The sequence below is a fragment of the Eurosta solidaginis genome, chromosome 3 (genome assembly GCF_040869045.1).
Source record: "Eurosta solidaginis isolate ZX-2024a chromosome 3, ASM4086904v1, whole genome shotgun sequence".
NCBI lineage: Eukaryota > Metazoa > Arthropoda > Insecta > Diptera > Tephritidae > Eurosta > Eurosta solidaginis.
Genome location: NC_090321.1, coordinates 59,296,724 through 59,585,081, shown reverse-complemented (window position 1 = coordinate 59,585,081; position 288,358 = coordinate 59,296,724). Strand labels below are relative to the sequence as shown.

Sequence of the window (288,358 nt, the reverse complement as noted above, 5' to 3'; positions counted from 1 at the left end):
TGACGTACGGCATTCCTCAAAAAATTCTGACCAATGACCAAACCAATATAACTCTTTATCAATTCACGAAATATTTAGTAGAAAATTAGTCATTTCCCCCAAAACCTGTTGACATTAACAAATTTATTATAACTACTAATATAATAATAAAGGTACTTTTCTACTAAAATTTTCGCTGAATGGGATTGAATTACTCCCCGTTTTCCTTACTTTGTAAAAGCAACCAGTCCAGATTTTTATATTTGGGAGTGTCAAGGCTCTGTCATCATTGGAGAACAAGCCTCTAGTAATTGAATCATGCTTATTTCCTAGATGAAATGTCACTGCTCTCATACATTTTTAGTGAAGAAGAAAGAAAAGTACCAAAATCGCGGCAACTGCCTAAAAAAGACCAAAATTTAAGAAAATGGACCAGCGGACCAAATGGGGGACCATTTTTGGTCCAAATGGTTTAAGTGGCAACCGTGGTGGTCGTCGTGGCGACAGTCTCGCATATATATGTATGTATGCCAGCGCTGTTGCTGCCTGTGGCGAAACTGTTGCAATTTTCACTTCGATTTTTTTCTTTTTATCGTTTCTTCAAAACTCTGCTGACACCTTTTGCCTCTTTTGGCACATTACAACCGTATTTGGTACACCAATTTCTTTATACGTATTTGCATGTAAAATTACACTTTTAGTTAATAAACTAGATACATGCGCACAGTTTCTCAACCAGCACTTTATTAATATTCACTTCAATTTTATTTCATCCATTTTTTTTGGTTATCCCACATGTATTTACCAAAGAGCTATTTACTTATAGATTTTCGTTGCTTTGTGTCGACGTTTTTTTGGTTCCGATTTCGACGACGGCGCACCTCTCGCGACGTTCCAACACACCTGCCGCATAACCCGACGACATGAAATTTTACACGTATGCGCGCACCGTAACCGAATTTTTCCACACAAACTTTCCAAATAATGAAAGTTTTTTACTTTTCACGCACTTATTTGAATTTAAAATTTTTTAAAGCACTTTTTTCAATAGCATTGGTCAAATTAAAAATTTTCTTTTCCATTGATTTCAACGACGTCGCGCTGTCGTCGTTGTCTCGTCTACGTCTCATGCACTTTTATCAATTTCAATGCTACATGGCCGTTTTTTCATTGTTTCTTTTTTTCTACATATTCTCTTATTTATGGCTGTCTAAATCTCATTCCCTCGTTCGTGGACATGGTTGTATTTGGCATGACAGCCAAATGTTTAATCCGTGGTACCCACAAGCATACAATTCTTGTTGGCATGTAGATATTTATTCCAGGCATGATTGAGCTGAATTGGCTATAATGCTATGTCTACACGGTACACGATTATGCTTCTTCTTCCGCATAATTTCAAATGACATTTGTTTTCGCCCACGGCCGAATTAAAACGTGCAAGATAAACATATGTTTTTAAAATTTGACAGCTAGTGCGGGCAGACCATCGATTATTTTGTGTAAATTGTAATCGACCATAGAGTCTCTCAGTAAATTGCACATAATTTGGGCCCAATTTCGATGAAATTAAGAATAATTTCTAATTTCGGTTGACAGTTTTCACATACCGAAATTAGCTAATTTCGAGCTTATTTCGGCTGAAATTAAGAATTTTCCAAAAACAACTTGATTTTGGTGCAGTGAAGACAGAGTATAAGACCCTTTTTGGAGAGTGTTGTAGATGGTGCTGTATTTGAACACGTTTAAGGGCCCGCCACATAAGATTTTTCCTGCAGCATCGTGCGTTGATTGCATGGGGAGCGACAAAAAGGGCATCACGACCGCCATCTGACGTGCAAAAGTATAAGAATTTGGCATTTGGTGTGGCAATGTGTGCTTTCAAAATTCGCAAGTGAAATTATTTTCCCCACTCCCCTACAAGAAACGCTGATAGTTTTACTAATACACTCATACTTGTAATTGACAATGCTGATCCTGCGATGACGTAAACATTGATACTCAAATTTATGTATGTTCCTTTGTTCGCTCACGCATGTCCGAAGGTTACCAACGACAGCCTATAATCATGAAAAAGGACTCAAACTGGGAAAGCTTCGGACACCTGGTACAGAACAAAAGAACATGCAGCAGATACCATTATGCATGTGAGACAGATACATAATTCTCAACGGAATTTTATGTATGCGAGAACAGTTTATCCGATTTAATCATGTTGTCACTACTGACTGTCATATGACAATCAAATGATTATCACGGTTGTTTTGTTATTTTTTAAATTCCGCCATTTTCAACTGACGAAAACCATATAAAAATAAGTTTAAAAAATGAAAAAGAGAGCATTTCAAAGCTCCATGCTAAAAGAAAAAAAATCGAAAATAATATTCAAAAATACCAAAAGCTGTCGGAATGTATGGGGCGCACCCAAAAAATTGATACACGAAAAATAATAGTGGTTAGTGGTGATTCATTTTTAAATGTGTTTCCGCATGAGGAAAGCGCTCTTCTGTTGTTTTGTTATTTTCTGAATTTAAATTGAACATTCTGAACTCGAATTCTTATAAAACTATTTATTTTAAACAAATAAAAAACACGTATGCTTTTATCACGTACAAAATTAAAAACGTAATGAAATAAAGTAAATAAAAAGCATTGTTTCATTTTTGGCGGAATATAACAATGGTCATTTATGATAGTATAACAGTCAAACCTGATATCTACAGTAAACTATCATTTATGACACTTTTTGATAGTTAGAGTGTCAGCACTGATCCAGGAAAAGGAATGAGAGTGAGCAGTACGGCTATATACTTAATCAGTAGGCTATGTTGTTGTATAAGAAGGAGACAAAAACTCACACGTACACGGTTGTTTACATCACATTTGCGCAAGTCCCCTTAAGTTCGTGATAGAAAGTTTGTATGAGGCGCTGATCGTTAGGTTGACATTGCTGACAATCAGATGATAGTCAGTATTCTTGTAGCGTCGTTGGTACCTTTCTACCAATACGAAACTGCATTTGAACAAATGAATAGGAGACAGAATATGTTAGCAAGTATTTTTCTAGTTTAGTGGGATTTCTTATAACCAGGTGGTAAGATCATCTCCACAGCAAGAACATACCTTAGTTCAGATTGTCAAAATCTGCGTGTTGGTGTTAGGCGAGTGGAATAACAAGAAAACGTTAAAATTTGCAACTCGTGTGTGTCATTGGAAAATAATGCGCCATATTAGATGGATTTGCTAGTAAAATAATTGTAATACAATACGGCAATAAATATTGTCAATGTGTTGGTTAAATCGTGGTTAGATATTGCTAATTTTAATAACATTAAATGATGAATGGTGGGCCTGTTTTATATTTATATGTTTCAATTTCCAGGCATGACACAGTCTTCTTTAGACGTAACAAGTCTTAATCATCCGATTTCTATCCGATGGTTCTCGTGGTGTACATTAAGAAAAGGGGTATAATTACAATTTCCCTTACTAGTGTGGTGCCTGAAAGATGTTCCTCAACTGTGGGTTATATATTGACCTACCCTATTGAAAGGTTGCAACTGAAATGTTTTGTTAACAAGGCATATCCCAGCGAGACCTTAAATCAAATCATATAAATAAAAGCCAGTCAATAAGGTTGTAACTAAAAAAACAATTTTTTGACAGAAAAGATACGAACTTAATCTAGTTTGATTCTTTTCCAAAACTCGTAAAGGACTCCAAATGGTTAAATGTAATGCAGCAGACATTTGAATCTATATTATAGCATAAATTGGTAAGTTCTTTGCGGATTGAGAAAATAAATTTTTGACAGAAATTTTTTTGTTTCATGTAAAGCTTTTTTAAATGCCAAAAACAAAATTCAGAGGTAACTAAATGATACCGAAAAATTGCAGGATTGTCATTTTCATATCCCGAAACCCCGGGAGAAGGTTATTATTGTACGATAACATAAAATTTGGTGCTCATCTCAGCTTAAGCGACCAAAATGACTGGGTTAAACTTTTGTCAACTTTAGCTGTAGTTTAAACTCGCATTGAAAACCCGGGACAAAGTCTGACGTTTTCTTATATTTAGGAACTGTTTTCCATCAAAACTCATGAATATGAGAAATGTCATGGTATCGCCCATAACCATCTCCCGTTAACACCGAAGTGCAGTATATTTGATTGGTAACCGAACAATTTCTGTCAATTGAAGTTACCGGTAAGCGGTAAAAGCGAAGCAACGCGACCAAAACGTTTATTTAAATTCGAGGTTTACTTTTCATTAGAGAACTACTTACGTTTTCATGTAAAATATAAATTTTTCATTCATTGAATATTACTTTGAGTAGTGGAAAGGAGTCTTAACATTAAATGTAGATGGCGTAGCCGGTATTGAATCGGCACCGGGCGATTTTTCTAAAGAGCGGCCGAAGGTAGCCTAAACAAAAAGGAGTTTTACGTAGAAAATTGATTTTTTTGTACAGCTACTGTTAGGCGTAAAAAACCTATAGGCTCCGGAAGGTGTTGTTGGTACTTACGGAATCTGTACACTTCTCTTAACTAACCAAATTTCTAAAACTTTCGAAGTTCTGGTTCCTTACAGAAAAGTTTGCCCTAAATCCACATGACAGATAAAACTATAGCAAGCGATTATCCTTCCTGTTATTCCACATTGCTTGCCGACAAAAGCGGTATAGATAGATATCTCTAATCTTATAGCTATAAACACACCTTTCGAAGGTTTTGGGGAGTTTTATCGATATGGATGAACCTTTTTCGATTATCGATCGGGCACTAACAGCGAAAAAACTCAACTTAGAAATCAACCTGAAAATAACTATTCCTACTAAGTGCTACAAGGGTAATCAAATATTAAAACTCTCTCTCGTCGAACAAAAATCACATTTTACAAGTCGCTCACCATACCTGTCTTGATGTGCGGCTCGGAATAGTGGAGACATCTACGCCGACGATATAAGGCAAATGAGTTTCACTGAGAAGCTTGTCATGGCTGAAATACAAACGGAGTGTTTGCCAAATCACTGCCGAGTGGCGACCCCACTTAGATTTTTTTCTAATTGGGAAGACTTGTTCTCAATTTATTGACGCTTTTTTGTCCCGGACTTGAATCCGGCATCATCGATGTGGTAGGCGGAGCATGCTACCACCACAGCATGGCGGCCGCCGAGTCAAACAATGGAAACAGATTATTTGACACCAAATCACCATCGTATAATTTTGAGGCACTTTTGAATGTCAGCCTTTATGACCTAATAGAAAACTAAGCTTCACAGTCCACGGTTATATAGATTTTAATATCTAAGATGAGCAGTAAAATTTTATTTTAAACTCAGTTCTACTTTAATTAAAGTTTAAACCTTAAGTTCCGCAGTTTGGATGGCAGTGGAATCGAAAAGTAACAATTTAATAGTCGCTGTAAGTTGACAAAATATTCGGTTTGTGCTTTGGATAAGTAGGAGGTAATGCAGGTCATTGCTGGTAAGGAAGCATAAAACTGCCTTAACGGTATTTTTATCCTCAGAGTGTTTTGCACACAAAGTATAGAAAGAAAAAATTTTTAAATTAAATAGAAGAAAGAATTTTTTTTTTTCAATTAAGAAAAAATGTATCATAACAATAATAATGATAAAATAATTATTGTTAGGCTTTGAGCTCGATTCAAACTCGCGATCTTACAAATCAGTAGGCAGATATAACTACAAAAATTGAAAAATAGTTTTGTATCAATGATATTTTGCTTACCAAGTTTTATTCTACGAGGAAATTGGGAGCCATTTTTTTTTTAATGAGCAGTGCCACGCCCCTATTTCGATCAAGCATTACACAACATTTCTAGAGCCTCCAAAAAGAAAAAAAAACTCCCTCGAACAAAATTCGATACACATGTTAAGGCTTATAACAAGAAATATTTCTAGAAATTTTGTAAAAGTTCGCAGATCAGTGTAATATGCAAAATCTATTCGAAACATTGTTTTATATCAGTGATATTTTACTTTCAAAGTGTCGTTATAACAAGAAAAAGGAAAATTAAAAAAAATTAATGTGCATGGCTCCCCCCTTTTTTCAAGCCATATCTCGCATTTTTGGGGCCGTAACTCGAAAAAGAAATTTTTCTAAGCGGGGTCGCCCCTCGGCAGTGTTTGGCAAGCGCTCCGAGTGTATTTCTGCCATGAAAAGCTCTCAGTGAAAACTCATCTGCCTTGCAGATGCTGTTCGGAGTCGGCATAAAACATGTAGGTCCTGTCCGGCCAATTTGTAGGGAAAATCAAGAGGAGCACGACGCAAATTGGAAGGGAAGCTCCCCTTTTCGGAGGTTATCGCGCCTTACATTTTTTTTATTTTTATTTTAACTCGAAGAAGAGTTCGACATATACATAAGTTGGTGCACATATCATGGTAAAAATATTAGTTAATAGCCGCACCCTCTTTTGACAATACTTTTTGTCAAAAATATGCCTCAGTAGGATTAGAAAAGTAATTTATTTAAAATTAACCGTACAATTGAAACTCACGCTGAGTATATACATAAAGCAAGTGCAAATGTATATGCGCGTAAAAAAACTCAGTTAATTTTTCCTATTTAATTAAAATAAAAAATAATTAGGAAGACCTTTTCCCTAAAATTTAGCGATTATTATTTCATTTGGCAGTTGGTCCAAGTTGCCGTTCAGAGAACATATTTTCTATCACTCAACGGACGAAACATGCAACGTATTGTGACGAATATTAGCATCACTAAGCTGCTACTAAATAAATGCACAACAACAATAAAGCAGCCACTCTTATGTACAAGGCGACGAAGAGATATCTCAGACACACAAATATGTAGTCATCAGCCGAAGTAGTTACTCACACATGCACACGCATATGGCTATGGGAGAGGCGTGGACTACAGATATACATGTATGTATATAGCTGGTAACTAACCAAGCATGAGCTACAACTGTTCGCGAAATTACTATACTTTAGGAGAAATGGATGAACGAGGAAACCGAGAGTATAAAAGCAGCGCAAGCTGAGTAATAGGATTCAATTTTGATTTAAGCGCGCTATTGGTTGCGAAGTATAAGTGCTATTGTGAAGTACTTTCAAAGTAATCTAAATAAAGACCAGTTTGCAACACTGAATATTGGAGTGATTTATTGAACAGTTTAGCCATTCGAACATTAACAGAAGGTTTCAAATAAGCGGAAATTCCCAAAATTCGTTACAATTATTCCCAAAATTCGTTACAGTATCAACGAAAATAGTATTCGCTGAAAGCGCCCAATGTTAAATATTTATTTTGTTTTCTGGAGTAAAAATTATGCGAAGTGGGTATCCATCCGGGATAATATTTTTTGTGCGCATCTTTTTATACCTACTTAATTTTTTTAATGAATAGGTATAGTCCATGTTAACATTTTAATCTACATACCTACATAATTATAATAACATAAGAAATAAAAACAAGTAAGGAAGCCTAAGTTCGTTTGTAACCGAACATTACATACTCATCTGAGAGCTTTGGAGACAAAATAAGGGAAAATTACCAAGTAGGAAAATGAACCTAGGGTAACCCTGGAATATGTTTGTATGACATGGGTATCAAATGGAAGGAATTAAAGAGTATTTTAAAAGTGAGTGGGCCATAGTTCTATAGGTGGACGCCATTTCGGGATATCGCCATAAAGGTGGACCAGGGGTGACTCTAGAATGTGTTTGTACGATATGGGTATCAAACTAAAGGTATTAATGAGGGTTTGGAGTGGCCCTTAGTTGTGTATGTGAAGGCGTTTTCGAGATATCGACCAAAATGTAGACCACGGTGACCCAGAACATCATCTGTCGGGTACCGCTAATTTATTTATATATGTAATATCACGAACAGTATTCCTGCCAAGATTCCAAGTGCTTTTGATTTAGCCCTGCAGAACTTTTTCATTTTCTTCTACTTAATATGGTAGGTGTCACACCCATTTTACAAAGTTTTTGTCTAAAGTTATATTTTGCGTAAATAAACCAATCCAATTACCATGTTTCATCCCTTTTTTCGTATTTGGTATAGAATTATGGCATTTTTTCATTTTTCGTAATTTTCGATATCGAAAAAGTGGGCGTGGTCATAGTCGGATTTCGGCCATTTTTATACCAATACAAAGTGAGTTCAGATAAGTACGTGAACTGATTTTAGTAAAGATATATCGATTTTTGCTCAAGTTATCGTGTTAGCGGCCGAGCGGAAGGACAGACGGTCGACTGTGTATAAAAATTGGGCGTGGCTTCAACCGATTTCGCCCATTTTCACAGAAAACAGTTATCGTCATAGAATCTATGCCCCTACCTCATTACTGGAGTTGAATGTTGAAATAATTTACTTATATACCGTAGAGATATTCAATTTTTTGTTAAAATTTGACTTTTAAAAATTTTTTTCTTTTGAAAGTGGGCGTGTTCGTCATCCAATTTGCTCATTTTTATTCAGCATACATATAGTAATAGTAGTAATGTTCCTGCCAAATTTCATCATGATATCTTCAACGACTGCCAAATTACAGCTTGCAAATCTTTTAAATTACCTTCTTTTAAAAGTGGGCGGTGCTACGCCCACGTCCATCCACCTACCTATCAAGTTTCATCGCTTTATCCGTCTTTGGTAATGAATTACCGCACATTTTCTGTTTTTCGAAATTTTCGATATCGAAAAAGTTGGCGTGGTTATAGTCCGATTTCGTTTATTTTAAATAGCGATCTGGGATGACTGCCCAGAAACCTACATACCAAATTTCATCAAGATATCTCAAAATTTACTCAAGTTATCGTGTTAACGGACAGACGGACGGACGGACATGGCTAAATGAGTTTCTATTTTCGTCCAAATCATTTTGATAAATAGAAGTCTATATGTATCTCGATTAGTTTATGCCGTTACGGATTACCGTTATGCGAACAAAATTAATATACTCTGTGAGCTCTGCTCAGCTGAGTATAAAAATTTTAGGAACAAAGTTTGTACCTACTTCTGTAATCTCTCAATGCCCCATAACCGCAATTGAGCACCTTACATTTATAGATAAAAATCAAACTTAGCCCACACTTGAATGCATCTTTTTCCGCTACAAAAGTTGTCAATAAAAAATTACTCAAAACGAAAAAAATCTAATTATTTTCGAAAAAGGTATCGATTACATTGGCCTTGTTTATCAGTCGAAGCGCATCAGCGAATCTTAAAAGAAATCAATGAGATTTGGGATTTTGAGTTTTTTTTTTTAAGTGAAAGAGATGCGAGAAATGGATTTCATGCAATAAAAGAAAGTGCAGAGGTAAAAAAAATGTATACAGGAAGCACGAAGTGGTGCAAAAAGGTGGTAACTAATTTCAGAAAAACCTTTGATTTTATCAAGTGCAAAAAAGAAACTACTACAAAAACTTCACGTAGACAATTAACGAATGTAAAGAACGCCTACTCGGTATCTGTCGGCCATTCGAACAAAATTAACACTCACAACTACATTCGTAGTTCTTATGCACATTCAGTGGTGTTGTCAGGGTTTTCGAACACTAGGAGAAGGAGAGGGAGAGGAGTTTATACATAGAGACGATAGACGCTTCAGTAGAGAGCTTTACCTCGGCATACAGTACCTTCTTTTGAGAGGTTCTTGAACTCACGACAACCTTAAAGCTTCCAGTTGGCGGCTCTAATCTCTTAAGAAGAAGTAAATTATCGTTGAAAGGATTTGTCAATATGAAATGAGTGTGGTCAAGAGGAACTTAAAAAATTCTGCCAAGCAGTCCCACTCCTTTGAGCAACCTGATACAGGTTACCTTCATTCCAAAAGCCATCAGAAGCTCTTACGTATCCTATGATTGATCTGTGCATACGTAAGCCGTATTCCTCGGCAGCATATCTTGTAAGGGCAAAGCAAATAGAGATTCGCTAGAGCCCAAAGAATCCGCTCCTGGTGCCTTTCTAAACTTCGAAGTGGCGTTTAACAATGAACTGTCTGTGGTTATCGAATAAGTCCTGGAGTCGAGAGGCTATGATTAAATTTATTATCAGACTTTTGCGTAGCAAAACTGTTGCAGCATAGTGGGTTGGAGTCACAATCGAGAGAAGGGGGTGCAGAGTCACTTTGAAGGGGCGTTATGTCGCCTCTATCCTAGATTGTAGCAGTTGAACTTCTGTACTTGTTGCCCCAGTAGCTACCCAGTGGATGCCTATGCCTCGTAATTCTGGTCAAGGGTAAATTTTCACACTCCCTACGCGATAGTGAATACGTGCGCCGGGTCATGTGAATTGGCCGTCAAGCCTAACAATAAAACGAAATCGTCCTTTTTATGAGGAGGTCTGCTTTCGGCCTTCCCTCGGTTGGGGAGTTCCGTTGGTACTCTCTGGGAATATATATCTAGGAATTATAATGAAAGGGAAACTGTATTGAGTACTCAATATCGAGGATACGGCTAGGGAAGACCTCATTTGCCTGATATAGCTATGAAGGGAGAAGAGGGGAGGGGTATCGGCAAGAGCTAAAGCCTCTTGCGGGCTTCAAAACCTTGATTACACCCCTCAAGAAAGGAATGGAATGAGGGACCAAGAGGCGTAGTGGATCAGTTAACTGGCTCAAAGATGGATCGAAGTTGGAAGGGAAGATTGGCAGCGAGGTTTTCTTTCAGTAGCTCGATATGCTGCCCGATCTTGGCATGGATGGGATGATATCCATTATATGTGGGTGGAGAATAACATAAACCCGGATAGCCAAACGGCAATCACGCTGTGAGCTCGACTGAAGTGCGATCGAAATGGCCTGGGAGTACCCGGCCTCACTTGCAATTGGCTCACATTATTTTAAGATTGGGTTCATATGGGTGCCAAGTCACAGCAATACCCCAGCAGCTGTCACGCTCGATTGGATACAATTGAATTAAATTGTAGTGTGATGAATTACTTGTGGGCTGAAGGGTATGGCAGTCGGTCCGCCAAAACCATTGGGTACAAATACACTCATTTATCCTCAGGGATTGGGGTTTTAACTTTAAATATAGAAATATTGTGAAGGCAGATGTTAAGCACCGAGCTTCCCAGAGTTGACATTAAGTAGCTCATTTGCAAAATGGTTTACAATAGAGTTAGAAAACAAAGGCACGTTGGACACTTCCGTGGTCGCGGCGCACCACCAGGACCACATACTCATATGGTACATAGACGACTCCAACACAGATGTACAAAGCATGTGGTACAGTTTCCGGATATTTTCTAGGCAGCAGTTACGCCACACTCAAAGCAAAATCTTTAGTTGAGATTAGTTCCTCAATAGTACACGATAGCTTGACTTCTTAGGGGATAGTAACACTATTCGTTTAGTATCTGCTAAGGGATGTGGAAGGTTGGATGGTAACGACCAATCGCACCATAGAAAAGTTCGATCCTATCAGAGAAATTTGGTCTGACACAATAATGGAACAGCTCAGAAGAGATTAGGTTTATCTCAGAGAACAACACTCGTTTGTTGGCACTGGATAGAGATAGAGAGTCAAAGTCATTGCTGGAGGGCGACCGAGTTAGTCTTAACTGTTGGGGATCATCAAATTACCTCAAAGGATTCTTTAAACTACTGAGGAGTGCACGTTGACTCTAAGTTAACTTTCAAAGAGCACTTCAGAGCGGTGGGAGAGAAAATTATCAAAGTTAATGGAGCACTTATGCGAAAAATGCCTAACATTGGTTGTCCGAGCGAAGCTACCCGTCAGCTATTGTCCACAGTAACCAGCTCGATAATACTATACGCAGCACCAGTATGGTACGGATCTATATGGATCCATCGAAAATATATAGTAGCAGCATACCGAATTGCAGCTTTAAGAATAGCAAGTGCTTACGGACGGTGTCCGACGACGTGAACCTGGAAAATCCCAGTGGACTTACTGGCAAACGAAATGGCCGATCTGCATAACACTAATATCGAGCGATCATCTGAAGACGCCAAGAAAAGAGCAAGGACACAACACTAGCAAAGTGGCGAGAACGGTGGAAGGCCTCGAGTAAAGGGCGTTGGACTTCCACGTTAGTTTGGGACGTAGCTCAATGGAATAAGCGGAAGCACGGCGATTTGAACTAACATCTCACGCAGATACTGAGTGAAGATGGTGGATTCAAAAAGTATTTATGGAAGCGTAGGATAGAAGAAGATTCTCTTTGCACAAGGTGTACCACGGAGGTAGAAAACGCAGAACACGTCATGTTCCACTGCCCCCTTTTTCACGAGGAAAGACTCACCTTGCATAGAGTTTTTGGGGAGGAACCTACCTCGAGAAATTTAGTATCACAAATTTGCAACAGGAAGGAATGCTGGACTGCAGTGAGCAAAATGGCATTTATAGTCATGACATGCCTGATGGTCGCTGAGAGGGAGCGCAGAGAAATGTGCAGGCGAAGCAGTGGCAATTAAATCGACAATTAGAGCAAATAGCAGGAACCTGGATGCGGGAACAACTGTAGGCTCATAAAAGTGAGAAATATTGAACGCCACCCTTATGTAATGCGAAAGTGATACCGGGGAGGGCGAAGGTTCCAAAAGTGGGGCTGTTTTTTAGTATACGGAGCAGCAATTATGGTGCATTAGACACAAAAAAAGGGAGTATGCGAGTTTTAACACGCAGACTCAAACGAACAAGCTGCACATGTGGTATAGTAGGTCGGTTAGTTCGGTGACAACAAAGATTAGAACATGTCGCTATAAGTAAAAGACAGGCATATCCTCTTCCTAAAGCCGAACTAGACTTCTTGAGGGCGCTTGACTTCGATGAAGTTCTGTGAAGAAAATGAGAGTACCATAGACCTCACAATGATATATATATCTTCACGGCAGGGTATCTACCTCCTTTCACACCCTTTTCTATACGCCCATGCATACGTACCAACACATTTTGCATAGCAGCACAAAAAAGAGCTTAGCAGACTGATTGACTGGTCTAAGGAAATGTAGTAAAGACATTGTGGCTGAGTGACAGGTTACTCGCATACAAAACAAAGGTCGTCATTGATCCGATTTTGCAGATCAGATCATAAACATTTTGTTTTTGTTTAATGCAATGCTGATGGCGATATTGGCGGCGCCTCTATTTCATTATTTATCTAACGCATCCGATCTCCATCGGCTACTGTGCATAGATTAAGTGTATGAGAAAGGAATTCGTCTGCTTACAAATATTTGCTCTATTTTCTAGATGGATTCAATTCGTGCATCCTGGTCAATGCTGTAGTTTAATGTTGCACATATATACCTGTTAATATTTGTTTTTGTTTATACTTTAAAATTTTCCCTCGAGAGCCGATTACGGCGGACGAGTACCCGGTCTGCTATTGTTTTTGTTTGCAAATCAAGGGATGTTTGTTTGTTTAAAGATGGATTTAGGAGAGGCGTTTAAGTTTAAGTTGAGTTTTCAAGAGGCAGTTTGCTGTGATTTTCATTGAGAATTAGAGCATCAATTTGTATATAGGTGCGATTTTCGATCATGCCTTGGTTTGGAGACAAGCCGGAAGCCCAGAGATTTTGAAATCGAGAGGCGAAGGACATCATTTCCGTAGGTCCGTTATCAAGTTGCATGTCGACCTTCAAGTTGGAGCAAAAAGCTCTGTCTGCTCAAGAGTGTTGAGTAAGAATGCAAACGCTCGTACATAACTAAAGATCTTTGGTTGGTTGGGGTACCCAAAATAATATTGCGGGCTTATGGGGAAATACGAGGATCTGAACTCTCTCTATATTCTTAAAAAGGAGAGGTGTGAACTTGTAAGTAGTGTATCTAAGCTCCGTTCTCCTTTCATATTTGTATATTACGGATTTACGTGGAAGTTTGATACTACTTCAAAGTGTACGCACTGTTTCTCAATACGATTATATCACAAAGTAAATTACGCACTTTCGAAAGGCAGAGAACTCGGTTAACTTAATATGAGTGGTTTCAAAGAGCTGGCCTGCATGGACGCTAATATCTGTGGGCTGACGTGATTAGGTGGGATCTCTGAGAAAAGTGAGTGGATGGGAGGAGTCGATCACATAAAGAACTAGTGCTCTTCAACACTATTTCTTTTCTTAATGGTCAATAGGGCTAAATACAGAGCATAGAATCAAACGGATCTTTGTTTATCTAGACAAAGAGTGGAGTCTGAAGCCGGAACTCACGGCATGTATGTGCAAGACGGCTTTACAAGGAACAAGTAAGGAAGGCTAAGTTCGGGTGTAACCGAACATAACATACTCAGTTGAGAGCTATGGAGACAAAATAAGGAAAATCAATCTGGGGTAACCCTGGAATGTGGTTGTATAACATGTGTATCAAATGAAAGGTATTAAAGAGTATTTTAAGAGAGAGTAGGCCGTAGTTCTATGGATGAACGCCATTTAGGGATATCGCCATAAAGGTGGACCAGGGCTGACTCTAGAATTTGTTTGTACGATATGGGTATCAAATGAAAGGTGTTACTGAGCATTTTAAGAGGGAGTGGGCCTTAGGTCTATCGGTGGACGCCTTTTCGAGATGTCCCCATTAAGGTGGACCAGGGGTGATTCTATAATGTGTTTGTACGATATGGGTTCCAAATGAAAGGTGGTAATGAGTATTTTAAAAGGGAATGGGCTTTAGTTCTATAGGTGAACGCCTTTTCGAGAAATCGCCTTAAAGGTGGAACAGGGGTGACTCTAGAATATGTTTGTACGATATGGGTATCAAATGAAAGCTGTTAATGAGTATTTTGAAAAGGAGTGATCCTTAGTTCCATAGGTGGACGCCGTTTCGAGATATCGCCATAAAGGTAGACCAGGGGTGTCTCTAGAATGTGTTTGTAAGATATGGGAATCAAATGAAAGGTGTTACTGAGCATTTTAAGAGGGAGTGGGCATTAGGTCTATAGGTGGACGCCTTTTCGAGATATCGCCATTAGGGTGGGCCAGGGGTGACTCTAGAATGTTTGTACGGTATGGGTATCAAACGAAAGGTGTTACTGAGCATTTTAAGAGGGAGTGGGCATGATGTCTATAGGTGGACGCCTTTTCGAGATATCGTCATTAGGGTGGGCCAGGGGTGACTGTAGAATGTGTTTGTACGATATGTGCATCAAACGAAAGGTGTTACTGAGCATTTTAAGAGGGAGTGGGCATTAGGTCTATAGGTGGACGCCCTTTCGAGATATCGCCATTAGGGTGGGCCAGGGGTGACTCTAGAATGTTTGTACGATATGGGTATCAAACGAAAGGTGTTACTGAGCATTTTAAGAGGGAGTGGGCATTAGGTCTATAGGTGGACGCCTTTTCGAGATATCGCCATAAAGGTGGACCAAGGGTGACTCTAGAATGTTTGTACGATATGGGTATCAAACGAAAGGTGTTACTGAGCATTTTAAGAGGGAGTGGGCATTAGGTCTATAGGTGGACGCCTTTTCGAGATATCGCCATTAGGGTGGGACAGGGGTGACTCTAGAATGTTTGTACGATATGGGTATCAAACGAAAGGTGTTACTGAGCATTTTAAGAGGGAGTGGGCATTAGGTCTATAGGTGGACGCCTTTTCGAGATATCGCCATTAGGGTGGGACAGGGGTGACTCTAGAATGTTTGTACGATATGGGTATCAAACGAAAGGTGTTACTGAGCATTTTAAGAGGGAGTGGACATTAGGTCTATAGGCGGACGCCTTTTCGAGATATCGCCATTAGGGTGGGCCAGGGTGACTCTAGAATGTGTTTGTACGATATGGGTATCAAATGAAAGGTGGTAATGAGTATTTTAAAAGGGAGTAATCCTTAGTTCTATAGGTGGACGCCTTTTCGAGATATCGCCATTAGGGTGGGCCAGGGTGACTCTAGAATGTGTTTGTACGATATGGGTATCAAATGAAAGGTGGTAATGAGTATTTTAAAAGGGAGTAATCCTTAGTTCTATAGGTGGACGCCTTTTCGAGATATCGCCATAAAGGTGGACCAAGGGTGACTGTAGAATGTTTGTACGGTATGGGTATCAAACGAAAGGTGTTACTGAGCATTTTAAGAGGGAGTGGGCATTAGGTCTATAGGTGGACGCCTTTTCGAGATATCGCCATTAGGGTGGGCCAGGGTGACTCTAGAATGTGTTTGTACGATATGGGTATCAAATGAAAGGTGGTAATGAGTATTTTAAAAGGGAGTAATCCTTAGTTCTATAGGTGGACGCCTTTTCGAGATATCGCCATTAGGGTGGGCCAGGTGTGACTCTAGAATGTTTGTACGATATGGGTATCAAACGAAAGGTGTTACTGAGCATTTTAAGAGGGAGTGGGCATTAGGTCTATAGGTGGACGCCTTTTCGAGATATCGCCATTAGGGTGGGACAGGGGTGACTCTAGAATGTTTGTACGATATGGGTATCAAACGAAAGGTGTTACTGAGCATTTTAAGAGGGAGTGGACATTAGGTCTATAGGCGGACGCCTTTTCGAGATATCGCCATTAGGGTGGGCCAGGGGTGACTCTAGAATGTTTGTACGATATGGGTATCAAACGAAAGGTGTTACTGAGCATTTTAAGAGGGAGTGGATATTAGGTCTATAGGTGGACGCCTTTTCGAGATATCGCTATTAGGGTGGGCCAGGGTGACTCCAGAATGTGTTTGTACGATATTGGTATCAAATGAAAGGTGGTAATGAGTATTTTAAAAGGGAGTAATCCTTAGTTCTATAGGTGGACGCCTTTTCGAAATATCGCCATTAGGGTGGGCCAGGTGTGACTCTAGAATGTTTGTACGATATGGGTATCAAACGAAAGGTGTTACTGAGCATTTTAAGAGGGAGTGGGCATTAGGTCTATAGGTGGACGCCTTTTCGAGATATCGCCATTAGGGTGGGCCAGGGGTGACTCTAGAATGTTTGTACGATATGGGTATCAAACGAAAGGTGTTACTGAGCATTTTAAGAGGGAGTGGATATTAGGTTTATAGGTGGACGCCTTTTCGAGATATCACCATAAGGGTGGGCCAGGGGTGACTCTAGAATGTTTGTACGATATGTGTATCAAACGAAAGGTGTTACTGAGCATTTTAAGAGGGAGTGGACATTAGGTCTATAGGTGGACGCCTTTTCGAGATATCGCCATTAGGGTGGGCCAGGGGTGACTCTAGAATGTTTGTACGATATGGGTATCAAACGAAAGGTGTTACTGAGCATTTTAAGAGGGAGTGGGCATTAGGTCTATAGGTGGACGCCTTTTCGAGATATCGCCATTAGGGTGGGACAGGGGTGACTCTGGTATGTTTTTGTACGATATGGATATCAAATTAAAGGTATTAGTGAGGGTTTTAAAAGCGAGTGGCCCTTAGATGTATATGTGAAGGCGTTCTCGCGATATCGACCAAAATGTGGACCAGGTGATCCAGAAAATCATCTGTCGGGTACTGCTAATTTATTTATATATGCAATACCACTAACAGTATTCCTGCCAAGATCTGTTGATTTCGCCTTGTAGAACTTTTTCATTTTCTTCTACTTAATATGGTAGGTGTCACACCCATTTTACAAAGTTTTTTCCAAAATTATATTTTGCGTCAATAAACCAATCCAGTTACCATGTTTCATCCCTTTTTTCGTATTTGGTATAGAATTATGGCATTTTCTTCATTTTTCGTAATTTTCAATATCGATAAAGTGGGCGTGGTTATGGTCAGATTTCGCCCATTTTTTATACCAAGAAAAAGTGAGTTGAGGTAAGTACGTGGGCTAAGTTTAGTAAAGATATATCGGATTTTGCTCAAGTTATTGTGTTAACGGCCGAGCGGAAGGACAGACGGTGGACTGTGTATAAAAACTGGGCGTGGCTTCCGCCGATTTCGCCCATTTTCACAGAGAACATTTACCGTCATAGAATCTATGCTCCTACCAAATTTGAGAAGGATTGGTAAATTTTTGTTCGACTTATGGCAATAAAAGTATTCTAGACAAACTAAATGAAAATGGGCGGAGCCACGCCCATTTTGAAATTTTCTTTTATTTTTGTATTTTGTTGCATCATATTATTACTGGAGTTGAATTTTGACTTAATTTACTTATATACAGTAAAGATATTAAATTTTTTGTTAAAATTTGAATTTTAAAAAAATTTTTTTTAAAAAGTGGGCGTATTCTTCATCCAATTTTGCTAATTTTTATTTAGCACATATAGAGTAATAGTAGTAAAGTTCCTGCCGAATTTCATCATGATAACTTCAACGACTGCCAAATTACAGCTTGCAAAACTTTTAAATTACCTTCTTGTAAAAGTGGGCGGTGCCACGCCCATTGTCCAAAATCTTACTAATTTTCTATTCTGCGTCATAACGTCAACCCATCTACCAAGTTTCGTCGCTTTATCTGTCTTTTGTAATGAATTATCGCACTTTTTCGGTTTTTCGAAATTTTCGATATCGAAAAAGTGGGCGTGGTTATAGTCCGATATCGTTCATTTTAAATAGCGATCTGAGATGAGTGCTCAGGAACCTACATACCAAATTTCATCAAGATACCTCAAAATTTACTCAAGTTATCGTGTTAACGGACGGACGGACGGACGGACGGACGGACATGGCTCAATCAAATTTTTTTTCGATCCTGATTATTTTGATATATGGAAGTCTATATCTATCTCGATTCCTTTATATATGTACAACCAACCGTTATCCAATCAAACTTAATATACTCTGTGAGCTCTGCTCAACTGAGTATAAAAATTGTAAACATAAGGAGCTAACATAGAAAATCGAAATCATGGATACAAAATAGCTCCTGAAGTCGACGGGAATATGCTTGCGACTCCCAAAATCAGGGAGCATGTTTTAATCCGAGCAATCTGATAGGATAACAATAGGTCTGATTATTCATGCGCAGAAATTGCCATGAAATTGGCGAGACGACATGGTATTTTTATACTTTCGGTGTCAGAGCATCGGAACATCAAGGAAAAGAGATGTCGATCAGCGCAAAGTGGATCGACTCTTTATGTCTTTGCAGCGATGGGACTCATCAAGGGAGGCTAAAAATAGGTCGAAGCGTTTGTAGTACTGTAGAACTTCTAGGAGTATGTGGTCGTCGTACAATGATATTCTCTCGGTAGGCATGCAAGTCGTAAGCGACGAATAAAGTCCCCAGACATAATGGTTCGAGAAGTCAAAAAAATCCTGCCCAAGACAGCCGGGCTAGAACCAGAAGATGCTGGCACCAGCGCATATCGAATTCAAATTGGGCAAAGGACTACTCATATCGGCAGCACTTCCATAAACCTTTAGGTAGTGTTTTGGCCGTGTTAACAACAACAACATCATTCCGGTGGCGGAAGAAATGGTAGAGCATTCATTGCATTCATTTCATGGAAAACCTTTTTAGAGCGCTTGGATGGATATAGGGAGGCGAGATTCCCCCGATCTCGAAACATTATCAGAACGGCTCATATTCGTTTGAAGCATCCAATGGATGCGATTACTCACAAATTGTCATCGATATCCTCTAACAGGAGTACTAGGAAACCTGGAGTTTTAATGGGGAGATATGAGTGTCGGAGGCTTTGATTCCACATTGCAAATGAAAAGATGGTTGGTGTCACATCACGGGACACATTACATGCAATCATACATCGCGTATGTCGGGGTTGATTCTGCATAAATAAGAGTTTAACCACAGTAGCCCGATCAAAGTTGTGCTAGAGTGACGCGCATCTCCCTGGGAGAGTCTGCTTTCTGAACTACAATTTCTGGGCATTGGACTCTGAGAAAGGGGTTCGCAGAGCTTCAAAGGGTTGATAAGTACAATTCATAGCTTCGGCAACACAATTGTCAACGTCACCTATGCGAATCGTGTTAAAAATATGCACGGACAATACACATATTTAGCAAGTGAGGCTCTGGCGATCCCAAGTTCCTCATGGCAGTAGTGGGTGAGGGGACAGGATAGCTTAGAAGGTTTAATATGGTCATATTAAATTGTTCCCGAAATGGTCGGGCTAGTACCTCAATGCTGCTTGTTAGCGGAACGTACCGGATCTATATCCGGCAAAGGACCATCAACATCAACAACACTCCGTAAATTCTTACGGGAGTGTCCTTATCGCTAAAACAACAACAATAACCGAGCTTGCAGTGTATTTATCGGCAAAAGACTTTGCCTTGTCTTCGTGGATGAGATAAATTTCTGTTAGGATGCTCAGGTTTCTTTAAACTACTTTATGAAAAGTATTTCCGCCTCACTGCATAGATGATGTTCTTGCAACATAAGAAGACATCCCGAGGTAGTTCTGATCGCGGTTTTTTGACAGGCCGTCAGCATCCTTGAGTATGTTTCTTTCAAGATACGCGTAGCACACAAGCGGCTGCCCAATTGCTTTACAAGTAGCTTTTGGCGTTAATTTGACTTTGCCCCAAGTGCGGCCAGCTAAGGGGGCGGGGAGGGGGGGGGGGGTTACTACTCAAGTATTTCAACTCCTTGGGATGCATGATGAATCCGTAAGCGTAACATACTCAGCCTGGTTAGGTATTCTTCAATCATTTTTGTCTTTTCCAAACCAAAATCGCCATAAATCCTACAAAGATCAAAGTCTCACACAAAAATCAGATAATTATCAATAAGCGTCATCCGATAATTTATTGGTGCCAAAAATGGAAATAAATGGCAAAAATTAACATCACGAAATCTCCACCTCCGCCATTTGTCAAACGATTACCTTTACGAGAATATTCAAACAAAATGGCGTGAGCCGTTGAAGCAGTCTCGATGTAGTCATACATAAAAGGTGAAAAGTGAAAAGGAGTGTAAATCAAAATTTTGCAACAAAAAAACAACGCAGCTCGATAATTATAGTTAATTTAGCCACGACTTGCTGAATTATGCTAAAACATTACGGACGTCACAAACACACCTCTTATACTCGTATTTGCAAGGAACCGTTAGAGCGTGAGGTCGCTGCGGTGCAGGGGTGCATGAATGAGTGTAGGGGGATGTGGCCGCAATATTTTGCGCATGAATGCAGTGTTGCAGTAACCGTTTAGCAAGTTGATTCGATCAATAATTTGCTTCCATAGCACACACACACACACACATTAATATTTGGCAGGGAACGACAATAGGCTTTATTGTTTTTATATGATTTAGAACGGAATTTCAGAATGTGAGTGTAAATGTAAGTGTAATGTAGTAACAATAAACATGGTTGAGTTGCGACTATGGAAAGGAAGGGAAAGGAAAGGAAAGGAAAATTTACGGAAAGAAAAGGTAAAGAAGGGAAAGGAGGAAAGGAATGGAAAGGAAAGGCAAAGCAAGAAAAGAAAAAGGAGGAAAGAGAAAGGAATGGCAAGGAAAGGAAAGGAAAGGAAAGAAAAGGAAAGAAAAAGAAGGAAACGGCAAGCAAAGGAAAGGGAAGGAAAGGTAAGGAAAGGAAAGGAAAAGCAAAGATATAAAAAGAAAGGAAAGTTCCATTCCCTTTCCTAGCAATGTAGTAACAATAAGCAAGGTTGAGTTGATATGCGACTATGGAAAGGACGGGAAAGGAAAATTTAAGGAAAGAAAAGGAAACAAACCAAAATAAAGGTAAGGAAAGGAAAGTAAAAGTAAGGAAGTGAAAGAAAAGGTAAGGAAAGTATGGGTATGGAAAGGAAAGGAATGGGATGAAAAGGAAAGAAAAAGGAGGAAAGAGAAAGGAATTTAAAAGAAGGGAAGGGAAGGAAAGGCAAGGAAAGAAAAAGAAGGAAAGGGAATGAAAGGGAAGAAAGGGAAAGGAAATGAAAGGAAAGGAAAGGAAAGGAAAGGAAAGGAAAGGAAAGGAAAGAAAAGGAAGGAAACAAGGAAAGGAAAAGAAGAAGGGGAAAGGTAAGGCAAGGAATCAAAAAGAAGGAAACGGAAAGGAAAGGAACGAAAAGAAAAGAAAACAAAAAAAAAGAAAGGAAAGAAAAGAAAAAAAGGAAAGGAAAAGAAAAGAAAAGGAAAGAAAAGAAAAGAAAAGAAAAGAAAAGAAAAGAAAAGAAAAGAAAAAAAAAGAAAAAAAGAATAGAAAAGGAAAGGAATGGGAAGGAAAGGAAAGGAAAGGAAAGGAAAGGGGAAGAAAGGAAAGAAAAGAGAAGAAAAGGAAAGGCAAGGAAAGGAAGGAAAAGAAAAGCAAAGGAAGGGAATGGAAACCAAAGAAAGGGAAGGAGAGAAAAGAAAAGGTAAGGGAGGGAAGGAAAAGGTAAGGAAAGGATAGGAAAATCAAGGAAAGAAAAAGAAGGAGAGGGAAAGAAAGCAACGGAAAGGAAAGGCCAGGAAAGAAAGAGACGGAAAGGGAAAGGAAACGAAAACAAAGGATAGGAGATGAAAGGAAAGGAAAGGAAAGTACAAAGCCATAGGAGAGAAAAGGAAATAAAAAAGAAAGAAAGAAAAGAAAATGAAATCAGGAGCTCAAACCGAAACCGCATCCAAAACAGAAACGGAAACCAGATCGAATTCGGATCCAAAACAAGAACTGAAGCAAGAACATGATCGGTTATGGAATACACACATTGAGTGAAACCGCACCAAAAACCGAAACTAGATCAATGGTGGAACTAAAGACCGAAAGCGGCATGAACGGAAACTGGAGCCAAAACGGTAAGCGAGTCTGGAACCAGAATGGAAAACTAATAGGGTCCAAATCGAAACAGGAGCCAAAAACAGCGCGGAACTGAACTAAAACCTACCGAAAGCGGAACTTAAACAGCAACTGTAATCGGGACCGTCAACAAAAACGAAAACGGAACCGAAACCCAAACAAGACAGAAACATACCGTAGCGGCCGCAAAGCGATGACGAAACCGAAAGCATACCGAATTAGAGCCTGAACATATAGCATACCAAACTCAAAACCGAAATCGGGCATCGAAATTACAAAATGTAGACCGAAATCCAAGCCTTAACCTATAGCAGACTAAATTGCAACCAAACGCAGCATTAAAACTCAAAAATGCAGACCGAAATCGAAGCTTTCACCTAAAGCAAATCAAAAACAAGAACCGAAATCAGCATCAAAACTTCAAAATTCTTTTCGTGTATTACAGCTGATTCCCACGGAGCTACATAACAGCACCAACATTACTGTGCAAAGGATCGGGGTACTTAGAACATGAGATTTATTCGGAAAATACCCAGCTTCTCCTCTGCACAGGAAAGTATACTAATATTACCAAAGCTTTAAGATCTTCATATGTAGCGCACTTTTTTCTAGTGCGATAGAAGGACTCAGCACTATCCTGTATCTTTAACTACTTACCTCAGGGGCAGTCGCTATTGCAGGGTAGGGCTACGCCATCAGACGAGCTGGTTGCTCGATCAATGGGGCCTAAGCATGAAACTATTTGTTACATTAGAGGAATGCTGTAATGACTTTCGCTAGTTTATTTTAAAAAAATTAGTGAGGATGGAGAGAATCTCATACGAAAAATGTGTCCCTCTTTTATAAAGGAAGATCATGGACCCGGTTATAAATACGCATTTTCCCATTTCTGGTGCCAGTATAAGAAGTTATCAATGGTACGAATTGGTCCACAAGCTAGCAACCCTTGAGAACGAGTTAATCAGAGCTACCCGCGTAGCGTTAGAATGGGGCTTGTGCTCTGTGGAAACTTTGAAACTAAATATGTCACCAATTATTATCTTTTGTAAAGGCGTGGCCTAGGCTGTGGTAAGCATGTACACATCTGAAATTGTTGTCATGTTAAAAGGGACTACATCCGTTCCAAGAACATTGTTAATACAAACTATGCATATGTTTATCTTTCTTACATAGAAGGAATGGGAAGAAGTAAAACTTGCTGAGAAATATGACAGTAAGAGCGGGAATATTTGGAACATTCCGAGCAACGATGCCTCAATGTAAAGTAGTTTGAAGAAGAGCCGAGCTCTCGGCTCAATATCGTCAACTTGGAATGAGGTTACATTTTGGCCACTTGAAGCTGCAGAAAAAAGGAGGCTTTTGCGCCAACGGCAGTTTTCAAGGGCTCTACCGCTCAGGGTGATTCATGCTTACACTAGACTTAGCGTTCCTGATTTAATCTTACACTGATTTGAACGAAGTGAGCAGCTATTAATTGTAACTTTCTTTATCAAAAACTCAATCTCACGACCCCTGACAATCATTGCATGTAAAACAGGAGTGTTGGCTAGTTTTGACTGACTATGACAGGTTGAAATTGATTTATAGCTAGATGATTGAGGATATTTGTCAGTGAAAATTAATTTTTATTAGCAGCTATAAATCATTGAGCTATTTAAATGGTTTATTAATGAAGTGTATGTGTGATGACGAAGAAGAAGAAGAAGACAAAACAAAAAAAAATAAACTTGGAAAAATAATAACCCATGTGCCATGTTGCAGTTGCTGTCGTAAGTCGGAAAATTCGCAAATTGTCTGACATATCGAGTCGGACATGCATGGACAATAAGCGCGACGAGCGTGTATGGGCTGAAGGGCTGAATGAAGTTTGTTATTTAGTAAATGAGGAGGCGATGAGTGCGTCAAGTGTGGCTCGCGATAATTTAATAGCCGCCGCATAACAGCTGTATAAATTATTAAATACATTTATTCTTGTCACAGTGGTTAGATACATACATACAAAAAACTATTTCTTTAGCAAGTCAACGGAAGACATTATTAGTTTTAGTTATTCGTACGTACCAAGTTCTCGAAAGTGAGACAACGACATACAGTATTGTGTAAAACAACAACAATACTTTGTAAACGAACCTTTCTTTCTTAGTAGGCTAGTAGGAACTAAAATACAATTCTCAATGGGGTCAAAATACTTAGGGGTCCCACTGGATAGAATTTTCACGTGGAATGCTCATTTGGATGTTATCCTAAACAAAGCAACAAGAGATATTTCCAAAAATGGTATGCTGGATACTTAGACTGGGTCGATTTATTAACCGATATCGCGCCATCGATTTTTCGATAGGATTTGGGCTCGAAAATTATTTTTTTGGGTATGCGTAGTGGAACTTTTTTTCCTTAGCCCAAATCCTATCGAAAAATCGATGGCGCGATATCGGTTAACTTTCGTCCATACAAATCGACCCAGGTTAATACTGAACATTTAATACTGTTGTAAGGCTAATAGTCACCTATGCTTCCTTAGTTTGGTGGCAGAAGGCCACGCAAAGAACGGCAACAGCAAACTGCATCGACTAGTTTGCATTGGCATAACGAGTGCGATGAGAATGTCCCCAAGTAAGGACGGATCGAAATTCGATGAAGGTAGAACGGGAGCTGGCATCTAGGGGCCGAACTTCAAGAAATCGATACAAATGGGATGCTACCCTACCATATTTCAGGCAAAAATCCATGCGATAGAAGTCTGCGGTAGAGAATGTCTGCGGAGAGGTTCATCCTCGAAGAGCATCTACATTATGTCGGACAGCCAGGCGGTCCTGCGTGCCTTGCAATCCTACACAGTTACATCTAAGCTAGTGGATGAATGCACTGAAATCCTTAATGACTTGGGAGCCAAAAACAAGGTTTTGTTAGGATGGGTTCCCGGACATCAGGGATATGAAGGTAATGAACATGCAGATTACCTAGCAAAGCAGCGTGCTATAGCAGCATTCTATGGTCAAGAGCCCTTTTGTGGACTCACAAAAGCACACACCAGGGAAACTAAATGGGAAACAAAACAATTCAGACAGAGGGGTCAAACTGTTTATACTTCCAGCAACGAAAGTATCAGCCAAACTCATTAATCTAAGCAGGGAGGGCCTATACGGGACACTGTGGCCTCCGATAGTTATGTGTATGTGCTGTGTGTTCGTTCAGAACCGAGGGTGGTTTACTAATCGATTTGTGTGGCTGACTGGGGTAAGTAGAAATCTGTGATTTTAGTCGTTTGACCTTCTTTGTCGGTTTTTTGTTTTGGTGTGTTAATTGTTTTGTGTTTATTTGTTGTTGTGCGTTTGTCTGTTGTACCTGTGTGATTAAGTTGTTTCTTGTAAACAAGTTTTAAAGGCTCGAATATTGTGTCAGAAATGGTGTTTATCTGTTCGTTTATTATTCTACCGTCGAATGTTTTCTGTTTGTAGATTTCCATGTTTTCGAGTACGTTAAGACGTCGGCCCTTTTCTTGTATGTGAAGAACCCTAACTGTTTTATTGATGTTTGCTGGGGAACATTCATTCTCGACCATGTGATTCGCGAAGTTAGACTCGGGTATAATGTTTGGATTCCGTATTTTTTTGTTGTAATCTCTAATATGTTCTCTGAACCTCGTTCTTATTTGCCGTCCTGTTTGTCCTATGTAACTATGCTGGCATCCGCAGGTAAGCTTGTATACGCCGTGGCTGCTAAACGGATCCTCTGAGTTAATGTTAGTTCTTAGTTTTCGCCCTAGATTGTTCGATGTTTTGAATGCTGTGTTAATGTTGTATTTTTTAAAGAAATTTTTCAATTTATATGTTGCTTTTCCAGTATATGTCATAGTCGTCCAGCTATTATTTTCTTTTTCATTATTTCTTTTTGGTTCTCCATTTGTCCTTCTGAGCTTATCTACTAGTGCTTTTTTATATCCGTTGTTTGCAGCGATATTATATATGACCTCAAGTTCTCTCTTATATGATTCTTGTGTAAGAGGTGTTCTTTCAAGTCTATGTACCAAGTGCCTAATGCTGCATTTTTATGATGTTGAGGGTGATTTGAGGTATTGTGTATTATTGTGTCGGTGGCCGTTGACTTTCTATATATGTCATAGTTAAATCTTTTGGCTTCTTTATCAAACGACTAAAATCACAGATTTCTACCTACCCCAGTCAGCCACACAAATCGATTAGTAAACCACCCTCGGTTCTGAACGAACACACAGCACATACACATAACTAAATATACACAAGCATCAATTTGACAATACCTGCTCATATACCTACGAACTATAAATACAGGACAAATGACAACAACAGATCAGAACGAAAATCGACACTGATGATGGCACAACGCCGAAACCGGTTTGTCTCAAAACCAAATTTGACAAGGGATGACGGAAAATCGTTCCAATATACATCAATAATAATAATAATAATAACAATAATAAAAATAGTAGGGTAGTAAAGATCCAACCACGGTTGCCACTTTGGTCCATTTGTACCACAAATGGTCCCTTCCGACACCATTTTGGTTTTCTCAGTTTTGGTCCTTTTTCGGCATGGTTTTGGTACTTTTAATTACTTTTATTTTATAAAAAAAAACTAAAATTTGGTCCTTTTTTGAGATCTGGTCCTTTTTTTCGTTGAATTTTGGTCCCAAATGAAAAAATGAAATGTGGCAACCGTGGATCCAACCAAAAGTTGAGATTGGTTCGTTTCCAAAATATTGGTTTGTTGCATTATTTTTGCACAGCTGCATCCGTGCTAGGAAAAATACACATTTTTGTTGTTGTGCTCACTGGTATCTGCTTTAAGTTAGTTAATGTTTTATAAATAAGCGACCTGTCAATGGCTACTACATATTTTGAAAAAAACCATTGCATTAAATTTACTAGCGTGAAAAATACAGTCCATTATATATTTGCATTGAATTTGTTGCTTTTGTTTTGCACAAGACTGTATATGCTTAATTCATATTAAGCTATATAGCTTCAAGGTAATCGTTACTCACGGAGGTCTGGAAATGTATGTATCTAACTAGATAAAAATAATAATTGAGAAAACTGTGGATCCAACGTGCGTCTTAGATTATTCCCGTGGAAAAACATTCCTGTAATAAGAGGCGACTAAAATTTTCAAACCCGATGGTTGGAAGTCAAAAAACACCCTCGCTGAGTCAGTTCGGATTGTACCAGAAGGTGCGACAATCGGAGCACACTGGATTCATATCCGAAAAAGGACTGCCCATTTCCATAACACTCGCTAAGCCTTCGGTGAGATTTTTTGCGTTTAAAATAAGAATGACAACATGGGGAAAATGGAAAACTAACGGTGCCGAACTTTAGGAAATTGATTTCAATGACCAGCTAGCTATCTTACTATATTTTAACCAGATAACTATTATATAAGATGTTTTGGCAGTAATTTTCCACTCTGGACAGGTTACGCTGGGTTAGGTTGAACTGGCCGGTCCAAGAGGACGGCACAAAACGTGCTCGATAGTTTCCTCTTCCAACCCGCACTTCCTACATCTGCTATCACTGACCAAGCCTCATTTAAAGGCATGCGACGCCAGAAGGCAGTGCCCAGTCAGAATACCCGTCATGAGTCTGCAGTCCTCTCTTTTTAATGATAGAAGCAACTTTGTTAGTCTAAGGTTGTAAGACCTCCACATAATCTTCGATACTTTACAGTCTTTCCCGCTTGGTCGATCAAGTGCACTTCTCACCTTCTCTTAATCTCTCCCAATCTAATTGGGACATCTACGGAGCAAGCTTCAAGGGATGCGCCCTTTTTAGGTAGTTCATCCGTTTTTTCATTTCCATCTATTCACATATGCCCTGGGACCCAATATAGATGTATGATTCTCTCTGTCCCGATTCTTTCCAAGGCTTGCTTACACTCTAACACACGTTTAGATACTGTGCTGTGCGACATTATTGCCTTAATTGCTGCTTGGCTGTCAATATAAAAGTTGTCACGGCTGCGGTTTAAGATATTTTCCTCCAGTGTTGTTTTGGTTACGGCTAATATTTCCGCCTGAAAGACGCTACAGTGATCTGGCTGCTTGTGGGATCTGTTTATTTCCGGATCAGCACAGTATACACAGACTACTATGAAGCAATGCGCAGTACAGCCCTCCCTCTATCTGTGCCAAAACCAAACTAAACGTAAGAGAGCCGATATTGTTTGCTACCAAGATTAAACTGCTAGAAACTCGGTTGCTCGGACTTGGAATAGGTGCGTTGAGATGCTGAAAAATGCTTTCGAGAAATCATGCTCCTTGCGTTAAGATCAATCACATGTTTCAGATTTGTTTAAAGGAAAAAGGACAAGCTAATTCGTCTAGTTTTGGAAGAAACGTGAGAGTTTGGGATGAAAGTAACTTTGAAAATATTTCAAGACTTGCGGACACAGCTCAACCTCAGACAAATGGTGTAAATGGGATCCTCATAAATCTCCGAATTTTCTCTGCGCAGAAATAATCCCATTTATCCCAGAGAATATTAGGGCTTAAAAGTGTTAATGGTGGTAGTGAAGCGCGTGAAGTGTATATTTCAAACCCAAGGATTCATCACTGCTCATCTTTCATGCACATTTTCCCGCTCTCCCATTGGATCACAGGACCCCTTCAGAGGATGCTGTTGAGTCTTGCAGATTCATTACATCTTTCAACGTTTTCGCAGAAGATTACACAAGATTCAACCCTAGGTTAGTTTTGAGTTCACTTACACTTCACCTACAGTTCACATACACTTACGTCTACCACCTCAATAAGTTTTCAGTGGGCAGACATTATGAAAATCACTTATAAGTATAAGCCAGAGTGAACTTATCCGCTACAGCATCCACAGCAGTTTTGGATAACATCACTCCAAAGTTAAGAGTCAAATTTGATTTCAGCTCAGCTACGAGTTCCGTAAAGCGGTTTTGAAACATTTGCCTATTTCAGCATCTACAGCAGATATCAACCAACCGTTTAACAAAGATCCTTCGGCAGATACATTCAACAACGCAAGCTCATGTTTAACTCGTATCGCAAGCGACAATTAGCGACATGAATTCTTTGCTGCGAGCACTAAAAATTTGATAGTTGTTAATCGTGTTTCGCGCTTGTTAAGATGCAATCGAAAAAAAAATCGTCAAATACGAGCTGGCAAATCGATTTGTTGTGATTTCATTGCTGCGCCTGCGTATTAATTTGCTTGGTGATATCACAACAACAACAACATCAAACCAAAGACAATAACACAGAAAACATCTGAGGACAATTATACAAAAAAACAAGTAAGGAAGGTTAAGTTCGGGTGTAACCGAACATTACATACTCAGTTGAGAGCTATGGTGACAACATAAGGGAAAATAACCATGTAGGAAAATGAACCGCGGGAAACCCTGGAATGTGTTTGTATGACATGTGTATCAAATGAAAAGCATTAAAGAGTATTTTATGAGGGAGTGGGCCATAGTTCTATAGGTGGACGCCATTTAGGGATATCGCCATAAAGGTGGACCAGGGGTGACCCTAGAATTTGTTTGTACGATATGGGTATCAAATGAAAAGTGTTAATGAGTAGTTTAAAAGGTAGTAATCCTTAGTTCCATTGGTGGACGCCGTTTCGAGATATCGCCATAAAGGTGGGCCAGGGGTGACTCTAGAATTCGTTTGTGCAATATGGGTATCAAATGAAAAGTGTTAATGAGTATTTTTAAAAGGGAGTGGGCCTTAGTTCTATAGGTGGTCGCCTTTTCGAGATATCGCCATAAAGGTGGACCAGGGGTGACTCTAGAATGTGTTTGTACAATATGGGTATCAAACGAAAGCTGTTAATGAGTATTTTAAAAGGGAGTTCTATAGGTGGACGCCGTTTCGAAATATCGCCATAAAGGTGGACCAGGGGTGACTCTAGAATTCGTTTGTACGATATGGATATCAAATTAAAGGTATTAATGAGGGTTTTAAAAGGGAGTGGTGGTAGTTGTATATGTGAAGGGATTTTTCAGATATCGACCAAATTGTGGACCAGGGTGACCCAGAACATCATCTGCTGGATACCGCTAATTTATTTATATATGTAATACCTGCCAAGATTTCAAGGGTTTTTAATTTTTTTCTACTTAATATGGTAGGTTTCACAACCATTTTACAAAGATTTTTCTAAAGTTATATTTCGCGTCAATAAAGCAATCCAATTACCATGTTTCATCCCTTTTTTCGTATTTGGTATAGAATTATGGCATTTTTTTCATTTCAATCTATGCCCCTACCAAATTTCAAAAGGATTGGTAAATTTTACTAATTTTACTAATTTACTAATTTGATTTTACTAATTTTTATTAAGCGTACATATAGTAATACGAGTAACGTTCCTGCCAAATTGCATCATGATATCTTCAACGACTGCCAAATTACAGCTTGCAAAAGTTTTAAATTACCTTCTTTTAAAACTGAGCGGTGCCTCGCCCGTTGTCCAAAATTTTACTAATTTTCTATTCTGCGTCATAAGTTCAACTCACCTACCAAGTTTCATCGTTTTATCTGTCTTTGGTAATGAATTATTGCAATTTTTCGGTTTTTCAAAATTTTCGATATCGAAAAAGTGGGCGTGGTTATAGTCCGATATCGTTCATTTTAAATAGCGATCTGAGATGAGTACTCAGGAACCTACATACCAAATTTCATCAAGATACCTCAAAATTTACTCAAGTTATCGTGTTAACGGACAGACGGACGGACGGACATGGCTCAATCGAATTTTTTTTTCGATACTGATGATTTTGATATATGGAAGTCTATATCTATTTCGATTCCTTTATACCTGTACAACCAACCGTTATCCAATCAAACTTAATATACTCTGTGAGCTCTGCTCAACTGAGTATAAAAAAAAACAAGTAACACACGTGAAGTACAATAAAAAAGTAATAAAAAAATGGGAAAAAGGTCTTCCATATACTTGGAGCTCTTCGTGTGTGCGCGCTGACCACATGGCGAGCTAAAGTGATAAATTTAACAAATTTTCAGATAAAAATCTTTGATTCGCAACAACAACAACAACAAATATGTCCAACCATAACACACATCCCACTTATAAAGGGTATAAAGTTCCCTTAGTCAATGTGAGCTGTCGATAGGAATTGAACGACGAAGTGAATGAGCTCTGAAACTCCAGTTGATATTTGGTGAAACTGAATGTTTGGATATGCTCTGTCCTTATTATTGTTCTTTTGGTGACTCTATGGTATGATAATGTTGTTGGCATGCAATCGTCATTTGCACAAACTAAAATTTAGTTACTAAATTGCTGTACTGTCTCCTCCAAACATGGTTTAACGGTGGCATCCACGCCATGGTGGCTTAGTTTGGAGTGCCTTTGGATATTGGTTGGTATCTCGCCAATAATTGTGGCTAATGATAAACACGTTGGTATGCCAACGGTGAAATTCGTGTGTGCGGTTATGTAGTGACAAATTTGCAATAATAATTTGGCTCATGAAAAATGTATTGGTTGGTCAGAGGTGACTCCAATCGAGGTTTTGAAAAATGCTACAAGAAGTTGAAGTGAAGAATAGGTGGGGTAGAGAGCGATGTGGAACTTGAGATAAGTATAATATATCATATGCATATTAAAGTGAGATAGGTTGAGTAAGGTGGGTTTGAGGTCGCCGCACATGCCAAAGTAGATATAGACACTTATGAAAGCCGGCACGGCCCAGCGTGGTATATTTAGCTTCAACCGTTCCAATTAGCTTTTTGAAAGCCGTTTTAATGCCATAAATCTCGTCTAAGTTTACTGAATGTTTGAGGAATGATGAAGCAGCTAGAGTTTTTAATAAAATAAAGAACATTTGGAACAACTTCAAAAAACGGCATTCGAAGGATGATAGGCGCATTCTAGCTGAGCCGGAAGTATTTACGAAAAAAGCGCGAGTACCAAGTACTCGTTCAGTCCCCTTTATAAATATAACTATGTACTTGCCCATAGGTTGACGTAAAGCACGACAGAGCTAACTTTACCTGACACAAATTCAAATACTAATTTAAGTTCAATTTCGTACATAGAACATTTTGTTAATTAATGCAATAATGCTTTTAGGTGTTGATCTAGGCTCTAAGAGTCGTAATAAATAAATAAATAAATAAATAATTCCATGGTATTTATCAATAGCAAAATTATCATTGAATAGTTAGAAGTTAAAACCGAAGTCGGAACTGAAACCGGACGGCATGTGATTTCCCTGTTATAGATGTTTTAAGGGTTTGTTATCGATGAGTTATCGGTTTGTTATCATCGAGTCATCGGCTTCTTACTGGTTTGCTATCGACTTGTTATCGACGAATTTTATATTGCAATCTAATTGGTATTCGCCCTATGGGAAAAATGTCTTTTTCAAAAGAAGTGTATTGAGTTCGGAACCATTACTAGTTCACCCTCATCTTTAATATTAGTTATCGATAAATAATTTATAATATCTCGATAACAAATCTATAAATCGTTTATACTTCGTCGATAACACACCGATAGCTTGTCGATAAGAAATGGATAACACACTCATGACCCATCGATAACAAACCGATAACTTAGCGATAACACTTCTATAAAAGGATAATCACATGCCGTCCGGTTTCGGTTACGAGTGCAGTTCTAATTTCTAGTCTTTCCTGAGCTTTTCTCCCCCCTCTTTACTCGTTTTCTCTTATTCTTTTCTGTACGTTTCTTTCTTTTCCTTTCACTACACTGTAGCGAAATGTAGAAACAATGCAAGTGGGAGAGTTGATATAAGCAAAACCAGACAGAAAATCAGTTAATGGAAATTAACAAAGGCTGAAAAACAAGTCGATGATATATAAAGAAATAAATCGTACCCGAGATGGTTGGGCTAGTACCTTAATGGTGCTTTCTTATCGGAACGTCCCGGTCTATACCCGGCAAAGGACCATCAACATCTATAACAGTGCCCAAAACCTTCGGGGAGTGTTTTTGTCGTTAATACAACAACAAAAAGATATATAAAGGAGCAAGTGAAATGACAAATAAAAAGAAGAAGAAAAGTAGGAAGGAAAAGAGCAGTATAATAACAATGTCGATAATCATGTGGATTTTCATAACAATACTTGTCGTTATGGTTATGGGTGCCGAAGACCATTACGCTACAGAGTAGTGACTACACTTTCACCTTCACTTAAGCTTACATTCAGGATTCCCCTTACCGTGAGCTAAGAAGTTTACATAACAGTACCTCTGGTAGTTACGTCTTTACAGCTTCTGCAGTGTCATTATCTTTTCCGTGTGTGTGTCTATAGTCCAGTGACCGATGCAGATTGCTACAAGTTTATGTGTGTCAGCTTTAGATTTACTCAGAAGGCTCTTTGATCCTTTCTCAGTTTTGGACAACTCGTATCACTTTTCTACTTTGCTTTGCTCACATATAAAAAAAATTTGTTTTCTCCTTGGCGATGTCTGGTTATTCCCTGATTTCCTTCTGATGAATTCTTCTCAGTTTCCATCATTTCCCTATGACCCGAAACCTAGATAATTTATGTTAGCAATACAAGCATTCGTACAAAATAGCTGCAGCAAACATTAGGTGGGACCAGCCGTGCCTTGAAATCTAATGTCAGTAGTCAAGAGGTTAAAATTCGCTGCCTAAGAATATGAATGTGTTTGGATATTGTTCAATTGAAGCACGTCCCAGTTTAAAGGGTACAGAGACTGATTTCCACATATAAATCCGAGAGAAGTTCCAAATCATCATCGATTGGGATGAAGATACTATTCACCCACGACGTTCCTGGTTACCTGCAGCTCCAAGGCAGTCGTGCGTCGACGTTGTGGCAAATAATGTCCAGCATGTATTCCTTACGTTACTTTTCGCATTTCCGGTCCTTGTCGTTTTTGAAAGATATATTTTAAAGACCATGACGCAATAAAACCAGACAGGTGATCTCAGTAGTACAATAACAAAAATTTAACAGCCCCCATAATTCAGACATAAATTTTAAAGTAGTAGGACGGGGAAATTTTTGGTACTATTTTGCTACTTTTTTATTACTTTAGCAATGTAATGTGCGGAAAAGAGTGAAACTCGATATATCTACACAATGAAAACGGGAACATGAAAGAGAAGAGAAAACGGAAAAAGTAGAGGAAGTTGGAGGGAAGTTGGAAAAATAAAAAGAACAAGGGAAAGATGGAGAGTGAGTGTAAAAGTAATGTTAAGGGTAATGGTGAGAGATAGACTTGGATAGGAGCAAGAGCGGAATGAGTAAAAGGAAAATCGGGAAGATTTACAGAAGAATGAAATGGGATAGGGATATTTAATGAGCCGAATAAGGTAAACAAGAAAATGCAAAGGGGAGGAAAAAAGGGAGGAAGGGGGTTAGACATAGAGATAGAGAAATTCAGAACAATGTCTGCCTAGTTTGATCATACGGCTGGGAGTATTTCATGTTTGTTTAAATGTTTCAAGGGATAGCCGATTTTTATTTTTCTTTTTAGCCATCAGGTAAAAATCTGTTTTTTTTTTGACACATCGTTGCTGCAAAACCTCTACCTCCACCTGTTTTTGTTGTTGTTGTTGTTGTTGTAGCAGTGTACACTGAAATGACAGTCCTTGGTCGGAAAAAATTCCGAATCTCTCCGGTACATAGAACCGACTGCCTTGGGAAGCGTTGTGCCCAATGAACCTACTTCAGCGCTTGGTTTACATAGATAAATGTTGGGTCTTGGGACCGTATACTGTCAGTCAATCCCGAGTTTTCGTATTACAAACCTCACAGATACTCATCCGCAACTTCGTGATATTGTTCCAGATCGTCAATCATTTCATTGACGTCAGCAGTAGCTTTCCATATTCCTCAGTTGTAGACAATGTGATACGCTGCAGATTCAGGAAATGGAAATTAACCCTCCCACAAAAGGAAACAAAGGCCTCAGGCTTTATTTTTCTGCAAGTTACTTCATTATTTCAGAAAGCCATTAACTTAGTATAATTTTATGATGCTGAAAAAATCAGTGCTGCAGATAAGTCCAGAAGCAACACTTTAATATTTGAGGACGAGTTTTGTCAAATGTGAATCCATTTTTATACCTTTCATGAACATGACATGGTATATTAACTTTGGTCCGATGTTTGTAACGTTGAGAAATATAGAAGATAGACTCACCATTAAGTATACCGAATTGATCAGGGCGACGAACTGAGTTGATATAGCCATGTCCGTCTGTCCGTCCGTCTGTCTGTTTGAACGCAAACTAGTCCCTCAAATGTTGAGATATCTCAATGAAATTTGGCACAAGGATGTACTTTTGTATTATATTACACATTTGTTGGACCCGGTAGGATCGGACCTCTATAACATATATCTCCCATACAACCGATCGTTCAGATAAGACGATTTTGGTCATTCCTGCCGTAATTTAGAAAGTATAAACGTGAAACTCTGTGGTATATATTCTAATATATCATAGAAGATTTCCTGAAAAAATCACTTTGATCGGAGCTATATGTATATAGTATATACCTATCCCATACAACCGATCGTTCAGATAGAAAGATTTTTTGCCATTTCTCCCTTAGTTTCGAATATAAACACGTGAAACTTGATGATATATTCTAAGATATCATAGAAGATTTCCTGTAAAAATCATTTCGATCGGAGCTATATATAATATATATCCCATACCGATCGTTCAAATAAGGGGGTTTTTTGCCATTTTTTATTTTATATTTATCTTAAAAATCGTTTAGGTATGTACATCTTTTCACTATATATTTCTTATCTTATACATCCGATTATTTGGAGATTACGAACGGGATAAGATTATTGTTCAGCCCCATGCATGAAAGGTATGAAGTCTTCGGCACAGCCGAAGACAGTCCCGTCCTTACTTGTTTAACATTGACTTCACCTGTCTGCTTTTATTGCGTCATGCTGTTGGACTATAGTTTCATAAATGCGGTTGAGTGCAATGCTTTTGCGTGGAGGATAAGAAAAACTAACGTCGAACTTCGAGTGTCGCGCTGAGCCATACTCCTTCAGGTCTTCGACTAGGATATATAGAATAGAGACACATTAAGTAGAACCGTTTGCTTTAAAGAAGGAAGAATAGGACGAAGCTTAATATCTCATGTCCTGTTAAGTACTTTGCTGCATCATATTTGACTGATAACCAAACGTCAAGCAAACTTCCGGTAAGCGGCCCTAAAATATAAATGTCGCTACAAAGTCGATCTTTGCAGAGGTATTTTGTTGTAATTACTAAAAATATTTGTTTATTTATCAGACAGACTTAATTAAACCTCTATTCACCTTAATACTTAGATAAGTCATATTGTAGACAAAAAAAAAGTTTGTGGTACGTGCCTTCGACAGCTTTCCATTATCTCGCGCTGCGATCACACACGATCGACGATCACTAATCACCATGTAAATGTTGGTTGTGATTGCACACAAATTACTTTCTAATCCGCTTTCAATGACGTTCAACACTTCACAATCTGCCATGAGACTTCTTTAACGATATCTTTGTTTACAAACATTAAGATTATTCAATAAAAAATATTTGCTAAACTCTGCCATATGTGCTATGCTTAATATATTCCCTTATTTCCTTCATTTATCTGTATGATTTCTCTATATTGATTATTTATCATTCACACAGCAGTTGGCCAAATGGTCAGTTAGTTTTGGTTAGACTGTCAGTCAGTGAGTTCAGTGGTGTGTGCGTTATAATCTAAGCAATCATGGGCGTAGCTAGGCTTTGGTGAAGGGCCCGGAAGGAGTTTACAATATATAATTACATAAGCGAATGTTTGTAATTCTACTTGTTATCCCAATGTAGAGCATCTTAGGAAATTGCACGAAAACGCTCCGATCTAAAAGGTATATGAATTAATCATCGCCTCTTGTATTAGACGACTGGAGGGGCTCGTAATGAGTTGGGAGAGATAGGGGAAAAACTTAATACCATTTGGTACTCAGATTGTCGTAAAAAGCGAGTTCATGGATGTTTAAGCGCATCGCAATGATCTATATTGAACAGTGCCGGCCTTAATTATCAACCTAATTGTTGTTATTTGGGTCGAGGCTTACCTAAGATATAAGCTTACTTTTTAGCCAGTGTTATTCCCCTTTTTCTAGGAACGTTACCTAGGTATTTTGCACTTTCCCCGTAAACCATAAACAAATTATTCCTGTTTTATGATACCAATTTGATACAAATTTACTCTCAGGTCTTCAACTCTCCTTTCCCTTTACTTTGCTTATCTGCCTTGTTAAGCATAGCGAAATGCTTGGAATTATTTTTAATACCAAATTATTTAACGGTTTGGTTTCTAGTCCATTTATCTTGGGCGAATTGAACTTTAAGGTCCCCTCCTAACCGTCCTATAAGTTTTTATATGTGTTTTACTTATGTAATGAGTTTTTCTCTAAAGCTGCGCAGTTTTAGATCATGACGCTTAAAAAACCACTGCCTTTGAACGGTTCGGGAAAAGAAAATAACAAATCCGTGCGTCATCCTCTTTTTTCTTATTTGACCCTTTTATAATCTGATGCCATAACTTTTCTTTTCTTATTCCTCTTCCTTCAACTCATCTTATTCTTCCTATATATCTCTCCTTATATTTTCATTCATACTCTTTTTATTCCCTTTGCCCTTCTTTAACTCTTCCCACGTCTGTTCCCATTCCCTTTCTCCTACTATTGCTTTCCCCTCTTTTTTTCCTACTCCCTTCCTTCCTACTCTTATTCGTCATGCCGCATACCGCTGGGAAAGAGGAATATCCCCTTCTTTAAATCTTTCCAATTCTACTGTCATTTCCTTTCAACTGTGACTTCTTCATATTCTTCATCTTCAACTTCATTTTCTTTTCTTATCTTTTTCATGTTCATTTACATTTTAATCTTCAACTTCGTCCCCATCTCCATCTTCACCTTCTGCATCTTCGGTTTATTTTTCTTCTACATACTCATTTTCATCATTTCCTCATATTGTGGCGATTAGTAGCAATTCTATACATCATAATGAATAAATGCACAACAACAATAAAACAAGCAGCCACACTTATGTACATGAAAACATCAAAGCAAGCAGCCACACATACACACAACCAGCATCTTGAAGCAGAGAAATTATTTCACGTACACATATGTAGTCAGCAGATAAGAGCGAAGAAGAAAGAGAAACAATCACACATCACGTTATCATAAGCTAAGAGCATATAGCTAGAAGAAAAACATAAACTACAGATGTACATGTATATAGCTAAATAACCAAATATGAGATACAACTGTTCAAGAAGGCATATTCGTGAGGAGAATTTGGTGAACGAGGCTAATGGAGGGTATAAAAGCAGCGCGGTGGAAGCGATAAGGAATCAGTATGATTTTAACACGGCTTTAGTGAAGTAAGCGATAATTGTACTACTCCCAAAGTAGGCTAAATAAAGAAGGTTTTGTTATACTGAATATTTGAGTTATTTATTCGACAGATCAGAGGATTCGAACGATAGCAGAAGGTGCAAAATAATCGGAATTTCCCAAAACTCGTTACAATATTCATCTTCATTTTCGTCTTCATCCCCATATCCATCTTCATCCTCATCTTCATCTTTCGTGTTCACTTTTCCATCTTCTTCCCTTTCTCGTTCTTCTTCCCCATCTCATTCTCCTTCTGCCTCTTCCTTTTCTTCAGTTTCTTCTCCTTCTCCCTCCAAACATCGATTTCCTAAACCGAGTAAACGAGACTAGAGCTCCGCATTTGTTGCAATAAGAAAGCGCTCTTAACCATGCAACAAATTACTAAGCTGATGTCATCCCACAGTTTGGGACAATAGGCCCACTAGCTGCCCCCCTCCTGTTACATGCATGTAAACCTTACTACATATGTACTATACTCAATGAGTATGCTTGTAAATAACTTTTTATTCACTAAACTTGCGTGTGATCTTGTAATCAGTATGTATTTAAGCCCATTTTTTACACCATTTCTCGACGTGATATCAATTTAATGGTTTTACAAATGAGCGATTGATGAGCATATCATATGACTAGAGCTAACCATCATGGGGAATATACTCATACGCACGTAGTACGTACAAATACTCAAAAACAAATAAAAGTGTAAATATGGACTTGTTCGTATCGTCTTTGCTTACGTCCGATCTTCGTGCATACTACAACTTTTTTCGTTCTTATGGAATTTCGATGTTGCACCTAAACGTTTTGTTGCTGCTGTAAAGTGTTTACACTTCTTTGTTGTTGTTTTGTGTAGCTACATATTTTACTAATATTTTACTTTATGTATATGCATTAGACTGGGCCGATTTATTAACCGATATCGCGATTTTTCGATAGGATTTGGGCTCAGGAAAAAAGTTCCACTACGCATACCCAAAAAAAAATAATTGTCGAGCCTGCGAAATTTCATTTTTTGACTTTTTTTCGACTTTGATTTTTAAGGTTTTTAAGGTTTTTTTTCATGACCTACTAAAAAAATTTTCATTTGATTGTAAAATTTTCATGTATACCCTGTCCGACCCAAAAATGTCCGCTAAAAACAATAGCGATAATAGTTTTTTGAAAAAAAAATAAATATTTTTTTTAATTTTTTTTATACATATGAATTTTTTTTAGTAGGTCATGAAAAAAACCTTAAAAATCAAAGTCGAAAAAAAGTCAAAAAAATGAAATTTCGCAAGCTCGACAATTATTTTGTTGGGTATGCGTAGTGGAACTTTTTGTTCCTGAGCCCAAATCCTATCAGGATATCGGTTAACTTTCGTTCATACAAATCGACCCACCCTAATGTATATGCATTATTCTTCTGAGTATGGATGTTGCATTGACCAAGTCACACATGTCATGTTCCATAACGCGTTTATGTTGTAACGAGCATTCAGCGCCTGCCGATCGTTAGCGACTGCGATCTCTTGCTGTCACACGCTGCATGGCACATGAATGTATTTCGTACCTGTCTATGGTTGTAGTGTGCCACCTTCACCGTGTCTTATTGTTGTTATCTTTCTTAATCATGTTGGGTTTTGTTTTGACTCTGTACACTACATGTGGCCTGTGGAATGCCTACATACTTGTGTAATTTTTTATTGTGGGTTATCACTTATTTGCTCCTTTCGTCTATACCATTGTGTCATTTTATTTTGTTTACTTATTTTCATTTCACGAAGATTGTATGCTTAATAATCGTAAAATCGGCGAAAAGTGAGGCTATACTAATCAAAACGATTCTAAACAAGGTAGTAGAAAAGCGAATTAACACAGTTCGACGTACACCAGAATGTCAAATCCAAGGCGAATTCAGTACCAGATGTTGTTATCCCAACAGCTGATTGCTTCTTCTTGATTATTTTCCATACAGCGCATTGTACCTTAATATGTCAGTTAATCGAAATCAATAAAAATTTTCTTTTGACTTGACATTCTTCTGCACAGCGAATTGGTTGAATTTGCTTTGCCACCACCTGGTATGAATTCGCCTTGAAGTCAAATCAAATAAAAATTAGTGCTGATTCCGTTTACTGACATTCTGCTGTACCAAATTTTGACAGGAAAATCGCAACAACAAGCAATCAGCTGATGGGGTAACACCAGCTTGTACTGAATTTTCCTCGATGTTGTTGTTGTTGTTTAGCGATGAGAACACTCCCCGAAGGCCTAGCCCAACCATCTCGGGAACGATTTGGTATGACCACGTGAAACCTTCTAGGCCAATTTTCGTCGATGCTAATGTGGCTTCGTAAGTTATATTTACGAAGCTCTGGTTATCTACGTATGCGCATCTATATCATCTCATCATCCTAACTGTTTGTGTATATGGATGTACATATGGATCACATATATTTGCTTTAACTTCCACCAATCAGAAGTCGGACGGAAGATTTACCGATTCCGATACGAATACCTGCTTTTAGATACACTCTCTACGGTACAGTTACATACCATCGCTATGAACAAAGGTTAAGGTAGAACAGACTCTCACTCGAAACCGCAATTTTAAGCTCATAAACCTATTTTCTTTTCTTTAAAAAAACTTCAGGAAGAATATATCAAAAGATAAATCGACTCATCAGGCCAGATAAATAGAAACTGCGTTGCATTCCTTGGTATCTGCCATCCATATGTGATTCGATCATATATCAAAGACTATACATCGATGGCATTCTTGTATAGAGGAGATGCCTTTGATAATGTTCTTCCGGAAGCAAGTAATTGGGCCTGAACTAGCCCGTAAATCGACGATTGCCTTGTGGAGTTTATCTGTAAACTGCTTATCCACAGAAGAATTGATATGGGTTCGAGAAACAGGAAAATGTTCTTTTAATATCAAGATATTAAAAGTGGTATTCGTGTCATGATCCTCTACGACTGAACTCCGTCTAAACGAATTTCTTGCATGCTATTAAATCACAAACCGTAACCATAAATAACAAGTAAGGAAGGCTAAGTTCGGGTGTAACCGAGCATTATATATTCAGCGTGAGCTTCAATTGTACTTTTAATTTCAGATAAATTACTTTTCTACATAACACGTGGCACAGCCCGTTTAAAAAAAATATCTCCCCATTTCCTCATACAATAAAACTTGTTAAGTGTAATATCATTGATCGAATGATATCATCGATTTGTCGCAAGGGGCACGCCCCAGGGTGGTGTCCTTTCCCCTCTACTATGGAACCTAACGGTAAACTCGTTATTAAGAGATACTAGTTGGGGGAGCGGGAAGGTTGTGGCATATGCTGATGACCTAGCGATTGTCTACAGAGGAAAGTTCCTCAAAATTTATACGACTTGATGCAGGTAGCATTGCGACCATCGTTAAACCTACCAGAACTAAATGGGGTGCGCCTAAGCCTGACAGATAAAGCCAAATTTCTAGGCGTAGTTTTAGACAAAAAGCTGAACTTGAAGGACAACGTTTTTCAGCGACAAAAGAAAGCGTACATTGCATTATATACGTGTTAAAGAGCCATTGGCAAAAAATGGGGACTCACCCCCAACATATGCAGATGGATTTATACCGCGATTATCAGACCCATACTGCTGTATGGGGTAGTCGTATGGTGGCCAGCCTTGAGCAAGGCGTCAAACCTAAACTTGTTGGGTAAAGTCCACAGATCCAGCATGATAAGCCTAAGCGGGGCTCTAAGAACAACGCCTAGCGAAGCTCTTCAGGCCATTCTTGACATCCTTCCATTGGATCTAGCTTGTCATCGAGCAGCGGCAACGTCAGCCCTGCGTCTAAGGGAGTTGTCGTGTTGGAACAACAATACCACAGGACACTAAAGTATACTAAACAAATGCAGTTTTCTTCCTCCTAGCACGGATCGCTGTGCAACCACAACAGTTGCGGAAACCAACTTTAATATAAACATACCCAGCAGGGATGACTGGACGGAGTCGGATAAGTGCCTTGCTATGAGCAACAGCATTTCCATATACACGGACGGCTCCAAGCTAAACGGTAGAGTTGGAGGTGGAGTATACTCAAGGGACCTTGACCACCAGCTCTCATTCAGACTACCCGACCACTGCAGTGTATTCCAGGCAGAAGTTGCAGCCATAATGGAAGCCTCAGCTAGGATAGGGACATACGATGTCGGCAAAGAAATGTTTATCTTCAGCGACAGCCAAGCTGCCATAAAATCTCTGGGCTCCCACTCATTCAATTCTGAACTAGCACTAAACTGTCGCCGATCTCTTCAAGAGATGACTCAACAGAACCGTGTACACCTCACATGGGTTCCTGGACATAGGGATATCGAGGGAAACTGCATTGCAGATGAACTCGCTAGGCAGGGTACAACCAGGCAGGTTCTTCCTGGACAAGAACGCTTAGGTATGCCCCTGTCCACATGCAAGCTAATGCTAAAAGAGCACATCTATCGTCAAGCCGACGAAAGATGGCTACAAACACCGGGGTGTCGAACATCGAAAGAAACCTGGCCTAAATGGGATCCTAAAAGATCCCGTCACGTGTACAACCTAAGAAGGGATACAATTTCCACACTTGTGCGGGCACTAACGGGTCATTGCCTCATAGGTAGGCAAGCAGAAAGGTTAGGAGCGCCTTATCGTCGTTGCTGTAGGAGTTGTAAAGAGGATGAGGAGGAGGAAACGGTAGTTCACCTCATTTGCAACTGCCCAGCACTAAGCGGAGCACGGCAGCACTTTCTGGGAGCTCCATTTCTTATTAATCTGAGCCAGGTTGTGGAGCATGACGTCAAGGACCTGGTAGCTTTCATCAGGTCCTCAAAATGGTTCGAAGAGGAAAGGTAACGGTGTTTTTCGTGGTATCACAACGGGCCTAATACTACTGGCCTAAGTGTGCCCTCGGGCAGCCACCCTAACCTAACCTAATATCATTGATTCAAAACTATTTTTTGCTAAGTTATAGCTTATTATTTTCGTCTACGACCCTTTTAAAAATCTTTTATATAAAAGTGGGCGTGGTCCTTAAACGATTTCATTAATTTTTCTTAAAAGCATTCCTTGTAGTAAAGGCAACCTCTCTGCCGAATTTTGTTGCGATAGGGTTAACGATTTTTGATTTATGATTAATAATATTTGTAAAATTGATTTTATCATAAGTGGGCGGTGCCACGCCCATTTTAAACATTTCAACACGTCAAATTTCAACATTCTAGGTGTATTATTTACTAAATAATCAGGTTTTTTGTGTTTTCCAAAATTTTATATATATAAAAAGTGGGAGTGGTTATCATCCGATTTCGTTCATTTTCAATACCAATCTATTCTGAGTCCAGATAGGCTCGTGTACCAAATTTGGTGAAGATATCTCAATATTTACTCAAGTTATCGTGTTAACGGGTGGACGGACGGACGGACATGGCTCAATCAAATTTTTGTTCGATACTGATGATTTTGATATATGGAAGTATATATCTATCTCGATTTCTTTATACCTGTACAACCAACCGCTATCCAATCAAAATTAATATACTCTGTGTGCAAAGCACGCTGAGTATAAAAATTTAACTCATATTGCTTATAACGATTGTTGTGACAGTCAATTCTGAACGTAATAAAATTGGGCGCCAAAAAAAGAAATTACAAAAATATTCAATTTTTATTTTTTATAGGTGTTAAAAAATACAATGCTATTAAATTTACATAATAGTGGATCAGATTACCTTGAACAAAACAAAAAAAAATTATATTAAAATGAATGGGATGAAATAATACAAAACGAATTAAGATAATACAGATAATAAATACTATGAGGAAAACTAACAACTAAACATTGTGAAGGTAAGTTTGTTTTATAATATTTCCCAATAACTACAACAATTAAAAATAAAAATATCCACAAGAAACTATTTTGTTTAAACATAAATCAAAAACCGAATTCGCGGAAAAGCCTACATATCAACATTGAGGCCATAAACATATTGGTGGTGCTGATTAAAATCACACAAAATGTGGTAAATATAGAAAGAATTGTAATCATCAACACAGCATTAGGTGCAGAGAGAAGGCTATCAAAAGGAAAGGAAACAAGTAAGGACGTGACTGTCTTCGACTGTGCCGCAGAATTCATACCTTTCATGAATGGGGCTAAGCAATAATCTTATCACATTCGTAATATCCAAATAATCGGCTGTATAAGATATGAAATATATAGTGAACATATGTACATACCTAAGCGACTTTTAAGATAAATATAAAATAATAAAAAATAGGTAGGTACTTTGTGTTAGGATGCGAAGTTACACGTTTTTTGTGGTCTGTCTGAAATAGCTGTGACCATGAATCATATATCTCAACAATTTATGACGTAAACGTAACACTTGGTGAAATTGTAAGCTTATAGCTGTAAAAATGGTGTAAAAATTGCGAAAAGTTTCTTATCTGAACAATCGGTTGTGGGGAACATATGCTATATATGCGACTGATCTCTTTGAACTTTTCAGACAACAATGTATGCTATATACGTAAGCATTTGGTGAAATTTGAAGTTTCTAGCCGTTAAAATGTGCCAGATATTACGAAAAGTTTCTTATCTGAATAATCAGTTGTATAGGATATATACTATATATACCGCCAATCTATACAAAATTCACTGAAAGAAATGGTGCTAGTAAAATCAACAAATCGGTTCTGTTGTTCTTGACTTAACGGAGATTCCGTGAAATTGATCGAATTATGGTTAATTCGACCGAGTTCTTTGTCAAGCGAACAAATTAGTTTAATCATTTCAACAGAAGAGAAATTGTCACTCTCAAGTTAACAAAATTCTGTAAAATTGACAGATTCCTAATCAACCTAACGGATTTTTTGTTAACACAACTGATTTCACTGGTCATTTCAACAGCGATCAACAGTCAATACATGAGCAATTTTCAAAGAGAATTTTACGCTCACTGCGCTCTCTACTTTGTACTTATGTACGCTGTGTACTATATGTATTCACATATTTACGTATGTATATGGCGGCCGCCGTGGTGTGATGGTAGCGTGCTCGGCCTACCACACCGAAGACTCTGGGTTCACACCCCGGACAAAACAACATACACATTTTAGAAATAAGGTTTTTCAATTAGAAGAAAATTTTCCTAAGCGAGCTCGCCCGTCGGCACTGTTCGGCAAGCACTCCGGGTGTATTTCTGTCATGAAAAGATCTCAGTGAAAACTCATCTGCCTTGCAAATGCCGCAGCACAGGTACTTTCGTACAAAGCTGTCACAACAACTTTTTTGTTCATTTGACTACTAAAACGGTTAATTGCGAATCAACGATTTGTGCGCAGTTGATTCGTTGATTCAACGTCTTGTTGCGATGGATACAAATTGACAGAAATTTCGGTTGAATTGACCCGTATTTTCATGAAAGGTATAACAAGGAAATAAAATATACCTCCCAGTTGTGTTTTGAATAGCAGAGTTAATAAAAAAGCGGTCAGGTGGAATTGTTGACGACCACAAATGACAACAGTTGGAGGATCAGTATGAGATGAGATAACGATCAACACTGTCGATCATATACGATTAGACAACACTGAGAGCAGATTAGATTCATGTGCGGAGGATGACGAAAGTTCGAAGGGAGGATATTTATAGTTTTTGTTAGAAGCAGTGTTTTAATAAAAATTCCGAAAAGATTGTAAGGAACATAAGCAAGAATATAAAAACAATCAAGATATGTAGCGATATTCGTCTTTAGTTGCTAAACTATGACACCTCGCTAGTACTCTCTGAAGAAATGGTGGGAATGTATCCATCAATGTGACAACTACCTAGCGCTTTGCCATAGCAACGTACTGCACTGCGTGGGCTATTGAGTGGGGTTCACATCGAACTGATTTAGCTCTGAACGATAGGTCTGTCTGGATGGATGCAGCGCTTCTTAAAACGGGTTTTGCATATGAACCCAGCGGGTTAAGAGCATGGAATATTTCCACGGTATGCATGTCTGTCGTAAGATCGACCAAAGACCACAGGCCCAAAGTTTCTTGTGGTAATAATATCGTTCCCCATGAAGTCGGGAGTTTCGAGCCGTTTGACGGATCCGTCGTGTACTAGAAAAGTGCTAGTACTAGAGCGTGGAAAGGAGAATGCTTTCTTGACCTTTGTGATGATGCCCATATGTCTACAAATTTTTAGTAAAAATTTTGAAGTCCAAAGGACAAGCCATGCCTTTCTACATTTAGACTGTGTTCGATACTCTATTTCCCATACGAAAAAACGGATTATCCTATATCAAACGTCGCCCTATATTCATTTATGGATGAAGAACATTCAGACCATGTCTGTTTAGCTGGGAGAACATTCTCAGTAATCTGCAAGCTGTAGTCTCTAGTGCTACTGCCAAAGTCTGGAAAAAACTCACAGAGTGATCCAGTTCTTTTGCATATGTCTGCTTGACTTAGTCGGCAAAGCTCTCGAGTGCTTCTTTTATGATCGTACCGAAAGAAAAATCGACGTGGTGGGAGGCGTATATGCCTGCTTGACTCTCCTGGCGAAGTTCTCGAGCGTGTAGTTAATAAACGCTCCGAAAAAAAAATCGAAGGTGCCAGAGGTATGTCTGGAAACCATTTTAGGTTTAATACTGTTTTCACACAGACGGCTTATTGAATAATAAAGGCAGTTTTCTACATTAAGACGCTTATTGAGCTCAATCTTCCCTACAAAATTCGAATCTATTATTATTTCATTAGTAGCTAATCGAATGCCTAATGAAGTCAAAAGCACAATGCAACTCTGTTGGCAGCTTTCCGCTTCCGTTTCCGCTTCTTAGTTTTCAAAGCAAATGTCATTGTCTGCATGGCGGAATGATACAAGGTGGCCACATCGAACAGCTGATTATAACCTTTTTTATTTGATTTGATACATCAACTACCGGCGCAGTACGATTTTGACATTTGTCCATCGAATTTACAAGTACATGGAATTTTTTTTGTTTGTAGGTATGTCACCATGCTCCCACCTTGTATCGTTCCGCCAAGATTGTCTGTCTCATCTTTCATACTAATCGAGCAGTTACTTCTGTGTGAAAGCAAAAAATTTAGGATTTCATTAGCAGGTGAAATGAGAGCATTAAGTTCCTGTGTGAAAACAGTATAAGAGTCTACAAAACACGGCATAACAAGCCATAAGTGGCTTTCGACGTAAAGAACGTGTTCAACACCATCCCTTGTCTAATTTTGCAAAAACTCTAAGCAAACTAGATCGTAATTTAGAATACGAAGCGGCATCTAGGATGAAAATGCTACATATTACAGAAGGATATCTGCAAGGTTCCGTGCTCGGTTAACTGCTCTGTAGCGTTATGTTCCATAGAGTAATGCGCCTCAGCATTGATGGTAACCTCTAACCATAAACGAAATAGGCGATAAATCTAACGCAAACAGAGCCAGTATGAAATCCTGGATCCAGATTGCGGAGAGAAAGCTGGAGCAGTACTCATATCAGGAAGAAAGAAAACAGAGCAGGTAACAACGAAAATCGGAAGCCATGACATCGACACAATGCAGCAGGAAAGTATTTGAGGACTACAAAAGTCAGGGAGAGTTGAAGGATAATACTAAATGCACAGAGGCCCAAAACAAATACGGCAATTCATTGTAAACAGCCAAATACTTTACTGGAAACCTACCTAGAACCCCACCTTAAAGAACAATTCGTACTACCGCATGCTAAGTACAACTAACGTAGCTGTAACTCCTTTAAAACTGTTTCGGCAATGCTTCACAAGTCATCACATTAATATGCTCTATAGATATGTTATTAACAAAAGAAGCTAAGAACAAAAATTTACACTCCGGAGCATAGCCTGCAAAACTGATAGAACTGGCAGACAAGTTGCAGTAGTTTAACACTACATTCACAGCAATACCGTATATTGAAAGATGCCTCCGATGAACGCATAAGATGTTAGATTACTACCCTACTCAATTATAACCCAGTCAGGTATTTTTTTGAGGAGTAATTGAAGGCGAAGAATTGCTAGACCTATATCATGTCGTTTTCGAGTGCGTTTGATCCAAAAAGGCATTCATAAGATGCTTCTAACTGGTTGTCTAAAACTATAGGTAACTGATGTACTTAGATCGCCTTGAGGATGTATTCTTGTTGTTTTTGTGGTAACAATGTTTCGCCCCATCGGATTGGCGGGAAGTTGTCATCAAAGTCTTCTAAGGAAAGTCCAGTGAGTCTTTGAGAGTCCTACAGGGCATAGAGACATTGGGATTAGAAGCGTGGCCTAGAAGATTCAATGAAGTCGTATTAAATCGTTCCGGAAAAGCACCATCAACATCGAAAACACTCCACAAAAGTGTCTTGGGGTGGGACGCAACAGATTTAATGGGATTACAGTGATTTTTTTTACAGTCCTTGTTCAGGAAAAATCCCGAGTCGCTCCAGTACATAGAACCGGCTTCCTTGGGAAGCGCCAAAAATGGCTTAATCCTAAAACTTGTTTTTATCTCAACAATTACAACAACAACCGCTTACAGATGTCAAAGTCTTTATGTTCAAAAATACAATACGGAGAGTGAGATGTACAAAATTGCCGAATACAAAAAAAAAATGTATATGCCAAAAAGTTAAAAAAGCGGTTAAACTATCCTTGTTTTAAGTTATCCAAAACTCTTGTTGATAAATCTTTGTTCGTAATAAATAGCGACGGAAGATAATATTTTTTTTTTTCGGAGTCGAAAAAGTCCTGGTCAAAATTTCCTGGGTAAAAATGTTTGAGTTCCCAGGTATCCCTATAGCAATATCATGTCGAATCATGCATCCTTTTTATTTTTCGAACTTTTCCCATAAAAGTCCACATATAAAAGTAAAATCTATATTTTAACTTTTTTAGTCCGATAGAACTAGTTAAACTCGGACTTTTAAAAATAAAAGTCCGGTATTAAAAGTTAAATCCGGACTTTTATTTTTTAAGGCCAAAATAAAAGTCCGGCTTGATAACAAAGAAACGGCTTATCCGAAATAAATAAAAAAATTTAATTCGGATAAGCTGTTTCTGTGTTATCAAGCCGGACTTTTATTTTGGTCTTAAAAAATAAAAGTCCGGATTTACCTTTTATTTCCGGACTTTTATTTTTAAAAGTCCGAGTTTAACTTGTTCTATCGGACTCAGGTAATAAAAATCCGAAAATAATTTTTATCTTGATCCAAGTATATTAAAAGTCCAAAATTAATAGTTTTGCAAGGAGTTATATTATAAATGGAATAACAGTTTCGGCCGCTGGTAATAAATATAGTGTAGCGAATGTTGGCATCACTATGCTGTTAGTAAATAACACAACAAAAAACAGCAAGTGGCTACACTTATGTATAAGGCAACGAAGAATACTCCACACACATAACCAGCAGCTCCAAGTGAAGAGATATCTCACGTACACACATGTAGTCATCAGCTAAGAGCAGAAGTTGTTACTCACACATATACACGCATATAGCTAAATAACCAAGTATGCGACACAACTGTTCCATGTTCGTGAAAAGTCTAGACCTCAGGAGAAATATGTGAAGGAGGCAAACTGAGAGTATAAAAGCAGCGCAAGCTGAGGAATAACTAATCAGTTTGATTTAAACACGCTATTAGTGAAGTATAATTGTGAAGTACTACTCCCAAAGTAGTCAAAATAAAGGCCATTTTGCAATACTGAATATTGGAATTATTTATTCGATATTTCAGCGATTCAACGTTAGCAGAAGGTGCATAATTATTAGGAACTCCCCAAAATTCGTTACAATAGTCTAAAAAACTCGCAAATATGTTGCCGTTTTAGCATCTACAATCCATTTAGATATTTGATGTTGATAGCACCGTAGCACAGAGGTTCGTGTCTCCGCTATTAAACACAACTACTTTTGTAGCGAGTTACTTAACACTGCCGCGAGTCTTCAGTAATTGTTGCTAAATGGGTCTAACTCTCCTTTACACGCCTAGCATAGAGAGTTACAAACAAGCATACATACATACAAGTGAAGCTAATATAAGGGTGTTAGAAACAATGCGGATCACTTCAGTATCAAGAGTCGACTGGTTTTCAGTTTACCGAATCTCTGTGAGTCTCTCCATGCATAAACTCACTGGCTAAAGTTAACGAAAAGCTGAACTATTCTTAATGAATATTTAATTGTACATGCCCCTCGGAACATGCAGAAAACAACAGGCGACAACGAACACGTTAGAAGAGGTGCATTATGGAGACAAGGTGTGATCAGATGAAGGTACATTGAATAAATAGAAGTAAAGTGAGCAAAAAAACAAAATAAGTCTAGATATAGATACATAAGTTTGTGTGTAGCTTAGACCACGCGCTTTAGGAAAATCACATGCTGTGCACAACGCGGGGTCAACAGCCATTGCTAGTAACTATGAATGTAAAATTGTACAAAGCCTGCTGCTTAAGATCTATTTAGTTAATAAAGCTAGTCTTAAATATGAAGCTGGCGCATAAAAATATGCGCCGAGGCCAAGTAGTTAAAGTAATGATGGTGTCTAGTAAGCTCCTATATTTGGTTTGGCTGAAGATCGAACGCCAACCATTCCACACACAGTCTGACGAAAACAATGGTTCATAGTAGAATTTTGAATGGTTTTTAACACCCGGCGAGCGCCACGAGATACAAAGAAGTTACGAATTTTTTAGTTTTGATTTATTTCATATTTTTTTTCCTAAGATGCAACAATAATAATAAATCTTATGGAATATGAAGTGTTATTGAAATAAATAAAAAAAAAACAAAAACGTATGTAAATGTGTGATTGGCGTGGAGAGCGCGACATGACATTAGAGGGAGTTTGATGAACAAAATATGAGCGCGATATTTGTGTCGATATTAATCATGAATTGATTTTTTAACCAATTTTTTTTTTTTTACTTTATGAAATTTATGACCTGTCATAAATTACGTATCTTTTGGAAAATTTAAATTGATGAGCAGAAAATTTGAAGATTATTAATTAGCTAAGTATTTCTTAATTAACCAAAAAAAATTTGTTTTTTTGGAATTGCTGAATTTATAACATCACAAGGAAGACAAACTTTTCATTACTATTTTTTAATTTAAAAATCGATTTCTTCTTCTTCTTTTAGCGACGAAGACACTGTCTAAGGTTTTGGGGATTATTATCGATGATGATGATTCTTTGCAGGCTATTGATCCGGTACGTTCCGGAATTTAACACCCTTAAGGTACTAGCGGCACGGTAAAGATGGATTTGATGGTGAATGAGGACAAAACGAAGTGCCTGCTGTCATCGAGCAAAGAGTTAGCGCATATGCACCTTGGCAAACATTAACACTAACAACAACATCAGCTCTGAAATCCAGCGAAGAAACACTTTTACCAATAAATGCTACTTTGGACTAGGTAGGCAATTGAAAAGTTAAGTCCTCTCTCGGCGAACGAAAATCATGCTCTACAAGTCACTTATCGTACCCGTCCTGCTATATAATGCAGAAGCATGGATCATGACAACATCAGATGAAGAGGCTCTGGGACTGTTCGAGAGAAAAGTGCTTCGAAATATTTATGGACCTCTACGGGTTGGCGATGGCAACTACCGCAGAAGATCTAATGATGAGCTGTACGAGCTTTACGCAGCCATCAGCATAGTCCAGCGAATTAAAACGCAGCGGCTACACTGGCTAGGCCATGTTAAAAAAATAAATAAATGAAAGGCGCGATAACCTCCGAAGAGATTTAAGGCCGAGCTTCTCTTCCAGTTTGCGTCGTGCTCCTTTTAATTTTTCCTACAAATTGGCGGGACGAGAGCTACTTTTTATGCCGACTCCGAAAGGCATCTGCAAGGCAGATGAGTTTTCACTGAGAGCTTTTCATGGCAGAAATACACTCGGAGTGCTTGCCAAACACTGCCGAGGGGCGACCCCGCTTCGAAAAATTTTCATCTAATTGAAAAAGCTTGTTTCTAAAATATTGATGTTGCTTTGCCCAGGGCGTGAACCCAGGGTCTTCGGTGTGGTAGGCCGAGCACGCTACCATCACACCACGGCAGCCGCCGGCTAGGCCATGTTATGCGAATGAAAGATGACGCTCCGGCTAAGGAAGTGTTTCTATCGGAACCCGCCTATGGACGCAGAGGAAGAGAGCGGGCCCCACTCCGCTGGAAGGACCAGGTCGAAAACGCCGGTTGCGCCGGTTGGCAGAGCGAAGAAGCGACTGACGCGCCTTAAAGGGTTAAGCGCCAATTAAGTAACTAAGGTACTAGACCGACCATCTCTGTAGCAATTTGATATAACCACGTCGAGTCTTCTAAGTCTGTGAATTTTAGTTGAATCTTACTAGCTCACCTCTTCTATCAGGTGATCGTACGAAGAAGGGATTGTTCGTTTTGGCTGGGTTTGGGTTGACGATTTTTCGCTTAACTAAAGCGTTGGTGGTTTTCTCGTTTTATTCTAGCTGAATAAAATATAAGGCAAGTGGAAGGAAACTTGCAATATCAGATCAACTACGCACAACTCTGCAAAATTCTTTGCTAGTAGACTTCATCATCTAGCAAAGTCACAGGGGATCTACGTCAGTTTTAACGAGGCAGGCAGAGATGTCCTACGTTCTCCTCCCAATTCCATCTAATGTACAACATGTGAAATGGGAGTTCCGCAAGTGCATCAATACTGCATCGAATCGCTGTTTACCAGCAAGTAGAGTACCATAAATTCGTCCAAAGTTTCCAACAAGCTGCGGTATGAGGAAAAGAACATAAGCAAGTGCGGCATTTCAAATCAGAAGATCTCCAAATTAGAAATCTTAAAGAGAAAGCCTCGACACTCGTCGATCACAAAATAAGAGACGCACTTAGAACCATCGACTTCTCGGTTGCTGTTGGAAATGTGGGCGATGCGGGGATCCAAAAGGCAGTTGCGCAAACAGGAGTGTAATGGCGCGTCCCTCATCACCATCGTCATCACCACCACAGATGATGGAAAAGCCAACAAAAAGACTTAATCATTAAAATGCTTGCACCATAGAATAGTCATACTTATGCTAAATCATGTTGACTGAGAGGAAGTGGAGAAACCGGCCAAGATTAAGGTAACCATTCCCTGAGACCCATTACCCTTCTTTCGGTAAGACGCCTAATTCTAGATATTTGTCCCACTTTTTTCATTTATAAAACTTCGTCTTTCTTCGCTTCACGCCATCACTCTCTACCGCCTTTCGTCGTTCGTAAAGTGGGCCTTTAGGCTTTCACTACGAAGCAGCGGGATATTGTCCAGTTAACCAATTATGGAGTTCTATAAAAATATGTTCCGACAGATCTGTTCAATCGTTTGATCGAAGATTCATTTCAGAGAGCAGGTGGAAGAGGTCGGAGGAGAATGTTTCAACCTGACATGATATAGCTTTAGCACATCCACCTTAGATCACAACCAAGTTTAGTTTTACTTTGATCAGTCTCCTAACAGTGAAAGATGCAACATCGTGAAGGCTGAGTTTTCAGTCGTCCCTTTTACTGTCGTAACGCGTTGCCCTCGTTTGTTGTATGGAGTGATTGCTCCCTTTCGTGCGGATTACTTAGACGCACTGTTCACAGCATTTATTGGCACTACTTGACGAAGTAGTTCCTCCGCACCACATCACAAAGACTACGCAAGGGCCGATCAATTTCAGCCATTTTGTTGTTTCAGAAACAGTGATTCATCCATCTTAGTCTAAGGTAACTATTTGTTTGCTTAAACAGTAATCGACCAGGGGAGGTTGCTGATAGGGGCGCTAGTTCCTCATTACAGTGGAAAAGATGATTTATTCCATGTGAAGACTTTTCGTGTGTTGTGGTCTATTCAAGATAAGCAAATCAAATATGCAGATTGAAGTTGAGAAGCAGTGGCTTAGCGGCTCTTTCGGAAGTCGGATTTCTTTTTCTACAAAAAATGGGTATTTGTATTGTAACGTATTTTGTGGAATTCCGCTTATTTGAAACCTTCTGCTAAGGTTCGAATCGCTAAACTGTTGAATAAATAACTGCAATATTCAATAATGCAAAATGGTCTTTATTAGACTACTTTGAAAGTACTTCACAATAAAACTTATACTTCACAACCAATAGCGTGCTTAAATCAAAACTGATTACTGATTACTCAGCTTTCGCTGCTTTTATAATCTCTGTTGCCTCGTCCACCCATTTCTCCTAAGGTCTAGTAACTTCGCGAACTTCATGCTTGGTTACCAGCCATATATGTACATGTATATTTGTAGTTTATAGTCTCTCGCATAGCCATATGCGTGTGTATATGTGAGTACTACTTCGGCTGATGGTGAGTATCTCTCTGCTGCCTTGTATGTACATGTGTAAATGATGATTGATTTGTTTACGTACATACAAGTGGCTGCTTAATATCGTATTAGTGATGCTAGTATCACTTAGTGATATGAATATCTGTCAAAGTATCTAACTAATAAAGCGGTTTTCCGGGCGAAGTGGATGTCCGAGTTGCTAGCCACTGTCCTTTCTTGAATTACTATTTCCTTAAGAAGCTTTGCGTAACCAGGTCCACAGTTCGCAAGCGAGTTCGCAAGTCTGGATTCCGGATCTGCCCGTTAACTCAGCCATTATTGTGGCTTTAGGGTCCTTTCGGAACCAAAATTGCGGCGGAGCATACTGCTGTGCTCAAGACAATAGCCACTAGATCGTGATACACTAGCAATTTATTTTGTTTTAATTTGAAATATTTACTTAAACTTGTTTTTTCCCCTTTATTTATCAACATAGTTTCTAATACTTTGTCATTCAACTCTTCGCCACCTACAGTTTCCCAGCTCCCTGTGTCTGCATTGCCTTGCGCACAGGAAATTTGAGCTGCTTCAGCTGCGATGGCAATTTTTAATTTTTGCAGACTGCTATTGTAAGTTCTGTTGGTCATTTTTTTGTTGTTTATTTGATTGCTTTTGTTATTTGTGCTGGCTAAATGCAGTCTATTGCAGTTTAAATCTAATCTATTTCGTCTTCTTCTGGGCGGTCCTGCGTGGGCGCTACTCGGAATATGTGCTGAGTTAATTTTTTTATTCAATGTTTATATTTTTTAATAAACTCAACAAAATTGTGGATGAACGGAAAAAAGCAAATGTGTAATGTATCTGGGGACGGACGATGGCGAGGAGGAATTCGCTGCTAGCTGCCAAATAATTAGCAGCCATAACTTAAGAGATAAGTACGAGTACTTTAAGGTTGAATGTTTAAACTTTAAAACAAAAAGCTGAGCTTGAACATTTCAAAAGCTTCATTGCCATCTTCAGAGTGTCTGTGAAGGTTTTATGGCCATGAAACCGCTAGCTCTCGAGACCAATCACAGAATTTAGTTGTTAGTGTTGCTAGTGTGAAAGAGCTCTGCAGCCGTACAACACTGACGCTTGCAATGTCACTTCGTTATCATGGTCTCTTTGATGCTAAGGCAATGGATACTCGCGGATAGAATTTACAAAATTTCGAAATAGTTGGTCTTTTCCCCACCATTTTTGGTACTAACGGCGTAGTATAGCTGGAATCCTATAACTCACTATGTAGTGCTTTAAACTCACACCCTATAGGCAAGTTCGTGCACGCTAGTACCCTTCGGATGAAAATGGTAGTACTTTTAAAAACTCGACCTCTCGGATTACTTTTTGCTTTAGCTTTTTGGTGGACTTCGACGAGAAGAACTACCCAATCTCGATGCAGTGCATATTTATTCTTCATTGTATAAGTCCGCTCCTTTTAAGGACGGAAAATATTGTGGCGAAAATTAGCATCACTATGCTGTTAGGAAATAATCGCAACAACAAAAACAGCAAGAAGCCACACTTATGTACATGTACACATTAAAGCAAGCAGCCGCACTTATGCACAAGGCAACGAAGAATATTCCATAAACATAACCAGCAGCTTGAAGCAGAGAGATTATTTAGAAGGCAGCTAAGAGCAGAAGTTGTTACTCACGCATACACATGTATATATATAGCTAGATAAACAAGCATGAGATACAATTGTTATAGAAGCCACGTGCGTGAAACGTCTAGACCTAAGGAGAAATATGCGAACGAGGTAACCGAGAGTATAAAAGCAGCGCAAACTGAGGAATCAGTATTCACTTTGAATTGAACAAGGTATTAGTTGTGAAGTGAAGTATAATTGTGAAGTACTACCACCAAAGTAGTAAAATAAAGACCATTTTGCAATACTGAATATTGGAGTTATTTATTCGGCAGTTCCGCGATTCGAACGATAGCAGAAAGTGTATAATTATTAGGGACTCCTCAAATTTCTGTCGACTCTTCACCATTTATCATTAATCATTTACCATTCTAAATCCTCTGGTAAGTTTGGTACCGATCAACCACTACCCGTTTCACGACTAACCCGACCGAGCATCCACCATTAAGAGGTAATCATCGGCATCCACCGATTTTTCAAGGGGTTGCTTAGCGCAATTATTACCTACGCTTAAAGAATATGACTGTATCATACAAATATTAGGCAGGCGTGGAGGTGAGATGGTCTAGAAGGTTCGACGTATTAAATCGTTCTTAAGCTAGTACTTAGTGATGGCGATATTTTCCGAAACGTGCTGGAGCAATATCCCGCAAAAGACATCCCGGTTATAACCTCTACGTCTCTTATTCAAGTTATTTGGATAGGTCAATATACCCTGCAGCGAATCGCACTAGTTCTGAGCTACTGCTGAGCTATCACATTAAGAGACGGTACTAGTTCTAATTCTGTCTTCTCGGATTGTAATATTCTACGAATTGGCAAACGTTTTCCTCCGCAGACCTTTTGAACGCGTTCCTAACTGGTTCATCAGTAGCTGGTTCTGAAATAGTCGCAACTTTGGTTAGCTAATTTATATACATATAGCTCATACTTCAGCGCTGTCGGTACAAGGGTGACTATCAAGTGTCCACTTCTGCGTACCATTAGCACCATTCTAAGGTAGTCATTAAACTTGTATTGCATAACTGTCGCTTTGTGTGATGGTCTCCTATTTTTTCTAAAGTGCGTCACTGGTATGCTCTACGGAGCATTTTGAAATTGCAGTACAGAACTGCTGGGCTAGGCAAACACCGAGCAAGTGGAAACCGTCTTGAAGGGAATTCTCATTCTTTCAGCATGTAGGCCTTGCGGCTAGTGTCACATTTGGATGGTGATCTTGAAGATGTCTGAGAATCCCAATTCGACCGGTGGTTTTCTTGAATCTTTTATGAAAGCCCCTTTTTATCGATGTAAGATGCATTGTCACTGCTTCAGCGATGTATAACGAAGCACAGCGACTTACCAGTTCATCCCCCTACTGTGATCAGATACTAAAAGGAGTGTGATGGTCGCAAAGCATGATGATCCATGTAGCACCTTCGATTGTTTTAGAGGGCCTCATCACAGGGTTGTCTAACAAAAAGTTACAGACTCTCTATATTCCTAGATACTAGTAGAGTTTGAGAGACGGACAGAAGTTACGACACTGTTCGAGAAAGTCCCCTGCACCAACACCACATTTCATTTGGGACACGTATGTCTTGAATGAGAAGACGGCTTCCTTACATACTGTGGCGAATGTTGACATCACTAGGCTGTTAGTAAATAATCACGCAACAACAAAAACATGAAACAGCCACTCTATTATACGTACATGTCCACGTTAAAGCTAGCAACACGTATGTAGAAGGCGACGAAGAGATATCTCACACTAACATATATGTAGTCATCAGCCGAAGTAGTTACTCACACATACACACTCATATGGCTATAAACTACAAATATGCACATATATAGCTGGTAAGCAAGCATGAGCTACCAGAGTTCTAGAAGGTGAAACGTCTAGACCTTTGGAGAAATATGCGAAAGAGGCAACACAGAGTATAAAAGCAGCGCAAACTGAGTAATAACTAATCATTTTGGATTTAAACACGCTATTGGTTGTGAAGTATAGTTGTGAAGTACTACACCCAAATTAATCTAAATAAAGACCAGTTTGCAATACTGAATATTGTAGTGACTTATTCAACAGTTTATCGATTCGAACGTTAGCAGAAGATTTCAAATAAGCGGAATTCCCCAAAATTCGTTACATTACTATATGGGCTATCCAGTTCAATATTGGGGGAAACCTCACCTTTAAGTTCTTATTAATGTTGAATATGAGACAATGGTAGTCTGGGATCCCTACTCAACTCTGTACTGGCTGAGTGCTACCTCATCCTTCGACGGAGGGGCCAAAAAATCGGGACCGGGATGCCTTCTTGGCAACGACGCCTCTTTAATAAGTTTGGTATACTACGTAGGCAAATTAATTTATTTCTTATCCAACTTATCATATTTTTGGTCGACCTTATGAGCCTCCACCATCTGTTCACTGGCACGACGAGCCATTCCAAGTGTTGGAAGACAATTGTTTAGCAACGACTTCGAGAGGTTTGTATGAAACTAAATCATAAATTGGAAAAAACCAACAACAAAAATATCAAAAATTGGGAAATCGACGTAACAGCTTGTTGGTGGCTAATTTATTAAGCGTCGGCTTGACCGGTCACAAGCTCCTGCGGCTAACGCGTTCCTGCCATATGTCTTAAACATTTTAGGCAAAGATTTAATTGAATATTAGCACCTTTAACGTAAGTACGTACGTCCGATCGGTTGTGATAGTCGCATTGCCACGCGAATCAATTGGTTATTGGATTAGCCCATTTGTAATTTCACATCGATCATCTTTGGCATTTATGCCGCCGGCGTTCATGCCAATTGTACAAATTGAAGGAGTTGAGTTTGTCCATTCCTTCCTGGGGTTTTGTTTTTGGTTTTAGCCTACGTTTATTTACGATAATGATTTATGTCAACGCTTTATTGAATTTTTCACACTCCAAACATAGAAATGTGTGAGGCTCACTCGTACTCTCGAGCATATGTATGGTAAGAATGTAGACAAGACTGGCCACTGTACGGAAGCGGCCGTAGACGGACGACAGCCTCGCAAGAGGAGCCAAGAAAAATATGTACATACTAACAAATGGTTTTGATGCAAAAATTACGAAATTTATGTATTTGCATTTGAATGTGGCAAGAGACCCGTTGGTGCCTTCATCGACTTTAGTGCTTGGGGTGTTGTTCCCTTTCATTTCATTTGATGTTTTTATACCCAGCTGCGCAAAGGATTTTATAATATTGGTCAATAGTCAAAATATTTTAGAAAAAATTTGTCCTAAGCAGGGTCGTCCCTCGGCAGTTGTTTGACAATGGCTCGAGTGAATATCTACCGCCCACTCACCTTTGTACCTCTCTTTCCATCTGATTACACGTCACGTATTTCTATCCACCATTTCTTGTTGTTGTTGTTGTTGTGTTAACGACAAAGACACTTCCCGAGGGTTTTGGAGATTGTTAACGATGTTGGTGGTCCATCTGGATCCGGTACGTTCCGGTAACAAAGCTCCATTACTACTACTACTAGTACTAGCCCAACCATTTCGGGAACAATTTCTATGACCACATTAAACCTTCTAGGCCATCTCGCCCCACCCCTTAGTTCCGTTAAGATCATGGGGTCGCCAGAGCCTCGTCTACTAAATACATGTGTGTATGATACATTCATATTTGTAACAATATTCCCCTCCCGTAGGTGAGGTTGGCAGTTGGGCTGCGGAAGCTTTGAAGCTATAAAGCTTTGTATTGCGCTTATCAGCCCCTTGAATCCCATCCACCATTTCTTCGATCCATTACACTAGTCAACAAGAGAAATTACTTTGAAGTCTAACTATTTAATTTCGATGTATGGCCCCCTAAGTACAAAAACACCCAAAACTTAAAATTCTATGGATACGATTTTTTTTTTTTTTCTAAAATCACAAATTTTCACAGAGGTCTTTCCATTTATTTTATCATATCTTGAAAATTACTTATCTAAATTCGTTGAGAGAAACACCATTGGATTCACCGCAAAATTTTCTTCAAGTCTTGATAAGAAAATTTTTTATATGATCGACGGTTGTGGAGTTATTCACATAAAAATGTAAAAAAAATTTTTTTTTTGCAAATTATTTTTCAAAATTTCATAAAAAATCGAAGGTTTTAAAAACTTACCATTTTTACTAAATTTTATATGAGAATACCATTTTTACCTTATTTCGTGAAAAAACATGAATAAATGTTGGTTTTATTGACAATAAAGTGAAAATACCCAATTTAGCGAAAATTTTGCATATCAAGCCTATTATTGTTTTTGACAAACCAATTATTTAGGTATGACATTTTGCGCAACTTTGTCTTTGCAAAGCTTGGCCAAACATATGACGCAAGTGAATGGAGATTATTTATAGATAGTAACAAAGAAAGCCTTAAAGCAGTTTTATTACACAATGGCAATCAGAAGCCATCAATACCCATCGCACACGCCGTAAATATGAAGGAGACTTATGAAACCATGTCCAAACTTTTAAAATATATTCATTATGAAAAACACGATTGGAAAATATGTTGCGACTTGAAAGTGGTAGCTTTACTAACTGGACTACAAGGGGGTTACACAAAACATTGTTGTTTTCTTTGCCTTTGGGATAGCCGAGATCGAAGCGCACCCAAGAAACGCAAGAACCAATCACGAAGTACGCACACACAATATAAAATATGCTGCTCTAATAAAAAAGGAGAATGTGATTTTTTCCGCCATTACATATCAAGCTTGGATTAGTCAAGAATTTTGTTAAGGCGCTAAACAAAAATGAAAAATCATTCGATCATATTCAAACAATATTTCCAAAATTATCCGCTTCAAAAATTTCTGAAGGTGTTTTTGATGGTCCACAAATCCGAAAACTACTACATAGCTCAACATTCGAGACGTTACTATCCCCCTATGAAAAGGCTGCTTGGAACTCATTTAGGCTGATTGTTTCAAACTTTTTGGGAAATAATCGGGGTCCAAATTATAAGGAAATCATTTCTGATTTATTAACCAACTATTCGAAAATCGGTAAGTAGGAATATGATATGATTTTTGTATATTCATCATAATTGTAACTTCTAAATTACATATACATATAATTTCAGGTGCAAACATGTCTCTAAAAATGCATTTCTTACACTCCCATTTGGATTTTTTCACTTCAAAATTTCGTGATGTCAGTGACGGGCATGGAGAACGATTTCACCAACAACTTAAGTCAATGGAGGAGCGTTATCAAGGATTCTGGAACGAAAATATGATGGGGGATTATATTTGGTTTCTTATACGAGAATCAAATTCAGAAAATTACGGTAGACAAGCAAAAAGTTGAAAATATTTTCAAATATTTCAAGCACTTAATTTTGTAGAATTTCTTTAATAAAGGTATCTTAAATAGCTAAATAAACAAAAATATTAAAAATACGTATTTTCCCTTCATTCATTTAATTGTTAATAATATTAGTGTTTATGCATGGATTTTCGTGAAATAAAGCTTGCCTTATTTGGAATGTTGACAGTTTTACGATCATCTAATAAAAGTTGTAAGTTTTTGTCTCTTTCGATTTTTTACGAATTAAAGAAAAATAAAATGGAAATTTTTAATACAAAAAATCGATTTTTTTAAAATGCGATGCAAATAACTCTGAAACCAATAAGCATTTAAAAAAATGGTATTTAAACAATTTTAAGGTAATTTCATTTGCTATTATATGCTGTTTTCTCCAACAAAATCGGACAACCCGTTCCAGAGACATGATAAAATCAATGGATCTCCCTTTTCAAAAAAGGCAAATTTTAGAAAACAAAAAAAAAAAAAACAAAAACGTATCCATAGAATTTTAAATTTCGACCATTTTTATAATTAGGGGACTATAGCAAATAAAAAAAAAATTGTGGTGATCCAGTGTAATGCAAAAAGTTTCATTTTGTAGAGCAGTGTTATTTAAAGCTTCTTTTTTCTTAGAAAAATTGATTAAAATAATCTGCCCGGATTAGAACCAGCTGTGCAGCTACAGGAAAGTCCCTTATTTTGATTAAAGCATACGACTGATATGATGGGCCAGTTACATTTAACTCAATTAGAAGCCGCTGGTATTCGCTCCCAGCATCCTACCTATTGAAGGTAGGCAGAAGGCTATAGAGCATGGGTTTCCAAAAATTGAAAGTGACTGCCTTTGGCATACGCAATGACAGCAAAAACGTGGTATGGAATGAAGATTTCTGCTCTAGAGCTCTTACTATTGCTAGGCATGTTGGAATTTGAAAATGACGATAAAACTTTCCATGTAACTAAAGCTGCTAACCTCCGTTGTCAGGCGAGTAAAAGGAGGCATTCCGGGCCATGCTCCGCCAGAGGTGACGCCCCTCCACGATCGCCTACAAGTATATTGCTTTCCTTCGCGCTAGATGCGGCTGCTTATCTCATACAGCTATTGGAAGCAAGATAAATATGGGGAGTCTATCAGAACTTTACTTTGATTACCTTGAATCATATCTGACGATTCAGATCTACTATACAAACTTCCAAACGTAACGGATTGTTTTACAGTTGGGTATATATTATTTTATTTCATGCGGACCTATTTTTACATATTCCTTTAGTTATTGCTACCTTTATGCTAAGTCGCTTTCTTGTCTCTATCCCCATTTTGGTGCAAACTGTAGAAGTGGAAGCTTGAAATAGATTTTTGAGTCACTTTGTAATGAGCCAAAGGCTTGAGTAGCTTCAAAAATAGTTAAAAGTCCGTTGGCAATCAAATCAAAATGGATTGAGATAATAAAATATGCCAATCGAAGTTTGGAAATATTACGGTGTGGTAGAGTCCAAGGGGGTCCTGGGCGTCCAAAGTACTTTTATCTCAGCCAGACGGCATGTTTGACGCACTACATCTTTTCCAGTGTAAGTTCAGAAAATTCCAATTAAATTTCAGAATTTCCAATTCCATTCATAAAATTAAAATTCAAGTTCAGAAAATACTGAAATATTTGCTAGATATCTTTAGGGACTGCCTGAGAGATCGGTACTTAACGTATAAAACGTCCCACAGTCTACACCTTTTCCAGTTTAGATTCAGAAAATTCCAATTAAATTTCAGAATTTCCAAATCAAGTTCAGAAAATTACAATTCAAGTTCAGAAATTCCGATTGAAATTCAGAAAATTAAAACGGCCAAATCGCTTAGGCGTTTAAGCGCCATTCATGACGAATGATGATGATGGCGGATAAGTTGAGATATTTTTGACATATGGTGCGAAGATCTCTGCAGACAGTACCTAAGTATACGTTACTTGCGCGAGTGTGGACCCTCCGTTGACATATCGTAACAATTTCGTAATGTTATCAAAGGTTTCACCGAGATTCGAACCGCGGTTCGAATAACATTACAAAATTGCCTGATGATGATTACGTGGCGGTTTTCGAACTGGTACCATCGCAATATGTCAGTAAATGTTTCTTTCTTTCCTTTCAGTTTCTCTTAGAATATTCAATTATTATAAGCCGGTGTTAAGCTCATGAATTCTTAAATAATAAGTATTGATTTAAATGAGTTAAGAAGTCGAATGCTTCCTTAACAGATAGATACCATCTTACATACATTTATTTCCATTGGATGAAATCAAAAATAACTGATACATTTTCTGAACCTGACATGTAATTTTCTGAACTTGAGTTATAAATTTCTGAATTTAAATTGGAATTTTTGAACTTGAATTGTAAATTTCTGAACTTGAATTGTAAATTTGAAGAATTTGAACGGTAAATATTTGATTTTAAATTTGAAATTCTGAATATGAATTGTAGTTTTCTGAACTTAAATTTGAAAAGGTGTAATAAGGTGAAGAGAACATGTGGAGGACCTATGGAGTGGTACTTACGACAGTCTTATTCGCTGGGACATATCAGAAAGAAGCTTTGATGTCACTAAAGCGAAACATTGGAGGAGGCTACTGAAGGGATACCCACACTAGAACTATGTAGGGGATTAATAGCAAACAAAGGCAGCCCAGCCATGCACAATGAACTGCTCGCACTAGATGAAGGTTCTCTATGGTTATACAGTGGTGAAATCTGGGAGGATGCAACGAAATGCCGGATGTGCAGAGCCGAATCACTCGATCCAACACGGAGACGGACTGCAAAACGCTCGAGCTAACACAGAGTTTTAGTTGGAAGCCATTTAAAAAGAGAAATGTAGTCCCAAACTTAGAGCCTCGTTAGAACGCCTAAAAATCGCTGTCAGGGGCATATAGAGAGAGGCATATCCCTATTCCGGGAAGTGGACCAGTGGACCTAAATATACGCGCTCACCAAATTTTATCAAGATATCTCAAACATTGAGGGACTAGTTTGCATACAGACAGACTGACAGACGGACATAGCTAAATCAGCTCAGTTCTTCATTCTGATCATTTCGGTATACTTATTGGTGTGTCTATCTCTTTTCCCTTAAGGACTTACAATTTTGTGATTCGTGACAAACTTAATATACCATATCATTTTCATGAAAGGTATAATCAAGATGAATCAAAACTTTTAAAGAAAAAAGGTTCTGCTGCTCTTCGTTTTTGTTTATATAAAGGTGGTATAATACAACTTTTTTATCATAATTTTTTCAATTCTTACATTCAGAAAACTTTTTTATATTGTACAACAGTGTTGCTCCTATTTCAACATTGCTCTTTTTATGCCTGTTTTTTTTGCTGTTTTTTATAGCTCTCAAATACAAAAGTTATATTCATTTTTAGTTAAATTTTTGTTGTTGTTATATACTTTGTTCTACTTAGCAGTTCTATCGTGCAATAAAGTCTGTCATAACTTCGATTGTATGAATTGGCTACCGTTCACCACAAAAATTCACGGTTTCCTTCCGTTTTCTAATAAATTGCGATACTTTGCTTTGTTATACAAAGACAATAAAAAAAAGTTACATTTTGTATTTGTGCTTTGCCAATTGGTAAGCAATTACCATTAGCCATTTGCTGTTTTGTTTAGCAATAATTTGAAAAGTTTGTCCTTTCTTATCAATTGATGAGATCTAAAATTGGCTTTGAAGCAAATTTCCGCTAAATGTGCCATCAAATCCAAAAAATATGAAATGTAATAACAGTAAATGTACATAATTTGCAAGTTTGACAGGCTTAACATGACACGGTATCCATCAACTAATTTGCAATAAAAACGTAACATACCTAATAGTATATACAATGATGTTCTCTGAAATAGAGCGACGTACTATCAAAATTTTATAGATAATAAATAATAGTTTGAAAAAACTACGCTTTTATAGCTAACCGAAATAAAAATTAGAGAATAATTTTTAATCACAAAGATTGTATGTTACATTAGTAGATGGTGGATTAATCCACCATAAACAATTTAATCAAAATAAAATTACCTATTGTGGCGAATATTAGCATCACTATGATGTTAGTAAATAATCACAACAACGAAAAAAGCAAGCAGCCACACTTATGTACATGTACACATTAAACTAAGCCCCCAAATTTATCTACAAGGCAACGAAAAATATTCCACACACATAACCAGCAGCTTGAAGCAAAGAGATTGTTTCACAAACACATATGTAGTCATCAGCATAGAGCAGAAGTTGTCAATCACACATACACCCACATATAGCTAAGTAACCCAGTATGAGATAGAACTATTCCAGAAGTCATGTTCGTGAAAAGTCTAGACCTTAGGAGAAATATGCGAACGAGGGAACAGAGAGAATAAAAGCAGCGCAAGCTGAGGAATAACTAATCAAAGTAGTCTAAATAAAGACCATTTTTCCATACTGAATATTGCAGTTATTTATTCGACAGTTCAGCGATTCAAACGTTAATAGAAGGTGCGTAATAATCGGGATCCCCCAAAATTCGTTACACTATAATAAAGTTAAAGTTATTAACAGAATAATAAAATTCAGAATAAAAAGCGTGGGGCTCATTTTACTATATATGTATATTTGAAATAGTTGCCAATAGAATAATTGTAATATTTAATAAATCAAGCACCCCACGCAGTCATAAAGTTAACTGACCCTATGTCCGTTGACTTTATGTCACCACACCATAAAATTATTGCATTATGATCAGTCACTTATACGTGTGCAAAGGTTCAATTCAACTTATAGCCATTTGAAGTGGTCATAAGGTCAATTGACTGTATGTTCTTTGAGCTTATGTCACCACATGAAATTAATGCATTGTCAACGGTGCTTAATACGTGTACAAAGTTCCAATAGAATATATCAATTTAAATTCATCAATATAATTTCAAATGGCTATTTGAAGTGGTCATAAGATCAAATGACTTTATGTCCCTAGAGCTTATGTCACCACCCCATTAAATTATTGCATTTTAATCAGTCCCTTTACGTGTGCAAAGTTTCAATTCAACTTATGGCCATTTGAAGTACTCATAAAGTTAACTGACCCTATGTCCGTTGACTTTATGTCACCCCACCATAAAATTATTGCATTTTAATCAGTCCCTCATACGTGTGCAAAGTTTCAATTCAACTCATAGCCATTTGAAGTGGTCATAAGATCAATTGACTTTGTGTCCTTTGAGCTTATGTCACCAGACCATTAAATTATTGCATTTTCAACGGTCCTTAATATGTGCGCAAAATTCCAATAGAAGATATCAATTTAAATTCATCAATATAAATTCAAATGTTATGTTATGTCAAAAATTAACTGACCCTAAATCCGTTGACCTAATGTCACCCGACCGTGAAATTATTGCATTGTAATCAGTTCCTTATACGTGTGCAAAGTTTCAATTCAACTTATGACCATTTGAAGTGTCCATAAGGCCATTGACTTTATGTCCTTTGAGCTTATGCCACTCCACCATCAAATTATTGCATCATCATCGGTCGTTGGTACTTGTGCAAAGTTTCAATTCACCTTATAAGTCGTCGGTTTTTCCTGGAATGAAAACCAGGCTCCCGAACCATAACCATTTTATAGGCATCATGAAAAAATGTGTCACCATCGGTTTACAATATGGCCGCTATAACCCAAATGCAGTCCGATTCAAAAGAGAGGTGAATAGTTCGTAGCATTCTATCCTGGTCTACGAAGTTTGTGACGTCGTTTCCATAGACAAGCGCGATTTTCTGGTATAGTGACGTTTGTCGCATCTGCGCATTAACTGATCTCTGGAAATTGTGTAAAATAACGAACTCTCTGAACCGGCGGTCACCTAGCCTATATAAATATACGTCTAAAGGCCTGCCAGTGCTTGAACTAGCATAGCATTTTGTACTCTGGGCTGAAGAACTACAGTTTTCTTTAATTTGACGACGGTCAATGAAATTTTTAGAAATATTTTCATAGAGTAATGAAGTCCGGAAAGTCTTTGTAAAATAATCTTCCACTTAATAAAATATCTCTAATTATCAATTCATGCCGCAATCATAACAAAGTTGCTCTGAGAAGGATTTTTGCAACAGTGTGCGAATAATTTTGAAAACGAAAACAAAAACGACGGCTATCCCAAATTGATGGCGACGATGACAAACGTCATTTGTTGACATTTAACGAGCTGATCAAATGTGGCAGTTTCAATAAAGGCAAACAAAAAGGTAAATTTATAAGTAGTTTCGGCTTGTAGAGCGAATGATAGCGGCGATCAGCAATACACGGCCAAGATACGGATAAGACATAAGGGGAGGGCTGCCTATGTATAAATGGCTCATTAGCAGGGCGATTGTTATAGGAATGGTATATCGAAACATAAAGAAGCACAAAAAAATCGCTAAGAAACAAAAACTACACTGAAGTGGAAGTAATAGAAATTAGAGCAGAAATCAACTAAGCGTACTGCCTGCATGCCAAGACCAGTTGTGGGGTGCCCGAATTGCAAAGACAAAAGGACAAAATAGCCAGCGGCGGCATTTGTTGTAGACGAAGAATGAAGATGTTAAATATTGATTAAGTTGCAAACAAAAAAAGAATAGATAATTGTACAGCAACGCTAATTAGAAAGGTCAGGAGGGAACAAGCATGAGAGGCATGGGAACCAGGCAGGTATACCAAAAAAGCATGAAGATCACTAACTCAGTGATTTATTAAAGCATATGTTAGGTTAAGTTTGGGTTCTCTGTCCATTGTGAATGAGTGCAATAGGTCAGTTGATGCGATCTCAAGATCTTTTTCTAGCCTTTTTTTATATTTAACAAAGCGCAGCATACTTAGTTTTTGACGCAGTCGAGATCGGCCCGGAAATCGAGGGATTTAGTCTAGGAAACATTTTCCTTCTTGCATATTCAGATCGGTATCATACGCTTCGTTCGGAACATTCTATTCGCCTCCATTCTTTTGATTTCTGCAAAACAACCATTTAAGGTATGCTGTGCAAGGGGGGGGGGGGGGGTCGCCTAGAAGGTGCAATGTGCTGATATTAAATCGTTCCCGAGATTATCGTGGTTGTACTTTAATGGTACTTGTTACCGGAAAGTACCCGCTCTATATCCGGCACAGGACCATCAACATCTCACCAAATACTCATCAAAACCGTCGGAGAGTGTCTTTATCGCTACAACAACAACAACATAAATACTAGTTTTACCTACTAGTATCCAGATCGAATTTGTGTTCGAGTGGCACCCGTCTCCCTGGGAAGTCAACATTTCAGGTATTGGCACTGAGAGCGGGGGGGGGGGGGGGGGGGGCATCGGAATAAGACTTTCTCTTCAAAGCCTTATATCCCGGGAGTGGAATTTGAATCCGCACTCCTGCGATGATCGGACTATTTACAAACTGTTTTGGACATTAGACAGACTCACACTTATTAGCTGTACGAAAGATGTCGAGGCGGAATATTCTAGTCACTTTGTGGACAGCTGTACTGCTTTTCCAAGGTCTAGGCGTAAATATCTTCGTCAGCGCGTATTCGACTCTCCGCGGGAAATATCGAAAATCGGTGTCTTATTTGTAATTTAATCGAGGCTTAATAACTGTAAGTCATTCACCTACAGAGAATGTAGTAATACGACAGACCACAAAAGAGTTCAAAAAACTGTACTTTAACTGTGCAACTGTCACTCAATCTAATCTGTTCTAACTTAACTGCTAGCTAGAATGAAAAGCTTCATCTGAAGTACGATGAAGTATTAGTGTGTGGGATCATATTTGTCTCGTAGAAAATCTTAGCAGACGTCCTATAACATTCAAACACCACCAGTGGATTCTCTGAAATCACAACGAGTAATAATATTTGAACATAGAGGTTGGATGTACTACATAGAATCGAACTCAGCCGGCTGGTCAGTAAAGACCTCGCACAAACTGAATGGGTTCTTAGTGTTGAAGCCGAACTGAGAACTAGCACAAATTATTGCTTATTACAGCTTCTGACATCTATACTATAGGCTGCGAGGAAAGCATGTAATGTAGTTCTTAGGACTACTGGGTCAAAGTGGGGTTTCAAACTAAAGAGAATTTTTGCATAGTCTAATCGAATTGTGTCGCCCTAGGTATGCATTATAAAAAAGGCAGCTAGACTACTAGACGCCTTCGGTCTTTATTTCCTTTTGTGGGAGGGTTTATTTTCTTTTCCTGAGTTGGAAATAAAAAAGTTTTAGTCAACGCCGCTGAATAGCTGGATCTTCAGAGTATCGCATTGTCCACAACTAAGGAATATAGAAAAAATACTTTTGACGTCAATGAGATGATTGACGACCTGGAACAATGTCATGAAATCGCGAAAGACTACAAAAAATTGTTCCCTCCTACTACTTTAAAATTCATGACAGGATTATGAGGGCCGTGAAATTTTTGTTCTTTTGCTACTGAGATCACCTGATTGGTTTTATTGCGTCATGGTTCTGCCTAACGTCACTTCTTCTCATTTTTTTTGCCACGCTTACTTAACATAGCGATAAAAGTTGCTACATAGAACCTACTCAAGCTCAATATTTGAAGTGCAAACCTTGGAAACCCCACTTAGCCGGCGCCCTGTATAAAGTTTTCTACAATCGATGACCGAAAGAGGTAGTATAAGAAAAGAAGTGGAGAACTCAACTGTCCTGGGGTCCCTTGAAACCCCACTTAGCCGGCGCCCTGTATAAAGTTTTCTACAATCGATGACCGAAAGAGGTAGTACAAGAAAAGAAGTGGAGAACTCAACTGTGGGACCTACAGAGTAGTAACTGCTACTATTTCATTAGTCCTCATTAATTCATTTACCCATCAAAGGTCTACTAATCGTGAGTTCACATATTCTATCCTGTAAAATTGCTTAACACAATGCTGCCACCTCGATTTTTTACAATAATTACAGTACAATAAACCATTCGAAGGTGTCGGAAATTATTTTACAATTGCATGTAATTGAATGTAATTATGGGAGAAAGCAGAGGCGCGGATAAAACGCGATTTAATAAAACGTCTAATGTACATACAACGAAAACATTTTCGACATGTGTGACGAACAATTAGGAATGCAAAGGACTTATCGATTTTGAACTGTATGATCGAAAAAGTAGAGCTTAGGTAGGTTGGACTTATAGGAGGTGGTAAACGACAGAGCTCGAAGTGAGTAGTCAGACCAAATGAGCTGCTCTATAGCCTAAGCTAAAAATGAGCTTATTCCATGATGATATCTAATGCATCGGTGTTTGTTCTATAATGGGAGGAAGACTACGTCACGCTACTTATTTACCATGTCGTTCAAGGGTATTCAATTGATAGGGAGAGAGATGCGCTCAACAATACGGAAACGATCGGAATGAAAAGCAATAAGGTATTGACAATCTCCTAATCTAAAACACGGTACCATATTCTAGACAGTTTAGAAAGAAATGACGAGGCTATTTCAATGTAGTTCCTTGTAAGAAGTTCATTGGTGGTTGCAAACGATTTCCCTTATACAAAGGCGAAATCAACAGAAGGTTTAAATGGCCGGTCAATAAAAACCGCACGTAGAATAAGTAGTTAACTGTAAGAGGAACAAAATACTCAAGCTTTTCATGTTAAACGGTCGTCTAAGATTCTTCTAAGTTCCGCTAAAACCTTCTAAGCAGAAATGTAAGGAGCTCGATGCGCTCAGGCGTTGTTATCCAACTTCAGACTTTAAGGGCATCAACAACTGTTTGAAGCAGGCACTTTCACAATTATCTCGGCTTATGGCTACAAAACGGATGAAGTTTAAAATGCTGGCGATATGCAGCTAGCCTTATGCAAAGTCATTTATGTCATCCAAGAGTTAAGACGCTTACCGTTCTCCATCGTTTATAGCCTTCTAAGTGGTAATAAAAAGGTTCGGCCCATTGGCAGTGGAAATGCCCTGTAGAATACTTTCATTAGTCAATGGCCTCGAGATATGTTTTGCATAGAGTAATTCTACCTATTACCTATTCCCATTCGGGACATGTGCATGATCAGTTTCAAATTTTCTGTGACTTTTTAAGCTCAATAAGTAGAACCTAATTTGAAAGCCGGCTTTGCTTTCTATACGGTACCGTCTCCGCGGTAGACTTTGGCATTTGTCCGAGTTTTGGTTTCGGTAACGTCTTCTGTTCCGAATAATATTTCAGTTCGTTGTTTGGTATTGGTTTGAGCTCCGACACCGGCTTTTGTTACAGTTTCTGTAAAATTTTTGGCTCCGGGTTTTAGCTTCGGAAGCGGGTTCGACTATTGTTTCTAATTCCGCTTCCTGTTATAGTTAGATTATCTGCTCGGGATTTAAGCAGGTGGTATGTGATTGGTTTCGGCGTCGGTAACAGCTCGATTTCTTGTTTAGGTAGGATTTCGCCTTCGCATATGGTTATGGATTCGTTGACGGCGCTATCTTCGATACAGAATTCTACTTTGGGTTTGGTTAATGTGTCGGATCTGGTTCCTTGTGCGGTATCCCCTTGCGTTGGCGTCGAGTACCAAAGAAGTTTTAATGATGGGCTGTTTAAGCTTCTTATCGACATCGGCTACGCTAGCTGGTGCATATTATACGAATGAAAGAGGATGCTACGCTCTATAAGATATCCTTATCGAAATCCGTCTATGGAAGGAGAGGAAAAGGGGAGCCCCACTTCGTCGAAAGGACCAGGTGGAAAATGCTTTCATTACCTTTGGGCTTCGTCTTCATCTTTTAGCGATAAAAACACTACCCGACAGTTTTTGGTTGTGTCATTAATATTGATGGTCCTTTGCCGGATATTGATTCGGTACCTTGCGGAAACTACCCAAGCCATCTCGGTAAAGATTTGATATGAACAGGTTACACCTTCTGGATCATCTCACTCCCTCCTTCTGTGAGGATCTAGGGGTAGTTTGGTTTGGGTTTAGGTCACAGTTACGGTTTCTGTTGGCTTTTGGCTCTGCTTTGGTTTTTATTGTGGTTTCGGTTCCGGATTCGGCTTGTGTTTCGGCTCGGATTCAGCTTACATAACAGTTCTTCGGTTAGGTTTCGTTTTCACTTAATTTTTCGGAAAAACAGCAGTTTTGATTAGGTTTTGCCTCCGGGCATGGTTTAAGTTTCTTTTTTGATTTCGGCCCAGCTTACGTTTGCGGTTTCGGCTAGTTTTCAGTCTCTGGGTTCTAATATCGGTTTCGGGATCTGCTATGGGTGGGTTTTCGAATCAGGTAACCAAGCCGGTTTAGGTATTCTGATCTAAATATGGTACCGCTTGCGGTTCTGATGATCTTTCACATTACGGCCCTGGGTGACATCGTTAACTGTATAGCAAAGTGTAAGCGAAGCCTCTCTGATCGAAAAATCTTGCGTCTCATTGTAAGAAGTTTAAGGTTTATATAGTTATCCTGCTCGATTTTTTCAAAAGCATGTCCTTATTCGTCTGGAGATTGCAACCAAAGATTTGAGAACTGCCATATCGATTGTTAAATTTGAAGAACAAGAATACTTCTGAACTTCCATCTCTACCTACCAACAACTGCAAGCAGCAAGCAAAATTACGAGACTCCTATACATACATACATTTGTACATATGTACATACAATTCACATACATAAATATTTAGTAAATCGAACACCGTTGGTGTTTCAATAAATAATCGTCGACTCATAAATATTCGGCACATCTGACAACTGAAAATTATCTGCTTCGCTCACGAGCCATTTAAATCAATTTAACACGTTTGGCGTTCCAATACATCCGTGACAAGCAAGTAGCGCGATTCTCCTGCCCTCCATCTCCAGCTCCAGAGAGCCATTTAGTTTAAACTCCTTCATTACGTGCATTTGGCAACACTTTCGGAGTAGTTTTTTTTTTTGCATTGAAAATTGAAATTTATTGAAAAAATGATGGCAAGAGAACGAAAATAATATATGGACTCACATTTGTAAGCACACGAAACCTAATCGAGCAAATTTTATGTCTCCAGGCATATAATATGACAACGTTTAGATCGATATGTAGGGAGTTTAGGGTTGCCATTGTGCAAATTCATCTAGACGCTTGGGCTATATAACTGGTTCAGCTTTCGTCTACATAATAAATTATCGAATGAATAGATGGATGTGCTTTAAAAAGCCATTGAATCAAATTGAGAACCTAACTACTTGGAACTCCATGAGCATTAAGAGAAAGAATGTACCTTTCGGAGGGGCAACGATCCTTTTATAACCCCCAGCGGGTTGAGAAGCTAAGAATATTCCCACGGTAGGTATGCCTGTCCTAACGGTCTACTAATGTCTAGGGACTCATAGGTGCGGAGGGTCGAAAAAAAATTATTCCAAGGTATTCAGACATAAAGGCAAAGGCCAACAAGCTCCTTTCCCGCCTCACTAGTACATATAAGATGTCTATAATTTCTGCGCTAACCGAGGTCAAGGATTTGACTTTGACTTTCATCCGCGGACTATAACTGTTTGACTGACATTTTCTCAACTGAACATTCTCGTAAGTCACAGGTTTGATCAATTGAATTCAGGAAATGCCTGGACAGATCAAACTACCCGCAAGGTAAATAGTTTAATAGTAAATTGTTGTTTGCTTTTGAATAGGTGTTACGGGACATAACTTAGGAAGAACACCTCACCGTATCCACTAAGATGCACCAAACCAAATTTTTTATTGATATTATAGAAAAATTACAAACTTTACAAGCGGCGATGGTTACTAGGACATGTTTCTGAATTTCACTTCTTCATCCTCTTGCTTCTCGGGAGCTGAGTATTGAACTCGAAATTTCCAACATTCATACCTTTATACTAGGTGCCTTTATAAACTCAGCCATATGAATGCCCCGCTGCTCCTGCTGCTTTGCAATTGGTCTCTAAGTATTACCTTTTTGTTGTTATTCCTTTATACACCAGGTACATACTAATTCTATATGTTTTTAATCCAAATTGTGTGGAATACTTATAGGCGCACTCTCAAGAGCCTAGTAATATTGGATTTTTAGCAGTGCTTCATATGGCTGTGTGGATAAAGGCATCTCCCTTTACACTAGTATAAGATTTGAATGTTGGCGATTTCGAGTTCAATACCTATTCCCGAGAAGCTAGCTGATGAAGAAGTGAAATTCAGAAACATGTCCTAGTAACCATCGCCGCTTGTAAACTTTGCAATTTTTCTATAATATCAATAACAAAAACAATTGTATACAGCAATATGAGCATGTCTCGCTAATTAAATACAAATAACAAACTTTTCTATGCTAAAAGGAGTTCTTACGAAGCGCTACTCCTTCTATTGGCCGCACTTTTCCCAAATATATTCCTATGGCATCTGTTTTGAGAGATTCTGTCCACAACATAGGAAAATAAGCTTCTCTTGGCTTTCATTCTTCGTTTCTGCTATGGATTGTCTCTTATTTATTTAACAGGCAATGTGTTGTTAATATTGATGGTGTATCCTTCAGGCCTTTTGTTGCCACTTCTGGTGTATCCCAGGGTAGTATATTGGGACCGTTATTTTTTATTCTTTTTATCAACGACATTAGTAGTTGCTTCTCGTTCGCCAAGTGTTTGTTTTACGCTGATAACCTGAAGCTATTCTCAGCAATTAAGGGGCCAGATGATGCCTCAAGATTACAAACAAACTCTATCGCTGGTGCGAGGAATCTCATCTTTCCTTGAACCCCGCCAAATGTTTCCACATAACTTATGCGAAAACAACTAGTACACTACGTACGATTTACAGAATTTCGAATTGAGAGCTTCAGTGTGTTAATGAGATTAAAGATCTTGGTATTATCTTTGATAGTAAGTTCTCGTTTAACAATCACGTAAACTATATAACTGCTAAATCATATTCTATGCTTGGTTTCGTTCGGCGTAATACTATAAAATTCTCAGATCCGTATACGATCAAGTTATTACTCAGAAGATCTTTCTTAAATATGCTCTTCGACCTTTAAACTTCTCTAAACCTATGCCACCTTATTCTTCTCGTCTCTTGCTATTAAACCTTAAGACCTTGTTGGATCGTAGATCTATTATCTGCTTAAGTTTCGCTTATAACATTATTAATGGGTTTATTGACTACCCGTACTTGCTGGAGCGGTTCCGATTTAATGTTCCTCAACGTTCTCTCCGAAATATCTATCCCTTTTATGGTGATAATCATAGAACTAATTATGCCTGTAATGCTCATATTGCCCGTGCTATACGTGAGTTTAACTCACTGAGCATTACGGTTTCCTTGGATTTTTCACTACCAAGGTTTACATTTTTAATTATTTTAAACTCTGCATTTTAAGTTCTCCGGTCCATATATGTATATAAGTTTCATACTTTTACATATATGTAATACTCCTATATTGCTAATACAATATACTCGCAATGAGTTTTGAATTCGAAATCAAAACAAGACAGCCTACAAAATTTTTGTGATTGTAGAAGCATAAGTGTGACAAGAAAAAATTAAAATTTAGGTACATTCGTTTATTGAATATAAAACCAAAAACATTTAAACAGCAATATATCGGCACTCTGAATGCACCTAGCCTTTTGTAGCAATATAAGAGTATTACATATATGTATGTACTTTTAGCTCTACATTTAATTTTAGAACTATTTAATATATTTAGTCTGTAAGGATTTATGCCATTGACTGCAAATACATGAAATGAAATGAAATGAAATGAAACATCCCAATATTACTTCTGGGTTGATAAGTGCGATGAGATTACAGCGCCTTAACTATTGTTATCCAGGACCGCATTAACCCTCAACGGGCCCTAGGCAACCATCAATTTGGGGCGCTTTTTTCACGTCCGTTCCCTTCTTTTTTCGATTAAAAAATACAAACTTATATCTTTCATAAAAGTTTTATTGTCACAATGTAATAATATCAATAAAGTTACTATCTACATTTTAAACATGTCGTTTTCTACATTTGTTTTCGACAAATTCATCAATTATATCATCAATATCGATTTTGTTCAATAAATCTGACTCAATGCAAAGTATTCCTAACACCTCGAGTCGCTCTTGTCGCGTTGTAGCTCTTTCAGCAGCTATGATTTTTTTAATTGCGAGAAGGATCGTTCGGCAGAACAATTTCTGATCATTAATGTTAAAAAATCCGAAGAGTTATTTCTGTGCTAGGAAATACATCGGGTAATTAACCTTCCATTAGAATCTTATACAAATGACTATGAGTTTTATGTCCATCAGTGTATCTGGAGTTGACGTAACTTTTGAATTATTTCATTTCAATGAAAAATTCTTCTCACCCTCTAGAATAAAAAATAAATAAGTTATTTATAGCTTCGTGGAGGTCTCCATCACTTAGAGAAAAGTTGATGAGAAGATTGTTGATGATTTCGAGGAAACCTTTTGTCCTAAAATCATCGCCAGGCGAAAATTCTACTTCTGGAGCATTTCCGTCATTAGGTTGGCTTTTTCTACGACGAGTACGTCTTACGACTTCTGTATAACCTTCACCAGGTAATAATTGTTTTGTTTTTTCCTCGAAATCATCGAACTTTTCACCGAATGAAACTAAACTCTCTTCTAACGATCCGAACAAAAAAGCACACGTTTTCAAATCTACTTTTTCACTTTGCAATGTCTTACTCACTGAGCGCATAGCAGTCAAAATAGAGTTGAAGGCTTCACACCCTCTGTTCCAAAAATAACCGAAATGTTCCAAAATAAAAACAACCAGTGTACATTTTGAGAAAATTCTTTTTTATTATTCATTATTATACTCTCCGTTCTCTAGAATTTTATTTTTGTAAGAAAATTTTAGAAGTATTTTTCATTTTTCGGGGGCCCCTAAAATCGGAGCAACTGACTATTCTTAATCCGGCCCTGTTGTTGCCTATGGCTGGTCTCAAGGCCAACAAGTTCCCCTGCCTGAAGCGAAAGGAATAACATTGGACCAAATTCTAATTAACACTAGCCAACACTGGCTTTCGTTAACTCTGCAACCTCCTATTTTGAAATCGCCTTGTCGACCAAGAGTTTACAGGGCTAGAGGTTGATCTTTTGACTGTTCAAATATCATTGAAGCTTTCATAATATTTTAATCTCTAATGATTTACCTGTTCAGAAAGACGAGGTTAAGCTAGCTTGAGATAGTGTGCATGTGCAGAAGAATAGTTCCAATGGCAACCATAAGGATCTTTGTTGACAATCAGGCAGCCTTAAAGGCATTACTTCATTCTCAAACTAAATAAATATACCGCGACAGTACTTAAGGCCGCAATCACAGCAAAAGCTCTCAGGATGAAGAATAAAAGAAGTCAATTTATAAACAGACATCAGACGCAACTATACAGATTTTTGTTTGATAGTCTGGTTCAGGTAAGGAAGATGAATTTTTCTCTCCTACTTAAATTCACATGGTCTCATTAAGTGTGGTTTCTATAAAGTCTGAACTTTCTTCGACATTCTAACGGCGTACTAGTCTCAAGTGGCTCAAAAAAGCTAGGATAATCCTGTTCATGTGTCCATATCCAGAACGAATCCTTCTCTATGCTACGCTTGTATAAATACTCCTTTAAAACGCCACACCCACTCAATGTCTGCGCTATATTCTGAACTAACGTTAAGGTCCAGCATCCTTTCTCGATTTTTCTCACCGTTGTTTCCACTTCTATTATACTTGACCTTGCAGGAATGTGCGTCTTTTGATAAGCGTTCAATCGGCCATTTTCCTTGCCAACAGATCACATAAGATTTTATAGGATAAAATAAAGATCGCGTCGTCGTAGACCGTCCGAAAACACTCGCTATTCGTATGGCAGTAACTCGGTGGGCAACTTAGATCCGTCATATTAGATCCATCCGACATTCGTGCTGTGTATAATATTATCGAGCTGATTGTGGTGGACAAAAGTTGACGGATAGCTTCGCCTGGATGTCTGTTGTTACACTGAAAGAAAAAGACTGGTAAAATCAACCGAAATATGGGTCAATTCAACCAAAATTTCTGTCAATTTTCATCCATCGCAACAAGATGTTAAATCAACTGCGCACAAATCGTTGATTCGTAATTGACCGTTTTAGTAGTCAAATGAACAAAAAAAGTTGTTGCGACGGCTTTGTACGAAAGTACCTACATATGTTGCGGCATTTGCAAGATGAGTATTCACTGAGATCTTTCCATGGCAGAAATACACTCGGCGTGCTTGCCGAATAGTGCCGAGGGGCGACCCGGCTTAGAAAATTTTCTTCTAATTGAAAAACCTTATTTCTAAAATTTGTATGTTGCTTTGCCCTGGGTGTAAACCCAGGGTCTTCGGCGTGGTAGGCGGAGCACGCTACCATCACACCACGGCGGCCGCCATATACATACGTAAATATGTGCATACATATAGTACACAGCATACATAAGTACAAAGTAGAGAGCGCAGTGAGCGTAAAATTCTCTTTGAAATTTGCTCATGTATTGACTGTTGATCGCTGTTGAAATGACCAGTGAGATCAGTTGTGTTAACAAAAAAATCAGTTAGATTGATTAGGAATCTGTCAGTTTTACAGAATTTTTTATAATAGCGACAATTTCTTTTCTGTTGAAATGACTAAACTAACTTGTTCGCTTGACAAAGAACTCGGTCGGATTAACCATAATTCGATCAATTTCACGGAATCTCCGTTAAGTCAACAACAACAGAACCGATTTATTGATTTTACTAGCACCATTTCTTTCAGTGTATGCATTATTCGCATAAGGGCTTCGCTGCCTTAAGAGATTTTCTCTCTCGCCGTTCAAAAGTTCTCCTCGAAGATAAGTTTTGAGTCAATATTTATTCTAAAATATTTCCAGTAGACTTTGAAGGGATTTGATAAACGCCGTTGGTTAGGCCTTACCCATCCACTGCTGGCTTTAAGTTCACAAACACCACCTCCGACCTATTTCCAATCAATTCCAGCCATCCAGACATTCCTTTAGATAATGATTGGAGCAGATCTAGTTTCTTGGTCACTGCTGAGATTACAGTTAAATCTGCAAAGCCGACAATTTTTGTGCCTCCTGGATATTAGATCTTTAGCACATCGTCATACATCTCATTCAATAGAGTTCGCTCTAGCGCAATTATCTGAGAGACGCTACCGGTGATAGTGTGCTTTTTTGCTCCCTCAAAAAGGACTACTCTGTCCTCTAAATAGCTACCAACTATGCCAAGAAAGTAAGCAGGTGTGCCAAGGTTTAGTAAACTGTCGTTATTTGCATCACGTTCACAGTGTTGAAAGCATACTTTAGGTCCAAATCGATCAATTCATTGAGCTTCCTGTTACCCGGGTACTCGCTTCTCGAGCTATATTGACAACTTTTTGGATTGCAACTACATAAGTTCAAATGGGAAGTGGTTGGTACAAAAGAAATTAAGCTCAGTTAGGAATCGGGTGTTATAGAAGGGTTTAATTAGGGAATATCTGGTGACGCGACTCCGGCGCTCAAGGGAGACATTCGCAATGGAGAAATATATCTAAGTTTTGCAAGCTCTTTAAACCTAGCGTAGTCTATGGCATTATTCTCTAAAACGCTGAAAGAAATTGGATCATGCTGGCCTCTCACCAGATTTTGGCGCACTTTCACTAAAATTCCTTCAAAATAGTACTAGCTAAAATGACGCCCAACGTGGGACGCATTTAGGTTGAATGGTATTTCGAAATATGGCTCGAAGTTTATGAGCTGAGAATATTTTAAAAACCAGCACGTCCTAATGGCAGTGGAGAAGAATGACTAACTCTAGAGATGTAGCGGTTTTAGATGGATTATCAGGCCGGGTTGATCTAGGAAATCAACCTTTAGAAACTTCAACTGGTATGTGGAAATTTTAATTGCGCTCCAATAGCTTCACCAGTGGGTTGGGCAGTAAAATTCGCTAGAAAAATGAGATGGCAACTCTAGGGCCACAAATGTATCGAACAATTATCGGCCAGGTGAGGTTACCGCCGCGACTTTGGCAGCAATTGAAGCACGGAACTGCGCACGCGTGCATATTTTTTATGCATAAACAAAATAAAAGCTACAGCACTCAAGCTGTTTCAAAGTCTCCATACGCAACTGAGGCGCTGTATTTAGAAATGTACGTCTGAGCTTTGTGTGAACGCTGTCGCACTTTGCGTGAAACGTTTAAACCAACAATTACGCGCACATAAATCAAACAGTCGAATGGTTCGAACTGGCTGGCTTTGGCTAAATTGTACGGTTGACGGTGGTGCAAATACCAACACTTCATATAAAACACATGGAGCACTTTTTTCGAAGAGCAGGGCGACACTGCATGCTCGAGGAAAACGAACTACAAATGAGGCAGCCACCAACTAAGTTCCACTTTGCTGCCATCAGCACACACACACACACACTTGGTTGCTACAGCTCGGAGTCTCACTGCAGTTCAGTTCGGTTTCAAGTATCAATAAATAATAGCGCCGGAATTTTGCTGATCGTGATGGAAGTTTAGATTATATGTCTCAGATACAAATCTGTGAATGCCACCAGCGATGACCGCTGCACCGATAGCAAATATCCAAAGATACAACAACAACACCAACATAACCATTACAATAACAAAGCGCACAACATTCACGATCATTCTCATCAATGTCTTTTCTTAGTGCGCGTTCGGCGACACTCTTTTGTACTAAGGCAGCCGTCATATAAGCGACTTTTGTGATACGGGCGTACCGCAGCAATGGTGTTCTATTGCACCGCTGCAGCACACTCACTGATAAGCGTTAAATGGGTGGAGCGAGCGTTGGTCGATTGCCGCTTGGTGATAAATTTCGGAAAATTGCTGGCGTTATTTAAATTAATTATGCTGTGGCGCGTAATTGTATTGCAGCTCAAGGGGTTAAGGTAATATCATAAACTTGGTACGCTGGTTGCAAAGTTACTAATGAGGTAAGCGCTATGCATGCAGCGTTGTGTGGCCTCAATTAGTTTGTTGGTTTGGGTTGTACTGACCCATTGACAGTTCTTTTTCTGGTTGTAAATCCGGTACGCTTCGGAACTAGCACTTTGTGACGCTAGCCCACCATCGCGGAAACGCTCCAATAGTATTTCAATAGTGCTGAAAAGAGTGTTAGAGCTACCAGAAACCATACGCGGAAAAGATGTTAAAGATATTTAAAAAATCTCTCCAAGAGCTCCTACTGGAAAAAAGGGCGCCCAATTCGTCATCAGCATACCAGCCGTTAGGTATGTTCGACACAGCAGGAAAAGTTTTTGAAACTCACCTAAAACTACTTATCGCAGACGCGATAGAACAAGTTGGAGGACACTCACCTGGGCAACATGCATTCAGGTATGGGTAACGCAATTTGGAAGCAATCGAAGATCTCCTTACTAGCATAGAATTAGCACGCACAGCATTGTCACATTCAAGCTAGTTTCCTTTATTGCGACATTCGATTCCAAAGCCCATGCTCTCTACATCGCGTCTTCACAAGCTATCTCAGTGATCGCGTCCTTATAAAAAAAAGGCGCCCGCGGCTCATGAAGACCACATACGAAGCAGCACAGGAATGAATTCTCGGTACGGATCAATGAAACGTCAGTTATAATGAAACTTTTAATTTTGATTTATTCTTAGTCAAGTACTCAGACGACATTGTGGCAGTCATTGTAGTTGGGGGCAGAGGAAAAGCATACATAGAGTTCAGTTAGGTCATGATTGAGTGGCTAGAATAGCGATAACTACAGCAAAAAAGAATAAACCGCTAGGTTGTATTTGAAATATTCTGTGGAAATATCACATCCAAGGAGGTAGGCAACTATTTAGGGCTACATTTCCGTGGACATACCGTGGGCAAATAAACCACAGAAGAAAAACGACTGTAAATTTCTAACCTCTGTGCAGCGCATGGCAGCTCTTAGAGTAGGCTCCGCTTATCGCACTGTATAAGGAACAACCGTAAAAATGGTCACTGGAAAAATCCTTATCGAACTATGAGCTGTGAATATAAAGTGGTTATGGAAAGCAGGGAAGAAACGTTAAGACTGAGGCAAGGAAATTAACAATAAGGTCGATGACAGGTAGGTAGATGGGAAGCGAAACTAATTGCAGTTGCTAAAGCCGGGAGCACCATCACTACGTTACCAAAATGCTCTCCGGACATGGGTACCTCATGTTTATGCTGAATACCCGGAAACCTGGGCATCCCAACAGACAACTGATTGAATAAGCCCCACCTCCTTAGGAAGTCATCCCCGTAAGCACAATTGCGGAATCCGGCACTTAAGAACTCAGTTATATGAAAAAAAAGAAGCATGATAAGGCCAAGACATTTATAAAAAAGGCGTCGGACTACTATGCCAAGGATTGCCCGGTGAACAAGGAAAGCAACCTCCCCTGGTAGACGCGCGTTAGTGCAGCTCAACTTCGATCTGAGTACTATAGTAGGTTGAACACACCTTCGGGTAGTGTACCTATAGCTACAACAATAACAACATCGCAGTTAAGGTGATAGCTGCGGCTATGTTTACAATTACTTTTAAAACTTTGATTATGGTAACAGATACGGTTACAATTATGGTTATATATTGTGGCAAATATTAGCATCACTATGCGGTTTCTAAATAATCACAACAACAAAAACAGCAAGCAGCCACACTTATGTACATTTACACTAGGGCGGGTCAAATTGTATTGGGAAAAATGGGGGAAAAAAACTTCAGGTGCATATCTAGTTTCTGAATCTATGGGTCATATTGAGGAATATTGTCCGTGAGACCATAGGTCTGAAATGAATTTCGAGCTTCCCTAATTTTATTAGAAAATTTTATATCCCAATCCGAATCCGAATTTGACATTCATTTTCATGTATTTTATTTGTGAGAGCCGCTACTCGGATTGGGATATAAAATTTTCTAACAAAATTAGCGAGGCTCGAAACTCATTTCAGAGTTATGGTCCCATGGACAATATTACTCAGTATGACCCATAGATTCAGAAACTGGATGTGCCTTTTCAACAATAAATTTGACCCACCCTAATGTACACATTAGAGCACGCAGCCACACTTATTTACAAGGCAACGAAGAATATTCCATACACATAACCAGCAGCTTGAGGCAGAGAGATTATTTCACATACATATGTGTATATAGCCGGCAGCTAAGAGCAGAAGTTGCTACTCACACATACATACGCATATGGCTAGAAGAAAAGCATAAACTAAAGATATACATGTATACAGCTAAATAACCCAGCATAAGATACAACTGTTCTAGAAGGCATTTTCGTGAAACGCCTAGACCTAAGGGGAAATGTGCGAACGAGGTAACCGAGAGTATAAAAGCAGCGCAAACTGAGGAATCACTAATCAGTTTTGATTTAAACACGCTTTAGTGAAGCGGTAATTGTAAATGTTAAGTACTACACCCAGAGTGGACTAAATAAAGACAATTTTGCAATACTGAATATTGGAGTTATTTATTCGACAGTTCAGCGGTAACAATATGTATATGAATATGGCTAAGGTTACGGTTATGGCTACGATTACCTTTATGGTCATGGTTCCGCTTCCTTTTCCGGTTACGATATAGTTGATTTTCAATTATAGTCAAAGCTCTGGTCACAACTACGGTTAACCTGTCAAAACATCAAGCTTCACGAAGGCTTGGCACTCACGGTTTTTTATTCCTTTTTTTCATAACCTCTATTCCTTCACATTTCTCATCCTTCTGTAAAAAGTCAGCGGGGATCCCATGCAAACACTACATACCTACAAGGGTATTCTCACTTATTCGCCATCTCCCTGACAGCATCTGTTTTTGCATCTCGATCATTGTACAAATGTACCTACATACATCCAGAACTGCGTACTACATTTGTACACTCATTTTTAGCTGCCAGCATAATTAACACTTTGAGGCACGCAATTGGCATGCAACTACTCGAATTTCGCAAGAACTTCTACTCCGTTTTTGCTTCTTTTTTGTGGCGCATCTCATTTTTTTATGCATAAACATTCTTTGAATGCCTCGCTTGCTGACAGACATACGTTTGACATGTTTTGCTGGCTACTGGTGGACATAACGCAGCAGGATGGATAGGATGATTGTCTAAGCTGAGACTTTTTTCGTTTCTTTCTTATGATTGGCGCTTAAATGTCTGCAGTGCCAGCCTTTACTTATTCTTAGCAAGTGATTTCAATAAGATGCTGTAAAAAACACAAAAATCTTAGAGCTCGAAACACTCTTTTCTCCGATTAACGTAACAGCTGTACTAAGGTAAAGTGACTAGGGATTCAATACCAAACTGGAGCAGAAAAGTAATAAGCAATCGTGTTAGGTCGCCTTAGTTTACATTAAGATGCATTGGAATTCCACATTAAATAATGTGCCGTTAGCTGGAATAATTGAGATAATCACAGTATTGCAACCTATAGTTTCGAAAAATAATTGATCGCAATCCGTCTAAGCAGAGACCGAAGTACGTTTGCCTACATTTGGCAAAAGCTTGACAGTTAGGCTTGACAGGTAGGCCTGACGTAAGTCGATAATTCCAGTCTGTGAAGACTTCTGTATGGATTTATATTGGCAAATGCGCCGTCATAACTGCAATCATAAGAGATAAATGAGGTTTCGTGAACAAAATGTGTCCGATAAATTCTCTGCCATCCGGTCATTTAGTTTAAAAGTTGGCAAGGGAACTCTGAATTTTTCCAGCCAACTACGTCTGGCTTAAAAATACTGCTCCCAAACCAAATAAAGCATTTTGGTCGGGATGTTACAATACACCGAGACACGTATGGTACTAATCTTAAAAAAGTGAACTGTTGAATAAATAACTCCAATATTCAGTATTGCAAAATGGCCTTTATTTAGGCTACTTTAGGTGTAGTACTTCACAATCACAATTATACTTCACTAATAGCGTGTTTAAATTAAACTGATTACTGATTCCTCAGCTTGCGCTGCTTTTATAATTTCGGTTACCTCTTTCGCCCATTTCTCCTTAGGTCTAGATGTTTCACGAAAATGCCTTCTAGAACAGTTGTATCTCATGCTTGGTTATTTAGCTATATACATGTATATCTGTATCTTATGTTTTTCCTTTAGCCTTATGCGTGAGCTGCCGGCTACATATATGTATGCGAAATAATCTCTCTGCTTCAAGCTGCTGGTTATGTATATGGAATATTCTTCGTTGCCTTGTACATAAGTGTGGCTGCTTGCTTTTTTGTTGTTGGGATTATTTACTAACAGCATAGTGATGCTAATATTCTCCACAATATATTAAATTCCTTAACCATAGAAACATTGAATCGCACCCAATATATTGCGACCTTAGCTTGGAAAACCTCTTCAGTTATCGAAAAGCTTGAAATTAGGGCTTCGATCGCACTGTGGACTCAAACCACTCGCTATTCTTGTCCTCTAACCCCAATCCAGCCGATAATCCTTTTGACATTTCAGTTCGTCAAATGAGCTCTCCACCATATTCCGCTTTCGCGACGCAGTCCCAGTAGCGCGATCATGCTCGATTCCGACTGTTACGTCCATGTTCGCGCAGCATGCGAAACGGCGTTAGTCAACTCGCTTTCGGTACGACGTTCTTGTTTACTCGGTTTTAAGGTTAGCCGAAGTTTGGAGCATCTCTTCCGCATACGCAGCGGTCGTCTCTTTTGCATCAATCGGGTAGCAGGCTGGACGTGGGACTCGCCTCGTAAAATCACTTTCCAATAAAAAAGTAATAAACTCCGGATGAGATGTAATTTTGAGCCAAAGCCGTTCGGCTGATTAGCCGCCATCTAATAATGATGATTGTAGTTCGGTAGTTATGTTGAGTTTTAACAACTTGACCTCCGACAACGTAAGGCTGTATTCAGCATCGGCATCAGATCGCATACGTTTTGGACCATATTGAAAATATTTCTGAGCCTTTTTGGATTCTCCCCCAAGGTGACATACTGGATTTATACAGCCATTGTGCGCCCGATTCTTCTTTATGGTGCCTTGGTCTGGTGGCCTGCACTAGCTAAAACTACCTATCTTAAGACGCTTCAAAAGGTGCAGCGGAGTTCGGAACTCTGCATCACCGGGGCTCTCGGCTCCACTCCATCTGAAGCACTTAACACAATGCTATACCTTCCACCTCTTGACCTGGTGGCGAAGGAAATAGCGGTCATCGCCGCTCTACGCATAAGGGAAACAGGTCTCTGGTCAAACGGATCTAGTGGACACGCGACAATCCTGGGCACGAGCGCCCCAGTCCCAATACCGGCGCGCACTGACTACTGCACGCCAAATAACGTCTTCGTTAAAAATTACAGTATATATATACCATCGCGACAGGACTGGAATACCAGACAACATACGGTACCGGGTGCCATCAACATATTCACGGATGGTTCTAAGCTTGACGGGAAGGTGGGAGCAGGCCTTTTTTCGCCGGATCTGGGTCTAGAGGTCTCTTTTCGCCTACCGGATCACTGTAGTGTTTACCAAGCGGAAATGCTGGCAATACACAGGGCTGTGAACTATCTCGGGTCTATGCCTAAGGATGGTAAACGGGTGTTTATTTTCTCAGACAGCCAGGCCGCATTAAAGGCCCTGGACTCATTCGTCGACAATGCAAAGTCGGTCACTGAATGCCGCAGATCTCTTAACGAGATGGCTCAGCACTTCAGTATCAGCCTTTGCAGAGCAGACGAGCTGGCCAGAAGGGGCACCACCGACCATATCCTTCCGGGAAATGTTTCGGTAGGCACACCCATGGCCACTTTCAGGCTTCGTGTGAGCACAAGCACTTTAAGAATCGCAAATGGACTATGGTCAGTCATATCTTCGTGTGAGACATCCAGGCAAACCTGGCCCTCATATGACAAGGGGCGCACAGAAGCGCTTCTGACTCTAAACAAATCAGCTCTATCGTCCCTGATAGTGGTTCTAACAGGGCATTGTTTAATAGGCACGCACGGTGCTAGAATGGGGGTAGCGACCTTCGACTTTTGTCGCAGCTGCAGATGTACAGAGGAGGAAGAGAGCGTCCAGCACCTTCTCTGTCACTGTCCAGCGCTTAGTAGGCGTAGGATGGCTATCCTCGGTAAACCTTTTCTACATGACCTAGCTGAGGTCTCTTGCTATGAAGTAAAGGCTCTGGCAAAATTTATAATTTCCAAGAGGTGGTTTGACCCGCTTTAGGCAGGGTAGGGGTCTTCTTTTGAGACCGTACAGGGTATTACAATGGGCCCTTTGGTGGCCTAAGTAGTGAGCTGTTACCATAGTGTTCAGCTCAGCCATTGCAACCTAACCTAACCTTTTGGATTTCTGTGAAGTGTGTTTTCGAAATCAATAAAGTTCAGTTACGAACCATTTTGGGACAACTTTGGTACCACTTAGATCACCTCGGCACAATTTTAAAATCATTTTCGGTCTATACAAGGATTGTTTTTAGGATGAATATAAGATTGTTTCGAAATCACTTTGGGTTTTTTTTGGTATCACCTAAAGACTTTTTTCAAAAACAAAGCGGAGCTAGTTAGGGATCTTCTTGTGCCCGTCCGGCATCGAACGAACGAAATTTCAGGACTGTTTTCGGAATCATATTATTTTTCAACTGTTTATTACTTTGTGATCATTTCGAGATTGTTTACGGCATCAGTCCACAATGCTTTCAGGAATACTTCGAAAACCTGAACTATTTTGGGCGTACGTAGTAAATAATCCCAAAATGGTTCCGGAGTACCACGGGAACAATCTCGTAATAACCCCACACTTGACCCGGATTGAAAACAGTCTTTATATATACGTAAAATGGCACTAGAAATATTTTGGACATGTTCCTTAAAGCATTGCGTCTGGATTGGAATTGTTATCTAAAACTGTCCTAAAGGAAGCCAGCAGTAGTCGAAGATTTCCGTGGAAATACATTTTGCCCCCAAATACGGTTAATGGGTTTCTATATAGAGAGGAGCTTTGATCACTGTGGGCGCACGGAAGCGAAAATACCTGAACATACTATACAGGTGTCTACCGATGGGTTCAAATCAACAGAAGGAGTTGGTGACTGCTGTTTACTGTATGGATCCAGAAATAAGTCCATCCTACGGACGGCCAGATCACTGCAGTGTCTCTAAGGCAGAAATTATAGCCGTGAAGAAAGCAGCAGAAATTCTGGAGGAAGCGTGCTTAAGCTGTATGTATATATTGATTGTCAGGTGATGATTAAAGCAATAATATCGCACAATACTTCATCAAGAAGTGTCCTGCCATTGGAGAGACTTCGCTTAGGCCGGACCGTACATCTATACGAGGTTCGCGCTCATAAAGGGATATAAGGTAACGAAAAGACGGATGAGTTAGCATAGGAGGAGTTTGAGATAAATTAAAAGGAGAAAGCAGTTGCATAAGTTAGCCCATGTCAGTAACAGCAGTTGAAGCAACTGCAAGCCGCCGAAAGAAGCGATTGAGCACGTTCTGTGTTCTGAGCTCGCGAGCTCAAGGCTCCATCTACTAGGTGGCGGTAGAGTTGTCAGCTCCTGAGGCAGCTATTAAGCTAGGTTGTAGAAAACTTCTAGTATTTTCCAAAAGGACGCAGTTATTTTGTAACATAAGTCCTGGTACCTAATTGGCGGTATTCATTTTGGTCGGCAAACAAATTCTGGTAACAATATGAACACGATCAGTTTATGTGAGATCTTTATTGTTGACGGGCCAGTTCGATCTAACCTAACCTTGAGCAACTGTGTTACACGTCGTAACCGTCTTCAATCGAGACCAAAATTATGTTTTAGCCAGGAACCAATTCTAATAGTAATTTTTGTGTATAGTCGAAAAAGTCCGGAACAATAAAATTTGTCCTAGGTGCAAGTTTATGGGACTCTGGGGATACCTATTTTCATTACGAATCAAACATCTTTTCTATTTTTCGGACTTCTTTCCAAAAAAAAAAAAACCGCAAATAAAAATAGAATAAAAGTCAAGACCCTTAACTAAGGAAGGGCTCCTCCAATTGATACCAATAGATTCTCGTAAACAGCTGGATTTGAAACCTGTAGGGACACTTTAAAGTTGCACCTGTTTTTTCGCCATAAAGTTTGCTCCAATATAGATATTGCCTGGAAGTTTTATACACCGCTTTCTGTTGAAACAAGAAGATTCTATATAACAAAAAAATTGTTTCATTTGGATGAGTCATTCCATAGTTACTGGGTCGGACTTTTATTCTGTCCTTATGAAGTGTAAGTCCGTATTTAACTCTGGCTTAAGCTTTAGCCATGATATTTGAAGGGGTTAGACCCGAAAAAATCCTTATTTGATATTTAAAGTCTATCCTAAGATACCTACTAAGGCGAGGCGCACTTGTCGCTTGCAAAGAACTCTACAGAAACTTGCTTATCAATTTTTCATTTCAATTGAAATGCATTTTTTTACCACATAAAATAGATAATACATAATTATCCTATTAAAATATAAAATAGAAGCCAAACGGATCAAATTATCAAGTATAGGGTTCCGAATTCAGGTAAGGCTAGCAGGCCAAAAACACAAAATAAATTTAAAGAACTCAAGAAAAGTAGAAATCAGGAAAGACAAACAGAAAAGTAGTCAAATATTAAAGAGCCAGACAGAAACAACAAAAAAAAAAAAACAAGACGTAATTACAAAGAACATTAAATAAGGCCTTTACAGAAATATGTTCCTTAAAAAAATATTCTTATAACTATGTACATATGGATGTATGTAATATATACATATGTGGCCAACTAAATAGAGCCAACGTACACTTTTTTCGTCTCTCCGTTTCAATCTTTTCTCTTAGATAAAGGAAATTTGTTCCCCTTTTGTGGAGTTTGTGGGTTGTTGATTGAGATACCGTTTGATTGAAAATATTTCGATGGTTTTACTTGAACTTAAATGAAAAAAAACGTTGGTTAGTGCATTATTGACAGCTAAATATACCCCCTTCGATAATTATAAGATTCTAAGTACACAAAAACAGTAAAAATTCTTCATTGAAGTAAGTAGAGAAGAGCAATACGAAATAAAATATTGTGACGATTATGAGTGACACTAAGTGATACTCACATCCCTAGTCTGATGCTAAGTAAATGAAGTCACAACAACAATAAAGCAGACAGCCACTTGTATCTACACAAACGAATAAAACATTACGTCTACACATATGTAGGTACACGCAGCTGAGAAGCAAGGCACAACCACTTGCATATATCTGAGATACTCCTGAAAGTATGCAATGAGAGAAGCTATAAAATCGTGCAATTGTAGTTACAGCTGAGAAATTTGAGAGCTGATGGCCAACTAGTAGATTCTGGAAATGGAAGCGCCTAGAAATGCGAACGTTGAAATCAGAGAGTATAAAAGGCAGCAAATGTAGAGGCGCTGGAATTCAGTTTGATTTGAGCTATCAAGCAGTTTTCAGTTAAGCACGCTATCTGCAAATTATAAGTGTTATTGTGAAGTACTTTAATAAAGGCCATTTTTCCATTATTCAATATTGGAGTTATTTATTCAACAGTTAAGTGATTCGAACTTAGCAGAAGGGCAAATAAGAGGATTTGCAAGTAAATTCATTACAATATTATAGTTGTTGAATTTCATAGTCTCACGTTTTGGTACGATGGGCAGGTCCAAACATTGCACTTGAAGGTAGCGAGCAGTAATTATTGAGCTTAGGAAAAGATGGAAGCTCTCGAAGGCGAATTGTTAAAAATATTTCAAGAATAAAATAATTTAAAAAAAAATGTTTAAGTTAAACGGTTTTATTGAAAACAATACTTACATGAAGTAATAATAATACTAAAAGCTAGAAAATAATTAGGTAGGCCCTAGGTACCAGTCATTACTCTCCTCAAACGTTGATCCGACATTTAATTATTTGTTTAAGTTAAAAATTTTGTTTAATTTAATTATTTTATTTTCAAGTTTTTAGTCTTTATTTAATTGCCTATTATTTCTCATTCAATTTAGTTCATTTAGTGACTCATTATTACACGGACTCTTTCCTGACAATTTGTTACAATCTAAGTCATAATCCTTCCAAAGACTTTACTCGACTCTGCGCCACGTATGCTTGTCCCTCCTCGAACTCTAAAATATTTTGATGTCACTTCTGCCGGACTGTATGTAATATTTGTTCCAAATATGTGCCAAATCGGACCACAAAAACGATTTTTTTGAATATCTCGATCTTTGCGCCACCTAGCGGCGATTTTTTATGGGTCGCTTTGTATTAATGTATGTATTACGAGTTCCAAATATGAGCCAATTCGAACCACAAATACGATTTTTTTGAATACTTCGATCCTTGCGCCACCTAGCGGCGATTTTTTTCATAGGTCCCTTTCTACTCATGTAATTATTATGTGTCCCAAATATGAAAAAACGGGACCACGAATACGATTTTTTGAAATATTTCGATCCATGCGCCACCTATTGGAGTTTTTTTTTATTATTGTATTGTCATCGGGTTCTGAACTATATTCCAAGTTTCACGCTTGTAGCTTATCGGGAAGCTACTTAAATTTCAATTACAAAATTCGTGCCAGCCAACCAGCCAGCCTGTCAAGTCAAGCTAAATAAAACTCGTTAAAAATAACCTGACTTGCTCTGATATTAACCCAGAAATATCTAAAGAACTCGCAGTTCCAGTATCTAGTCGAACGATTCGGCGTCGTTTGAATGAAGCAGGTCTTTCGGGAAGATAGGGACGTTAGCGCCCTTTAACTACTCCAGGTCAAAGAAGAAGACGAGTAGAGTTCGCGCGCCCCTATGCCAACTGAACAGCGAATAAATGGAAGTATGTACTATGGAGCAACGAATCTAAAATAGATAGGATATCTTCCTATGCAAAGCGATTTGTTCGGCGGCCCCCATGCTCCCAATTTAACCCCAAGTACACATCAACCGTTATAAAGCACGGTGGAGGAAACATAAAAATTTGGGAATGTCTTTCTTGGAATGACGTAGAGCCGATCCACAGAATCCGCGAAATTTTGACTGCTCCTCTTTACGTGGAAATACTAACAGATTTTATGCTACCTTGGGCCGAAGAGAATATGAAAGTAATATGGAAATTCCAACAAGATTTAGATCCGAAGCACACGGCCAGGATAACCAAGCAGTTTTTTGAGGACAATAGCATTAACGTGCTTGTGTGGGCATCAAGTAGTGCCGCTTTAAACCCTATTGAGCATTTGTGGGCAGACTTGCAAAGAGCGGTAAGCCAAGAGAAATTCAAGAATTTAGACGAACTTTTCGAAAAGAAAAGGTGGAGGAGCATTATTGGTACTATTGGACTTCTAACGAAATATTAAAAACAAATTTTTTAAATTCTAATTTGGAAAAATGTATTTATACTGGCTTTATTTAAGTGGGTATTTTAGTTGAAATTCTTATTATGTAAGGTATTATAGTTTTTGTTAGTATACCGTAACAAAAAAAAAAAAAAAACAAAAAAATGAAAATGATATGAAATAGGTATTTAGTGCTGGTTTATTATTAGTAGGCTTACTGGCGCTATTTTGTTGGCCATATCTGTATATATGTAATATAAGCATACATACTATGTACAACATTCCGTATCCTAATTTGTCATAACAAAATTATTACATACATATTTAAGCAATCCACTCTTAAAGCATCTTTAAAATTAACTATGAAAATCAATTTTAACAAGTAAGGAAGGCTAAGTTCGGGTGTAACCGAACATTACATACTCAGTTGAGAACTATGGAGACAAAATAAGGAAAATCACCATGTAGGAAAATGAACCTAGGGTAACCCTGGAATGTGGTTGTATGACATGTGTATAAAATGAAAGGTGTTACTGAGCATTTTAAGAGGGTTGAATTTTGACTTAATTTACTTATATACAGTAAAGATATTAAATTTTTTGTTAAAATTTGAATTAAAAAAAAATTTTTTTTAAAAAGTGGGCGTGTTCTTTATCCAATTTTGCTAATTTTTATTTAGCACATATATAGTAATAGAAGTAACGTTCCTGCCAAATTTCATCATGATATCTTCAACGACTGCCAAATTACAGCTTGCAAAACTTTTAAATTACCTTCTTGTAAAAGTGGGCGGTGCCACGCCCATTGTCCAAAATCTTACTAATTTTCTATTCTGCGTCATAACGTCAACCCATCTACCAAGTTTCATCGCTTTAACCGCCTTTGGCAATGAATTATCGCATTTTTCGGTTTTTCGAAATTTTCGATATCGAAAAAGTGGCCGTGGTTAGAACCTACATACATACCAAATTTCATCAAGATACCTCAAAATTTACTCAAGTTATCGTGTTAACGGACAGACGGACGGACGGACGGACATGGCTCAATCAAATTTGTTTTCGATGCTGATGATTTTGATATATGGAAGTCTATATCTATCTCGATTTCTTTATACCTGTACAACCAACCGTTATCCAATCAAAGTTAATATACTCTGTGAGCTCTGCTCAACTGAGTATAAATCGAATGCCTTTAGCATCCATCACATTTGCCTTTTCATTCACTGGCAATTTTTTGCAGCTTCATTTAAAAATGGCGTCCATTGCGCAAGTTCATTTGCACTAAATCATCGTCACAAGCATAGCGGAAACCTTAAAGCGCTGACCAATCACATGCTTGCGTTTGTTGTTGTTCGTGCATGGACAATCACTAAAGGGGAACCTGTTAGCCACGCCTCTTCATAAACAGGTTGGCTGCTTCGCTCTTATGCTTTGTAGTTGTGTCAACAAGCTATTGTTATTGTTTGTTATAATTATTCCTACAACTGTAATAAAAAAAAGAACGATACTCTTTTGTGTAACTGGTTTACTGGTAAAACCGGTATTTCGCGATACAGTTGCTTTCAAACTGTTTATAAATGGTAGGACATGAAATTTGATGCAACAATCTCTTTGTGATTTACGCTCGTGATTAAAATGAAATAAGTAGAACTAAAATGAGTAGAATGCACCGTTGCCACACCATGTTTTCATTTGGGACCAAAATTCATCGAAAAAAAGGACCAAATTTTGTGTTTTATTTTATTGAGACACAATCAGTTAGGCAATTCACAAGAGTGACGCATTCGTTGTAAAATATAAAATTTTAGGATGATTCCATGGTTTCCTATACAAAATTTTACTAAAAATAGCGAATCGAAGACTTTGATTTAATTCATACTGCACAAATAAAAATAAAGTGTACTTTTATATATTACATTTTAAAATTTCTAGGATAAGTCTATGTCTTTTACCAACCAAAGATTTTGAATCTAATGTTGTTGACAAAGCTCTTATTTCTAGCATTATGTTGGTCTTTCCAATGAAACAAAATGTAGCGCAGTTAGGGTAGTAGTAGGTTTTAGTAAGAAACGGTTCAAAAATCTGCGTTCTGGTTTTGCCGAACTATGTGGCAACCTCAGTAAATCATAAATGAAACCAATCAATTCTTCGACGCAGTTTTGTTAATGCTATTATTATAGATGCTTAATTTCCCCCCTTAACGTTAAAACTTCATGGCAGAGCATAGATTCAGTAAGTGCAGTTTTTGAAAAACTCACATTTACTAAATCTAGCCCCGGCCTCCAATTTTAAATTTAACGTCTTAAAAGTTTCAACTGTACAATAACGGAACCTGATTACATTTAATTAGGTACAGTATACGCTCACAAATTAGAACCACTTTGTTTTTAGGGTGATTCTAATTTCTGAAAAAATCTAATTCCTGGACGTTTTTTTATTTGTATAAAACCTTAAAAATTAAGTCAATTTGCATTTAAAAAAAAAAAAAACTACAATGAAATTGTTATTATTCAATTTTGTTCATAAAAACGAGAAAACATAAGGTAACAATACAGGACAATACATATCACAAGTTTTTTTATTAAATATACATATAGGTATGTATATATACACTAAATTAAAAAAGATAAAAAAAAAACAAAAACTCCAATTATAATTACAATAAATATATTTTTTCATTAAAAATACATAAAAGATCGATAGAAATACATTAAAAGAGCCAAAAATTAATCAAAAACTTCATAACTAATATTTAGCGATGTTTTGTTAGCCTCATGATAGGTATAAGAAACAGCGTTTAAAATTGATGATTTATTCGACTTGATATAGATGATTGCAGATGGCGCCACATTAAATTCTAGGGCTAAGCGCTTCCCTTGAACACCTTTGTCAAGCTTTTCCAAGACCTGAACTTTGGTTTCCAAGGACAAAGTATTTTTCTTACGTTTATTTGCCATTTTTGGGAGTGTTCGAGAGAAAAGTTCTTCGAAAGATTTATGGACCTCTACGTGTTGGCGATGGCGAGTACCGGAGAAGATTTAATGATGAGCTGTACGAGCTAAACGCAGCGGCTGCGCTGGCTAGGCCATGTTATGCGAATGAATGATGATGCTCCGGCCAAGAAAGTGTTTCTATCGGAACCCGTCTATGGAAGCAGAGGTAGAGGGCGGCCCCCACTCCGTTGGAAGGACCAGGTGGAAAACGATTTAAACTCACTTGGTGTGACCAATTGGCGCCGGTTGGCGGAGCGAAGGAGCGACTGGCGCGCCTTGTTGGACGGCCATAACCGTTTAGACGGTTAAGCGCCAATTAAGTAAGTAAGTAAGTTGCTATTTCAGCGAATTACTTTTACTTTTAAACAAACAATTCCAAAACACGTGCAAGCGTATCGAATTTCACACAAAAACTGAACAGAACCGCAACGAAAATCCAACAACTACCGAGGGTAACATGAATAAATTGTTGTTATTGAAGTTTATTATACCTACGGGAATAAGTTATCACAAAACAATTCTTCTGAAATCAAATCTCTTTGACATTTGCTTCAAAATCTGAATATAAAAATAAATTTGTTTTAATCGCAATTACTAGTACATTTCCAGTTAACATATTTCCTATGTCAAGCTACTTAATTTTCAATAGTCCTGGAATTCTTTGATCTCATTAAGCTACTTGGAGCTGTGTGAGAATACTTAAATATCGACGTGCAATTTTTACATAGAATTTTTTTGTACAAAATTTTGAAGGTGTTAGGTTAGGTTAGGTTAAAGTGGCTGCCTCAGCTGTCCGAGCGGAGACTCACGTAGGCCGTTGTGGCCCGTTATGCTACCACGCGGGGGGCCCCTATTTTCTGTTACCCTACTTTCGAAGAAGAAGAAAGTTTAGACTCCAGATGTCGGCCCTACAGCTGCGGCAGAAGTCATTTGTCTGCAGCCCCATATAGGAACCGTGAGTGCACATGAGACAGTGACCTTTAAGAAGGCCCACTAGTGGGCTTATAGAGATACGGTTTAACAACATCATCGATCGCGATCTCTTCTCATCCAGCTTAGGCCAGATTTGCTTGGATATAATACATGTAGGTTCCTTGGCCCATCTGGCGTTTGCCTAATCCGTGAAAAGAGATCGCAGGTAGTATTTGCAAGTGTTTAGAAGGTGAAGGTGTTAACTTTTTTTGGCAAGTACACCAAACCTAAAACAAATTAGTTTAATTCTTCTCTTAGTTTTCAATTTATTGAACTCGACGGCCATTTTAATAGCTCCATCAGTGGCAAACCCTGCCAAGTTTCTTAGTGGCACATTTGCATTTGAAAAAAACAAAAATAGTTTAGCTCGACTAGTGAAAAAAAATCTTTGAAGCCACATAAACAAAACTCTGATATGTCCGTGTAATGTGTTTGCCCTAAGATCAAGTACTTTTCATTTTAATGCCTGGACTAAATTATCCCCGAGGTGTTCTGTTGTATTTTATTGGCTTTGCAATTTTTGTGGTAAGAATTCCATGGAAGTAAATTGAAAATTATATGTGGGTTAATGAAAGTGTGCAAATGTTGCAGTGTTGTTTACCTCAGTAAAAAATAAAAGAGTACCAAAATTTATGGCTCATTTCATTTAAGTTTATTTTATCGCAATCGTTTTTCGGTATGCACTGTAAAATACATAAGACTTGGAAGTCTGCTTCAAAACATGCAATCTGTTCTTTTGTTAAATTTGTATGAAATTTTAGTTGCAACGGCTTTTTAGTTAGTCAAAATATTAATAGTGCATAAAAAAGTGTATAAAAAACTAATAATATATCAATATTACTTTTTTTATTACTACTTAAATAGTAAATTCGAGTAAGGTAAATCGCACACCTGAGCACCGCGCCCTGATTTAAAAAAATTTAATGCGGTTGGAAAGCTTATGTGGAAGTGCACAATATCATTGGTTGCTCACCCAAAAGTATGAAAGAAAGCCAGTCATATCGGTAAGAGAAGTTAAGTTCGCCATCAGATACTAAAAGTTTCCATTTGTCACTGCTACTGAAATCAAAGATGCGTTAAAAGTGTCTTCAAGCATTGAAATTGTTCGTCGGTGCTTGCGTGAGCAAGACCTGGGTGCGCATAGTCCAAGAAAAGAAGCGTTGTTGATTAAAACGTATGTACAAATTAGACTTCAATTTGCCAAAGAACATTTAAATTGGCCTTTGGCCAAATGGCACAACATTTTATGGTCGGACGAGTCGAAAGTTATTATGTACTGTGTGAAGGGATCACGCCAATACGTAACACGGTCTCCAATACCGAATACCATTCGTGGTATACAACAAAAACCGTAAAGAATGGAGGAACCGTAAGGAATGGAGGTGAGCATTATAGTTTAGGCATGCTTTTATTGGCTATGCGCATGACCCATTCATTGTATTAAGGAAATTAAGACTGGCGCTTCATATGTTGATATAATCAAGGTAATACTCAAAGTTGGAAAGCTGTAAAAAGCGCATGGAAGTCGACTTCCGTTAAAAGATGGCAAAAACTTGTTGACGACTCAACGCCACGTCGCTGTGCTGTAATTCTTAAGAATAAGGGTCATGCAGCTAAATATTAGTTTAAATATTAGCCAACACCCAATGTAAAAAAAAAACACCTTAAAAGTTCTGTCAAAATTTTATTTATTTTATTTGCTATACCAAGTTTTTGACCGCGTAAACTTTGCTGCAGTTTTTATTTAAATAGTTGTTATCTTGTTAAAATAAGATAAAGGTTGAAATTATTTTATGATTTGATTTGTTAAATATTTTGGCTATTAGAGTAAAAGTAAAATTTATTTTATAAAAGCAACTACAGGACTTTTTAAACTATTCTTTTTTAAGTATGTTCACTACTAATATTTTGACCGCACCTGTACACTCTGGACATTGAAAAATGATCGTGGAAAATTATGCTGAAAAATATTGGTCGCTCATTGGCAGTGGTTCTGCTAGCCCAGAAATTGTCATGAAAATATTCCCTCCAAAAATTCATTTACCAGATATCGTTTGGAGTTGGTGTAAAACACATACGAAAAACTTGAAAAAGAGGCTCTCAGACAGTGTGGAATGTAGAGTTTACATTTTTCATGGGTTCTTTAAAAGGACAAAAAGTAGATTTCTTTATTTAAAATAGTTTTATCGGTGTTCTTATTTTGCAAAAAAATAAAACCGTTTAAAAACCATTTACCTCAAACATATTACGAAAACTCATAGACTATAGTGGAGTTTTATTTATCATATTTTCCTTTTAAATTAAAACACAGGTAGCATATGCTAACTATTTTTTTTTATTTTTTTGGGAATGGGAGTAAAAATTAATTAAAATTTTTTATACTGTTATGTCTTTTATGAAAAAAAATCAATAAAACGCTTAGAAAGTTTCCTTAGCTTTTCTTTCTTATACCTATATGACACTACTTTATTTTTGCTTGGATTCTAAGCTTAAAATTCTGACGAAACTTTATCGGAAACTCAAAATGCAATAAAATAATTTAAACAACATTTTAAAGTTTAACAGTTTTATTGAAAACAATACTTACATGAAGTAATAATAATACTAAAAGCTACAAAATAATTAGGTAGGTCCTAGGTACTAGTCATCACACTCCTCATCAATCTATGGCGTTAATCAGACAATTAATAGAATTTTGACGCGTCCAACGCTTTTATTTAATTGTCTGATCTGTGCCACGTATGCTTGTCTCTCCTCCAACTCCAAAATATTTTGATGTCACTTCTACCGGACTGTATGTGATATTTGTTCCAAATATGAGCCAAATCGGACATCATAGGTCGCTTTCTTTACATGTATGTATGTATTATGTGTTCCAAATATGGACCAAATCGGACCACAAGTACGATTTTTTTTAACAACTCGATCTTTGCGCCACCTAGCGGCGCTTTTTTTCATAGGTCGCTTTCTATTCTTGTATGTATTATGTGTTTCAAATATGAGCCAAATTGGCCACAAATACGATTTTTGTGAATATCTCGATCCTTGCGCCACCTAGCGGCGATTTTTTTCTATGGGTCGCTTTCTATTCTATTTCTAGTTGTATTTTTCTTTTATTTGGTTAGTTTTTTTGAAATATAGTTTACACACTTATACCAGTACTGAAATCGTATTAGGAGGGTGGGCGACAAAAAATATAAGAAAAAATACAGATAAAATAAAGTAGTCTTAAAAATTTGTATTTAGCCTTGTTTAGCTTTTTATTTTTGTCAATCTAGACTTTTTTCTGAAATGTTTTGGCAACGCTGCTCACTGTATATCATCTTATATATAAAATGCTAAATATATTCGCCATCACTGTAAATAATCTCTTAATCCATTAAATTGCAAAGAGCGCTAATTGCTACTCATCACAGTCAAACACTTTGAAAGCCACTGCATGATAGAAAACACAAAAAGTGGGAGTGCTTCTCCTACTTCCTTCTCTAACACAAGCAATTATGGATGCCAGCGTAACGGTTGATCAAAAAAAAGATGGTGGCTAAAAAGAGACAGAATCATACAATTTGTGTACGAAGCTGTCTGTTGAACTGAGAGCATTCACGGATGCATGTGTGTGTTTGTGTTGATATTATAATTGCGATCGTATCGAATTCCGATTCAGTTACAAAGAGCAGCAGCCAAGGCGTATTGCCACTGCCAAAATGCACCACCATAAAAAGTAAAACAACAAAAACAACAATCAAACAATATTGTTACCGTCACCACACCACACGGCCATCATCTTCTGCAAAACATACATACATACAACAACACCAACTGTGTTGCAAGGCAACCAGGCGCAGCAGGCAAAACAAAATAACAACAAAAACATGCATTTCAGCTCTGAGCACACGCTAGCAACGGAGCAAACGGCACACAATCACACATTCATACACACATTTTTTTAGAGTTGCTAGCAGATGAGTCTCGTTGTTGTGCACCACTTGTGGGATACGGAATGGCTAAAAGACAAATTCAAATTGAATTCAGTTTTTCGTGCTCCGTCTTAGCGTGTGGTTGGTTTATGCGCAGGTACTGTGGGCACGTTTTGTCGATTTTCGTGTAATTGCGTTTCACGTTGGAACGCCTTTCGGTTCGAGGATAACTAAAAACGTGCGTTCAACAGCTTCATACACCGACGGGTTGTACAAAGAAAAAGATAAACAAATTATCGAAATGTTTTTTTAGTGATTAGGAAATAAAAAATATAAAAAACAAAAAAGGATTGAAAATAAATCGAAAAGGATACGAAATCCACTGAGTGCTCGATCTGTAAATAAGTCAAGAAAAAAGTTTCAAACGAATACGTGTTAATATTATTTTCTTATCTGCGATTTACGAAATATTTATTTGCTGCACTTTGTTTTGTTTTTGTTTTATGCCACAAGAATTTTATTTAATTACTGCTACGCGATCTGCAACATTGTACGAGTGATGCGATCATATCTCACACGTCTTCATCTTGGCCACGGTTGCTGTTCTTTCTTTTCATCGCCAACAATTTTTGACATCTGCCGTTGTGTTGTTGGTGTTTTAAGTTTGATATCTTTAAATCGAGGCTCCCCTTTGCCGCGAATGAATTGAATGTTTGTTTCTTAAAATAAATTAAAACAAGAAAATGTGTGCGGCGTGTTTGCAATAAAATTTTGGCTATAAATAAAGAAATACGAACGCGTCTGTTCTCTGATTGCTCAATTTTTATTGTAAAATACCAACGATGGTTTTTTTTTTGTTTATAAACACGTGCTGTGTCGTTTAAGTGAAGAAGAAATAAAACTAAATTCTGAACGCTGCCACGGTAAACACAAACTACCAAGCATCAATCAGGTTTGCATGCAGCCTGCAAGGTTTTTGAAATCTGCCGTTGGAAATTAAGGAGCGCATTTTAGTATTGAGAGGCTAAGATTTTCAAAGGATGCTTGCTGTGTACTATCTTTAGCAACTGGATTAAATTGATAAGAAAGAAAAGGTTCGTATATACTGCTTACTGAATACAGTTATGAGTTGTACCTAATTAGGTATTACTTTGAGAATCGAGTTGTTGTTGTTGTTGTAGCAGTGCTTCGCCCCAGCCAATAGGTGCGACCGATCACAAATTGTCATTAATGTCCTCTAACGGGAGTCCAAGTAAACTTGCTGTTTCAAGAGTGGTGGACCATAGTGAGAGGGGTGTTAGAGACGTTGGTTCCACATTACAATTGAAGAGATGGCTGGTATGATGTGGGGACGCATTGCAAGCAGTACATACATTTTGTATGTCGGGGTTGATACTGGATAGGTAAGAGTTTAACCTGCTACAATACCCAGATCAAAGTTAAGCTAGAGAGTGACGCGCGTTTCCCTAAGGAGAGTGCGTTCCTCTTCTGGGAGTTCTGGGTATTTTTCTTTAAGTACTAGATTTGCCGGACAGTTTCTGACATAGAGTTCCGACGCCTGTTTGTGGATATCACTGAGGACCTGCTTGTGCTTTTTTGCTTCATACGGCTGTGTTCTTCGGTGCGGTACTCCTTATGACTCCTTAAGCCCCTGGGCGGTGTTGGCTCATCAATCTGATGTCTGTTGGGACGCCCAAGTTTCTGGGTATTCAACAGAAACTGTTCGTTTAACACTTCATTTTTCTCCCTAATGGGAAGTACTCACGCCTCATTGTCTAGGTGGTGTTCTGGGGACATAAGCAGATAGCCCGTAGCGGTTATGCGGACAGTATTTTGGCAGGCTTGTATTTTCTTCCAGTGAGCAACCTTTAGGCTTGACGATCATATCGGGGACGCATAGCATGCAATCGGCCGGCCAATTGCTTTGTAAGTAGTAATGAGCGTTTCCCCAAGCGCTGCCGGCAAGAGATTTGATTACGGCTCTGGATTTTAGGAACAATTGCGGTTGCATGCTCTCCAAAATGTAGATCCTGATCGAACATCACACGCAATATTTTTGGGTGTAAGATAGTCGGTAGCGTGATGTCATCGATGTAGATGTTCAATATGGTCGACATTTGGCGCGTCCATGTTATAAATAAGGTCGCCGATGATTTGGTCGGTGACAATGTCAGGTTTAGCGAGGCGAACACACTGGAGAGATCTGGGAGATAGCTGTTTTGTGGATATGGGCCTATGGCCATTATTGTGCAGTCATCGGCGTAGGAAATAATAGTGATTCCTTCTGGTGGTGAAGGTAGCTTCCATATATAGAAATTAAACAGAAGGGGATAGGACACCACCCTGTGCACCCCTGGTTTAATTCTTCTTGTTTGGATGTTATGTTCCTGAATTGCACCGATGCTTGCCGACCAGATTCAGTGTAACCCCAATTTGGGAACCGAGTCCCTTGCAATTACACCAAACTAGAGGTTTATGCCGATCACTTTATCGGCGGCGGCGCGTCAGCGTACTTACTATAAATAATTTGTTTTTCTTATTTAAAAAAGTAATATTTCGGGGAGGTTTTGTTATATGTATTTAGGAAAATCGACGTTTTCACCACTTCGAACCTCTCACGGCAGTCGCTCCTATACACTGGAGTGATCCGGGAGTTTTGCCAGAACCAATGGCCGATGTTGTTGTATTAACGACAAAGACACTTTCAGAAGGTTTTTAGGAAGTGTTATCGCTGTTTATGGCCCCTTGTCGCATATAGATCCGATATCCGATAACAAGAACCATTACCACACGAGATGGTCGGACTAGTAGATCTCGGGAACGATTTATATGATCACACTAAACCTTCTAGGCCATACCCCCCACCCCATAGTTCCATAAGGAACTTGGGATCGCTAGAGCCTCGCCTGCCAAATATGTGTATGATACATTCATATTTGTAACAGGATTCTACTCGCATAGGTGAGGCTCACAATTTAGTTGCGGAAAATTTGAATCTATAAAGCTTTGTATTGCGCTTAAAAAAAACCCTTAAATCTTACCAATGGCTGATATTTCAATGTAACGCGGCTCAATTTATCGAAAATTTGTTCAAAAAATTTCATTCAAGGAATAGCTGCTTGCGGTAGGACTATCCTTCATTCACTTACTCCAGGAAGGCTTCGAACCTAACCCCGTTCCTGGGGACTGGTACTGCTGTATCTGCCGAAAAAATTACAAATACTTAAAATATTCACACTTTAGTCTGTATGTCTTTCGAAGGAGATGTTCTGGGCTAACTCCTAATACTCCTCCTCGACGCAATTTCTTTTAATCATTCGTGGCTTCTTGCTGTTCACGTTTAAAGGCATTTTACGGCCGCTATTAATGGTCTATTAATAGTCATGATTCTCGTGGCACAGTTTTAACGAGCAGCATCAATGCTGGCCTAATCTTGATTGCGCCAAGGGCATTTTTTTTCGCCTTTATTAAGAGCTAAAATTTCAGAAGTGTGAACAATAGCAATCCCGACTACTACGAAGACTTTCTGACAGATTTTTTTGTCGCCCTATGCTGCGAAACGTTAGGAAGTAACTATTCAACCAAGGAGGCCGACCTCGAAATCGTGAATATCATTGGGTAATTCATGGGTGAAAATCGTATAATCCTCGGTGCATCTACATAATTCCAACTTTACAAGGACCTTGGATACAATTTTTTGAATGTCGGCCAAAATTTACAGACGTTTATGTTCGAAACATTGATTTCAATAGCCTTCGTTAAACTAAAACGTGATTTTAGGATGAAAGTCGGCCGATTTTAAGTTGAAAGATGTTAAGGTTATATGCTCAGTTCATTCTGTTGTTTTCCGGCCTTATGATATAAGAGTTCATTATGGTTGACCGCGTAACTTCAGTTTTTCGAATAGTTCGACTGTCCACTACATTAGGGTAGTACCCGGTCATTTGTTTGACTGGCTTAGGAAAGCTTTGGCATTAACACTTTGAGTCTTCTTGGGAAGGTCAGAGCCGCGCCTTGTAATAAGAGCCGTAACGTGTAGGTGATATTTAAATTTGGTTTGGATAGGCTATAATCATGATGATTCACTCCAACGGAACTTTACGAAATGCCAAACCAGGAAACCTGGGGTTTTGATCAAGTGTGAAAATAAATTAACATTTTAGACGCTATTTTATAGTTTCGCAAAAAAACAACAGAGGTTTGAATATAAGTCCAAGTGATTTTTCCATCCCCTCTCATACGCATATCTTCAACTTAAGTATGAGATGAAAATCGTTTCAAAACTGCATTTAATTCCCATTGAGTCTCCGAGCGAGCACCTGAGGGTTGGCGGCCCTGGTTAGGAGTAAATGTGGAACAATTGTGTTCGAAAAGAGATTAACAGGGCCCTTTTTAAGAAAGAGTTATACAGTTAAAATGAAAAATACTTCCAAATGCGTATTTCGTATTTTATCTTTCCATATCAACTAAATCTACTAAAGAATTTTGCATCACCGATTTCATTTATTCTTTAAGACAATCGGCTGTTTTTTTAAATAACGTTTGAACGGTTAGAAAAAGCTAAATTTCGCAATTGCATTCTTAGAACTGGCAAGGATGCGCATCCGTTGATACCTTTTTCGACCATATCGGACCAATTTTCGACAATATTTATGACAACCGGCTGAGGCGTATTTCTCTACACCAAACACCTAAAAACCAAATGGTTTACCCCCTTAATAATGTACTGTGCAGAAAAAAAACAAACTCGATATACTATATTGGAAACGGGAACATGAAAGAAAAGAGAAGAGAAAACGGAGAAAATGGGAAGGAAATGTAGAGAAAGTTGGGGGGAGGTGGAAAAAGTAAGGAGAACTAGAGGAAGAGTGAGAGTAAGAGGTAGAATAAGTGTAATATTTTCAGTGAAAGTAGTAAAAAGAGGTTAACAGGGAGAGTAAGAATAACATAAGGATAAGATTAAGAGTAAAAGTGATAGTGATAGTTAGACTTGAATAAGAGCAAGAGCAGCAAGAGTAAGAGAAAAAACACTAAGATTTACGAAAGAATGAAAGGGATGGGGAAGTTGAATGGGCCAATTAAGGTAAATAAGAAAATGCAGAGTGCAGAGAAAACAAGAGAGGATAAAAAGGGTTAGCTAGAGGAGGGATAGGTAGGTGGATAGATAGCGAAAGTCGGAACCATGTCTGTCTAACTTTACCCGGCGTACGTTGTAACGCCCGAGATCGAATGAATATTGCGTTTTTTTTTCTGTTTTGTTTGTTGATAATTTAGTTGTTATGTTTTGTAATTCTATGCACAATATTTTTGGTTTTTTCGTTCGGTGCAAAGATAAACAAATTTCTTGGCGTTCCAACTCTAGAGCAAGCAACATACAGCTGGCCATGGGAAAGGCACGGACTCTCTAAATTTAAGCCTGCAACAGTAAGCGTTTGTCCGTGTGCTTTGTTGTTTGTAATTGCAAAAGCAAGGCGTACAGGAAACTGTAGGCGCTTAAAATTGAATGGCAAATCTGTAGGAATCATTGGGATCCGTGGTATGAGCACATCTTCACCTTTGCTTTTACCGCTGATGATTGTTGCTTCGATTACATTCGGCATTGATTTCTAAACGCAAAGTCTGGTTACATTGCACAATTTTGGTGGGTCTAAATTCCGAAGAAGCATGATTGGTGAGCCAATTTTCAAAGTTAATATATGCGCAGGCAGTGGCGGATCTAGGGGGGGGGTGGCGACGGGGGATAACCCCTCCCCCCCTCGAACTAAGTCATTGCGTGCAAGGTTGAGGTATCATACTGAGGACACACGGTATGGTTTTAAATATTTTTTGCCAAAAATTGTCTACTGTGAATATTTTTACCGAATGCATCTCGCATTTTTTACAGAAATTGAATTAAACTCACTTTCTTATGGTTAGGAAGCTCTGAAAGTTGAAATAAGTGGCATAGACGGCTCTACTCGTTAAAAACTTAACAGCATATTGTCAGCCCCGTCTTTACTTGTTATAATTCTATTTATATTTTTTAATAATAAAAATACGTTAAGTAAGCCGTAATTACTTTGTTCCGCCAAATATAAGAAACAACTTAACGCCGGCACATATGGCTCGTCTTGTCATCGAAACGACATTTCATCACTTTCACCGCTTTCTTCATTTTCGAAGTTTTCTGCTGTTGCTGGCACTTGCTTTTTTATTAAATATCGGATAAAAAAATTCTTTAGTGGCGTTTTATGCAAAATATTTCCTTACCTTTTCATTTCTACGTTGTGTAAGTGATGACACTTGATAATCGATTAATGTTTTATTATCAGCTGATTACCAAGCTGCCACATCATCATAACGAAAAAAATAAAATAAAATTTCGATGTCATTTGATACACACATTACAAATGTCACAATCCGAGTTGCCGAAATAGATTTGGAGCCAAAAAAGGGCAAACATTTTAAAGAGGGCAAAAAAAAGGCTAGGGGCTAAATTTGAAAATGAAAGAATTTCAAGCCCCCCCCAATACCAACTCCTAGATCCGCCACTGTGCGCAGGCATTTCAGGTGGTTCTAAAGAGTTTAGAAATTCAATTGGATAATTCACAATTTGATCTTCATCTGTAACTGTGTCGATCGATTTTTATTTCGTTACTTCACCAGGAATTTGGGTTTGAATGCGATCATTGATTTTGTTAACATTATCAATTTTGGGAGCTAAGATTGCTCGTTCGCATCGCCAAAAAATTTTTATTAAAAATTCTTAATTCTGAAATATGAGAAACCTTCGTCTTGATCTAAGGAATCTACAGCCAAAATTTGGTGATGATTGAAGTTTGGGAAATACGTTTCCATAGCGAACACACACACAGAATTTGATTATTATAGAAGATGTAGATAGACTGAAGCTAACAAATTTTTTTAACGGCGGCAGATTACTGAACGTCCAAAAGGAATAACAGCCAAACTCAAAAATGCAGTCAAACTTTAGGTGTTAAAATAACTCAAGTTTGTACGGCAGCCATAGTTCTGAAAAATCCCATTTGTAGGCACGGTGCAACGCCCCTTTTTTCCTAATTCCACATTTTACTGGAGGACTTAGGACTTAACTTTTCGGTGGTGTTAGGGATTGACCTCATATAACTCCTTACTGAATTTCAATGTTCTGGCATGTATACCTTCAGAGTTATGCAGTACCAAAGATTTCATGTGTATGGGAGGTACCACGCCCCTTTTATATATCGTAATTTTTTTTAGCCTAAAACCTTTGTGCTGATCGAAGGAACCTATAGGCAGTTAAATAAACCTTACGTGGTTAATCATATACAATTTTATAAAAATTACGAAAGTATTCCCTTGAGTATTGAATTATTACAGAATAATATTTCATTTTGAAATAATATTTTCTACAGCAGTACTAGTCGCGGTCAGGCGGCCACCGTGGTATGATGGTAACATGCTTCTCCTACCATACCGAAGATTCCCCCGTTTACGCGCCGGGCAAAGCCACATTAAAATTTTAGAAACAAGTTTTTTCAATTACCTAGAAGAAAATGTTTCTAAGCGAGGTCGCGCCTCTGCGGTGTTTGGCAAGCACTATGAGTATATTTCTGGCATGAAAAGCTCTCAGTGAAAGCTCATATGCTTGCAGAGGCCGTTGGGAGTCGGCATAAAATCTTCCGTCGGTAAAAGTGAGTATTATTCAATAGTGTGTTAAGTACCTATCTCGCCGACGTAACGATCTTTGTTCACAGCCAAGCCGCATTAAGAGCAGTAGAGCCCAACATGGTAAAATCGGATATCGTGCGGAGGTGTCGAGCCTCGCTGGCTTCTATAAGTCATCTCAATGTCTCCCTTTCTGGATTCCTGGGCACAGCTGTATTGAAGCGAATGAACTCGCAGATGAGACGGCTAGGAAAGGTTGCGATTTGGACAAAAGCTGGGTTATCTTCTGAGGAGAATCGAGGAATATGAGAAACGGGCAACGGACTTGCTATGAACCAACAAGGATGACTGCGAAATCTCAAAGCCCTTATGGCCATGCTTGGATAGGAAAGGTACCAGCTTCATTCTCAAACTGAATAAATCCGCGGCGAGGGTACTTACGGGTGTCATCATAGGTCACTGTGCTATCGCACAACTGCTCCGACGAACCGGCGAATACCAAGAAGCTGTCAGGATGAGGAGCCAAAGGAGTCGACCGATGTCCGTGGCTTCAAAGAAGAAGGCTCCGATATCTGGGCGCACGGTTCTTCTACAGCCTGGCAGAGGTTGGGAAGGCGGACGTCTCGCTCCTACTCGGGTTCATCAAGGAAAGCAAGTGGTTCGTTGAGGACCACTTGGAGGTAATGGGGTTAAACGAATGTGGCGCCACCCTGCACTTACTGAGGGCACTCAAAATGGACAAAAATGTACCCAAGTGGAAGTGTGGGTAATAGCCACGCACGCCCTCTTAACCTAACCTATCCCAAGTACCTTTCTGGTTTAAATTTCTTGTTCTTATTCCAATCATTTTCCGCCCTAGTAGAATTTCTCTTGTATTGCTTTTTAATTAAATTTCCTTTTTTGAATGCGCACCAGCTCCTCATCTTCAACTCATCACATTTCATCCAACTGCATATAAATTTCTTTTCGAAAACATTTTGAAATTTCATGCCAGTTGTATCTAATTTTGAATTGCAGAGCAAGCATTTTGATCGCCCCTAGCAATATGTTGTGGTTAATCAATAACTACATATATCAGTATTAGGGATGTTGCAAATACTCGAATTCTCATTAGGAGATGCGAAACTTTCGGATATCTTTCAATATAAGAAAACCTTGAATTAAAACAATAAAAGAGAAAAGAAAAGCATGGTTTAAGATTTCTTAGTTTTTTTTTTTTTTTTGGTGATTCTCATATTTATATCTGTCGTTGGATATGGAAATCAAAGAAATCCGATGGCATCGTTATATCTCCGAAAAGATTTAGGCTTAGGTTCTCCTTAAATTTTTCCTACAAATTGGCGGGAGTGTGCCTGCATGTTTTATGCCGACTCCGAGCGGCATCTGCAAGGCAAATGAACTTTCACTGAGAACCTTCATGACAGAAATACACTGGGAGTGTTTGTCAAATCACTGCGATGGACGACCCTGCTTAGAAAAACGCTTTTCTAATTGATAAAAAAAAATACTAATTTTCGATGCCACTTTGCCCCGGGTGTTGAATCCAGGACCCTCGGTGTGGTAAGCGGAGCACACTATTACCACACCCCGCGGCAGAAAGCTTAGGATAGGACATATAAGATATCTAGCGGAAAATACTTGTAAAACACACCAGACTACTTATTTTACTCGCCGACCAAATATGAAGAAACAATATACCAAGAAAATGCTTGTACTAGTATTTTCGTTATTTTTAATATCCCATCTATCCATAGTCCTTCCTAAGTTAAAACATAAAAGTCAAAGTCTGTTGTTGTTGTTGTTGTAGCGATAAAAACACTGCCCCAGCCTAACCATTTCGGAAACGAAACCTTCTAGGCCATCCCTCCTCCCACCCCCCAGATCCATGAAGAAATTTGGGTCACCAGAGCATCGGCTGCTAAGGAAATAGGATTCGCCACGGGTAGGTGAGGTTGACAATTCGGTTGGAGAAGCAATAAATTTCGCTGAGTCCTTATAATATGAAGTATCCCATTGGGTTATGAGATATCCCCTCGCGTATTCAGGACAGTTTTTTGTTCTAAGTTCAGTTTAATTAAGGTAATAAGTCAGATTGTGCTATTTGCAATTCAAATGAAAATTATTTTAATAAAAAATATTTCTGATAGAGGTTTCTGCAGAGCAAAGAAAATATTAGTTTTCAAGGCAGATATTATCAGAAACGTTAAAGTCGAACTGACAAACAGACCGACCTGGCCTCACTGAAATCTTTTTCGAAACTGATAACATTGTCGGAGTTTAAATCTATATCGACCATTTTACACCATTACTTCCAAACGTTATCCGATTAAAGCTTTCATACCTAGGCCTCAGTAAAGCTATTTTTAATCTACATCATACCTGTAAAGTAAGGAGTACATACTTGTACTCTGACCAAATAAGTACAAGTACTCAAGTACTTCAAATCTAAGTACAAAGTATAAGTACTAAAGTACTTGTATTTCGAATCCGAAAATACAAGTGAAGATACCTACGAAATACTTGCAAGTAAACGAAAGTACTTTTTCTGATGTTGTTGTTGTTGTTGTAGCGATTAGGTTACTCCCCGAAGGCTTTGGGGAGTGTTATCGATGTGATGGTCCTTTGTCGGATACAGATCCGATACGCTCCGGTAACAAAGCACCATTAAGGTGCTGGCCCGACCATCTCGGGAACGATTTATATGGCCACATTAAACCTTCAGGCCATCCCTCCCTCCCCACCCCCAAGTTCCATGAGGAGCTTGGGGTCGCCAGAGCCTCGTCTGTTAGTGAAACAGGATTCGCCGCGGATAGGTGAGGTTGACAATTTGGTTTGGAGAAGCTATATATTGCGCTACACAACCCCTTGAATCCCTACTTTTTCTGATAAAATATGTCAGTTTGATTCATAAATGGAAAATAAAAATATGAGTAAAATTCATATTAGAAAGCAACAATAATTAAAACGACATATTAAGTAAGTATAAATTGTACAACAGCTAGCAATATTAAAGTTGTTTTGTGTTTGCCTTCATTAGTACTAGCTTTTCAAACGAAAAGTCCGTCAATGATTGCTATCTAGGACTATAAACAAAGCCTGCTAAGGAAAATAAACGCTCTATTGGGTCGGAGGAAGCTAAGGGCGTATTCATTTTGAGTTATAGGTCCTTCATAAGAGGATAACTCTGAAGCATATTGAAAATAAACGCTCTACTGGGTCGGAGGAAGCTAAGGGTGTATTCATTTTGAGTGATAGGTCCTTCATAAGAGGATAACTCTGAAGCATATTGAAATCTGTTGATGTATCATTAAAATGCCTGTAAAACTGTTCTTCAACAATTTTGCCGAAGTTAGGTGATCGTAAGGGTGCTGGTTGATCCGCTTCAAAACCGTTCAATACTTATCAAAGTACTTCGAGAGTACTTTACTTGTACTTCAACAATTCAAGTACAAGTACTTCGATACTTGTACTCATTTTTCGAAGTACTGAGGTACTGATACTTGTACTTGTACTGGTACTTTTTCTTTACAGGTCTGATCTACATAAATGACGTTGATTGGGTTAATAACGATATGAACATGAAATTGCTGATAGAGTGTATTGAATATACGCCGACGATTTCTTTCTTTTTAAATAGGAAAAGCAAATAATTTATGCTAAAAGCGATCCGCCGCCGCCGGTATACTTTGGAAGTTATGACGATGCCGCTAAGAAAGTAATCGGCGGGAATCTCTAGTACACAGAAGTAACGTTCCATTGAGTCATAGAGCTCTGGATCACGAGCAAATCTCATTGGAACGATCAGCATCAGTACTATGAGAGTTGGCAACACTCAACGAATGTGTACACATAATAGGATGCCTGTTAATTTCAACTTTTTTTTCACGAATCGCTCCATAAAATTTTACTTAAAAAGTTATAATAAATTATCAAACTAATATATAGTATTATTAGTTCTTCAAACCATGCCACAAATGCTATATATTATCCATATAAAATTGTATGGGATTTTGCACTAAAAAAAATGCTACAGTACTAATTATTAACAAAGGGGTCGGCAGATAAAACAAGTCCAAAAATTTCGGGGGAGGTACCAAAACAAATGCTTTGAACTAAATAACTTTCGTCCCAAGGCTGATGTTAAAAATGTTACTTCTGTCAGGAGTTTTTGCGCAAAAAGCATTTGCACATTATGTTGTGGTTCTTGTATTTTTCATATAATGTAGCCTTGACTTGGCGAGCGCAGGACAGAGAACATGTTCAACCGTTTCTTTCTGCAGATTGCGATCGAGCAGGCTCCTTCCGTTAGGAGAGGTTTCATTTTTTGATCACCCTGGCTTTGAAGTCACCAAGCACGTCTTTGAAGTTTTTCTATGATGATTTAAAATGAATGCATTGTAATTATTTGATGGTCTCAATAATTAGTTTTCAGACTTAAAGTTTAAATGTATGGGGTTTCGACTGGAAAAAATCAGACCAATTCTAAATATTCTCGCGGAATTTTGTTCTCGCGGAATTTCGTTCTCGCGGATTTTTTTATTCCCGCGGAAAAATTCCTCCAATTCTTTTCTCCTAGGGAGAAGAATAATTGGTGAATAGGAATTTCGAATTTTCGAAGTCAGCTGTTTTGTCAATTGAAATTTCGTTGCGCATGTCTTATTTTGTTTAAAAAATTTAAAAGTTTAATTATTGTTGCGAATTTGTTTGAAATTAAGAAATAAGGTATAAACAATGCACATTATTGCATTTCATGTGGTATTCACTGAAATGAGTAATGAATTGGTGCCATAGCAACAACAGAGGAGCATAAGAAGAAGACCGGCGGGATAACACAAATCCGCCGGAGTTGCCTGCATTCATTCTGCAAAGCAAATTCATATACCAAAATCTATTTAAGCCTTCTTAAAAAATCCTTGCGCAATTTCTGGATGGCTGCATCAAATATACCAAGAGCTCTTCCGTTGCTTATGATACTCTTTTCGACTTAAAATAAAGAATATTGTGGTTGTTGTTGTTGTTGTATTAACAGTGAGAATATTGTGGTAGAATGTAAATACATATTTTAGCACAAATTTGTACAAATAAGTGTTCTTTCTTAAAATAACGAATTTCCTTTAACTATTTTGATGCATTCCCTTTAATTTAACTAGTGAAAAAACTCCTAAGAAATGGCAGAGAAATCTCCCTCTCCCTCACATTCATAATACCTACTTTTCTCCCATAACCGGTTTCCGCTTTTTCGAACATTGTTCAGAATATGAGGAAAGGGAGAAGTGAAAAAACTTACAAGGAATTTTTATTTAGAATACGAGGAATGGGAGAAGTGAAAAAACTCGCACGGAATTTTCGTTTAGAATTGGGCTGAATATGTTAAATATCGGATGCCCTAGTGCATATGACTGTAAGTGCTGCCAAGTACAGAGGGTATGCTGTCAAAAATGTTCAACAAAAAACCAAATCAACAGAGCCACCCAGTTGTTCCGAAACTGATCCAGATAGTTATCAGGATCACAGCGTTGTTGTTGCATTTACATAAACTCCTAAGCACAATAGTCATAAATTTGATATTTTTATGGCATTTGTTGGATCAGAAAGTTACAAATTGCTGTTTTACATAGCAATGCGTATTTTGTTGTTTTTACTTTCCGATCTCTTCTTTTCTCGTTCCATTTTTTTATGAGTAATTCGCATGTTTGATTGGCTTAAACGCCAAGGTTATTTAAAAAAATTCTTTATTGATTTTTATCATTCGACTTCTTTTGGATTGGCGGTGAACCCGGAAAAACCGGAACTAGTTCTTTTTACAAGGAGATGTAAGATGCCCGCTTTCAGGACTCACAGGATTTGGGGAGACCCTATGTGGAAAATAGGGCCAGGAATAGCCGCGGTTGCCTTGTAGGGAGGAGGCGGGGGCCTATCGGCAAGAGATAAGGGCTCTTGCCAAGAGTAGTACATTGGATTTATGAGATGGTAGTTAAAGCGATTCTGATCTGGGATGTAGGTCTGGTGGGAACGGACTATCAAAAATTAGTGCCAGTACAGCGCAGGTTGGCATTAGCGGCGCTCTTGTGCACTTATCTTGGCATTGAATGGTCTGCTCCTGTGTAGATGAAAGAAGGTCTGCCAAAATCGATGGGTTCACTAAGGCTCATTTATAAATGGTTATTGGGGGTTTGACAGTACACTGTCCAAGGGGAATCTATGCAGTACGTCTCAATATACTGGAAACTCTATTCTGCTGCAGCTGCATGAAGGATGATGAGGTGGATTCATGGAGTCACTTTATGCTTGACTGCTCAGATTTTCCCAGAACTACGCGAAAGTATTTCGGTCAGGATTCACCTGTATCTCCGCAGGATCTATCTAAGGTTGAGAACGGCCTTATTCGAAACTATATCGTTGTTACGCAACGACTCGCTAAGCAGTTATAGGCACCAGCAGTTACGTCACTGTTATTTTATATGGTATCACAACGGAGGGCAGTTCCAGGGTAATGTCAAGCTAATTGCCTGTGACGACGCCAGGTCGGTAAACCTCTATAGGGCCACCGACACGCTGATATGGGTGGTATATCCTGGCGTGCGCCCCAATGTAGTGGAGGCGCGTGATATCCCCTTACGACCAAGGGCTAGAGCCTGGGTTCCAGTGACGACAACGGACCCAGCTGACATCCTGGAGCTGCTCCAGGAGTACAACCAGCCCCAGGTTTGGAAGTCAACCCGGATAAAACCGAGCTTGTCCTCTTCACGAGGATGTACAAAGTACCAAATCTTACACCGCCAAGAATTGGGGGTACGTTCTTAGCGTTTAGCGATCAAGTCAAGTATTTGGGAGTCATTCTGGATAGGAAGCTATTATGGAGTGACCATATAGTGGAACGATCCAAAAAGGCAGCAGCAGAGCTGTTCACCTGCAAGAGGGCAATTGGGATTCCCCCCTTTGGTGACCTACTGGATTTACACAGCTATTGTGCGCCCGATTCTTCTTTATGGTGCCTTGGTCTGGTGGCCTGCAAAAGGTGCAATGGAGTTCGGAGCTCTGCATTACCGGGGCTCTCGGCTACACTCCAGATTCCGTTACATACATACATGGATACATAGATAGATACAGGCCAAGCTAATAAAAGCGTGTTAAAAAGGGCTCCAGTTTGCTCTTTCGTAGATGTGCCATGCATCCACTTCTATCGTTAATAAAGGAATTCGTTTTTCGCATTATGTGCAAGGTTTCAAATCTATGGTCATTTGGGGTGGTCATAAGTTCAATTGACCTTATGTCCGTTAACCTTATATCACCCCATCATCACATTATTGCATTGTCATCGAGCCTTGATACGTGTGCAAAGTTTCAATCAAACTTATGACCATTCAAAGTGGTAATAAGGCAAATTGAACTTACGGCGGTTGACTTTATGTCACTGTGGAGTTATCTACTTTATTTAAATATATTTTATTTTTGTAAATTATTTTTTGAATTACTTTATTTTTGAATATTATTTCAAAACGAAAATTTTAGTGTCAGTGTATTTATAAATTTTCAATGTTAATATTAATATTTTAAAATAAAATAAATAAAATTTTAAAAAATATATAGTTGTATTATCAACTATAGTCACCACACCATCACATTATTGCATTGTCATCGAGCCTTGATACGTGTGCAAAGTTTCAATCAAACTTGTGGCTACTCAGTGGTAATAAGGCCAATTGACCTTATGGCCGTTGACCTTATGTCACCGCACCATCACATTAATGCATTGTCATCGAGCCTTGATACGTGTGCAAAGTTTCAATCAAACTGATGGCCATTCAAAGTGGTAATAACGTCAACTGAACTTATAGCCGTTGACCTTATGTCACCACACCATCACACTTATGCATTGTCATCGAGTCTTGATAAGTGTGCAAAGTTTCAATCAAACCTATGGCCATTCAAAGCGGTAATAAGGCCAATTGACCTTATGGCCGTTGACCTTATGTCACCGCACCATCACATTAATGCATTGTCATCGAGCCTTGATACGTGTGCAAAGTTTCAATCAAACTTATGGCCATTCAAAGTGGCAATAAGGCCAATTTACCTTATGGCCGTTGACCTTATGTCACCGCACCATCACATTAATGCATTTTCATCGAGCCTTGATACGTGCGCAAAGTTTCAATCAAACTTATGGCCATTCAAAGTGGTAATAACGCCAATTGACTTTATGGCCGTTGACCTTATGTCACCACACCATCACGCTCATGCATTGTCATCGAGCCTTGTTACGTGTGCAAAGTTTCAATCAAACTTATGGCCACTCAAAGTAGTAATAAGGCCAATTGACCTTATGGCCGTTGACCTTATGTCACCGCACCATCACATTAATGCATTGTCATCGAGCCTTGATACGTGTGCAAATTTTCAATCAAACTTATGGCCATTCAAAGTGGTAATAAGGCCAATTGACCTTATGGCCGTTGACCTTATGTCACCGCACCATCACATTAATGCATTGTCATCGATCCTTGATACGTGTGCAAAGTTTCAATCAAACTTATGGCCATTCAAAGTGGTAATAAGGCCAATTGACCTTATGTCACCACACCACCACATTAACGCATTGTCATAGGTCCTTGATACGTATGCAAAGTTTCAAATTAATCAGACTTCTAGAAACCGGTGAAAATTAAGCTCAAAGATTCCGTTACAAACAAGCCAAGCTAATAAAAACGTGTTAATTATTATAAGAGCAGATCTAATCCGCGACAATGTATTATAGGAACATACAACTGCTGGCGTATACTGGTGGTGGTGATATCAATTATACCAAAAAAGTGGCTTTTGTGCTAAATGAGAACAAGATGAAGTACTTGCTGTCATACAAGAAAGACTGTGATGGACTTCGTCTATCTGGGAACCAACATTAACAGAGAAAACAATGTCAGTTCAGAAATCAAACTCATGCCAACAAGTGCTACTTTGGACTGGCGAAGCAATTGAAGAGTAAAGCTCTCTCTTGACGAACAAAAATTACGCTCTAGAAGCTTCTAATTATGGCTCGGAAATATGAACGGCATCGAAAGAAGATGATATGGCGTTTGTAGTATTCGAAGTAAAAGTTTTCCTGAAGATGTATGATTATAACAGTGATGCCGATGGCAGTTGCGAAGAAGCTGTTTAAGGATTACGCAGATATGAAGATCATGCAATAGATAAAAGTCCAGAGGATTCGCTGGATATGTCATATGATGCGAATGACCAAAGACGTTCCGGCCAATAAAGTATTCCTATCTAGACTCGTGATCGGAAGCAGAGAAAGGGAGGAGGGACTGAATTTATTTTGTTTCGTTAATTTTACTACAGGTTGTAGAATTGATGCATAATGGAATCATTTTCCGTCTTCTCTTGCCAAATTTGGTCTGGAGGCAAACCGGTGTCGGCGTTGTGCCATCTTCAGTGTCAAAGAGATGGAAAATAGTTCCAATATACATCGAAGGAGGAGACCTCTACTGAGTTTTGAGAGAGGAAGGTGGGACCAGCTAACGCGAACAGGGATAGCTGTCGTGGCTTGTTCCGAAACTGCCAAAATCTCTTGAGCGTTTATACGCCAATTAGTGATGATGATAAGGGGCTAATCTATCCTAAAACCCGTATTTATGCTGCCATAACAACGCCCCACGGCGTGCCCCTATTGACTGATTTCGTGGCCTAACCAATTTATTATTACCACCACTGCTGTCGACGTTGGTAATGAACAAACTGCTTCGGCGGTTCCATATGAGACTAGTCAAACGCTAGGCTAGCAAATATTTTGATCTCTAATGGATTAGCTCCTTAGTGATGTACATTCTTAGGAATCTGACGCCAGATTGATAACCAACGCAGAAAAGCTGGATCTGAATTTTATCGTGCACCTATGAATATACTGTAAAGAATTTAGTGAAACTCCACTTATTTTACACCTTCTACTAACGTTCGTATCGCTAAATTGTTGAATAACTAACTCCAATATTCAATAATGCAGATTGTCTTTATTAGAATACTTCACAATAACACTTATACTTCGCAACTGATAGCGTGCTTAAATCAAACTGAATACGTGATTGCTCAGCTTGCGCCCTTTATACTCTTCGGTTTCCTCGTTCGCATACTTCTAGGCGTTTCTTCTTCTAGAATTTACTACTTAGTTACCAGATACAAACTACAGATGCAGGTTTATAGCTTCTCGCATAGCAATATGCGCGTATTTATGTGAGTAATACTTCTACCGATGATTGCATACTTTTGTGAGTATCTCAGATATATGCATGTGTTTGTGCATATCTCTCCGCTTCTTGTATGTAGATATGTGTAGACATAATGATTGATTTGTTTATGTAGATTCAAGTGACAGCTTATTATCGGCTTAGAGATGATAGTATCCCTTAGTGTTGCTAATATTCGTTACAATACGTTCTACCACGAATCCTTGATACAAAGTTAGTTCGTTAGATGTAATAATGCATATCACCTGCTTCTTCAAGGAATTGCCAGCGCAGTTCATAGCTTCTCCAACCCAATTCTCAACCTCTACTACTGTATTGAGTCCGATTTATTTAGCACGCAAGGCTCTGGCAACCCCAGCTTCCTCACTGATGGAGAGGTTGAAGGGCCTAGAGGGTGGGTCATATCATAAGTAGTTCCCAATATGGTCGGGCTAGTACCTTAGTGGTGCTATTTTCCGAAACGTGCCGGATCTACATATATCCGGCAAAGGATCATCAACATTGATTAAATTCCTCAAATCCGCCGGGGAGTGACAGTTACCTCTTTAAACTTCTTCTAAAATCATAGTCATGTAGCCCGCTTCGTTTGCTTCCAGCATACAAATACGGGTGGATTAAGATGAGTAAATTTTTTTGATTCTGAATTCTGTAGTCACACCAAAAGAAAATCTAAATATATTCAGTTCACATTTCAAAACAAAAAGGACAAAATTTGTTTTAAAAATTATCAAATACTTCCTATAAGCATTTTATATATAATTAGAAACAGCTGTGACGTCAAATGCTATAATTTACCTCAATTGAACAGGAATACATATGTATATAAATATTAAAAAAAAAGTCGTTTCAAAATATTGTCTACGCCAACGTGCAGAAATTCTATTTTTGAACAGCAAACAACCGAATATAAATATTTCTACGTAGTGGGGTGTACGTTTATGTGAACGTTCAAGTGTGTGAGTGCGGGTGCCTTACCCATATTAACAGCAACAGCAATAACAACAACAATAACAAAATTTTACCTACCAACAGGAAGCCCACCGGTGATGCGCAGCCCTACAGTAGTTGGCACCGCTTGCCTGCTCGATGATTTTAGTTCTACGTTTCTATCATAAATTTCAATTAATTGCCATGAAAAAATTCATACTCTCCGTGTCAGTCTAGAGTGGGATATAATATGCTCATTTTCATACGTTTAAACTTACTAATGTTGATGCGCTCTTGTTTGCTTGCTTCTCAGGCAGCTGCTTTAACGTTCTTTCTACTACATATGAAACTTTTCACGGCGACAGAGCAGCGCACTGTGGTGCGAAATCAAAGAAATCCGGAAAAAATATGCGAAAATTTCGGTCAAGCTAAGAAGTCGGAGAGAAATACCTCATGAATTTAAAGAAGTTGATACCAATATAGGCTGAAATTTCGAAAAAATTAAATTTTTGAACGGTTTCATGTATTTTTGAAATAAGTAACATTTTGATAATTTTTACATAGACTAATTAAATAAATATTATTATCTGTATTTAATTAACGAGACATGCTCATATTGCTTTATACAATTGTTTTTGTTGTTGATATTAGAGAAAAACTACAAAGTTTAAAAACGGCGATGGTTACTAGAACGTGTTTCTGAAATTCACTTCATCAGCTAGCTTCTCGGGAGCTGAGTATTGAACTCAAAATCTCCAACATTCATACTTTATACTAGAGTAAAGGCAGATGCCTTTCATTCATCCATATGAATGTCCCGCTGTTCGCTTTGCAATTGGTCTCTTGCTTTTGCCTTTTTGTTGCTATTCCTTTATTCATCATTTAGGTACATACTTATTCTATATGCTTTTAAATCCTAATTGTATGGAATAATTATAGGCGCGCTCTCAAAAGCCTCGTAATATTGGATTCTTAGCAGAGCTTCATGTGTCTGCGTGGATAAAGGCGTCTGTCTTTACACTAGTATAAAGTATGAATGGTGAAGATTTCGAGTTCAATACTCAGCTCCCGAGAAAAGTGAAATTCAGAAACATGTCCTAGTAACCATCGCCGTTTGTAAGTAGATTTGTAATTTTTCTCTAATACCAATAAGTAAATAAATATAGTTGAAAGGACTTAAAAAACACGCTTTTAAATAATATCGAACCAAAAAGTTAAAAAAATTTTTCAGAATAAATTTAATACAATAATGAACGAAAAATACAAGTATTATTGTGAAAAAGCATCGGGCGCTGGATATACGAAATATATGGAACAAAGCGCCCAGGCTTTTTTCACAATAATACAAGTATCTTTGGTTAATTATTGTTTTGAACTTATTTTGGAAATTATTTTTAATTTGTTAGTTCGATATTTTTTTACGCGCATTACATCAACACTTCCGTTTTGTATGGAGTGCTAAGTGTTATACTTTATCTACACCACTGAAATTGTTGCGCAGTAAATTAAAAAATTAAAAATAAATGTAAGGCACGATAACCTCCGTGGTCGTCATGATCCTTTTTAAATGTTTCCTACAAATTGGCGGGACGGGACCTACTTGTTTTATATCGACGCCGCGCGGCATCTGCAAGGCAGATGAGTTTTCACTGAGAGCTTTTCAATGTAGAAATACACTCGGAGTGCTTGCCAAATCACGGCCGTGGCGCGACGCCGTTTAGAAAAGCTTTCTTCTAATTGAACAAACTTGTTTCTAAAATTTTGGTGTTGCTCTACTGGGGCGTGAACCCAGGATGCTCACGCTGCCACCTTACCACGTCGGCCGCCAATAATTATCAACATATATGTATGTATAATGACGCGATTGTAGCTTAAACACACTTCCTTCAGAGTTTCTGATGCTTTCTGCAGCATGTAGGACTACTTATATATGGATCGCCACAGTAAATAGTAGATCCGACCGCTTCCGTTAACTTGGAATCATTGCTATACACGAATGCCTAAAGTCTGTCGACGGAATGTGCAGATCGGCGTACAGTGCTGCTGTCAGCGTAGTTTCCCGTTAAGCTTATAGCTCAATTGAGCCAGACTTGCTTCACACATATTCTCTCTATCATCAGTCGTTAGCGAGGCAGCAATGAATAAACACTGTCACCTGTTGCAAAAATGTTAAGGTTCCCTGTGAGAAATATTACAATATGATATGTAGCTCATCTTCCAAACATATTTAGGTTTGGGTTTTTACCTCTTTGGGTATGTTATATTAAATAACTTTTCACTACAAGATGAGTTTTTTAAATTATTTTAACAAAAGTGGTAACAATTTCATTCTGGACTCCTTCTTTTCTGAGCAAAAAAATTAAATTTCAGCACCGCAAACAACTACTACAGAAAGTTAAAAAAAAACTTTGCGAAATAGTAAAAAAATTTACTCAATGTATTTTTATATTTTAATTTTTTTAGTCAGCTCCATATATTTTAAACATTTTGTATTTCCCCGATTGCGGCAAATGTATTAGTTTTGGAAATATGATTTTTTAAGGACTTGAGAATATTTCAAACTATTTCTGAATCAAAAATGAAATTTTCCAAAATGTTTGCTATAAATACATCCCCTGCATGTTGTAATTTTAATTTTAATTTCCTACTGGGATGCTCATTGTCTCGCTCTCACTAATACACTTACATTTCAATTTTTGCCGACCACTGCTTTGGAGAAAGCATGTAGGGCTGAAGAGAGCAATGTTTCATTCATAGCTGACTTAATATATCATCTTTGGATGTATCCTAGTTGTGAAATTGTTTTCGTATGTATGTATATGTTTATTAGTGATGGACGATTTGGCGATTTTGAGCTATCAGTGAATATAGATGTGGCTATTTCTTACAGCTATGGCGATCGCTTTAATTTATCTTTAATAAGCGAATCTGCAATTATTTGTATACTTGGATATAAAAAATGAATGTTTAAGTTTGTTTACCGGAGTAGATTGAATGTTATACATTAATATAATTTAGTATACAGAATATATGAACCAAAATTGGAATAAAAAAAAAAAAATATATACCTTTTATTGTAAACTGATGTAATGTGAAATTCTAATTTGCTGAGATGTTATGATATATATTATTAACTGGCTGACAATATGTTCAGACTCGTATTACATTCAATGAAATGAAACTAGCTGAAATAGATGGCTATGCATCTTTGTTTTAAAAATTTTGCTAATTGAAAATGCTTTGATTTTTAAATGTAAGATGAATAAACTCGAAATAAATCTGTATATGTAACACCATAAAAACATGATTTATTTACTATATTATACTACACTGATGTATTCAGAAATACTCCGTATGAATTTATTCTGAAAGTTGTATTTGGCTGCATAATATTTGTATAGTAAAGTGAATCAATTTTTAATGAAAAATACAGAGGAAAAATATAGCAAATTCTTCAAACTATTATAAAAATATTCTTTAGCAGAAAATTAGCCACTCACTTCAGTGCACTAGAAATTAGCCGGAGAATTCACCAATATACAAACCATATACAAACCATATGAATTGCATTCTCCCAAAAAACTTAAATTTTGAGTTAATCTGTTTACAATAAGACGAGTGATATATGCTTCTATAATTCTTTTATTTTTCCATCAAAAACACAAATTTTATAAAACTGTTAACGGCTACAGCCTAGAAGTATTCACTTATGAATAACACATGCATTAATTTCCGTAACGTTTTACAAGACGGAGCACCACCTAATTTTTACGAAATTTATCAAAGGTCGTATCAAAAGATGCGTCTCGACCTCCGTTTTAAGAATCCGAAAGCGAAAATTTAATTTTTATTTCTGTCAAAAGATATAAGCAAAAAATCGGTTCAAATTTCCATTCTTGCCACATTTGGTGTACACACACACACTTTGTGTGTCTATGCAAAAAAATTGTCTATCGGGTCCTACATTTCGGACCCTCCCAGGATCGTTTTACGCTTTTTTGTAAATAACTTTTAACTGAAAAAATTTTTGATTTTCGCTTTCGGATTCTTAAAACGGAGGTCTAGACGCGTCTTTTGATACTACCTTTGAGAAATTTCGATAAAATTTAGGTGGTGCACCGTCTTGTAAAACGTTACCTTAGTTTCATGTCCGAATCAGTTTTAGCAAGCGTACAATATGCTATTGTTTTTTTGTTTAAGCCAACGTCCCATCTTATTTCTATACCCTCCTGTGTTTGCGATTGTTTTAAATTTTTATCGTATTCTGTTTCTAGGCGCACAAGTGGACCAAAAACTTTCTCGCATTGATAACCATCTTCATAACGCAATATCACTTATGATGGTTCAGTATCTATACCTGGCTTCTCTAAATCCTGAAATGTTGCATCAATATTTTCCTTCCATAATTCCTCCAATTCCTCTTTGTCTTGCACGCAACTGCTCTTGCTCGGTAGCCACCTTAACCAACCACGACAAAAACGAACGATCAGTTATAAGTGACGTCTATTGTTCTTGATCCCAATTCATATCTTTTCAAAGAGTTTTGCGCTACACATGGTTGACTAAAATTTAAATTTATTCGTTTAAATAGATGCAGTTGTTAATATTTACACCATTTTCAGCTTACCGGCATAACAACACTACAACAGAATCAGCCTGTGCTGGAATGAATCCTAATACAAATAAATTACATACGCCACACGAGTAACATTTTAGGAATGTTCCTCCAGGTGGACCTTCAGAATGTAGAGTGACTTCCCTATGTTTAGCCTTCACCGAATGATTAACAATTTAGGATCCAGATGTGCTTCCACGCTCATTGCAAAACCATTTTTTGCAATTATTGCACATCACTTCGTCGCCGAAATTGTTGTTGCACAAGTTTGCTTTGTTCCATTCGCCGTTTCCACAATTTCTCTGCACAAAAAGCAACCCTTATTTACCACCCTCTGTTGACGACTGTTGACCAATAGCGAAATATCGTGCCATCACTAATGTTTATATTATTGACGAAGTTGCTATGCTTTTAACTTTTCCTATTTTATCCACTCAAGGCCCACTGTGCAGCATTCCAGCAGCGCAGCGTGCTCGTAAAACAACTTGCTGCCCATTATACAAATTTATGAATTGCCTCTCTATTTCACACCATCAGTGCTATCGCTTACCATAAAAAATAAAAGTAAAGGCCACCAGCGGCTACAGATCACAATCATAAGCGATCGTCAACTGCATTTGCAGCAACGGCAGCAGCAGCACAACAGCAATCATTTGCCGCCCACCAACATCATCATCCATTGCTGTGCAGTCATAACCATAAATGTTATTGCTATAATTTATGTGAAATTTTGTTAAATTTTTATTTTTATTTTTTTAATTTTGTTCTTACTGTTTATTTAGAGATATCCTACTGTTGCTTTTTACATTTTGTCCACATTTCATTAATGAATTAACAGTTATGTCATTCATTATTCTCACGCATGCACTTTCAGCGAAAGATCAACCACACACAAACATACATACATACAAACAAAAATAAATAAATTATGCATAAAACCATTTGATGTCAAATTTATCAGAGGAAAGAAGTAAAAACAAAAAAATTGAATGCAAATTTTCGCATCGTCGAATGCAAAAATTATGAGTAACTTATGTATGTATGTATGTGTGTAAGTACAGAAATGGACAACAGATCATTGACGATTAGACTAAACGCTGGCAAGTTGTTGTTGCGGGAAAGCGCAGTGTGTCAAAGCGAAACAAATTTGAAAGTCCGTGATAGCTGTACGCCTGTAAAGCTTTCACACTTTAGTTACCAACAACTTATATAAGGCTTATTCATGTGTAAAGTGTAAGCGTAAGCGTAAGCATAGCTTTGGTAAGTGGTACTTTATGCAGACGTGGTTGTTGTTGATTTTGTTATAGCGATAAGGACACTCACCGAAGTTCTTGGGGAGAAACAGATACCGATAAGATAATGAAAGGAAAGGAAAGTGTGATAACAACATGGTATTGACGAATTATAGACTCGTTATGGAAGTGTTATAAATTTGCTATCGATAACAAAGCTTATCAATGAGTTATCTATAATTAGTTGTAGCATTGTTATCGAAATATTATTGATTAACTTTCGAAAAGTTATCGATAGTTTATCCAAAAATTATCGATTTGCCATGACAGTTTTATCAATTCGATATCGGCGTGCGATCGATTTATAAGCGAAAAGTTATGGGGTTATTGTAAATAAGTTATCGATTTACTATCGAAATTTAGACGATCCGTTATCGATTTTTTTATCAAAAAGTGAGCATTAGTGAGTATTATTTACTGAATAGTTATCGATTTGTAATTAAAAAGTTACCATACTGCTGTTGAAAAGTTATCGATTTGCCAACGGAGTGTTAATTTATTATCGCCGTATTATCGATATGTTATTCAGAACTTATTGAATTGTTATAGAAATGCCATCGATTTTCTATCGAAAGGTTATCGATAAAATACATATGTTATCGAAAAATTATCGATTGGTTATCGGATTTTTCCAATTTTATCGAACAGTTATCGATTTCTTTTAATCGGTATGCTTTCGAATGGTGTGTTTCGTATAGGAGTGTTATTAATTTGTTATTGACGTATTATCGATAACTTAACGATGACTCATCTATTTGTTGTGAAACAGATTCCGATAAAACTTCAATATAACAAGTAAGAGTGTCTAAGTTTGGGTGTAACCGAAAACTTATATACCATGCTATCGATTTGTTATTGAGAACTTATTGACGTGTTATGGAAAAGTTATCGATTTGCTATCCAAAAATATCTATTTTTTAACGAAAATTATCAGTTGGTTATCGGATTTTTCAAATTTGTTGTCGAAGTGTTGCCGATTTGTTGTCTTACAGTTATAAATTATTTGAATCAGTATGCTTTTGAAAGGAGTGCTTCGTATAGTAGTGTTATCAACTTTTTATTGGCGTGTTATCGATTTCTTAACGATGACTCATCGGTTTGTTCTGAAAAAGATACCGATAAGATAAGGAAAGGAAAGAAAACGAAACGAAAGGAAGGTGTGATAACAACGGGGTATAGACGAATTATAGACTCATTATGGATGTGTTATAAATTTGCTTATGGATAACAAAGCTTATCAATGAGTTATCTATGACGAATTATAGCATTGTTATCGAAAACATATTGATTTGCTTTCGAAAAGTTATCGATAGTTTATCTAAAAGTTGTCGATTACCAATTTGCTATCTACGTGTTATCGATTTATAATCGAGAAAGTTGAAAGTAGAGTTGTTGTCGATAAGATATCGGTTTACTATCAAAATTTAATAGCTCCGTTATCGACTTTTTTTATCAAAAAGTGTGCGATTGGTTATTGAAAAGCTATTTATTATTTACTGAAAATTTATCGATTTTTTATTAAAAAGTTACCGTACTGCTGTTGAAAAGTTATCGATTTGCCAACGGGGTGTTAACAATTTACTATCGCCGTGCTATCGATTTGTTTATGGTATGGAAAAGTTATCGACTGGCATCGAAAATTATTGAAAAAATACCGATTTGTTATCGAAAAGTTATTGATTGGTTATCAGATTTTTCCAATTTGTTATCGGAGTGCTGTCGATTTGTTTTAATCGGTATGCTTTCGAAAGGAGTGTATCGTATAGGAGTGTTATCAATTTGTTATTGGCGTATAATCGACAACTCACCGGTTTGTTATGAAACAGATACCGATAAAACTTCAATATAACAAGCCAGAGTGGCTAAGTTCGTGTGTAACCGAACATTATATACACAGCGTGAGTTTCAATTGTACAGTTCATTTTCAGATAAATTTCTTTTTCGATTTTTTACGAAGTATTTTTTGTTTGAGGTTCTTTATAGAAATGTTGTATAATGCTTGATCGGAATAGGGGCGTCGGACTGCCCACTCAAAAAAAATGCTTCCCAATTTCCTCTTACAATAAAACTTAGTAAGTGAAATATTAAGAACGAAATTGTTTGTTTTGGGTATGGTTACCTCTGTTAAGGTTCAACTTTAACCCCTGGGCGATTTTCTAGACGTACATCTTTACATGTTTACACATCGAACTTCACGAGTACTTGCTACTCACGCCTTTTTGTTCGTTTTATCAAAAGACCGTCAGCATGAGGCCAGAATGACTGACCTCTCACAAAAAACTTCATAAAAGCATTTTTTTTTCAATATAATCTTCTTATTAATGTTTCACATTATTCAGGTCAACTCATTCATAGGCAAAGCAAATTTTTACAACAAACAATTTTATGAAATTAGTAACAAATTACCAGCAAAGGGCCATGAGCAAAACCTTTCTAAAAATTGTGTTGGAAACTTCTCTATGAAAAATGCATAGACCGAACGAAAAAAACACACACACACAATATTGGTGGATGCAATGTGAACATAATTTGCTTGATGAAATTTGAAAAATGTTTGCTGACAACACAACACCGAAGCGACGCACCAAAATATTTAGTCATAGCCATTGCAATGGGCTGACTGATTGATCAACGCGAGCAATGTGTTGTTGCATTTAAGTGAATGGATAAAGAAAACAAAAAAAAAACAAAAACTGTTAGCTGCAATTAGAAGTGCACTTGCATGTGTTTGTATATTAGGGTGATTCAAAAACATGCACTTTTTGAAAATTCTCAAACGTTACCCTCAATATTGTTCCTTGTGAAACAAAGAGAAACGTATTCTTTTATTTTGTATTTTCTATAAATGTCAATGTACAGGTAAACAAATTTGTTTTGCGTGTTAAAACTCGTGTTTCATTGGGAAATACTCATTTCAGTTCACAACTGCCTTGGATGGTTAGAATGAGCGTAGCGCCTAAAAATATGTTGCATAAGTGTAACGGATGAAACTGAAACGGTATTTCTGACTGCATCGCGTATTGTTTTGGACTCAAATTTACCGTTAGGGGTGTTATATGGCAGATGATAACTTGCATGACAGATGATAACTTGCATGACAGTTCTTCAAAATTCAAAATGGTGGACCCAATATTGCAGCCAATTTTTTTCAAAGTGTTTTGATTCTCTTGAAACTCTGTATTCGGAGGTCTGTGGGGTTGTTGATTTCGAATCCAATGTCAGCTTCTTTAAATTCAAAATGGCGTATCCTATATGGTCAATTAAAAAAAGCCGAATCAAGTTTTCGGGAAGTCAGTATTTTGAGCTTCTATGTATATTGATTTCTTTTTCACAAAAATTCTTTTGCCGGGCAGATTAACCTTAAAGTTTACTTGAGAAAAGGGCTCTAACATTTCGTCTTTTGGTAGACTTTAGTAGATGAAATCAATTACACGTTGAATATGAAAGTTTTTTTATTATTCATATATGTTCGAGCAAAAATAATTTAAGTATAGGTTTTTCATACCTAAATCTGTTAAATGATTTCATCATTTTACATTCGTATGCCATTATTTGTAACCCTTATTATATTGTAACGAATTTTGGGAAATTCCTCTATTTGCAACGTTCTACTAACATTCGAATCACCAAACTGTTGAATAAATAACACCAATATTCGATAATGCAAAATAACACTTCTACTTCTCAACAGATAGCATGCTTATATCAAACTGATTCTATGATTGCTCAGATTGCGCTCTTTTATACTCTTCGATTTCCTCGTTCCATACTTCTAGGCGTTTCTAGAATCTACTTAGTTACCAGCTATAAAATTATAACTACAGATGCACGTGTACAGCTTCTCATATGCGCGTGTATATGTGAGTGATACATGCACAAATAATTGCCTACTTTTGGGAGTATCTCAGATTAATGCATGTGTTTGTGCGTTGCTCTCCGCTGCTTGTATGGGCATATGTGTAGACATAATGATTAATTTGGTTATGTGTACAAGTCACTGCTCAGTATCGGCTTATGATAGATAGTATCCCTTAGTGTTGCTAGTATTCGTCACAATATTATGGGATTTCTAGTTACACTATCGGATTTTTTTCCAAACTGTAAAACACCGGATTCAAAATCATCTACCTCATAGAACCCCGCGTACAAAGTTTCAAGAGAATCAAATAAATTTGGAAAAATTGTCCGCCATTTTAATTTTTAAAAGCTGGCATCGAATTCGTGATCAGCGATATTATTTACACAGTAATAACAGTAACAATATGCGATGTAGTCAGATTCACCGATTTCAATTTCGCAACATATTTTTAGGCGCTACGCTCATTTTACCCATCCAAGGCAGTTGTGAACTTAAATGAGCATTTACGAATGAAACGGAAATTTTAACATGCAAAAATGTTTGTTTGCCTGTACATTGAAATTTAAAGAAAATATGAAAACTGAGAGCATCTTGAATCTTTTATAAAAAACGATGAGCGCGACTTCTTAAACAACTTTTACAACAAAAAAAAAGAGATACGTGTAGTTTTTTTTTTACAAGAAAAAATATTGGGCGGTAACGTTTAAGAATGAACCACTCTAATGTAAGCATATATGGTTCTTGTTGTTGCGCTTATTTGATTGTTAGCTACGGATCGCTTAATATAATCATTCACTTTGACAGGCTGAGTTGTTGTTGGCTTTTGTAAATTAATGACTTCATTTTTATAAAATTCGCAATTACAGCAAAATTCATTCAGCATTCAAATTAAAATATTGCTTCTACAAAATATAAATTGTTTCCTGACTGAATGCTACTCTTATTGCATTTAGTGGATATGGGGTATTCCATGCAAAGTCATCGAACCGACGGACTCTATACCGCAGATTTCGCTGATATTTGGACATATTTTTGTACTCGACTTTGCTCAATTTTTGTAGTTTATTTTTTTTTCCACACTAAAATATTTAAAAAAAAAGTTATTGAAAATACTCCAAAATTTTCAAAAACTTATAGTAAGCGGGCAGAAAAAATTAAAAAAAAAAAACTTGGGAATGCACATATCTCGAAGTGCATAAAAAGATTCAACCAAAATATAAACTTTCCTTTTCTGATATCCGTGACGCAAAATTCATCGTTTGGATGATTTGACAGGGAAAGCCTCGTAGGTTTACTCGTTATGTAGTTGCTATTGAAATGCTCTATAGTGGTCTAGCTGACAAAAGTGCATTAAATGTATTCTATTTTTGTAGTTAGTTCTTCTAATTTTATTACTGTTGTAAATTCAGTTTTCAAATGCAGAAGAGTTTTTTTGAAGAGCGTTTTGCGATATTTTGCAAAAAAAAATTTTGTTGAAGAATTTTACCTGTTAGCTCGGACATTAAAATCGCTAGAGGGTTGAAATGTGTAAGATAATTAGTTCAGGTATTATTATTATTATTATAAGGACTCATCACGACGTTTATTTAGATCGTTTTTGCTTGTTTGATTTGAAGCTTCTAGGCGTTAAAATCAGACAGAAATTATGAAAAAGTTTCTTATCTGAACAATCGGTTGTATGGGATATATACTATATATATATATATAGTATATATACGGCCGATCTCATCCATTTTTTAAGATAAAAATATGTGCAATATGCGAAAGCATATGGTGAAATTTGAAGCTTCAAACTAATAAATTGAGGAAGATATGACAAAAATCCTCTTTTCTGAAAAATCGGTTGTATGGGGGATATATATATGCTATTGTGGTCCAATCCGGCCGCTTCCGACAAATGTCTAATCGGACACCTAAATATTTGCGCTCACCAAATTTTATCTAGATATCTCAAAAATTGAGGGACAAGTTTGCATGCAAACAGACAGACGTCATGGCTAAATCAACTCAGCTCTTCATCCTGATCATTTCGGTATACTTATTGATGGGTCTACCTCTTCCCCTTTATCGACAAACTTAATAATCCGTTTCATTTTCATGAAAGGTATAAAAAAAAATTCAGGGTATATACAATTTTGTACATACATTGTGATTTGCACTTCAATATAAACATGATACAAAAAAGGTAGTTCCACTCAAAATTTTTTGGCGTATTTGGGGAGTTTTGAAGTTTCATAATGTTTGTTGTTTTGCCAGAAGCGTTGCCATACCGTTACTGTTTAAGGCGAAATTGTGTTTTTTCGAGATGGAAATTTCCTTTAGGATGGAAACGCAATGGTCATCTGAGACAATAATAATATGCTTTAGCACGATTTATGTGCATATATATGAATTGAGAATATAGCAAAACATGCAATTTTATTGAAAAATAGTGGATAATGACTCATACATTAGTTATTGACTCATATCTTTATGGCAGCTTGACGCCCAGAGAGAAAAAAATACACGAAAAATCCTGTTGTTCTAGCATGGCCCTATTATCATGCCCCTACAGTGGATGTTTCTCAAGGCATGTTGAGAAAAAGTGTACCACCAAAGTCTGTACATCTATGTCAATGCTAAAAGGGCACAGAATGTGTATAGGCGGGGCTCCCAAGGTGATCTCTGGTACAATGGGCAGTAACACTCTCATAACTAGTGGCTAACCTGCAGAGCTACAGGGTAATGTTCTCTAAAAAAAAAATATTTGTAACAATTCCCTCCTAAGGGGCAACGCTTGAATTATACAATAAATAAAAAAATAAAAAATGTGAACTTGTAGCCAATTTATCAAGAAATCGCGGTGTCGGTTTATAAGGACCACCTTTGAGCAAGCAATTGACAAACGTATATTTTTTGTCAAAATGTTCTGAGCAAGCGTACGGACACTTAAGAAGGCTATATTCCCCTGCTTTGCATACTTCGATCCATGTCTCTTCCACCAAAACAATTTTCGGAAGCTCGAAAAGCTTATTAAAAACATTCTTTTCTATACTAATATTTCGTATTAAAATATTTCCATTATGGCGGCCACCGTGATGTGATGGTAGCGTGCTCCGCCTATCACACCGTATGTCCTGGGTTCAACTCCCGGGCAAAGCAACATCAAAATTTTAGAAATAAGATTTTTCAATTAGAAGAAAATTTTTCTAAGCGGGGTCGCCCCTCGGCAGTGTCTGGCAAGCGCTCCGATTGTATTTCTGCCATGAAAAGCTCACAGTGAAAACTCATCTGCCTTGCAGATGCCGTTCGGAGTCGGCATAAAACATGTAGGTCCCGTCCGGCCAATTTGTAGGGAAAAATCAAGAGGAGCACGACGCAAATTGGAAGAGAAGCTCGGCCTTAGATCTCTTCGGAGGTTATCGCGCCTTACATTTATTTTTTTTTTTTTTATGAAATAAATTTAGTCGTATTCGTTAATATGAAATCCATCAAATTTAGAAAAATTCGTAACATTTACCCCAAAACAATGCAACAAAAGTAGAAACGAATTCCGTTAGGTAGCGCACTAGCGAAAGTTAGTTAAAAATTTGGAATTTTAAGATCGGTTTTTAAGTAACTTCTCGGTGAGCTAGAGACTTGAAATTTCAAACTTAATTTAGAGGCCGATGACAGTATAAAACATATTACAAAAAGTTTGGCCAGAGTGCGCACGGATTGAAATATTTAGAAAAATCGTACGGAACGGAAGGAACCTTACGATCGATTATTAAACTGTGTTGGGCTTTCACAGTGCATAAAGTGCAATGGTGTACGGTGGATAACGCAGTGGTAAATCTAGGACCTGCACTTTTCGCCAAAGGCCAGGCCTACGTAGCATTGAGCCGAGTAAAATCTTTGAATGGTCTTCGTATAGAAGAGCTCGATTGTGCCAAACTAATAGGAAAAATATCATGCAACGAGAAGGCTATGCACGAAATGGAGAGATTGCGGCAATTAGAGTATCCATGATAACATGTTCTGAAAGCTATTATAAAGAGATAGTGTAGCCCCTTTCATTTACATAACATACATGCTTCATCTGATATATAAATATGCTTCGCATTTCTTTAAAAAAGTAAACTAAAGTTCCAGCTTTAAAGCAAACAAAGAAGGTAGCGGCTTGGAGCGAACAAGTTGGACCGAATCAAGGTGTTGCTGCTACCACAACAACATCAGCGTATGATAGCCTAGCCGATCTATATGAAATTTACGTTTTGAATCGGGGTGATAAAATACAAGCTTAATTATGATTCACAGTTCGTTAAACAAACAAATCTATGTCCCCGATTTGAAGCAAACCAAAAAGGTTGTGGCGACGAAACGAAGAAGTTTAAATGAACCAAGATATTGCTGCAACCATACAACAACAACGAATAACAACTTGCCATAATTATAACTTACTGCTATGAAAATTTTCAAGTTTCAAAATGCATTCGTAATGATGTATGTGTAGAATTTCAAACATGAGCTTTTACGTATGTTTAAACTAATGCAAGTATAAGTATGAGTATGAGTCGAAAGCAATAATTTTACGAGTAAGCAAGCCACATACTCACTTGTAGCGATCCTAGCTTGGCATATATGAAAATTAAGTTGACCGGCCGGTCCATGAGGACCTCACATAGACTGATTGAGTCCGTAGTGTTACCAGAAGTTTGTTTTAACGACCAAACTGAAAAACCCTATCGAAAACCCGGACCTATGTTATAAAATAACTCCGTCCGCTTGGCAAAGCGGAAGCTAGAAGCTTCCTAGGACTTAAGCCACTTGCTGCTGCTAGATCTGACAGCTGTATCACTCCTAATAGCTGGAGTCTTAGCCTGGCAAGTGCAGGTCACGAGCACAGAACGTGCTCGATAGTTTCCTCCTCCAACCCGCACTTCCTACATCTGCTATCACTGACCAAGCCTAATTTAAAGGCATGTGACGCCAGAAGGCAGTGTCCAGTAAGAACACCCGTCATGAGTCTACAGTCCTCTCTTTTTAATAATAGAAGCAACTTTGTTAGTCTAAGGTTGTAAGACCTGCACATATTGTTCGACACTTTACAGCCCCGCGCTTGAACCCACGCCTTTCCCGCTTGGTCTATCATATGCACCTCTCGCCTTCGCTTAATCTCGCCCAGTCTAATTGGGACGTCTACGGAGCAAGCTTCAAGGGATGCGCCCTTTTTAGCTAGTTCGTCCGCTTTTTTATTCCCATCTATTCCCATATGCTCCGGGATCCAATATAGATGAATGCTTTTCCCTGTCCCGATTCTCTCCAGAGACTGCTTACACTCTTAAAAAGTGCCTTGACGTAGTATGTATTTCTGTGATATGTGACGGGTGTTTCTGTTGACCAAAATCTAAGTTCGTCTACGCATATTTCTAGTTTGAAGTCGTGCATGCGGTCTACTGTTCGTTATTTTTATAGCCTATGAAAGATTAGCTCAAACGCTACGCTTAAAAGTATTTACTATGCCTTGGTGCACTCTAAGCTCCAATATGGCATCAGCTGCTGGGGAGGTGCATCTTTCACTAAATTACAGCAACTTCTAACTATACAAAAATGCGTCATAAGAAAAATATGTAATCGTAATCGCTTTCACAGCTCCATGTAGTTATTCAGAGACCTGAAAATACTTCCTGTTAAGCATTTTTACTATTTCAAAAGTCTAAAAATATTTTTTGTTCGCTCTGGTTATTGACATAGCCTACATTCGGATAATTATAACCTGAGGACGAACTCACACGGACTTGTTGTTGTTCCCACTTATCGTACTACATATTTCAATAATTTCTTTACTATTGTCTCATATAAGGTTTTCAATGCGTTGCCCGTGTCTATACGTGTCATTAGGAACTTACGTGAATTTTTGTGGAATGTTAAATCGTTTTTCTTACAACTATCACACAACGATATCAAAAATTTGCTGAACCATTGCACCCAGTAATTTAAACGCAGTTGTTATTCTTAATCGTCATAATTTCTTTTTATACTCAGTTGAGCAGAGCTCACAGAGTATATTAACTTTGATTGGATAACGGTTGGTTGTACAGTTATAAAGGAATCGAGATAGATATAGACTTCCATATATCAAAATCATCCGTATCGAAACAAAATTTGATTGAGCCATGTCCGTCCGTCCGTCCGTCTGTCCGTTAACACGATAACTTGAGTAAATTTTGAGGTATCTTGATGAAATTTGGTACGTAGGTTCCTGGGCACTTATCTCAGATCGCTATTTAAAATGAACGAAATCGGACTATAACCACGCCCACTTTTTCGATATCGAAAATTTCGAAAAACCGAAAAAGTGCAATAATTCATTACCAAAGACGGATAAAGCGATGAAACTTGGTAGGTGGGTTCACCTTATGACGCAAAATAGGAAATTAGTGAAATTTTGGACAATGGGCGTCGTTGAAGATATCATAATGAAATTTGGTAGGAACGTTACTCCTATTACTATATGTGAGGCAAATAAAAATTTGCAAAATCGGATGACGAACACTCCCACTTTTTAAAAAAATTTTTTTTAAAAGTCAAATTTTAACAAAAAATTTAATATCTTTACAGTATATAAGTAAATTATGTCAACATTCAACTCCAGTACGGTGCAACCAAATACAAAAATAAAAGAAAATTTCAAAATGGGCGTGGCTCCGCCCTTTTTCATTTAATTTGTCTAGAATACTTTTAATGCCATAAGTCGAACACAAATTTACCAATCCTTGTGAAATTTTGTAGGGGCATAGATTCTATGACGATAACTGTTTTCTGTGAAAATACGCGAAATCAGTCGAAGCCACACCCAGTTTTTATACACAGTCGAGCGTCTGTCCTTCCGTTCGGCCGTTAACACGATAACTTGTGCAAAAATCGATATATATTTACTAAACTCAGTTCACGTACTTATCTGAACTCACTTTATCTTGGTACAAAAAATGGCCGAAATCCGACTATGACCACGTCTACTTTTTCGTTATAGAAAATTACGAAAAACGAAAAAATGCCATAATTCTATACCAAATATAAAAAAAGAGATGAAACATGGTAATTGGATTGGTTTATTAACGCAAAATATAACTTTAGAAAAAAACTGCAAAATGGGTACGATACCTATCATCTTAAGTAGAAGAAAACGAAATCAAAAGCCCTTGGGATCTTGGCAGGTATAATGTTCGTGGTATTAGGTACATATATAAATAAATCAGTGGTACCCGACAGATGATGTTTTGGGTCACCCTGGTCCACATTTTGGTCGATATATCGAAAACGCTTTCAAATATACAACTAAGGGCTACTCCCTTTTAAAACCCTCATTAATACCTTTAATTTGATATCCATATCGTACAAACACATTCTAGAGTCACCCCTGGCCCACCTTAATGGCGATATCTCGAAAAGGCGTCCACTATAGACCTAATGCCCACTCCCTCTTAAAATGCTCAGTAACACCTTTCGTTTGATACCCATATCGTACAAACACATTACCCTAGGTTAATTTTCCTACATGGTGATTTTCCCTTATTTTGTCTCCAAAGCTCTCAGCTGAGTATGTAATGTTCGGTTACACCCGAACTTAGCCTACCTTACTTGTTTATTATTCACCCCACACACTTTTGTAATGCATTATTTTAATTTTGAGGTGGCATTCAATACTAAAATACTGTTTTTAAAGAATGCCTTACTTTTTCTTGCATTATAATGTTATCTGTTAGCTTAATATACTTATTTGTTACGTACATACTTTTTGATTTTGTAAGGAAAATGAATAAATAAATCTAAATCTATATTGTATACATACAAGTATTGAATGCATTAATTGATGTGAATTAATAAATGTAAGTTTTTCCACTTGTAATAAATAAGGCACTACTCTTTTCCACTAGAACTAAAAAGTAGAAAATAAAAAAATTGTATGCATTTCCTTTATTGGAAGAAATTGTAAAAATATTTATGGGAAGTAAAATATAAACGTGGAGCGCAATTAATTGACTATATATTAATAAGTTAACTCCTTTTCTGACAACTTTCCAATCCAAGTAATGTGCGCTCCACTTTTATATATTTCTATGTCAAAATATTAAAATCAAAGTTCAGCAAGAACGACACTATTTGGCTGATTTTTGTCCATTTATATAAAGGAAATGCTTAAAATTTTTTTCTTTTCTTTTTATTTTCAATAATTTTTTGCCCACATTTTTTCACTTGATAAATTTTTCTTACTACTTACTCTAATTAAGCTCGTCATTAAACATGAAAGAAATTTCAACAATTTGCTTAGAAATTAAAATAAATATTAGCACAAACTTTCATACATCTTCTGCGTGCTTACACACATACATATGTACATATATACTTCTAACATATTTACGTATGGTATTCTAATAATAAGCGTCATAACTTAACTTAAGATCTTCATTGTAGACTTAAGTGCAATTCGGCATGTCCCCAGCACAAATTTAATCAAATTCTTAGATACAAAGTAAGCAACAGCAGCAGCTAAGGTGGCATACACGGCGTATGAGTGATCTGTCACCGTTCATATCAGTGATGATAATCATGGTACATTTGAACTTTTTTGGTACATTTCGCTTCCCGAAAGTACGTTGGTACTACATTGACATATTTGGAACATTTTTCTAAAATACAGCACTACACTTCAAGTCATTTGCAAAGCAGCTCTGAATGTACAAAAAAATGTTTAATTAAGAAAATATATAGTTAAATTGTTTTGTTGCCGAGCACAATTTGCCATTTGCAATTATGGATCATTTAAATATGCTTATGAAAAATAGCATAACTGATTCTAAAATTGTGAACAAATTTTGCATCGATAGAATTAAAGCAGAGAAAATAATAACTCAAATAACAGGGCCAGAAAATTATAAATCCATAATTGCATTTTGTCAGAAGACTTTTTCTTCTCTAATAATAGATGAAACGACTGATATATGTATATAAAAATATTTGGCAGTTTCGATTCGAATTTTTGATAAAAAGTGTATTGATAGATTTTTAGATTTGATACCTTTGACCGATAGTAGCACGGAGGGTATTTTTAATGCCATTATTAAATCTTTGAAAGACCATTCAATACCACTTGAAAAAATTATTGGTTTCACTGCCGACAATTGCTCGGTTATGATGGTAGCAAAAAGCGGATTGCAAGCAAGGCTGAAGCAAGTTGTTTGCAAATTTGCATGTTAATGGATGTGTTTGTCACATTTTAAATTTAGCTTCAAAGGCCGCTTCTGATGTATTTCCAAACAAAATTGATAAATCTTTAAAAGACGTAAACTATCATTTTTGTAACAGCCCCCTTAGGAGGGCAGACTTTAAGAGTTTTCAAGAACATTTCGGTATAGAAATGCATGTTATATATGGATTTCTAAACAAGCATTCTTAGATAGAAATCTTGAGCAGTGGGATGTCCTCAAGTATTATTCTAATCTTTACGTATTTGAAAATAAAAGCAGTAATATTAATCTTATATCTGAAATTTTTCAAAGTCCTATTTATAAAGTATATTTTACATTTCTTTCTTATATTTTAAATGAAATAAATAGTGTGAATATAGAAATGCAGTCTGCAGATATTCGCATAGATTTACTCATTACCAAATAAAAAATCTTATTTAGACTTCATCCTATTTGGATGGATGGTAAATATTGATTCAGACGAAAATCGCTTAACCCCAGATGAAGTTTACTGCGGTGTTAATGTGGATATTATTCTATCAAACAACCTTTTCGAACAAGATGACCTACACATATTTAAGAGCTGTGCTAAACAATTTTATATACAATTTTGTAGTGCTTTATTAAAGAAAGTAAATTTGAATGATAAAACTTTGTTGTGGGCTACAAATCTTTCAGCAGAAATTCTTTTAAGCGGTGAAACAAATAGTATAGTGCATTTAGTTATGGGCTTGTTTCCGAAATCTGCATTTGATAAAATAGAGAAAATTAATTCTGAATTTAGAGTTTTAGCAGAGCATGAGATCCTTAAAAAATTCAAGAATTTATATACATATATGCAGCTTTTGGGAAGGATTAAGATCAGTTAAAAATAAATTAAATGCGCAAATGTTTTCCAATATTTATACAATAGTTCAAGGCATATTGTCGATTCCACATTCATCCACAAACGTAGAAAGGATATTTTCTATACAAAACTTAATTAAAATTAAGTGTATTAGAAGATTTCCTGACTAAAAACAGTTTTTGGATAAAGATGCGGAATATAGCTATAGTTTGGTTATAATTCACATCCGAAGACTTTTGGTACATTTTTATATGATTTGGTACATTTTTTTCCTCGTTTGGTACAAAATGAAAAAATCCATTTATCATCCTTGGTTCATATAGCTGATGTTGCTGCAGACAAAAATAATCGTGCATTATATGCATTTTTTTGTTGCAATATGTAGAAATGTGTATATTGTATATTGTTCTGCATCATTTTGTATATAACCACACTGTGTCGTTTATCTTTTTGATGTTCATGCGCTTTGTGCGAGTTGAGCCGTGTCGCCTCACATTTGTATCGCATCGTTTCGTATCGCATGACATATCTACGACATGAAATATTTTTCAACTCATCTGACAACACTACTTCATTTATGTACATATGTACATGTGTATGTATGTAGTAGAAATATGTATGCAATTAGGTATGGCTACTATTTATAAAGGTAACGGCGATGATGCAGCAGCAGCAGCAATAATGACAACAGGTGAATGACAGATTTTATCAAAAAAAAATTTCGTTTATTTAATTTTAAATTATTTTTCGTTATTATTTGTTTATAAGCATGCGATATAAAATAAATGGTTTGTTTATGCCAATAAATTTGGCGAATTGTGAATTTTTAAGTAGTTAAGTATTCATAATAGAGATATACGCCGCCGCCGCCGCCGATTTTTGTCGTTTTTCGCACGCCGCCGCCGAATGTCAAAAATACCGGCGCGGCGGTGACGGCGGCGGCGTTCGGCGCGTTAATATATTTTCTAATCGTTTAAGACTGTTTAGGCCATTTATTGTTCATGTCGAAAATTTGTCGGATATGGTCGAAAGTGGCAAACAACGGATGCGCATCTCTGCCAGTTATAAGAAACTAATGGCGAAATTTAACTCTTTCTAACTGTTCAAAAGTTATTAAAAAAAACAGGCGCTTTCGCTGTCAGCTTAACACGGACTTTGCATCACCCAATTCACCAAGTTATTAAATAAAAACACTTAAAGAAAAGTTATATAATAAATTTATATGCTCACTTTGCATATTTTTTTTTTCAAAAAATTAATAATTAACAGTGAATTCAAATCAAATGACCCAAGGCAGACATGTTTTCAAATTGTCCTTAAGTTGTTAAAAAAGCAAGTTACCCAAAACGGTGTCGATTTTTAAAAAAAAATTTATATTGCGATTGGCTGAAATATTAAGCGATGCATCAGTGATGCAAAATCCTTTAGTAGGTTCTAGGGGCATAAACACTCCTTTGAAATGATTCTTACCTCATACTTAAGTTGGGAATATATATGTATGTACGTATGAGAAGGGTTTGAAAAATCCTTTGGACTTACATTCAAACATCTGTTGTTTATTTGCGAAACTATACAATAGCGTATGAAATGTTAATTTTGATTTTCACACTTCATCCTTCAACACCCAAGTCTCCCGGTTTGACATTTCCTAAAGTTGGCGGCCCTATGCAAAACTAGTCCCCTGGATTGAATTGATTATAGCCTACGAACCAAGTTTAAATATCACCTGCACGTTACTGCTCCTTTTACAAATGTGAGTACGTAGGCAAATATATGTATTTACAAGATGAGGCTTTGTCCTTCGCAAGAACACTCATAGTGGTGAAGCAAAAGCTTTCCCAAGACAGTCGAACTAATGACTGTGTCTGCTACTACCCTAACGTTGTGGACAGTCGAACTAGTCTGAAAACTGAAGCTACGCGTTCATCCATAATGAGCTCTTATATCATAAGACCGGGAAACAGCAGTTAACATCTTTCAACTTAAAATCGGTCGACTTTCATTCTAAAATATCGTTTTGATTTAACGAAGACTATTGAAATGTATGTTGTGAACACAAACGTCTGCAAAATTTGGTATACATTTAAAAAAATTTTATCCAGGGTCCTTTTAAAATTTTAATTATGTAGATGCGTCGAGGATTATACGATGGATGACATCAACTTAGACTGCTTATGATTTCGAGGGCGGCATCCTTGGCCGAATAGTCACTCCCTAACGTTTCAAAGTATTTCTCTGGTTCAGCTTGGCAGCATAGCGCATAAAAACATCCGTAAGGAAGTCTTCGGAGCTACACCTAGAGCTTCTAGGAAAGTGACGTCAACGAAGTTCGAAGTCGCAGTCCTATAGTTTCTGTGCTGGCATATGGTGTGAGGGTCAGGAGACGTAGTAGCGACTGGTGGTCAGGATTGCTACTGTTCGCATATCGGGAATTGTAGCTCTTAAAAATAGCCGAAAAAACTGGAGGCGCCCTGTGCCACGAGAGTCATGAGTATTAGTAGACCATTAATAGCAACCGTAAGTCGCCTTTGTGCTTGACCGCCAAGGGACTACAAATGATTTAAAGAAATTGTGTTCGCGACGATTATAAGGAGTGAAACCCGGGTGAAACTACGCTTTGCACGAGATTTTCAGACAAAGGTGTGACCATTTTATGTACTCTGTTTCTTTTCAGCAGACGCAGCAGTACCAATTCCAAAGACCGGGGTTAGGTTCGGAGGAGTAAGTGAACGAGGAAGAATCCCTCCGCAAGGAGCTACTCCTGAAAATGTTTGAACGATCTGCAAGATTTTGAGGCAAAAACCCCGGATCTTTCGGAAATGGCCAAAACGTTGATTTCCTTAAATACATACAAACAAAACCTTTCCCAAATATTATTTTTTTAAATAAAAAAATCAAGCTTTTTAAAGTAAGAACACCGGCGTACACCGGCGCGCCGCCCACGCCGCCGCCGCCGATGAAGTGATCGGCGTAAGCCTCTAATTCATAATTTCATTGATGCGTTGCAAAATGTATGAGTTGTTAATGGTCTGTTTATTGATGTTTTGATCGTAGACATTCGATAACCCAATTTTAATAGTTACAAAAATAAAAATAATTTTAAAATTTTATTTCAAAAAGTACAAACTTAAAAAAAATTATATAGAATTTAATTTGCCATCGATAACAAAAATTGCAATTGAATTATCGACTTTGTAGTACTGGTTATCGGTTACAGTTATCGAAAAGTTATCCAGTGATTATTGAAAAATTTCGATTATTTATTGAAAAGCTATCGATATAATATCACCAAATTTCGATTTGCTATCGATTTCCTGAAAAAAGTAATCGATTTAAATTTTTGTAATCGATTTCATATCGAAATGTTATCCATTTCTTATCCTTATGTTACCAACTTGCTATCGCAGTATTATCGACGACTAATTTTTATGAAGCAGATATATATAAAACTTTAATTGGGCGTTATGGCAGGGCTCTGCCCTCAAGTGGCCCAATGAAACCAAGCTAAACCTGTTCATTATTATACTCAGCTGAGCAGAGCTCACAGAGTATATTAACTTTGTTCGCATAACGGCAATCCGCAACGGCATAAAATAATCGAGATAGATATAGACTGGGCGAAAAAAGAAATTCATTTAGCCATGTCCGTCCGTCCGTCCGTCCGTCCGTAAACACGATAACTTGAGTAAATTTTGAGATATCTTGATGAAATTTGGTATGTGGGTTCCTGGACGCTTTCTCAGATCGCTATATAAAATGAACGACATCGGACTGCAACCACGCCCAATTTCTCAATATCGAAAATTTCGAAAAACAAGAAAAGTGCGATAATTCATTACCGAAGACGAATAAAGCGATGAAACTTGGTAGATAGGTTGACCTTATGACGCAGAATAGAAAATTAGTAAAATTTTGGACAATGGGCGTGGCACCGCCCACTTTTAAAATAAGGTAATTTAAAAGTTTTGCAAGCTGTAATTTGGCAGTCGTTGAAGATATCATGATGAAATTTGGCAGAAGCGTTACTCCTATTATTATTTGTGTGTTGAATAAAAATTAGCAAAATCGGATGACGAACACGCCCACTTTTAAAAAAAAAATTTTTTAAGTAAAATTTTAACAAAAAATTGGATGTCTTTACAGTATATAAGTAAATTATGCCAACAGTCAACTCCAGTAATGATATGGTGCAACAAAAAAACAAAAATAAAAGAAATTTTCAAAATGGGCGTGGCACCGCCCTTTTTCATTTAATTCGTCTAGGATACTTTTAATGCCATAAGTCGAACAAAAATTTACCAATCCTTGTGAAATTTGGTAGGGACATAGATTCTATGACTGCGAAAATGGGCGAAATCGGTTGAAGCCACGCCCAGTTTTTGTACACAGTCGACCGTATGTCCTTCCGCTCGGCCGTTAACACGATAACTTGTGCAAAAATCAATATATCTTTACTAAACTTAGTTCACGTACTTATCTGAACTCACTTTATCTTGGTATAAAAATTCCGAAATCGGACTATGACCACGCTCACTTTTTCGATATCGAAATTTTCGAAAAATTAAAAAAATTCCATAATTCTATATCAACTATGAAAAAAGGAATGAAACATGGTAATTGGATTGGTTTATTAACGCAAAATATAACTTTAGAAAAAACTTTGTAAAATGGGTGTGACACCTACTACCATCTTAAGTAGAAGAAAATGAAAAAGTTCTGCAGGGCGAAATCAAAAGCCCTTAGAATCTTGGCAGGAATACAGTTGGTGGTATTGCATATATAAATAAATTAGCGGTACTCAACAGATTATGTTCTGGGTCACCCTGGTCCAGATTTTGGTCGATATCTCGAAAACGCCTTCACATATAAAACTAAAGGACACTCCCTTTTAAAACCCTCATTAATACCTTTAATTTGATACCCATAACGTACAAACAAATTCTAGAGTCACCCCTGGTCCGCCTTTATGGCGATATCTCGAAAAGGTGTCCACCTATAGAACTAAGGCCCACTTCCTTTTAAAATAATCATTAACACCTTTCATTTGATACCCATGTCATACAAACACATTCCAGGGTTACCCTAGGTTCATTTTCCTAAATAGTGATTTTCCCTTATTTTGTCTCCGAAGCTCTCAGCTGAGTATGTAATGTTCGGTTACACCCGAATTTAGCCTTCCTTACTTGTTTTTTTATGTATTTTTTTTTTTTTTTGTTTTGTTTTGCCGAGTTATTCCTGGGTGGTTTGTTAGACGTCGAGATCTAAAATTGCTTAGCTACAGAAGAATTATCATCAGCTGAGCGTAAAACTAAATTAATGCAATAGAAACAAATATATACAGCATTAACTATTAAGAGGGATAAGAACAGTCTTTTTTATAGAAAAAAAAGCAGTTCGACCTATCAAATGTGTTTGAGTGAAAGTTATAATCTTGGCACATACACCATAAAGGTTCGCTAAGATTGAAATTCGTACTAAATTGTTTTAAAAGAAGAGGTTTGTAGTGCTTCGTAGTTCAAGAGTGAACACTAAAGATGCTACGTTTCCGAATTGCACCGATGTCAGCCGACCAGAGAGATAATTCGTGGCCCACCTTTTGAGGCTAGGAGGAAGAGGGGACCCTTACAAGTCTTGCAGTAACGTGCCTTGGTTGACTGTATCAAAAGCTTTTGATACGTCTATCTCTACTGGTAGTATTGTTACCTACCAAATTTTGTAAATATTAAGACAATAAGCCCCATTTCTTCAAAGTAGGCGTGGTCCTTATCGGCTTTTGATCGGATCAATATGGTTATGGTTATGGTTTATTAATTTTTTCTTCCATCGTAACATAGTAACTTAAGTTAACATCATTTAGATTGAAATATAAGGAAAAAGGTAAAGCATTCTCTAAAATATGATATAATAGTGTTGAATGCTATAACTACATAAATTATTAAATCTAATGTGTGGGGTTACATGGCACTTAAAAAGCAATTAAAATGAGTATGTATGTAAATGGCGAAATAACAAAATTTTTTAATTCAGGGACAAATTAAGTAACAGGGTCCAGCAATTTTTTGATATCATTATGTGAAAACTCGATAAGATAGGATTTTATGTTTGGTAAGAATATTTCCAAATTTCTAATGAGTCGCATATTAGCAGGCAGAGCATTGAACATGACTATGGTGAAGAAGTTACCAAAATGAGTTGTTCTGTACGTAGGGATAACCACTAAACCATGAGTGTTTATCCTCAGATTATAATTATCAGAAGCTAGACTATCGAATGAAAAATATTTTTAAAGTCTTATAGTAGTACATGTGTCTTATTGGCAGAATTTCTAGGTTCCTAAAAAGCTCCATGGAGTGATGGGATCGGTTAGTATTGCAAATTTGTCTGATAAAACATTTCTGACTTATTAAAAAGGGGCTCAATTTTATTGTTTGATGCACCACCTCAACAACTAATGCCATACTGAAGTCTAGAGTGAACTAGCGCGTAGTACATAGTTTTGAGGGTTTTATTTGTACACACCTTCCTAAGGTTATAAAAGTAACGAACTGTTGATCGCAAGTATACCTCCAAGCGGGATATGTGTGACGACCAATTTAGACTTTGGTCAAGGGACACACCTAAGTATTGGAATTCCTTCACTTTATCGATTATGAAGCAGGCATCGCTACACGGAGCATCACAGTCGAAAGATCTTTTAGGGCAAAACGAGCCATGTAGGGAGAAACAAGTGCAATTGGTAGAATGGAACACAATCAGGCCTGTTCTGGATTCCGATTCCGATCAATTTTTTCGGAATCGAAATGGATTGGTGTTCTCAATTTCGATTCCGACCAAAAATTATCGGTTTGAAAAGTATTGCCTCTGAGCAGTCGGAATGAAAATTAATTGGCAGATTATACACAAATGTTGAGATATTTGTCTTTCAAATAATTTTTTTTAAATTCTTCATTTTATTTGGAAGAGTTGTGTGTATTTTTAGTTTAAATTTGAGTTAAATTGGCATAATAAATCTTTCTTTAAAAACTTCTATCAAGAAATCTATTAGGCAAACAAATCGATGCTGATCGAAATGAAGTCGACCTGTTCTGAATTCCGATCCAGCGCATTTTTACGATTCGCACGCACAATAGCACGTCTTCTTGCGTCTGCGCATCCAAAAACCATATCTGCAGGCATTTTTTAATTAAAATAAATTTTTATGATACTTAAACCAAAACACATAAACAAAAACAGCTAATTAAACTGGTTACCGAATCGGAATGAAAACGATTCGAAATCGACTTCGAATCGATTTTTTACAATCGGAATTGAGAACACCAAATAGAAACCGAGTCGAAATCAATGTCGTTTTACTTTTCATTCCGAGTCGGAATTCAGAACAGGCCTGAATATCTACATCGGGCATATTTTTTTGCATTTCCGCGTTTTTTACTTACAAATAGCTTATGCTTAGCAAACCATGCCCTAAGCAAGTACACACCATTTTTGATACCTGCAACCAAATCTAGGAAATTCGTTGACCCATATGCAAACGCGAGGTCGTCCGCAAAAGCATTAACCTTTCCGAAGAATGGTAATGAAAAAATTTAGTTTAAGTAAATTAAAAACAATATAGGACCTAAAACAGACCCTTGTGGTACGCCCATATTAATTGTAACTGAACCACTTAGGCTTTCACAAACTTTTACCCTCTGAACTCTCCCAGTTAAATAGGAGCTAAACCATTTATGTATAAATCCACGAAAACCAGTATAATGCAATTTATCTAGCAAAATTTGGTGATCTACCATGTCAAAAGCTTTTGTAATATCTACAAACATGCCAGCGCAGTTTTTTTGTTGTCTAAATTTCGAGGGATTATTGAACAAAAATTAAGTAGAGCATCTTCAGTAGACCGCCCTGGCCTAAAACCGAACTGCATCGGACTAAAAAACTGTTTGATTTCAAGAAAGGAAATAATTATATTTTGAATCAGTTTTTCAAAAACTTTTGAGATAGAAGAAAACAAATAGATTGGCCTGTAGTTGTTTCTGTCATTTTTGTTTCCTTATTTATATAGAGGAATGACAATAGCACATTTCAAGTCGGAAGGAAATGTTCCAGAGGAAACACTAGAATCGAAAAGGTTTGTGAGAATATCAACTAAAGTGAAATCAACATTTTTAAGAAATTGGTTTGATACTCTATTATAGCCACATGATTTTGTGTTATTCAAAGATTTAATGGTTTTTAAGATTTCTAATCCAGTAAAGGGTTCGTAGAAAAAACTACTCTCTGAACTTAACTTCCATGTACTCCGACTCTAGACATCTACACGAAGATGTCATAGCATATCTTTGCGCAATAGTTGAGAAGTGTTCATTAAAAATATTAGCTACTTCCGTAGCGTTTGAAATAGTATCTTCACAATACACTAGAGCAATGGACGGGTCTCTTCGCTTACACTTCCGGTTTAACATACTATTAATAATAGTCCATTCTTTCTTAGAATTTCCTCGTGAAGCCATAAACTTATTGCTATAAAAATTTTCACGTTGCAGTCGGACTTCTTGTTTTTTTTTTATATAAAGCCATGGACCATATTTCCGCCGGCCGCCGTGGTGTGATGGTAGCGTGCTGCGCCTACCACACCGAAGATTTTGGGTTCACGCCCCTGGAAAAGCAACATCAAAATTTTAGAAACATGTTTTTTCAATTAGCAGAAAACTTTTCTAGACGCGGTCGCCTCATGGCAGTGTTTGGCAAGCACACCGAGTATATTTCTGCCATGAAAAGCTCTCAGTGAAAACTCATCTGCATAGCACATGCCGTTCGGAGTCGGCAAAAAACAAGAAGGCCTCGTCTCACCAATTTGTAGGAAAAATTAAAATGAGCACGACGCAAATTGGAAGAGAAGATCGACTTAAAATCTCTGCGGTGGTTATCGCGCCTTACATTTATTTCCGCCACATTGCAAAGTGATATCAACGACTTTTGCCAACTGTTTGCAAAACTTTTAAATTTGCTCCTGTTTGATGAGAGCGGCGCCGCACCAATTTTACAAAATTGTAATAAATTTATATTGTACATCGCAATTTTTTGTATCCACTCGTGAAGATTCATTGTTAAAGTTTGTTCCTTTTTCCCATTTTTGAAAGTAGGACTGAGCTTTGTTGATCTTAAACATGTAGACCATCTGCACTTGGTAAAGTATCGGGGGAAAAGTATCGAGGTAAAGTATCGATACTTTACTCAGTACTTGGAAACGGGCATCGAGTACGAAATACTCGAGTATTTTTTGGAAAAGTAACGATACTACTCACTCAGTACTCGTATGGTTCTATAACTAATCATAGGATAATTTGGGTATTATCTCGGGATTATTTGGTCGCAGTTTGGGGTTATTTCAGACACATTTTCCGACTACGTTAGGACATTTTCGGATTTTATTTTAGGAAATTTTCGGATTTTATTTTAGGACCATTTCGGGATTATTTCGGAATTACTTCGGCACTTTTTCGGAACAATGTCGGCACTGTTTTATATAAGCACCATCGTAATATCATTAACTTCGTATTATTAGGAGTCATCGCTTTGTTATGGGCTTGTTATTGATAATAACTTATATCTTGATGTAATCGACCAGCTTACTCCAAACAGGAAAAAGAATCTTTGAGGGTGAATCAGGACAAAAAGAAGTACCTGTTGTAAACGATCAAAGGGTATGCGTATTTGACTCTTGGGAACCACGCAATTGTTGGCTGTCATAATCCATCGAAATTGTAAAAGGCTTGGTTTATTTGGGAAGCAGCATTAACACAAACAGCAACATCAGCTCTGAAATCCAGCGAAGAATCACTCTTGCCAATAAATGCTACTTTTAACTACGTAGGCAATTGAAAAGCAAACTCCTCCCTCGGCAAACGAAAATCATGCTCTACAAGTCACTTATCGTACCCGTCCTGCTATATGATGTAGAAGCATGGACCATGACAACATCAGATGAAGCGGCTTTGGGAGTGTTTGAGAGAAAAATGCTTCGAAAGATTCACGGACACCTACGCGTTGGCAACGGCGAGTGCCGAAGAAGATTTAATGATGAGCTGTACGAGCTTTACGCAGACATCAACATAGTTCAGCGAATTAAAACCCATCGGCAACGTTGGCTAAGTCATGTTATGCGAATGAAATATCACGCTCCGGCTCAGACAGTATTTCTATCGGAATCCGCCTTTGGAAGCAGAGGAAGAGGGCGGCCCCACTCGGCTGGAAGGACCAGGTGGAAAAGGCTTTAAACTCCCTTGGTGTGACCAATTGGCGGCGGTTGGCGGAGCGAAGGAGCGACTGGCGCTCCTTGTTGGACGGCCATAACCGTTTAGACGGTTAAGCGTGAATTAACTAGGTAAGCAATTATCGTTGACAACCGATATGTGATATGGGTTATCGGATCGCTATCGAATGATTAACGGTTATTAATCGGAAACAATCGATATAAACGAGTATTACTTTTGCTATTTGATTGTTATTGACTTTTTATCTGCTTGTTATCGAGAAGAGTTCGTTATAGACGGTTACTGATTTGTCATCCATAGCAACCGCTAAAGAAGAGTTATCGTTTATATCGATATTTACTCGTTATCGATTACTAGTCGATTAGCAGCCAATAATAAACCTAACCCGTCGCTAACAAAGCAAAACTCGCTGATAACACACCGATAACAAACAGATATCGGTACTTTAGTGGTGTTCCAATTTTTGCCATCAGCCTGCTTGGCAGCGATATCTATTTGGATTCCTTCTGCGCCGCATGTTGCATTTAAGCCAAATATGTTAATCAAGAATTTGATATTGCGCCTAGACTGATAGCTACCTAGACTTTGTTTCCAATAAAGGTTTTCGAACCAAATCTCAGCAGAATGTGCTATTTGTGATATGTTTAAATGCTTAATTTTTTGCTTACGTCTAGAGTTCGCGTGAGTCTAGCCACTAGTTTTAACGACCTGATTTAGCGCACTGGTTGCTTCTGATGTTCCTCAGGATCTCATCAGATTGCTTGTGCATTATAACACGTTCACACTTAGATCATAACAAATTACAGAGCAAATATCAGCAATCAAATATAAACAAATGACTGCTTACATACAAAATGGGCTAGTTGTAATCGATCAGCACAGCGAAATTCAACGCTTCCATCGTCATTTCGCTTTTGGTTTGAACAACTCAGTACAAATTTATCGAAGAATGTAATTAGCACGATTGGCGGTAAAGTTAAACAAAAAATTCGAATGAAAAGTACAAATTTTTAATGAATTTCCTTATATTTATAAATATACGGCTAACTATGTAAATTATACTAGATACAGATGTGAAAACCATAATGGAAGCACTAATCATTTTGAGCATACGAACGAAGCATATCAAAAGAGCTATAGTCAAAGTCTTAAGTTCTGCCTACGGACTTCTGCTTTTCCAAAGATTTCAATTTGCTTTCATCATAAATTTTGATAAAATGACCAGCTATCTTTAGCAAAATGCACATTACTTAAGCTACCGTCGCTAATAAGCTGCCCATAACTGTATGTAGTGCAAAGCAGCATTGCGTGCATTGTTCACGTCATACGTCAAAGTACGTACAGCTAAAAGCCCCGTCACATTGCTTTGGCTAAGGGTGCTGGCACACTTTGCAAGTGAAATTATTTTTCCCACTCGTTGAAAACATTAGCAAATGAATACGACACAAACAAACAACAACAACAACAACAACACAAACAGACCAATTCTAAATATGCTCGGGGATTTTTTTATTCCCACGGAAAAATTCTTCCAATTCTTTTCTCCTAGGGAGAACAATAATTGGGGAATAGGAATTTCGAATTTTCGAAGTCAGCTGTTTTGCCAATTGAAATTTTGTTGCGCATTTCAATTTTTGTTTAAGAAATTGAAAAGTTTATTTATTGCTGCGAGTTTGTTTAAAATTTTGAAATAAAATATGAACAATACATAATATTGAATTTCATATGGTATTGACTAAAGTAAGCAATGAGTTGGTGCCACAGCAACATCATCAGAGGTGCATAAGAAGAAGCAGACGGCGGGATAACGCAGATCCGCTGGAGTTGTCTTCTTCCATTCAGCAAAGCAATTTTCTGGCGGCCAAGTCAAGTTGAATTCGTTTTTCGTCATATGCCAAAATCTATTTAAGCCTTCTTAAAAAATCCTTGCACAACTTCTGGATTGCTTATGATATACTTTTCGACTTTAAATAAAGAATATTGTGACGAATATTAGCATAACTAACCTGATACTAAATAAATAATCACGCAACAATAACAAAAAATGAAGCAGCCACTCGTGTGTACGTAAACAAATCAATAATCATTCACACACATACATACAAGGCAACGAAGAGATACTCACAAACATATGTAATCATCAGCCGAAGTAGTACTCACGCATACACCCGCATATGGCTATAAGATAAACATAAACTACAAATATACATGTATATAGAAATTACCAAGCAGGAGATACAGCAGTTCTAGAAGGCGAAACGTCTAGACTTTAGTAGCAATATGCGAATGTAGCATCGGAGAGTATAAAAGCAGCCCAAGCTGAGTAGTCAGCAATCAGTTTGATTTAAACACGCTATTAGTTGCAAAGTGAAGTATAATTGTACTACTCCCAAATATAATAAAAAAAATTATTGTAATAAAGATCATTTTGCAATACAGAATATTGCATTAGCAGAAGGTTTCGAATAAGCGGAATTTCCCGAAATTCGTTAAAATATTGTGGTAGAATGTATATATTTTAGCACACATTTGTACAAATAAGTGTTATTTCTTAAAAGAACCAATTTCCTTTAACTATTTTGATGCACTCCCTTTAATTTAACAAGTGAAAAAATTCCTATGAAATGGCAGAGAAATCTCCCTCTCCCTCACATTCCTAATACCTACTTTTCTCCCATAACCGGTTACCGCTTTTTCGAACATTGTTCAGAATAGGAGGAAAGAGAGAAGTGAAAAAACTCACAAGGAATGTTTATTTAGAATACGAGGAATGGGAGAAGGGAAAAAACTCGCACGGAATTTTCTTAGAATCGGGCTGAACATCTTGCTTGATTGCGGCGATATTACTGGAATGCATACATAACGGTTTTCAGTACAAGTTCAACTCAGTTTGTCAGTTAAGCTACGCTTAAACTTACTCTGCAGCTTTCAGTATACTTTAACTGAAGTTTCAGCTGAGCTTAAGCTGCCGATCTGGCAGGGTTAAACTCTAGTTAACCTATCAGTTATGTGCGTTCGTTCGAAATGGCGTCGAATATACCCAACAAACATTTGGGCTTGAATAGCGTTAGAACTCATGTTGATAACTAGACATACTTCTAAAATCTCAAGGGTTGTTTGGAAACAGTCGTTCAACTCGAGAATCATAGCCTACTGAGCAAAAGAGGAGTTTTTTATAAAGCAAAAAATGCTATTACTTAAGTTGAAAAAATTTAATTCCCAACTTGCGGTTCTCTAACTGGAATCAAATGTAAGATTCCATACTACAGTATTTTTCCGAAAATAAAATAAAATATATATAATTTATTTTTCATTAATTACGCTTCATTACTGCTATCAATCAAGGGTTTATTTCTCACAATAAATAGCTGTTGGCTTTGGTGGTACCACCTTGGAGATTTTTTTCATCTCCACCTCAGCTCGATATGCAATATAGGATATCAACTGGAGAAATGTGTTGAATATGATATATGAACGTTGGTAGTGATTGAAGATTGAAGTTGGATATCAACTCGAGAACTATCTGGTTTAAGAATAATTAATGTTGGATATCATTTCCGGAACTAGATATATATTTCACTGGAAAATGTTTTTTTTTTTATGTTTGTTGGGTAAACAAAATCCAGATGTTGCCGTATCTGCAAATTATTTAGGTAATAAAAAAACCAATGTTGCCGCACAAAAAGCATACCCTAAAGGCCGCCTTAAACTGTGACTGAAAAACTGCTCAGTAGTTTAACTGGAGTTTAAATTTGACTAGAGTTTAAGCAAACTTAGTTTAAGCTTAACCAACTACTGAAAAACAGGGCTTTAGACGCATCTATATGAAAAATTTCATTGTGTCCCGGCCTTAATGCACGGTAGAGATTCTATTTTCATGTGAAATTGAAATGTAGAAAGCAAATGCTGAAATTATAGAAGTAGAACACAACTTTGCGTTGGTATTTTCATTACAGATACATATGAAATTGAAAACAGATCCAAGAATATCTCAAATCACCAACAAGCAACAACAATTAGTGTAAGAATAACAGCAGCAATAAACTCAAAACAAACCTAGCAATATACAGCTACTTTGTAAATATGTAGATGTGTGATTGTAAGAAGAAATCAGAGCATATAATATATACAAATTTATTTATAAACATTGTTTTTTTTTTCTGTCTGCAACACTTCCAATGAGTAGGCAAAGTTTTGCTTAGCGTTTCTTAAGAATGAAATAATATACAAGCACCCGTAACTGATCACATTGCTATTTGTACAGTCGGATCAGTGATCACCTTTGAGGCAGCGGAGGTATTCATCGATTTTTGTTGTTTTTTTTTAACTAAATCAGCTGACAATTTCTTGTATATGCGCCGTTCCATGGCAATACAGCGACCTTCATTATTGGCTTCCTTCAAACCACAACAAAAGTAAATTTACCGGAAACAAATAATTTCGGCCATTTCGGAAAGAGCTTCGTCGCTTTCTTATCGGTAACAACCGCTATCCATAAGATATTTGGGGTATTCCCGTCATCTGGTTACGAACTTATCTGCTTAAAATTTTTTGTCCCCAGTGTATTTTATTTTTGTAAAAATTACAACCACAGAAGCAGATAAGTTGATAAGCAGGGTATTGTGTTTTTATCGGCTTATTATCGACGAATTATTATCTTGGTGTTATCCCTTTTGTTATCGCCATAGGAATCATAATGGTTTCTTATCGGCTTGTTACCGACGGATTACAGCAATGCCATCGATTTTATATTGAAGTATTATCGGTATCTGTTGCATAACCTACCCATAAGTCATCGATAATAATTGACTAACAAATCGATAACTCTTATAACAAATCTATAAAAAATGGATAACACGCCGATTACAGATTGTTTGCACTTCGATAACTTTCGATAGCAAATTGTTAATTTTTCGTAAATAATCGATAATTTTTCGATAGAAAATCGATACGATAATATTTTAATATCAAATCGATTTCTTTTTGGTAAAAATTTTAAAAATTCCTTTATAAAAATCGTTAATTTTTCAACAGCAAAGTGGTAATAAGTCGCTAACAAATGGGTAACACCACGGCCACTGTTTGATAACGAATCGATAGCTTTACGCTAAATAATCGATAACTTTTTGATAATAATCCTATAGTTTTTGTTAATAAATCGATAACTTTTTATAAAAAGTTGAAAATTTTTCGACAAATCGTCGCTTAAAGATCAATAACTCGTACATAATCATTGTTATCGATAGCAAATTCATAACGCATTAATAGCAAAATATAAATAAATCGTTAACACGCCGTTAATAAAATGATAACATACCGATACTTTTTCGTTTACAAATCGATAGATTTTGATAACTTATCTATAACTTTACGACAATATATCGATAAATTAACGATAATAAGTCGATAACTGTTCTAAATCGTTGATAACAAATCGATACCTCGTAGAAACAATAAATAAATAAAATAAACGAACCTCCGAAGAGATTTAAGACTGAGCTTCTCTTCCAAATTGCGTCTTGCTCCTTTTAATTTTTCCAACAAATTGATGGGGCAAAACCTAAATGGTTTACACCGACTCCGGACGATAAGCTTTCCATGGTAGAAATATACTCGGAGTGTTTACCAAATCAATTTTTTCTAAATATTCGATGTTGCTTTGCCCGGGGCTCGAACCCAGGATCTTCGGTGCGGTAGGCAGAGCACGCTACCACCACACTACGGCGGCCGTAAATAATCTTTGTTATTTATACCAGATTAATTAGTTTGTCATCGTCGATAAGAAATGGATTATACGCCCATAATCCGTCGATATAAAGCCGTTAATACTTCGATAGCACACCTTGAGATTTCCTTTTTTACTTTGTTCTCCTCTCCTTTCATTTTTCCCTTCCTTTTCTTTCCTTTCCTTTGGCTTGGTTTTGTTTCTTTTGATTTGCAATGCTTTCTTTTCTTTCTCGAGTACAGTTGAACATAAAAACAGTGACATATTTTAAAAAATAATTCCGTCTGCTTGACAAAGGAGAGAAAGGAGCTTTCTAGGACCTATGCCACTTGCTGCTTCTAGATCTGATAGCCGTATCACTTCTAATTTATGGAGTCTTAGCGTGGCAAGTGCAGGGCACAAGCACAAAACATGTTCGATCGTTTCCTCCTCCAACCCACATTTCCTACATCTGCTATCACTGAATTAGTCTAATTTAAAGGCATGTGACGCCAGAAGGCAGTGTCTAGTCAGAATACCCGTCATAAGTCTAAAGTCCTCTCTTTTTAATGATATGAGTAACTCTTTTAGCCTGAGGTTGTAAGACCTTCACAAGATCTTCGACACTTTACAGTCCTGTGCCTATTTCCGCGCCTTTCCCGCTTGGTCGATCATGTGCAACTCTGGCCTTTCAACCAATTTAATTGGAACGCCTATGGAACAAGCTTTGAGGGATGCGTCCTTTTTAGCAAACTCATCCGCTTTTTCATTCCATTTTTCGCGATTACCCTTCATATTATGTTTTCATGAATCGGCATATCGTGTTCGATGATATTGCGTATATCGGCAGGAGATAATCCGCCGAATTTGCACTTTCACTTCAAATCACTCAGAACTCGATTCATAACTCTTGCGGTCCCTGTTTATCTAGCTCATAATGAGCTCACATCATGGAATCGTATGAGTGAGGTGACAGAAAGTAAACACAATCTTATTCGCAAGCAATTCTCGTCAACTGCCTATATCGCGTACCTATATTCAACGAGAACTGACGTAGTTATCAATTTCGGAACAAAAGTTATCATCGCTTTTGTCCACTTATTAGCTACCGATCTACATCTAAAGACATGCTTCCGTTCTCTAAAACATCTACACTACTTAACTATACAACCCTGCTAAAAGAGGCAAACTGCTACATTGTATATATGTAATGATGCTGTGATCAGTTGACTATTTCTAGATCTTGTTGTGCGATATCATGGCATCTTATGCGCCACCCCACGAATGAAAACAACACCACGAGTTTAGTGTAAAGTTCGTCGACGTTTGTTGTGTAATTTTAGAATTTTTCATTAAAATGTATCTGAGCGTATTTTGATATGAGAAAATTATGTATATTTAAAGAAGGAATTTTATTCAAGCGAACGCTTGTTTAAAAAAATCAAATAAAAGTTTGCTTGAAAAATTTTAGTGATATAAAATGAATATAAATTTGTGAGTGTTGGTTATAAAACAAACGTTATTATACGAATGTGTTGAATTAAGGAAATTTGTGGCTATAATCATCTAGTCTTCTAACATAAGCGAAGCGTGCAGGGACTTTGTTGAGGATCTACATCCGCTAAATCTACAGGGTGATGAGAGCCTCATGGAAAAATGTTTCTGCGGACATCGAGTGCTCCAGTGAAACTGCGCGGTTGAGGAAAGTCCTAGCTAGAGAAATATACCCCAGGGACTAATAAATATAAGAGCACGAGGAAAGGTCACGTAGTAGTGAAGAGTCCCTTGAATCGACGTACATTTCCCATAGGGAGGTGATGCAGAAGTGCCAGCAGACAACGCTTACACTTAGATTACGGAACTGGTAGTGTCGGGCTTGGTGACTGATACCAAGATCGAATGGGCGGTGAAGACTTTTCGGAAAAAATACAAAAAAATTTTTAAAGTTTTTTTTTTAATTTTTCAGTTTTTCGAGATTTTCGAATTTCGCCATTTTTTTCTCATAAAAAACTTCAATCAATTCTGCAATCATCCCCACTAATCCCGGAGTGGGCCGATTTTTTTTTTTATTTTTTTTTTATTTAATTGAAAAAAAAGTTTTCAAAAATAAACATTTTTTTTTTATCAATTTTATTTATATAACAAAAAAATGTAAGAAAATGATTTTTAAGTATTCTTTTCTTTATATATTATTGAAAATAGATAGAAAACTTACATGTTTACTGTGTCAGTCATTAATCCTGGTTATTTTAATCGTAGATTACCATAATATATAAAGAAAAGAATACTTAAAAATCATTTTCTTACATTTTTTTGTTATATAAATAAAATTGATAAAAAAAAATTTTTATTTTTGAAAATTTTTTTTTCAATTAAATTAAAAAAAATATAAAAAAAAAATCGGCCCACTCCGGGATTAGTGGGGATGATTGCAGAATTGATTAAAGTTTTTTATGAGAAAAAAAAAATGGAGAAATTCGAAAAATCGCGAAAAAATTAAAAATTAAAAAAAAAAAAATTTTAAAAATTTTTTTGTATTTTTTCCGAAAAGTATATTTAAAAACAAATTAAAAAAAAAAGATCGCAAACGGCCAATTTTTTAAAAGTTATAGCATTTTGAAAACAAAAACGGTGTTTTTTTAAAATTCATAACTTTTTTTGAGTTGGATGAAAAAATTTGAAAAAAAACTGAAAAACGTCTTTCGTAAGCTAGAAAAAGAAGAAAAACTTTCAGCCAATTCTAAAGGGGTCGGGTTCAAAATTGGTCGAAATGGGATGGAATACCCCGTATATAAACTCCATCATGTATGCAAAAATATTCTCCTAAACAAAACATGCGTAACTCAAAGGCAAGTCGGTAGACACGGCACTACATAGGGTGCTCATAAACGTAGAGAAAGGTCTGAAATATAAGGAGTATGCCTTAGGAACTCAAATGGCAAACGAGGCGATACTCGTGTACACCGATAATTTCAAAGTTATAGAATGAGTAGGGTCTGCGGTATACTGTGCAGATGAGGTAATAAAAAAGTCCTACAAGCAGCCAGATCACTATAGTGTTTTTCAGGCGGAAGTAGTAGACGTAACTAAAGCAGTAGAAACACTAGAGGAAATCAGCTTAAACTGCAGCCGCGTAAATTTTTATATTGACAGACAAGCAACAGTTTAGGCAACAATCTCTCATAACACAATGTCCAAAAGTGTGCTAGAGTGTAAGCTATACCTGGAAAGAATCGGGTTAGGGAGAAATATACATCTATATTTGACTCCTGGGCATATGGGAATAGATGGAAGCGAAAAAGCGGTTGAGCTAGCTAGCTGATAAGGGCACATCGCTCAAAGATGTTGTAACGTAGACGTCCCAATCAAATAGGGCGAGATTAAAGGTGCGCAAAGGCGTGGAACCAAGCGCGGGGCTGCAAAGTGTTGAAAATCATGTGCAGTTCTTACAACCTTAGACTAACAAAATTTCTCCTATCACTCAAAATATGGGATTGTAGGTTCATGATGGGTATACTGACTGAACACTGCCTTCGGGTGTCACATGCTTTTAAATTAAGCTTTGTCGGTGTCAAACAAGTTTTGTGCTCGCCAGAGATAAGCACAAGCAGTAAGTTGCATTAGTCCTATAAAGCTTCTAGTATTTGCCACAAGGACGGAGTTATTTTATAACATAGGCCCTAGTTTTTGAGCGGGGTTTTCAGTTTGGTCGTGGAGCGAGCAAATTTCTGGCCTCATTCAGTTTATGTGAGGTTCCCACGCACGGGCCAGTTCAACCTAGTCTAACATTTACACCGAAAATAATATGCCTACACTTTGACATCGGTAAATATATCTTTAAAGTTCGGATAATACCTTTAAGGCCTGAAGATCTCAATACATCTATTTGTATACCGCCTCAGATATGGTATAGCACATACAAAGTCTCTAAAATAAAATTTCAATACCACACCATATATTGTATTTTTAGCCAATATCCGGAACAAGAGTTTACAAATCTATTTTTCAATATTAATTAAGCATTCACGCTGCTTAACTTTCAAAAATTTCTCAAATTATACAAAGTACCATGCACTGCAATACGTAAACACTCGGTAATTTCTAAAAACGAAATACGAAACTTCTATTTATTGCTTTTTTTTCGTTGCGCTGAGTGAAATGATCTACGTTATGTGAGATATCGGGTGTTGGCTGGCGGCCAATTTCGAAATATGTACAACAAATTGGAATGTGATGTGCTCATGAGCGAATGTAGAGCACATGATGGGGTGAAAATAAATATGAGAATTGTGAAGAGAGTAGGAGAAAGAAGAGAGTAGGAAAAAGAAGAGAGTAGGAAAGTGAGAGAGAGAGGAAGAGAGGAGAAAAAATTGTGTTAAAAGAGAAAAGGAGAGAGATAGAAAACACTGTGCAAGAGTCAAATGACGATCAAACGAGGAGGATCTTTGTTTGGCACACAGAAATACAAAGAATTTTTGATATTAAAAAAAACTAATAAAATAAAACTAAATCAAGTAACTAATTAGCAATACATATGTAGGTATTAATAACTTAATAACTTTTTTTTTGATTTTTTAATAATCATTATTTTCATTCTTTTTCAGATCAGCATCGATCATCAAATGCGTCTCTCACCACAAAAAAATCTTAAAAATGCACTGCTTTCAACAATAATTGCTACTCTGCAAAAAATAATTAAGTATTTTTTATTTTGAAAATAAAAAACAAAAAAGTCTGATTAAAAGTAATAGCTTAAAGAAAAACAAAAAAAAAAAAAAAAAACACAACCAAAATGCTGCAGCATACCGCCACAGATTTTTATGATTTAGCCGCCGCTAATGCTGCTGTATTGAGTGCGCGTCAAACGCCACCATACAGTCCGACGGGTTTGATAGGCACCGGTGTGGGCCTCAGCAATAATAATACAAGCAATACTAGTTTAGATATGCTGGGACATAATGGCAGTATTATTGGACCTGGTGGCGGACATATCGGTAATGGTAATGGTAGTAGTAATGGACGTGAAACGTTGCCCAGTTTTGGCTTCACACAGGAACAAGTGGCTTGTGTGTGCGAGGTAAGTGAAAGTGAATTTTATAACTAAGATCTATAGAAATTGCGTTAGTGCTCTCTTCGGCAATGAACCTACGTTTTAAGGAGACAGCAAATAGGTTTTGTTTAGCTTCTTGTTAGAATAAACCGTCAAACTACGCCGTTAATCTACAATTTGCCTGTGGAAAGTATATCCCAAGCTCGTATCGTTCTCAAAAATAGATTGAAGTAACAAATTAATTTCACCGTGGAAATACAGTAGCTGAAGTATCTACAAAGCTTCGAATTGGGAACCTTGGTCTATGCGCCGAAAATTTTCAGAGCGAACCGTTATTAGATTTTTGCAACCTATAGAGCAAGCGTTCTATCATTCAATTAGGCTTAAAAATAGCATGTCGGATACTTTACTCAATTGGCGCTTAACCGTTTAAACGGTTATGGCCGTCCAACAAGGCGCACCAGTCGCTTCTTCTCTCAGCCAACTGGCGCCAATTGGTCACACCAAGGGTGCTTCAATTGTTTTCCACCTGGTCCTTCCAGCGGAGTGGGGGTCGCCCTCTTCATCTGCTTCCATAGGCGGGTTCCGATATAAACACTTTCTTAGCCGGAGCGTCATCTTTCATTCACATAACATGGCCTATCAAACGCAGCCGCTGCGTTTTAATTCGCTGGACTATGTTGATGTCTGCGTAAAGCGCATCGTTAAATCTTCTTCGGTACTCGTCGGCAATCTGGAAATTGCTATACTGACTTCTTCATAATTGGATGGGAGGACATTTATTCCATCATCATCGATTGCGGGATGGGGTTCGTCATACCTGTGCGGTAAATCGCTGTCTCCATATAGGAGAGCAGGTAAGTGTTCCCTCCATAATATAAGTACTCTCTGGACATCAGTTACAAGGTCGCCCTTTTCGTTCTTATAAGAGTTTCCCCCGGTCTTAACACCTTACGTCTGTCGCCGAATTTTTTGGTACAATTTTCGGGCGTTATTTCTGGTGGCTAGCAGCTCAAGCACGCACGCCTTTCTGCCTCTGTTTTTTTCTTCTTGAACTCGACTTGATACACGATACTCAAAATATCGATAAAAATTGTAAAAGTCTGTAGTTGTCTATATCGCAAAGCGGATTTAAGCTCCATCAAATGCACACCCGTTAACAGCACAAAAGCATAACTCATAACAGTCGGGCAGGTGCGCCATCATTTTTAAGGAGGGAAGACCTTAATGGCCTCTCATAAACATACGGATGCATGTCAAGGAAACTAATGTTCTAAAGCTTGGCACAGAGTTCAAGTCGAACCAAAACAGAGATAACTTGACCAGAAAAAATTAATTTCGGGCTTTTGGAGTAAAGTTTCGTCGGCTTCTTATCGGTAACAACCATACCGACAAGTTATTTATTGTTTTCCTATCGGTAGCGAATCATTATCATTGGATTATCGGCTTGTTATCGCCAAGTCTTCGATTTCTAATTGGTATCTTATCGGCTTGTTATCGACGAGTTACAGATGTGTCATCGATTTTATAATGAAGTTTTATCGGTATCTGTTTCATAACAAACCGATGAGTCGTCGATTATAAATCGATAGCACCCCGATAACAAATTTGTGACACTCAGTTAATGAATCGATAACTTGTCAACAACATATCCATAACTTTTTGGTAAAAAATCGATAATTTTTCATGAATAAATCGATCACTACTGGATAGCAAATTGATAAAATTCGATAACATAGCGATGATTTTTTATAACAAATCGATAACCGTTCCATATTTATTCTTACTATCAATAACTTTTCGCTAACAAGCCATACACTTTTGGTAGCCAATCGGCACAACCGCTAACTCGTCGATAAAAATTCGATAACTCATTGATATCGATAGCAAATTTATAACACTTTATTTGCTTTGCCCTGATTTGCTGTCTGATTTCGCTCATATCAACTCTATCACGTACGTGACTACTTTTACGCTTAGGTTATGTCATAGTGGCTGCCTCCAAACAAGGCCGTGGGGTACACTTATGCCAGCTGACCCATTGTGACACCACTGCATGAGCCAATGCACTTTTTCTTTCATATATTTAAAGAAGGTGAATTTTCTTGTCCGTCTAATGTACATAGCACAGGATATCTTCAATTTCAGCAGAGTCAAGCTTTGCTAAACAGCCGATAAAGAGCTTGCGCATCCGTAGAGAAAATGCTTAGCACTTTCTATCACATCCTCATTTATACAGCTTCAACAGAAGTCATTCGTTGGAGTTCTTATAAGTTTGCCCTGCATTTCCCTCAGATAGTGTGCCGTTAATACGCCGAACAATGGACCTAAGAAGAGACAATTGAAATTATTTCTCATTATGCGCGGCTTAGTTTGTCGACACACCTCATAAGTGGATTCTAGTGCTCATCTGAAACTGGGTATCTCGCTAAATATAGACATGAGGGAGTGGCAAAAGGAGTAAAGTATTGCGTTCGTCTGTTCAATGGCTTTCCTTGTCATCATTTCAACGACTATCTACTGTCTGTTGTTAACTTTGAAGAGGTGCTCGTGTCTTGAAGAGCTTTGAACCCAAAAGATGAAAATATCTCTTCCCAAAATTTATTTGAGATTTTTAGCGAGCTTTAAATTTCTAACTTTATGTTGTTATGCTGGCTCAAAATTTAGTTACCAATATGGCGATGAATATAGACATGGAATGAATGTCGACTCTCCGTTGTTCTAACAGTGGAGGATACCCTATTTAGGAGGTCACCTCTAATGACAAGCCAATGTTAAAAAGACATTAAAGGGTATAGACAATGGTTGCCTCTGCTACAAAGATTTCCGTTGCTGTTGTTGTAGCGATAAGGACACTCAGCGAAGACCTTGGGGAGTGTTATCTATGGATGGTCTTTTGCCGGTTGCAGATCCAGTACGTTCCGGTAACAAGCACCATAAAGGCCCGACCATCTCGGGAACGATAAGATGGAAGTATTACTTGTTGTAATCGATGAGAAAGGTACAGGCTTCCGTTGCGACTTGCCCTGACTATCTAGAAACAGTTCGCGGGTTTCCTTTCGGCCAATCCTGCTGCTGAATAATAAGGGTTACAGAATGTTGAGAGAATAGATCTGAGTCTGGCAGTACGTGCGCCACCGGTGTTCGTAAAATGACGAATTTCCGAAGGGAGCCAACAGCTGATTCTATTCTGCATATATCAACCTCAAACTCCAGCTTGAACGAAATTTATTTATTACTTCTTCTTTTATTTATTCTCTTCAAGGTACTCCAACAAGCTGGCAACATCGAAAGACTGGGACGCTTTCTCTGGTCCCTACCGCAATGTGATAAACTGCAATTGAACGAGTCTGTGCTAAAAGCGAAGGCCGTTGTTGCATTCCATCGTGGACAATATAAGGAATTATATCGTCTGCTCGAACATCATCAATTCTCACCGCATAATCATGCTAAATTGCAAGCGCTCTGGTTGAAAGGTAAGGAATATATATAAATATTTACAAGATTTATTTTTTCACCTTAGTTACGTGGAAAACCAACAAAATTCATACACCTGTCTATAAAAATAACCAAAATCGAAGCGCTCTTTTAACTTCCAACTCTAATTTTTTTCTTTTCTTTCCTTTTTCCAACAACATTTTTATGTTTAAATGTAGCGCATTATGTGGAAGCCGAAAAACTGCGCGGAAGACCTTTAGGTGCTGTTGGTAAATATCGTGTACGCCGCAAATTTCCACTGCCACGCACAATTTGGGATGGTGAAGAGACGAGTTACTGCTTCAAGGTGAGTAAATAATAACTCGTACAAATGCGACTCATGAGTATGAAAATTTGTGTGTGCTGAATCGCATGAAAGTCAGTGTAACGGTAAAGGTAGTGTTGTATCTCAGAGTTATTTGTTGTTTTAAAAACTTTTCTTGTGTAAGGGTAACTTTTTGTATTTCCACTTCGTGCAAAGTTTTCACATATGGGGACTTATGTTGATATATCATAAATGGGTGAAGCAATGTGTACATGAAATCGTAGAAGTGTTTCAGTTTGTACTCGTCCTTCATAAAATGAAGTTACAATTTTGAGCTACTTTTAACTAAATAGGTGCTATGGTAAATTGTTGCAATGTATGGGAAACCTGCAAGGCCTAAACAAACTCAGTGCGTGTGTTGCTTTACAATTTTTGACTTTTAGACAGATAAGGAAGGACTTTTGTTCGATATTGTAATGGCTTCATTTGATTAACTTATGACCTTTTTATAAGTTGTACTCATGCAAGTGAAAAAAAAAAACATTATGAATTGTGGGAAAACACGGGCCATAAAAAAGTACCTAAGCTTCCTTCAAAGGCAAACAAAGTGTAAGACTGCTGTCTACTTTGGTTCTCGCAAAATGGAGCCCTTTAATCTCACATCGATAACGTTGACATCCCTGACCTAGGATAAGTGGCCCAGAGTTTTTAGAAAACCCAGAGCAGGGTCGGTTGGTTGATTGGGTGATGAGTACGCCCTGGCTCCAATTAAAGCTGCTGGGACTGTTTCATACTACCTCACGTAAATCAAATACTGACAAATATTCTAAAGAGACTTAAGAATGCTGGGAATCACGTGCCCGTATATCGTTTAGTCTCAATACTTAAAAAGCTACTCATAGTTAATAACCCTTGAGTATTCAGAATTGGTATTAGAGATTGGAGCCACGCACTTTTATAAGAACAGCTTGATCTTTGACTGTGTTTTCTCAGTTGTTGTTGTAGCGATAAAGAAACTCCCCTAAGGTTTTGGGGAGAGTTATCAATCTTGATGATTCTTTGCCGGATATAGATCCGGTACGTTCCGGTAATAAACACCAAGGTATAAGCCCACTCCATCTCGGGAACGATTTAATATGACCACATTGATCCTACTACGTGGAACACGGGTAGGTGATGTTGACAGTATGCACGTTCTGCTAATGTTCGAATCGCTGAACTGTCGAATAAATAACTCCAATATTCAGTATTGCAAAATGGTCTTTATTTAGACTACTTTGGGAGTAGTATAATTATACTTCACTAATAGCGTGTTTAAGACAAAACTGATTATTGCAAAATGGTCTTTATTTAGACTACTTTGCGAGTAGTATAATTATACTTCACTAATAGCGTGTTTAAGGCAAAACTGATTACTGATTCCTCAGCTTGTGCTGCTTTTATACTCTCGGTTACCTCGTTCGCCCATTTCTCACAAGATCTAGACGTTTCACCTTTTATAGCAGTTGTATCTCATGTTTGGTTATTTAGCTATATACATGCATATCTGTAGTTTATGCTTTTCTTCCAGCCATGTGTGTGTGTATGTGTATGTAACAGCTTCTGCTCTTAGCTGCCAGCTACATCATCTCTTTGCTTCAAGCTGCTGGTTATGTGTATGGAATACTCTTCATTGCCTAGTACATAAGTGTGGCTGCTTGCTATTATTGTTGTTGTGACAATTTACTAACAGCATAGTGATGGTAATATTCGCCACACTAAATTGCGCTGGCATCCCCTTGAATTATTTGGGTATTCTAGTCGCCTTTGTTTTCTCATTCGCAGCGATTTTTATCCGTGACTGTGACTGGACACTGTTAAAGAGCAATGTTATCTAAACCGTAGTCCACAATCACTCTTTTTAAAAATTTCAATCGCAGCAGAATAAAGTTGCGACAACTTACTTGCTTACTTAATTAGCGCTTAACCGTTTAAACGGTTATGGCCGTCCAACAAGGCGCGCCAGTCGCTCTGCTTACTTGCGCCAATCGGTCACACCAAGGTAATCGCTTTTCACCTGGTCCTTCCTGCGGAGTGGGGGGCCGCCCTCTTCTGCTTCCAGAGGCAAGTTTCGATAAAAAATAATTTTTTAGCTGGATCATCATCTTTCATTCACATAACATAGCCTAGCTAGCTGAATGTATGTGTATGTATTTTTACCGGTCCGGGATTACGTTTTTCTTCGTTTAACTATGTAGTTTGTTCCGTTGACTCAGCTATCGCACTTTAGATTTTCCTTGGCCAGGAATTTTGAAAATAGTGCTTTTGTATGCTAGAGTAAACTAATTTAAGGTTATGTCATGGTGTATAGCACAAATAGCTTTCTTTTTCTTAATATTTCTAATAGGAGAAATCTCGATCTGTATTAAGAGACTGGTACGCACACAATCCATATCCTTCCCCGCGAGAAAAACGTGAATTGGCCGAGGCTACAGGACTGACAACCACGCAGGTGAGTACATTAGTATATAGTTTCAGTAAAATTTAAACATAAAAACTCGAAAGAATACGGTTCGGGTAAAACATTTTGGTTTTGATTTTAAAATTTCCGTCGAAAATTATATTTTTTATAAGTATCTGGTTTTAAAAATATAAAAATGACTCATTTCGCTTTTTTGATTTTCCGACAGGGTGTATAATTGATGTATATTGAAACAATTTTCCGTCTTATTTTGTAAAATTTGATTTCGAGACAAACCGGCGTTATGCCATCATCAGCGGCAAATTTCATTCTGATCTGTTTATTTTCGTTTGTCTTATATTTTTTAGTTCGTAGGTACATGAGCAGGTATTCTCAAAATGGATGTTTTTATATGTGTATGTGCGGTGTGTTCATTCAGAATAGAGGGTGGTTTTTACTGATTGAATTGTGTGGCTTACTGAGGCAGGTAGAAGTTAGTAATTCTAGTCGTTTGACTTTCTTTGTTTGTTTGTTGCTTTGGTGTATTTATTGTTTTGTGTTCATTTGTTGTTGTGTATTCATCTGTTGTACCTGTGTTATTTCTGTTGTACCTGTGTTATTACTTTCTTTTAAACAAGTTTTAAAGGCTCAAATATTGTATCAGGAATTGCGTTTATCTGTTAGTTTATTTTTCTACCGTCGAATGTTTTTTGTTTGTAGATTTCCATGTTTTTCAGTACGTTCAGACGTCGGCCCTTTGCTTGTACGTGAAAGACCTTTTCTGTTTTACTGAGGCTTGTTGGGGAACAGTCATTTTCGAACATGTGAGTCGCGAAGTTGAACTCCTGGTATGATGTTTGAATTCCATGTTTTTGTTGTAATCTCTAATCTGTTCTCTGAACCTCGTAAATTTGTTGGCCTACGCAGGAAATCCTCTGACTTAGTGTTAGTTCTTAGTTTTCGCCATAAATTGTTCGATGTTTTGAACGCTGTGTTAATGTTGTATTTTTTAAAAAACATCGCCAATTTATATGTTGCTTTTTCCGTATTTGTCATAGTCGTCCATGTGTTATTATTTTAGTTTTCATTATTTCTTTTTGGTTCTCCAAGCGTCCTCCTGAGCTTACTGTTATTTCAAGCCTATGTACCAAATGACTTAATGCTGCACTTGTATGCTGTTGGGGGTGATTCGAGGTAGAATGTATTATTGTTTCGGTGGCCGTTAGCTTTCTTTATATGTCGTAGTTAAATCTATTGGCAACTTTATCAATATTTATCGTGAGGGCTAGATAGTCCGTCTTGTTCAGTTTCCAGTACTAGCTATTGTTGTTGTGGTTGTAGCGATAAGGGCACTCCCCCGAAGGCCTTGAGGAACGTTATCTATGTTGATGGTCCTTTGCCGGATGCAGATACGTTCCGGTAACAAGCACCAATAAGGCAATAGCCCGACCATGTCGCGAAAGATTTAGTATGACCACATAAAACCTTCTAGGCCATCCCGCCCTCCCACTTCCTACATCCGGGAACTTGGCGTTGCCAGAGCTTCGGCTGTTAAAGAAATAGGATACGCCACGGGTAGGTGAAGTTGATAATAGGGTTGCGCTATACAACCCCTTCAATCGATTTGGTATTTTAACCCGCTAGGGTACCAGTACTAGCTCTTCGTTATTAGTAGTCCAAACGCATATTATGTCATCCACGTATCTAGCGTTAAATGACACTCCCAATTTCGACTTCAGTTCCTGTATGTACTTTTCTTGCAGGTTTTACAAGAACACTTCCATAAGATGGCTGATGTAGGACTTCCCATTCCAAGACCGTTTGTTTGTCTATATCTTTTCCAGTTGAATTGAAAATTGTTTAGACGTAAAGTGGTTCTTAGCGTGTTCGTGATTCGCATACTGACTTCTACCTGCCTCAGTCAACCACACAAATCGATCAGTAAAAACCACCCTCGGTTCTCAATGGACTCACAGCACATGCAAATACACACACACAAACATCCATTTAAACAATACTTGCTCATTTACCTACGAACTATAAATATAAGAAAAACGAAAACAACAGCTCAGAACGAAAATTGACACTGATGATGGCACAACGCCGAGACCGGATTTTCTCGAAATTAAATTTGACAAGGGATAACGGAAAATCGTTCCAATATACCTACATACATACATCAGTAATAAAAAGCTTAAAATCAGCAGTAAACTTTGCTAGTTTTAAAAATAAAGTAAGAGTATTCACCTCGTACCCACGGAATGCTTGCCTTCAACTATTAGCGCAGGTTTCAAACTAAAGAAACATTTTCAAAATTTTCAATGTCAAAACAACCATCACAAACAAAATGAAAATACTTAAAAATCTGCATGTGGTTATTTTTGTATGCCTTTTTATACCTTTCATGAAAATGAAGTGGTATATTAACTTTGTCACGAATCTCAAAATTGTAAGTCCTTAAGGAAAAAGAGATAGACCCCCCAATAAGTATACCCAAATGATTAAGATGAAGAGCTGAGTTGATTTAGCCATGTTCGTCTGTCTGTTTGCCGGCAAATTAGTCCCTCAATTTTTTAAAATATCTTGATAAAATTTGGTGAGCTGGTATATTTAGGTGTACCTTTAGACATTTGTCGGAACCGGCCGGATCGGACTACTATAGCATATATCCCCCATACAACCGATTTTTCTGAAAAGGGGATTGTTGTGATATCATCCTCAATTTATCAGATTTAAGCTTCGAACTTCACCACGTGCTTTCGTATAGAAAGCATTGTAGTCTGAAAAAGTGTTATAGATGGGGGGTATATATAGTATGTATCCCATACAACCGTTTGTTCAGATAGGAAACTTTTCGTAATTTCTGCCCCATTTTAATAGCTATAACCTTCAAATTTCACCATATACTTTCGTATATAGCAAATATTGTTGCCTGAAAAATTCGAAGAGATCGGTCGTATATATAGCATATATCCCCTACAACCGATTGTTCAGATAAGAAACTCACAACAATTTCTACATCATTTTAACAGCTACAAGCTTTAACTTTCTTCAAATGCTTACGTATATGGGCGTTGCTCCGCGAACTCTCAGTTTTACTAACCCAAAATTTTGGAAAAAAATATTCGATTTTCAAATATTTTCAATAATTTTTCTATGAGTTTTTATAGCTAAAAAACATTCCCAAAGTGGACGAGCTACAGCTATTAATTTCTGTTCTTGATACTGAAACTTACCACGGTTGTGCCATTACAGGCGTGCCACAGTTGTGACATTTTGAAAATAAATTGCTCATTTAAAAAAGCTAGTATGACTCGTAAGATTTTCCGTAAAATTTTAAGGTTATGTCAGCAAACTTTAAAGAAAAATGGTACAATAGACGGTACTTAACTTAAAACTACAAAGATACAAGTACCACGGTTGTGACACGATTTTTGATAAGTACCTTTTTTCCAGTTCTTCAGTGTTTAAAAATTGATATCAGTTATTTTAAGACTGCAACCATTAACATAGAAATATGTGGGGACACTCGTTGATCAAAATTCACACTCACATGTAACATACCAGTGTGCAATAAAGCAGTACCAACCTAAAGATTTGAATAACATTTTTTACTCAAAAACTTATGGACACTTTTCAAAATCAAATTACAAAGCGGAAACAGAAATGTTATCATTAAAACAACATTTAGTATTGCAGATTAAGTAAAGTATTTAATATAATGACAGCCTATTACTCGTGTAATTAAAGATTAAAAAAGTTACCACCTAAAATGTTGTGAAAAATGTGGTTGTGGACATGCCACGGTTGTAAAATTTGTAGGGTATTATGAACTGTAACTTTATAAAACTGATGACCAGTCAATAAAATGCAACATGAAACTTTAAAATAAACATAATTTTAACTCAATTACATAATTTAATTCATAGAAAATGCTTTAATATATTTCAAATTTCGAAAAGACACAAAACTGTAAGCTCACGGAGAATCAATCACCCATATAGCATATATTGTTGTCTGAAAAAATTATAGAAATCGGTGGTGTATATGTATATTATATACCCCATCTAAACTGTAATTTCTGCCCCCTTTTTAATGGCTAGAAGTTTAAAATTTCATCAAATACTTACGTTTACGTCATATATTGTTGAGATAAGTGGTTCATGGTTGTAGCTATTTCATTCAGTCCACGGAAAACGTGAAGCTTTGCATCCTCACACAAAGTACCTATCTTTATACCCAGCTGTACTTGTACACAGGGTATTATAACTTTGATTGGATAACGGTTGGTTGTACAGGTATAAAGGAATCGAGATATATATAGACTTCCATATATCAAAATCATCAGTATCGAAAAAAATTTGATTGAGCCATGTCCGTCCGTCCGCCCGTCCGCCCGTCCGTCTGTCCGTTAACACGATAACTTGAGTAAATATTGGGATATCTTCACCAAATTTCGTACACGAGCTCACCTGGACCCAGAATAGATTGGTATTGAAAATGAGCGAAATCGGATTATAACCACGCCCACTTTTTATATATATGACATTTTGAAAAACACAAAAAACCTGATTATTTAGTAAAAAATACACCTAGAATGTTGAAATTTGACGTGTGGACTGACATTGAGACTCTTAAAAAAAAATTTTAAAAATTTTGTAAAATGGGCGTGGCACGGCCCACTTGTAATAAATTTAATTTTACAAATATTATTAATCATAAATCAAAAATCGTTAACCTATCGCAACAAAATTCGGCAGAGAGGTTGCCTTTACTATAAGGAATGCTTTGAAGAAAAATTAACGGAATCGTTTAAGGACCACGCCCACTTTTATATAAAAGATTTTTAAAAGGGTCGTGGATGAATAAATAAGCCATATCTTTGCAAAAAAGAGCTTTATATCAATGTTATTTCATTTCCGAAGTGGATTTATAACAATAAATAGGAAAAACTTCAAATTTTAAAAAATGGGCGTGACACCGCCCCTTTTATGACTAAGCAATTTTCTATGTTTCGGGAGCCATAACTCGAAGAAAAAATTGTTCAGAATAGAACCATATATATATATGTATTATTGCGCAGCCTTGTAACACTATTAAGCACACAAAACAACAATAGCATTTCAAGTGTACAGCTGGGTATGTAATGTTCGGTTTCACTCGAACTTAGACTTCCTTACTTGTTTTATTTATATTTATCTTAAAAATCGCTTAGGTATGTAGATCTGTTCACTATATGTATATTTCATATCTTATACAGACGATTATTCATGAAAGGTATGAAGTCGTCGGCACAGCCGAAGACAGTCCCGTCCTTACTTGCTTTTGTATGATATTTTCAAAACATGCTTAATTTATCAATTTCAACAAATAAATGTGTGGTCTGTTTTTCGCTTGAATGCAGCTAATTAAGTTATAGATTGTAAGAAATTTCATTAATCACTTTGCTGGCCTAATTTAATAAGCATACAAAAATTAAAAAAAAAATGCCTGCTACATATTAAGAAAATAATAATTTTTATATACTTGCAGCGTATTTTATGTAAATATTAGAACAACACATACCCATTTATAAAACTTTTTTGTTTTTGTTTTTCAGGTCTCTAATTGGTTCAAGAATCGCAGACAAAGAGATCGAGCAGCTGAGCACAAAGAGTAAGTGATAAAATATAGATATGTAGAATATATGTATGTATGGAAAAAATAAAAAAATATGTATTTATTTTTAATGAAGATTTAAAAAAAAACAGCTTGTGGTCACACCCACACGTGCTGCTTAAAGTGCGGGGAAAATTAAAAAAAAATTCAACATTCCACACAGCTCTCTTTCGCGCGCATTTATTTATTTAACAACATTGTAGCAAAATTTCAAAAAGAAATATTATAGCTAATTACTTTGGTGTGAAATGCAACCATGAATGTGACAAATGAATGCTGATGCATTTTACATTTTAACAAAACCAATAACAACAAAAACAGATTTAAAAAAGTATTTAAATATTTTTCACTAAAATAAATAACCATATAATTAGTGTCAGGGTTGTGAAAATATGTAAGAGTCACATTTACAAATGAAATGCTTTTGAGAAGAAAAATAAGAAGGCAAAAAAAAAAAAACGCATGGAAAATTCGCTCACAAGATCATGTTTGCAGCTTTAGATCTGTGGGATAAAATCGCACGACCTTGGCCATAGCAATGTCGAAAACACATGAACAAACAGAAAAATACAAAAACATAAGCAAATAGTTAACTACAGTGACTCGAATAATTAAATAAGCAAAGCAACTAAGTTTTTTTCCCCGCCTTATGTCAGATTGCCGGTCAGCCTTACGTGCCTTGCAGTCCTACGCAACTACTTCTAAGCTAGTGTATGAATGCATTGGAGTCCTAAATTATTTGGGAACTAAAAACAAGGTTTTGTTATGATTGGTTCCTTGACATGAGGTACATGAAGGTAATGAACAGGAAGTGTACCTAACCAAGTAGGTGGTCCAGAGCCTTTCTGTGGCCTCAGAAAGACGCACACCATACGTAATTGGGAAAAAAACAGTTCAGGCAACACTGGATTGAGTGCACAGGGCAAAGTCAGGCCAAATTGTTTCTACTCCAAGCAACCAAAGTATTAGCCAAACTCATTAATGTAAGCAGAAAGGACCTATGAACACTCACTACTGGACACTGTAGTCTACGATATTAACTTAGTAAGGTACATAAATCGATCCGATAAACAAATCTTTGAAATGCCAGTTCACATTCTTTGCGAATGCGTCGCTTTAGCAAGGCAGAGACCCTTCCATTTAGGTGGCAAGACTCTGAATTCCTTTATGATATGGAGTAAAAAGCCTGAAGAGATGCTTAAATACTGCAACGAATTTAGGGAATATTCTGCTTATTTGCAACCTTTGTGCTAACGTTCGAATCGCTAAGCTGTTGAATAAATCACTCCAACATTCTGTATTGCCAAATGGTCTTTATTAAACTTTGTTGGGAGTAGTACAATTATACTTCAATATCACGTACTTCACAATAGCGTGTTTTAATCAAACTGATTCGTTATTACACAGCTTGCGCTGCTTTTATACTCTCGGTTTCCTTGTTCACCCATTTCTCCTAAGGTCTAGTAATTTCGCGAGCTTTATGCTTGGTTACCAGCTTTATAAATGTATATTTGTAGTTTGTAGCCATATGCGTGTGTATGTGTGAGTAACTACTTCGGCTGATGACTACATATTTGTACGTGTGAGATACCTCTCCGTCGCTTTCTACATAAGAGTGGCTGCTTTATTGTTGTGTGCATCTATTTAGTAGCAGCTTAGTGATGCTAATATTCGTCACAATACATTAAAGACCCCCACGTACAGCAATAGGCTAAAAGGTCTAGCACAGTCGATTTAAATAAAGGTTGCAGTGCATTTAACTTAAAGTTTTTGACTTAGCTTTGCACATAATTCGAAAAAAATAATTGTTAGTTTTTAATTAAATAAATTTTTTTTTAAATGAAAGTGAAATTTTTTTAAGTTTAAGTAAAAATAATTTAAAAAGCCTTGATTTTTTTTTTAAATCTTAAAACCTTTAATATTTTTTTTGTCTTTATAAAATTTAAAAGCGAGCATAGCTTTTTATTTAAATTTTTTTAAATAAAAAAATATATATAAAATTAAAAATCTCTAAACTTTCCCCAGAAACAACCTAAAAGTTGAATACTAAAACAAATACACTTTTCAAATTTTCTTTGAAAAACAGAATTACTTTTATAAGCAACAAATTTTTAAAAAATTATCAAAAGTACAACTTTTCTCCGTTAATCTGTTAAATGTCAGCGTTAACATGAAAAAGAGAACTTTTAATAAAAATAATTTATTAACATTTTGCTACTTTAAATTTTTGACCAAATTAAAATAAATTATTTCTTTATAGAATTAAATTTTGGTTAGGCTTTTTGACCAATGTATATTAGATGCAAAATAAAAACTTTATTTCATCTTTCTACCCGACGTTTCGCTAGGCTCTCTAGCTTCTTCAGAGGGACATCTTTCAAAATGTATGTATATCGTATTCAGAGGGACATCTTTCAAAATGTATGTATATCGTGCTTTATATGAAGATGAATAGTCCCTCGGACACCCTAACACAAAGGGGCGGCTTGTCTAAATATTCTGTGCTTTGCTGATGGGCAGCTGCTGTAACCTAACCCATCTCAACCTAGAGCACACTTCATCTTCATATAAAACACGATATACATACATTTTGAAAGATGTCCCCCTGAAGAAGCTAGAGAGACTAGCGAAACGTCGGGTATAAAGATGAAATAAAGTTTTATTTTGCATCTAATATACATTGGTCAAAAAGCCTAACCAAAATTTAATTCTATAAAGAAATTTACCGGAAAAATGCATTATTATTTATTTTTAATTTTAAAGAGTTCGCATTTTTTTAGTACATGAAAGTAAGAATATTTTTAAAAATTTCAATTATTTTTTTATTCCTCTACTAAATTCATAAGGATTCAATTTTAAAAAGCGAATTAAAATTAAAAAAATAAATTATCTGTATTCAATTAGCGAGACATGCTTAAAGGGCTTTATACAATTGTGTTTGTTATTGATATTATAGAAAAACAAGTAAGGAAGTCTAAGTTCGGGTGAAATCGCATATTACATACCCAGCTGTACACTTGAAATGCTGTTGTTGTTTGTTTTGCGTGCTTAATAGTGTTACAAGGCTGCGTAATAATACATATACATATGGTTCTATTCTGAACTAATTTTTCTTCGAGTTATGGCGAAAATTGCTTAGTCATAAAAGGGGCGGTGCCACGCCCATTTTTTTTTAATTTGAAGTTTTACCTATTTTTGTTATAAATCCACTTGGGGAAATAAAATACCATTGATATAAAGCTTTTTGCAAATTTGCTTATTTTATTCGTCCACGACCCTTTTAAAAATCTTTTATATAAAAGTGGGCGTGGGCCTTAGCCGATTTCGTTAATTTTTCTTCAAAGCATTCCTTATAGTAAAGGCAACCTCTCTGCCGAATTTTGTTACGAGAGGTTTAACGATTTTTGATTTATGATAAATAATATTTGTAAAATACATTTTATCACAAGTGGGCGGTGCCACGCCCATTTTAAAAAATTTTTCAAATTTTTATCAAGAGTCTCAATATCAGTCCACACATCAAATTTCAACATTCTATGTGTATTATTTACTAAATAATAAAGTTTTTTGTGTTTTTCAAAATGTCATATATATAAAAAGTGGGCGTGGTTATCATCCGATTTCGCTCATTTTCAATACCAATATATTCTGGTTCCAGATAAGCTCGTGTACCAAATTTGATGAAGATATCTCAATGTTTACTCAAGTTATCTTGTTAACGGACAGACGGACAGACGGATGGACATGCCTCAATCAATTTTCTTTGCATTCCAGAACACTTCTTCACGAAGTACTGTGTGAGATATTGCCTTAATCGTTGCCTGACTATCAATATATATATTGACGCGACTGCAGCTTAAGCACGCTTCCTCCAGAATTTCTGCTGCTTTCTTCACGGATATAATTTCTGCCTGAAAGACGCTGTAGTAATCTGACAGCCCGTAAGATTTACTTATTTCTAGAATTTCTAGATTTTGATATATGGAAGTCTATATATATTTCTATTCCTTTATACCTGTACAACCAACCGTTATCCAATCAAAGTTATAATACCCTGTGTACAAGTACAGCTGGGTATAATAAAAATTTAATTTTTTTAATTGAGAGCAAAAATGTGCTAAGAGTTTAAAAAAATTAAAAACAAACTTTTATCGCTTTCATAAATTGTATTTATGCAAATGCAATTATTTTAGTCACTGTACTTATTTAGTGTACGATAACATACGCTCCCCTCCTCTTCATCCTACCTTGCTGATGCACATGAAATTATACATTTTCATGAATTTGAGACAAAACAGCTTTTTGGACAAGAACAAACACTAAAATGACAACAACAACAAATATTAATTATAACAAGCAAACAAGCAGAAGAAATACATGAGAAATCTGCGCTATTGGCGATTGTCAGTCAGCTGTTCTTGTTCATGTCAAAATTGTTGGACTGCAGAACAACAAAAAATAACAAAATAAAGGACACATTCTTTTTTTACAAATATTTATTTAATTTAAAAATTGAATTGTTTTTTTTTATAAAATAATTTGTTGGCAAAGAGAGGCCACACATTTTTCAGCTGCTTTTCACAAAAAGTAATGAAATTTAAATTCCCAACTTAAGTACATTGGAAAAATAATAATGTTATGACAAGAAATGTCACAGTTGGCTTAAATTGCCAAGAATAGTGTATTTTTAAGTTTCTAATGTTTAAAATAAATTAGCAATTATTTTTAGTACAAAATATTTCATAGTGTTGGTACGAATATTCGATGTTATTGTTATCGAATCTTGTAGTTTTCAATCGATAGTCTTATAACGGCATTTCCTTAGGTTATTACACATTTCATTGACCTTAATATAAAGTGGAATTCCTCAGATATAAAATAGTGTCACTAATTTCATAATTCTTGATCATTTGTTAACGGTTCGTATCAGTGAATTGTCAAATAAATTCCGTATAATTTTTTTCTTATTTGTCTTGTAAAATTAAGAGCTGCAACAACAATGTAATAAAACTCCCCCAGCAGGTTAGGGAAATTAAAAATACCCAAATAATTTGAGGGGTTGTGTAGCGCCACCCCTTTCAAAGGGTTGCCAGCGCAATTTATAGCTTATCCAACCCAATTATCAACCTCACCTACACGTGACGAATCCTGTGTCTTTACCAGTCGAGGCTCTGGCGACCCTAAGTTCCTCATGGAAGTAAGGGGTGGGGGCGAGATGACCTAGAAGGTTCAATGTGGTCATAACAAATAGTTCCCGAGATGGTCGGGCTTGTTCCTTGATGGTGCTTGTTACCGTAACGTACCGGATCTATATCCGGCAAAGGGCCATAAACATCAATTACACTCTTCAAAGCCTTTGCTACAACAACGACGTAACAAAACCAATAAAGACCATAAGAAATACAACGAGATCATGAATAAGGATAACATTAAAATAAATATTCTGGATGAAAGAGAGGAAGTTGTGTGGAATAAAAACAGCTGAACTATGAAGAAAAACTAAATATTTTTCTCCAAGTACCTTCTATCCTGTTGTTGTTGTTGTTGCAGGGCTTCGCCCCATCCAATAGGTGCGATCACTCACAAATTGTCATCAATATCCTCTAATGGAAATCCGAAGAAACTTGCCAAGAGACATGGATGTTAGAGGAGTTGGTTCCACATTGCAATTGGAAAGATATCGCGACCCATCGTATGCTAGGCATACAATACCTCTGTCGGGCCTGATTCCGGACAAGTAAGAGTTTAATCTGTAATAGTATCCTGAACAAAATTGAGCTAGAGTGAAGCGCGTCTCCGTGGTTAGTTTCTTCAGCTGCAAGCTTAGAGTATTTGTCTTTGAGAACGCGGTCCACCGGGCATTCGGCGGCATAGTAATTTGCCGATATTCCAGAGATGTATCTGAGGGTCTTTTTGTGCTTCTTTTCTTCATATGGCTGACTTATTAAGTGCCAAATTTCTTCAGAGTGCTTACGGACTTCTTCCATACCTGGGCAGAGTCTAGGCCTCTTCAATCAAGTGTCTGTTGGTATGCCGACGTTTCTGGGTATTCAACATATGCTGTTTATTCAGCATTTCATTTCTCTCCTGAGTATTCTTGCTTCTCTGTATTGATGATGTTTAGATGACATAAAAGAGACTCGTAGCATACAAGTGTGTAGCCAATTATATCATAAGTAACTAGAAGCCTGCAAGGGACTTGGTGATTTTGTTACGGCTCTGAACTTTGGGAACAATTGCGGCTGCATTCTCGCTAAAACGTTTGTCCTGATCGAACGTCATACCTATTGCTTTTGGGTGAGGGAACGCCGGTAGCGAAATGCAATCGACGTCATGGCACCTTAACATTACACTTTGTTTATCCCACAGTGCCAGCTCTGCTTGCAAAAAGAAATACAATGGGGATATTCGTTAATTTTACAGCAAAACTCATCAATGGAAGGGCTAGGACCTGTAGCTATTATCGTGCAGTCATCGGCGTAGGACACTATTGCAACTCCTTTTGGTGGGGAAGGGAGCTTTGATATGTTAACATTGAACAAAATTGGGGATAGGACATCAACCTACATCACCCCTTGTTGATTTATTCTGGATTTTGATGTTACGTTCCGGAACTACCGACCACACCGATAGTTTGCAGTCCACCTAACCAATTACTGTTTACCAAGAGTGAAGGGGCCTTTGTTGTATTTGAAAAAGGTTGGTTTTACCAGCTTCAACTTCTAACCAAGCGCTCACAAATTGATATATGTCGAGAGGGTCAGATAGGCTAGTTTAGTTGGGTTAGGTTAGCTTAAAGTAGACCATTGTGGCGCGTTGTGATACCACGAAGTAGCCCTTGTTTCCCTTCTGTAGATCGTGGTTCATACACTCATGAAGCTTAACCAGCGCGTTTGCTTAATGTAGTACATAATATCGTTTATATCTGCGGATTCTTGCTCCGCAAGGCACTCCAAAAAGTGTCTGTGGAGATCTGGTATTCAACAGTACGATACAACGGCATCGATAACGCTCTACGCTTTCTATCTCTTCCTTGTCCCTGCAGCTGCGGCAGAAGTCATTTGTCTATATGTCCATATGAGCCCCGTAAACTGTTAAAATACCTATTAATGGACTAATAGAGAGGCGATTCAGAACTATGACCCGTTTGCGACCGCATTTCGTTCAGCTTGGACCAGATTTGCCTGCATTCCCTACATGTTGGTTCCATGGCCCATCTCGCGTAAGCTTGTTCCCTGAACTGAGATCGCAGCCAGTGCTTGCAACTATTTACAGAAGGGTTCACCCAGCCAGCAAAAGTGATTGTTCCCAAGTTGGTGCCTTCCATTGCTAGCTCATCAGCAGCGAAGTTTCCCGAGATGTTACTGTGGCCTGGAACCTATATTATGCTCTGGTTGCACTTATCGACCAGCTTGTTTAGAGCTTCCCTGCTTTCTAACACCACTAGTGACGATGTAGCACTACATTGTAGGGGTTTTATGGCAGCATGGCTGACGGAGAAAATTGAAATAGAGTTAGAATGGAGTTAGCTTAGTTACTATATCATTTTGCAGAATGACCACACCACAATTTCTTCGAATCCTACACTCGTTCTATCTCATATCCATCGAATATTTTTTAGACGCATTGAGAATCTCAATTTGAGACTAACGTGAACATCCCTTAAATGTCTAATAAAAAATTCCCTTTCAACATTTATTCAGTTAAAATAAAAACATCTGCGTGCTACGCTTCTAAATAAATATTTGCAAACTAAATACTGCACTCAAACATGTGTTAACTGCGTTGAAGTCCCAAGATCAAAGACAATCCTGCACATTCGAAAATATATCATACGAAATTGATCAACTTCACTCCTATTTGACATCCTTTCAAACAGATCCGACGGCAATTATAAACATTCAAATGCGTAGGTACTCATAAGTACATAAGTATGCACATGTAAATGCTTAAGTACACTTTTGAATTTCTTTGCCAACATTTATTCTTTTCTTTTGTTTGCTAGAAAATTTGGCATTTAGTTTCCTTGATGCATCGCTGCAAGAGTCTCGTGTACAAAAGTCCTTTTAGAGGATAGAAACGAGTGTGGCGCCATTGATCGGCAGTGAGAGTGTTTTAAGTTATTTACTTTGGTACATATATAAGTTGTTGTTGGTTTGTTGACTTTTCGACCATACTGTTTATAGATAAATACTCTATTTTCTTTTTGCTAGCTGAGAATGGATATAAAAGTAGAAAGGTTAAGTTGATGTTTCTTAATGCCGCCTCCTTTACTCTGTTTTTGATTGTGAACCATTTTCGATACCAAAACATGTTTATACTACCAGACCCGGCAGACTTTGATCTGCCCTAGCTTTGGTCTATCTGCATAAATTTTTAGCAGCTTTTACCTCTTGCTCTTCCTTCCCCTCTCTCCCCTTTTCTTATCTTTCTATTCTCTCTTTCCTCTACCTTTATCCTTTTTGTCCCTAACCGTCTTTTCCCTCACTTATTTACCCATATCTCTCTATCTTCGTCTCACTTTATCCTTTCTCCTTCCATCTTTTCTCTTCTCTCTAGTTCTTCTCCATTCCTCTTTCTCAGTCTCAGTCCCAGTCCCAGTCCCAGTTCCAGTCCCAATCCCAGTTCAAGTATCAGTCTCAGTCCCAGTTCCAATTCCAGTCGCAGTTCCTGTCCCAATCCCAGTCCCTGCCCACGTCTCAGTCTCAGTCTCAGTCTTAGTCCCAGTCCCAATCCCAGTCTGAGTCTCAGTCCCAGTCCCAATCCCAGTCTGAGTCTCAGTCCCAGTTCCAGTCCCAATCCCAGTCCCTTCCCCAGTCCACGTCTTAGTCCCAGTCCCAGTCCCATATCCAATTCCAGTTCCAGTCTACGTCCCAATCCCAGTCCCAGTACCAGTCTAAATCCCAGTCCCTGTCCCAGTCCACGTCTGAGTATCTGCCTCAGACCCAGTCCCAGTTCCAGTTCCAAGCCCAATCACAGTGCCAGCCCCAGTTCCAGTTCCAGTCCTAGTCTCAGTGCCGCTACCAGTCCCAGTCCCAGTTCCAAGCCCAATCCCAGTTCCAGTCCCAATCCCAGTCATAGTCTCAGTGCCGCTCCCAGTCCCAGTCGCAGGCCTAGTCCTAGTCCCAGTCCAAGTCCCAATCACAGCCGATCCCTGCTCCATTTCCCGAAAAAAGTGCCATAAATACTAATCGAGGCAAAAGTAAATCGAACCAATCGAACAGAATTTGTTCCACAAGATCGGTCCCTCCTCTTTCAGGACAAAAAAGTATCGTAAATACTAATCTAGGCAAAAAGTTAGCTACATACCAAAATGTCAGGTAACTCGAACCGTGAATAGAATTTGTACGAATAGATCGGTCCCTGGTCCACTTCCCGGAAAGAAATTTCACAGGAGCGCTATTCTATCTTTCAAGTTGGATCAAACTGCACATGGTGTTCAAACTTTGATTGAAATCTGTTAAGTAGCTTAGGAGTCCATCGCGGACAAACAACGCGAAATTTATATACTCGTATGTATATTAAGATTTCTGTTCATAGCCCCATCTAGGGAATTTGACTATTTTACTATAGTTTTTAACTAAATTTCATTTCGTTCCATTTTTAAAATTAACAAGAATTAGTAATGCATATTTATGTCTTCGTTTAAACAAAATTTAACAGAATCGAAGTGAGGTAAAGAAATTTGGCTCAAAAACCAAAATAAAATAAAAGAACAAAAGGCGAAGCAACGAAAATGAGCAAAGCGAAAATTGAATATCAAATTTCCATTAGATTTATAGTTTTTGGCAACACTACGTGCCAACAAAAAGTATGTACATTAGGGTGGTTCAATTTGTAGGAGCATATTTTTCAACATCGTTCCTATAACGGTCACAATGCGTGGGCAAGGAGGTAATACAAATGACAGAGGCGAGTCTCAATTTGGCAAAGTAATTCGCAGATAACCAAGAGGCACTACCTCTCTTGTTGGTCCAACATCCAGCAATGTTCTGTATATTACATTGACCTCTGAACGTGATATATCAAGGTATGATAGGAGAATACTTAAGAATATCAGTTCCAGAATCCCACTAAAGAGGGTAGAGAAGCGAGGAACCTTTAGAAACCCCAGGCCAACGAACTGGACCAAATTCCAAATAAATTTAGAAACAAAACTTTAATAACCCAATTTAGAGGAACTGGAGTAATCCAATGACTTCCTATCTAAGACGCTTATGACTGCGTATAACAAGCTTATCCAGAGAAGACTCACGAGGAAAAGGCAAAGCTGCCACGGTGGAGTAAGGAGCTGAATCTTCTTAGAAGACAAGTGAAAGATATGTATAAGTTGGAAAAGGCCGCGGAAAGCGAAATGCGCAGGGAAGAGTATAGGGATCTATTGAGGATCTACAAGCTTGAAATTTCCAGGGCTAAGAGAGTATCATGGACAAATTTCTGTGCAGTCATCGAGTGCTCCAGGAAAATAGCGCGATTGAGCAAAGTTCCAGCTAGGTGTAATAAATAAGTCACTAGACACTAATAAGGAAAGTGAACGGGAAATGGTCATGTAGTAGTGAAGAGTCCCTTGAAGTGCTAGAGATATGATGCAGAAGAGTAACCAGACAGTACGCCGCACCTAGAGCGATCGGTGATCGGTAAAAGGCGGTAGACATGACACTGCATAGGGTGGTTATAAACATAAAGTAAGCCTTTGAATATAAGGAGTACGCCATAGGGGTATTCTCAGACAACGCCATGTCTATCACAATTTCTCTAAACGGGCTGTCATGGATGCTCTTAATTACATTGAAGAACATCCAGCCCTAACAAGATGGATCGGCTGCATACTAAATTGCAGAAAGATTACTTCACAATAGGGGTTGTATGAAGCCACGAATGCAGTGGACAGCGGCACTCCGCAGGGCGGGGTATTATAACCTCTGCTGTGAACACTGGCCATAACCAACTGTTAGGCGGTTCGATGAGGGACACGTCAAACTTACGGCGTCAGCAGATGACGTTACAGCTGTTATAAGCGGAAAAAGCCTTCCAAGAATTAAGCTTACATGCCTGCGCATCTAATGTCGGGTTGACCGCCAATGCATGAGAAAACTTGCAAAAAATATCTATGAATCTTTATAGACAGTAAGTTATCGTGGAAGCTGAACGTGGAGATAAGAGTGAAGAAGGCCTCTACGGCACTTTATGCATGTAAAGAAATGCTGAGGTCTACGTGGAGTCTTGCGCCCTCTATCTCTCATTGGATATTTACAGCGATTGTAAAGCCTATCCTATACTATGAAGCCCTTGTTTGGTGCACCTGCTCCAAAAAAGTAGAGAGGATATGCAGGCTATCAATACTTAGCATTGCGGTAGCTATGAAAACAACCGCCAGTGGCCGCACAGTGTGCCATTCTCCTCATTCCACCTGTAGATGTTGTGGCGAAGAACATAGCGTTAACAATTGCAACGAGGGTCAATGCATCGAGGCAGCAGACTATACGGCCACATAAGTATATCGTTATCGATTACTGGACGAACAGACAACCTGATTCCATATCTGCTCTTTGAAGGTTGACGCAAGAGTGCACAAATGCCGACGAGGCGATACACATGTACACCGATTGTTCCAAAGTAATGGAACGAGTAGCGTATACCGCAGACGCAGACGCAGACAGTTCTAATCCACAAATGAACAGATCCTGCAAGCTTCCAAATCACTGTAGTATTTTTCAGGTGGAAGTAGTAGCCGTGACCAGCGGGTTAGGGGATCAGAATATACCCGCGCTAGGTATGCCTGTCGTAAGAGGCGACTGAAACACCAGATTCAAGTGGCTGTGCAGCTCCTCATGGAACTTGGGGTGGGGAGGGAGGGAATGACCTGAAGGTTTAATGTGGCCACATAAATCGTTCCCGAGATGGTCGGGCTAGCACCTTAATGGTGCTATGGTACCGGAGCGTACCGGATCTGTATCCGTCAAAGGACCATCACATCGACAACACTCCCAAAGCCTTCGGGGAGCAACCTTATCGCTACAACAACAACAACCAAAGCAGTAGAAGCACGGGAAGTAAATATCAATCAAAGCTATCCCTTTGCGCATGCCTCGAAGCTTGCTCCGTGCTCCAAATAAGATTGGCCGAGTTGAAGAGAAAGCAAACATTGCATATGATCGACCGAATTTGAAAAGGCGTGTCACATATACGATTTAGGTAGTACAACAAATTACTCTCATCATTTAAATAAAGAAGAATGAAGACTTAGGTTAGGTTAGAGTGGCGAGCACCAGTGCTCTTAGACCAAAAAAGATCCCATTGTGATACCACCTGGATCTCTCTCCTACTCAAACCAATAGGTCGATTCAGCAAACGTCAGGAATTTCTGGAAAGGTTCCAACTTAGACAGATCACAAAGATCGTCAAAGCAGGGAGATACCAGAGATTTCTTCCTCTTGCGCCAAAGCGCTGGACAATCGCACAGCAAATGCTTGACTGTTTCTATCTCCTTTTCGTCTTTGCAGCTCCTGCAGTAAAGCAACTAGCCGTTGTGTATGCTTCGCGATTGCTATGTGTTATAAGTCCAACCACCAGAGGTATGTCCCCCTTCCTAGAAGAAGGAGACTTCTTGTTCGTCCCGCGTCCCATTCAGGCCACACGAGCCTTGTGTGGTAACAGGATTCAAGATTGCTTCATCTCATACCCGCTTTCCTAAGGAAAATCCCTTTCAAAGTGAGCTTACAGGCAGCGAGCGGCATGCTCAATCCCTTCCAGGACGACGAAAGCGGAACGGATGTGCCCCCTCTTGCAAGTTCGTCAGCGATCTCATTGCCCGGTATATCCGGGTGTCCAGGCGTCCAGGCACGCATACCAGACTGAGGGAAGTTTGCTCAGCGATCTCGTTAAGAGATTTGCGACACTTCTTTACTGTCCTCGACTTAAATGTGACCGAATCAAGCGCTTTTAGTGTAGCCTGGCGGAACAGCCACCTCCGCCTGAAAGACGCTGCAATGGTCGGGTAGGCTAAAGGATAGTTTTCACGGTAGCTGAGGTGCAAAGACCCAGCTACCCACCTTTTTATCCAATTTGGAGCCGTCGGTATTTATCTGCAGCCTATCGCTCAGGTCCGTCGGCCCTTCAACCAATAATTCATATCCGCTATACTCCCCATCAGGGAGAGAAATGAGATGCTAACCAAACAGTTCCTGTTGAATACCCAGAAATCTGGGCACCCCAACAGACATGTGATTGATGAGCCAACACCGCCTAGGGGCTTAAGGAGTCATCTCCGTAAGCATTTTGAGGAAATACGCACCTGAGAAATCAGCCGTATGAAGCAAACAAACACAAGCAGGTCCATGGTGAACTCTACAAACAGGCGTCGGACCTTTATGCCAGGAATTGCGCGGTGAATCCAGTACTCAAAGAACAGTACCCAAAACTTGCGGAATTGGAACGCATACTCGCCAGGGACACGCGAGTCACTCTAACTCAACTTCGTTCTGGATACTGTAACAGTTTAAACTCTTACCTATCCAGAATCAACCACGACATACAAAATGTATGCCCTGCTTGCAATGTGTCCCCACATGACACCAACCATCTCTTTAATTGTAATGTGGAACCAACGCCTCTAACACCCCTTTCATTGTGGTCCACCCCTGCTGAAACAGCAAGTTTCCTTGGAATCCCGTTAGAGGATATTGATGACAATTTGTGATCGGTCGCAGCTGTTAGATGAGGCGAAGCACTGCTACAACATCAACAACAACAACCTCGTACTTCATATCGAAAAATACAGTCGGAGCGCAATAGTTCGACGAAGGCGAATCCAAATTCTTAAGTCTTTAGTCGGATAACTCTCGCAGCTGCAGAGCAGAAAAGGCCGCAATTTGATTGGCCATTAAATCTATTGGCAACACATTAAAAAGAGTGTCCAGCGCGTCCGCAGGGGTGGTGTGCAGAGCACCCCCCCCCCCCTCCCCCCCGCTGAATAAGGCATTTCTTTGTACCTTCTGGAATAGAAAATTCATTAAAAATATTTAAAAAATTCAATAAAAGTTGAAATAATTTATTATAAAATCTAAACCAACGAAGTCAAAAAAGAGCCAAAGACTAAAAAAACGCGAGTATGAAAGCCATAAAAATTTATAATCGACTAAGCATGTAATGACGCTTTGTGGGTGGTCGCGATCGTGAAATTTAGTTTTTTTTTTTGTACCGTATAATAAGCTTATTTTTCGAGCTAAGGCTTAAATTTTTAAAATTTTGTAATTTTTCTTTTTCTGGCTCTTAAACTTTTTTCTTTTGCACAAAACTCTGGCTACATCGAAATTGTTTGTAGCTGAATGAAGTTCAAAATTCATTGATGAGGAATTAATTCATAAATGTGTCGCAGGTATAATTGTTGTTGTTTTTCTTTTTTCGAAATGTCACATGCAAAGCTTTTTGTTGTTGTTAATTTTGCGTTGTTGGATTTGGCGTTTAACTTGAGTACTTGTTGCCTTTTGAGTTTTGTTCATTTTTTTTTTGGTTGTTGTTGTTTTTTTTGTATTGTTAACCAAATGCATTAGCTTGGAAATGTTACAAAATAGATTAAATACAGTCCAGTGGGTTAACAACGAACGATCGTCACGTGTTCGTTGAGTAGACGGACAGAACAGCCTGACAACTTGGGATTTATGAAGTGCGGAAAGTATGAGCAGCACACTGCTGGACTGCTGGGCAGAACATTTTGTTATTGTTGCAGTAACGGCAGCAATCGTAGGCTCGGAAAAGTGTTACCGATATGTTGTCTAACCTCGAACGAATGTCATGATGTAATGATTTTTTCATAGTATCAAACACTAAAATCGGAATCGGAATCATAAACAAAACTTGAACTGAGATGGAAAATTAGTCTTAAATCGGTATTGGCAACGAAATATGTTAACTGGAATCTGGAAGCGAAACTATATGAGGGCAAAACGGAATCTGAAACTGAAACTGGAACCTCAAACCTGGAAAAAACTGTAATCTGAAATCGAAACTAGAAGAGAGCAAAATGGAGTCTGAAACCGAAACTAGAACCTTAATAAAACTGGATATGGAAAAGAAACTATAAGCGATCGGCCTTTTCGAATCTGGAACGGAGAACAAAACTGAATCTGTGGCCGAAGGTGGAAGGTAGCCCAAAACCGAATATGGAACCAACACGAGAAGCGAGACGGAAGCCGATTCTGGAACCGAAACTAATAACGAGGCCGAAGCTGAATGTAGAGCGGAGACCGAAGCTGAACCTGAAACTGGAAACGAGACGAAATTTAAATCCCGAATCGAAACAAAAACTAAAAACGAATTCTAACCGCAACCATAACCATAACGGTGCTGGCATTGAAACTAAAACCAGACCAGCGGTCGCAACTGAACCCTAAACTGAAAACAAGACTGAAACCTGGAAACAAAATACACATTGAAACTAGAACTGAAACCAAACTGAAGCCGCAAGCAGAACTAGAAATGTGAACGGAACAGGTGTCAATACGTGAATCGAAACAAAACCTAGACCCGACAGCGGCATGGCACTACAAACGAAAATGAAACCGAGTACGATGTGAATCTGGAATCGAAACTAGACAAAAACTTTATCTGAAAGTTAAACTAGAAACGAAACCAAAACGGAAACTACGACCTAAATAGCAATTGAACCCGAACATAACAAGTAAGGAAGGTTAAGTTCGGGTGTAACCGAACATTACATACTCAGTTGAGAGCTATGGTGACAAAATAAGGGAAAATAACCATGTAGGAAAATGAACCGAGGGAAACCCTGGAATGTGTTTGTATGACATGCGTATCAAATGAAAGAGTATTTTAAGAGGAAGTGGGCCATAGATCTATAGATGGACGCCATTTAGGGATATCGCCATAAAGGTGGACCAGGCCTGACTCGAGAATTTGTTTGTACGATATGGGTATCAAATGAAATGTGTTAATTATAATTTTAAAAGGGAGTGGGCCTAAGTTCTATAGGTGGACGTCTTTTCGAGATATCGCCATAAAGGTGGACCAGGGGTGACTCTAGAATTTATTTTGTACGATATGGGTATCAAATAAAAGGTATTAATGAGTATTTTAAAAGAGCGTGGACCTAAGTTCTATAGGTGGACGCCTTTTCGAGATATCGACATAAAGGTGGACCAGGGGTGACTCTAGAATTTGTTTGTAGGATATGAGTATCAAATGAAAGGTGTTAATGTGTATTTTAAGAGGGCGTGGGCCTTAGTTCTATATGTGGACGCCTTTTCGAGATATCGCCATAAACGTGGACCAGGGGTGACTCTAGAATTTGTTTGTACTATATGGGTATCAAATGAAAGGTGTTAATGAGTATTTTAAAAGGGAGTGGGCCTAAGTTCTATAGGTGGACGCATTTCGGAATATCGTTATAAAAGTGGACCTGGGTTGACTCTAGAATGCGTTTGTACAATATGGGTGTCAAACGAAAAGTGTAATAAGTGTTTTAAAAGGGAGTGGGCCTTTGTTCTATGGGTGGACGCCTTTTCGGGATATCGCAATAAACGTGGACCAGGGGTGACTCTAGAATGCGTTTGTACAATTTGGGTATTAAATGAAAGGTGCTAATGAGTATTTTAAAAGGGTGTGGGCGTTAGTTCTATAGGTGGACGCCTTTTCGAGATATCGCCATAAAGGTGGACCAGGGGTGACTCTAGAATTTGTTTATACGATATGGGTATCAAATGAAAGGTGTTAATGAGTATTTTAAAAGGGCGTGGGTCTTAGTTCTATAGGTGGACGCCTTTTCGAGATATCTCCATAAAAGTAGACCAGGGGTGACACTAGAATTTGTTTGTACGATATGGGTATCAAATGAAAGGCGTTAATGAGTATTTTAAAAGGGAGTGGGCCTTAGTTCTATAGGTGGACGCCTTTTCGAGATATCGACATAAAGATAGACCAGGGGTGACTCTAGAATTTGTTTATACGATATGGGTATCAAATGAAAGGTGTTAATGAGTATTTTAAAAGGGAGTGGGCCTTAATTCTATAGGTGGATGCCTTTTCGAGATATCGATATAAAGGTGGACCAGGGGTGACTCTAGAATTTGTTTATACGATATGGGTATCAAATGAAAGGTGTTAATGAGTATTTTAAAAGGGAGTGGGCCTTAGTTCTATAGGTGGATGCCTTTTCGAGATATCGCCATAAAGGTGGACCAGGGGTGACTCTAGAATTTTTTTGTAGGATATGAGTGTCAAATGAAAGGTGTTAATGTGTATTTTAAGAGGGCGCGGGCCTTAGTTCTATATGTGGACGCCTTTTCGAGATATCGCCATAAACGTGGACCAGGGGTGACTCCAGAATGCGTTTGTACAATATGTGTATCAAATGAAAGGTGCTAATGAGTATTTTAAAAGGGTGTGGGCATTAGTTCTATAGGTGGACGCCTTTTCGAGATATCGCCATAAAGGTGGACCAGGGGTGACTCTAGAATTTGTTTGTACGATATGGGTATCAAATGAAAGGTATTAATGAGTATTTTAAAAGGGAGTGGGCCTTAGTTCTATAGGTGGACGCCTTTTCGAGATATCGCCATAAAGGTGGACCAGGGGTGACTCTAGAATTTGTTTGTACGATATGGGTATCAAATGAAAGGTGTTAATGAGTATTTTAAAAGGGCGTGGGCCTTAGTTCTATAGGTGGACGCCTTTTCGAGATATCGACATAAAGGTGGACCAGGGGTGACTCTAGAATTTGTTTGTACGATATGGGTATCAAATGAAAGGTGTTAATGAGTATTTTAAAAGGGCGTGGGCCTTAGTTCTATAGGTGGACGCCTTTTCGAGATATCGACATAAAGGTGGACCAGGGGTGACTCTAGAATTTGTTTATACGATATGGGTATCAAATGAAAGGTGTTAATGAGTATTTTAAAAGGGCGTGGGCCTTAGTTCTATAGGTGGACGCCTTTTCGAGATATCGACATAAAGGTGGACCAGGGGTGACTCTAGAATTTGTTTGTACGATATGGGTATCAAATGAAAGGTGTTAATGAGTATTTTAAAAGGGCGTGGGCCTTAGTTCTATAGGTGGACGCCTTTTCGAGATATCGACATAAAGGTGGACCAGGGGTGACTCTAGAATTTGTTTCTACGATATGGGTATCAAATGAAAGGTGTTAATGAGTATTTTAAAAGAGCGTGGACCTAAGTTCTATAGATGTACGCCTTTTCGAGATATCGCCATAAAGGTGGACCAGGGGTGACTCTAGAATTTGTTTGTACGATATGGGTATCAAATGAAAGCTGTTAATGAGTATTTTAAAAGGGCGTGGGCCTTAGTTCTATAGGTGGACGCCTTTTCGAGATATCGACATAAAGGTGGACCAGGGGTGACTCTAGAATTTGTTTATACGATATGGGTATCAAATGAAAGGTGTTAATGAGTATTTTAAAAGGGAGTGGGCCTTAGTTCTATAGGTGGATGCCTTTTCGAGATATCGCCATAAAGGTGGACCAGGGGTGACTCTAGAATTTTTTTGTAGGATATGAGTATCAAATGAAAGGTGTTAATGTGTATTTTAAGAGGGCGCGGGCCTTAGTTCTATATGTGGACGCCTTTTCGAGATATCGCCATAAACGTGGACCAGGGGTGACTCTAGAATGCGTTTGTACAATATGGGTATCAAATGAAAGGTGCTAATGAGTATTTTAAAAGGGTGTGGGCCTTAGTTCTATAGGTGGACGCCTTTTCGAGATATCGCCATAAAGGTGGACCAGGGGTGACTCTAGAATTTGTTTGTACGATATGGGTATCAAATGAAAGGTATTAATGAGTATTTTAAAAGGGAGTGGGCATTAGTTCTATAGGTGGACGCCTTTTCGAGATATCGCCATAAAGGTGGACCAGGGGTGACTCTAGAATTTGTTTGTACGATATGGGTATCAAATGAAAGGTGTTAATGAGTATTTTAAAAGGGCGTGGGTCTTAGTTCTATAGGTGGACGCCTTTTCGAGATATCTCCATAAAAGTAGACCAGGGGTGACTCTAGAATTTGTTTGTACGATATTGGTATCAAATCAAAGGTGTTAATGAGTATTTTAAAAGGGAGTGGGCCTTAGTTCTATAGGTGGATGCCTTTTCGAGATATCGCCATAAAGGTGGACCAGGGGTGACTCTAGAATTTTTTTGTACGATATGGGTATCAAATGAAAGGTGTTAATGAGTATTTTAAAAAGGCGTGGGCCTTAGTTCTATAGGTGGACGCCTTTTCGAGATATCGACATGAAGGAGGACCAGGGGTGACTCTAGAATTTGTTTTTACGATATGGGTGTCAAATGAAAGGTGTTAATGAGTATTTTAAAAAGGAGTGAGCCTTAGTTCTATATGTGGACGCCTTTTCGAGATATCGCCATAAACGTGGACCAGGGGTGACTCTAGAATGTGTTTGTACGATATGGGTATCAAATTAAAGGTATTAATGAGGGTTTTAAAAGGGAGTGGCCCTTAGTTGTATATGTGAAGGCATTTTCGAGATATCTACCAAAATGTGGACCAGGGTGATCCAGAACATCATCTGTCGGGTACCGCTAATTTATTTATATATGTAATACCACGTACAGTATTCCTTCCAAGATTCCAAGGGCTTTTGATTTCGCCCTGCAAAACTTTTTCATTTTCTTCTACTTAATATGGTAGGTGTCACACCCATTTTACCAATTTTTTTCTAAAGTTATATTTTGCGTCAATAGACCAATACAATTACCATGTTTCATTCCTTTTTTCGTATTTGGTATATAATTATGGCATTTTTTTCATTTTTCGTAATTTTCGATATCGAAAAAGTGGGCGTGGTCATAGTCGGATTTCGGCCATTTTTAACACCAATACAAAGTGAGTTCAGATAAGTACGTGAACTGAGTTTAGTAAAGATATATCGATTTTTGCTCAAGTTATCGTGTTAACGGCCGAGCGGAAGGACAGACGGTCGACTGTGTATAAAAACTGGGCGTGGCTTCAACCGATTTCGCCCTTTTTCACAGAAAACAATTACCGTCCTAGGAGCTAAGCCTCTACCAAATTTCACAAGGATTGGTTAATTTTTGTTCGACTTATGGCATTAAAAGCATCCTAGACAAATTAAATGAAAAAGGGCGCAGCCACGCCCATTTTGAAATTTTCTTTTATTTTTGTATTTTGTTGCACCATATCATTACTGGAGTTGAATGTTGGCATAATTTACTTATATGCTGTAAAGATATAAACTTTTCTTTTAAAATTTGAATTTAAAAAAAATTTTTTTTAAAAAGTGGGCGTGTTCGTTCTCCGATTTTGCTAATTTTTATCAAGCAGACATAAAGTAATAAGAGTAACGTTCCTGCAAAATTTCATCATGATATCTTCAACGACTACCAAATTACAGCTTGCAAAACTTCTAAATTACCTTCATTTAAAAGTGGGCGGTGCCACGCCCATTGTCCAAAATTTTACTAGTTTTCTATTCTGCGTCATAATCTCAACTCACATACCAAGTTTCATCGCTTAATGCGTATTTGGTAATGAATTATCGCACTTTTTCGATTTTTCGAAATTTTCGATATCGAAAAAGTGGGCGTGGTTATTGTCCGATATCGTTCATTTTAAATAGCGATCTGAGATGAGTGCCCAGGAACCTACATACCAAATTTCATCAAGATACCTCAAAATTTACTCAAGTTATCGTGTTAACGGACAGACGGACGGACGGACATGGCTCAATCAAATTTTTTTTCGATCCTGATTATTTTGATATATGGAATTCTATATCTATCTCGATTCCTTTATACCTGTACAACCAACCGTTATGCAATCAAAGTTAATATACTCTGTGAGCTCTGCTCAACTTAGTATAAAAATGTAACTAGAAACGAAACTGAAACACAGACCAAAACCTAAGGCGAGACAAAACGGACAGCAATATGGCATAAGAACCAAGAAGAAATCTGGCATCAAATTAAAGATACGACAACCAGAAACGAAACATGGCAAAAAGACAAACAGCTGTGGAAACAGAACCGTATTTGGAATTGAGATAGAAACGTGTGACACCGGGATAGGGAACGCCACTGAACCCTGAACTGAAATTAAAAGTGACACTGGAAATGAAACACACATTGACACTAAAATCGAAACTGGCACTGAAACCGGGTACATTACCTGAAGCGTAGTAAAACTGAGCACAACATCGGCTTAGAACTATCACTGAGACTGGAACCTGGAGGGAATGTAAATATGGAATCGAACCTGTACCTAAACAGTATGCCGAAATATAACTAGAACCGAAACCAGATCAAAATCAAAAACGCTATCGGAACCTAAAACCAGAACCGGGACCCAACGATGCATAATCTTAGTGGTGTGAGTTTTGAAATTTACTTTTTCCTTTCATTTGTAGGATGTATATTTCAAGACTCACAATTACAGCACCCAGGGTCTGAACCGTAACGAAATCTGGAATTCGAAAGAAGAAATGAACCAGAATAGAGAGATAGTGTTTTCGCTCGTACCATTCCGATATATTCCGAACTAGCATGAAGGTCCAGCGCCCTTTTCTCGATTCTTCCCACCGTTTTTGCCACCTAACTATTGTTCGTGACCTTGCACTTTTCTTAGCATCTTCATATGGTCGACTAATTCCAATGCCCTACAGATCGGCCATTTAACCTGAGAGTAGATCTACTGGGATTTTTCAGGATAAAACCTGCATCGCGTTGTCGGGCACCGTCCGATAGTTATGGCTCCCCGAGCTATAATGGCATTGTATAGTATATTTTATAGCATCCAGACTGACTATTTGACAAGCCACTTGGGTTTTCCAGGGTCTGCTGCAGACGCTCACTATTAATACGTTCAAGAATCTTTCCCATTGTTTCCAACATACAAAGTAGCCTGTATAGGGGGCGTGGCGTGGGGCCGCCGCCTTCCTACGCTTCCATGGGTGGGTTCCGATAAAAATACTTCCTTAGCCGGAGCATCACCATTCATTCGCATAATATGGTTTGCCAGCGTTGCCGCTGCGTCTTAATGCGCTGGACTATGTTGATGTCTGCGTACAGCTCATCATTAAATCTTCTTCAGTACTCGCCGTCGCCAACGCGTAGAGGTCCGTAAATCTTTCGAAGAACACACATACTACTGCTATACCTAAATATAGTAAGAGAGTTCAGAATTTTGTGTATTTGACGTTGGAGACGTTGCTATAGCAAAATAAGATCGTGAGCACCTTTTGAAATGGTATATTAACTTTGCTCCGATGTTTGTAACGTTGAGAAATATAGAAGATAGGCTCACCATTAAGTATACCGAATTGATCAGGACGACGAACTGAGTGTCTGTCCGTCCGTCTGTCTGTTTGAACGCAAACTAGTCCCTCAAATTTTGAGATATCTGAATGAAATTTTGTACAAGGATGTATTTTTGTATTATATTAGACATTTGTCGGATTTGATAGGAGCAGACCACTATAACATATATCTCCCATACAACCGATCGTTCAGATAAAACGATTTTGGTCGTTCCTGCCGCAATTTAGAAAGTATAAACATGAAACTCGGTGATAAATATTTTAATATATCATAGAAGATTTTCTGAAAAAACCACTTTGAACGGAGCTATATATAGTATATATTCCATGCAACTGATCGTTCAGATAGAAAGATTTTTGGCAATTTCTCCCTTCATTTCCAATATAAAAACGTTAAACTTGGTGATATTTATTCTAATATATCATAGAAGATTTCCTGAAAAAACCACTTTGAACGGAGCTATATATAGTATATATCCCATACAACCGATCGTTCAGATAGAAAGATTTTTAGCCATTTCTCCCTTAATTTCCAATATAAAAACGTTAAACTTGGCGATATTTATTCTAATATATAATAGAAGATTTCCTGAAAAAACCACTTTGATCGGAGCTATATATAGTATATATTCCATGCAACTGATCGTTCAGATAGAAAGATTTTTGCAATTTCTCCCTTGATTTCCAATATAAAAACGTTAAACTTGGTGATATTTATTCTAATATATCATAGAAGGTTTCATGAAAAAATTATTTCGGTCGGAGCTATATATAATACCTATCCCATACAACCGATCGTTCAGATAGAAAGATTTTTGGCCATTTCTCCCTTAGTTTCCAATATAAAAACGTGAAACTTGGTGATATTTATTCTAATATATCATAGAAGATTTCCTGTAAGAATCATTTCGATCGGAGCTTTATATAATATATATCCCATACAACCGATCGTTCAGATAAGGGGGTTTTTGACATTTTTTATTTTATATTTGTCTTAAAAATCGTTTAGGTATGTACATCTGTTCACCATATATTTCTTATCTTATACATCCGATTATTTGGAGATTACGAACGGGATAAGATTATTGTTCAGCCCCATTCATGAAAGGTATGAAGTCTTCGGCACAGCCGAAGACAGTCCCGTCCTTACTTGTTTCAGTTGACATTTTTTTGTGCTTTTTGTTTTGTTTTCACAGTTGATGATTTGCTATTGTATAATATTGAGAAAATACATTACGGTTTTTGATGTTCCATTTTTGTAATGTTGTTGCGTTTTTGGCAAATGCATAGCCGTGTATTTTGTTAGTGTGCTGTAAAAAATATGCTACGGAAGTTTGCAATGCAACGATGCTAGACCATTTGCACAAAATCTTTAACTCCCTCATTATGTAAGTAAGTAGGATGGAGCTCGGCGATTTTTAAAATCGTGTCTCATATTTTTGCTCCACAATAATCGAAGCCGTCTTCAATGCTCAAAGTAAGTGAGGGAGAATTTTACAATGTCCTATTTATAAATCAGTAACTTACTACTTACAACATATGGATGTTTATGCTGCATGTGTTGAAAAATTAATAAAACACTTGAGTTGTTAAATCTTGGAATACAAACAAAATGCGGATGTTTACATAATTTAACTTCTGTATTGTGATATTTTTTTTTTTATCCTTTATGGTATTTTCATAAGAAAAATGCTCTTAAAAATAAGTACTATGTAGCCTTGTTAGGGGCGTATTAATGTGGCATAAATACATCGATGTATTTTCGTGATAGAGAGGGTATATATGAGCAAACATTGAAGAACTACACCATTTCTAGTTGCAAATGAGAAAACGTCAAATATAAATGCGAAATCGTCATATGGAAATGAGAAAGGTCAATGGTAAATGAATTAGCGTCATTTCGAATTGAGAATTATCAATTCTAAATGAGAAAGCGTGATTTCGAAATGAGAGAGCGTAAATTGCAATTGAGAATAATCAGTTGTAAATGAGAACACTCTGTTGCAAATGAGAAAGCGTCAAATAAACAAGCGAAATTGTCAATTGTAATTGATAATAGTCAGTTGTAAATGAGAACAGTCGATTTTAAATGCGAAAGCGTCATTTAGAAATGAGATAAGTCAATTGTAAATACGAAAGCGTCATTCCGAAATGAGAATCATCACTTGTAAATGAGAAAGCGTAATTTCAAAATTCTTAAGCGTAAATTGTAATTGAGACTAGTAAGTTGTAATTTAGAATAGTCTCTAGCTTATCTCATATGGCGTCGTTGCATTTATGTACAATTATAAATGCAACGACGCCATATGAGATAAGCCAATGCGAATGGGTCATATGAAAATGAGATTAGTCACTTGTAAATGAGAAATCATCAAATGAAAATGCGAAAACGTAATTTGCTATTGAGAATATGCAAACGTATGTGGCAACGAGCATACCCTTTAAGGGCAATAGCACTTGATGTTAAATTGCCTATGTTCCGACTGACAAATCTTGAGAGGGCATTTCCATGGAACGACGTCGCATGGTCGAATGCTCTCGCGCCATCTCCTTCAGTTGCTGATCTCTTCGCTTTATCCACCGATTAATCTACATACATTAATATTGAAGGTATTGCTCTACATAACACATACTTTTTTAGCGTTATTGTAATGTGTCCCTGCACTTAAGTTTTTACCTTTCACTACATAGAGAGTCTTGCATGCTTTCCTGCGCACTTGATACTGTTTTAAATATTTTTGGTAATGTAGTTTTAGCGTTATCGAAGGTTGGAATTTGGGAGCGGATCCCGCTTTTTTGCTTTGAGTGTAGTTTCTACGAAGTTACCGATTTGTTGTTACTCTTCTGAGCCGCTCAGCATTTTTGCTGTAGCATTATCGACAGTTATTTGGCCGACTTTTTCCTAGAACATTTGTCAGTTCTGGTTTCATCGCGAGCATTTGAAGAAAGTGTCATCAGCATTGTCCTTGTCTACATCGGCTGATAATCATCTCACGCTGTTGAAAGCGCTTTTTACGTCTAGGGTTGGAAGCAGGACTATTCCTTTGGATTAAGCATTACCTGGCTGTTCTATTTCTACGCTTGTAAGGACGTCTTCAATTGCGTCTAAAGTGTATTTTCGGGGCCTAAGGCCACGCTGTCTGGGTGCTAGTCTTCCTGATTTGTCTAGAGCGTTTGCGATATGTTGCATGCATAACGACCGGTATGCTGATGGCGCATTCGGCTCCTCCTTGCCTTTACCAATTAACACAAGCTGCTGCTTTTTCCATGTTTCGGTGAACTATCCGTCCCTTAGACATGCGTTATACATATCCAGCACTCTGGGCGCATTTTTGCAATTAAATACTTTAACCGCTTCTGGCCTGCGGCCTCATTATTATAAACGCCTTTGGAGGCATTGAAGTACCATTGTAAGTAAACGAAACTCGGTATGAGAAATAGGAAGAAACGTAAAGGAATTTAATACAAATAGTGGCGAATCAAATAATGTCTGTTTTTAGATCATTTTCAAGTGCTACTAGAGGCCTTCAGAAGTAACGTTTTTTTTTAAGATTTATAGGCTCTTACGCAACGCCAAGCAAAGAGGAATGTTAAGTGATCCACTAAATGATGGTGCAAGCAGATAAGGCGGGGACCTAACTTGTGTTGGAAGCATCAGGTGGGCAACTATTTGGTGCTCCTTAAAAGAGGCATACGTGTAAAGCTTTTAGTACTTCACAATAAAAACCCTCAGCATCCCAGCCTCTGCGTCACTTTGTCTACCAAGTTTTTCAAGCTCTATTTAGATCAGCTACAATAATTCACTTGTTGTTATTATTATCTGTCACACTTTTGCTGTTCATGTTCAATGCATTTGTTTTTAATCTCGATCACAACCACATAGATACCTACACACATACTCCTTTAAACTGATATCATGGCCTCTTCATGATTTCCGTAGCAAGTGTATGTTCGTACTAGCAACATTCTTACAATACAACAGCAACAAATTCAACAAGACAGACAGACAGACTAAATTCATATCCAGCATCAGCAGCAGATCTTTACAAATTGTCTGACTATGCGCTTAAATGTTTCGTATGCGTTTTAGTGTCACTCCCATTTTCCTTTATCCATCCTCTGTTTGGCCTGCTGATGTCAGCTTTGCTTCCAGTGTCAGTTGTTGCTGTTTTATTGCTCGCATAGTTATATGTTTCACATGTTCTTTGACTGCAAATTGTCTGGTGACAAGTTTAACACTTTAACGATAAAGTTGCACGCGGTTGTTGTGACCCCACTGCATGATATCCAAGCGCCTTTAAACTCTGAAATTCTCAGATGTGCTTTCGTTTAGCGGGCATGCATAAGTTGTTGGGTATAATACTGCACATGCAAAGCTGTTTGATATGTCTCTGATTTTTGAAGTTAAAACGCCTCACTTTCGGCTACGAAAGTCAGTTCGGTAGTGATATGACATCAATCCGCTATGTTCCAGTAAATAGCACCTTCGAATAAGATGGATAAACACTTCCAACCAAGATCCAACTAAGTCCATATCGAAGTGCTTTCGCCTATTTCTGGCAAAATTTTGACAATCAAGCATGAAGTGACCATCGGTGATTCCATCTCATCATGGAGCAGCTGCAGCGGCGTGCGTTTTCCAGTATGGGCTTCTATTGTACAGTGACCTCCGCCAAACCACATATCACCAACAACAGATAGAACCCAACAATTATAGCAAACCGCCTTCTATCCACTTCCGGCCTGAAGGATCTCGCTACCCTGCAAAACGTAGTATCGTTTCAGCGTTTGCTATGCTGTTTTGAGGCCCACATGATAGCAGGGGAGCTCCGAATTCCCTACACTCGTCTATATCTCGTTCAGTTGTACCTGTACGGGCGTAACAATTGACCGAGAGAGTGCTATGGCTTGGGACACAGATGATCTTTATCTAAAAACAGCTCGATGCAATCGCAAGTGAAAAGAGGCATTCCAAGACCAGCTGCTTGCTTATCAGTGTGAGTGTTGTATTTTTCTAACCGTTTTAGCACTGGCAAGCATCTCATCCATCAAATCCTGAGTCGCGGCAGCTTTCGCTCAAAACATAATAAAAGTGGTCGGGCGACTTAAATTTGCGGTTTACATCAAACTCCGGACAGAAATCCTCCACAAATCTTTCCGTCCAACTTCAACCCATTCGTGAATGAGTTAACCAATCAAATGATCAACATAAATTCCTTTCATTAGTACTCTATGGAGGGAGTTATTGAGGTGAGGCTTGCTGTGGTAAAGTACACATCAAACTATTTCTTATGGTGATGAAACTGACTAGCCGTGCCTTGCCTTGAAAATTCACGACTTGTAAGTTGGAAACCTATAACCCGGGTTTCAGGTTCTAGAGTTGTTTTGAGTCATCTCCTGTGCAAATTTGCGGCTCTTTTTCATTTATAAGATTATTGCCGACCAACAAGGCGCATCAATAGCTTGTACGTTAGGCTAAGTTAGCTTAGGTTGAACTGACCGGTCCATGAGGACCTCACATAGACTGATTGAGTCCGTAGTGTTACCAGAAGTTTGTTTTAACGACCAAACTCAAAAATCCTATCAAAAACCAAGACCTATGTTAGAAAATAACTCCGTCCTCTTGGCAAATACTAGAAGCTTCCTAGGACTTAAGCCACTTACTGCTTCTAGATCTGACAGCTGTATCACTCCTAATAGCAGGAGTCTTAGCCTGGCAAGTGCAGGGCACGAGCACGAACGTGCTCGATCGTTTCCTCCTACAACCCGTACTTCCTACATCTACTATCACTGACCAAGCCTAATTTAAAGGCATGTGACGCCAGAAGGCAGTGTCCAGTCAGAATATCCGTCATGAGTCTACAGTCCTCTCTTTTTTAAGATAGAAGCAACTTTGTTAGTCTAAGGTTGTAAGACCTACACATAATCTTCGACACCTTACAGCCCCGCGCTTGAACTCACGCCTTTCCCGCTCGGTCGATCATGTGCACCTCTCGCCTTCGCTTAATCTCGCCCAGTCTAATTGGGACGTCTACGGAGTAAGCTTCAAGGGATGCGCCCTTTTTAGCTAGTTCGTCCGCTTTTTCATTCCCATCTATTCCCATATGCCCTGGGACCCAATATATATGCTTCTCCCTGTCTCGATTCCCTCCAAAAACTGCTTACACTCTAACACGCATTTAGATGCTGTGCTATGCGAGATTATTGCCTTAATTGCTGCTTGACTGTCAATATAAAAGTTAACACGGTTGCAGCTTAAGCTATTCTCTTCCAGGGTTTCTACTGCTTTGGTAACGGCTAATATTTCCGCTTGAGAAACACTACAGTAATCCGCCAGCCTGTAGGATCTGCTTATTTCCGGATCAGCACAGTATACCGCAGACCCTACTCCTTCCACTACTTTGGAACCATCTGTGTACACATGTATCGCCTCGTCCGCCATTTGTGCACCCTTATGCCAACCGTCCACCTCTATTGTGGCCTTAAGATCTCCCTCGAAGCGCAGATAGGGATTCAGGTAGTCTGTTCGTCTTGTGATTGATGACGCTATACTACTATGGCCATATGGTCGGCGCTCAAGCTGCCCCGAGGCACCGAGCCTGGGGCTAACTGACGACAATTGCTAGCAAAGATATTTTAAATCATTTTCCACCTGGTCATTCTACTTCCATAGGCGGGTTTCGACAATAATACTTTTTTTGCCGTAACATCATCTTTAATTCGCATAACATAACAGTGGCGCGATTGTCAAGACGCAAACGAGCTGGCTCTTTGCATGGTGACAGCAGGTACTTCGTTTTGTCTTTATTCACCATCAAACACATCTTTTCCGCTTCTTTTTCCAGTTTGTTCAGGACGATGATATAAATATCGTCAGCATACCCCAGTAGTTCCACGCTTTTATAGAATATTGTTCCAGAGCGGGTTAAGTTCTGCAGCCAGTATAATTTTCTCCAGCATCAAATTAAAGAAATAGGATAGGAGCCGGTCACCCGAACAGCTCGGAGAGGTCCTTCCCAATTCTGACTGAGGTGATAGGGTTGTGCAACGTCATTTTGACAGCCGTATAAGTTTCGCGGGAAACCAAATTCTGATATAGCGGCATATTGGCAGCTCCTTTTCGCACTCTCGAAGGCGGCTTTAAAATCGACAAAGAGGTAATGAGTGTAAATTATTTTTCTCACGTTTTTTCCAAAATTTGGCACAAAGTAAGAATCTGGTCAATGGTAGATTTACCAGGTCTGAAGCTGCACTGATTAGCTTCAATCAGCTGGATCACAGTGGGCTTCAATCTTTCGCACAATACGCTTGACAGGACCTTATATATATATATAAGAAGCCTGATTCCGCGATAGTTGGCGCAGTTTGCAATATCCCCTTTCTTGTTGCCTGGGCAAACAACACTTAGATTTCAAATGTCGGGCATGCACAACGTCCGACCATGTTTTGCATTGTAGTTGATGCATGCACGTTACCAACTTCTCGCCGCCTTATTTGAATAGCTCCGCAGGCAGTCCATAGGCGCCTGCAACCTTGTTGTTTTTTCATCTGGTTATTGCTAGTCGGGTGTTGGAACATTTATTCCATGATCAGCGATTGCGGGCTCGCGTTCATCATCTTTCCTAAGCGTTTCATCGCTCACTTCATTAAGGAGCACAGAAGTGTTCCCTCCATAACACAGGCCGACAAAATTTAACCAACATTCAGACCCAGAAACCAGACTATATATTTTTGAAGGTTTATGAGTCCAAATCTGGCCTCAGAATTGCTCTATCAGCTCTGGGTTTCGAGGTATACTAATCTAAAAGTGCAAAAAACACCGTTTTTGCCCGTATTTGAGGTTATGTAGCCTTGCAGATGTTTCCTTCGACCAAAATTAAAGGATGCATCTGTACATACAAGTCTTCTTCTTTCAGATGGCGTTGAGTTTGCTCAAATATCATTTTTTTTCGCTGAGATATCGCATTTTGAAATTTTCATATTTCAAAATTTTCCGCCACCTGAAAATCGATTGAGATAACATAGACATGATATAGTCGATTACTAATTTTCTTGAATTGAGTCTTATTTTTCTTAAAATTTTGTCTCACACCATAAGTGTGCTAACTCACCACACCCTACACTATCTAACCCTCGGGTACCAAATCACACACAGCCCTAACCCCTAGAAACCACCCCTATCATACCGCAAGCAGGCTAACCCACTTAACTGTTAACCCATCAACTCCCGTAACCCCTAACCCCTAGAAACCACACCTCAAGAAACATGAAAATTTTAAAATGCGATATCTCAGCGAAAAAAAGAAATTTGAGCCAACTCAACGCCATTTGAAAGAAGAAAACTTGTGTTTGGAGATGCTATCCTTTAATTTTGATCAAAGGAAACATCTGCAAGGCTACATAACCTCAAATATGGGAAAAAACGGTGTTTTTTGCACTTTTAGGTTAGGATATCTCGAAACCCAGAGCTGATAGAGCAATTTTGAGGCCAGATTTCGATTCACCCCATCCCTGGGTCTCATGCTGTCGGGCTGTGTAATCTAAGCACCCATGGGACATCGGTTAACAGGTCGACCTTTACGTTTTACACGAGGCTTTGCAGTGCCTGATAAAGGCTAGTGATCTTTATGCAAGCTCTACTTTTCAGCTAGAGTGCCTAGAAAAATAATACACTCTCGTTTTCAGTTTCTTCTATGCTTGCGTGGCTATGTGGCCTTATCGATGATCGTATGTAATTGTAGATTTTTATATGCCATCAGTAACAGCTTTTTGTGCTGTAAGTACTGTAACAGCATCAACAACAACACCACCAGCACCACCGCCAATAACAACAACCACATAATAATAACAATAACAATAACAATAAAAACGTTGGCATGCGAAATTATCATCAGGCAAAAGTGTGTTATGTGTCGATTAATAAAGCCAGCATTGGACAACAAAAAACCAAAACAAAAAAGTTCAACCATCTAAATAAAATGTGGTATATAACAAATACAACAATAGCAAAAAAGATTGCCTTTAAATGCCAACAACGACAACTTAAACCCGATAAACAAATGAGTAGCCACCACAAACGAACTCATGAAACATTAGCAACAGCCAAAACGTCGCCAGATCCAGCACATCGCCTAACCTCAACACAACCTCACAGCACCATACTCCACCACCACCAACCAACTCCACATTTTAGCCACAGCATGCATCCTCCACCACCTTTCTACTTGTTAATGATTGCGAATAAATATGTTTGTGTATGGGTGTGTGTATGTGTGGTAGTGAATGTATTTGCATACAGGCGCACTCATTGTAAATGCCATTCCAACCTTCAACTGAAGCTCGAACGGCAGCGTTTGCTCCATGAAAGCTTAAACAACAACAAACAATCATACAATCAGCAACATTAACAATCAACAAACGTCAGCGAGCAGAACATTATCCGCTTAAGCATCGACAGCAGCGACAACAGAAACAATAAAAAATAAAAACAAATCGACAACAACAACAATAATAATAATAACTTTAGCGTCAGCGTAAATAAGATCATAAAATTAAACACTTCGTAGGATGGGATAGCAGCTGCACAGTGGATGTGTTTTGATTTATTGAGTAGTAAAAAATTTGCATAAAATATTTTCTGAGTTGGTCATTCTTGAGGAAGGTGCAGTTAGACGACAAAACGCGTAAGAGAAAGAAGTTACCTTAGAGTCACTTCCCTCGAATACACCAAGAGCTTTCCCATCATCATTCATATAACCGGGGAGCATAGAGGACAGTACACTACAATAGACTGCAAAATGAGAATGGAAGAATTTCTTCAGTTTTGAATGTATCTATGTCTCCTTAGGAGCTAATATAACGAACTTCTCTTGAATGACAGCAATTACTTCGGCAATTCCCATTTTTCTCGCCTCTTTTTCCAGGCTGGAGGGGTATGAATTATGAGGGATTTTTTTTTTTTACTCTTGACTGTTCGAATGTTTATGTTGAGAATAGAGCTCAAATAGATCTTGGGAAAGATCGGTAGAAGCTCTCACGAATCACCGAAGAATTCCAATCCAATATGCCAGGGAAGAAACGGAAGAGGCTTTATTACCGACTGTTGAGCAAATATATACCTCATAAGAGCGCAAAGCATATACTTCCGTCACCTTTTTAGACATTGAAAGGGTATTTAACAATGCCCTGCCTGGCGACTTCGCAAAAGTTTTGCTCCTAGGCAGAGTCGAGCGAGGTCTGGCTGAATTCCTTTACAGGCTTTTGTGCAACCCAGCTGCGGAGTGGCAAAAGGCCAAAATAGAGAAGAAATTGTGCTCAGGGCACTCCACAGCGGGACGTTCTATTTTCTCTCTTCAGTTTAAGCAAACCAGCTATCTAATAGAGCTACCAGTGGAATAGAGCTACTTCTGGACACCATCCACGAAGCTTTGCAAAAAGAAGCTGCTAAACGGAACTGGCGATATAAGATCCCTGTCTTTAGGACTCTGACGATTAGGAAAGTACCGCTTGTACTTTTGGACTGATTTAGGTTAAGTTAGGTTGAACTCATGGACCGGAGGACCTCACATAGACTGGAAGTGTTATTTAACGACCAAACTGAAAAACCCCTATCAAAAAACAGGATCTATGTAATAAAATAATCCCGTCTCTTGGCAAATACCAGAAGCTTTCTGGGACCTATGCCACTTGCTGCTTCTAGATCTGACAGCTCTATCACTCCTACTAGCTGGAGTCTTAGCCTGGCTAGCGCAGGGCACGAGCACAATTGCTTAATTGAATCTCCGCCGTTTTAAAAGGGCATAGTCACCTCTTCCCGCAACGAAATTTTCTCGCTAAATTGAACCGCTTCTGTTTAACGATATTGAAGCTATTCAACTGGGATATATTTAGCCTTATATTGGAATAAGAATGATAAATGACACTGAAGATGACAGAGCTCGAAACCGGTTTGTCATCCAAACCAAGTTATGGCAAAAACTCGTTCGAATATACATCAATTTAAGTATCAGTTACATATCGTCCGCGAAGTGGAAGAGTCTCCTTTCTCGGTTTCCTGCTAAAAAGCTATCTTCCTATATTGAAAGAACGCCCCTATGTCTTTCTGGCCTATAATATTTCCATTAAGACTCAAATCTAGTTGAAAACATGCTATGCATTTTTATCTTGTCAGAAAGAAATCAGTTTTAGAAGTAGAAAAACTCCCAAATTCCTAGCCACTGTGCAATCCAATTTACAATCGGTTTACTTAAGTCCAATCAGCTCAAAGCTGTTACACGCTTGGAGAGTGTAAATGCAATCGCTGGTTGAGAAAGCCACCAACAGCGCGCATTAAACGCACACAACACAAGTGCTTAGTCTGAATACGAGCTCAATTCTAGAAATCAAACACAAACAAAGGATTGTATGATCAGCGTAAAGTGACGGGTATGCTGTTGGGGAACTCATCAGAAATTTGTCAGATACGAGACTAGAGATTAGAGCGCACAACAGAGCCAATGGAGCAGTGATCGTCAAATGATTACAGCTGATAGCAGCACAGCTACTTAAAGGAGCTGGAGACTGGAGTATGACGGAGGGTAGAATTGAAGTTGTGGACGCGAATAACGACAACCATGTAATGGGTTTTAGGCTACTCAATTACAATAACAACAACTACCTACTACAACGGTGCATTGGTGTAGCTGGAAACTGTGTATCAGCGAAGAACAAGTGGCTATCAAGCAAAAGCCGTGCAACAGTGAAGTAGAGCTCTGTGTTGGACGATGGGCATGTGAATGAATGTTGTTGTTGTAGTGCTGATGATGCTGTTGGACTGATGGTGTTGATTTGATCCGACGCGTCTGGTCAGAGTGCCATGAACGATGTTTGATAGTGTCAATTGGCTGTGAAATATGACTAATGAATTGGTGCTTGGCAGACAGTATGTCTCTGAGTTACTTGAAAGTTGGCATACAAACATACTTACATACATACATACATGCTTGCTCGATCACTTACTTGATCATACTGTTAATCGCTCTAAAGAATATAATTCGTAAAAACCAGTTTTCAGTTGTTTAGTTCATCAAAACAAAAAAATAGCGCCTTCATTTGAAAATGTGTCATAATAAAAGCGACAAACGTTGACAGAAAATGACAATTGTTGACAATTAGGAATTCTTTTTTTAATAGTTCGCGATCATAGCGATTCTGCGTTTGTGGGTTTTTATAATTTTTTTTTTTTGTTTCTTTGCTTAATGGTCATTCAATTAGACGGTCTTTTATTTTTTCATAGAAATTTATTGAATAGAGTATTGTAAGTTGTTTTTAATCATTTGTTATTTTATTCGTATAATTTGAAGTTTTTTCCATACATACTTGCATAGCAATTCAATTTTGCATAAATTTCTGATCGAAAAATTTTATCGAAAAACAAAACTTGTTAAAACTTGCGGCGAGTTACTTTGTTCACTTACGAGTGAGCTCTCATAGAAGCTCAACGTGGAGGAGAGGGTGAAGAAGTCTTCAACGGCACTTTATGCATGTAAAAGAATGCTGGGGTGTACGTGGGGCTTATCGCACTCTCTTTCTCATTGGGTTATTACAGCGATTGTAAGCCCTATTCTATACTATGGAGTTCTTGTTTGGTGGAAAGCCACACAAAAAACAACATACCTCAAAAAATTAGAGGGGGTATACAGACTATAGATGCTTAGCATTACGGGAGCCCTGAAAACAACCCCGACGGCTGCTCTGTATGCCATTCTGCACATTCCACCTGTAGACCTGGTAGCAAAGAACATAGCATTAAAAACTGCAACCAGGCTCGGTGCCTCGGGGCAGCTTGAGCGCCGACCATATGGCCATAGTAGTATAGCGTCATCAATCATAAGACGAACAGACTACCTGATTCCCTATCTGCGCTTCGAGGGAGACCTTAAAGCCACAATAGAGGTGGACGGTTGACGCAAGGGTGCGTAAATGGCGGACGAGGCGATACATGTGTACACAGATGGTTCCAAAGTAGTGGAAGGAGTAGGGTCTGCGGTATACTGTGCTGATCCGGAAATAAGCAGATCCTACAGGCTGCCGGATTACTGTAGCGTTTTCCAAGCGGAAATATTAGCCGTAACCAAAGCAGTAGAAACCCTGGAAGAGAATAACTTAAGCTGCAACCGTGTTAACTTTTATATTGACAGTCAACCAGCAATTAAGGCAATAATATCGCATAGCACAGCATCTAAATGCGTGTTAGAGTGTAAGCAGTATCTGGAGAGAATCGGGACAGGGAGAAGCATACATCGGGTCCCACGGCATATGGGAATAGATGGGAGTGAAAAAGCGGACGAACTAGCTAAAAAGGGCGCATCCCTTGAAGCTTGCTCCGTAGACGTCCCAATTAGACTGGGCGAGATTAAGCGAAGGCGAGAGATGCACATGATCGACCAAGCGGGAAAGGCGTGGGTTCAAGCACGGGGCTGTAAAGTGTCGAAGATTATGTGTAGGTCTTACAACCTTAGACTAACAAAGTTGCTTCTATCATTAAAAAGAGAGGACTGTAGACTCATGACGGGTACTCTGACTGGACACTGCCTTCTGGCGTCACATGCCTTTAAATTAGGCTTGATCAGTGATAGCAGATGTAGGAAGTGCGGGTTCTGTGCTCGTGCCCTGCACTTGCCAGGCTAAGACTCCAGCTATTAGGAGTGACACAGCTGTCAGATCTATAAGCAGCAAGTGGTTTAAGTCCTAGGAAGCTTCTAGTATTTGCCAAGAGGACGGAATTATTTTATAACATAGGTCCTGGTTTTTTATAGGGTTTTTCAGTTTGGTCGTTAAAACAAACTTCTGGTAACACTACGGACTCAATCAGTCTATGTGAGGTCCTCATGGACCGGCCAGTTCAACCTAACCTAACCTAGCTCGTTCTAAGGGGTTAAGCTCATATCCAGTGCTGCTCAATATTTTTTATATTGAAAAGCAAATCACAATACATGTACAAAACATTTTTTTTTTTTAATTTAAATTTTTTCTAATATCAATAACAAAAACAACTGTAATAAAGCAATTTGAGTATGTCTCGCTATTGATATAATAGTGAACAGCGGATGTACTGCTTATAAAAGCAACGCTATAAACCCAATATTACTAAGCTCTTAGAGCGCGCCTATAATTATTCCACACAAATATTATTAAAAAGCATTTAGAATTAGTATGTAGCTAAATGGTGAACAAAAGAATAACAACAAAAAGGCAAGACCAATTGCAAAGCTAGCAGCGTGGCATTCATATGGCTGCCTTTACACTAGTCTAATGTTTGAATGTTGGAGATTTAATTTTAATTTTAACTTTAATTTTCTTAATGAATCAATTTTGCATGCACATTTTTTTCAGCGCAATACAATTTTTTAATAATTTTTAGTTTTCCATTTGTTAGTGTAAATTTGTATTCTATCTGTTTTCCGGAACAGCGCAGTGTCATGTAGATCCTACTCCCTTCATTCATTATTTTGGAACCATTATGTATCGCCTTGTCTGCCATTTGAGGGCTCTTATGTGAACCTTCCACCTCTATTGGAGCTCTAAGAGACCCATCGAACCACAGGTAGCGAACTGAGTAGACTACCTAGTCCAATATTTTATGACGCGGCACTACTATGGCCGTATGGTCTGCGCTCAAGCTGTACCGTAAACTATATTTGCCTCACGTAAAAGAAACTAAGCCTTTCGGAAAACTTCTTTCTCGTATACTCTATCCCATCCCTCTCGAAACCGTGTGAAATTTCGACCCATTAATCAGGACAAGCACGATGAGGGAATTATGGGGCGTGATTTTGTTCAGTTTCAAATTTATATCCATATACAAAGCGCCAATGCACCGATTCCTTCTTTATGCCGCCACAAGACTCACTTTTTTGGCATCTTTGTCCAAGCCAGGGCACACAGAAATTACTATTTCATAGCCTCGTATGGTTTGAAGAGGTTCTTTCGAATCCGGATGGTGGTGCTCAATATCATTTGGCAAATACCGTTCGTACTGGCATTGCGGGTTGTTGCGCCCGTACGCAGCTTTACTCTGTGAGCAGCATCATAATTTTACAAAGCGGCACTAGATTTCTCACCGTACCAGTTGTTTTTACGGGCTGGAATCCGCAAGGGAGTATGTTATGAGAGAAATGTGCTTCCACTACTCGACTACGTGTCAATTCAAAGTTTGATCTCAGTGAGCTGGTGTGAGAGCTGAGTGGAGGAATCATGAACTACGACGGCAAAGTTAACTTGTCTCACTGCATGCAATTTCTTCGCTGCACAGAAGCGTGTGTGAGCATTGGATGCTAAAAACCAATGATCAGAGTTGATAATTGAGCAGCGTAGAGTGAGCACATTTAGGACACTAGAGCTATGTCTGCCGTTGATCTTGACGTGATCTATTTGGTTTGGTGTTCTTCGAGTTTCTATTCTGTATATGAATATATTTCGAGCAGCGGCAAAGTCGATCAACCTCAGCCCGCTGGAAGATAGGAGATGGGAGTTATATCACCCGATTTTCTCCCTTTTGTTCCCATACATACCGTGATACGGGCAACCAATCAAAGTTCCTGTACGACCTAGTGAAAGTTCACTTCCCTTAAGCCCAAGAGCTGAATCACAAACTTGCCTAATAGTGGAAAACTATCCTTGAAACTGAGATATAAAAATAAAATTAAAAAAATTTTAAGAACTTCCTTTATATAAATGGACAAAAATCACCTTTATATTTTTACTTCTCATAAATATTTTTACAATTTCTATGTCAAAATTTAAAAATCAAAATTTAGCAAGAATATGTCTTTATATAAGGAGACTTTTTTCGCAAATTTTTGTCCATTTATATAAAGGAAGTGCTTAAAATTTTTTTATTTTATTTTTACCTTCTCCTTTTCTTACATTTTCTCGGTGTCTTAACCTATCTGCTAAGTTTTACGCTTGTAGCTCAATGAGAACTTACATAAAAATCAATCCCCAAATTCTCTCCGTTCCGTTTAATTTTTCTAAATATCTCAATCCGTGCGCCCCCTAGCGAAACGTTTTGTATTGTGTCATCGGCTGTTATCGACCTCCGAATTAAGCTCTCAATTTTTAGCCTCTAGCTCATCGAGAAGTTACTTAAAACCCGGTTTCAAATTTCCAAATTATTATCTAAATTTTCGATCCGTTCGCCACCTAACGGAATTTTTTTCTCCTTTTCTTAAATTTTCTCGGCGTCTTATTCTATCTGTGAAGTTTTACAGTTGTAGCTCAATAAGAACTTATATAAAAATCAATCCCCGTTTTATACGATTTTTCTAAATATCTCATCCCGTGCGCCCCCTAGCGAATCTTTTTGTATCGGCTGTCATCGGCCTCTGAATTAAGTGTGGAATTTCAAGTCTCTAGCTCATCGAAGAAGTTACTTAAAAGCTGGTTTGAAAATTTTCAAATTCCTATCTAATCGATCTATCGATCCGTGCGCTACCTAACGGATTTTTTTCCTTTGTTGCATTGCCACGGTGTTCTAATGTGTAAAGTTTCACGTTTGTAGCTCAATGGGAAGTTACTTAAAAATCGATTGCAAGATTTGTATGAAAAGCGGACAAACATTCAACCGACCTAATATAAAGGAAGTAAAAAACAAGGATTAACACGGTATAATTTCTATGTATGAAACCGAATGCCAATGGGCTCGTTGATGATATCTACTCAAAAATAAGCAGCTAATCTATCCAACTTTATCATCACTCGTTTTTCTGTGGCAGAGGCATTACCCTACCGACTGTCAGCCATTTTATAAGTCTTATCCTGCGCCGCACATAAAACGAAACTTGCCACCAAATTACAGTTCCAAAAAATCCGCATGTCACTGCGGTGAGAGAGAGAAGCTTAAAGAGAGGCTGCGGAATGAACTCAACCTGCGGGTCGCTCATATTTCAAAAAGCTTACCTATTCTGGTAAAAAGGTCAAATTTTACAGAGCTCCAAAACATCCTCATGTCACTGCCAGCAGTAGGAGGGGAAAGCTTAAAGAGGGACTGCGAACAGCATACAAAGCCAGTATCGAACTACGAGTCCTCAAGCTAAAATGGGATGGATGACCTATTCCGGTAACAGAGGGACAAGTGTTATGTAAAATTTACATTGTCATTTTGTTGTTACCGTCACGACAGCAAAGACTGAGTACTTCAAGCTAATTTTAGATATTTCTTTCCACGAGCGACGGTTTTTTTCATATTCCAAGTTGTATGCATTAGAGAAAAAAATGTGTACATCCATATCTGACCCACAAGGTCAATTTAATATTCCTTCATTATATAGCTTTTAATCCATGCTTCTCCTGTTCTACACTCCTTTCGATCACCATAACCTTTATAAAAAAGAAAACAACAAAAAACGGTAGTCAAATTAAAGGCTCCCATTTAGCTCTCATGCATACCATACATACATATGTACTTACTACCTCCGAAAGAATTCACATAAATTATTTGAAAATTTATGATCGACACCTTTTTCGAGTTGTTTATTGTTGTTGTTTTGTTATTTTGTATCATTTTTTATCTTATATCAATTCAGCCAACACTGATTTGTGATCGTGTTTTTTTAATGATTTTTATCGTTTTCTTATATTTTTAATAGCCAACAGCAGCAGCAGTCAAATGAGTGTAGCATGAAGTTGTGCAAGCTTGTATGTATGAATATGTGTAAGAGGGGCTTGACAAAAGTTCGTTTCATGAAAATAAAATATTATTTTCTTATTTTTTCCTGCTATGTTTCTTTATTTGTTTTCGAAGTCACAAGTGATTTCGTGCATGGCTGAAGCCCATAAAACTAATTTATCAATACAGTCTCCACAATCATCCCTATTAAGAGCATATCAGGCTCAGCAGCAGCCGTATATTGTTGCTGTTAAGCAAATATAATCAGAGGTTTCCAAATATTTTCTAGATGTCAGATCGCAATAAAGTCACTTCTTATTCCAGCAGTTTATGTTAAAAAAATAGCACCCCGAATCGTCCTGCTCTTCCGGAAATCCAAAAAAAAGTGTTTTAAGCTTTTGGACAGAAATTGTCGGCATCCATTTAACGATTTCTGGTTGACCTTACAATTTTTGAGTGGGCTAATTTAAGCGAATTCATTCCTTTTGTATGGGATAGAAATGAATTTTTAATTTGAAATTGAGGGATGCTGAAAACTACTATGTAAAATTAACTCACAAATATGACGATTTATATGAAAATGTTCCCGTGGAAAAGGAACTATTCCGAAAACTTGAAATAGCTTCGATATGAACAGTGTTGGCATTTTAGCTTTTTTTCACCGTTTAGCTTGAAAATTTGTTATTTAGCTTTAACTTTTTCAGCTTTTTTCAGAAATTTGAACGCTATTTTTAGCTTTATTTTCAAAATTTATAAAATCTATATGAACGATTTGGTGTAGATTACTCTACTGGTAACACTACGGACTCAATCAGTCTATGTGAGGTCCTCATGGACCGGCCAGTTCAATCTAACCTAACCTACTCTACTGTGGCAGTAGCACCATTACAATACTCGCGTTTTCCAATTATAGCGTTTAAAACCAAAGTGATTATTATACCTCAGCTTGCGCTGCTTTTATACTCTCTGTTGCCTCGTTCGCATATTTCTCCTAAGGTCTAGACTTTTCACGAACATGCCTTCTGGAAAAGTTGTATCTCATACTTGGTTATTTAGATATATCCGTGTGTATGTGTGCGTAACAACTTCCGCTAGTTGTTGTTGTTGTTGTTGTACCGATAAGGGAACTCCCCGAAGGCCTTGGGGAGTGTTATCGATGTTGATGGTCCTTTGCCGGATGCAGATCCGGTACGTTCCGGTGCCAAGCCCGATCATCTCGCGAACGATTTGTTATGAACACATGTAACCTTCTTGGCCATCCCGCCCTCCCACTCCCTAGATTGATGAAGAGTTGGTGGTCGCCGGAGCCTCAGCTGTTAATGAAACAGGATTCGCCACGGATAGGTGAGGTTGACAATTGGGTTTGGAGAAGCTATATATTGCGCTGGCAACCTGAAAGGGTTGCGCTATATAACCCCTTGGATCTGGTATTTTAATCGCCTCTTACGACAGACATACATATCGCGGGTATATTCTGACCCCCCCCCCCCCCCCCCCCCCCCCCCCCCCCTAACCCGCTGGGGGAACAACTTCTGCTCTTAGCTGATGATGACGTGATGTGTCATTGTTTCTCTTTCTGCTTTCTTATCTGCTATATGTGTATGTGAAACAATCTCTCTGCTTCAAACTGCTGGTTATATGTATGTGTGGCTGCTTGCTTTGATGTGTACATGTACATAAGTGTGGCTGCTTGCCTAATTGTTGTTGTGGATTTATTTAGTAGCAGCATAGCGATGTATACAAATAAAAAAAAAAATAAATGTAAGGCGCGATAACCTCCGAAGAGATCTAAGGCCGAGCTTCTCTTCCAATTTGCGTCGTGCTCCTCTTGATTTTTCCCTACAAATTGGCCGGACGGGACCTACATGTTTTATGCCGACTCCGAACGGCATCTGCAAGGCAGATGAGTTTTCACTGAGAGCTTTTCATGGCAGAAATACAATCGGAGCGCTTGCCAGACACTGCCGAGGGGCGACCCCGCTTAGAAAAATTTTCTTCTAATTGAAAAATCTTATTTCTAAAATTTTGATGTTGCTTTGCCCGGGAGTTGAACCCAGGGCATACGGTGTGATAGGCGGAGCACGCTACCATCACACCACGGTGGCCGCCAATAGCGATGTATAGAACTGCTAATATTCGCCACACTATTCTTAGGCGCTTACGCTTAGGAACACACATGTATAATGATGAGTTATGCGAATTGATGAAGATGCTCCGGCTGAGAAGAAATTTTTGCCAACACACGCTGTTCGCAGCACTGGTGTTGCCTTAATGTCTTTAACTGATATCAAGTAAAATAGAAATAAAGCCAATATATAACCGAATCTTTTTGGGAAATTCCCACAACTTACTTTTTATTTAGCAAAAAGCAAATTTTCAGCGTCATATAGGAAGAATATCCTCTTTTTGGTTTGATCTACAACGAACTTTAATTAGTAACCCCGCTTATTACATACAAAGTTATAAAAAATTACAACTGCTGTGACAATCATTTAGAGATTTTTTCTTGCTGATAAAAATTTGTAATCCTGTTCTTTTATTGCTCAGTTGTCTTTTTATAGTTGGATAACGATTTATTAAAAAAATTATTACCACAAAAAAAGTTTAAATATTTTGGGAATAAACTGATTTTTTATTTGAAGGAGAGCTTAACGGTAATAAAAAATACGTGCAAAAGCAAGTGTAATGAAAAGATCAACATTAAAGACTTATAAAGGCTATCGGGGATAAATAATTGTTTTTGAAATACTTTGTATGCTTAAATTTTTATACCTTTCATGAAAATTAAATGGTATATTAACTTTGTTACAAATCTTATTTAATAATTTGGGAAAAATTTAAACAACGTGATATCAGGACGGAAAAGGCGACAGCTGTTTCGATTATACCTTGTAAATCTCTTCAAAGCCTTTTCTCCCGGGAGTAGGAGTGTTACGAATCTCAAAATTGTAAGTCCTTAAAGGGCCAGTTAATGGTGACTTAACCATAACCAGATAAAACAGCTGATCGAACCAACCAGGAATTGTCTATGGGGGTGGTTTTGAACATATGGAAGATCATAGTAAGCATCCGTTATTGTCAAGACTAGATTTGCGATAAAAATTAATAGAAACGGGGGTAAAGAGAAATATTTACCATATTTATTGGCTATCAGTCAACAAATGCACTCTTCCATCTACCACTTCTTATGCAAAAAATTCAGTAGTTGTAAGCCCATGGGGGGTTTGAACCCCCAAGACCCCCCTTTCGCACCACCCTGGAACCAACCTTATGGAAATCAAAGTAATCGATTAATGGTGCCATACCATACCGCTAAAGCCATAACCATATCATAGCCAACCAATTGATTTTTGGTTTTTCGCCATGTCAATAACCTAAAAATATTTGAGTTGGGAAATTTATTAACTTTTTGCAGAGTTTATTTATGGTTTTGGAAACGTTTTGACTAAGAGACTTATTTTTTGTGGTATATGCTTTTAATTTTTGAATTTTCTTCATTTTAATGAAATTTTCACGATTTTTAGTTTAAGGCACCAATAAATAATGTAAGGCGCGATAACATCCGAAGAGATCTAAGGCCGAGCTTCTCCACCAGGCACCAATAACTGATGCCAATTTGATATGGATAAGTAAAAATATGGTTATGACTATGTCAACTTTAACTCGGGCTTAAAGGAAAATAGATAGATCCACCAATAAGTATATATATATATGATCAGGATGAAGAGCTGAGTTGATTTAGCCGTATCCGTCTGTCTTTTGTATGCAAACTAGTCCCTCAATTTTTGAGATATCTAGATAAAATTTGGTGAGCGGGTATATTTAGGTGTCCGATTAGACATTTGTTGGAACCGGCTGGATTGGACCACTATAGCATATATCCCCCATACAACCGATTTTTCAGAAAGGAAATTTTTGTCATATCTTCCTCAATTTATCAGACTGAAGCTTCAAACTTCACTATATGCCTTCGCATAGTGCACATATTGTTGTCTGAAAAAATGGATGAGATCGGTCGTATGTATAGCATATGTCCCCTACAACGTATTGTTCAGTTAAAAAACTTTTCGTAATTTCTACACCATTTTAACAGCTAGAAGCTTCAAATTTCACCAAATGCTTACGTATAGAGCATTCATTGTTGTCTGAAAAAATTTTATAGATCGGTGGTATATATAGTATATATCCCATACAACCGATTGTTCAGATAAGGAACTTTTCGTAATTTCTACCCCATTTTAAAATCAGAAGCTTCAAATTTCACCAAATGCTTTCGTATATAGCATAAGGTATGAAGTCTTCGACACAGCCGAAGACAGTCCGTCCTTACTTGTTCTTTTAAATTTATACAAAACGAAACGTTTAGACTACCGTTGTAAATTAGTATAACATAAAAAAATAAAACTTAAAAAATAACTCATAAAATTATATCGACTATCTTTCAATCTTCGTTCAAAACTACCACTTGCAAGTCTTTTTAATGCATTCAACAATTCTATCATTTGTACCCTTTTCCAAGGCTCCTCTAATCCTCTTAAATGTTATTTACTTAATTCTTGCAATGAACTTCAACTTGCCTCAATGACAAGTAGCTTCGGTCGTTAAATACTTAGGCACTTTCAGGTTTGCTTCACTTTTATTGCTTGGCTTTGGAAAGGCGTGAAGCCATGCAAAGTCACCTTTCATTTTTTATTTCCGTTTCATTTTGTTTAATGTTCTTTTCTCTTTTCTTTTATATTGCACATTGTTGGCATGCCAAATAAGTTTATGTGTGATTAAAAGTGTCAACATTGGCACATTTTTTCTCTCACTTTGTATGACAATTCGTGGAGTTGCTCATATGTTTGTATGTATAAATATCTAGGCTTTAAAATGAGGGTAGACCGAGCTACTGTCAAAATTGCGATAAGGAAATTAAAACCATGAAAATTAAAGAAGTATTTTCATTCAACCAGATATTTCTTACTTATACCCTATTAGGGCATAACCGCGGCCTAGTCCGAATGAAGAAAATACAACATATTGCGATTTAACTCCGATAGGATCCTGAAAACAGTTCCGATACAGTCCTGATATCGCAGCGCACACAGTCGTGAAATAAACCGGAATTAAACCCGTAATAATCCACAGATCAAAGCAAATACCGCGTTTTTTAAAAAGTGGGGCTCAATATTCCCCTAAATACTTTTGTACGTAATGATCCCTAAATTGTCTTGAAATAGTTCCGAAACAAACTCAAAATGATCCCGTGATAGTTCATAAACATCCCATAGCAATCCTTCGATATTACTCTCGAACAGCCTCAAAATGGCTACGAAAACATTCCTGAAATGGTTCGAAATAGTCTCGAAATAATCTCGAAACTATGCGGATATAATCCCGAAATAGTCACGATATGGTCTCGACGATATTATTACGAAGCCACGAAACGATGAAACTGTTCAGAAACAATCCTAAGATCTCGATCACAATAGCTAAACGTTGCCGAAATAGTCTTAAAAAATTTCGAAATAGCGCCAAAAAGTACCTAAAATAATCCCGAAACGGTCTCTAAATAGTACTGAAGTAATCTAGAAATAGGTTCGAAAAGATTCGGAACGTAATCCTGAAACGATTTCGTAACAATCCTGCAATAATAAAAAACGAACACGCACACCTTCCAAGTTAGGTTTACAAGAGAAAAATAAACAAATTTCTTGCGAATTTTTGAATTAGAAAAAAATATTTTCTCAGCAGTGGTATGGCAAACACCCCGAGTGTATTTCTGCCATGAAAAACATTCAGTGAAAATTCCTGTGCCTTGCAGCTGCCGTTTGGAGTCGGTATCAAACATATCCCGGAAAAATTTAAAATTAGCGCGACGCAAATTGGAAGAGAAGCACGGCCTCCTCGGCGGTAAATCGTGCCAAGATTTTGTTTTACATATTGTAGGGACTAGTCTGTTGGATTTGTTTAATCTGTGTACTTAATGATAAGTAAACATTTGAAGAACTTCTTGAAATCGTGTAATGGTGGATCTGTGCGGAGAATACTGATCCACCTTAATGTATGTATGGAACAGGAAAAGGCGAAACTAGTATCTTAGAGCCGCATTTTCTATTACGAAACGAACGTTCGTTTCGCCTTAAGAGACGAATCGCTAGTGTATTTGCACTATGTTAAACGATGGCAACATATTATTTGACAATTGCTTCCACCTTCCTGTTTGACATAAAGTAAGAAACGTAAATGCCGAACGAAAATGATAGAGAATACCATTGCTAGACGAAATACTCTGGAGGGGAATTGCTCGTCTGAGCTATCGTTCGCTTTACAGAATGAAGCCTTTAGTTTTTTTTTTTAAATAACTCCATAAAATTTGTTACATATATGACCTATCATGACCTTCGAATCATTTGTCGAAACGGAGAGGATCAAACTATTCCAGTAAGCATTAAGGCTTGAGTGACATTAGAGCCTATGTTGAGGATTAACGTACATCTCAAGTCTCAATCGTTGTTTCTCAGCAGTGGCCCAACTTGAGTATCATAGGTTTCTCAACAAAAAGGAGAAATTTTTATAAAAACGTTACTTCTCACGTTGAGAAAACGATAGTTCTAAACATGATTATCCAATGAGCTTAAACTTAAAATTCGAATTTGTAGTCTTCCAATTTCGCTAAAATTTATTCAATTCCCGATTAAATTTTTTTGAATAACCAAATATTTTATTCACATTGTCACGTTTAGGAGAAATGTGCTGAATATACTAAATTGGAAAAGTATAAGCTCAAAATATCTCTAAGGTTGGAGAATAACTGAAATGACGTTCTGGATCAACTCGGGAACTTATCAAAATTTGAGGAATAATTGAAGTAAGATGTTGGATACCAACTTGAACACTATGATTTTCTCAAAGTCTTGAGAAATATTATTTAATAGGTATAGGAAAAAATCCCCCACAGACGTAATTTTCGTAATTAAACCTTTCATGAAAATGAAATGGTATATTAATTTCGTCACGCCCTCACTAGGGTAGGCACCTTGTCGTTGGTGTGAGGGCTTAGCCGAACTCCATAGCGCCCGACTATGAGGCGTAGCTGTTTAGGACTGACATCTACGCCGTTTCGCCTCATACGAGGGCGGCGGGATATCGGTGACCAAGAACTGCCAACCCCCTAATCCAGGGTGTTATGCGGACCGTGCCTATTGGACGATTTGCAGCCAGGGGATAAATTCGGCTGTATTCGAACGGAGCCTTCCCGATACCGGGCCATCTCGGGAAGTAGTTATGGCCTTACCGCAGTAAGGGGCGCTGCTGTGACGGACGGTTCTTTCCCCGTATATAATACTGGACCGCTGAGCCCGCCTTGTCGGGCAGGTGGTCGTACGACCAAGATGAACAACTCATTACCTGAATGTAATAAGGAGGATGTAAAGAGGACGACTGAGTCGCAATCCAAGGACGACAAATACGAATTAAGCGATGCGTCGGACTCGGGGAGCGAGAGTAGTGCTGATTCAATGAACTCCGTGTTGGAGAAGCACACAAATGAAAACGGAGTAGAAGAGTGGAGAAGGGTACGGAGCAGAGGAAGTAAAAGAGCTCTCTCGCAGTACCGTGCAGCACTAAGAATTGTACAACGCTTGGGAGCAGTGGTCGACCCAACAGAAGTGGAGATCGAGCGCTTGGAATGGGCCCATGAAGCGGTAGAAGTAGGTCGAAGGCAGTTCAAAAGGTTTGCTGCGAGAAACCCTCGGTTCTGCAACCGGTACGAGGAGGAAGAAGCGTCGAATAGCAGAATGAAGAGGCAACGTTCGGCAGAAGGCGACAAGCCTGCTTTCAAGAGGCAGAAAGGACCCAGTCCTACAGCCGCGAGGCAGGGCAGTCGCATAGACAAGACAAGTAGGCCCAAAGCTGTAAGACAGATGGGTTCCAATAGCGAGGTAGCAACTACCTCGAAAGCTGCCAGTCAGAGGGAAGTTCCAACTACGGAAGTAGGAGATAAGCCAAAGGGAGATAACGCTAAGACTCCGGCTTTCTCGGAGGTTCCAAAGGGAGATAACACTAAGACTCCTGCTTTTCCCGAGAAGATGAGTGATGTGGCAAAGCAGTCACTGACTGTGGCGCTGGTTGATCGTAGCAGTCCGTTCGGACAAATGACTACTGAAAGGTGGAGATCTGTGGAAAGGGAGCTTATTAGCTTAATGCTTAAGATGATGCGGGAACAACCAAGTAAGACCCTTCCAACCTTTGATTCGGGGGGATGATATAATGGTGTGAAGATGATAGCGTGCGACAACATCGCGAGCTTGCGGTGGCTGGAGGAAGTCGTTCCAAACCTCCAAAGGCAAGGCACGAATGCGCGGTTTGAGGTGGTGGATAAAGCGCAAATCCCCACGGTACCAAAAGTTAAGGTATGGATACCATGCGTGATGAAGTCGGAGGATACACTGCGACTTCTGCAGAATCAGAATCCGAACATACCGACACAGGATTGGAAGGTACTTACTGTATCTCGGCCTACCGAGGATGGTCAGTTCTACATCTTCCAAATAAACAAGCAGGCGGAGGATATTTTGTACACGCAGCTTGGCAAAATGTCCTTTGGCACTGGCAAAATTTACATGCGACTCAGGAAAAGAAGTCCCGAGGATAAAAATCCTAACACGCTGGAAGTGGGCGAAGTCGAAAAGGACCTCAGAAGCTTAAGGGAAAAAAGACAGGTGGAGGTCCCCGACGTCACCACGAACGTGCTAGAAGAGGACCAACCGCTAAATGGTGCTGTGACTCGCACAGAGGAACACACGGCACAACATTCACGAGGGGCTGAAGGGGGCCTCGAATACTCTAAACCAAAAGGGCAAGAGGAGGACGACGACGTCAAGACGAAGGTGCTGGAGGGGGACAAACAGCCCAATGGTGCTGCGAGTCCTACAGATAAACCTCCAACACAGTAAAGTGGCGTCGAGCGAACTCCTCCTAACCCTTGAGGAGGGTTCGTTTGACGTGGCGCTGATCCAGGAGCCGTGGCTCTCATCGGGAGGAAAGGTTTCTGGACTTAGCGCGCGCGGGTTTGGCGTTTACTACGCACAAACGGAAGGACGGGTGCGAGCTGTAGTAATGGTAAGGAAACAGCCGCATTCATATATGCTGCCTAATTACACCACCGAGGATCTCGTAGCGGTGGCCGTTGAGCAAAAGAATAAGCAGGCATTTATCCTGGCGTCCTGCTACATGGCCCATGCTGCGGAGGTTCCACCGATGGAGTGCAAAAGGCTAGTACAGGAGGAAGGGCGCAAAGGGCGGTTGGTCATAGGCGCAGATGCAAATGCGCACCACAATGCGTGGGGAGGAGCAGATACGAACGAGAGAGGCGAATCTCTATTTTGTTACATCCTGCAAACCAATTTGCAGATAGCCAACAGGGGAAATGTTCCTACATACATTGGTCCAACATCCAGCAATGTTCTGGATATTACATTGAGCTCCGAGCGTGATATATCAAGGTATGATTGGATGGTTCTCGATAGACCATCCTTCTCCGACCATGCGTATATAAGCTTCAGCATCCCACTAAAGAGGGTAGAGAAGGGAGGAACCTTTAGAAACCCTAGGGCAACGAATTGGACTAAATTCCAGAAACATGTAGAAACGAAACTGGGACAACCCAAAGAGGTTGCTAATGTAGAGGAACTGGAGGAGTCGAATGAATTCCTAACAAGGACGCTTATGACTGCGTATAACAAAGCTTGCCCTCTAAGAAGATTCAGAGGAAAAGCAAAGCCGCCATGGTGGAGCAATGAGCTGAGTCTTCTAAGAAGACAGGTAAAAGAAATGTTTAAACTCGCAAAGACCGCGGAAAGCGAAGCGTGTCGGGACGAGTACAGGGATCTACTGAGGATCTACAAGCGTGAAATTACCAGGGCGAAGAGAAACTCATGGAAAAGTTTCTGTACGGACATAGAGTGCTCCAGTGAAACAGCACGGTTGAAAAAAGTCCTAGCAAAGGGAAACATAGTCCAGGGACTAATAAAGAAAGAGAACGGGGAATGGTCACGTGATAGTGAGGAATCCCTTGAGGTGCTTCTTGATACACATTTCCCATCGGGAGACGGTTTAGAAGAACCAGCAGACATCACTCACACTTCGATCACGGAGCTAGTGGTGCCGGGCTTGGTGACCAATACCAAGATCGAGTGGGCAGTGAAGACGTTTTCTAAGTTTAAATCGCCGGGCCCAGATGGTATATTCCCGGCCATGCTACAAGTCTCAAGTAGGGCGGTCGTGGAATGGCTTAAAATAATATTCGATGGGTGCATAAGACTGAATCATGTACCGCACTCTTGGAGAACTGCTCGTGTAGCTTTTCTACCAAAGGCGGGGAAGATCGGTCACGTGTATCCCAAAGACTATAGACCCATTAGCTTAACATCATTTCTGCTCAAAACCTTTGAGAGGCTGATAGATGTGTACATAAAGTCCAACGTGGATGAAAAGCTGCTCTCCACAACACAGCATGCGTACACCAAAGGCAAGTCGGTAGACACCGCATTGCATAGGGTGGTAATAAGCATAGAGAAATCCCTGGAATATAAGGAGTATGCTCTAGGAGTCTTCTTGGACATTGCCGGGGCTTTCAATAATGTTGCAAAATGGGCGATTATGGATGGTCTTAATTACATTAAAGTACATCCTGCCTTAATCAGATGGATCGGCTGCATGTTAAATTGCAGAAAGATTACATCACAATGGGGATTGTACGAGGCCACGAAATCAGTGGACAGGGGCACGCCGCAGGGAGGGGTGCTATCACCTCTGCTGTGGACACTGGTCATCAACCAACTGCTCAGGCAATTCGATGAGGGACCCGTAAAACTTACGGCTTACGCAGATGACGTTGCAATTGTCATAAGTGGAAAATGCCTTGCAACGATTAGTTCTTTGATGGATCGGGCGCTTCGGGATATTCATACCTGGGCATCTAATGTCGGGCTGAAAGTCAATGCGGAGAAGACGGATATGGTCTTGTTTACAAAGAGGTACAAGGTCCCAAATTGGACCAGGCCTAAGTTAGGAGCGGTGACCTTACAGGAGAAACCTTGCACAAAATATCTAGGAATCATCCTAGACAGTAAGCTGTCATGGAAGCTCAACTTGGAGGAGAGGGTCAAGAAGGCCTCAACGGCACTCTATGCATGTAAAAGAATGCTGGGGTGTACGTGGGGCCTATCGCCCTCTCTTTCTCATTGGGTTTTTACAGCGATTGTAAGCCCTATTCTATACTATGGAGTTCTTGTTTGGTGGAAAGCCACACAAAAAACAACATACCTCAAAAAATTAGAGGGGGTATGCAGACTATCGATGCTTTGCATTACGGGAGCCCTGAAAACAACCCCGACGGCTGCACTGTATGCCATTCTGCACATTCCACCTGTAGACCTGGTAGCAAAGAACAAAGCGTTAACGACCGCAACCAGGCTCGATGCTTCGGGGCAGCTTGAGCGCCGACCATATGGCCATAGTAGTATAGCGTCCTCAGTCACAAGACGAACAGACTACATGATTCCCTACCTGCACTTTGAGGGAGATCTTAAGGCCACAATAGAGGTGGACGGTTGGCGCAAGGGTGCGCAAATGGCGGACGAGGCGATACATGTGTACACCGATGGTTCCAAAATAGTGGAAGGAGTAGGGTCTGCGGTATACTGCGCTGATCCGGAATTAAGCAGATCCTACAGGCTGCCGGATTACTGTAGCGTTTTCCAAGCGGAAATATTAGCCGTAACCAAAGCAGTAGAAACCCTGGAAGAGAATAGCTTAAGCTGCAACCGTGTTAACTTTGATATTGACAGTCAAGCAGCAATTAAGGCAATAATCTCGCATAGCACAGCATCTAAATGCGTGTTAGAGTGTAAGCAGTCTCTGGAGAGAATCGGGACAGGGAGAAGCATACATCTATATTGGGTCCCAGGGCATATGGGAATAGATGGGAATGAAAAAGCGGACGAATTAGCTAAAAAGGGCGCATCCCTTGAAGCTTGCTCCGTAGACGTCCCAATTAGATTGGGCGAGATTAAGCGAATGCGAGAGGTGCACATGATCGACCAAGCAGAAAAGGCGTGGGTTCAAGCGCGGGGCTGTAAAGTGTCGAAGATTATGTGTAGGTCTTACAACCTTAGACTAACACAGTTGCTTCTATCATTAAAAAGAGAGGACTGTAGACTCATGACGGGTATTCTGACTGGACACTGCCTTCTGGCGTCGCATGCCTTTAAATTAGGCTTGGTCAGTGATAGCAGGTGTAGGAAGTGCGGGTTGGAGGAGGAAACGATCGAGCACGTTCTGTGCTCGTGCCCTGCACTTGCCAGGCTAAGACTCCAGCTATTAGGAGTGATACAGCTGTCAGATCTAGAAGCAGCAAGTGGCTTAAGTCCTAGGAAGCTTCTAGTATTTGCCAAGAGGACGGAGTTATTTTATAACATAGGTCCTGGTTTTTGATAGGGTTTTTCAGTTTGGTCGTTAAAACAAACTTCTGGTAACACTACGGACTCAATCAGTCTATGTGAGGTCCTCATGGACCGGCCAGTTCAACCTAATTTCGTCACGAAACCCAAAATTGTAAGTCCTTAAAGGAAAATAGATAGACCACCAATTAAGTATACCGAAATAATCAGAATGAAGAGCTGAGTTGATTTAGCCATGTCCGTCTGTCCGTCTGTCCGTCTGTCTGTTTGTATGCAAACTAGTCCCCCAATTTTTGAGATATCTTGATAAAATTTGGTGAGCAGGTGTATTTGGGTGTCCGATTAGACATTTGTCGGAACCGGCCGGATCGGACCACTATAGCATATATCCTCCATACAACCGATTTTTCAGAAAAAGAGGATTTTTGTAATATCTTACTCAATTTAACAGATTGAAGCTTCAAACTTCACCATATACTTTCGTATATTGCACATTGTGTTGCCTGAAAAAATTGATGAGATCGGTCGTATATATAGTATATATCCTCCACAACCGATTGTTCAGATAAGAAACTTTTCGCAATTTTAGCCCCATTTTAACAGCTAGAAGCTTTAAATTTCACCGAACGCTTACATATGTGGCATATATTGTTGTCTGAAAAAATCATAGAGATCGGTTGTATATATAGTATATATCTCATACAACCGATTGTTCAGATAAGAAACTTTTCGCAATTTCTACCCCATTTTAACAGCTATAAGCTTCAAATTTTACCGATTGCTTACGTATATAGTATATACTGTTGTGTCAAAAAATCATAGAGATTGGTGATATATATAATATATATATGATGGTATATATAGTATATATATTTTTTTTGCGATTTCGGCTCCATTTTAACAGCTAGAAGCTTCAAATTTCACCAAATGCTTACGTGTATAGCATATATTGATGTCTGAAAAAATCATTGATATCGGGTGTATACATAGTATATATCTCATACAACCGATTGTTCAGATAAGAAACTTTGCGCAATTTCTGTCCCATTTTAACAGCTAGACCTTCAAATTTCACCAAATGCTTACGTATATAGCATATATTGTTGTCTGAAAAAATCATAGAGATCGGTGGTATATATATTATATACTTCATACAAACTGTAATTTTTGCCCGTTTTTTACGGATAGAAGCTTCAAAATTCATCAAGTTTCATCAAATAGTTACGTTTACTTCATATATTTTTGAAATACGTGATTCGTAGTCGTAGTTTTTACATGCAGACCACAAAAAACGTGAAGCTTTGCATCCTCACACAAAGTACCTACCTATTTTTTATTTTATATTTATCTTAAAAATCGTTTAGGTATGTAGACTGTTCACTAGATATTTCTTATCTTATACATCCGATTATTCGGAGATTACGAACGGGATAAGATTATTGTTCAGCCCCATTCATGAAAGGTATGAAGTCTTCGGCATAGCCGAAGACAGTCCCGTCCTTACTTGTTTTTTCCTCTTTTTTAGCTACAAACTTGAAAGCTCACTGGTCGTTTAGGAATAAGTTCGGTCATTTATTATACACCCTGAAGGGGTGATACAAATTTCTTGCCGGAACTAAAACTAAAGTGGCTAATATTTATCTACTAGTTCGTTAGTAACTACATATTCTTCAGTTATAGAATCGACAGTTTGGATTTTTATATTTCATATTTAACATATTGTGGCGAATATTAGAATCACTATGATGTTAGTAAATAATCACAACAACACAAAACGCAAGCAGCCATGCTTATGTATATGTACACATTAAAGCAAGCAGCCACACTTATGCAGAAGGCAACGAAGAATATTTCACAAATATAACCAGCAGCTTAAAGCAAGGAGATTTTCTCAGATACACATATGTAGTCATCAGCTTAGAGCAGAAGTTGTTGCTCACACATACACCCGCATATAGCTAAGTAACCACGTATGAGATACAACTGTTCCAGAAGGCATGTTCGTGAAAAGTCTAGAGATTAGGACAAATATGTGAACGAGGCAACAGAGAGTATAAAAGCAGCTCAAGCTGAGGAATAACCAATTAGTTTGATTTAAACACGCTATTAATGAAATTTAATTGTGAAGTACTACTCCCAAAGTAGTCTAAATAAATTATTTATTCGACAGTTCAGAAATTCGTACGTTAGTAGAAAGTGTATAGTAATCAGAATCCCTAAAAATCGTTACAATATATTTAATAAATAGGGCACCAACAAACAAAATTCCTACCAGCTTTAAGGAGCTTCCCATCGGTTCGGAACTATCGAAAAGGGGGTTGGGGGTAATATCGTACTAGAGACAATATATAGAATTTCGGTTCGGTTCGGAGCCAACGAAATAGTACCAAAAAATAAATATATGGTGCATCGATTTGTATGGACGAAAGTTAATCGATAACGCGCCATCGATTTTTCGATAGGATTTGGGCTCAGGAAAAAAAGTTCCACTACGCATACCCAAAAAAATAATTTTCGAGCCAGCGAAATTTCATTTTTTTTTTTACTTTTTTTCGACTTTGATTTTTAAGGTTTTTTTCATGACCTACTAAATAAAGCGCGATATCGGTTAATAAATCGACCCACCCTAATATATATACTGTAAATTTTTACACTGATTCGGAACTATCGAAAAGGTATCAATAAAGACCTAGTTCTTAAGTGGAAATTTTTATCTAATGCGGAACTAGAGAAAAGTTAATGCAGCGGAGACAATTTCCACCGCATAGGACATCGCTATGTTAAATTCGCCAGTTGTAAGCATGTAAAAGAAACAGATGGCGAACTAGTAATGGTTCCGTATGCACTAGAAGCGCTCCAGTTTTGAACTACAGATTTTCCCTACAGGACATACATATATTAAGTATATCTCCCATTAAATTGATTGTTAAGAGATACGAAAAATTCTGTTCAAACTTTCTTTGTTGAAATGTGAAATTTTCTGAGACGTTTGCCAATGTATAATGCCTAATTTTCTGAAAACATCATCAAATTTTTAGCCATAACTTCCAAATGTACAGCGCTGGACCTGTGTAATTTTGTAGACAGATTACCAATAAGTCCGAGGTTAGGTTAGGTTAGGTTTAACTGGCCGGTCAATAAAGATCTCACATAGACTGAATGTGCCCATAGTATTACAGAACTTTAAGTCTACTCTCTTCAGAGATATGAGCCACTTGTGAGTCTTATACCGTAGGCTTTGCACATGTTCTTAGAAATTTTTCAGCCCCGCGCTTTTGCCCACGCCTTTCATTTTAATTTCTCCCAAACGTATTCGGTCGTCTTCCGTCGTGTCAGCGGATGTTGCACCCTACTTTGCCAACTCAACGGCCTTTTCGTTACCTTCTATCACATTATGATCGCGAACCCAGTATAGATGTATGGTCCGGTCGGAACGAAGTTTTCCCAATGCTTCTCTGCATTCCAGAAGACTTCTTGATGTGGGTGGAATCTGATTGTGTGCGATTATGTCCTTAATCGCCGCCTGACTATCAATAAATATACATATATTGACGCGACTGCAGCTTAAGCACGCTTCCATCAGAAATTCTGCTGCTGCTTTCTTCACGGCATTAATTTGCGCCTGAAAGACGCTGCAATAATCTGGCAACCTGTAGGGTTAACTTATTTCCGAATCGACGCAGTAAACAGCAAACCTGACCCCTTCCTTAATTTGGAATGATCCGTATACACTTATATAATATGTTCTGCCATTTCAGAACCTGGCACCAACCCTACAACTCAATTGTGGCCCCAAGATCACTTTCGAAGCTCAGGCACGGGACCATACATTCCGTTTACCTGATATTAGATGGTGCTATACTGCCATGGCCATATGGCATGCACTCAAGCTCTCCCGAGGCCTTAAGCCTTGTTGCAGTTGCTAACGCGATATGTTTGGCAGGCGGGATATGTGGAATGGCGTGCAATGCTGCTGCCGGGGTAGTTTTTAGGGCTCCCGTTTTGCCAATCATTGATACTCTGCAATGAATACGAGACTTATTTATTGCAACTTTTTTTAATGTTGTTTAAACGCTGCAAAAATCGCGAGTACTCTATGCATGCATGTATGGAGTACTCGCTATGGACCAACCCAGTGCTCCAAAATTAACCACAATTCATACAAAAAATGTGGTCCAATTAACATTGCGATGTCCCAGGACTGGATCATATACTCCAGCTCAGCATTAATCAGAGTAATCCATAGAGTACCCACAGTCCAATAAACATAGTGTAGTGATTACAATCGTTAAAAACCATCAATGATCGGCTTACGATATGTTCGTATAAAAACATGAGTTGGTCCATTGCTGCATTACAGAGGAGTATAATGGTAAGTACTCCAGTATGACACAAGTGGACCACATGATCACATGATTGCAGGGTATCCCTAGATATTTCATTGAATATCTTAAAACTTGTGCTCTTGATTGATTCTGGTTGATTGTTACGATATAAGGATTTACTTTCTGAGGTACTTATACCCGTATATCACGGAGCGCTCCAGAAACTTATTTATGTAGTGAAATCTATACGAATATTGGGTTTGGAATCTTTTTTGTTATATTTATTGTTGGATACTCTTTACGTTTGGAGCAGCTCATCAATATTTTTTCTCTAGCAAAAGATGATGGTCTCCATTGTGCTTTAGTTGGATGGTATTTTTTTATTTCTAATGTGATTATGCCTACATTTATGTCCCCATTCATTAAATATTAACAACTTTGAATGTGGGGCGCTTGTGGCCAAGGTGCAAATCGTGCCTTCCAAAATCCAGAAACATAAGAAAACTAAAATTTCAAACCCACACAAAAGCCAAATGACTACAATTATGTAAGGAGGAGCAACGAAACTCCCATTCACTAAAGAGAATATAATAAAATTAAATAGCAAACAAGAAAATGAACAAAGCGTAAACAAAGAGAAATTAAACAAACACAAAAAATGTTAAATGCAAAGACGAAAACTAAAACAAGTAAGGAAGGCTAAGTTCGGGTGTAACCGATCATTACATACTCAGCTGAGAGCTTTGGAGACAAAATTGTCTTTTTCATGGATACATACAAATGGTAATATAAAAAGGTGGAGCAACTTGCCTTTGCTATCTTTCTTCAGCTATCAATTCGTTTTATTTTAATATTTTTTATTAAATATGAAAATTTGGTTAAATTTGAACGCATTTATTTATCTTTTTTTTTACATCAGACCTGAAATATTTCCGAAGCTTCCTAATTATGAGTCCAATAAGAGTTCGAAATTGTAGACCAAGGGTGACGTTTTTTGGAACGATTTTCCTTCATCCTTTGTCAAATAAGGGAAAATCACCATGTAGGAAAATAAACTTAGGGTAACCCTGGAATGTGTTTGTATGATATGGGTATCAAATTAAAGGTATTAATAAGGGTTTTAAAAGGGAGTGGCCCTTAATTGTATATGTGAAGGCGTTTTCGAGATATCGACCAAAATGTGGACCAGAGTGACCCAGAACATCATCTGTCGGGTACCGCTAATTCATTTATATATGTAATACCACGAACATTATTCCTGCCATTCTTCCAAGGGCGTTTGATTTCGCCCTGCAGAACTTTTTCATTTTCTTCTACTTAATATGGTAGGTGTCACACCCATTTTACAAAAAGTTTTTTCTAAAGTTATATTTTGCGTCAAAAAATCAATCCAATCACCATGTTTCATCCCTTTTTTCGTATTTGGTATAGAATTTTGCATTTTTTTCATTTTTCGAAATTTTCGATATCGAAAAAATGGGCGTGGTTAGAGTCGGATGTCGCCCATTTTTAACGCCAAGATAAAGTGAGTTCAGATAAGTACGTGAACTAAGTTTAGTAAAGATATATCGATTTTTGCACAAGTTATCGTGTTAACGGCCGAGCGGAAGGACAGACGGTCGACTCTGTGGCTTCAACCGATTTCGCCAATTTTCACAGAAAACAGTTATCGTCATAGAATCTATGTCCCTACCAAATTTCGCAAGGATTGGTAAATTTTTGTTCGACTTATAGCATTGAAAGTATTCTAGGCAAATTAATTGAAAAAGGGCGGAGCCACACCCATTTTGAAATTTTCTTTAATTTTTGTATTTTGTTGCACCATATTATTACTGCAGTTGAATGTGTACATAATTTATTCATATACTGTAAAGATATTACATTTTTTGTTAAAATTAGACTTTAAAATTTTCTTTTAAGTGGGCTAGTTTTTATTTAGAACACATATGTGACCCGGTCAATGAAAAGGTGGCTTATGACTCAAAAAAGAAATGGCGAGAAACAGCTGTTAAAGATAAACAATACATTTCTTCAGTTTCTTAGTAGTAGTAATTTTTTTTGAGTCATAAGCCACCTTTTCATAGACCGGGTCACATATAGTAATACGAGTAACGTCCCTGCCAAATTGCATCATGATATCTTCAACGACTGCCAAATTACAACTTGCAAAACTTTTAAATTACCTTCTTTTAAAGTGGGCGGTGCCACGCCCACTGTCCAAAATTTTACTAATTTTCTATTCTGTGTCATAACACACCTATCAAGTTTCATCGCTTTATCCGTCTTTGGTAATGAATTATCGCACTTTTTCGGTTTTTCGAAATTTTCGATATCGAAGAAGTGGGCGTAGTTATAGTCCGATTTCGTTCATTTTAAATAGCGATCTGCGATGAGTGCCCAGGAACTTACATACCAAATTTCGTTAAGATACCTCTAAATTTACTCAAGTTATCGTGTTCACGGACAGACGGACGGACGGACGGACATGGCTAAATGAATTTCTTTTTTCGCCCAGATTATTTTGATAAATAGAAGTCTATATCTGTCTCGATTAGTTTATGCCGTTACGGGGTACCGTTATGCGAACCAAATTAATATACTCTGTGAGCTCTGCTCAGCTGAGTATAAAAACAAAACCAAACACTAGTAGGTACGTAAGGGCATGCTGATAAAAAGGAAAATGCAAAGAGTAGAGCAGGGAAAAATTTTATGAAAAATGGAAGTTGATAGAAGAAAACAAACGAATGAACGAACGAACACACGCACATTTTGTTGAAATTTGATACGTTGTTGAATTTAGCCCCGCCGGCAGCCGTCAGCAGCAACAACAAAAATAAAAATAAAAGCAACAACAATAACAAGCAGCATCAACTCTCTGTATTGCGACGGCAACCACCATAAAACCAAAAACAGCCAACTATATGTAGATGAATAGCGAGTGCTCATACAAATGAAACGAACCAAAACGACGCGCAGTCGAGCGTCGCCGAGATGTACAGAGGCGCTAAAGTGCGGAGGACCGTCAGAAAAGAACATTGATTACCCAATTTGCCATAGAAGTAGGGCAACAGCGAATTTGACTCTTCACGTCACAATTTATGTGAAAGATATTGTAACGAATATTGGGGAGTTCCTGAATACTATGCTCCTTCTACTAACGTTCGAATCGCTGAACTGTCGAATAAATAACTCCAATATTCAGTATTGCAAAATGGTCTTTATTAGACTACTTTAGGATTAGGTCATCACAATTATAATTCACTAATACTGTGTTTACATCAAACTGATTCCTCAGCTTGCGCTGCTTTTATACTCTCGGTTACATCGTTCGCCCATTTCTCCTAAGGTCTAGTCGTTTCACGCACATGGGTTCTAGAATAGTTGTATCTCATGCTTGGATATTTAGCTATATACACGTATATCTGTAGTTTATGCTTTTCTTCTAGCCATATGCGTGTGTTTGTGTGAGTAACAACTTCTGATCTTAGCTGATAACTACATATGTGTATGTGAGATATTTTCTTTGCTTTAAGCAGCTGGTTGTGTGTGTGAAATATTCTTCGTCACCTTCTAGGTATGTGTGTAAAGGACTTACTTTAATGTGTTCATGTACACAAGTGTGCTTTATTGTTTTTGTGTATTTACTTTGCCACAATATATTGTGAAACTACTCAACCAATAGTGATCTAAATTTTTAGGCGCCTCGAAGTCGGACCAACTTAGGATATTAGATACATACTTTCATATCAATTGATGCGAAGCGAGCGATGCTACGTCAAAAAGCAAACTAAATATTTAATTCGTTTTAAGTCGAGCTCTGCGAGAATTGCAGGAAACTGTAAGAGGAGAGAAGAGGGAATATTTCAAGATAAGTAGGTCAGTTTTTAGGGTATATGGGTAGGTACCACGCTCCTTTCCGAAAAAGTTGTATTCGCTATATCTTTCAAAATATTTTAATAATTGCTTTAGCAAACTTTTATTAAATGGAGGCGTGTCGGAGAGGAGAAGAACAATGGAGAAAGCAAGACAAAAATAAAGAGTGCAGATAAGTAAATTGAGGGACCATTAAAGAGATGGAGAAAAGCAAATCGAGAGGGTATCGATAGAAAAAAAAAGGGGGAAGGAGATAAGCAAACCAAAGAAGGTTAGAGGAGAATTAGACAAGGGATAGGAAAGAGAGGAAGCTAAATAGCAATAAAAGAAGAGGAACAGATTCTACACATTTTTACCCGATGAGAGTTATTTCGAGACGTACGTGCTTCAGAGTCTTATGTTAACCGTCAACGTGGTTAATACGGATCTAAAATCTTTAAAAATTTTGCAAGCGAACCAAAGTTTGAAAGAACAATGACAAATTCGATAAAAAGGAAACGGAATAGAATGAAAGAACGGCTGAGAAAAAGAGGGATGAGCAGAGAAAGAAGAAAACAAGACCGGAAGATATGAGAAATTATAAGAGAGAAAAGAAATGAATATAAAGAGATTAGGAGTAGGCGATCAGAAAAGGAGAATGAGCAAACGTAGATCCCCATTGACTAGAGTCTGCACCGTAATAAATGCTGTATATGTTTTCTAAGAAGTTTGCCACTCACAGGGCTCTCGGAAGGTATGTAAGTTTCCAATCAGTTACAGCGTCTAGCCCGATGTTGTGGAAGGGTAGCGCGGGTTTCTCAGGCTGATTGTTTTCCTCTTCAGAAATAGGCTGATCCTTTTATAATGGCATAGAACTTACTCTCAATGTATCTATGTACATATCCCATTTTTTCGTCGGAATGGTTTCTTAGCAGGCGATGCGTTATACTCGGTTCAACTGCGATCTGGATTCTGTAACAAGTTATGAGGTGTCTCCACATGACCAAAATAATATCTTCAATTATATGGTGAAACTATGCCCTCTAACAAGCCAAAGTACTTTTACTGCTCGCCCAACACGACCACAAAATCTAATTTTAAGCATATTTTTGTCGTTTTTAACGCCAACTATCTCAGCCTAGTATTCGGCTTATCCTTGGCGCAGAGAGGAGTTTTGGACTCGGTATGTAACAAAGTCTAGATTCTCGAGGTCAAAAAGCGGAAAAATTTGGACGAAAGGTGATGTCAGGCAGCTCGTATAAAACGGAAGACATGTGGCCTCTATTGACTGAACTCTTGAAGGGAGGTAGGTATTGAGATCGATATATCTGGTGCTTTTATCCGTTGTGGATTGCAGAGGCGGTATCATGTTAACGGTGCCAGTTTAAAAAAAATATTCACCAAAAAGACTTCCGACTCGATCTCGATTCAGTATTCTTTGGCGAATTGGGTTTATTGAAAACAAATCTAAAAAGCAGCAACGTAAAATGTCACATGATGAGGGGAAATCACTGAAGCACCACCACATCACGAACTACACCAACAAAGTATATGCATAATTTGTGAGCCAAGAAGGTGCGGCAAAGAAAGTTATAAGCGGCTGCGAAAAGACCAATTTGCTGCGCAGGGTCATTCACAACGGGGATGTATGGCTGGACAAAAAAATATGACTTATTTATGCATATATGTTGTGTTGTTTTTGCTCAGTTCAGTTGACAATACGGGGTACCATATTGACAATAACGGTGGCTGGCAATGACGAATCATCAACGTCGTTTGGTGCAGCAGCACATCGAACTCTTTTCATATGTTTGCTTGTCGTATGGCTCAAGCCCTTTCGAGTTGGACACACCACTGCTGTTGGGTCGTTGATTGACTCATCGTTTGAGGTGGGCAAATAGTTTTATGAATGTTTGTATGTGTATATGTATGTAGTTTAAAGGGAAAATTGCAATGGCTGTTTGCCAAGAGGTCACCTTGGGCTTACTAAGTTTGTTCGGTGAAAGCGTTGGAATTGGATGGACATAAAGTCGTATCCTTTTGTACAAGTTTCAATTGAAAATGTGTATAAAGAACTCAATACCATACTTCAACAAGATGTCCAAATCAGCCTGCCTGTTAAGACTTACTAATAAACTAATAGTAAGTTCCCTATGTGGCTAAAAAAAAACATGCATGAAACAAACCACTGGAGACCCAATGAGATGTCAGAAAAGAAAACAATTTATTTTGAGACCCAAGCACTTAACGCTACCACTGAATGTTGAACCTCCTAACTCGAGTCACACGTGAAATTCAGTTCTATTATATCGTCGATGCCTTGGTAAAACCATCTATCGACAAATTGAAAAACCACCCAAATACCACCATGTGGCAAATTTGAGCCCTATGCACTGAGCCACCCAGCTTCATCCAAAAAAAACCATAACTTTCATATTTGATTGTCAATTTTGTAAAATAATTTGAATCTGGACTCCTAAGCTGTGTCTAAGCCCTTTTACTTATATACAGCGCCTACCGGGGGGGAATCAGAAGCGTTTTTGAAAAAAAGATAACTTTAATCTATCATGAAAAGTGTGTAAAATAAGTTTTTCTGCTCTCCTGCAAATTTCAAATGCCGACGGTTTTGCAGTTGATCGATAGATGGGTTTGCAAAGGCAACGACGATACATCGAAGAAGGTTGGGCGATGAGTATAATAAAGATCTTGGAAAAATGGCTCGACTTTTCTTCTTTGGCGAGTACCGAAGGAGATTTGGGGAGAACATCTCAAAAAGCATTTTTTCTAGAACTCGCAGTTGTTGGTTTGAAAAACAATACTCGACGGTTGCTGGATAAGAGTCCGATATCCCCTAGTACCATCAACTTCTGGTACTAGCTCAACTACTGCGGGAACGAGTTTTTTTACCTACTGAACTTTCGTAACTTTTAGTCGCGCTTACGACAGGCATATTCTAAGCTCCTTAACCCGCTGGTGTTAGACCCCGCTGGCAACCTTTATTGCGTCCGACAATAGCGAATGGCTGACGAGCTTTCTGTACTCGCTTGGAATAAGTAAAAACAGTTAAAGGGTGAACTTGAGTTTAAGAAATAATAATGGGTTCTCAATATTTAGTTACTCTTCTCTTTGTTGTTACTTTTAAGGTTTTTATTTTTATTATTATCAATATTTTGTATGTGTAATATGAGCTCAAAGATCAGTGCTTCTGAAACCTCAAAAAACATGCGCGTTGTGGATGTCACGGGTTTCACTCATTTTTTAACGTTTACCGCAAATCGCAATCAGGCATTGTAATGAAGCAGTTGCAATGTAGTTGTTGCAATAGTTGCACCAATACAAAAAAATAAAAAAATAAAATTAAAAAAAAAAAACAACGATACAAAATAAAATTTAATTAAACCAAATCAAATTAAATTTGAAAAAAATAAGTTAAATGAAATAACAAAAGTGTAAGATAAAACGAAATGAAATAAAAGAAAAGAAATTAAAATAAAAAATGAGCTGAAATAACAAAATAAAACATAAAAAATTTAATAAAATAAAATTAAAGTATATAAAATCAAATTGTAACGAGTCAATCGGTCAATCAAATAACCTTATTGTTTTATGTTATAAAAACACAACACTGTTTACATGCAACTCTGTGCGAATACCATTGTAATACTACTTTGTACATATCGTATGTTTTTATGTATATCGCAACCCTGACAATCACTTGTCATCGCTTCGCAAATATTTTCAGTTGTTCATTTTATTCATTCAGCCACTGGCTTCTGACGAGCATTGTTTACTATATAGTTTGGCAGCTTAAGTAGAGGTTATGTTGCGAATAGAGTGGAAGGCAGTGGACTAGGCAGTCGAATGTCATATAATGAAGGAATGGTGTTCGGAGATTTTTCCAAGTTAAAAAAAAAAATGATAAAAGCTTTAATATAAATAAAACTATTGTTTCAATAACAACAAAAACGCCATATATATTCTGTATACATAAATTTGTAAGGATTATCTCACTTTAAAATTTGAATTAAATAATCTAAAGTTTTTTTTTGAAACTGAGTCGAGAACTGTGCGTGTGAATGTGCGAATTTTCACCGATCAGCTGTTAGTTGCGCTACTTGGTAAAATTTACAATGCTGACGAGTGCGGTTCTTGTCCGATATTGCTTCGGACAGTCCAAACTAATACATTTAAAGCTAAGCTGAAAGTATTTGCATACATATTTTCTGTATATGTTGTAATTTGACTTTGTGTTCAATAAAGTGTCAGTGGACACATGTACAATCTGAGAAGCAAGAATAATTTAGATTCTTCAAAATTAAATTTAAAAAATATGATAAAAGAAAATAACAAAAAGAAGTAACAATGAAATAAAATAAAACAAAATAAAGTTTAAAAACTTAAAAATAAACCAAAAATTTTATGAACCAAAATAGAATAAAATAAAACAAAATATTATAAAAGAAAATAAAAACAAGTAAGGACGGGACAGCCGAAGACTTCATACCTTTCATGAATGGGGCTGAACAATAATCTTATCCCATTCGTAATCTCCAAATAATGCGCTGTATAAGATAAGAAATATATAGTGAACAGATGTACATACCTAAACGATTTTAAGATAAATATAAAAAAATGGCAAAAAACCCCCTTATCTGAACGATCGGTTGTATGGGATATATATTATATATAGCTCCGATCGAAATGATTTTTTCATGAAATCTTCTATGATATATTAGAATATATATCACCGAGTGTCACGTTTTTATATTGAAAGCTAATGGAAAAAATGGCCAAAAATCTTTCTATCTGAACGATCGGTTGTATGGGATAGGTATATACTATATACAATAGCTCCGATCAAAGTGGTTTTTTCAGGAAATCTACTATGATATATTAGAATAAATATCACCAAGTTTAACGTTTTTATATTGGAAATTAAGGGAGAAATTGCCAAAAATCTTTATATCTGAACGATCGGTTGTATGGGATATATACTATAAATAGCTCCGATCAAAGTGATTTTTTCAGAAAATCTTCTATGATATATTAAAATATATATCACCAAGTTTCACGTTTATACTTTCTAAATTAAGGGAGAAATGACCAAAAATCTTTCTATCTGAACGATCGGTTTTATGGTATATAACTATATATAGCTTCTATCAAAGTGATTTTTTCAGGATATCTTCTATGATATATTAGAATATATATCACCGAGTTTCATGTTTATACTTTCTAAATTGCGGCAGGAATGACCAAAATCGTCTTATCTGAACGATCGGTTGTATGGGAGATATATGTTATAGTGGTCCGATTCTACCGGATCCGACAAATGTCTAATTAATACAAAAATACATCCTTGTGCCAAATTTCATTGAGATATCTCAAAATTTGAGGGACTAGTTTGCGTTCAAACAGACAGACGGACGGACAGACGGACATGGCTATATCAGCTCAGTTCCTCGCCCTGATCAATTCGGTATACTTAATGGTGAGTCTATCTTCTATATTTCTCAACGTTACAAGCATCGGACCAAAGTTGATATACCATTTCATGTTCATGAAAGGTATAATAAATATTATGCAAAACAAGTAAGGAAGGCTAAGCTCGGGTGTAACCGAACATTACATACTCAGCTGAGAGCTATGGAGATAAAATAAGGGAAAATCACCATGTAGGAAAATGAACCTAGGGTAACCCTGGAATGTGTTTGTATGATATGGGTATTAAATGGAAGGTATTAAAGAGTATTTTAAAAGGGAGTGGGCCATAGTTCTATAGGTGGACGCCATTTCGAGATATCGCCATAAAGGTGGATCAGGGGTGACTCTAGAATTTGTTTGTAAGATATGGGTATCAAATGAAAGGTGTTAATGAGTATTTTAAAGGGGAGTGGGCCTTAGTTCTTTAGGTTGACGCCTTTTCGAGATATCGCCATAAAGGTGGACCAGGGGTGACTCTAGAATTTGTTTGTATGATATGGGTATCAAATGAATGGTGTTAATGAGTATTCTAAAAGGGAGTGGTGGTAGTTGTATATGTGAAGGCGTTTTCGAGATATTGACCAAAATGTACCGTGGTCCACCAGGAACATCATCTGTCGGGTACCTCTAATTTATTTATATATGTAATACCACGAACAGTATTCCTTCCAAGATTCCAAGGGCTTTTGATTTAGCCCTGCAGAACTTTTTCATTTTCTTCTACTTAATATGGTAGGTGTCACACCCATTTTGCAAAGTTTTTTTCTAAAGTTATATTTTGCATCAAAAAACCAATCCAATTACCATGTTTCATCCCTTTTTTTCGTATTTGGTATAGAGTTATTGCATTTTTGCATTTTTCGTAGCTTTCGATATCGAAAAAGTGGGCGTGGTCATAGTCGGATTTCGGCCGTTTTTTACACCAATACAAAGTTAGTTCAGATAAGTACGTGAGCTGAGTTTAGTAAAGATACTTACCAAATTTCACAAGGATTGGTAAATTTTTGTTCGACTTATGGCATTAAAAATATTCCAGATAAATTAAATGAAAAAGGGCGGAGCCACGCCCTTTTTGAAATTTTCTTTTATTTTTGTATTTTGTTGCACCACATCATTACTGAAGTTGAATGTTGACATAATTTACTTATATACTGTAAAGATATTAAATTTTTTGTTAAAAATTGACTTTAAAAGAATTTTATTTTTTAAGTGGGCCTGGTCGTTCTCCGATTTTGCTAATTTTTATTAAGCATATATATAGTAATAGGAGTAACCTTCCTGCCAAATTTCATCATGATATCTTCAACGATTTCCAAATTACAGCTTGCAAATCTTTCTTTTAAAAGTGGGCGGTGCCACTCCCATTGTCCAAAATTTTACCAATTTTCTATTCTGCGTCATAAGCTCAACTCACCTACCAAGTTTCATCGCTTTATCCGTCTTTGGTAATGAATTATCGCACTTTTTCGGTTTTTCGAAATTTTCGATATCGAGAAAGTGGGCGTGGTTATAGTCCGATATAGTTCATTTTAAATACCGATCTGAGATGAGTGCACAGGAACCTACATACCAAATTTCATAAAGATACCTCAAAATTTACTCAAGTTATCGTGTTAACGGACAGACGGACTGACGGACGGACGGACATGGCTCAATCAAATTTTTTTTCGATACTGATGATTTTGATATATGGAAGTCTATATCTATCTCGATTCCTTTATACCTGTACAACCAAACGTTATCCAATCAAAGTTAATATACTCTGTGAGCTCTGCTCAACTGAGTATAAAAATAAAATTAGACAGGATAAAAAAATGAAATAAAATAAATAATAAATTATGCCACTACCACAACACCACGGCTGCCACATTTGCATTTATATACTAAATTGAAACATGCATTTTCATATGTATGTATGGCAAATCACCTTCAAAAACCCACCACAAACAACACTAACCCCAGTCGAGACCACACGTCGTTGCTTTTGCCACCGATTTGGTCGCCATCATTATATTATATACCTGCATAATATAATGGACGTAAGCGAATGGTGCAGCGAGTGCGTCCAAGAGATCAAATTACCAAATGAAAATAATAAAAATAGAAAATTAAGCAAATGTAGAGAAGAATAGCGAAGAGAGAAAATATTAAAAAAAAAATATATATATATAAAGATAATACAAATATAATCAAATGGAGGAGTTGCATAAAATATTGTTCATACACCATAGATACATATATATGTACATTAGGGTGAGCCTGAACAAAAAATTGCACTTTTTATATCGTAATTATAAAATCAGTTATTTTAGGACTATAATCAAACAGTGACGCAATGGTATTAAGATTTCCGTGAGATAAACCGTTAGTAAAGTTACTTTTTTAAAAGAAGTGGTTCTGCATACATAAAAATAACTAATGCGGAAAACGGTGTTTGGTGAATATATCTCCCTCGTCATTAGACTACTTTTTTTACTTTGTAGTAAAAAATTTTATTATCATGAGTTTTTGTTAAACTAAGTGTAATGATACACCACAATTAAATAAAAACCTGTATTTAACAATTTTTCTTACTACTACTACTACTTAACTACTAATCAAATTAAGTTTCTTCAGGTAAGAAACTTAAATTTGCAGGAAAAAAATGCGTTCATGCAACGTGGCAGAGTTTTAAACCCTCTGAGACGTTCCACACTATTTATTTTATTTACATTATGTTGTTTTATGTTGTTTTCTTTTATTTAATTCTTGAAATTTTATTTTATGTATTTAACCCAGATATCCCGAGCGTACTACATGTAGTACACTTGTTATTTTCAAAATATTTCGTAAACAGTAATTTAAACTAAGTAACCAACCTGTCGCTGTGCTACTGTACAAAACAGGCATCATAGCTGGCTTTGAAAAAAATTTCTGTTGCAATTCCTTGATTGCCTTTTGTAATATCAAAAATGCGAGTTTTGTGAAATTGTTAAAAGTGTGAAGATGTCGCGTAATCGGTAAGAAAAAAATATTTAAGCCTATTTCGTTTTGTTCTGTTTTTCGTATATTTTTATTAAATTGGGGTACACCAGTAGTGGTAGTGTAAAACCCAATTATATATGATTTTAGTTGATTTATTTGCTGGCGTACTACATGTAGTACGCTCGGCACTAGAGTACAAAAAAATTTAAAAAACAACAAATTTTTTATTTTCAGCTTTTAACTCTAAATGAAATAATAAGTACTCTAGAAGAATAAAAACGATTTTTCCTATATAACCAAAAATTGCTACTTTTTTCGTGTGTATGTGCCGAGCGTACTACATGTAGCACACTCTACAAAACCGTTTAAAAAATATTTTTTTTTTTAATTTATTTTAATTTCTGTAATATTTTATGTTAAAAGAACGGTATTAAAAAAATTGCGGAAATTGCTTCACCAGGAGGTCCGTCGGCGTATCTGGGTTAATTAGCGAAACATGCTCATACTGTTTTATAGTTTTTTTTTTGTTATTGATATTAGAGAAGAAATACTGGGACAAATTTATGAATTTCACTGCTAGCTCGACGGGTTTATTTTATTTTATATTATTATTTTTTGAATTGTTTTTACTTTATTTTACACTATACATTAATTCGTTTTTAAACATTGTGTTTTATCTAAAAACGGTTCAATAAAAGTGTTAAACTATCACTTTATTATTTTTTTTAAATTTTTTTCGTTTTATCTTGTCTTTAATTTTCTTTTGTTTTATTTTATTTTATTTCATTTAAATTGATTGGTTTATTTTTTATTTTATTTTATTTCATTAATTTTATTTTATTTTCATTTATTATAAGATCGCGGGTTCGAATCGAGCTCAACGCATAACAATAATTATTTTATCTTATTATTGTTAAGATAAATTTTTTCTTAAATGAAAAAATTGTTTAAATTCGAATAGAAGATAGAAAAAATTTAGACAACTGCCAAAGCTCGTTGTATAGATCCATTTCGGGAACTGCTAAATTCCTTCATCGGCAACGTTGATTTTATTTTATTTTATTTTGCTTTATTTTATTTCTTATCGCATCTTGTTTTAGCTTGTTTTTTATTTTATTGTATTCTGCTAAATAATACTAGTTTGTTTTGATACATTTTGTTATCTAAATAATTTCATTTGATCATATTAAATTATATTTATTTATACTTCTTTGACGTTTTTTAATTTTTATTTATTTATTTTTTCATTTCTTTTTAATTTCATACAATTTTTAATTTCGTTTTATTTTGTTTTCGGTTATTTCATTTTATTTTATTTTATTTCATTTTATTTTATTCTTTAACTAATTTTTTCAACATTGCTTTTTATTGCATTATATTAAATTTAATTTAAATTTATTTTGATTCAATTTTTTTATTTTTATTTAATCTATTTTATTTTATTTTATTTAATTTCGTTATGACTTTTTTTACTTCATTTTATTTATTTTTCCTTCTTTTTATTTTGTTTCATTTTATTTTGTGTTATTTCATTTCATGTAATTTTTTTATTTCATTTTTTTTTCTCTTGTTTTGTTCTATTTTATTTTATTTTATTTTATTTTATTTTATTTTACTGTATTACTAAATTTAACCATATTTTATTTTTGTTTTATGTATGTTTTAATTTTATTCTTTAATGCGTTTTTAAATTTTATTTAAGCTTTTTGCTAACAAATTGATAACAAATGTTTTTAAATGTTTTTACAAATTTTTTAGGGATATTTTTTCAAATACATATTTTCCTCTTTTTTTTAGAATGAATTTATTCATTACTGTTTTGTAAATTTTATATTTATGTAACAGACCTTATATTTTATTTAGTTAAACTTATTTTATTTTTATTAGTGAATATTATGTCAATTTATAAACAAAAGTTTTTTTTTATTTTTCTAATTACACTTTAATTTATTTAATGCAATTTTCGCTAATCAATCACTCCACCCACTTTTCAACATTATCTACACCCCAATCAGACATCCCTCACTTACATTTCTTATTCTTATTTTGGTTTATGCGCTATGCGCCTCTTTTACTTTCCCATTCATTGTCTTCATTTCAAATCGCATCACCACCGCCTGCTGTTAACTAAATAAATTCGTAATTGTATTTACATGAGGAAAAGTCAGGAGTGACTAAATATCTGTCAGCCAACCACTCACTGTATTCTTGTGTGTGTATGTGTAGCATTTCCTGTTAATAAACTTTTAGTGTTAGTGGGTAGAGTGGCGTCAAATTTTATAAAAACAAAAGTAAAGAAAAAGGAAAGAGCAGCAAAAGAGCATTCAAAAATATCAAATTACATCCGTTATTTTAAAAACTTATTCTTGTTGCTGTTTTCTTTTCTTTTTTTTGTATTTTCTTTAGTTAGATTTCTGTTTGTTGGAGCCTTTGCTCTCCCCAGTTCACTCGATTTAATATCTAAAGTTATGGTGTTGTTGCACCACTTCGAAGTTTTTGTTTGTGTAGTTGATATTAGCGTGTTTTGGGCTGTTTAACAGTTCTTTGTTGGGGATAATGCAGAAATGATACTGTTTTATAAATATCTATAAAACTTACAATAATAGAATATTAAAGAGTTGAGAAAGAATAATCATCAACCAGTCTAGACGGACCTACTTAATTTTGGAAAAGGGGGTATAATATACCCCCTGGGAACAGTTACATTTGGATAATTTTTTAACCGTTTTGTGAGTCAATCAAGCCAAAACGGATGAACAGTTTTGGATGTAATTTGACGCAAAGATACACAACAGTGTGAAAGGATCTACTATTTTTTTTTTGTTTTATTTTGATAATAAGGTGTACGGGGTTCTACACCCCCCAATGGGTAACACTATTTTTAAATTGCTCTAACTATAGCCGTGTCTGTCATATACCAAAAATATTTTATTTCTGGGTCATATAGATAAGAGTTCCCAATAACAGTGATCAGTGGCGCATTCCGCAACGAAATACAACGATTTACAAACATCTTTAATTTAACATTTATAATATTGTTACAAATTTTATGAAATACTTGATATTCTAAACTTTTTGTTGTCGTTCCTATCGCTAAACTGTCGAATAAATAATTCAATATTCAGCATGGCAAAATGTTTTTCATTCACAACACTACTATGGTAGTAGTATTTCACGATTAAATTCTTGTGTGTAGCTGTATACTCTTTCAGCGGCATAGTGACGTATCGAAACTGTTAATATTCGCGACAATATATGTATGTTCATGGTTCATCTAAGGGACTATTGGGATAATTTCTGCAACATTTCGGGCTAATTTTTGCAGTCAGACCATTTCAGGACTGTTTCGTAATAAGTTGTGGAATAGATATTGAACTAGTTCGGTTATCGCTACAACAACAACAACAACAAAAACTAGTTTGGTACTATGTTCGGATTCTTTCGGTACCGTTTAAGACTATTTCCAGATTTCTTTAGGACTACTTAGGGACCGTCTCCAGATTAGTGCTCTTTTAAGAGCTATTTCAAAATTTGTTGGACTATTTGGAAACCGTTTTGTGATCCAGATTTTTTTGGTACTGTTTAAGATCAGTTATGTGGTTGTTTGCGTATAACCGCGCTCAGTTTCGAGATTGCTTTCGAGATTATTACGGACCGTTTCGGGGATGTTTTCGGAACCATTTCGCGGCTGTTCGGATATCGTATGGAAGGATAACTACGGTATAGTTTTGTACTTTCGCCGAATCATTTCGAGATTGTTTTCAGAACTATTTCAAAACCATTTTTTGAACGTAAAACTGTAAGGCCCACTTACGGAACGGCAAGTTATCTTTCTAACTCAGAGTTCTCATACATTTTTGAAAAATCTTTTAAATTAACTCTACTTTAAAACTATATTTTGCCGTTCTGCAAGTGGGTTTAATAAGGACGTTTTCGTAAAAAATGTTGGTAAATATAACGTGATCGAGCAGAGAGAATAAAAAAGAAGAAAGGTGTGGTTCCCTGGGTATAAATATAATTTTCTACAATGATAGAGGGGGGATTTATTTTATAGCACTCCATTGTACAACCACACAGCAACGAAGAGCCAAAATGTGCTGCTCATCTCAAATCTCCCTCCCCTTTCTCTCTAAATCTCTCTCTCTTTCTCTGACTTAAATAAACTCTTTTGAACCCCTGTATTCCATAAATTTCATGTGTATTATTTTGAAATTTAAAACCTTACATATTGCTGATTTTTGATAGCCTTGTAAGTACTTATTATTGTAAAAAAATTTAATGAGCTGATAGGCCTTAGTTAAATAAAACACAATATTTAAAGTTGTGTTTTAGTTTTACTTCGTCGATATTTCGATTTCAGTCTGAAATCATCTTCAGGACTGTCAAACCAACCAACAGGTATATCAAAACGATACCAACAAATAACCAAACAAATTACAAAACTATCCCAGTCGACCAAGTTTTTGGAGAGATGCAAGCGGAGCGGACTAACACCGAATTTTATTAGTGATGCAACAAAAACGATCATGTACATCATAAGCAACAACACCAGTAGCAGCAGGATACCAAGTAAGTTCACCAACAGAGTGTCCACATATATTAGCAAAGTGCAAATAAAATTATTAAACATCATAATATGTATCAAACATGAACTCCTAAGACAAAAAAAGAGGGAATCGGAAAAAATGAAAACAGAGATTTCTCATATACTTGACTTGCATCACTCAAAAAAGTTTTTCGACAGTGAAAATGTACTGCTGGACAAACTTACCAACAATATCAAAAAGACACAAACCAACAAGTACGAAAAACTAAGACAAAAAGAAATGGAAAAATTAAATATTAGGGTAGTCCCACAATGGTTTCGAAACCTAACACAGATAGAAATTCCACACAACATACAGTGGCTATTATCCCTTGGCCCAAAATACGCCCTTGCGTCCGATAAAGAGAAGTTTCCATTGTTTAAGTTTATAGCAGACGGGGAGAACATCATACAAACTGTAAAAGATAGAGATATGCAAGAAATAGCCAGAAATAATTTCACGACACTAATACAGGATCACTTAAAGAAAAAGACGACTTCATTCCGAGACAAATTTATATGCCAAACCTTAGAAGACACAAAACGGTTCCTCAAACAAAACAAACAGTTAATCATACTTAATGCCGACAAGGGCAATGTTACGGTTGTCATGGACAAAAAAGAATACGACTCAAAAATACAGACGGTAGTCAACGACATCTCTACCTACAGGGTTTTAAAACGCGATCCGACTAACAAATTACAGGAGAAAAACAATGAATTAGTACAACGAATGTTCAACAATGGCAATATAGATGCCCAAGAAAAGAAATTTCTACTATGTAAAAACGCAAACACACCGAGAATTTACGGATTACCAAAAATCCACAAAGAAAATATACCTGTACGGCCTATATGCTCCTCGATTGACTCCCCGTCATACAATTTATGTAAATATGTCGTGAAAATTCTTGAAAAAGTTACTATGTCGTCCAAGTATAATGTTAAGGACTCGACAGAATTTAAAAACAAAGTGGGGGGCACGTACATATATGATGATGAATGCTTGGTGTCCTTCGACGTAGTCTCCCTGTTCCCAAGCATTCCAGTTGATGTGGCCTTGGAAATCATTTCTTCAAAGTGGGATGAAATAAAAGAGTACACAACGTTAACAAGGGAACTTTTTTTAACGATTGTCAAATTTTGTATAAAGGAGAATAGATATTTCAAATACAATGAAAAGATATATGAACAACGGACAGGAATGCCCATGGGTTCCCCAGCCTCCCCGGTCATAGCAGACATCGTCATGGAAGAGCTGCTAACAAGATTTGAGATGGAAGCCAAATGTAAACCACGCCTACTAACTAAATATGTAGATGATTTATTTGCGATTGTCAAAACGGATGAAGTAGAGAATATGCTGAAGGAACTCAACAGCTACAACAAGAACATCAGATTTACAGTGGAGGTCGAAAAAGACGGTCAACTACCATACCTTGACACGCTAATAAACACGCACAACAATAAAATATATTTTGACTGGTACAAAAAACCCACAGCTTCGGGAAGATTAATCAACTACAACTCACACCATGAAAGGAAAACAATTTTAAATACAGCCAAAAACTTCATCAGTAGGGTACTCACTATTAGCGACAGAATATACCATGGAAAGAATATTGCGATTATAAAGAAAACTCTAGAAGAAAATGAATTCCCCAGTAATCTCATCAACAAACTCATACGAAATTTCAAAATTAGAACCTCTAATGATGAGGCAACACGTGAAACGAAAAGTAAAATATACAAGTCTATAGTATATGTTCCAGGAATATCGGAGAGAATAAAGACATCGCAATTATATGATAAAGAGAAAATTACACTAGCGTTCACATATAACAATACGTTACGACAGGTTTACAGCAATACTAAGGACAGAATCTCGAAAGATGAGAAATCCAACATCATTTATAAAATTCCATGCAACGGTGACGGGTCCCACTTATGCGATAAGGTATATGTGGGGACAACCAAATTAAAGCTAAAGACAAGGATTTCCGGTCATAAGTCCAATATAAAGCTTAGAAACATTGCTTCGGACAATAAGACGGCCTTGACAGCGCATTGTAAGGATACTGGTCACTATCCTGACTTCAAAAATGTTTCTATCTTGGATATTGAGAAACATTATAATAAGCGTTTTACTTTGGAAATGCTCCATATTATGAGCACACCTAATGATAAGAGAATGAATTTTAAAAGCGACACCGACCAATGTGCATATGCATATCGACATCTATTGCTGAAACAACAACAAAATGCAGTGCAAGCCTCACGGTGCTCAGCAAATACAAACAGCGTCCAGCCAACATCCCGCTCAAAATCTATCCAATGACAACAACTAAACACCATAGTTATGGCTCATGCATTTTTTCTGTCTTATTGTTCTTTGTCCTATGTATTATTGTTATTGCAAAAATTTGTTTACACTTGCGGTATTTTCTATTGTTTACTTTCGTTGTTATGCTTTGTTATACTTAATTTTTGAACATCTGATCAGTCGATCAAACATAGTCATATGTGTAAGTTGCTTTATTATATACCTATATGCAAAATATAATATTATTCTAATAGTCCTTTTTTCTATTTGTGTTTGACAGTCCTGAAGATGATTTCAGACTGAAATCGAAATATCGACGAAGTAAAACTAAAACACAACTTTAAATATTGTGTTTTATTTAACTAAGGCCTATCAGCTCATTAAATTTTTTTAAAACCTTACTCATAATTTTCTTTATAACACCGCAAAAATTTTTACGTTTTTCACTTTTTTGTTTACAAATATGCATGTACATATGCATTTCATTAATGATGTTTTTTTCTTTTTTTTGTAATTGCTTTTGTTCTTAAATTTCCTTTGTTCTTTCAACAGTCTAAAAATTTATTTACACTTCTCACTTGTTGCGATTGGTACTCGCCGCGCCATGTTGGTGGCATTCAAACGAAAAATCAAGACAAAAAATAATAAACAATTTTAATATGAAAGCAACAACAAAAAAATGTATAACTAACAAAAAAACAAAAAAACAATAAAATCGCAAAGCAAAACAATAATAAACAAAACTCATGGCTACCAAATATCCCCACTACGTAGGTGGCTTGTTCTGTGAGCAAAATGTGTCCAGCGCTAAGGACGACCAGTGTCAAAGAGAAGTGACGCGATACGATTACGTTTCATATTCCATTTAAAAAGAATTTGATTTTACAAAGTAATAAGCAAGAAATGCGGGTGGTCTGGAGCAGTTTGGATTGCTGAATTTTTGAAAGTGAAGTTGTATTTTGCAGGAACATCAGTAGATCGCCGCTCGATGGCGCAGGCCTCTCACTTCAGATAACAATATAAACAGTTAAAGTTCCAACGAGGTCAACTCACGTTACTTGTGGCAGAAATAACGCCTCTAGGGCTGGACGTAGACCTTCGTGGTATTTACTGTTCGACTAATTTTCGCAGTTTTTTGAGGTGCATCAATCCGTTACCATCGAGGGCCCGCATCTCACATTACAAGCCAGATTGTCGTATGAATGGTTACGGACTGCATCGAACTTCTGAGTGATCCACTACTTCCTTCTGTAAGAAACTTAAGATCTCCAGACCCTCAACTGCTAATTATGCTGGATATAATATCCGGTACTTCTGATATCGCAGGCCGTGCTATCGTGGAAAAGCTCCAAATCAACTGTTGTGAATGGAAGCTATATTTCCGAAAAGTTAAAGCTGGTTCGCTTAGAAAGCTATTTCACCAAAACTCACTGTCAGCATTATACACGGGAGATTATCATGTTGAAAGATTAAGTGTGCTGGATTTTCCCTCGCTTGGTCTCTAAACCGGTTAAAACAATTTTCGATTCAGGGATACATATCCCTTGTATGAGAATGTACAAAAATATCACACTCAGAAGTAAATTTCGTTATTTTTATTGAGTCGATTTTGCTCCTATCCCTCAAATGTAAGCGTGCCATTTAACGATAACATTCGTAGAGAAGATTCTAAGTAGATATTATGGATACAGTTAGGTACTCAAAACCGTGGATGGGGACTCCACAGGCCGGGGTCCTCTCACTATTAGCCTGACTTTGTGTTGTAGATAAAATACTTTATCAGCTCTACGGGAATGACCTTGAATGGTTGGCCTACGCAATTTTTGGTATGTGGTATGTGCACCAACATGATCGGATAGAATGTACAGATAGGATAGTGCTGTCCAGTACGACGCGGTAACAAAATTTAGCATCTAAACGGATAGACAAGCGGCAATCAAAGCTATGAGCTAGCCTTTGCTACAATCGAGGTTGGTTCACCTTAGAATGTTAAGGGGCTTAACATTTTCTTTGCGGAAGGCGTGCCTCATTAAGCGTAGTAGGTGGAGTCATCGAATCACTTTATGTCTGACTTACAGGCTTAGCTATAACCAGGTGAAAGCAATTCAGCCTCACTTTCATCTGACCTCCGGAAGATTTATCCAACCTTTGATAGCTACGCACTAATTCTCCAAATAATTAGTAAAGCTTATGTATTTTATGTGGGATTACAACTGTCCCTCATGACATGTAAATTAGCTACTCTGGCTGCTAGCCTACCCTTCCTACGTTAAAAAGGATAATACGGCTGAAAACCATTTGCGTTATCTAAAGGACCTGTACTGGGTGCTAAATATTTTGATGAAATTTTAACCCGATAAAGAGATCTAGAAAGCTTCTTTGTGCCTTTTGATTGCTTTTTTGTATCGAGTCATTTGTGTTTGATATTATAGGGTTTTAGAGCGCGATTGGAAACGAGTATCAAAACGTGGCTTTCCATTCTATATCTAGCCCTAACAGGGATCGTTAGAAACATCCTGACATTCTCAGTTATGCTGTCTCGATTAAACAGCTACTACTTCAGCCAGTATTAGGGGACGTATTAACCAAATTCCTCAAGCTCAATGCAGTGAGCGATTGTAGAGACGAGGGCAGGCTTTGTAAAGTAGGATGAGTAGCGAAGAATCTCACTGTGGAATCGCCCTTAGATTAATCTACGCATACTTGTATGACCTTTCGCATGCTATTACAGTCTCAAACTGTCATATATTTGAAAAATTTCTGCCACTTATTACATTAATTATTATAAGAAACATCCGCTTCTTGTCCTTCGAAATCCCTGGTGTAATCATAAATATTTTCACACTTCCCTATAAAAATTTGTAAGTGAAAAGTCAAGCATATCTACACATCAACAACAACCAACAATGACAGATAACAACCGCGACAAAATTTAAGCGCATTAGACTAATACTATTGACGATCCCAATTCCCCACAGTGAAATTCCATACAAAAACAATTATTATACTCACAAATGTACTAATACCAACCCATCATACCTCAACAAAACCATATGCTACTAACAATTCTATACCAAAACAAAAACAACCATAAAATAAAAGTCAAATTTGACACTCTCACGTTAACGGGCTTCTTCTCCCTTCACCCATCCATAATACGACCATTCAAATTTATTTACCGCACTGCAATCCTACACCTAAAGTGCATCCAGCGCAAGTACTCAATTTACCTACACAACAAAGGCATGAGTGAGTACATACGAACGGTTAATTCCATATATTCATACGCCCTCTCAATAAGCCTCATTCACTCAAGCCATTTAACTCTCTGAGGGATTTTTAATTTGAAACGCCTCTATGTAATTTAGACGCCTCGTGCCACAGTGCCTTTTAATTTTAATGCTTTTCTATTGTTGTTGTTTTAGTGGCGCATTGTACAAGTATTTTTATGTAAAGCTATTCGTATTACGACATTTAGCATTTTAAGATGATTCAGCGTATTTTGTTTTATTTGGAAAACATTTTTTGTATCATTTCCTTCCGGTTTCGTTTTTCATTTTTACTAATCGCTGTTTTAATTGTTAATGACTGTTGATAAAGATATTGTTAATAAGGTGTTACATTCCCAGGGAGAGAAATGAAATGCGAAATAAACAGTTTCTGTTGAATACCCAGAGACCGGGGCATCCCAACAGACATCTGATTGAAGAGGCCACACCTCCCACGGGCTTAAGAAGTAATCTCCGCAAGCATTATGAGGAAATACGACACCTTAAAAAAAAACACAAACAGGTCCTCAGTGATATCCACAAAAAGGCGTCGGGCCTCTATGTCAGGAATTGTCCGGCGAACCCAGTTCTTAAAGAAAAACCTCAGAACTTGCAGAAGAGGAACGCACTCACCCTAGGGAGACGCGCGTCACTCTAGCTCAACTTCGATCTGGACACTGTAACAAGTTAAACTCTTATCTATCAAGAATCAACCCCGATATACATAGTTTATGTCCTGCTTGCAATGTGTCCCCACATGACACCAATCATCTCTTTAATTGCAATGTGGAACCAACGCCTCTAACACCGATCTCACTCTGGTCCACCCCTGTTGAAACTGCAAGTTTGCTTGAACTCCCGTTAGAGGATAATGATGACAATTTGTGATCGGTCGCGCCTTTTGGGAGGGGCAGAAGCACTGCTATAACAAAAACAACATCAACAAAATATTGTTAATGAATATGGTACTAAATTGTGGAACTTAATTTGTCCTGGAACAATTTCCAACGTGATTTATAGGTTTTTTTGCCATTTCATAGATATGCGATTAGAAATTTGTAGCGTGAATGAAATGTGCCACGCCCTATTTACCAAGTACACTAATTTTTCACATAAGGACGGTAATCAAAAGATTGCATTGTAGAAAAGTTTACAATCCGCTTCTACCACATTTCCCACTTTTCGTCGGTTGGTTTCGAGTTGAAGTACTCTTGCTCAGAGGCGTGGCTCTACCCATTTAGCGATCACAACTGCATAACAAAACATTGTAACGAATTTTGGGAAATTCCGCTTATTCCAAACCTTCTGCTAACGTTCGAATCGCTAAACTGTTGAATAAATCACTCCAATGTTCAGTATTGCAATATGGTCTTTATTTAGTCTACTTGGGAGTATTACAATTATACTTCAATATCACGTACTTCGCTAGTCAGCTTGCGCTGTTTTTGTACTCTCCGTTGCTTCGTTCGCATACTTCTACTCGAGCAACTAACTTCGGCGGATGACTAAATGTGTACGCGTGAGTATCTCTTCGTTGCCTTCTATATATGTGTGTCAATGATGATTGATGTGTTTATGTACACCAATATGGCTTGCATCTATGTTTTTGTTGTTGCGTGATTATTTACTAACAGCCTATTGATGTTAATATTCGCCAAAATATCACCAAAAAACAAAAGTGCAAACGAGCTTCTATTTTTAGAGTTTTAAATTTTTTTTTTTTTTTTAAGTTGTAATCCACTGAAATGTGGAAGTGTCGGTTGCTATCCGAAAATGGTTGCGTACCAACCTTAAGAGTGGTGTTATTACTGCCATCTATTGAGGAATAGAATAAGAAGTTCGGTAAACGCAATCATTTAGGGTAAAAGTGCGGCAACCTGCATTTAAGGTAACGAATGTGGCGAACAACCAATCAGGTGTTCGCTTCTACTCTGTAAATACTGACGCTGCCCTCTGTAGGCAAAATTAGGTTAGGTCTTCCTAGTGATTAAGTAAATTCACTCGTAAAAATGTGATAATGTGGCAATGCCCTTTTCAGTAGAAAGAAAGGATTATAAAATAAAGAGAAGTCTTAGCAGGCCTGCGCAAAAACAGAATAGCTCCTGATATTTTATTTAATAAAAAACATTGGAAATTAAAGCTCAGGTGTGGGTAGAATTTGCGTGCTACAAACGTAATAAAAATACATACATATATAATGAATATTCGTGAGGAGTTGATCAATGTTCTAAATGATGCTGGGGTGGAGTTTCCACACACAGCTACGACAACGCAACTGCGGAAATTGCTGCAAAATGTGGTTGAAGCTGGTCAGGTCCCTTCCACTAGTATCCCAGTGAGCGCTGCCCCGAGTTTTGATATGAATTCTGATTCACCTGATGTAAATGATCGAAATACTGCCGACGACGATTTTGTTTCTGGTGCTCCGTCCACTGCTGATGCTGCCGTGACTGATGTCCCCGTTACTGCCGATGCCATTACGTCCGCCGATACTGATGCCACTGCTGAAACTGCTGCCATTGCCGATGCCACCACCGCTGCCGAAACTGCCTCTGTTGATACTCTAGTCATAACAAACATTGCCGCCGTCACTAACACTCAGGCCACCGTTGCTGGTACTGCTGCCCACGTCGCCGCCACAATTGATGCCAATAACACCGCGCCCACCGGTTCGGTCAACAAGTACATTGAATCCGACACAAAACTGCTCAACGCAATCATCTCAGGGGTAAGAGAAGAAACCGAGGTTGACCGAAAAATTGCAATTTTGAAAAAAGAGAAAGAGCTTCTTGAACTCGAAAAATCCGTTGCTGATCCAAGGCGCCAATGCCAAGACACAAATACTGATTATGCCGTTGGCAACATTAGGTCGAATTTGTCGAAGCGCTTAACCTTCCGAGATATTGAACATACAATTACGAAATTCGATGGGGAGAATAAGACATACAATGTCCATGACTTTTTACGTAACTTTGAAAGGATAATGCAAATGGTAGGAGCTGACGAGCTTTTCAAGTTCACTTGTTTGTGCAACTCGATTTGTGGGGATGCAAAACTTTTGTTAAGCAGAGATATTTTGAACTACGCTTATCTAAAGACGCTGCTGGTGAGAGAGTTCGGGCGTGTGGTGAGTCGTGCCGAAGTCTATAAGGCATTAACGAATCACAAGTGGGACAGGAAGAGCAGTGTGCGTCGGTACGTATTAGAAATGGAAAATATCGCAACGCGGTGTGATTATATTGATGAATTTGAGTTTATCAACTTTATAGTCGATGGGCTTCAGGACAATACACCAGAAGTTTATATACTACTGAATGCTAGAGCAATGAAAGAGTTTAAAGATTCACTTGATTTGTATGCACGTCGCCTCTCGTCTCGTTCATCTAATCGAGAAGCCGCCAACAAGCCTAAGTTGTCCAAGCCCATACCAACTAAAGGCGAAACCGCAGTTCCTGAAACAAGATGCTTTAATTGCACCCGTATGGGGCACTTTCAAAGTAAATGCCCCTATGAGAAGAGGCCGGATGGCAGTTGTTTCCGCTGCTGGAAGATGGGTCAAGATCACCGAAGCTGCACCTTTCCGAGAAAAGTACTAACACTGAAGAAAACAGTAGCCGCAGTCACCGCCAGTGGGGCCGAAGATATGGATGAGGAAACCTGCTGTCACATGTTAGGATCTATGAACATGGTAAGTGTCGCCTATCTCACCACAAAGATTAAGTGCAAAAAATTTATAGATTTTTCGTCTCTTTTCGATACCGGTAGTCCAACTAGCTTTGTTCGGAAGTCCGCAGTATCAATAGACGTTGACGGAAACCCCGTACAATCAATTTATCGAGGTTTAGGAAGTTTTAAATTGTTTACTTTTGGAAAAATCAAAGCTGAAATAAAGTTTAAAAATAAAATTAACACAATTGTCTTGAATGTGGTGCCCGATGACACCATGGAAATTCCTCTCATCTTAGGTCGAGATTTTCTCAAAAAATTTAATATTCATTTGTGTTCACTTAAGTATGGCGGCATAGATCACCCAAATCAATTATATAATCATTTACTAGATGGAAAATCTTATTTTTGTGCGCTTGATCCAAATGGTGCATGTAGTCTTAAGGTTGAAGAGGGTTGTTCAGGGTCACACAACAATGGATCCAATGATAAGTTGGACGGTGAGATAAACCAATCAATCACACACGGTTATGATGTCTCAGGGGTCTCCTACTGACGGATTGTGCCAACTCGATATATTTCCATCTGAAGTTAGTTTCAATGAGCTGAGCGCATCTGCGTCCGAGGTAAAGATAAACAGCGCCCTTGGAAAAAAGAATATAGCACAATTAGAAAAAACATTAGTCGATAACTATGTGAACCCTACAGATATTGATGTTCTTCCATATGATTATGAAATGAAAATTAGACTGGTCGACGACAAACCATTCCATTCAGCGCCAAGAAGGCTGTCCTATTATGAAAAAGCCGAACTGCGAAAAATAACAGATGAACTATTAATAAAAAACATAATTAGGCCAAGCGAATCACCTTATGCCTCTGCGATGGTGTTAGTGAGGAAAAAGAGTGGGGAGATACGCAAGTGCGTTGACTATCGCCCGTTTAACAAATTGACGGCTCGTGACAATTTTCCGCTTCCGTTAATCGAAGATTGTCTCGGTTACTTGGGGGGAAAACAATTTTTTTCAACTTTTGATATGCGAAACAGTTTCTTTCGTGTGAAAATGGCAGCCGACTCCATTAAATATACGTCTCTCGTAACACCGTATGGTCAATTCGAATACGTTCGTATGCCATTTGGCCTAAAGAACGCGCCCGCAGTATTCCAGCGATATATTCACAACATTTTCAAAGATTTAGTCTATGAGGGGTTAATTATGGTGTATATGGATGATATAATCGTAGCCACTGAAGATTTTGAAGCTCATATCGAGCTTGTGGGCAGAGTACTTAGGAGGATGAGAGAGAGGGGTTTAGAGTTAAGGCTCGATAAATGTTTATTTGGGTTTAATAAACTCGATTATCTAGGTTATGCCGTAAGTTCAGATGGCGTACGACCCAGTGACGCACATGTAGAAGCAATTCGAAAATATAGGCTGCCCAGGAATCAGAAGGAGCTTAAGACGTGCTTGGGACTCTTCTCTTACTTTAGGAAGTTTATTCAAAACTTTGCAAGGATCTCTGGCCCTTTGCAAAAGTTGACACGGGAAGGTATTAAGTTCGAGTGGTCAAAGGAATCTCTCCAGGCTTTCGAAGAGCTAAAAACAAACTGTCGGCCGCACCAGTGCTAGCTATATATGACCCAAAGAAACAGACAGAGTTGCACTGTGATGCGAGTTCGGCGGGCTTCGGCTCGGTTATGTTACAAAGGCAAATGGACAGCCGTATGCATTCGGTTATGTATTTTTCAAAAGCTACTACGGCCGCAGAGGCGAGATACCATAGCTTTGATCTAGAGACCTTAGCCATCATATATGCACTACGTCGCTTCAGAGTCTATTTAGAGGGTATTCCGTTTAAGATAGTGACAGACTGCAATTCGCTTACGATGACCTTAAGTAAAAAACAGCTTAACCCGCGGATAGCCAGATGGGCCCTAGAACTTGAAAACTATAATTACACAATCCTGCACAGAGGTGGAGTAAACATGGCGCATATTGATGCACTTAGCCGATGCACCGAAGCTGGTACCGCCAACACGTCCGAATCACTTATAGCCCTCGCTGGTGAGCCAAATATGTTGGCTGAACCATGCGAACTTGTATCAGCTATTGACGCCAATGAAGTTGACTTTTATATACAAGCCTCACAATACCGAGATGATTCCATAAGAAAGTTACTAGAGCTGGGGTCTGCGTTGAACTACGAATTAGCGGATGGCCTTGTCTTTAGGAGAGAGGGGGAGGGTTACTTGCAGATGTTAGTTCCAAAAGATATGGAAGACAACGTTATTAGGCTAATTCACGAGAAAATCGGTCACTTAGGCATTGACAAGACATGTGATCAAATAAAAAAACACTATTGGATACCCAAACTTAGGGATAAAGTTGATAAAGTTCATTCGAAATTGTATCAAGTGCATTATGTATTCTGCCCCTGCTAATGTGAACAAGCGCAATCTGCATAATATTCAAAAAAAACCTATACCGTTCGATACCATACATGTCGACCACTTTGGCCCATTGCCTTGCGTCAACTCAAAGCGGAAATATATCCTAGTGGTAATCGACGCATTTACTAAATTTGTCCGTCTATATCCGGTAAATTCCACAAGCACAAAAGAAGTCATAGCCTGTCTCGAGAAATACTTCAGCTACTATAGTAGACCAAAGAGGTTAATATCAGACCGCGGCTCTTGTTTTACTTCTCTCGAATTCAGCGCGTACCTGTTAAAAAATAATGTATCTCATGTCAAAGTTGCCACCGCCTCGCCGCAAGCGAATGGTCAAGTAGAAAGAGTAAATAGGGTCATCAAAGCGGTTTTGAGCAAAATTACTGAACCGATAAATCACGCCAACTGGTCAGTCATGTTAGGACAGGCTGAATATAGCTTAAATAATACCGTACACTCTACTACTGGGCACTCTCCAAGCGTGTTGCTGTTCGGCGTACCGAGTCTCGAGACAACTCGGGCATCAGCCCTTGCAGCTATTGAGAGGTCACAAGAATACAACTTAAGGTACTTTTCCAAAAGTAGTAAGCCACCCGAGACATACGCCGAAGGTGATTTCGTAGTAATGTCGATACAACTGTCGGAACTAATAAAAAACTTATACCGAAATACAGGGGCCCGTATGTGATCCATAAAATATTTATTTATTTATTTAAGTCTACAGTACCAAATACCTTACAGACTAGAACAATATATTTAGATAAATCCCAAACAGAGAAGTAAATATTATATAGAATAATACAAAACACAAGTTTTTTACTAACAAATTGCATTAAGTGTTTTTACAAAGTGTGATTTCGAAATATTACCACATGATCGGTATGTAATTAGAGACATTGAGAATTGCCAATTAACTCAGTTACCCTATGATGGCATTGTTGAAGCTTCGTGCATTAGAAGATGGTCAGCAGACCAAAAAGAGTTGAATAGCCCTCAGCAACACCCAGGCGACACTTCACGCATGTATTAGGTTTAGATAGAATAAGTACATAATATGTAAATAGAAAAAACTCATAAATAATCGAGTCGATTATAGTCAGGTTGGCCGAAGCTGTAATCCACTGAAATGTGGAAGTGTCGGTTGCTATCCGAAAATAGTTGCGTACCAACCTTAAGAGTGGTATTATTACTGCCATCTATTGAGGAATAGAATAAGAAGTTCGGTAAACGCAATCATTTAGTGTAAAAGTACGGCAACCTGCATTTAAGGTAACGAATGTGGCGAACAACCAATCAGGTGTTCGCTTCTACTCTGTAAATACTGACGCTGCCCTCTGTAGGCAAAATTAGGTTAGGTCTTCCTAGTGATTAAGTAAATTCACTTGTAAAAATGTGATAATGTGGCAATGCCCTTTTCAGTAGAAAGAAAGGATTATAAAATAAAGAGAAGTTTTAGCAGGCCTGCGCAAAAACAGAATAGCTCCTGATATTTTATTTAATAAAAAACATTGGAAATTAAAAAGTAAACCGAATAAAATTAAAAAAAAACGCAGAAGGGGCTTCGGAGCGGTGTTCTTCGTCCCAGAACCAAAATGTCCATACCACTCGGAAAATATCCGAGCATTTTCCAGACTGAGGTTATCGCCAAAAGCCGGTGTGCACCAATCTGCAAAGAGGCGACACTTATGAGGGAATCGTTATACTCTGCGACAGTCAGGCGCGCTCTACGCAAAATCTTCTTCCTTTGCATCATCAAAAATCCTTAAGTGCGTGAAAAGATTGAATCGTTTATGGGTTAATAACATCATTCAGTTGGCTTGTTTACTGAGGCACAGAGGGGTGGATGGAAACGAGTAAGCGACCAGGAAGGCAGCGTCCGCAGAGCTAATATGGTCAGAACCTATCATGGTAATATGAGCACGCACAATAAGGGAAGAGCTCAGGCAGGAAAAGGCATGCCTTTGAGAACATCACTGGCGTGAAAGTCCAGGACTGCGACAGGCAAAGGCACTAATAGGAGGATACAACACAAAGCATTATAAATACGTGATTAAACTCACAAAAAGCAACCTTAGAATTTTAACAAGCATACAGATACACAGATCGCTGCAGACTATAACGCCAAATGCACAAACCAGATAGGCGGTCAAACATTCTCTGTTGGTTCTGCTATAGCGACTATGAGACTGCAAATCACATACTTCTCAAATGTGATGTCGTCGCGAAACGAAGTCTAAGAATACGTCGACTCCTAAAACAAGAAAGTAGGCACATTTCTAAAGCTAAGCACCATTCTGGATTTCCTCGGAAAGCGGTTTCTCATAGCCTCACAACAGTTTATCTTTGGGAGGCCCCAAATATGGTCTTTAATAACACTTACTTTTTTCCACTTCACAAGCTTGGCGCAATTGCTTTTTGATAAATTTAAGTCTATCCAATTCAAATGAACCGCTCCCTACATATCACATGCCTAGATCAAAACAGCGATAATTTTTTACACATTCTTTTCTTGTTCGACAAGATTAAGGCCGGCCTTTTTATGAGATGTGTGAAACGCTCCTTTTTATTTTGTCTCTTACAAATTGTCCGAATAACTCGGAAAAGCATCTGCTATGACAGTTGAACTATTTTTGAAAACCTTTTCATGTCTGTGATACATTTGGAAAGCTTAACAAACCACTGGCAAGGGGAGAACCCATATAGAAAGACTTTCCCAAGTAAGTATTTTAGATGTATCTACATATCTCTGCACCAAAGCGTCCGACGTGATTTATGCCATAGGGCTTAACTTTAATGTATGATGATCATCAGCGTTAGTGATGTTCTGAAAATCTGGAAAGCAATTGGCATGACGCGGTATGGCAATTATGCATTCCACGCGACCTGTGTGAATCAAATACTAGAAAGAGCCATAATGTCTGGTACATCATTCGAACTTTGCCGACGCTTGCTTTTTTTTTTTTCTTTTTTTAAGTTTTCGGATTCACTTTATTTTTTTTTTAAATACTTTGATAACAGTTGTTTGTGTCTACATAAGTATGGGGCTAAATCTTTATTTATGTAGTATTGTTGGAATGATCATAATTTCAAAGCCATCATCAAATTTAACAGCCTTTGAAATCTCGTCTCATATCAAATCATAAAATTCCAATCTACAAAAATCAGCGTTGCCATAAGTAGAGATTTATTTTTAAATTGGAGTTATTTTAGCTGGCTCTTTTAACAAATACTCAAATAATTAGAGCGATTATAGAATGAGCCTTAAGTCATCGGTAAGACGCGAAACATATTACTGTTAGCTGCGCCGACATAATTCTAACATGACACATTACACGTGGAAATCAAAATTTGTGTAATAATGACAGCGAGTCATCACGTATACAAATGACTCACGAGTCAAACGCACCGTGTATGGTCCCTATACCAAAGGAGGTATCTATTTGAATATTAACAGGCCCTTAGGCCACCTCCTTTTTAAAAACGTTCTCTTAACCAGATTGTCAACCTGATCAATTTGGTGTAATTATTGGTGGGTCTATCTTTTCTCTTTTAAGGACTTACAGTTTTGATATTCGTGACAAACTTAATATACCATTTCATTTTCATGAAAGGTACACAAATGTATCGGTAGTTTGTGTGAAGATACAAAGTTGCATGTTTCCTGTGCTCTGCATGAGATATCTATGTATATATAACCTTGAATCACTTACCTGAACAATAGACATATGATGTATACGTAAGGATTTGGTGAAATTTGAAGCTTCTAGCTGAAATAGCTCCTTATCGGTTTGTATAGGGTACTACTATATATATGACCAACCTCTACGATTTTTTCAGACAACAATATATACTATATACGTATACATTTGGTGAAATTTTAAGCTTGTAGCTTGTGTAGAAATTGCGAAATGTTCCTTATATGAGCAATAGGTTGTATGGGATATACTTATGCTATAAATACGATAGATCTCTACGATTTTTTTTTTTTTTCAGAAAATAATATGTGCCATAAAGTAAAGCATATTGTTAAATTTGAAGCTACTAACTAATAAATTGAGAAAGATATTACAAAAAAAACTCTTTTCTAAAAAATCGGTTGTATAGGGGATATATGCTTGAGTGGTCCGATCCGGTAGGTTCCGACAAATGTCTAATCCGACACCAAAATGTGCCCGCTGACAAAACCACACCAAGATATCGCGAAAACTGGAGTAGTTTGCGTTCAAACAGACAGACAAATATGGCTTAATCAACTCAGATCTTGATCAATCCGGTATACTTATTAGACTGGGCCGGTTTATTAACCGATATCGCGCCATCGATTTTTCTATAGGATTTGGGCACAGGAAAAAAAGTTCCACTACGCATACTAGGGCTGTGAACTGTATTCGGATTTTTCAACTATCCGGATAAACCGGATATTCGAATAATCTGATAGCTAGCAAAAAATCTGGCTGTCCGGATATCCAGATTCATAAATGGGAAATCCGGATATCCGCTGTTCGGCTATCCGGATACGTAAACGAAAAATCCGGATATCCGTATGTCCGGATACTGGAATATAAAAGTTGAATATCTGCATAATGAACGAAGCTAACATCGAAAAATTATTCACAAAATATGTTTGTAGATTATTAAATTAACATCGAAAATTAAAAAGCTACAATTTTACAAACAAGTGAAAATAAGAACAGCGCCATTTGTATATATTGCGAAAAAACGCTGTTAATTGATTTAAATGCCCCACGAATTTATTGTTATTAATGTCAGATAAACATATATGGTACATCAATTTATTGCCTTCATTGGATATCCAAAAATACGGTTATTAACCGGATCTTCATAAATCCTGATATCCGGATAGTTTCACAAACGAATATTAACCGGATATCTATGCCGTCCGCATTTTATCCGTGTCAACGGATATCCGTATGGATATCCGGATATTCGAATATGCGGATAGTCCCAGCCCTAACGTATACACAAAAAAATAATTTTCGAACCTCCGAAATAAAAATGGCGAAAGGGTCAATTTTTCGACCAAAACACTCCCCAAAACCCAAAACGGTATAATTGGAATAAAATTTACATTTAATAAAACGAGAAAGGATCAAAATGCTAATAAATTTCTTTTTAGAAGAAAATAAGTGGTGATTTTCTTGATGTCTAAATTTTTAATTACAAACTTTTTTCTTAAAATGCTGGCAACGCTGGCAATACCTTTGTTGAAAGATCAGCTATACCTGTACAAATGTACATACATCCATACATAAGTACAAAGATATTTATGCGTGTAAGTACATCTTCTCATCACAAGTTTGGTTAATGACCCAGATCTAGTTGTTTATGCTTACAGCTTTGTTGTAGAATCAATGTAGATATTTGTCGTATCTCTGATCAGCATCATCTGATGATCAACTCAGCTTGTCGTTGATTTTGTGCGAGAGAGAAGATAGGCAATCACAATTGAAAACGTTAACAAGCATATTTGAATATAAGTACTGCGGCATAGCAAATCCCCGTCGGTACTTTGCATCAACATCGCCAGATATACAACATCAACATTATCTCTATGTAGTACATTACAGTAGCTCAGTAAGCGAAAACAACAACAAAGCAATAAACTTATGATTGCCGTTTGCTTGTTGTATCCTATCACTCAGCAATGCTTCATGCAACATTCGTTGTATTCGACCATAGCGTTGCCGATGCCTAAGTGTATGTTATTGTTGTTTTGTTTTTGGTGAATGTTGAATGGCACTGGTGCTTATTTTATTTTCTCTATAGTCGGTGTAATTTGATATCCTGAAAAGAGCAGCGGCAATAGCAACGGCAGCATTAACTACAAAAGCCAACTGCAACAACAACAACTGCTGAATACAAAACCATTAATGGCAACAACAAACATGTGGATATGCCTGAATGTTTGTACATAAGCATATGTATGTGTCTGCTTTTGAAGAGAAAAACAATTTTGACGATTGAGGCGTAATAAATGTGTTGTTTGATAATGCAAATACATACATACATATATGTATTAGTGATGCACAGATCAGAAAAACCGGTTCCAAAGAATTTTTCTCTCTCCAAAGTAGTGAAGATAGCGTATGAGGGGTACAACGTAACCACCTAACGGCGTCAATACAACCCCACGGCGTCAAAGCACACAGGTCAAAGAGTCGTTTGACGGCCGCCCAAAAGCTCATTTAGTTTGGTACCAATTGCCATTGCACGGTGGACACACTAACCACCTTTTTTTTAGTTCGAGGACTATCTTAACATATATATACTTAAATTCTGGCTTTAAAAAAAAATTGGGATTTTGTAAAAAATCCAAAATTTTGATACTTTATTTCCAAGGTTATCAAATTTAGTAGCTAAAAGTTTTACGATAAAATAATCTATAAAAATCAAAAATTTTAAAATTATATATTAATAAATGTTATTAATGTTTGTTTGTTTAATGGTGTGTTCAATTTATACTTATTATTTAAGAATTCATGGGCTTAACACCGGCTTATAATAATTGAATATTCAATTATTACGTTTTTCTAAGAGAAACTGAAAAGAAAGAAACATTCACTGGCATATTGCTATGGTACCATTTCGAAAACCGCCACGCAATCATCATCAGGCAATTTCGTAATGTTATCAAAGGTTTCACCGAGATTCGAACCTCGAATCACACGATGAAACTGCTAGGCTATCCTGCTTGTATTTTGAAAATGATTAACTTTAATTTTTATATACTATATATTGTTAGTTATTGTTTTTATATATTAATTTTTTAGATTTTAAAATTAAATAATTTTATCTCATTAAATAGAGAAATTTTAAATTTTTCAATAATTGATAAATTTTTACGGTTCACGACTTTCGGTTCCTTTGCAACATCACATTCGAGTCAAAAACTCTTCTGCATTTGGATATCTAACATTTGCATTTGAAGTTTCCTAAGGATGCCCCTGTTCCTTGCAGTACCGACTCTTTAGTATCTGTTTATGCTTACTTAAATCTAAATCTCGACCTTTCTGCTTCAAACGAAATGTTCCGGATCTACTTGTACCTCCCTCATTGTAGCTGCAATGTTCCTAGCTTTTACATAAAACACACCAGTAAACCTGTAAACGCCATCTAAAGCGCCACGATATCGATCAAAAGACGATTGCCTGATTAATAACTCCTCCACAATTTTTTTTCCGCGTCTTCAAGCTTCTCCAAGCGCTCACTGTCCTCCAACTTTTAACAGCATTCTTAATATACATATGTTCATGTTTTTTTTATACCTCGTCTCCTAAGTCTCGCCACCATCAGTCTCTCCAGCACCTTGACAAGCACTGAAAACAGACTGATGTCCCGATAAGATCAAATATCTGACCTAGCTCGCTTTCATTCATTAGAGAAATATGCACCTGTTGTTAAAATGCGCATGCCCTGCTTATTTACTTAGTGTTGCTCTTTTCATGTGTTCTGCGGCAGGAAGAGCAGCCATTGGTGACCGTGTGAGAGAAAGATCTCGAATCACTATCCACGCCTCTTTACAACATCTCGTAATCAAGGCTCCATTCGAGATCAAAGATGTCGTTCGCGTATTACTCATAGGGTTAGATGCTTATTTACCCGCAGTAGCTAAGAGGCGAATAATGTCCACGAATTAAGTCTAATGTCCAAAGTTAACTCTTCCCCTAAATTGTGGTGGATCGCATAAGACCTTTCTAATTCAGCCATGGCATCTTGGCATCTAGCTTTAAGAGACATCGGGACAAAGATTACGGAATTTTTAGGCAGTCAGTTAGCGGTATATGCTTTAAAAATTCTGTTTTCACAGACGAAATTATACAATATGAGTCTTAAAAGGTGATTCCTCAAATATTTCTTTCTCCTTATAGGCGGCTGTCCATGGGGCACTTTTAAAAGATGTAGAGGCTTTTTTTAATCTTGTTGTAAATGTTGTCGGAATCCTAAATCTACTATAAGATCATTTTGATAACAGTTTATGAATTTAGGTGTTCGCTTGCTTACTTAATTGGCGCTTAAACGTTTAAACGGTTATGGCGGTCCAGCAAGACGAGCCAGTTACTTCTTCGCTCTGCTTACTGCTGCCAATTGGTAACACCAAGGGTGTTCGCTCAGTGGGGTTAAATGCAGTAACAACAACCGGTTTCTCTAAAGACACCTCCGTGTCTTATAGGAATTACAAAATGAGTGATTGAATGAATGAATGATGAGTCCCCGTAAATTTTTTTCAAAAATCAGAAAAAAGTCGAATGAAACCGAAACTCAATTTAAAAATGCCATAGGAACGTTTACGGTGAGTTCAACTGGGAAAACGAAGCACGTCAATCCAAAAGTGCGACAAAATAAGTGAACACTCAATCTAAAAAAAAAACCAAGCAAAACTCACAAAATTTATCTGTGATTAATAGCCAAAATCACAAGAGAAGAGAAGGTTTTCGAAGTGAGTTTATTCTACCCGAGGTAGCTGCCACTCAACCTTACCGAATATTACATTTTCACTGGTCATTTGAAAGCGTTTACATTGGCCTCATTCGTATTTCCTTCCCTGCAACACTCGAATGCCAGGACAGCAAATCATCGCAAAAAAATGCGCTGACGTAATTGATTAAACATAAAAAGCAAACAAATTTCAAAAATGCAAAGCAGTTACTGGTATAATTGTCAGCTCGGCTTCAAAAAACTAAAAGAAACTTTTCTAGCTCTGGTACAGCAGTAAGGTTACGATACGTCGTTCAACCAATACGTACTTGCGGGGTTTCTTTTAAGGGCCAATTAATGGTGACTTATAACCATATAACCATAACCAGATAAAACACCTGATCGAACCTACTTTATGGAAATCAATCTAATCGATTAATGGTGCCATACCATAACGCTAACGCCACAACCATACCATAGCCAACCAATTGGTATTTGGTTTCTCGCCATATCCATAACCTAAAAATATTTGAGTTAGTGAATTAAATAACAGTACCTTGGGCGACCGAGCTTTGCTCGGCAATCTTCGAGTATGCCGCATAACATTCTTTGTTCTACATGTCATCACTAATCAAACTCTACTTTTTTTATATGTACATATATTATATATTTTTTCTTACCAATATTTGATTTCCTTAAAAATAGATTTCAAAACATATCAAACACTAACCGCAAAATGAACTGGAATGAAAAATTTGAAATGGGTAATTCTAGCCTATAGTATAAGGGATTGTTATGACAATTAGTGAACTCGATAACTAAGTTATTTAGGTCGAGTATCTTCATGCGCCGAATTATTAATTTCAAAATCTTTTTAGTTATACACTATGAAAGTCTCACAATTTTGTTACATTCCAAAAACTTGTAAATTTCACGAATGACAACTATCAGTTAGTTTAATTAAATGCCAACTTACTTCCCTAAGCGGCATCTGTTGGTAAGTAGTTAAATGGTTAGATGTCGTTTTCAAATTGAACATATGCCTCTAGTGTTCAAAAAATTACCTTGGTGAGATATCTTTTTGCTACGGGTAGAAATCTTTCTAATAGTAATCTGTGAGAAATTGCAATTATTCATTTCATATTTGCCAAAAATATGCATTTCAATATATTTTGCTAGAATTTGCCACGGTACCTTGATATTGATTTCAATTTTATTAGCGTGTTTGAAATTAAGAAAATTAAGTCGAATCATGTATACGATTTTTTTACGAAGATTTTTAACTTTAATGTTCTCCTTTAAAGCTTTAATAAAATATGAGTAAGTAGAGTACTATTTCGTCTAACTACCCCAACCCTAAATGGCAACCCTACTCAAAAATGTCCCTATTGTAATGCGGTGTGAAATACCTTTCGTTTGATACCCATATCAGTATATCTCATTCAAGTTTTTTTCATTTCGAATAGGTGGCAACCCTAAATTGCAAACCTACTCAAAAAAGGCCCCGATTGTAATGCGGAGTGAAATACCTTTCGCTTGATACCCATATCGGCATATTTCATGCAATTTTTTTTATTGCGAATAGGTGGCAACCGTAATGGCAACCATACTCAAAAATGTCCCTATTGTAATGCGGAGTGAAATACCTTTCGTCTGATACCCATATCCGCATATCTCAAGGAATTTTTTTTTAATTTCGAATAATTGTGAAATATTCTGAGTGGCAACACCTAGGTAGAAAGTCTTAAAAGGTGATACATTATCTATATGCCAAATTTCATTTAAATCGGTTGAGCCGTTCCCGAGATCGTTCGTCTATACAAACATAAAAATATACGAATATACAAGAATTGCTCGTTTAAAGTTATAAGATTTTTTAGATCTTATTCATTGTTTTGGATACGTTATGACTAATAGACTTATTTTTTGTGGAATATGTTTGTAATTTTCTGCGTCTCCTTCGTTTTTATGAAATTTTCACGATTAATCGATCACATTGGAGATGGATATAGATATGGGTATGGTTACGACTATGGCGTTAGGGTTAAGGAAGTTTATAATTTATTTAATAATTTGGGAAAAATTTAAACAACGTGACATCAGGACGGCCAAGGCGACAGCTGTTTCGATTATACCTTGTAAATCTCTTCAAAGCCTTTTCTCCCGGGAGTGGGAGTCGAACCCGCACTCCTACGATAGTTGAAATGGTTACAAACGCATTCAGCTACGTCATGCCTTAGTTGTTCTAAAGTTTTTCCCAAAGAAGTTTAATTAGCCCTTTAGTTCGGAAATGTCAAAAGCGTGTGCGGATTGCATGAGTGGATTGCATTTGCAGGCCAAATACGATGAAATGCGATCAAATGAGTCATTTCGTATGTAGAAATGCATCGCATTTGAAATTTTTTCACCCAAAATGACTCATTTGGTGCAGTGTAAATGTAGTATAAGCTTATAGACAAACAAATATAGCGAATTTTATTCTAGCGGGTTTCCGTAGTTCCTTATAAGTTTTCTCTCTGTAGGCGAAAATGTGTCAATAAGTTGCTGGATATTCATTTGGATTAATGCATAATGCTGATTTATTTCGTATACCGATATGAAAGTAAGTCCGACTGCCATGGAAGTACTCAACAGAACCGCTGGAAGTACTCAACAGAACCGATTCTTCAAATGCTTGGTACCACACATTACAAACATGCATAAATAAAATCTTCGGAAGGCTGTGGTGGTAGCGATGGGGCGCATTAAAGTTATAGTCACTGTTAAGTCGTTTATATAAATTTTTTACATTTTTTTGATGTTAGATATGGTAATTTCAATAGATTTTATCAGAGTGTTGCCATCAGTAATTTTCTATTCAAATGGGAACAAATTGATTGGTATTAACAGCGACGTAATTATTTAATGTGCCGTGAGGAAATTATGTCTCTTTTTTCTTTTCTGAAAAAATTAAGCAGCTCACAAAGTGTCATATCCGTTGTAAATTTTTTATTGAAACATAGCACAGACGACGACTAGAAAACCTTGCGTGGGGTTGACAAGCGCAATTCATAGCTTCCGCAACCCAGTTGTCAACATCATCTACGCGAGTCGCATCCTGTTACAAATATGCATGTATCATACAAATATTTAGCAGGCTAGGCTCTGGCGACCCTAAGTTCCTCATGGAAATAAGGGCTGGTGGCCGGTATGGCCTAGAAGACTCAATGTAGTCACATTAAGTCATATACCAAATGGTCGCGCTAGTACCTTAATGGTGCTGGAACATACCGCATCTATATCCGGCATAGTACCGTCAACACAGCAGACCTTGTGAATTACCTAGATTAAACAGAACCTCTTAATCATTATGACGAATGTTTGGGGGATGGGAACGAAACTGTCACACCCTCGCTTAATCCTACTTAATTTCAATGTTTCGTTTCTGAAATCGACAGGCCTCTGGGGAATAAATGTTTCCTCTACAACTTAGAGAGTGGCGCTGTTTGCCATTTGAAGGGTTTCAACACGCCATGTAGAGAGGATTATCTTGCTTGCGCTGTTAGAAGAGAGCTAAATAGTTTCTAACGTCTCGGAAGATGCATCGGACGATATGACTCGCTTTGGTTGGCTGGTTTCACAAGTTTCAGTATGGGTACAACTCTTTTCTGCTTCCATATTTCAGTGATGACAAAGGTGAAGGAATATTGTTAGCCCTTTGATGGCTTTTTAGCCACTGCCATCATTATGGAAGAGGACGCATCATTGCTTTTATGTTATGTAGACGCGTAGACACTCTCCGAAGTTTGCGAGTTTGAGGGAGCAGTCCTTTGTCTAATAAGAACCCGGTAAGCTTCGGTACTTGTACCGACATCTCATGAGTTGAAATGTGGCACTAGACCGCATCTATAATCTTGAAAAACTCCCGTACCTCTTAGACTGAGTGAGGAGAGTAACCGACTGGGTGGTGAACTGGGACAGTTCTTACCACTTGTGCCTTAAAGTCGTATCAGAGCTGTTATGCATTGAAGTCACCGAAAATTGTACAATTTTTGGCTAAGCCCTAGTTTTGAAGTGATATTCTGTCGAGCAACAGATGAGACGGAGTGGGCACATGTGTATTTATTTCAGAGGTGGCATCAACGGACCGGACGACTATACACACATACCTACTGATATGTTGTCCTTAAGTCCGATGTCGGTGTTGAAAAGATAATACTGCGCACGTCATATGTAATGATTGCGAGACCAACCCCGTATCCGTTCACCCGGCCTTTTTGGTGGGCATTGTAACCCGCTGCTTCATAGATCCGATTTTGCGTTAAGTTTTTTCTCAAAAAGGTCCGAGATCCTGGGCTAGAAACATAATGAAGAGAGAAGGACAATAGACACTGATGATGGCGCAATGCCGAAACCGGTTTGTCCCAAACCAAATTTGACAAGCGATGACGGAAAATCGTTCCAAAATACATCAATTACCCACCCTGTCAGAATATCAACACAATAAACGACTCGAAGAGGTTCAAACAATGTTTTCCAACGATTTTAAAGAAACCACAACCCTTAATTCGAACGAAGCCAGCGACGGCCTATACATGGTTTTGAGAGAAAAACTACGTGGCCGATTGGACACCTGGATGTGTTTCGTTTTAGAAACCTTAGAGCTCCACGGAAAGGTTAGCTCCACGAAGAGGTTAACCCAAATTCAAACGCAAAACAAACCAGATTAAGTCCTAGCGATGATTAATTCAGATATTCGCGGCCGAATCGAAACGTTGTCTTTTGACATCGAAGCCTTTGGTGGTAATTGACCTATCCACAACTGTTTTGATTTACAGTTTGTCCAGTCCCTTTTATGACCTCTGGGTGATAAAAGAACAAATTAAACGCAATATTTATGTATATCGTTGGTCCTATGGAGGACTGGCATGATTCAAATTCCCATGGAAGAATAACACGGTTCATATTTTACGAACAACTCAAACGCGCTAGTTTTCCGCGCGGAGAACAAAAATGTGTTTGTCTTCCATTGGGCCGACTATTATCTCCATCTGTACGACTCCAAGCGGGGCGTTATGTAGAAGTAAATTTGTGAAGGAGAGTCTTCCCATGAGTATTGGACTTGGTACCGCTACGGAATTTTCTTTGTATAAAACTTGATAAAACATATTTGTTTACTAAAATGCAAAGCTCTATCAAAAGGTATCTAACAATTTTCTTTTCCCGTTCTTCTCATTACAGTGGCGCATCAGACAAGCAACATTTGGACTCATCTAGCGATTCGGAAATGGAAAGTTCTCTATTACAACAAGCGCACAATTCAGCTAACAGCAATCATCACCACCATCACCAGCAACAACAACAACAAACGCATCACCAACTATCGCCACATCATCAACATACCAATGCGCATGCGCAATCACATCAACAGGCGCAACAATTATCACCCACAACAACGCTCAATAATCATCATCATCAACATCATCAGCATCATCATGCTACAGCTGCTTCGACGAGTATGGAACAAACGCATCACCATCACCCGCATAGCTTGAATGCCTCACAAATGGTAGGGCTCTCACCGACCTCAAGTGGTACTGGTGGTAGTGGAGGCTCTGGTAGTGGTAGCGCACTCACTTCAGCTGCTGTAGCATCGACAAGTAGTAAAAATAGTAACAGTGCTGCTGCAGCGGCAGCGGCGGCTGGACAAATGCCGCCACTCTCAGTGGCATATCCGCATCTGCACAGCGTTATGGGTTCCATACCTATTTATGATATGAGCGAATATCAGCATTTATGATTTTAGTTGGAAAGGTCGGCAGAGTGGATGACCAATGCAGCTGCTGCAGGGGCAGCGGCGGCTGCGGTGTCCATGGAGCGCACACAAACGGGGAAGGAACAGTCGGGCATTGCGACAGTAGCAACGGCGCAAGATATGCAGCAATCCGCTAATTTTTACTTTTGAATTATTTACGATGAAAATTTTGTCGACGATGTGATGAGAAGATACCAGTGAATTTGACAGTGTTTTCCATGGCTGGGTGACTTGCATTACCACCAATACTTCAGTTTACTGATATTTCAATGGCAGTTGCATTATCAGTAAAATTTTATTGCTCAACAACTGAAAATGATTGCTGCTAAAATAAATTGCTGTTGATAGTCCGTTTGCTTTTGCATTACAAGCATTATTTCATGGTAGATAGTACAATTATACTGGTATTGAAAACGAAGTGGCATTACCTATCAGTGTAATTAAAATTGTACTAATTACTGGTAGTCGTAAATTACAGAATTTTTTAAAATGGTATGACTAATGGCGTTTTCTTTCCTGAAAATAATATCACCCTGTTAGTTCTTCTCAGCTCCCTCGTATTCCGTTTGCAAAGTGATCTAGTTCAAAAGTGTTAGTCTAAAAGAGCAGCATGGGGGTAATATTTTCTCCAGAAAAGAAAGCGCCATAAGTGTATTAGGCCGTCTCAGAAAATTATTATTTTTTCTTTCAAGCAGCTACAAATGGTTTCTTAAAAAGTATAAATTTTTTTTTACTAAATTTTATTATAATAGAAAAACATACAGCCTGATGTAACAGCTATTTCGAACCCGCCAAAGATATTTATTGTTATAAAATCCGTCTAAAACCCATTTAATTTTACGAATATAAAAATACCCAAAACTCGCAGAAGAGGAACGCACTCTCCCTAGGGAGACGCGCGTTGCTCCCGCTAAACTTCTATTCCAGAATCAACCCCGACATATATAATGCATGCACTGCTTGAAATGTGTCCCCACATGACACCAACCATCTCTTTAATTGCAAAGTGGAACCAACGCCTCTAACACCCCTCTCACACTGGTCCACCCCTGCTGAAACTGCAAGTTTCCTTGTACTCCCGCTAGAGGATACTGATGACAATTTCTGATTGGTCGCGCCTATTGAATGGGGTGAAGCACTGCTACCACAACAACAACAACAACATTTGGGTTGATGGACATTGCACATGAGCGACTGAACCGATCTCAGTTGTTAACTTTAGTATCTTGCTCAAAATATCTCTTAAGTCATATTGCTTAAAAAAAATTAAAGGCGCGATAGCCTCCGAAGAGATTTAAGCCGAGCTTCTCTTCCAATTTGTGTCGTACTTCTTTTAATTTTTCCTACAAATTGGCGTGAAGGGACCTACTTGTTTTATGCTGACTCTGAACGGCATCTGAAAGGCAGATGAGTTATCCGTGCCAAAAACTATCGAGGGGCGACACCGCTTAGAAACATTTTCTTCTAAATGAAAAAATTGTTTCTAAACTTTTGATGTTGCTTTGCCCGGGGCGTGAACGCAGGATATTCGGTGTGTTAGGCGGAGCACGCTACCATCACACCATAGCGGCCGCCATTAAGATATGAACAGACGATTAAATCCAAAATCAATAATGGTTCGGCTTTTGTTTTAACAGCCAGTTATCTATGGCCAAACCTAAACCGTTTAGCCCATTTAGTAGAAAAAGAAAAACAATTTCTGGTACGGCCTAATTTAATTATACTATGCCTGACGGAGATAAGCTCCGACAGGCGCCTGTATCAAAAAGGAAATAATTGAAACTGTACGAAACAGGTTTTATACAACAAAAAATTAAGCTGAATTGAAATGCATTGATGGAGCACCCTGTATCGCATGCATGTTCCCCGCTGTATATTATATAGCAAAAAAAAACATAAAGGCCGAAACACAGTAACGAAGACCGATGAATTTTTCGCCACTCATATTCTCCTGCCAAGTTAGAAGTCAATAGTATAATCGATATTGTCCACATCAACGAAGTTCATCTAACGTGTTTCAATAGCTTATTTGTTTTTTTTTTCGTTGGTAATGATGGAAAAATGTTGAATTACCGTATGAAAATTTCTTACTTTCGTACTTAGCCTTATTTTTAGATTTAACAAAATTATGATTCGTTTTTTTCAACACAGATTTTTTTTCCACCCAATAACATCATCAAATCATAACTTTCTTAAGAATTTCCTTGTTTGCGTTCATTTTAGTTCTTTCTAATTATTTGTTTTTCAGCCCAATTCTAAATAAAAATTCCTTGTGAGACTTTTCACTTCTCCCTTGCCTCCTATTCTGAACAATGTTGGAAAAAGCGGGAACCGGTTTTGGGAGAAAAGTAGGTATTATGAATGTGAGTGAGGGGGATATTTCTCTGCCATTTCTTAGGAGTTTTTTCAGTTGTTAAATTAAAGAGAATACATCAAAATAGTTAAAGGAAATTTGTACTTTTAAGAAAGAACACTTAGTTGTACAAAAATATGTATGTACATTCTACCACAATATTTTTTTCTTAAGTCGAAAAGTATATCATAAGCAACGGAAGAGCTCTTCGTATATTTGATGCAGCTATCCAGAAATTGCGCAAAGATTTTTTAAGGTTTAAATAGATTTTGGCATATGACGAAAAACGAATTCAACTCGACTTGGCCGCCAGAAAATAGCTTTGCTGAATGGAAGCAGGCATTTCTGTCAGACTTCATTAAACATCCGATAAATACTTAAGAAATAATCGGGTTGAGCGTAGTTTACAACGTGATTCAGAATGGATTATCACCAAACGAGAGGGTTCGCTCTATTAACTTTGTGTGGAATTTGATGTAGTTCGGAACGAAATTCAAGGCTGGCCTACGAGTGAGAGAGTGAAAAAAGAAGAGGTTTTTTGTGGGTATCGTATAAACTTTTCATTGCGAACAGAGATGCTAAAATTTTAATTTAGTAAACATCTATTACCCGACATTACTCCTCTCTGCGTAATTCATCTTTCGTCCATATTGTGTTTCAGCCTTTAGGTATGTATACCCAGATATTCCGAAAAGTGCTTCATTTTTAATAAATTCAACATACATATATTAGGTCGATTTATTAACCGATATCGCGCCATCGATAGGATTTGGGCTCAGGAAAAAAGTTCCACTACGCATACCCAAAAAAATATTTTTCGAGCCTGCGAATTTTTTTTTTTGATTTTTAAGGTTTTTGGTTTTTTTCATGACCTAATAAAAAAAATTCATATGTATATTAAATTATAAATATTAAATAAATTAAAAAATTTTTTTTTCAAAAAACTGTTATCGACAACGTTTTTAGCGGGCATTTTTGGGTCGGACAGGGTATATACGAAAATTTTTTAGTAGGTCATGAAAAAAACCTTAAAAATCAAAAACAAAAAAAAAGCAAAAAAAAAAATTCGCAGGCTCGAAAATTATTTTTTTGGGTATGCGTAGTGGAACTTTTTTCATGAGCCCAAATCCTATCGATGGCGCGATATCGGTTAACTTTCGTCCATACAAATCGACCCAGGTTAATGTATATGTGACCCGGCCTATGAAAGGGGGGCTTATCACTCAAACAAAAACAGCTGTTAACAGCTGTTTCTCGCAATTTCCTTTGTGAGTCATAAGCCACCTTTTCATAGGCCGGGTCACATATATAAAACTCAGAAGTTTTGCAATAACATTTAAAGGATATCATACATATTACATTATTATATAGCAAACAGATTTTAAACTAAAAATGTATCTATAGCATGTAATATACATACATATATAAAATATACATACATTTAAAAAAAAAATTTAACTGAAACAAACTTCAAAAATTAAAATTTGTTAAAAAAAGTAGCCTGTTTTAAATTTCTTTAGATATATATATATCTCTGTACATATACATACACTTGTGCATAAAAAAATAGCAGCAAACAATATTAGCAAATTCAATGCATTTTTTTCTTCTTCCTTACCTATTTAAAAGAATACTATACAAACCAAACCTCTTTCTTAAAACGTTTTCGAATAGTTCGAAAATTCGATAAGTTTTTAAAAACTTGCGTGAGTTTCTAAATTTTTAGTAATTTTTTTTTTTTTTGGTCTGAAGCATGATACAAGAAAACAAGGTAATTCCACTTGGACATATTTGATATAAACTGTGTTAACTGTCAAATCAATCGATCAAATGCTGAAATAACATCGCTAACCCAACAAAATGTATTTTGAAAATTTAAAATTTTTTTTTTGGGGATTTTTATGGTACAACAATAAATAAAGACAAATCTGTAAACTCCCTTAAATTTCAAGACGAAGGACTAAGTTTTTGGGCTCACCATGGTCAGAGCATTCTCACATTAAATCCCTCAAGCCAAGTGAACTGCTAGGGTTTATCAGGGAGGTCGGCTTGGATGAGGTGCTGTGAGGAAGATGAGGGCACAATAGACCAATAGTCGCAGTGCGATCCTCACTTAATTATCTATCTATCTATCTATACTACCTTAATGAGAGTAGTGCTTCGTAAAGTAGTGCTTCTTAAGTGGGAAAACTGCTCTGCAGACAAATGCTAAGCAGTTTCTTTTCCCCCCTTCAACATTTCGGTAGTCGCGACTACGTCTTGTTTGCTTATTAGGAGGACTGATATAAGCTAAGTACCTTTCAACCCCGTGTCGGTATATTAGAGTTATGATTATGCAACAGGTTGGGCGCATTCTCAAATTTCCGCACACATGGGATTCATGCCCTGCCTTTGGAACTTAAAAAAACTGTTTTAAGGTGTTAATATTAGTCGTGTTTTTTTACAAGCGTATACGTTTACGTTTGCGCGTAAAAAAACGCTTAGATAAAGCTTAGGAGACCCATCTAGCGGCAGTGGTTAAATAACTAGGCCCAGAACAGGGTGTACCTAAAATCGGAGACACAACCCTCTGGTGGCCATAATGTATAACATATAGCTGAATCGGTTGCGATGAATAGTGAATACACACAATTTTTAGAGGTGAAACATAGAATTAGTGTTGAGGTGAAACATTGACACATATTTCAGTTACATCTGAGTATAATGCGTATTAAAATTTAGTAGTACAAATTTTATGCGCAGCAATTTCAGAGGTGTATTTAAAGTTTGACGCTTAGCAGTCCATTTAAAGTTTAAGCGTAAACGTCTATAGATGTAAAAAAAAACACAGCTATTGTGGCAAGTATTAGCAGTTTCAACACGTCACTATGCTGTCAGTAAATAAATCTTGCACAATAACAGCAAAACAAGCAGATGACAGAAAACGGCCACAAATACATACATGTAAACAGCAGCTAAAAGCGCAGAGAATATTTCAAAAACACGTTAACAGCAATAAAGAGTATGTATGTAGCCGAATCCAATATGAGATACAGAAACGATAAAAAAGTAGGGAACTATGAGATACAGAAACGAGAAATAAATAAGCAATCACTTTTCGCGGAAAATCTAGATTCCGACAGAAATAGGCGAACGAGGAAAACTGTGAGTATAAAAGCAGCGCAGTTCAAGTGATGGCCAATGAGTTGATTCTAAAACTTCGTAAATGAAGTATGCGAGTAATTTAATTGTCTAGTACCATAGCAGTGTTACAAATAAAGAACACTTTGCTGTACTGAATATTTGAGATATTTGTTCGACAGTTCAGCGATTCGAACGATAACAAAAGGTGCAAAATAATCAAGAATTTCTTTATATTGACAACGATATTGTTCAGCCGCATCAACTTAACTCCATTGTATCTGATGAATAGAGTAGTGATAGAAGTATATCCGTTCATCTTATGAACAAACGAAGTAGCAGCGTTTTACTTCTTTTAGAATTACTAAGTAAAATTGCAGTCTCTGTGTTGCTTTTCTTTAGCTTATAAATCACTATGCGGAATTAAGCGCCACAAGACCGAGATGCAATAGATGTTTCTTTTTAAGCCGGTTTTCTTTCAAAAAATTTACCAAAAAAATTTACTCGCGGTAGAGTCTCTCACCCTAAATCTTATGTAGTAGCTTTGCCTATGCTTCACACATTCAGTACATATTTCAGATACTTTTCGCTTCGTTTTAACATAATAAAGAGGCAAGTAGAATTGTAAAAACAAATAACATTTTGAGACAATAATTTTTTTAGGACAGTTTATGTCAAATGGTGGCAACGTCGGCCAAGAAGAAGAAGTGGAACAACTTTCTGTACTTGCATCATGTTCTAAAGTACAAATTATGTCTCAAAACTCTCAATGATTCTTGATAAATTTTTGTCTAAAGCTGTTTCACATTTCTCATAAATAAAAGTAAAATTTTACACAATTTGTATGGAGCAAAATCTAAAACAGCCTTCGGAAAAAAAATTTCAAAAACCAATATGAATTTGTAAAGACATATAACTTGTTCTTTGTCAGACTAACATTGATTGGGCTACATAACTGCATAAAAATTAAATTAAAAACACATAACTGGGGCGAATTCCCGTTCTTGAAGTGATAAAATGAAAAAAAAGCCCATACAAAAATTTGTTTAAATGTATAAAATTCTTTTTCATTTTATCGCTTCACAGCAAGCGATTTGGCCCCTGTATTCTCAAAAAAGTTCGAGGAATCTTCGTAAAAACTACTAAAATTTGTGAATTTTTTCGGAAACGTTTTTGAGTTTGGTAAAACTATGTAAACAGTAATATGTAAGTTACAAAATTCATAGGATTTTTTTTTTATTAAAAAATCAAAAATTATATTAAAATATCGAAAATAAAAAAGAGGAACTTAGTTGACGAAATTTGATAAAAAAAATTGTCACGGCTATTTCTCTGTTCCTTGCTGTAGTTTTCGTAAAATTTTTTTTACTAACTCAATAAAAATAAAAAAGTTTTAAATAACTGATGAAATTTGGCAATAATTTTTGCTGCTCTTTTTTTACTTGCAGGTATATACATTAACCTGGGTCGATTTGTATGGACGAAAGTTAACCTATATCGCGCCATCGATTTTTCGATAGGATTTGGGCTCAGGAAAAAAAAGTTCCACTACGCATACCCTAAAATATAATTTTCGAGACTGCAAAAAAAAAATGCTTTTTTTCGACCAAAACACTCCCCAAAACCCAAAAAATATTTTTTTTCAAAAAACTTTATCGCCAACGTTTTTACACCGGTTTTTTGAAAAAAAAAATATTTTTTGGGTTTTGAGGAGTGTTTTGGTCGAAAAATTTACCCTTTCGCCATTTTTTTTTACAGGCTCGAAAATTATTTTTTTGGGTATGCGTAGTGGAACTTTTTTTCCTGAGCCCAAATCCTGTCGAAAAATCGATGGCGCGATATAGGTTAATAAATCGACCCAGTCTAATATACATACCTAAATCTAAATATAGATACACATAATAATTTTGTAAATAGAAAAAGTTTAATTTAGCAGTAGGAAAACGACCTAAAATCAAATATGTGCAAAATAAAATCATATTTTTCTTGTAGTATTTAATTTTTGTTAAATTCTAGAATATTATAAATTATTTAAATATTACATAAATTAAGTTTTCAAAAAAAAAATATATCATTTGTACATAACGCGAAATTAGAAGTTAAAAACAAATTTTATTCGCTTCACATGCAGAATAGAGGTTTACGCCGATCACTTTATCGGCGTCGGCGGCGTAGGCTCTATTATATATCGGCGGCGGTGGCGTAGGCGGCGCGCCAGCATACGCCGGTGTTCTTACTTTGAAAAGCTTGATTTTTCTTTTTAAACAAATAATATTTAGGAAAGGTTTTGTTTGTATATATTTAAATAAATCAACGTCTTGGCCATTTCGGAAAGATCTGGGGTTTTGCCTCGAAATCTCGCAGATCGTTCAAAATTTTTCAAGAGTAGCTCCTTGCGGAGGGATTGTCCCTCGTTCACTTACTCCAGAGAGGCTTCGAACCTAACCCCGGTCTCTGTAATTGGTACTGCTGCGTCTGCTGAAAAGAAACGAAGTACATAAAATGGTCACACTGTTGTCTGAATATCTCGTGCAAAGCGTAGTTTCACCTGGAGTTGACTCCTAATAATCGTCGCGAACACAATTTCTTTAAATCATTTGTGGCTCCTTGGCGGTCACGCACAAAGGCGACTTACGGTTGCTATTAATGGTCTATTAATACTCATGACTCTCGTGGCACAGAGCGCATCCAGTTTTTTCGAGCTACAATCCCCGACAATTAAGAGCTACAATTCTCGATGTGGGAACAGTAGCAATCCCGACCACCAGTCCCTACCACGCCTCCTGACTCTCACACCATATGCCAGCACAGAAGCTATTGGACTGCGACTTCGAACTCATATGTACCTTCGTCGACGTCACTTTGCTAGAAGCTCTAGGTGTAGCTCCGAAGACTCTCCAACGGATGCTTTTGTCGCGCTATGCTGCCGTGCTACATCAGAGAAACACCTTGAAACGTTAGGGAGTGACTATTCCGCCAAGGATGCCGCCCTCGAAATCATAAGCAGTCTAAGTGGATGTCATTTCGTAACTCATGGGTTAAAATTGTATAGTCCTCGACGCATCTACATAATTAAAATTTTACAAGGACCCTGGATAAAATTTATAAAATGTAGACCAAAGTTTGCAGACGTTTGTGTCCACAACATTGATTTCAATAGTCTTCCTTAAATCAAAACGATATTTTAGAATGAAAGTCTACCGTTTTGAAGTTGAAAGATGTTAACTGCTGTTTTCCGGCCTTATTATATAAGAGCTCGTTATGGATGAACGCGTAGCTTCAGTTTTCAGACTAGTTCGACTGTCCACTACGTTAGGGTAGTAGAACACACGGCCATTAGTTCGACTGTCTTGGGAGAGCTTTTGAGTGTTCCTGCGAAGGACAAACCCTCATCTGGTAAATATACATATGTGCCTACGTATTAACATTTGTAAAAGGAGCCGTAACGTGTAGGTGATACCTTAATTTGGTTGATAGGCTATAATCGAGAGATTTGGGTGTTGAAGGACGAAGTGTGAAAATCAAAATTAACATTTCAGACGCTATTGTATAGTTTCGCCAATAAACAACAGATGTTTGAATGTAAGCCCAAGTGATTTTTCAAACCCTTCTCATACGTACATATATCCTCAACTTAAATATAAGGAAAGAATCATTTCAAAGGAGCGTTTATGCTCCTAGAACCTGCTAAAGGATTTTGCATCACTGATGTATCGCTTATTCTTTCAGCCAATCGCAATATAAAATTCATTAAAATATCGGCACCTTTTTTGGGTAATTTGCTTTTTTTAGCAACTTGAGGACAATTTGAAATCATGTTCGCCTTGGGTCATTTTATTTTAATTAATTGTTCATTATTAATTTTTTGAAAAAAAAAAAAAATATGCAAAGTGAGCATATAAATTTATTATATAACTTTTTTTTAGTGTTTTGTTTTAATAACTTGGTGAATTGGGTAATAAAAAGTCCGTTTTAAGCTGACATCGAAAGCGCCTGTTTTTTTAAAAAACTTTTGAAGAGTTAGAAAGAGCTAAATTTCGCAATCGGTTTCTTACAACTGGCAGTTGTGCGCATCCGTTGTTTGCCACTTTCGACCACACCCGCCTAATTTTCAACATGAACAATAAATGGCCTAAACAGTCTTAAACGAGTAGAAAATATAGTAACGCGCCGGACGCCGCCACCCCCGCCGCCACGCCGATATTTTTGACATTCGGCGGCGGCGTACGAAAAACGACTACAATCGGCGGCGGCGTATGTACATATATCTCTAATGTAGAAAAGGTATGTAAAATGTCCATTTAAAGGTTTGACTTCCTCCCAAACTCGAAATTAACATGGCCAAACTCACTGAAAACGCATACGCTTTCTGCACAGGTGAAAACGTGCACAGGTAAACCCTGGTTTCGCCAATAAATAAATGTGTATCTCATTATTTCTTCAGCAACGACCCGGTAGGAACACAGTCGATTAAATACCAGGGTAACAGTGACTGTATTTGAGTTTTTGAAATGGAATTTGAAATTCCAGTTGAGCACAAGTGTTTTTTCTCTTGTTTAGTTTATTCTCTTTAACTTAAGTGCATTTTCAATTCGAATATATTTATTTTAACCAGTTTTCTTCTAATGCATTGCTGAATCTTAATTATGTGAACAGAGAGATAAAGATATGTCAAAACTACTTGGCTGCTACTATTTTTCACACAAAAAATATATCTACAGTACAGTCGGAAAATATTAGAACAAGATAAAACAAGTAAGGAAGGCTAAGTTCGGGTATAACTGAACATTACGTACTCAGCTGAGAGCTTTGGAGACAAAAAAAGGGAAAATCGCCATGTAGGAAAATGAACCTATGGTATTCCTGGAATGTGTTTGTATGACATTGGTATCAAATGGAAGATATTAAAGAGTATTTTAAGAGAGAGTAGGCCATAGTTCTATAGGTGGACGCCATTTAGGGATATCGCCATAAAGGTGGACCAGGGGTGACTCTAGAATGTGTTTGTACGATATGGGTATCAAATTAAAATTAATGATGGTTTTAAAAGAGAGTTGCCCTTAGTTGTATATGTGAAAGCGTTTTCGACATATCGACAAAAATGTGCACCAGGGTGACCCAGAACATCAGCTGTCGGGTACCGCTAATTTATTTATATATGTAATACCACGAACAGTATTCCTGCCATGATTCCAAGTGCTTTTGATTTCGCCCTGCAGAACTTTTTCATTTTCTTCTACTTAATAATACACAATTTACTCAAGTTATCGTGTTTACGGACAGACGGACGGACGGACATGGCTAAATGAATTTCTTTTTTTGACCAGATCATTTTGATATATAGAAGTCTATATCTATCTCGATTGGTTTATGCCGTTACGGGGTACCGTTATGCGAACAAAATTAATATACTCTGTGAGCTCTGCTCAGCTGAGTATAAAAAGATGTTGATGTTGAAATAGCCTCAGCATTGTATTTTTCCAGATTGAAAATGGGAAATATCCGTCGAAATACGAGCCCAAATCGTTATTTTGCAAAAAACAGGGAAAAACTATCGAGAAATAGCCAAACTTTTGAAAATATCTCTGTGTTCAGTTCATACGGCAATTAGAAGATATCGGGAAACTGGTGCGGCTTTCCATAATTTGATAGTCGACACTCGTTAGCTCGATACTTTAATTCGATATCGAACGCTCGACGACACAGTTTTGGTTTACGTATTTCAATTTGAGTACATTTTTTTCGTGTATCAAAAAGTGTTTCGAAAGTATATTGGAATCATCAAAATAATTTCAATAGGGAAAAGCGTTTGGTTGCCTACTCCTTAGCTTTAATTTATTCCTCAAATAATTGCAAAAACATTAAAAACTCTAGCTTACGAAAAGCAATTCGACACCTAAGGTGCTATCGAACAGGTTGTATCGAACGTTCGATACGACGCGAAGATATTTTGTGTTACGGAACGCAACAACTATTATTTGATACTCGTTTTTGTTCGATATCGAATTACGGAAAGCCCCCTCTGAACAAAATACTAACAGAAAACGATATGGTCGATCAAGAAAGACAGCAAAATATATGTAATAAGTTAGGCCAATCGACGGAAATCTGCATCATAAATTCGTGCTGAAATCAATGAAGACTTGGATTCATCAATATCGCTCACGACAGTCAAAGGCCGGCTTAAAGAAAAAGGTATGATTGGACGCATTGCTGTCAGAAAGCCACTTCTACGGCCAGTAAATATACAGAAAAGACTGAAGTTCGCTCAAGAACATATTGACTGGACGATTGATCAGTGGAAATCAGTTTAATGGTCAGACAAATCAAAATTCGAACTTTTCAGTAGCGATAGGCGTCAATATGTTCGCAGAAACGTCAATAAAAGATTCAAAGCAGATTGCATTATGCCACCTGTAAAACATGGCGGTGGCTCAGTGATGGTTTGGGGCTGTTTCAGTTACGCTAACGTTGGTCAACTAAAAAAAATTGAAGCAATTATGAAAAAAGAGCAGTATCACAGTATACTCCAACGCCACGCAATACCATCTGGCATTATATTGATTGGTCGTGGATTCATTTACGCACAAGATAACGATCCGAAACATACATCAAAACATTGTACTTCTTATTTAAACGAAAAAGACTCCTTGATACAATGGAGTGGCCCACCAAAATCCCCCGATTTAAATCCCATCGAGCTAATGTGGGAAGAATTGGATCGACGTGTGAGTGATCTAAAGCCAACAAGCCTTCCTGACCTCTGGGATTGTTTGAACGAAGCGTGGAATAATATTCCACTTTAAAAACTCATCGAAAGAATGCCGAAATTGTGCGCTGCAATCATCAAAGCAAAAGCTGGGTATTTTCAAGAGAATCGCTTAAAGTAACATACTCACTGTTTTCTTATAAATTTTTATAGAACTTTCAGTGTACAAAACTACTGCTAATATGTGAATAACATTGTAACGAATTTGGGGAAATTCCGCTTATTTGCAACCTTCTGCTAACGTTCGTATCACTAAACTGTTGAATAAATAACTCCAATATTCAATAATGCGAAATGCTCTTTATTAAAGTACTGCACAATAACACTCTTCTAGAATTTGCTACCTGTTTACCAGCTATAAACTCATGACCTATAACTACAGATGCACAATTATAGCTTCTCGCATGGCCATATGCGCGTGTATATGTGAGTGATACTTTCACCGATGATTGCCTACTTTTGGGAGTATCTCAGATATATGCATGTGTTTGTGCGTTTCTCCGCTGCTTGTATGTATAGACATAATGATTTATTTGTTTACGTACATACAAGTGTGGCAGCTTGCTTTATTGTTGTTGTGGCTTTATTTACTTAGTATCCGATTAGTGATGTCAGTATCACTTAGTGTCACTAATATTTGTCACAATATTTTAATAAATGATACGATAAACTGACAAAAACAACTCTTTTCATCTTGTTCTAATATTTTCCGACTGTACTGTATACGAAATTTTTCTTGATCTATGATGTGGACACCGCGCTTAAAAAAATTTTTAAATATGTTTAAATTGCCCACCCCCACAGCGTATATGCCTTAATCCTAGTTCGGCCGACGAGTCACCGGGGTAACTTTTTAACATTCTTCTCTTAAAAAATTATATTTTAAGTAGTAGTAGTAAAACAGTGTACAACGTATTTGGCCGATGAGCCCATTTATTTAATTATTTAATAAAAAAAAAACATATTTTTAATAAATTTGTTTAACTCATTTTCCGTGACATCTTATTAAGTTAATAAATTTTAAGTCGAAAAAATACAAAATAAGGTTTTATAATTTTAGTCACAGACAACTGTAACGGGTTGAACACTTTTTTTTTCTGGCAGTTACCGCGGTGGTAGCGTCGGCCAAAAATAGGTGTAACAAGTAAAGGTGTCTAAGTTCGGGTGTAACCGAACATTATATACTCAGCGTGGGCTTCAATTTTACACTTCATTTCAGATAAATTACTTTTCTACATAACACATGGCACCGCCCGTTTAAAAAAACATGTCTCCCCATTTCCTCTTACAAAAAAACTTGATAAGTGAAATATCATTGATTCAAAACTATTTTTTGCTAAGTTATAGCATATTATTCTAGTCTACGACCCTTTTAAATTTGTTTTATATCTAAGTTGCCGTGGTCTTTAACCGATCCCGTCCATTTTTACTAGAAATATTTTCTGCTATAAGGAAAATATGTGTACACAACTTCATTACGATATGTTAATTTTTCTTCGAGTTATGGCTCCCGAAAACAGAAAATTGCTTAGTCATAAAAGGGGCGGTGCCACGCCCATTTTTTAAAATTTGAAGTTTTCCCCATTTATTGTTATAAATCCACTTGGGAAATGAAATGCCATTGATATAAAGCTCTTTTTTGCAAAGATATAGCTTATTTTATTCATCCAAGACCCTTTTAAAAATCTTTTATATAAAAGTGGGCGTGGTCGCTGCCGAATTTTGTTACGATAGGTTTAACGATTTTTGATTTATGATTAATAATATTTGTAAAATTGATTTCATCATCAGTGGGCGGTGCCACGCCCATTTTAAAAATGTTTTCCAAATTTTTATCAAGTCTCAATATCAGTCCACACATCGAATTTCAACATTCTAGGTGTATTATTTACTAAATAATCAGATTTTTTGTGTTTTCCAAAATGTTATATATGTATGTATATAAAAAGTGGGCGTGGTTATCATCCGATTTCGCTCATTTTCAAAACCAATATTCTGGGTCCAGATAAGCTCGTGTACCAAATTTGGTGAAGATCTCTCAATATTTACTCAAGTTATCGTGTTAACGGACAGACGGACGGACGGACATGGCTCAATAAACTTTTTTTTCGATACTGATGATTTTGATATATGGAAGTCTATATCTATGTCTCTCGATTCCTTTATACCTGTACAACCAACCATTATCCAATCAAAGTTAATATACTCTATGTGCAAAGCACGCTGAGTATAAAATTGTCGGCCGAACTAGGGTTAAATTCCATATATTCGCAACAACCCTAATGCATAATTATAAAGCAATGCTTGGAGTCACACATGTGTGCTATTGCTAAACATGAAGGGGTCAGCCGTTTTACTTTTCTTTTCTCTTTTCCTTTTCTCTATTTAACGATAAATTGCACTAAGCGGATTTTCTTCCACTTAACACCTACTTTTGTTCTGCTTTGCTTTATCATTTTTTTAATTTTTATAATAGAATTAATGTGCGTGCGTTTTGTAATTAAGCATTTGCTGTTTTCATGTTTCTATGAATGGAAATGTCGTTTTCTGCCATTCATTAGAAAACTATTGTTGTGAAACATTTCGACGAGCAGTTAATTCGTTAAAATTTTGTAATCTCTTCTTTTATGTGTGCATGACTGTGTTTTTTATAATAAGATGAGAGGCATGGTTTGCATACTACAAATATGTTCTTTATAGGTTGCAATGAGGGCTAAAGAGGCGTGTTGCTACCTCTGATCAAATACGATAGTATTATCTGACCAAAAATAGTAATCACGTCGCGATCGACGACAAACATAGCACAAGTGTTCTGGTTGTGTGACTCAACGAGTCGCTATGTCCACTCGAAACATTATCTTATGGAGGCCAAAATACGCACACGCGAAGTGTGCGCAGTGACTAAAGAAAATTTGCTGTCGAGAAGCCTATCAAGGAACACACAACTGATAATTATCCATTTACTCTCTGAGGGCAATAAGCGAGCTAACGGTGTAACCCTACATTGGAAGCAAACTTCTCACTTACTACCATGGCAGAACCATACGAGATGGCAGCACGGTGACATATGTACATACAAACATAAATAAAAGTACCATGTGATGTGGCAAACCAGTCACTGACTGTGGCGCTGGTTGATCGTAGCAATCCTTTCCGACAGATGACTACTGAAAGGTGGAGATCTGTAGAAAGGCAGCTTAATGCTTAAGACGATGCGGAAACAACCAAGTAAGCCCCTTCCAACCTTTGATTCGCGGGGATGGTATAATGGTGTGAAGATGATAGCGTGCGACAACATCGCGAGCTTGCGGTGGCTGGAGGAAGTGGTTCCAAACCTCCAAAGGCAATGCACGAACGCGCGGTTTGAGGTGGTGGATAAAGCGCAAATCCCCACGGTACCAAAAGTTAAGGTATGGATACCATGCGTGATGAAGTCGGAGGATACACTGCACAGCATTTACGAACCGAGAAAAGATGTCCCGAGGATATCAATCGCAATTTGCAAAAGG

The 288,358-nt window shown here is 37.7% G+C and overlaps 1 protein-coding gene across 1 annotated transcript; it reads left to right on the top strand.

The window, feature by feature from the left end:
• Window positions 1-101,606: 101,606 nt before the first annotated feature.
• On the top strand, window positions 101,607-280,074 carry so (sine oculis). Its single transcript, XM_067771886.1, has 7 exons — window positions 101,607-102,630; window positions 160,756-161,228; window positions 164,467-164,677; window positions 164,858-164,985; window positions 167,330-167,434; window positions 172,983-173,038; window positions 272,034-280,074. The coding sequence occupies exons 2-7, from the start codon at window positions 160,944-160,946 to the stop codon at window positions 272,590-272,592; spliced, it is 1,344 nt and encodes a 447-aa protein (XP_067627987.1). The 5' UTR covers window positions 101,607-102,630; window positions 160,756-160,943; the 3' UTR covers window positions 272,593-280,074.
• Window positions 280,075-288,358: the final 8,284 nt, after the last annotated feature.

What these genes read in the sequence shown, in the direction of transcription:
- so (XM_067771886.1), top strand. Translation starts at nt 160,944, where the DNA reads ATGCTGCAGCATACCGCCACAGATTTTTATGATTTAGCCGCCGCTAAT. An exon ending in GCAAGCGCTCTGGTTGAAAG is followed by an intron (nt 164,678 to 164,857) that starts GTAAGGAATATA and finishes GTTTAAATGTAG; the next exon opens with CGCATTATGTGGAAGCCGAA. An exon ending in CAGGACTGACAACCACGCAG is followed by an intron (nt 167,435 to 172,982) that starts GTGAGTACATTA and finishes TTTGTTTTTCAG; the next exon opens with GTCTCTAATTGGTTCAAGAA.